Below are 288,358 nucleotides of genomic sequence, written 5' to 3'. Positions count from 1 at the left end.
TGCTCTCAGTAATTAGTGTGAGATATAGGATAATTTAGATATGATACAGGCAATTATACAATGAATAATACTTGAACTTTAATAGTTTAATAAGTCAGATATTTTAAATAGGTTAAAGATATTCAGCAAAGAATGCCATAATCCATATGACTGTTATCAATACTGCAAAACAATCCCCTTTTTATTAGGTGACATATTCAGTATAAATATAAATCAGCCTGAAGGGCTCCCTCTCACTTTTCAAACCCAGGATGATTTAAGCATCAAATAACGAAAGATGGCAATGGATTTTAACCACAGAATGAAAGAATCCATGAGTCCCTACCAGTAGAAATAAATAAGAAGAGAAAGGTCCTTCTTAAAATTGAATTCCAATTAATAAATGTGGTAGATTTGTGTGGCGCCTGGGTGGCTCAGTCTGTTGAGTGTCTGTCTGCCTTCGGCTTGGGTCATGACCCCAGTATCCTAGGATCCAGCCCTGCATTGGGCTCCCTGGGAGCCTGCTTCTCCCTCTCCCTCTGCCTCTCCCTGCTTGTGCTCTATCACTCTCTCCAATAAATAAATAAAATCTTTTAAAAATGTGGTAGATTTTACAGAATTAGAAAAAATGATCACAACCTGTGATGAAATAAAGAGAAAGACTGAGGAATTACCTCAGAGTGGAGGAGACTAACAGAGACATAATAACTAAATGCAATAAAGGATCCTGGACCAAAGTAAGAACAATAGGATATTTAGCAAAATTTGGAAAAACTCCTTTTCTTTTGCTATAAAAGACATCAGTGGAATAAGTGGCACGATTAGAATCTCTAGACCATTAACTGTGTAATAGAACTTTATGCAATGATGAAAATGATCAATATCTATGTTTTCCAATATGGCAGCCACTAAACGGCTAACTGATTGAAATGTTAAGTAGTGTGACTGAAGAAACAAATTTCTAATTAATTTAAGTAGCCACATGTAGCTAGTGGTTATCATATTGGACAGCACAGCTATATATTTTAGATAATGACACTATATCAATGTTAATTTACTGATTTTGATAATTATATTGAGTTCACCAGGCTGTCCTTAGTTTTAAGAAATATATAGAGAAATTTTTAGAGGTTAAGGGGCATGTGTGCAGCTTAAATACTTCAAAAAGTTTGAGAGAAAGGTGAGAGGAACCTAAATCAAATGTGGTAAAATGTTAATATTTGGAGTATTTGGGTAAAGGGCATATAATTCATTGTAAAATTTTTGCAACTTTCTTGTAAGTCTAACATTACTTCAAAAATTAAAAAAGAGAAAAGAATAAATAGCTGCATAAAGGGATCCCTGGGTGGCGCAGAGGTTTGGCCCCTGCCTTTGGCCCAGGGCACGATCCTGGAGACCCGGGATCGAATCCCACATCAGGCTCCCAGTGCATGGAGCCTGCTTCTCCCTCTGCCTGTGTCTCTGCCTCTCTCTCTCTCTCTCTCTCTCTGTGACTATCATAAATAAATAAAAAAAATTAAAAAAAATAGCTGCATAAAACCAATGTTGAATAACATCAGAACTTATTTGTAAATATAAAATTATTAAGATCCCATTTAACTCTGTATTTACTTAGTTTCACTTGGTTTTCTACTTAGTTTATAAAGTTTAAGTATTCAGTCAATTTGATTTTCATAAAAAACTACTCCAACTCTCTAAAACAAAATATTCACTCTTGATCGAAAGTGTATGTATTTAGTTATTCTGAACTTTTGTAGTTAGCAGATAAGGAAAGAAGATAAAGCTCAGATTTTGGCCTGAGTACTGAATGTTAAAAGCAGCCAAAGATATTTAAAAGTTGATGTCATTCAGGAGAGCACAAATAACATTTTGAGCATCTTTCTGAGGATGTGGGACATATATAGTCTATCCCTACCAGTAAAATGAAGAGGCCTGCAAAGTAAGATTTAGTGGGTTCATCCTGAGAAGATACTCAAGAAAAAATATCTCTATGTTTCACCTGTCTGTGATCAATTATATGTCAAGGACCAATAATGCAAAAGTTGGTGGATAGAAAATCTGGAAAATAAGGAAGAAAAGGTGTCTAATTATAAATCAGATTTCTTTTTTAAGAATATGCAAATCCATTATAATCAAGTCTTTTCATTATTTCTCTAAAACTATTCTCAGTAAGATCATTTACATACTTTTCACTAAATCCAATGAATAATTCTTGGTTCTTAATATCTGGATAATGTATGATAATACAGACTTTTTTCTTGAAACATTTTCTCCTGATTTTAATGATGTGTATTTTCCTGATGTTCTTATCTCTCTACATCCTGCTTCCAATATCCTTTGCTCATTTCTTAACTATTGATATTTCTCCAGATTCTGTTCTAGATCATCTTCTCATTTATACACACTGTTCCTGAGTAATTTCATTCTATATTCCTGGTTTAGAAAACCATATACTGCACATATGGGAATGAATCTAAAGAGCGTACCATCCTAAACCATTCTAGAGGTTCATGCCCACAAATGGACTCATGAACATATCTAGTTTAATTTTTTTTTAAAAGTCACATACAAACTTATAAAAGTATCTTGACCCCTAACGAAAATAATGGGCTCCCAAAAATGCAACAGCAGAAAGTGGCTCTAAGTGGTTGCACATCCCACAAGAGAGCATATTCTTTAATGTACACTTTAAATGTGGCTACAAACAAGAATCTTCTAATAGAAAAGCCTAGGATCACAGAAGACAATGGATAAAAAGATTCCTCCTAACAAACAGAACTGAGGAGAGAGGAGGAGCTAGGTGATATTATATATATGTGGGAAGTGGTTATGGCTATTTGGATTGTCTTTTAATCTTTTTTTATCTTTTGTGGTGTAATAATCACCACAGATTTAGCAGCTCAAAACAATGCACATTTATTATCTCATAGTTTCTGAGGACAAGGAGTCCAAACATTGCTTAGGTGTGTCCCCTACAAGGCTACAATCAACATGTTGTTGGTGAGGGCTGGATTCTCATTTGAACACAGTATTCTATTCCTTCTATAATTAGGCCTGAGCTTTATATACCTGCCCTACTCCAGTCTAACATCACAGAAAAGCTGTGGCCATACCCTCACCCTAAAGCCTGACAGATTTCTACTATGACAGGTGTTTTTTTTTTTTTAAGATTTTATATTTCATGAGAGACACAGAGACAGGCAAAGACATAGGCAGAGGGAGAAGCAGGCTCCATGCAGGGAACCTGATGTGGGACTCGATCTGGAACCCCAGGACCATGCCCTGAGCCAAAGGCAGGCACTCAACCACTGAGCCACCCAGGGATCCCTCTACTATGACATGTTATAACAAGGCAACTCTCAACTCTGCAGAGCTGGAGTCCAAGAAGACCAACAGGGAGCCAGGATGTTCATCCCTGCTGGCTGATTAAAGGTCCTACTCCTGGGATGTCAGCGGAGGACTTGTGAGGAGATGAAAATTGTATACCTACCCAGCTGTCATGGGAAGCTCTTTCCCACAATTGTCCTTGGGAATCAATAGAGGACAATTGGGAAACCTAACACTTCTAGCCCCACATGGCAGCAATGAGGCTCCTTCTCCTGCTGGACAGGTGTTCGAGAAAACCAACTGAAGTAATAGGTTAAATAATATTTGGAGTCTCATACTGTAATTCTAGACAAAATAAAAAAAAATTTTGACAGAAAGTTGTTCATCATATGAAGAACCAGGAAGATCTTAAACCAAATGAAAAAGACATTCAACAGATACCAAAGCCCAGATAATAGAGATGTTACAATTCCTGACAAAGATTTTAAAATGGCCATCTATGCTTCAGGGAGCAATTAAGAATACACTTTAAACAAATAATTAGAAAACTCAGCAAAGAAATAAGAGATACAAAGAAGAACAAAAAACCTAATACTCATTTCATCAGAGTCCCAAAAGAAGAGGAGAAAGGGGCTAAAAAAGTACTCAAACGAATAAAGGCAAAAAACTTTCCAATTTTGGAAAAACATAAACTTACAGATTCAAGAAGGTGAATAAGCCCCCAAAACATAAACCCAAATAAATTTGTACCAATACATATATTAGTCAAACTTCTGAAACTAATGTCAAAGAAAAAATCTTGAAAGCAGCAAGAAACAATCTAGATGACAGATTTTTCATCAGAAACCATGAAAGCTAGAAGTGGGATAACATTTTTCAAGATCTAAAAGAAAAGAGCTGTTAACCTAGAATCCTATATCCCTTAAAATTCCATCAGAAATGACAGATTAATCAAGACATTCCTAGATGAAGAAAAACTAACAGAATTCGTCACCAGCAGATCTAGTGTATAAAAAAACTATAGGAGGGGATCCCTGGATGGCTCAGCGGTTTAGTGCCTGCCTTTGGCCCAGGGCATGATCCTGGAGTCCTGGGATCGAGTCCCACATCAGGCTCCCTGCATGGAGCTTGCTTCTCTCTCTGCCTGTGTCTCTGCCTCTCTCTCTCTGTGTCTGTCATGAATAAATAAATAAAATCTTAAAAAAAATGATAGGAAATCCTCTAAACAGAACGGGAATAATAAAACAAGAAAACATATGGGTAAACACAGTATACTTTACTTCTTGAGTTTTCTAAATTATATTTGATGCTCAAAGTACAAATTAAAATGTTAACTACTATGTCTCTAAATGTATGTAGAGCAATACTTAAGACAATTATATTATAAATGGAAAAAGATAAAAGAATATTAATGGAAGTAAGGTTTCTATACTTCAACTGGTAAAATGACAACAGCTATAGACAATAAAGTGTGTGTGTATGCACATATATAAACAGTAATACCTGAGCAAACTCTAAAAAAGCTATAGAGAGATATTCAAAAACACTAATATTAAATCAAAATTCAAAAAAATGTTCAAGTAACCTATATAAAGTTGGAAGACATTAAACAAAAATGAATACCACATTAAACAGGAAAAAAGAGGCAGACTTAAGTCCAATCTATTCATAATTATGTTAAATGTAAATGACCTTACTACACTAATTAAAAGAGAGATTGGCAGAGTGGATGAAAAAAACATGATCCAAGTATATGCTGCTTACAAGAAATTTAACTTCAAAAAATAATATAATCAGGCTGAAAATAAAAGGATAGAAAAAGATGTATCATGCAAACACAAATCAATAAAAAGCAGGTGTGACTCTATTTAGCAGACTTCAGAAAATTACAAAATACAGTGATGCTATATGATGATAAAAAGTCAATCCATTAAGACAATACAGCAATCTGAAATGTGCACACAACAAACATCAGAGCTGAAATATTTGAGGTAAAAACTAGTAGAACCAAAAAATGAGGAAATAGACAATCCACAATTACAGCTGGAGCACTTCAACACCCACCCTCTCAACAATTGACTGAACTAGACAGAGAATCAGGAAAGATATAAGATCTGAACAACACAATCAACAGGATCTAATAAGTATATATAGAATACTCCACTCCTAACAACAGGATACACACTCTATTCAAATGCCCATAGAACATATACCAAGATAGGCGATATCTTGGGTTGTAAAATAAACCTTAAAAAACTTAGAAGAATTGAAATATAATAGAGCATATTCTCTGACCACCAAGGAGTCTAACTAGAAATCAAGTATTAGAATAATGGGAATATCTTCAAACACCTAGAAACTTTGTCAAAGACCAAGTCTCAACGTAAATTTTAAAAATACACTAAATTGAATGAAGTGAGTATAAAACATATCAAAATATGCATGACTCAGATAAAACAGAAAAAACTATGCCCATCAAGTGTATTCATATGAAAATTCTCATCAATATTCTGTTCTTACCTCAAGATCTCAGAAAAAGATCAAAATAAATCCAAAGCAAGTAGAAGGAAGCATTTAAAAATAAACAGAAAACATCAATATTAAAAGCTGAAAAACCTATAGAGAAAAATCAAAGAAATTACAAGTTGGCTCTTCAAAAAGATCAATAAAACTGATCTCTCATGAAACTAACAAAGCAAAAAAAAAGACACAACATATATTACCAATATCAAAAATGAAACAGTGATATCCTAATAGATCTGCAGGCACCAAAAGTATAAGAAAATATTACAAAAAACCCTGCACACATAAACCTGACAACCTGGACAAAATGGGGCAATATCTCAAAAAACACAAACTACCATAACTCATTCAATATGAAACAGATAACATCCAACATAATCATAATTACCTTAGATTGAATAACCAATCATCTAAAAAACTCCCAGTGCAATAAATCTCCAGGCCCAGGAGTCTACCAAATGTTTGAAGAACTGACACAAATTTTGCAGTCTTTTCCAGAAAACAAGAAGGGGAAACACTCTATTTCATTTTATGAAGTTAGTAATACCCTTTGCCAAAATCAAAAACAATATATAAAAAGAAAACTATAGACCAATATCCCCATAAGTACAGATGCAAACACCCTTAACAAAATATTAACAAACAGAAATCAGCAATGTACAAAAAGGTTTTTTCACTATGATCAATGGGGTTTATACATTGAAAATCAATGTATTCCTTTACTATTAACAAGATAAAGAAAAAAATCACATGATCATAATGATCAATGCATAAAATGCATCTGACAAAATTCAACACCTACTTCATAATTTTATTTTTATTTTTTTAAAGATTTATTTATTCATTCATGATAGACAGAGAGAGAGAGAGAGAGAGAGAGAGAGAGAGAGAGAGAGAGGCAGAGACAGGCAGAGGGAGAAGCAGGCTCCATGCCAGGAGCCTGATGCGGGACTCAATCCCGGGACTCCAGGATTGCACCCTGGGCCAAAGGCAGGCACCAAACCACTGAGCCATCCAGGGATCCCCCCACTTCATAATTTTAAAAAACAACTCAGAAAAATTAGAGGGGACTTCTTCAATTGACATTTTATCTACAAAACCTATAGCCAACATTACTGTTAATGGTAACACTGAAGGGAGAAACTTAGGGAGAAATCCCAAGATAGGGAACAAGTAAAGGGATATCCTCTCTAAACTACTCCTATTTAATATAGGGCTGGGAGTTACAGCCAGGGGAATGGTAGAAAAAAAGAAATGTATAGAAACTGAAAAGAAAGCTGTCCCTATTTGCAGATAACATGATTGCGTAGAAAAACTCAAGGAATCCATTAAAAAAAACTAGAACTAATGAGTTCAGCAAGGTTGCAAGAATACATGATAAACATAGACGTGTAATGACCATGTAGACATAAAATGTGAATATACAATACCCTTTATAACCATTCAAGAAAAATGAATTACTTAGGTACAAATCTAAGAAGACATACAGTACTTGGATGCTGAAAATACAAAATAGTGATAAAAGAGATAGAAATCCTAAATAAATGGAGAATATAATGTATTTATGGATTAGAAAACAATAGAGTTAAGATTTCAACAGTCTCCATATTGATATTCAAACTTCATTTAATTCCTATCAAAATCCCAGCAAGAATTTTTGTACATATAAGTGAGATTCTAAAATTTATATGAAGGTAAAGAAGCTAGAAAAGCTAAAACAATTTTGATAAAAACAAAGCGGGAGGAATGGAGTGCCCATTTTCAAGGCATGACATAGAATAGTAATCAACTTTGTATTAGTGGAGGAATACACATGGAGATCAATGGAACACAAATAAGAACCTAGAAACACACTTAGGCAAAAGGGGCCAACTGATTTTTTTACTAAAGTGCAAAAACCATTCAATGAAAAAAACTGTTTATTTCAACAAATGATACGGCATCATTTTGGTGTCCATTATCTCCCCCTGACTCCCACCAAAAAGAATCTGCTGAGGGACACCTGGGGGGGTCGGTGGTTGAGCATCTGCCTTTGACTCAAGAGTGTGACCCCAGGGTCCCGGGATCGAGTCCCACATTGGGCTCCCTGCGTGGAGCCTGCTTCTCCCTCTGCCTGTTCTCTGCCTCTCTCTCATGAATAAATAAAATAAATTAAAAAAAACAGTCTAAGTTTCACATCTTATACAAAAATTAATTCAGAATCAATCATGAACTTAAGTTTAAAATATAAAACTTTAGTACCATTGAATAAACCAGATTTTATACTGTTTTGGAAACAACCCAGATGTCCTTCAATAAGTGAATGGTTCAACAAACACAGTGGCACATCCATACTATGGAAAAATAGTATGTATTATGGTTAGCAGTAAAAAATAATATTAGTCAGTATTAAAAAATAACAAACTACTGAAATATGCAATAGCTCTCTGGATGAATCTCTAAAGAGTTATGCTGAGTGGGGGAAAAAAAGCCATTCCCAAAAGGTTACATACTCTAGGATTCCATTTATATAACATTCTTATAAATGACAAAATTATAGAAATGGAGAATGGATGAGTTGTCAGTTAAGAGAAAGCAGTGGGAAAGGAAGATGTGGCTGTGTAAGGCTGACAGGAGGGATCCCTGTAGTAATGGAAATGTTCTGTATCTTGACTGTTTTTAACATTAGTGTCCTAGCTGGGATATTGTACTGTATAGTTTTGTAATATTCCATCATTGAGGGGACTTGCATAAAGGGCACACTGTCTGTAGTAGTACTATTACTTAAAATTACATGTAAATCTACAATTATCTCAAAACAGATATAATTTTGATGGAGACACAAAATTTGAATAAAATAGCAACACTGAATATAGCATAGCTGATTAAATTTAGCAAAATATGTAAAGCTTTATTCATTTAAAACTGGTAACATGAAAAATGACATTTTATACTCTTCTATGTAAAAAGATTTATGTTTTTCTTCTGATATTTCAGACAACTTTCATGCAAGAACATTTTGCCCCTAAAACATCACCTTATAATGGACTTCTGCTATATTAAGCTTCTTCTAGCAATACCTCATGACATTACTGATCCCAGTTAATCCTATAAGCATTCTCATCAGTGTCAAGGGAAACTACATTGAAGTAGCCATCTGTTAGAGATGGAAATCTTAAAGCTCCCTACAAAAATAATTAGCTGAGCATTTTTAAATTTCCAGTTTTTTTTAAATCAAATGCATACAAATATCATTTGCTAGCTGTGATCTTGACCAATTTATTTAATATCTCAGAGACTCACAGTTTCTTCGTATATAAAATGGCATACTTCCTACAGCAAATGACAAAATAAACTACAAGTATAGAAGTAGTAATGATATCTGGCAGTGAACATTTAATAAATTTAATAATAATTAATACTTGTAGGTTAAGGTATAAATAATATAACAGGTATAAATTACATCATGTTGCTCTTTAAAAATCTCTTGAACCAAAGAAACTTTCCTTTTTGGGAAGGGGAACAGATTATTGGAGTTGTCTCCATAAAGCAGCACAATTAGAGTAAAATAAGGAGGGATTTCAAAATCTTCTCTAGTGTAGACTATGACAGTACTTGTGATACCTCTGATGATGTTACAGAGCACTGACACAGTTACCGTGTGGTGAAATAACAAGAACTGGAGCTCTTCATCTTTCCGTGCATGTTTTAGTTGTGTTTTTTTATTTAGGCAAAAGGACTAAATGAGAGAACTGTCACTTGGAATGCACATAGTGGCTTCAAAAAAAGGACACAAAGTTCATTTTCTGCATAATCTCCCTTCTATATCATGTCAGTATTAGATGCTAAAGGCAGGCAAAATGCAAAGTTGTTAAGAACAAGGAGCTTGGGGCTGTCAGTTAAGTGTCTGCCTTGGGCTCAGGCCATGACCTCAGGGTCTTGGGATAGAGCCCCTAGTCTTCTCCCTTTTCCTCTGCCCCTCCCCCTGCTCATGCGCCACCCCTCAAATAAATAGATTAAAAAAAAAAAAGGGAACAAGAGACTTGAGGGTGAAAATGCCTGGGTTTAAACAGTCTTCCAACACTTCCCAGTAGTAAGGCCTTGGTCCATTTACATATTTCTAAGGTTGAACTTCCTCATCTACAAAAAGGGGTAAGAATATTATTATACATGTAGAGTTCTTTGCATAAATCCTTTCAGATATAGCACAATAAATGTCAGCTAATAATAATTTTACCTAATACAACTGCTTAAGTATAAAAGTGATAATTATTGATGTGGCATCTAAAATATCTTTTCTGACAAGGTGAGATGTAAGGATTAAAACATAATTAAATTGCAAAAGGGCCATGAGACTGAAATAATTTGCAGGAGCTTATCAAATCTCCATAAATATTTGATAAAACAACCATAATTCCCTTTTTATTTCATTGATGGCAGTTTTCAAGCATGAAATTGTTACACTTAATAATCATCTTCATATTCAGGAACAAATTTATTTTTTAAAATACTTTTAAAAATTACTTATGCCACTTAGAATATTAGTCAATTCAGAAACAATAGTTTTATAAACATATGAATCTATCTCCTTAAGAATCAAATATATTATCTTTAGAAATCAAATTATAATAAACTACATAATGAACACTTTAAGATTAGAAATTAGATCTCATTTGGGCCTGGGAAGGAGAAATTAACTAAGAAATTCTATAATTGTAAGCAACAGCTGCACAGTCAATATTTAATCACTATATTGTGAGACAGTTCAGTAGTGGAAGACAGGATTAACATATTGCTTTAAAACATTCCATTACTTTCTGCATCTGTTTACTGATAATAAAAGACACAGCTGTTCTAAACGAAACACACTAACAGGTGTAAAGTGCCAAATTGGCATTTTACATAAAAGTTACTCATTTCCTTTTGGAATACTCTAAAATTATACTCTAAGCACAGCTACCAATAACTTAAAGAATTTTTTATACTAATTTGGATTATTCTACTCATTGAAGATACACTTCTTTCTCCATGAATTCAAGATTATTTTTAAACAGTACACATCCTGAACTAATTATAATTACCCCAGATGTTTTCCATAAAAATGGTCACACATTTGAACACGGTTTCTTTAGCAACTGTTCTATATCAAATTTACTGCAAAGAGCATCAGAATTATGAAGTAACACTGTATCAGATTTGTTATGTTCAAACTACAAATGATAATGAAGCTTGAGCTTATAATTTATTTTGACCAGTATTCAGCTAATCTGTAGTTGTATGTATTTAATCCAAGGTCACCATAAGGAAATTCAGTATTTTTATGATAAATCTTCAATAATAACTCACCTAAAGGAAGTCAAAGTAACCATAATTTGTGAATTCCATGTAACTATAACTATATAGTTTTGGCTTTTTTGTTTGTTCTTAAAACATAATATACTACAATCAACTTAAAATATCTAGAGTAGGGGTGCCTGGGTGGCTCAGTGGTTGAACATTTACCTTTGGCTCAGGGCATGACCCCAGAGTCCCAGGATCGAGTCCTGCATCAGGGTGTCCCTGCAGGGAGCCTGCTTCTGCCTCTGCCTGTGTCTCTGTCTCTATCTCTCATGAATAAATAAACGGAATCTTTTTTAAAAAGTATCTCGAGTAAAAGAACTCCATTCTAGTAATTTAATACACTTGGATAAATACTTTTAAAATATTATAAGATATAAGAGTGACATTATGGGACAATTACATATTCAATGTCAATGAAAATATTGATGTATTGGCGATAAGAAAGAACACTGAAATATTTTAATTTGGCCATTATCTTTACTTTGATATATAACACTTGGAGAGGAAATGTTAATGTAGAATATCAAAGGAGTCCAAAGCGTTCCAGTCTCTTTCTCTTCTTTTCCTAAAATAAACATATTTGTCAAATTAGCTAAAGCTAATTTTTCTAAAGAAAAAGAGGCTCACTGACATTTACAAATACTTAAAGAGTCCTTGACACTACGTCTATATTTTGAGATATACCACTTGAGGAAAAACATATAAAATAGGTACATTTTAATGCTTTAAGACTTTTCTTTGTTAGCTCAGGTACAAATGCAAATAAAATACTCTACAGCTTTGTAGTAAAGGTTTCTCTGTCAGATCATTTAGTTACAACAGCTTTTCTGGTTCTTCTGGAAACAAGTTATGATCAATGAAAACTATGAGTTTGCTGCTTATGCTTTGAAAAGAAACAGAAGCAGAATTTCATATCAAAAGAATAAAGAAAAACATCAATTTTACTGTGGTATCTAATAAAGCTTAACGCTGCCTATAACGTGGTAAAACCATGTTACGTAGAAACATAACCATGGGATTTTCTGGTTTGTAAACTAAGTCAAGGTATATAGTCAATAAACCAAATCATATGATAATGAAACTGTGAATTGTTTATATAGATTTCATAAGACTATCAGCTTTATAAATTTAATTACTGTATGTAATGATTTATCCAAGCTATCTTAATCTTTATCATATTTAATTATCAAGGAAGGAGTTTATTACTTGGAATTGCATAGAATTACATGCTGTGATGTATCAACTACAAAAGTACAACGCACACCTTAAAAAAGGATTTTTAAATTCCTTTCCCATACAAGATTATATTTAATTGTTTAATTTTTATTGTAACCAGATATACATATTTATTTTGCATTCTTTTGTGTTCATAAGGAAAGGTGGACCAACCAATTTGTATTATTAAAAGAAACAGGTAAATATAAAGAAGTAAATATAAAAGAAAAACTAGGAGTAGAAAGAAAAATAGAGACTTCCTTAGAAAACTGAAATTTGAAAACTCGCTAGAGCAGTTAATTCCAGTAATTCAGGGAAAAATAAGACAAAAGGGCAACTTACAGACAAAATGACTTGCAATTCATTAAAGATAGTAGCAACAACAGTTTAATGCCTTAAAAAGCATCAGCTGTTCAAGGAATTACAGGATGAGTGTTCCTAACAATGAAAAACTACTAAATTTTAAAAACTGATATTGTATAAATTTAGTCAAATTTGTGTTAAATTCTTCTTTTTCTAGTATATATAAGTATGGTTAGAATCATGAGACACTGGCATAGGGTCTTACATTACGTATCACTTGAGTAGCTACTGCACTTCATCTAACAATCAAGTAGTGAGTTACAGCTGTGGTCTGAAACATTTCAGGATGGTAAGAAATCAATAAATTCTCTAAATCTCTTTCATAATTCAGTAATCTTACTGCATGTATCTCCTCGTTCAATCTTAAAAACTGATATATTTCCTCCAAAACTAGTAACAAATACATAATCAGAATCGTATGTTCAAATAGATTTGAATAAAGTGGTATGTTAAGACTAGCAAAGCTCAACTTCTTTATTCTATAGAATTTCATCTAAAAATCTGTAAGCATTGATTCTAATTCCTACGACCATGATGTGGCTACCCATCTGGTAAAATGAAGGTGTTAATTATTAAGCCCAACTAGTCTGCTTTCCTTCCATCTTCTACTATGCAATATTTTTCAGATGAAGTAAAATTCTTCTCATTCATTGTTTTTCAAAACTTCATTTTTTTTAAAGATTTTATTTATTTATTCATGAGAGAGAGAGAGAGAGAGAGAGAGGCAGAGGGAGAAGCAGGCTCCATGCAGGGAGCCCGACGTGGGACTCGATCCCAGAACCCCAGGATCACGACCTGGGCTGAAGGCAGATGCTCAACCGCTGAGCCACCCAGGCGTCCCTGTTTTTCAAAACTTCAAATAAAAGTTTGCATCAATCTGTAAATCCTTGTGGAGTAATACATAGGAGATTTTATTTAGGAAGGATATATTGGATGCTTAACTTAAAGCAATGGAATGAACTCTCTCCCCCTTCCTTTGCTTGAATGTGAACAGGGCTTAGAAAGGAAACAGAGTGAGGTATGTACAGTGTATGTCAGATTACCTTCAACCTCTAGTGAAAAAATTAGTCATAAAACAGTGCTTATAAATATCTTTTAAAAAGTTACATGTTACATATCACCTTGTTTTACACCCTAAAACAAAAGCTGTCTGTTCTCACTGCAAACTTAAATAGCTTTATTGCTACCATATTAACAATTCAGTTTCTGATTTCAAAAGTGATTAACTTAAATACTGATTAATAGTAAAGGAAATATGATTATGGTTCAATCGTTACAGTTGATAACACAAGACACTCATAATATTTATAATCATAGACTACTAATGCATATTAATCCATACTACTAATGCATATTAATTCAGCATAGTAAACTATTTAAGTAGTAAATAAGTGCATTTTTAAGAACTGGAATCTCATTCTTAAGCACATAGTATCAGAAGAGGTCCAAATATTACCTATTAAAAATTAAAAGGGATTTTCAAATTGTTCTATGACTGTGTAGTTTGAATTTTTCCAGATTTTAAAAAATCAATTAAAAATACAAACTCAGATCCTATACATGACATGTTTACACAAAATGGAAGATCATCAATGTATTAGTTTGGGTGTCAATGGAGAAAGATTGAGAGAGATTGAGAGAGATGGGGAGGGACAACAGACAGACTTTGGAGTAAACTTGTTTTGTTTGATCATTTTTGCATACATTCCAGATTCTTATGATAGTACAATTTAGGAAAGTATAGTTCGGTATGGAGTTGTTGGCTTAAATTCAGACTGGCCTGCTCAAGTCCACTTTCGGTAGAGTACTCAGATGAGCAATGAGCATAACAATACTGTGAATCAGGACTTTTGTGATATGAAGCCAAAACAGAGAACGCTAAAGAAATATATAACTAGTGCTGATGTAAGGCTGCAACTGTTACCATTTACCTTGTTAATAAATTAGTTCCTAAAAATATTCTCTTGTTCTCAGATATTTTTATATGAAAAGTAAATATTTTCATATAAAATCTTTCATATAAATCTTTCATATAAAGATATTTTTATATGAAAATTAACATTTTTATATGAAAAGTTATAAATTAACATGACTTTTATACAAATAGCACGTTAATGTTTGTTCTACACTCATTAAAATATCTTTTATTTACATATTAATTTAGTGAAATTTCATAATTCAAAGGTATCCATTTCAAATGATAAGCCCTTAAGTAAAATTTGGATCATAAAGCTAAATTCAGAATATGTCCATTTTCAGGATAATATATTCATGGGGGGGGGCTAATTCAAGCATAGAGCTAAAGCAAAACATTTATTCTAGATATTGGACCGGTGGTATAGAAACCATTTTTATACTTGAAAAAACACCTTTAACACAATTCTAAAACCCAAATTTTTGTAACTATACTATTGAAATCATAAAGAGTCTGGGATACATAGAAAACATAATAACCATTAATATCTATAATTTTTGGTACATTAATATTATAGCTTACCATGTCGGTATTGACCTCTTTGCCTATGAATAAAAGATAATTCAGGTATCAAAGAATATTAAATATTGTCAGATAGTAGTTTCAATATTAAAAACTGAAAGAAAAACATCAATATTTACACAAGCAATCTACGCTATTCCTTATGGTAGCTGCCATTATTGAACATCTACCACGTGTGCTAAGTATTATGTATATAACTCTTTACATGGATCATTTGCAACCTTTAAATCATCTCTATAAGACAGGCATTTTCCAAATTTTATAAATGAGATGACCAAATGATTTACTGACAAAATTGGTACATATCTGAGAATTTCTAAGGCAGAAGATATTAATAATTATGATAGGTGGACAAGTGCAAATCATGACAACTCTAGGAAAACTACAATACATTGGTTACCATAACAAAGAGGAAACTGCCTCAGAAAGACTCATTCAAAATGTATTCAATTAACATCTATTCAACAAATTTTGCACAGTATGTTAGTTAATGGGGATGGCACTCTGATTCTACAGAGGAGATAACTGTCATATTTGCTTTCAAAGCTTTATCTCTGACCCCTCCATACATTACCTACAACTCATAAATAATTTGTATCTCTAAGGCTTTATGTTTTTCAAAACATTTTCACATTCATATACCCTTTGGTTTGGTTTGGTTTTTTTTACCCTTTGATTTTAAAGGTGTACTTATATATTATTACCTATTCATTTCAACCATAATTGATACTTAAAAAATCGTCTTAAAAGTTTGATATATATTATTTTCTACTAGTTTTGCTCTAGCTTGACATTATATATATAAAATTTTAAAAAAAATTTAATACAGCTCTAACTTACTTTGAAACATAGTATGAAATAGAATTCTAGGATTTTTTTGTCCAAATTAATAATGTAATGCCTGAATATGGTTCTGAATAATCCATTACCTGACCAATGATTCATAGCACTTGCTTTTTCATTCCCACAGGTTAAAATTGAGAATCACCAATTCCATTCCATTGATATCTGTTTAATCCCATGTTATTAATACACTATCTTATTTACTGAAATTATGTAATTATTACTTGGCCCTACCACTCCTTCTATACTATTATTGCCTATCTATCTTTGCAGATTCAAGTTTGAATCAAGATAATCAAATTCCAGGGCTCCTGGGTGGCTCAGTTAGTTAAGCACCTGCCTTCAGCTTAGGTGTTGATCTCAGGGTCCTTGGGTAGATCCCATATCAGGATCCCTGCTTGGCAGAGGGCCTGCTTCTCCCTCTCTCTCTGCCTGCCACTCCCTCTGCTTGTGCTCTCTTCTCTATCAAATAAATAAATAAAATCTTAAAAAAAAATTCTAAGAAAATACAAGCTCACAAAGAATTCAGAGAGAAAAAGATAGTTATGAGAATCAATGGTAAACACAAAAACTGATATGATTTTGGTTATTTAACTAATATAACACTACTATGTTTTGTGTTAAAATTATTGAAACAAATTCTAGATACTTTTAATGAGAAATTGCCTTAGGAGCTCTATGGGTAAAGTTGAATTTGTCTTTTTCAGAGGGAAGAGAGATGCTGCCTAATTTTGGCAAAAAGGTTCACAGTCAAGAATATATTTTAGGACTCTCCAAGATGGTGGAGGAGGAGACCTTAGTTTGTAGGATCCCAGGAATTCAGTGAGATGGCCAGCCAATCATTCTGAACACCCGTGAGCTCAACCGGAGCTCTAAGAGAACTGCTGCAGGGCAGGAGGTGCAGAGAGGGAATCCAAGGTGATACATGGGAGGATGAACTAACTGCAGGGGGTGCTCCGTTAGCCCGCTGGCTGACAGGGAGGCAGCAGCGGACCACAAGAGCAGAGTTTTCCGTGTGCTGCAGTGAGGGAGGCCCCAGCCTGAGTGGTGCTCAGGTGGCCCAGTGGGGTGGAATCTCAAGGGGGACAGTGTGGTGTCAGGATCCTCAGAGTTGCAGACAGGAGGGCAGGGCCCCAGAGGGCTGACCTCCCAGGCATGCACGCAGGGCCGCCGGCTGCAGTCAGGAGCCCAGGAGTGGGCTTGCAGCCTGGGGTACCACAAACCAGGAGTCCAGGCACGGTCCGGGGACCGCTGGCTCTCCAGGCTCAGGCCCAGCTCGGGGCAGCGCTGCAGTGAGAGGCCCCCAACCTCCCCCGGGGCAGGAGGGGTGCAGGTGCACACTGCAGGAGGCTGCAGGGCGCAGGGACTCCACCTGGACCCTGGGCCGCAGGTGGGCAAGCGCGCACTGCAGATGGGCCAGGGAGACAGGATGGTGGCCCGCCCGGCTCCCTGGGGGGAGTCCGCTGCTGTCCCTCTGGCCTCCAGAGCGGTGCGGGAGGCTGCCTGGGGGCAGTAGCCACATGGAGCAACTGGGGCCCCCGGGCAAGGGCGGTAGGCTAGGGTAGGGTAGGGTAGGGTAGGGTAGGGTAGGGTCCCCCCCCCCCCCCGCCCCCGCCAAGACAACAGGACCTGCACTACAGGCCACTCCCACAGAAGACCAGCAGCACGTGCAGCTAAGGCCAAGGTGACAGCTGACTGACAGGTGCACAACTCCAGCGCCAGGGGAACACAGCATACAGTCTTCGGGGTTTCCCCACGATTCTTTGGTCTTTCCATTTTAATTTTTCTTTTCTCTTCCCCTTTCAAAATAATTTCTTATCAACTCTTTTTAAAGTCCTTAAAAACTTTTTTGTTAGATTCTATCCTTTCAATTTATTTTTACCATTTGCAATGATGTGGATGAAACTAGAGAATATCATGCTAAACACAGTAAGTCAGAGAAAGATAATTATCATATGATCTCACTCATATACGGAATTTAAGAAACAAAACAGGATCATAGGGGAAGGGAGGGAAAAATAGAACAAGACAAAATCAAAGAGGGAGACAAACTAAAAGAGACTCTTAATCATAGGAAACAAACTGAGGATTACTGGAGAGGGGGTGAGGGGATGGGGTAGCTGGGCAATGGACATTAAGGAGGGCATGTGATGTAATGAGCACTGAGTGTTATATAAGACTGATGAATCACTGAACTCTTACCTCTGAAACGAATACACTGTATATTAATTAACTGAATTTAAATAAAAAAGAAACTATAAATTTAAAATGACATTCTGAGTATTAAAAAAAAGAATATGGGATCCCTGGGTGACGCAGCGGTTTAACGCCTGCCTTTGGCCCAGGGCGCGATCCTGGAGACCCGGGATCGAATCCCACGTCGGGCTCCCAGTGCATGGAGCCTGCTTCTCCCACTGCCAGTGTCTCTGCTTCTCTCTCTCTCTGTGTGTGTGTGTGTGTGTGTGTGTGTGTGACTATCATAAATAAATAAAAAATAAAAAAATAAAAATAAAATAAAAAAGAATATACTTTAAATATTGAAGAGTAACCATTAAAAATAAAAAACGAACAAGAAGAACAACAAAAAAACAAAAAACAGAAATAAAACCCACTGCTTCCAAACCAAGGGAGAATGAAAAGAGGAAAATAAATTTTATTCTTTCAAACAGAAAGCATTAATTCAGGGAAACAAACATATGCATTAGCAAAAACAAAAAGCACAAAATAAGATGATGGCAATTATGTCCAAATAGATCAGTAATCTCAATAAATGTAATGGTTTAAATTCACCCATTAGCTACCAATACCATACTGTCAAGGAGGAAAAACAAAACTATTTCCCCAATACTGTTAAAGGACTGGAGATAGAGAGAAGCCATGCTGCCATATGGTTTTAATCTTCTATACAGAACAGGATGACAATTTAAGGCTAAGGTGGTACAGACTCTTCTAAAATATTATTCGCCCTTTTCTTCCCACCAAAACACTTATCACCCATACTTAATAAAAAGATCTCCCATCTTCACTGCGTTTCCAAAATTCTGATAGCCAGGCTTACCCTTCAAGAAGAAAATTGAAACACTCTTCTCGGGATCCCTGGGTGGCGCAGCGGTTTAGCGCCTGCCTTTGGCCCAGGGCGCGATCCTGGGGACCCGGGATCGAATCCCACGTCGGGCTCTCCTGGTGCATGAAGCCTGCTTCTCCCTCTGCCTATGTCTCTGCCTCTCTCTCTCATTCTGTGTGACTATCATAAATAAATAAAAATTAAAAAAAAAAGATAAAAAAAAAAAAAGAAATACTCTTCTCTTGGGAATAGGACCAGCCCAAAGAAAAGACCTAAAATCTGGCCTGGTTCCCCAAAGAAATAGTCACAGATAATCATTTAAGGAAGAGTTCCATAAAAAAGCCCTACCCAAACAGCTATTTAAGGTCTACTATTCTCACTATAAACAGGCAGCCAAGGACATCTGAGAAAAGCCATGAACATAAAAGACTGAACTGAAAACTGAAAGAGCAACTTGGAAAGAACAAAAGGATATGAAACCTTCAAAAGAACTTACATTGCCTACTGTGAAAGAAGCACATTCATATATTAATGGAAGTGCAAAATGGTACAATCCCTATTGATAGAGTTTGGCTATATCTAACAAAATTTTAAATGTATTTACCCTTTAACCTAGAATTCCTACTTCAAGGGTCTATCCTGATATATATATATATATATATAACCTCCACCAATAAGAAACAACATATGCATAAAGTTATTCATTGAGGCATTAACCATATTAGGATACTAGCTGAATAAACTGTAAGATATCCATATACTACTACGTAGACATAAAAAAGAGTAAGCTCTCTATGTACTGACTTGGAATGATCTCCAAAATATGTTAAACAAAAAAAGAACCAGGAGGCAATACAAGATATCTCAAAAGAAAAACCTCAAACAATTTAATCTTATACCTAAAAGAGCTAGAAAAAACAAAGCCCAAAGCTAGCAGAGGGAAGGAAATAATATTAGAACAGAAATAAATGAAACTGGGGCACCTGAGTGGCTCAGTAGGTTAAGCATCAACTTGTGATTCTGGCTCAGGTCATGATCTCATGGGTTGTGAGATCAAGCCCCATGGTAGCCGACTTCACACTCAGCGAAGAGTCTGCTGGAGAGTCTCTCCCTTTGTACCCCTACTTGTGTATGCACTCTCTCTCAAATAAATAAATAAATAAATGTTTAAAAATATGCTACCTTTTATCTCAGAAAGTAGGAATAAATTACGTTTATGTATGTATATACGTATGTATTAGGGTATATTTTGCAAAGAGAAACAATGGAAATACACAAACTAATTCAGATGACTATAATAATGTCTATATGAATGGGATGGCAGAGGAGAGGGGAGGGGAAGCACATAAATATACCTTTTAAGTTTTGATCATGAACATTAAAAATGTTTTAAATATCTTAAAATACAATTAAATATAAGCCCTGAAAATGAAAACAACCTGAAGCAAAAAAACAAATCAAAACAAAAAAACCCCAAACAATGTTACAAAACCATCAGTAAAACTGGAGAAAAGGCTTATCAAATATTGTTAGACTACTAACTTTTTATTTTATTTTTTTTTTTAAATTTTTTTTTTATTTATTTACGATAGTCATACAGAGAGAGAGAGAGAGAGAGGCAGAGACACAGGCAGAGGGAGAAGCAGGCTCCATGCACCGGGAGCCCGACGTGGGATTCGATCCCGGGTCTCCAGGATCGCGCCCCGGGCCAAAGGCAGGCGCCAAACCGCTGCGCCACCCAGGGATCCCGACTACTAACTTTTTAGATATAAAGATAAACATGTGAAAAAAAATCTTAAATTTCCATCAATATTTTCACAATTAGCAATAACTTTGGTATTGACTTTTATAAGCTGTTTTACATATATTGTAAAAAATAACATTTTAATGTTATAATGCAGCTTTCTTTATTAAATTTTTTTAATTTTTTAAGCATGAAAACAGTAAAGGACAAAATATGAAATATTTTAGTTGAGTTAGAAATAGATCTCTGAAGTCAGATTTTAAAAAATGATGTGTGTGGTATGTGTATATAGGTATGTACTTCCACCCATACTAGTTGCAGCCACTGAGAAAGCCCAGAATTATTAATACTATCCCAGTAAACAATGAGTACACCTAAAATACCTGCCACTGGTTTCTATATGTTATTCTAACAAAAAGGAACCAGGAAAAATGGCTGATTTTCAGGGGCATGGAAAATAGAAGATAAGCCTGGGGCATCATAAATGTGAAAAAACAGTGATGTGCTCAAAGAGTATAAAAGGATAAGTCAGAAGGACACAAAATCAGCTTGAAGGGACTCTTAATGGCTAGATTTAGAACAATTTTAGTGTTGAAAGAGTATGTGTAGTTGACTGTAAGATACTAAATTTAAAAACATTCAAGAAACCATAGTGCCAATCAAAGGGAAAGGAAAATTCTTTTGCCACCATAGGAGAGAACGAGCACATGATTTATACAGTGAAAACTGGTAAATGCTCAAGAACTAGATATTCACCTTGTGTTTTTTAGTCTAGCTGATGAGCAAAACCTCTACATCACATCAAAAACAAGTCAGCTAATAAATACAAAAAGAAAAATCCAATTAGAAATTGCCATTCTGTGGGGCAGTCTGGGTGGCTCAGCGGTTCAGCCGCCTTCAGCCCAGGGCCTGGTCCTGGAGACCCGGGATCAAGTCCCACGTCGGGCTCCCTGCAGGGAGCCTGTTTCTCCCTCTGCCTGTCTCTCTCTCTCTCTCTCTATCTCTCTGTGTCTCTCATGAATAAATAAATAAATTCTTAAAAAAAAAAGAAATTGCCATTCTGCAACCCCCAGAGTAATAACAGATTTAGGAATACTTGCACAATTAGCAGGGCACCTGGGTGGCTCAATCCATTGAGTACCTGGCTCTCAGTTTTGGCTCAGGTCATGATCTCAAGGTCCTGGAAAGGAGCCCCAGTTTGAACTCATACTCAGTGGGAGTCTACTTGAAATTTTCTCTCTCCCTCTGCCTCTCCCCTCCAACTCACATGTTCTCTGAAAAATAAATAAATACTTTTTAAAAAAAGGAATATATGCACAATACCAAGTATGTTCCCACAGGTTACTTGCTAATTGCAAAGGGAAAGTACATCTTTACAATGAGGAGATCAAGTAGCAAAACAACTTGACCAAATGATTAAACTTAACATCATGGAACAACCTGATATAACATCCTTCTATTATTATAAGATGAAATATCCAGTTATCACCTATGAAATATTCTTGCCAAAAAGATTTAACCTGAATCTAATCAAATTTAGAAATACAAAGCTTAGCACAAGTAAAACCAAGAGAAAACAATCAGACAAATCCAGGATATGATTCCTTTGTCAACACAATTTTCTTGGTCTCTTGAAAAGGACAAAGCTATTTTAAAAAATGAGAGAATTGTTCAATATGAAATGAGGCTAATACAATAGCCAAGTGCATGAATCAATCTAATTGCATTTGATCTTATTTACTTTTCTTAATTTTTATTTTTTTAAGATTTTATTTATTCATGACAGAGAGAGAGAGAGAGAGAGAGAGAGAGAGAGAGAGAGAGAGGCAGAGACACAGGCAGAGGACTGGGAGAGAAGCAGGCTGCATGCAGGGAGCCTGACGTGGGACTCGATCCCAGGTCTCCAAAATCACACCCCAGGCCGAAGGTGGCACCAAACTGCTGGGCCCCAATCTTGTTTATTTTTTTAAAGATTTATTTATCAATTTGAGAGACAGCATGCATATGCAAGAAGGGGGAGGGGCAGAGGGAGATAATCTTCAAGAAGACTTCTTGCTCAGCATGGAGCCGGATGCAGGGCTTAATCTCACAACCCATGAGGTCATGACCTGAGTTGAAACCAAGAACCAGGGACTCAACTCACCTAGACACCCAGGCACCCCTTTTTTGAATTTAAAGAAAAAAAAGTTTTAGAACATTTTTGGATTGGGAAAATCTGGGTATGGATGGTATTAGGTGATTAAGGAATTAATATTAATTTTCTTACATGTGACATTAGTTTTATTTTTGAATAAGAATGGTCTTACCTCTAGGAAATATATTCTTTCAAGAGATCCATCCTGAAGTACGTAGAGAGCAAGTGTTATGATGATTGCATCTTTCAAATAGTTCAGAAGAAAATACAAACATGTGGATAAATATGGCAAATGCTAACAGTTGTAAATCTAGAAAGTGAGTATATGGGTAATCACAGTACTATTCTTTCAGCTTTTCTGTATGTTTAAAAATGTTCATAATAAATTATTTGGAAAAAATACAGAATATGAGCAATTGACATTAATAATCGATTAGCAAAATTTTTTTTAAAGTTGGAAAATAAAGTTGAGGAAATTTATAAAATAGAGCATAAAGGCAAAGAGATAGAGAATTACTCATATACACACACACACACACACACACACACACGTGTATGTGTGTGTATATCTATCTATATACATCAATCCAAGAAGAGTTTCATAAAACAAATTAAGGAGAATACAGAGGAAATCAACTAAAAATAACTCAAAATATCTCAGAATTAAAAAACATAAATTTAAAATTCAAAAGGTTCAAGGAGTACTCAGCACAGTGATAAAATAAAATCTTCACCAAGACACATTATCATGAAATTCCAGAATAGTTAGGATAACAAAAAGGTACTGCAAGTTTCAAGAGAGAATAAACAAGTCAGATACAAAAAAGATCAAAAGGCTTCATCATGTAGCACTACTAGAAGCTACACCCAAAAAAACAGTAATGCATTTAAAGTTCTGTAAGACAATTTTTTCCACACTAGAATCTTATATCCTGCTGCGTATAAGCAATCAGATGTACGTGATTTCAGACATACAAGGTCTAAAAAGCTTTAGATCTCATGTACCATTTCTCAGGAAACTACTGGAGGATATGCCTCACTAAAATAAGAATAAAACAGGAAAGAGAAAGACAGACATTGGGATTCAGGAAACCAGATTCAACTCAAGAAAGATGTAAAATGAATCCTCAGATGATGGTGGATCACTGGAAAGTGGCTGTGTATGAGGTATAGAGAATGACCAAAGCAGGGTAGAGCAGGTCAGAAGCCTCTACTGAGGTGACTTGAAGAAAATAAAAATGATAGACTACATAATGTGTATAAATGTACTGAGAAGCAAATTAGACAACTGGGCAGATTTGGGGGATAAATGAATGACAGATGTGAAAACCCCAAAGGAAAAAAAAACACAGAAAATATAATTGATCTTGGAATAGGAAAAGATTCTTTACAAAAACCTGTTATTTGTTAAAGTTGTTAGATTCTACAAGTAGTAATAATAATATTTGCCCTATAGAGAAAAAAAAGAAAGAAAGAAAGAAAGAAAGAAAGAAAGAAAGAAAGAAAGAAAGAAAGAAAGAAAGAAAGAAAGAAAGAAAAGTATATGGGAGAAAATTAAACCCACCTAAAATTCTATTACTTAGAGAAAACATTCAACAAACAATTATTGAATGCCAACTATATGCCTTGCCCTATTTTAGCATTTGGGATTCTGTAGTGACTAAAATAAATTCCTGTTTTCATAAAGTTTACATTGTGGTGAGTAGAGACAAACCATTAATCATGGATTAGGTCAGTAGTAAAAAGAAAAATAAAGTAGGATAAGTAGGATAGAGTAATAAATAAAAAAGGAGGAATGGGCTATGTTTTATAGGATGACTGACTAGGGAAGTCATTTCTGATAAAAGGATATTCCGGCAGGGGTTCAATTAAGTGAGTCAATAAACAATGTAAATATCTGGAGAAAGAATATTCTAAAAAATAAATAAATTAAACACACACACACACACACACACACACACACACAACTGGAAAGACCCTGGGAGAAAGAGCATGACTGACACTTTGAAGGGACATCAGGGGCCAGTGTAATAGCTCCAGGGACAAAATATGGAATCAGAGATAGAATGTTAAAACCAGAGAGATGGAAGTTGGGGGATGGGAGGCATTCATAACATAAATTTTGTAGGGCATGGTAAGAACTCTTGATTTTACTCTAACAAAGCCACTGGAAGTTGTATATAGAGAAATGACTTAACCTCTGTAGTTAAAGGATTGCTCTGAAGCAAAAGTGGAGTTAAGAGGTCAGTTAAGAAGCTTTTCAAAAATAATTTCAGTTAGTTAGCAAACAGTGCAATATTAGTTTCAGATGTACGATACGGTAATTCAACAATTCCATATACCACCCAGTCCTCATCACAAGTGCACTTCTTAATCCCCATCACCTATTTAAATCCATCCCCTTGGCCCCCTGCCCTCTGGGAACCATCAATTTATTTTTCATAATTAGAATCTGTTTCTTGTCTTTTTCTCTTTGCTTGTTTTGTTTCTTAAATTCCACATGTGATTGAAATCATATGGTATTTGTTGTTCTCGGACTTGTTTTGCTTAGCATTATACTCTCCAGCTCCATCCATGTCCTTGCAGATGGAAAGATTTCATCCTTTTTAAGGCTGAATAATATTCATTGTATATATACATTACTTCTTTATCCATTCATACATCAATGGACACCTGGGCTGCTTCCAGATCTTGGCTATTATGAATCACACTGCTATAAACAAAGGGGTGCACGTATCCTTTTGGATTAGTGTTTTTGTATTCTCTGGGTAAATATGTAGTAGTGGAACTACTGGATTATATGGTATATCTATTTTTAACATTTTGAGGAACCACCATACTGTTTTCCACAGTGGCTGTACCAGTTTCCATTTCTGGTGAGGCGACCTGGGGGTATATGAAGAACCTTCCAGAGAGACCCTGAATTGTACCAGATGGCTGCAGAAGGGAAGCTTTTCTCAAACTTCTACTCAGCCAACCCCCTCTGCTCACCATCACAGGCAGCTCAGCTCACTGGACATCTACACCATCAATGGGCACTCCAGAAACGCCTACACACCACAGATTGTATGGGCATCTCGGATGAGGAGCACGTCCTCCCTGAGCTGCTGAAGGGGGCTTTTACATCAGCAAGATTGTGGGCAAATGGCATCTGGGCATGGATTCGATGAGTGGTTTGGATCTCCCAACTGTCACTTTGGACCTTATGACAACAGGGCCAGGCCCAACATTCCTGTGTATAGGGACTGGGAGACGGTGGGCAGATATTATGAGGAATTTCCAATTAACTTGACTGGAGAAGCCAACCTCACCCAGGTGTACTTACTCGCAGGAAGCCCTGGATTTCATTAAGCAGCAGCATGCACCCTTCTTTGTCCCTGTTCATGCTTCTAAACACCTACAGTGAAGGAGTGTTTCTTTTTCTCCATATCCTTGCTGACACCTGTTGTTTCTTGTGTGGATTTCAGCCATTCTGACACATGTAAGGTGAAATTTCATAGTAGTTTTGATTTGCATTTCCCTGATGGTAAGTGATACACATCTCTCAATTTGTTGGTTAGCCATCTGTATGTCTTCTTTGGGAAAATGTCTATTCACATCTTTTGCCCATTTTTATGGGATTATTTGGGGTTTTGGGGGGGGGTATTAGGTCATATAAGGTCTTTATATATTCTGGAAACTAACCCCTTATAGGATAGGTCATTTGCAAATATCCTCTCCCATTCAGTAGGTCATCTTTTAGTTTTGTTGTTTCCTTTGCTGTGCAGAAGATTTTTACTGTGATGTAGTTCAAATAGTTTATTTTTGCTTTTGTTGCTTTGTCTCTGGAGAGAGATCTAGAAAACTATTGCTTCAGTCGATGTCAAATTACAGCCTGTGTTCTTTTTTAGGATTTTTATGGTTTCAGGTGTTATATTTTAGGTCCTTTATCCATTTTAATTTTATTTTTGTGTGTGGTATAAGAAAATGGTCCCATTTCATTCTTTTGCATGTAGTTGCCCTGTTTTCCCAACACCATTTATTGGAGACTTTTTCCCATTGGATATTCTTGCCTTCTTTGTCAAAGATTTACTATGTAAAATGGGTTTATTTCTGGACTTCCTATTCTGTTCCATTAATCTATGTGCCTATTTCTGGGCCAGTACTATTTTGATCACTACAGATTTATAGTATATCTTGAAGCCCAGAGTTGTGGTTGCCTCCAGCTTTGCTTTTCAAGACTGCTTTGGCTATTCTGGGTCTTTTGTGGTTCATACAAATTTTAGAATTGTTTGTTCTAGTTCTGTGAAAAATGCTGTTGGTATTTTGATAGGGATTGCACTGAATGTGTAGATTGCTTTGTATACAGTATAGACATTTTAACAATTTCAGTCTCGGGCATCCCGGGTGGCTCAGTGGTTTAGCGCCGCCCTCAACCCAGGGCCTGATCCTGGAGACCTGGGATTGAGTCCCACGTCGGGGTCCCTGCATGGAGCTGCTTCTCCCTCTGCCTGTGTCTCTGACTCTCTCTCTCTCTCCCTCTCTCTCTCTCTCTGTGTCTCCCATGAATGAATAAAAAAATTTTTTTTTAGTCTCTGAGCATGGAATGTCTTTTCATTTCCTTGTATCATCTTCAGTTTCTTTCATTAATGCTTTATAGTTTACAGAGCATAGGTCTTTTTCATCTCTTTGGTTAGGTTTATTCCTAGATGTCCTATTATTTTTGGTGCAACTATAAATGTGATTGTTTTCTTAATTTCTCTTTCAGCTGCTTCATTATTGGATGCATAGAAATGTAACAGAAGGGTACCTGCCTGGGTGGCTCAGTCAGTGGACTGACTCTTGGTTTTGGCTTAGGACATGATCTCAGGGTTATGAGTTTGAGCTCTATGAGGGGCTCCACATTCAGTGTGGAATCCACTTGTGATTCTTTTCTTCTCTGCTCCTTTTCTCTTCTGCTCCTCCCCTTCCCCTGGCTCAGGCTCTAAAAATAAATAAATAAATAAATAAAATCTTACAGAAAAAAAAATGCAACAGATTTCTGTACGTTGATTTTGTATCCTGCGACTTTACGGATTTTTTTTCTCAGTTTTTTGGTGGTCTTTGGGGTTTTCTATATATTGCATTATATCATCTACAAGTAGTTAAAGTTTTACTTTTTCTTACCAACCTGGATGACTTTTATTTCTTTTAGTTGTCTGATTGCTGTGGCTAGGACTTTTAGTACTATGCTCAATAAAAGTGGTGAGAGTGGACATCCTTGTCTTGCTCCTGACATTAGGGGAAAAGCTGTTTTTCCTCGTTAAGGATGATGTTAGCTGTAGGTTTTTCATGTCTGGCCTTATCTTGAGGTATATTTCCTTTGAACCTACTTTGTTGAGGATTTTTATCATGAATGGATGTTGTAATACTTGTCAAATGTTTTTCTGCTTCCACTGAAATGATCATATAGTTCTTATCCTTCCTCTTATTGATGTATCACACTGATTGATTTGAGAATACTGAATCACGATTACAACCGAGGAATAAATCCCATTTGATCCTGGTCAATGATTTTTTTTTTTTTAATGTATTGCTGGACCTGGTTTGCTAGTATTTTGTTGAGGATTTTTAGATCTATATTCATCAGGGATATATTGGCCTATAGTTCTCTTTCTTTTTGTGGTGTCTTTATCTGGTTCTGTATCAGGTAATGCTGGCCTCACAAAATGAATATGGAAGCCTTCCTTCCTTTTCTATTTCTTGGAATAGCTTGAAAAGAATAAGTATTAACTCTTCCTTAAATGCTTGATAGGACAGCCTGTGAAGTCATCTGGTCCTGGACTTTTGTGTCAGAAATTTTTTATTACTGATTCATTTTCTCTGCTGGTTATTTGTCTCTTCAAATTTTTAATTTCTGCCTGTTTTGGTTTTTGGTTGTTTATATGTTTCTAGAAATGTATCCATTTCTTCTAGGTTGTCCAATTTGTTGACATAGTTTTTCCATAATATTCTCTGATAATTGTATTTGTTATCCTGGTCATTGTTCGTCCTCTCCCATTTGTGATTTTATTTGACTTCTTTACTTTTTTTTCTTGATAAGTCTGGCTAGGGGTGATCAATTTTATTGAGTTTTTCAAAGAATCAGCTAGTGGTTTCATTGATCTGTTCTACTGTTTTTTTAGTTTCTATGTCATTTATTTATGTTCTCATCTTTATTATTTCCTTCCTTTTGCTGGTTCGGGGTTCTGTTTGTTTTTCTTTTTCTGGTCTCTTTAAGGTGAAAAGTTAGGTTGCTTATTTGAGATTTTTCTTGCTTCTAGGCCTGTATTGCTATAAACTTCCCTTTTGTTATATCCCAATGATTTGGGGCCATTGTGTTTTCATTTTCACTTGTTTACATGTACTTCTTATTTCTCCTTTTATTTCCTGGTTGATTCATTTATTGTTTAGTAGTATAGTATGTAACCTCCATGTATTTGAGGTCTTTTCATATTTTGCTTGTAGTTTACTTCTAGTTTCAGTGTTGTGGTCAGAAAAGATGTGTGGTATGACTTCGATCTTCTTAAATTTGTTGAGGCTTATTTTGTGGGCTAATATGAGATCTATTCTGGAGAATGTTCCATGTGCACTTGTAAAGAATGTGAATTCTGCTGTTTTAGGATGGAATGTTCTGAATATATCTGTTAAATCCATCTGTTCCAGTGTGTCATTCAAAGCCGTTTTTTTCCTTGTTCATTTTTGTTTAGACGATCTCTCCATTATGTAAGTGGGGTGTTAAAGTCCTCTACTATTATTGTATTATTATTGATTAGTTCCTTTGTATTTGTTATTAACTATTTGATGTATTTGAGTGCTCCTATAGGAAGCTTTTTAAATAACCTAGGTGAAAGATGATGGCAGCTATTAAGACTTTACTGTAATTCCCTCTAGTCTTGTGCATTTTAGTGTATGTATAATTAATGTAATTGGGATTAAAAGATGTGCACAGTGCAGTACCATGCTTATATATAAAATTAAAATCTTTCATGTAATTTAAAATCTTCATAAAAGGTAAAAATTCTGGATCTAACAAATATTTTTCTTGGTTTCTTATATTCTTGTAAGTTTATTTAAATGTTAAATGATATACAGAAACTCTGAATAAAAATTTTGAATAAATTGTAACTGAAATGGTCAGAAATAAAGAAATGTTGAAACAGATCATCTTTACATGCTGAAATACTGTATAGCTATTAAAAACAACACCTAAAATTATTTTTAACACGAGATAATGCTTATATAATGGAACATACAAAAAAAAAGAATAAGATTATATACACCAAATATTCTCATCTATGTAAAGTATATATAAAAAACACTGGAAGGAAATATATAAAAATATTATTTCTGGATGGTGAGATTATAGGTATTTTTCTGTTGTATTCTGCACTCTTCAAATTTTCTACAGCATTAATTTTATAATTTAAAAAAGTTTCATACTAACAAAGTTAAACACATAGAATTGAAAGATATGAATTCAAATATCTTATATGATACTAATCAGCTTCTTAGTCTTTTAGATGTCCATTTTCTCACTTTGAAAATGAAGATAATAGTTTTATCTTCAAGGAATGACTGAAAATTATATGCATGAGTTATGCTCTCAACTCAGCATAATTCCTAACATATTCAACACTTAATATTTTAAACAAATATGAAAATGATGGTCTGAGAATTCATATTTCAAGTAAAATGCAAACTCTCTTATGAAGACCTATTTCAAAAAAAGTCAAAAATTTCATTTGCTCTTTCACTCTGTTCCCTCTTATCTACAATCCAACTGAAATTGGAGAAAAATAGATCACTCTAAAATTAATATAAGAGGAAAACCAAATTGCTACCTTCTTTCCTTGGGGCAACTGTGTATCTAAAGTCCCCCCTAATACCGGAAAGAAATTTTCAAATTTTGCTGTAAAAAACTCTCTTACTAAATATAAATGCTAGAGAGGGATCATTTTAGCCCCCATTTGTTCAAAAAGATGCTGAATGAAAAGTGATTAAAGCACAATTTCCCATAGCTGATGAGAGCTTTAAAGTTTATATATAGTACTGACTCAATTTAACAAATAATTATCAACTGACTATAGATTGGTATGGAAGCATTTTTTAAAATTAAAAAAAAATTTAAGATTTTATTTATTTGACAGAGCGAGAGAGAGAGAGAGCATAAGCAGGGAGAGCAGCAGAGGAAGAGGGTGAAGCAGGCTCTCCACTGAGCAGGGAGCCCAATGTGGGGCTAGATCCGGGGACGCTGGGATCATCAACTGAGCCAAAGGTATATGCTTAGCTAGCTGTCTGTGCCACCAGGGCACCCCTAGAAGCACTTTTAATATAATAAATACATAAACTTTTAATAGTGGCCAAGGATTCAAAGCAATTGTAGACTTTAGACATTGAAAACAAAAGATAAGAATTTCCTTTAACTACAGAAATCTAAAATTACCTTATCTGCTACAGATTTTTTCCCCATAATGATGAATTTCAGATTTTGCTGTGTGGGGGCTGTTAGGGAAATGGTGAATATCAATTGCATGCTAACTATGTAATTCTCACTATATCCTTTATTCATTTAGCCCCTGAGGTAAACATCCTCATTATCATACTTTTAAAATAAAATAATAAAGTTAAAAATATATCTATAAGCAGCCTCATACAAATGGAAACCTGAGACACTGTGTATTTGCAAATAAACCATTGACTTCCTAGGAAATACAACTGCAGCTGTCCCTAGCTTCAAAAGACTAAAAATCCAGATTTAGAGGAAAAATAAATTATAAAATAACTGTATTACACAATGTATCTCACTCTTACCAAAACTTTATCAAATTTTCTTTTAGGTGGGAACTTCCATCCTGAATTTAAGTATTTATTTGTAAATCTTACTAATTGGTGATAGAGTTTTAAAATCAGAGAGGCCTACTTAACCTCATCCTTCTCTTTTGGATAAAAAAGTGACAGAGATACATAAGTGCAGATTTTGGTACCAATAAATGAAAAAAACCTTTATGGTGCTTTGATGTCTATGATCTTGTTTCATCTGAATAATTCTATCAGACGATAGCAGTATTCTTTTCCCCATTTTTTAAGTGAACTTGAGGTTCAAAGAAGATAAACGACTTCCCAAAGGTCACCGAACTAGGAAGTACCAAAGCCATAATTTGAACACAGGTCTTTTCACTCTCAACAGTATTTTTGTGTAGTATACAAAATCATCTGTTCTGTGCCACATTTTCTTTCAAGGTAGGTTGTATAAATATAAGGATTAGAGGCCAAAGTCCACTGATGTTAGTAACTGCACAACCATTTATGATACCATTCCTTACTTTCAAATATCTTTTCCCCAAAGATATTTGTGACTTTAAAAAACAGGTTCTGTCCTCAACATAGCCAAGATGACTCATTAGGAAATTGTTTTTGCATTTCAATTAAGGAACCCAGTTAGGTCATCTTTTCCCATTCTGTGTTAACAGCTTTAATGTAGTCAGAGATGACTAAAAGAAACAAATATTTTGTCTTTATAAAAAGTATAATTTTAACCATAATTCTGTAAGCAACTCTGTAGAATATCAGCATGGTGGAAAGAGATATGAACCAAGAGTAAAGAGATCTGCCAAGGACAAACCTTAAACAGGCTGTGCTTTATCGGCAAAATACTAATGACCTATGGTACTTCTGTGAGAATTACATCAACATGTATATCATGGCAATTTGTAAGGTAGCAAGCACTATAGAAATGTAAGACAACAGAATTATTGATTTGCTCATGTATTTCATAATGTAGATACTAATCACTATTCAATCAAAATATATAAACTTATGTTAAGCTATAGAAGTTACTAAGAATTATACATAAATCAAAGAAACCAAATTTTGAATACTTTTTTCACTCCTACCTATTGCTTATATAAAATTTTTACATATGAAGAATGACTATAAAATGCTAAGTTTACTTTGTACAAATCATACACATAATCAGTTTTATTACTTATTATCTGAAGTGTATCTTTATAGGCAATGTGTCATCTCTTTTCCCAATATAGAATACTCTAACAATTTGAATTAATCTAATGTTTACATGTAAAAGGCACTCAAATATTTACTGACTCTAAAGGTATAACGGACTAATGTTAACTATTAATTCTTAAAGAAGTAAAATATAATGAATGCAATACACTTAATACAAACTATAATAAAAAATTAAATGATAAAAACTTCTCTTCATATTCTTCCTTTGCTCTAAGAATTATCTTTATGTATATAAATTATTGTGCAGTATTTTAATAGTAATTCAGCTAAGGCTAGTGGTTAGGAAATTAATTTATAAATGTGTTTATCATAAGTTAATACATGCAATCATATTATTTTCCATATTGTTCATATTATTTTGGATTAATTTTATCAGCCTACATAATCTACTACAATAATTAAAATTAAGCCTAGTAACATATTCAGTATTAAAGTTTTTATATCTTTCAAGGAAAACTGTGCAGAATATATAGTTATATAAGGTTTACAGCTATCTTGCTCAACTTTTACTTGTTGATCCTCCATTTATAAATGTTTCCAATTTTTCTTATAATTCAGATTCTTTTTTTTTTTAATTTATGATAGTCACAGAGAGAGAGAGAGAGAGAGAGAGAGAGAGAGAGGGAGGCAGAGACACAGGCAGAGAGAGAAGCAGGCTCCATGCAGGGAGCCCGACGTGGGATTCGACCCCGGGTCTCCAGGATCGCGCCCTGGGCCGAAGGCAGGTGCTAAATCGCTGCGCCACCCAGGGATCCCTATAATTCAGATTCTTAAAAAACGTATTTTACAGTATCTTCTAATATCTATCCTGTTAAACCATACTACTTCCTCCCTTCCCCATCTTCCAAATGTTAGTTTCTTTCTCTTCAGTTTCTCTCATTATCTCCTTAAGAGATAATTAACAAAGAATCATTTTTTATTTAATGTGAAAACAAGGAAAAGGGAAGAAAATACATGCTGCCAAGATATTCAGGAAAACTGATAGCTTTCTTATTACTAGTCTTCCCTATTAACTAAATTCAAACAAAAATTTGAGGTCATGAAAAAAAAAGCAAAAGAAAAAAAAACCCACTGAAGTATGGAGTTTTTCATGACTGACTAGAAAAGGATAATTCTGATTCCTATTACTTACAGAAAGTGTTTATGCCTATACATGTTTACCTTAAGAGCATATTTATAAGCACCCATGCAATACTTTTAATAGTGACAGTACATACCAGTTGACATATTGAATACAAAGCTTTAAGGAAAAAATAAAAGAAAAAGCTCTATGAGAAATTTCTAACTATGTGACTATCATATAGAAATATTTCAGATTTTTGCATTATAAAAAAAGACTTTTTACATTAGAAAAGCAAGGAATTACTAAGAATTTCCCGGTGATTTTCTGAATTCTTCATTTGTAATTATACCAAACTTCTTAATTTTCATATTAAGCCTCTGAAAATGAATAAAATTATTTTATAAGTTTAAGAAATTGTAGTAACATTGGAAATAAAACATAACTAAAGATGACAATATACGTAGTAATAATTCTCAGGGAAAAAGAAAAGATAAAATAATTAAGAACAACATTCAGACGTCAAATGTCTATATAATTTGTGAAGAATAAAGAGTAAAGAAAGATAAGATTTGCAACAGATGACGATTAATATAATCTCCTAGGCTTCAAAGAAACATAAAGATGGAAAGTTTGCTCTATCAGATACTAAAATCTCTTATATAGCAATAATTATAAAAAATTTGGTTCTGATAAAAAAAATAGACTCAACAATGTTAATAATAAAAATTAACAATAATTCATTTATTGGGCATATAGTATGAGTCAGTATGTTAAATGGTATATGTATTTTATTCATATTTACATTTGATTTGATTTAGCTCTTGCAAAAAAATATTATTAGATAAAGAAAAGTGCAGAGGTTAAGGAATTTAGTCAAGAGTATAGAGCTAACATGTTTGAATGCATAGTAACTTAGCATATGATCAAGAAAGCATTTCAGGTAAACATGGATTATTTATTAAGTTTGAGAGACAACTGGCTAACATTTTAGAAAAAAGTAGATATCCATATCACTTTTCATACCAAATAAATTTTCATAGTTAAAGATTTTCATTAAAAATGTAAAAGTATCAGGGGGCTCCTGGGTGGCTCAGTGGGTTAAGCATCTGACTTTTGCTCAAGGTGCTGCTCTCAAGGTCTAGGATCTAGCCCTGCATCTGGGTCCCTGCTCAGCAGGGAGTCTGCTTGTCCCTCTCCCTCTGCCCCTCCCCTGCTTGTGTTTTCTCTCTCAAATAAATATAATCTTAAAAATATAATTTTTAAGTATCAGAAGAAAGTAGTAACAATTTATATAATTTTGAATTGTGATTATTTGCATTAGGATATCAAGAAAAAAAAAAAACTACCCCTAAAAAGGCCTCTAATATATTTGGTTACATAAAATCCAAAACATCTACATGGTAAAACACACCACCACCAAGTTAAATACACCTAATAAACTAGTAATATTGTTTTCAACATGTAGAACAAAGTTTTACTCTCTCCAACATAGGAGTTTCACAAATAATAAAACTACTGATACTCTAAATAGAAAAAAAAAACTGGTGAAAAAACAGAATAGGGTATTTACAAGAGAAGAAACAGAATGCTCAATTAACATATGAAAATATTTTCAACTTTACTAGTAATCAATAAAATGCATACTAAAATAATAAGAAGGTATTTTGCTTGCCTGATGAGCAAAGATAACTGGTACTGGCAAAGGTGTGATAAAATCTCCACTGACAATTATTCCTGATATGAGAGTTAACTACCGCCATCTTTTATGGGGGTAAATGTGGTGATATATAAAATATCTTTTTGAAAAAGTCATATTCTTAGATGTAAAAATTTCACATCTTATGAATTTATCCTAAGCAAATAAACTAACAGGCATACATTTTTGTAAAAATGTTTGTGGGCTACGTTGTTTATAATGTAGAGAAATAACTGGAAGCAAACAAAAATCCAACTCAATACTGCTTAAATAAGTTCAAGCAAATCCATATGATACACTAGGCTATGATTAAGATGGTGAGACAAATCTATATATACTGATATGAAAATGTGTTCATGATTACTGATAAGTAAAGGAAGACATAGACTACCATGTTTAATACTATCCTAATTTCATGAATACTGTATATGTACACAGAAAATAAAAAGACTAAAAGAACAGAAATGAGGTCTGGTAGGAATTTAGATAAACTTTTCCCTTGTTTTGAATTTCCACTTCATCTAAAATAAATAGCAATCCAAGTAAATTAATCTAAAAAACAAATAGAAGGTTAAAAAGTATAGAAGCAAATACAGATAATGCTTTTATGATAACAGGTTAGAAAGGAGAGAATGAAGGTGATAGCCAAGAGGGTAATAAATGAATAAAAAAGACTGTAGACACACGGATAACACGGATGAGAAAGGGTAATAGTCAAAGGAAAACACACACAGCTTGGACCATATAAAAAATATATCAAAATTATTATAAAACAGGTTTGAATCCATGGTCAAAGACCCTTGAACAAATTATGGGTCAAGAGTGGAAGGTCAATAACTGCTTATTATCCCACTTCTGACAATACAGTCACCAATGATCTCAATGAAAATAATAATGTGGTGGCTTAGGAAACATGTTAGTACTTCCCAAGAATCTATATAAATATTTCATATTCAGTGAATATGAAACAATGATTAAGCTGATACATAGGAAAGTACCTTGTAAACAGCTCAGATTTACAGCAATGATACTACTAATCTGTAATAACTGAGTCAATGAAGTTAAGCTCAGAATGAAAACTGGCTTATTAAAACTATGTAAGTAACTTTTTAGATATGCTTAGAGTAAGAAGATGAACAAAAAAAGTCTGTTTGTTTCAGATGATTAACTGAGGAAGGTGACATGAACAACACAGACCAGCTTCTACTCTGCTTCCTTTTCCTTGCCATATTAAAAAAAAAATTCAAATTGGAAAAGGTACAATATGCAAAACTGACACTGTAGATACGATGTAGATACATTACAGAGTCCTATAAATTCTCTGAATTAAATTCTCCAAGTAAAACCCATATCGTTCTGATATGAAATATATGTGATAATAAAACACTGGGAGCTCAGCCAGATTCCCTAAGCCTCGGAAGCAGGGATATATATATATATATGCCCCAGTTCTCCACAAAGAAAAATCAATAAATGGTTATCACCTAGAACTAATATAGCTTTCATGTTCATGGATACATGGGCACTGAATCATGACCTAATTGAGAAGAATATCCGGATTTCTTGGAACACTACATGACTGAAGTCTAAAGGAAGTCTCCATTCCTTACAACCAGAAATAAAGTACTCCAGAGGCTAGATAGACATGAAGAAAATGAGGAAAAGCAGCTGAAATCTATTCTTCTTCTACAAGCAATTAAAATGTTTCCCCAAAGTACTGAATGATACACATCACTCTGTGGTCCTCACTACTCCACTCCCATCAGCTCCTATCTTTACTTCCCCCTATCCTGTTGGATCTCATATCTATCTCATTCTATTAATGATTCTCCCTCTTCTGCACCTTTACCCATTCTTCTCTACATCTCTTTTCTAATATATAAACTTGTTCAAAGTTTTTTTTTTTTTTACGTATTTAAAACAAAAATTCTCACTTGGCTTCATATCCCACTTTGGCTTCACCCTCTCATTATATTATACTTTATGTGTACACTCTTCTCTGTTTTCTCATGAACTTCTCAACTCACTATAAGATACCTTTTGTTTCTGCTCTACTGACTATGCTCTTGGTAAGTTCCCCAATGATCTCTAAACTGCTAAAACTAAAGAATATTTTGTGATCCTTGTTTTATCTTGACCTCTCTTAAACATTCAATACTGACTTTTCCCTCCTTCCTGAAATTATCATTTCCCTTGGCTTCTAAGACCACTATGCACTATTGCTCATCTCCCCTGCCTAGATAAAATCTCTTTGGCTGCCTCTTCTCAATACTTTATGGGCTCATCCTGTTCCTTAAAATATTAGTGCTATCAAGATTCCATTATTATTTTCTAAATAAATGTATAAATACATGCAATTCTAAATCTTCTTCCTCTTAGTATGCTCTCTGAATAACTTCTCTTTATCAGAGACTTCACCTATACTATTATTACAAGTCTGCATTTCCAGCTCTATCCTCTGTTCTGAGCCATATACAGAGCTTACTATGTATCTCAATGTGGATGATCCTTAGGCACTTCAGAGGAATAAATCAAAACAAAAACAGAGTATAACTTTCAAGTTAGTACAAAACAAACAAAAAAATTCCATTGGAACGAGAAGTGAAAGCATCTATTATCACAGTGAAAGATTTTAACATCCTCTTTTAGTACTCAATAACTAATAAACAAAAAATGTTCATGGATGTTTGTGTTAATAACACAATTAATGAGGTTGATCTGATCTAATGAAAGGGTGTGTGTAAATCTGTGCTCAACAAATGATACTCTTTTCAAGAACATTTACAATAGATTTATTTTTAAAAACTATATTAGAAACTGTGTACTAACTCTGAGGCAACCAGTGAAACAGAATAGGGAATTCAAAAATCAGTGGAGAAAGGATGTACCTCGGTAACAATAAATATCTCAGGGTAACTGAAAACTGATAATCTATATGATACAAAAATATTTGAATATATACAAAATAAATTCTAGAAGAATTCGATCTTTAACCGTAACAATGTTGAACTTTATCTGAACCCTGTGTTCCCTGAAAGTAATGGTAGTTGAAAACTCCCTCCACCTTTTTGTGTTCCCAGAACTATGAAGGACTACTCAGCTCTAACGTATTCCTAGATATGATCCACTCCTACCCTTCCTCAGTGATTGTAACCTCCTTGTTTATCTGCCCTTATAAAATTCAAGTCCCCTTCTTTTGAGATGTTCCTTTTTTTTTTTTCTTTTGAGATGTTCCTAATGATTACTGTCACTACTGCAATACCCTCAATAAAATAATCTTCATTGTCTGGTACCTCTGACAAGTAGGAAAAGCAAAGTGGAAACACTGTTAAAAGAAAATGTGAGAAAAATCTTGGTAGCACTGGGGCAAGTAAGAATTTCTGGACTAAAATGGATAAACTTCAAAAACAGTTTTAAGGGCAACCCGAGTGGTTCAGCGGTTTGGTGCTGCCTTTGGCCCAGGGTGTGATCCTGGAGACCCGGGATCCAGTCCCGCATCAGGCTCCCTGCAGGGAGCCTGCTTCTCCCTCTGCCTGGGCCTCTACCTTTCTCTCATGAATAAATAAATAAAAATCTTTAAAAAAAAAAGTTTTAAGTGAAAAAACCCTGCATTTATAGATTCATATACAGTTTAAAAGTATGTGTGCATATGTGTGTAATTAAGGATCCAAGCCTATGTGACAAAAATTTATTAAACTATGGACAAAAAAGGATACATATCAACTTTAGAACAGCTACTATATTGTGAGAGGGAGGTGAATGGGAGATGGGAGGAAGTTTTGTTGGATATATAGCTCCCTTTTAAAAGTGATTTACACGCCGGGACACCTGCACCCAGATGTTTCTAGCAGCCATGTCCACAATAGCCAAACTGTGGAAGGAGCCTCGGTGCCCATCGAAAGATGAATGGATAAAGAAGATGTGGTTTATGTATACAATGGAATATTACTCAGCCATTAGAAACGACAAATACCCACCATTTGCTTCAACGTGGATGGAACTGGAGGGTATTATGCTGAGTGAAGTAAGTCAATCGGAGAAGGACAAACAGTGTATGTTCTCATTCATTTGGGGAATATGAATAATAGTGAAGGGGAATATAAGGGAAGGGAGAAGAAATGTGTGGGAGATATCAGAAAGGGAGACAGAACATAAAGACTTCTAACTCTGGGAAATGAACTAGGGGTGGTGGAAGGGGAGGAGGGCGGGGGGTGGGGGTGAATGGGTGACGGGCACGGAGGGGGACACTTGACGGGATGAGCACTGGGTGTTATTCTGTATGTTGGTAAATTGAACACCAATAAAAATTAATTTATTAAAAAAAAAGTGACTTACAACAAAATTTCAAATAGCTTGGGAATTTTGTCAAAATACAGATGAGATTCAATAGGACTGGGCCTGGGGGTGGTACTGAGATTCTCCTTTTCTAATAAACTCCCAGGTGATGTTAATGCTGCTGAGCCATGTACCACACTTTAGATCCCTGAATTTAAGGAAAATACGCTTAACTTTAGTAAGCCCAGAGGGTGAGCATAAGAGAGTCTATTATTTTCTGGTAAGTCTGAATTAGTCCATAATAAATATAAAGTTGAAGAGAATTTCTACCAGCCTAACTGAAGTGCCACCAGGCAGTAGTAAATAAACCTCCTCTCAACTGTATACACATACAGCTTAAGGCTGTTCTCATTTTGTGATATATACAATACTATTTACGAATACACAGACATATATGAAAACAAGGAAATCACTTGAGATTCTAAAAGAATGTTAGGACAGTAGCATTCTTATAAAATTATTTTATTAATTGAATAGAATTATTAATAAAATCACCAATAAATTATTAATAATTAATTAGTGGTAAAATTTTACTTTCTTGTCATTTATTCCCTAAAAATTGACAAACTTCTTAGTTAATTTAATCCTAACCTCTTCATCTATCATTGATGAAATACTCCTGAGGGACACTTTTTGAGGTGTTCTTACACTATAAAAAAATGGAATATAATAGCATTAATTCAGATTAACATTTAGAATATAATAGTTCAGATTAATATGTACAGTAACATAAGTGAAGTACTTCACAAAAAATAGAAAAAACTCTGCTTCATGAATGGATATTTGAAGAAGCAAGGTTAGCAAGTTTTCGTCACTTAAGACAACCATTAAGAATAGAATAAGAGATCTCTAAAGGCCAGAGCTTTGGTATAATTTGTTCTCTGCTATTTCATCTAAACATTTAAGCATCTAAAACACTCCTGGTGGGCAGCCCGGGTGGCTCAGCGGTTTAGCATCTGCCATCAGCCCAGGGCCTGATCCTGGAGACACGGGATTGAGTCCCACCCACATGAGGCTCCAATGTACCAGGATGTTGCAAAGCCTATAAAAGATAAAAGACAGCCTTGCCCTTCAGGTGTCAAAATCTAGTAGGGATGACAGAGACATAATTAATTTATATTGTATACATTATAAAATTATATATGAAATAAAGAATAGTGATATATTTAGAAATCTATACATTTTTATACAGTAGAAAAAAGTATGGTCATGTAAAAAAAAGGAAAAGTATGTATTTAGAGAGAGGAACTATATATAAAGAAGTGTATAATGTGAAAGCAGGTGAGGTGGCATGGATGGTAAAATATGTACAAGATGTACAATATGTACATTAAGGACAGAATGCTCAATTTGTTCAAGGAGACCAAGAGTTAATTCTCAAGAATTAACATTAATTTTGAGTCTTGCAGGATAAAGTTTTATCCTACTGACTTGGGGCAGAGCAGGAGGGATTGGGTAGCAGGAAGCTGGAGACAGATATTTTGGAGGGAAGAATTTATAGAAAAGCAGGAAAAACAAGGTTTATTTTAGAAAACTCAAGCAATTTAGCATGTCAAGGTTTGGGGTAGAAGAGAAAAAAATGATTTGAAATGAGGCTAAGTAGGTATATAGAGGCCAGACTGTGAAGTGCTTTTTTTTTTAAGATTTTATTTATTTATTTATTCATGAGAGACGAGAGAGAGAGAGAGAGAGAGAGAGAGGCGCAGAGACACAGGCAGAGGGAGAAGCAGGCTCCATGCAGGGAGCCCGAGGTGAGACTCGATCTCGGGACCCCCGGGTCACTTCCTGGGCTGAAGGCAGACGCTAAACCGCTGAGCCACCCAGGCGCCCCTATTAAGTGCTTAATACCTCCATGCTAAGAAATTTGATTTATAACAGTGACTATGAGAAGAAGAGTGATTTGATTAGATTTGTATTTGAGGAAGATTCTTTAGTAGCAACAGGAAATATGAACAAGAAGTGGGTAGGACTAGAGGAAAAGAGAGGTCTTTCAGTATGGTTGAGGCCAAAAGTGAGTAGAGCTTGCACTAAAGCAATGGTTTTGGTGAGTGAGAAGAGATTCAGGAGCTTTCAGGAGTAGAACTGACAAGATGATCACGGAGGTGTTAAATGGGCCTCCTATTCCTGGCCTGGGAGACTGGCTGCCGTGTGCAACAGCGAGTATCAGTACACAGGTGCAGGTGTGCTAAGAGGATAGACGTAAGGCAGAGAGAGGATGTGAACACAGAAGCAGAGCAGCACACACAAAGACGAGGAAGGCAACATAGAAGATGAATTATATACAATGTGTATGTCAAAGAAAAGATGGAAGCAGATGGAAAAATAGGTTTGTGATGATGCCTTTTTTTTTTTTTTTTAAAGAAGTCCTCATTTTCATTTCAAGTCACCTACAAACTGAGCTTAAAATTCAGGCAAAGTCTAGTTCTCTAAATGAGTTAACATATATGAAAGACTTAGAATAGTATCTAGTAAAGAGTAAGTTTTGAATGAATTTTAACTATTTTATTATTACTCTAAACCATTGGAGAGCTTTAGTCCCTACTCTCACTTTTCTACTTCATTCAATTCTGAGTTGCAAAGAAGATGTGGTAAAATCTCTGGGATAAATATAACTTCTAAATTCTTCAACACTGTCACCCAATTAAAGCATTTTATTGAAATAAAGATCAGGTTTTTCAAAACAAGGAGAAGCTGGAATAAGCTTTTGTCAATTAAATTGTTGATTTGCCCCAGGAATATGTAAAACATACCCACCCCAAGTAGGTATTACAGTGACAATGGTTTCAGATCTGCCTTAGAAAGATACTTTTGTCATTGAGACTTGATGCAATCTGTTTCTAAAATGGAGTTAAGAGTAAGAGAAGAATTTGAGAAGGATAAAGAAATTAAAAAATTTTCCAGAATTGCCTGAGCTGGAACTTCAAAATGTTCGTATTCTTTTCTTTGAAGAATTAGAGATAATCAGACTAAAAATATCCATGTACTACAGCAAGCTTCAAAGAAAAAGTAAATTATATTTAACTACATAGGAGCCTTCTTTAGCTTAGTAGAACATTAACTGTAAATTCACAGGATCAAATTATTGTCAGCATCTAATGACTCTACGATACTGTCATGATGAGTAACTTACCAAAAATGATGTACATTTGTTAGGTGTACAATGACAGATTAAACATTTTAAAAATACTTTGTTTAAAAAAAAAACAACAAAACAAAGGAAGGAAGCAAGCAAGCAGGTGGGGCAGGTGGGCAAAAAAATAAAATACTTTTTTAACTATAATACTCTCTTAAGAAATAGGTGAAAAGAGATAAGGGATGGGAACTAGTATTCACTGAATATCTACTCTGTCCTAGGTATTGTACTAGTTGCTTTATGTTTTCCCTCATTTTGTCTTTATAAAAAATTGGCAAAGTAAATACTATCCCCATTCCACACAGAGGTGGCACACAGAAGTTAACAATCTAGGGGATCCCTGGGTGGCGCAGCGGTTTGGCGCCTGCCTTTGGCCCAGGGCGCGATCCTGGAGACCCGGGATCGAGTCCCACGTCGGGCTCCCGGTGCATGGAGCCTGCTTCTCCCTCTGCCTGTGTCTCTGCCTCTCTCTCTCTCTCTCTCTCTGAGTATCATAAATAAATAAAAAAAAAAAAAAAAAAAAAAAAAGAAGTTAACAATCTATCATAAGAAAGCTCGTAAAGGATAAAGCTGGACTTTAATCCTGAAGCTTTCCAACTCCAAGGCCCATAGTCTTACATCATACTGTACTAATGATTCTTAAATATAGGACACTGATGGTCTTATATTTGACTAAAAATCATAAATTTTAAAGAAATTTATATATTTCACTGACATATCCTGTGCTTCTTTTGAACTACCATCTTCACTTATAGTTTCTTCCTCCTTTGGGGAAAAGAAAAATGTAATATTAGGACCAATCTTAACATATATGAGAGTAGGCACTTTTTCCCCAAAATGTATATCCCTAAGTTGCCTGAAATAAAATAATTTAGAGATTAATTTCAGGGCAACTGATTCATCTTAAAATCCAAATATCCTAAGTCATTCACATCATAGTTTTCCCCCCTTTATGATAGAATGTATCTTTTTATCCTTCAGATTGATATAAATTCCTTTCAATCTAATTCTTTTTAACACTTGGCCAAGATCAATCAAATTAAGAAAAAGGAAGTGAAATTCGTGGTTGGGAAAGAAAGAACAAACAAGAGGGTATCTGGAAATATTTAGGCCCCTGTGGAACGCAGGAGAAAGTATAGAGACAGCAATAAGAACACAGAACCCACAAAGTCTACAGAGGATAACAAAATATACACATTCCCTCAGGCAAAACATCAGAATACTTGCTGTTACGAAAATCAAGACAAATTAAATAAACCGAAAGCATCTTTTTGTCCACATGCACCATAAACTCAACGTTCTTGTTAAGTATGGTTTGAGCATTGTCCAAAGTCACTAAATGAACACATTTTACGGCAAATATTAGAATGGAAAATAAAAATATATACTTTAAAATTTACTTTGACTGAATTTAAGTTTAGAAATAACATATTTTTATACATCAAGAATGTCAAATTTTTCTTCAAACTCTTCTAAAGAAACTTCTATGTTGAATGAACACAAAGAACATAAGATGACTAAGACACTTAGACATAACACAAATGGAATTTTAGCAGCGTGATTTTTTTCAACTAACTTTCCTTATTCCTTCCAATTCATTTTCAACATGTTTTAAACTAATATTCCTAATGCACAGTTCGGATTATGTTATTTTCCTGCTCAAAACCCTTTAGCCGCTGTTACTAATGTTGAAAATCTTTAACCTGCTATCCAGCACTCTATAAAATTTGTTTCCAAATGAATTTCTTATTTCTTGTGACTCTCCTTTGGATGGAGAGTAAGAGCAGTATTGGTTAGTCAATATCTGCACATTAGGAATTAAAGGGAAAGAGTGCTAAATAAAATGCCAACATTCAAATATACAGAGAATTACAGACTGCCTTCTGCGTTAGGCACCATGCTAGGTAAGAAAGATAAGCAGAAGTAAAACTATATATAAGAAAAATTACACTACTTAGTGACTTTAATACTAAGTCATTGAATGAATTAAAAACACAAGTGCTAGGGTTTAGGATTTACATCACTGTTTTGGAAGAAAAAAAAAAAGAAGAAGAAGAAAAAGAAGAAGGCTGTCCAGGCACTGGGATTGAGAATCCTATAAGGTATGAGTGAGAAGGAGAAAATGAAGGAAGAACTTTGTGGTGATCCTGCACAGATTCTCTCCAAACCTAGGGCTTCTTCCTTTCTTCATACTGACTCTGGCTGTTGCTCTCCACCCAGAGAACATTTTCATCTGATCTTTTTCTGTATTCTTTCACTTTCTCTTTCTTTTACTATTTAATTTGAATGTCTTCTTCTATGTTAATGGTTTTGATCTCATTTTTGTTAATTGTAATCCACTGCAAACCTTTTTTGGAAATAAACAATGTTCAAGTCACCTTTTCTTTACCGTTTCAATTTTCTTTTCCTTCAAAAAAAAATCAAATAAACCAATTAAAAATGTACCTGAACAGACATTTTTCCAAGGAAGACACACAAATGCTCACATGTACATGAAAAGATGCTCAACACATCATTAATCATCAGGAAAATGTAAATAAAAACCACAATGACATATCACTTCACAAGTTAGAATGGTTATTGTCAAAAAGACAAGAAATAATAAGCATAGGCAAGGATATGAAGAAAAGGGAACACTTGTATACTGTTCATGGGAATGTAAATCGGTAATACCACCATGTAAAACTATATAGAGGGTTCTTAAAAAAATAAAAATAAACCATGATATGGTCCAGCAATCAATCTCCATTTCAAGTATTTATCAAAAAAAAAAACACCAAACACTAGTTTGAAAAGATATATGCACCCCCATATTCACTGTAGCATTATTTACAATAGCCAAAATATGGAAACAACCTACGTGCCTACTGATGAATGGATTAAAAAAATTATATATATATATATATATATATATATATACACACACACATATATATATACACACATATATATATATGAATATTATTTAGCCACAGAAAACATTTGTGACATTTGCTATCTGCAACAACATGGGCAGACCTACAGGGTATGATGCCAAGGGAAATAGTCAATCTCTGATCTCTTACATGTAGACTCTAAAAAACAAACTGATACAGACTGTAAATTGGTGGTCATAGAGGCTGGGGGTGGGTGAACTATGTTTTTTAAGTTTAAATAAATTAAATAAAAAATATTTTAAAAAATACACTCCACATAATATAACCTTTGATGAAGGGATATAAAAATATTTTGTTAAAAATGGTGTGAAAAAAATGAACAAAAACATGCAAACAAAAAAATTCCTAGCCCTCCAGCCCAGCTGCCCAGTGTTCCTCAAGAAGCTGATCACCCCTGCTGGTGTGGCTTTCTTTTATTCTGAACCTCTCTGCATTTTTATTCTTCTCTATCAGGAGTATTTGTGGACTACTCTCTTTAATGGACCAAACCTTCCTTCCTGAAGGCAGAGATTGCGCTTTATTTAATTTTGAATCTCTCCGTGTCTTAAATTCCCCATTGTGGTTTTTGAGAGATGTTTGGTAAAAATGGAATGAATAAATTTAAGTAAGTTTTCAAGTGTCACTAAAATCATTCTTTATGAAAGAGGTAAAAAGCCCAGAGGAGACTGCCCTTAAGAAACTATTATTGGAGGGCGGGGGGTGAGGGCAATATCTAGACAAACCATGCATGAATCAAAGATAAAACAAAAGTTAATATTCAATAAAAATTATTAGTCTCTTTCTCCCTCATAGTTTGATCCATGGATAGATGACAACATGGAGAGTGAAACTAGAACATTCTAGTGATTATGTGGAAGAGGTGAAAATCAGATCTTCAAATAATCCTCAAATGTAATATTATCTCCAGTCTCAAAAGCATGATCATAAAACAACTTAAAAAGAAATTTTTTAATGCTAAACGTCATGAGAAGAAAATAAAATGCAGGGCTCCTGGGTGGGTGAGTTGGTTAGCCATCTTCTTGATTTCAGTTCAGGTCATCATCTCAGCTCAGGTCATGGAATTGAGCCCCAACTTGGGCTCTACACTCAGTGAGGAGTCTGCTTCTCTCCCTCTCTTTTTGCCCCTCCTCTCTGCTCACACACACTCTAATCTTTTTTAAAAAGGAAAAAATGACTTCTTATGAGGTGACTGACTTACCCTGAGAAATTATTTCAAGAGAGACAGGAGGAAAGCTGCAAAGCTCCCAGGACTTCATCATGGAAGGTATATAGTGTCACCTCTGTTATAATCTAATGTTCAAAATGACCATAAACTAGCCCAGACTCAAGGAAGTAGAGGAAAAGTTTCCACCTCTTAATGGGAGAATGTCTTGGGGGTACAAGAAGGTAAGAATAAATGGTAGCCATTTTGGAGTTGGCTACCTCAGTAACATTCTTGAGAATAATAAATCCAACATTTTTGTTTTAAGATTTATTTTTCAGGGATCCCTGGGTGGCGCAGCGGTTTGGCGCCTGCCTTTGGCCCAGGGCGCGATCCTGGAGACCCGGGATCGAATCCCACATCGGGCTCCCGGTGCATGGAGCCTGCTTCTCCTTCTGCCTGTGTCTCTGCCAATCTCTCTCTCTCTCTGTGACTATCATAAATAAATAAAAATTAAAAAAAAAAAAAAGATTTATTTTTCAGAGAGAAAGAGTGCATACGAGGGGTGGAAAGAGAGGGACAGAAGCAGATTCCCTGCTGAGTGGAGCCCAATGCAGGGCTCTAGGGTTCAATCTCAGAACCCTGAGATCATGACCTGAATCAAAATCAAGAGTCAGAGGCTCAAATGACTGAGCTACCCAGGTGTCCCTAAATCCAACTTCTTATATAAAGAATGGTGTCCCATAGGAAAACTCAAATATAACTTCCCAATGAAAACTAACAACAGAGAACCATAAACAGACTCAATTCTGATGATTTGATTTTCAATATATGTTTATATTAAAAATGTATCTGTATTCTATTTTAAGAACCTAGTATTTGGTCAAAGGATTATGTGCACTCTTGTTAACCCAGTGTGGTTTCCAAACCAATAGAGATGTTGGAAATGCAGAATGCCAGATCCTACCTCAGAACTACTGAATCCGACGTGTTTTATCAAGATGCCCAAGAAGTTCATATGCACATTACAGTTTTGATAAGTGGGGACTTTGACCATGTTCACACACTAGTATACACAGGGTATCCTCAAACCTCTCATTTGAAAAAACCTAGAAAACATGAAGTAGCCTTCTTCCAACTTTGAAGCAGAGAAGTACTGTAAATTTAATTTTGGTTTTAAGCAGAAAAAATAGCTAAAATTGGACTGTCCCTATAGAATCTTTGATAAGTTAGAAACTCCATGTGTGGAGTAGAATTCTTGTTTATATCCGAGACATCAAGGATCATCACCATGTAAGTGGGAATATGACTATGACAATTTTTTATAGAACAAGAGAAGCTAAGAAGACAGACTTCCCAAAATGCAAAGAACTTCAAAATAGATAATAAGTACCTTATGTACATTTAGCTATTTATATATAAAGACACATGGAAATGTTTTTTGCTATTACTATTAGTGAATTACTTAAAATATATTTTTGGGCAGGACAACATCACTCTCTTGCAAGTTAACTTGCTGTTATTCACCAATGTCTTTGGATAAAATGAAAGCAAAGTTAAAACAAAAAATGTCCTTTTTAAATAAATAAAATTAACTTTTGAGAGCATACCATTTTCTTCCAAAAATATGTTCAATCCATTCACAATTTCTTGCTTCCTTCTTAACTCATCACTCATTTCTATGATCTAAATTATAAAACATAAAATGCCTACAAGAAAGTTCTTAAAAATCAAATCAATTCAAGATTAAAGGTAATTTTTAATTTTCCAGCCATTATTTTGTCTTGCTAAGCATCTGAATGTAAATATTATCTAGGAAATCATATCTGAATATTGAAGTCTTTTATAAATAAAACTATTACATTTAAAGAACAGCTACAAACTTTAGGCTGGTTTCCAAAAGGTCCCAGATATAAGCCTAGATTACGACATAAAGATCTGATTTAATAATTTAAGAAGATAATGAAAGATTTTCCTAGTCTGTGAGAAGTCAAAAGGATCAGCTGCAAATATATGGACTTCTTAGCAGGGGCGGGGCAAACGAGCCTCCATTCTTGTAGTAACCGGTTATCACCATAAGTTAGCCAAGCAAGAGACTTCTTTTCCACTTTGATTCTATTACAGCGTCATCTCAGAGGATCTAAACTGAAAACCCCAAAGGCTATGGGGGCCTCAATATTTGTCAAAGAGATTCTATTTGTTACCACCGAGCCTTTATCTCTTTCCCTTTGGATCAAACTGTCTGAATTCTTACCTAACCCACTAACTTGCTCTATCTGCTTTTAACTTGGCTAGAGTCTTCCAAACCTTACTGCGTACGTCCTCGCCTAAAAGCTTTAATGGCTTTCCACAGTCTTCATGATAAAACTTCCCAACTCCTTAGCGGCCTGAGACCTTCGTGAACAAGGTACTGTCTGTTCTGATCCCATCAACATTCACTCTTCAAGATCCAATGGTGTCGGATTCCTGGAGTCATCGGGATTCCTGGATTCATCACCGCTGGGACGCATGCTATTGCACCTTCCTGAAATACCCTTCTTCCCTTTCTTCTCGCAGGTAATTCCTTATTAAGGCTCAGCTTTCTAGAGTCTTCCACAGGTTCCCCCAAGTCAGAGTGGTGCCTCCTTGTGCTTCCAGAGCACATACTACATGTCCTCGTCGCATTCACCACGTTTCCCTGAAAGGAATGTCTTCTTTGTGGCCTGCGCTCAGCAGCGTGACACTCCGTGAATGTCACCGGATAAACGAAGAGATGAACGCTCGGCTGAAGCAGACATGGAGGGCTTTGTTTCAGGGGTTTCTAGTCCAATCTGAGTAGAGTAGGAGAAATCTAACCTCCCCAGTCCCACCCCTGACACCGATTAGTCTCAAAGATTTTATGGGACAAATGGCATCGTCAGAGGCAACTAAATATGGTTAAGGATAATGTAGTAACTGAAAGGAGGTTATTGCAGGTCTTGCTAATGAATACTCAAGACAAGACAAGGGAGAGACCAAAGTAGAGTCAGAAGCGAGGGTGCACTCGGGGGTCCAGTTGGCAGCTTCACTGCAGGGAGGAGGGAACCATGAGCTCGAAGCCGTGGGTGTGGGATCGCGGGGGAATTCCGGTGTGAGCACGGGCGGTGGCTCCGACGTGGTAACCACGGGGACGGGACCTCAAAACCTGGACAAACGGCCTTGACATCCGTCTGTGGTGGCCTGAGGAGGAACACGTGGAGGAAACCGTCCCGGGGCAGCCGCGAGCGCTGGAAACAGCGTAGATCTCCAAGATGACAGGGGTTCAGGCAGAAGGGCATCTACCGGAGGTCGCCGACGGAGGTGCGGCCCTCACGGCTCGTCCTCGTCAGGGAGCGTCAGGCACCCGCAGGTCATGTCTTGGCTCGGCGGGGAGGCGGGCTCGCAACCCCGCGACTTACCTTTGTTCTTTGTTCTGCGTAAGGACGTTGGGAACAGAAGGGGCGGAGGCCGTCCGTGGGCCCGAGGCCGATCCTGAAGCGCTCGTGTGACTGGGCGGCTCGGGGGGCGCAGGGGGCACCCCCGGGGCACCGCCTCCCCCTCCCCCGCCCCTCCCCCCGCTGCCGGCCACGACCAACGCGGCGACTCGAATTCACCTCACGAACCTCGGCCGACAGACAGATGGCGGCCCCACAGACACGGCGCGTCCACCCTTTTGCTGGAGCCCCGGCCACCGCCTCCGGGTGGGAGCCCCGGGGCCCCGACGGGCCGCAACACGCCGCCACGCGGGCCGGGCCGGGTCCGGTCCCGGGCTCTCGGAGGGCCCACCCTGGGGCCGGCTGGGCCCCGACCCACAAGAAAAGCGCGTGACGCAGGTGGACCCCTCGGCCTCCCTCGCCTCCCCTCGCCCTTCCGGCCCAGCGCCACCTCCCGGAGCTGCAGCGGCCGTTACCTCCATCGCCGGCGCCCAGGCTTCGCCGTCGCCGCCACCCGCTCCAGCCATTCTGCGCTGTGACTGCGGCGGCTGCAAGGGCTTGTGAGGGCTGGGGGCGGGGCCTCGGCGGGGCGGGGCTTCTGCGGCCCCCAGGGGAAGGAGGCGGGGCCTCAGCGGCCCCACCCAGCAGACCACCTCCCAGAAATCTCTGCGGCCCGCTCCAGTCCTTCTGTCCTTTGGGGCCGCCACGGCTGCAAGGGCTTGTGGGGGCCGGGGGCGGGGCCTCGGGGAAGCCCGCCGCGACCCCACCCTGCAGACCGCCGCACAGAAATCGTTGCAGCTGTGGCTCACGTTGAGCTCTTTCCTTACAGGGGCGCCGGGGAGTGTTTTGTACTCTTTTCTCCAAAATACTTTTGTTGACCTTAATGACGCTTTAGGGCCTATTTCTCGTGGCAGCACAGAACAGTGATAATAGTACCTACAATCTTAAATTTGTTAAGATTAAATGAGATCATACGAGATACCTGCGTAGTGTATCCAGCAAGTGGGTGGTAAATACCCACCGTCGTTACTACTACTAGCCTGACTGGGTCAAGCGAAGGCAGCAAAGAAACAGTGAAGTAAGCTTGTCTTAGAAGCCGTTGTAGGGTCTCTTGCAACAATGGACTTCATCAGCTAGAAAAGGAGTCCTCAATCTTGCTTAGGGCTGGTACAAATGTATGATGCAAACTTCATCATCTTCTGCATCTCTGTGGGCTTCTCCTTCCTCAATTTACCCAGTATTTTAAGAAGTATTACTCTCGGTAATGTCTCCCAGAGACGGGCCCCAAACTCTCAAAGGGGATAACGGAAAAAATACAGTATTTAGGTTATGGGTAAGAGGATCACGATGGCAGGAAAAAAGGCCTGGCTTACGGCAGAATTTCTGGTATGTTTGTACCTCTTAACACAAGGGTCTTAAGAGTTAAAGACTTGAGAATTATGGGAGATGGTAGTGAGTGTGGAGATACTGTATCCAGTATAACAAATCTTACTTTATAAAACAAATATATCCAATAAAAATGTTTCAACTTTTTGTAAATCAAATGTTTTGGTGCACTGTGTGTGGGACCTAGTTTTTTAAAGCAGTCAACTTGAATGTTAAGTCTCTGGATTTTCCCATTTTCTCTGCCAAATGTTGACCCCAATGCTCAGTAATTTCCATGTACGAGACAGCAATTTCTAAACGGTTACCCCAAAATAGAGATGAATGGCAGGATTTTGAAAGCCAAGCTTTCTTCTTCCCCTAAACTTCATTTTCTCACTTTCTCCTCTTTTCAGCCTACTTTAAACAACAGGGACAACTTCTGTCACATATGCCAGCTCGTCTTGGACTTCTCTCTGCGCAGGTGGAACCAGCCTATTAGTCCACTCAAGGCTGGGTGGCTGACACAACATTTATCTTCTCACAGTTCTGGAGGCTAGAAGTCCAGTATCAAGGTGCCAGCACGTTTGCTGTCAGTTGAGAGGTCTATTCCTAGATTATAAAGGGCCGTTGGCTCTCTGTATCCTCACATGGGAGTTGGTGGGAGAAAAGGAGACAGAGTGAGCAGAAGCTCTGATGTCTCATAAGGGCACGAATCCCACCATGGGAGCCCTTGCCCTCAGGACTTCATGTAACCGAATTACCTCCAAAAAGGTCCCATCTCCAAATTCCGTCACAATGGGGGTTTGGACTTCAACAGATGAATTCTGGGGACACAATTAAGTCCACAGCCCTTAGTAAACCAACCACTCAAGAATACTAGGTATTTTCAGTTTGGAGTTTATAACCAATAATTAGTATGAAGGCTGGTTCTTGAGAATAAAATGAATAGTAGACATTAGTTTAAGGTTTTGAATTTTTTTCAATATACAAGTCAGTGAAGCTTCACTTATAAAATAACACGATAGTACAAAAATGGTTTAAAAAGTGACTCATTTTATTACCAAATCAGTTTCAATAGTAACACATTTTCTTAAACATATCAGGTAGCTTCTGGAAGATGTGTTAAATGATGAAAAAATGGGCGACCATGAACACACCCTTTAATTTCATTTCCAAATTGGTCCTTCATTCTATAGATAATGTCTTGGACATCCTCTTTGGATAAGTACATAGGCAACTGTCTAGACAGACGCACTGCTTCTCCCTGTGAAGAGAAAGCCATATATTTTACTGTGACATACCTTGAAGCAGACACCATGTTATTCCTGGCAAGAAAGAAGACAGAAAATAGATTATAGTTTTATTATCCACTCAGATATTAAAAACAAATTATGTGTTAGTCACTGTTGCAGGTTTTATACTGTGGAGAGTAAGACAATATCCTTGCTCTTGTGAAATTTATAGTCTAGTGCAGAGAAACAAAACAAATAAAAAGACAAAATTTGGGGATGCCTAGGTGGCTCAGCTGGTTGGGCATCCAACTCTGGATTTCAACTCAGGTCATGATCTCTGGATCATGGAATTCTGGTATTAAGCCTGGGGCTGGGCTCTGTACTGGGAGTGAAGCCTACTTGGGATTCTCTCTCTCTCTCTCTCTCTCTCTCTCTGTCCCCTACCACCTTCTGCCCCATTTGTACTTTGTCTAAAAAAAAAAAAAAAGACAAAAAAATTTCAATGAGTAATAATGCACAAAATTAAACTGGTCAACGTAATAGTGATTTTGTGGTTAGGAAAAGCTTCCTCAAAGAGACATTTAAGTTTCAATTTAGAAAAAAAAAATCATGCAAAGATCATGGGGAAAGAAAAGCATTTCAGGTAGAACAGAACTGAAGGGTCAGTATAGCAGCTACTAAAGGGAAAAGAGAACTAAGAAAGAGAGTTAGGTAGGGGCCAGATCACCCGTCAGGATAGGGTTCAGTTTGGGTTTTAAACTGAATGCACGGTGAAGTAACCAGAGGGTTTGAAAGCAAGAGCCTAATATTTGCCTCATACTTTAAAACAATCAGTCGCACCGCCATGTAAAGTATGGTTTGAGGCAGGTCAAGAAGAGAAATGCAGGGTGTACTGCAGGCAATCACTACAGTCCTGGTGAGGTGGTGAGTTTTTGACTAGGGTGACAGTAGTGGAGATGGAGGGAGGTATAAAGACTCCTGACAACAGGGCACCTGGGTGGCTCAGTTAAGTGTCTGACTCTTGATTTTGGCTCACCATGATCTCAGAGTCATGAGATCAAGCCTCCCATTGGGCTCCATGCTGGTCATCCTGCCCACTTAAGATTCTCTCTTCTTCTCTTAAAAAAAAAAAAAAAAAAAAAAGTTCTAAAATGAACGAGAGGTAGAGGCAAGACTTGCTGATGAACTGGTTATGAAGGATACAGAATCAAGAATAATGTCTACATTTTTGGTATGACAATAGTGTTTTCTGAGATAGGAAAATCTAAACGTTTAGGAGTAAACAGTATTAGCAAAGATGGTTTCTTTAAAGATTTATAAAGGGACATCTGGGTGGCTCAGTGGTTGAGCGTCTTCTTTGGCTCAGGGTATGGTCCCGGAGTCCCAGGATCAAGTCCCATATCGCATTCCCCTGGAGGAGCCTGCTTCTCCTTCTGCTTGTGTCTCTGCCTCTCTCTATGTGTCTCTCATGAATGGATAAAAAAATCTTAAAAAAAAAATTAAAAAAAGTATTGTACTTCAAAGAGCTTGAGTAATATTATTTTAACCACATTCCTTCTCCCATTATCTTTCAAACCATCCTACTCCTTTCCAACTAAACCATCTCAATCCCTCCTTATTGCTCTGCCCCACCAGCACCCTTCTTGTCATCTTTCCCTAATTAAGGTACTAATAGTAAGACATTAAGGATACTAGCTTCCTGTATTCCTTTTTGATTCCTACTAGAACCTATTTCATCTTTAAATTCATCTAGGATCTAACACCATTTCTCATTTACATTATGGGTTCAATGTGCTCACTCATCCCCTTGTCCTACCATATTCATCTTGTTAATCCCTACACTTGGATAAATTGTACCATTCACTGCTGGAAAATCACCAAACTGTCCTGGCTAGATCCAATACCAATGTTAGCTCTTAGGAGTGCTCAATGCCATTTGGACATCTTAGTCTCTCTACTCAATCTTCGCTTATGGTACTGATAATTCTTACTTTCAGATCTTCTCTATACACTCAAATCCCCAATGCCTCCCCAGCCCCTTGACTCTCATTTGCTAACTTCTTCTATACCTTTATAAATGTATCAGACATGACTTCTCTCAAGTTTATCTCAAAATATTTTTACTTCCACTTACCCTCTCTTCTCTTGATTGAGAGAACAGAGAACAGTTTCTCCTTTCTAAAGCTAATTCGTTATCCCATCTTCCTTCTTGGCTCTTTCGGAACATCTGCTCTCCGATTTTTTGTCAGTCTCTTCCACCAACAAAAGAGACAAGCCAATTTCTCTTTTCTTCTTTTCACCACCGTATGACCTGCTGCCTGCACTTTTTTACCATTGCCCCACTCTTTAGCCATTGGCAAGTTTTCCATCTGGACTACTTTCCTATTATCACTGCCATCTAGCAGCCATACCTGATGGTCTTCTAGAACTATTACCCTATAGAGGATGTGATACTACTACTTACTCATTTTTAAATTTCTTTCCTCCCTTGACCTTTATATCTAGCCCCCTACTGGATTTTCTTTACTGTCCTATCTTTACTTATAATTCTTCTTACTCAGCTTGACCTTAAATGGAAGTATTTCTGTAGATCTTGTAGAAGTTATCTTTTTCCTAGACTCCATTCCTTAATTATCAATCCACAATGGATTTAATGCAATGAGAGGTATAACATTAATAAAAAATATTTATATCTGATCCCAATCACTTTCTTGGTTATTTTGAAATCATATTTCATCTTACATAGTTTCAATACACAAAACCCTACCCTCAACCTTCATTTAAGTTTATACTATCTCTTTCACAAGAAAAGATTCCTTTTAAGTCATTAGAAATGATCAGTGTTAAACTGCTCCCACAATAAGCTAGAAAGTTCCACAAGTCAAAACTTTTGAAGGACTTACAGAATGCTACTGAATAAGGATCCAAGATAGGGTTTACTACAACCAGTCTATGATATGAAATTTTTAACAGAGTTTTCTTTTTTTTAGTAGTATTTCTTCTTGCAAACAGATAATAAACATTACAGAAATTTTACTATTTTGTAAGTTTACCATCTTACCAAGAAATAGTGAAGTATGTTAAAACTTAACCAACCTACAAAATCTAATAATGCATACCTCTAAATAACTTATCACTTTTCGAGGTCTACATTCATAAACTTCTTTTGCATTTTTGTTTAATATAGCATTAAGAATTTCTTTTAAGTCCATCACTCCATAGAATGGGAGACAATTAGCCATTTCTTCTATTTCCAAGTAGTCTTCAGCAATGGAAACACCTAAAAGAAAAATAAGTAAAACCAAATGTAGATATAGTTAGTTTTGTTTAAATTATATTCCAGAAAATATCTATTAAAAACAAAATCACTGTTAAAACAGCGAATCTTCCTTAGAATTTAATATAGTCATGGGGATCCCTGGGTGGCGCAGCGATTTAGCGCCTGCCTTTAGTCCAGGGCGCGATCCTGGAGACCCAGGATCGAATCCCACGTCGGGCTCCCAGTGCATGGAGCCTGCTTCTCCCTCTGTCTGTGTCTCTGCCTCTCTCTCTCTCTCTCTCTGTGTGTGACTATCATAAATAAAAAAAAAAAAGAAAAAGAATTTAATATAGTCAGGACTAAGTTTTGTTCCTTAGTTGGAGAACAAATAATGATTTCCCATAGGATTTCACATTAAGTCATAAGTGCTCATAGACACCACATGTGCTTTATATCATTTCATTTAATCTCAGTTATTGCACTTCTGTTCTCTACATTTGCTTAGAACATTTCTTACTTTGGAGAGAAAATGGAGCCCTATGATATTTATTAAAGTAAAACTGGCTTAAGTGTTTTAACAACTGGTGCTATTCAAATTCTATTCTACTAGTTTAATACTAACTTAAAGGTCGGAATTATTTCTATGATTATTTTAACTTACAAATTATAAAAATACATAATTTATCTTTTCCAGCCTTATTGTGATATAATTGATAAACACTAAGTTTATGGTGTACATAGTACTTATTTGATACACATATATTGTAAAATGATTACCACTACAGAAACTTATTAATAAAGTACTAATTTGAAAGAACGAAACACTAATGTTTACTCAAAATATTTTAGTTAAACAATATTTAAAACTGATATTATTAAAGCAACTTTAAGTAATTTAGTGACTAGGGACGCCTGGCCTGACTGGCTCAGTGGCTGAGCATCTGCCTTTGGCTTAGGGCATGATCCCGGAGTTCCAGGATCGAGTCTCACGTTGGGCTCCCTGCATGGAGCCTGCTTCTCCCTCTGCCTGTGTCTCTGCCTCTCTCTCTGTGTCTCTCATGAATAAAAAAACAAATAATTTAGTGAATAAAATAAAACTAAAAAACAGCTACATGATTAGATATATACTGGGGTAAACTATCCATAATAGCATAAATTCCAAAAGATAAATTTGGCTTTAGAATGAATTTTAAGATGTTGCCAAATAGCAGAGATCTGACTTCTCTGGCACTATCTGTGCACCAGTGTTCTTAATATTGAAGTCTACACCATGTTACCTAGAATTAAGAAAATGAAACTTCAATGTTGGGTAAGTGGTAGCTATCAACAGATGAATAAAAAAAGAGGAGTGATGTGGCTTGAAGAGTTTCAAATTCTGAGATGTCAGTGATCCTGCCCCTAATCTGTTTCCAGTTACAGATCACTTCCTTGGCCTGGATAAGATGCAGTGGTGGTACACTAAACAGAACAGGCATCCCTGGAAACAACTGGAGAGTAACAGAAGATCTATAATCAAGCATTAAGGGACAGAACACAGAGTTTGATCAAGAGAGACAAAATGAGAGTTTGAGCAACCAGGGGAATTTAAATGAGACTTGACACAGGGTTTACATAGGCAAAGAGGAAGAAGAATATCATAGTTCACATCTTTTTACATATATATAGATAAGGAAATGACAAAAATAATCAGTCCAGAGATTTCGTCATTGCAGGTTCTTTACCTTTTATAGTATGATTAGACTGAAAAGTCTAATACTGACTACATTTGCCCTGGAAAACCATACACATTTCACAGAATTACTTGTGGATATGGGCAAAGTATTTGGCAAAAGGTGAGGGAATTGAGCAATATTTCAATATTTTAATCGCATTTACAAAATTCTGATATGGAAACATACAGACATTTGGGACTATGTAACAATAAACTTTTAAGAGTTTTCCATAAGATTCTGTGAAATGCTTCTCAGTTTTCAGGGAATATATGTCAAATATATTGTCAAATGAGTTGACAAGTTTTCACTTCTTAAAATATGCAATTCTTATTGATGTAGAACAAAAAACTATCCCAATTAACAAGCAAAATCCTAAGGATCACATTAAGAACCTTTTCCCTCAAAGCCAAATGTATTCCTCCTCTCTTTTAAATGCCTTTATCATTTAAAAATGTTTTGTGACAACTGGTGAACTGCTCTTCCAAAGTTAGTCCAAAACAAACTCTCACTAAGAGGAGAAATGGTCTTTAAGAAAAACATGACAAAAATTAATGATGGAAAAATAAGTCTTAAAAGAGGAAAACATGAGTTTCTAATTTCATCTGTTACTGGTAAGATAAATAATGCTGACGACAATCTAAAAAAAGTTAATTCCAATCAAATCAAGTCAGTTTGCAGATGACTCTTATTTTTATATCTTTGGTGCCATGCAAAATACCTGGCGTTCAAAAGGATTTAAAAAACACTACCCCATAAGCTAAGAGCTGAAAGCATCTGTCAGACAGAAACTTACTGAGTAATTCATAAATAAACATGCTCTTGGAAAAAAGGATATTTATCCTAACTTTAAAAAAAATTGCTGTGATAACATCTTTCATGAAAAAAAATGGTACCTGTCAGAAATATCACATTAGAAAAACAAATTAAGAAAAAAATATCACACATGTACCTATATACACCTCTTGCTTCACACTTAAAATTAAAATGATACTAGAGGTCTCAAGGAAGAAAAGACTTCTGGGAGGACTAAATGAAATGACAAAAAGGGGTACTGGAAAATGGGAAGAAAGAATATTCCTTTGGCAAGTACTATGCTGATTTCTTTATGTACCTCCTTAACTGCTCACAACAACTTTATTAAGTAAATATCTCAATTTTTATAGGAAGCAATATAATAAATTAGTTAAAAGCTAGGGTAAAGGCACTTAGGTTCAAATCCTGGTTCTACTACTAACTGGTACCCTTAAGTAAACTTCACTGTGCCTTGCCTTTTCCACCAATAAAATGGAGACAGTAACAGAACCTACTTCATAGGGCTACTGGGAAGATTAAATAAGTTAATACATTTAATATTTAGATTAATGCCCTGTACATCATAATTATTCAGTAATTAGTAGTTGTTATATGAGAAAGCATTGAGGTCAACTGACTTTCCCAAGAATACACTTTTTAAATGGCAAAGTTGAGATTTGAACTAACTCTCTTCACTCCAAATCTAAATATCCAAGATTGAGATAGAAGGTAAGAAGTTCAGGGCAGGTCCTCCTAAAACTGTAAATAAAAGTCAATAAAATTAAAGTGTAGGGCACCAAAACATTATTTATATATACTTAATTTCATAGTTCTGTACGACTGATTTTACTTATTTTCTTTTTATGTCTCAGCAAAACATTCCTATAAAAATCTTCAACACTGTTTTGGTTGAACTTTGTTTTTCTACATCTTGGTCATGACAAATTTAGCAGCAGGCAGGAGGGGGGACAGTGGAATCCCTACTCTTCATGGTACCCTTGATACCAGATGAAGGGAAAGTAATAGGACAAGACCAGCGTAGGCAGTTAGGGCAGAAAACAGTTAAGTATGAGAGTTATGAAGAACAGAGAAGGGACCAACCAGGAAAATGGAAGTGTCCTACTCAGAAGGATTTACTTTTCTCTACACCCAGTGAATTGCCATGGAAAGAAAATAGTGTTATCATAGTCTTTTCAGCAAAGCAATGGAATCAAATCATTCACTCTCTAAATAGATTACTGATACTATAAATCTAATTGTCAAAATAGGTAAATCCTTTAAAAAAAAGAGATGTCCATTTTTGTTAAACCTTTCCAATGTGCTACACATTTCTTTCATCTAAAGGAGTATTCAATAATTCAAACAAAGTAGGCACTCTGCATAGTGTGACAAAAGATGTTAAAAATTACAGTGAAACTACTCAGTTATGAAAACACAAATGCAAGGTAACAGACTGAAAGAGATGCCAGATTTACTAGTTTCAGACAGAGGTGACCTTTTTGAAATGCCTGTTTTTACATAGCTGACACTGTACGTTTGGTGAGACAAAACTATACCCTAATATGTATATGAAACTCAAATGTAACTTCTGGAACAAGACTTATTTTTCCTAGTCAGGAAATGGTAAACCACATCATCATACCTGGTATCCATTTTATCTTGAAACCGTTTGCTGTAAGACGAGGATCGGACAGGTAAGTCGATCCACTATATCTCTGATCATCTGTGGTCATTTTACATAACATCTCTAAATAATGAGATCCATTAAAAAGACTGTAAAAGAAATTACGGTCCTTTAACTTATTAAATATGTAAAATGAAGAAGATTTAATTCAAAGGCCCTTTAAAGAACCAGTAGGGCCTAAAGCAGGTCATAAGCAGGAAGGAGTTTGAATATAATAGTATATTATTATTATTATATGTTATGTTTAATAAAATGTACATCAATATCTAAAAAAACAAACAAAGGCCCTTTAAAAATGATCAGTAACTAAAATGATATAAGTAGCACTGTAACAAACTTTGCTTTTTTATCTCTGGTAATATCTTATAGAAAACCTGCTAAATACAGTGTATAGAAAGGAGGAAGAATGGACGTAAAAGACAGTTTTTATCTTTTGGAACATTACAAATTAATGTGAAATCAAAAACTGTGCGCTCTCTATAGAATACAAATGAAATTTTATTTATAAATAATGCCAGTTATATTATAAGATTGTTATGAAGATAAGATCAAGGGTTTAGTAAAGTTCCTATCATATGGTAAATCCTCAGCAAACAGTAGCTACTGTCCTTATTACTGAGCTCTTACTTTGTATTTTCTAGATACCTAAATCACTCCATTCAGAGATAAACAACACAGTCCGCATTAGAACCATGGTGAGAAAACTGAGCCCAAGTCATAATCACCCTGTCTTTGACTTAGTTTTGAAAAACTTACATTAATTGTGGTGGGCATGTCACATTCCAAAAGAAGGATAAAAACAATTTTGAATTCAGCCTTACTGCTGTCCATGTTCAAATAAGAAAGCTTTGTCAGGCTAGTATGGGCCCCAAATAATAGTTTTTAATGTATTTGTTTTTGAGTAACAGAATATCACAAAGGAAAACATCTTTAAATATGTATAATTTATATAAGTACAAAATGATTTTTAAGATATAAGTGAAAGTTCACAAATATCTTTAAGAAAAGTATACCAAGTTTAAAATTTCAGATACACTCTAGCTCTTTTTAAGAAAAGAAAGTATATATATATATATATATATATATATATATATATTTTTTTTTTTTTTTTTTAGGGAGCAACAACTCCTTTCCTTTATTTCTTCCCCTTGCAATGGGAGATTCAAGTTGAGCGGCAAGGTTTTCCTGCCCCCAAGTGTCCTACTAGACAAGTGAGTGCAGACACCAACCCTGGGATGGGTAATAGCACAGACCTCAGAACTTGCCTCAAGCCCTGAGCTGCAGCAGCTGTTTGCATCATTAAGTCAATATTAAACCCACCAGAAAAGAGCAGCACCACTCAAAGACCTGGGGACCAGCTGGGCCTGAAGCTTTCAGGTGGACCAGAGGCAGGGTTCTTAGTGATAAAAAAGTCTTAAGACAACTGGCCACTTCAGCTTGGCTGGATGGAGCCCACCACAATGAAGGTCACCTCTGTGTATAAGGCCAGCTCAGTTATCTGAAGAAAACTAAAACACACAGGTCTTTCAGAGAGAAAGAACCAAATTTTTTATCAGATTTTTAAACTGTTAATATAGCTCAAATCTGTATTAATTCTTTTTCTAATCTTTGACAGTTTGCTAAGCCAATCTTAAGAGAATACTATGAAAGATGCTGGATTTTGGTGAATGCAAATACTATTGCCTTAATTAAAAAGATAGCTCTGACAAATGTTTTCCTATGTCCTGGCCCTGTTTTTCCCTTCTCGTAGCAGGGCTTTTTAAGAAAATATATTTATAAAGATTTTTATTTGAGGGAGAGAGAGTGCGTGCACACACAGGAAGAGGGAGAAGCAGACCCACAATAGGGAGCCTATTGTGGAGCTTGACCCCCGGGTCCTAGGACCATGACCTGAGCCAAAGGCAGACACTTAACCCACTGAGCCACCCAGGTGCCCTGTAGCAGGGCTTTTTAACACAAGTTTTAATATACTGTATAAAATAAAAATTTATTTTATTAAAATTTATTCTTGGGAGTTCTTAAACAGTTATCTAGTGATGCGTCCTAGAGAACAAACCCTCAATCTCTAATTTCAGGTTTTTATCTCCTTTATCATCCATATGATTTTCTCTTGTGTCAGATCATAAAAGAAATATTAAATATAAAAAAAGGGAAATGTTAATAGGTTGTTAGCTATTTATTTTTACAGAAAACAATCTGCTCATGTAGGATATAAAAGGAATATATTCCATTTTGCAATTTATAGCAGAATCAGTTCAGACAACAATCATCAATGGACCATTGATGGAAATCATTAAATGGAAAGGTTGATAGAGAATTTTAAGGTATCAGAGCAGATTGTCAGCGGCTGAACGCAGTGATAAGTACCTTTCGATGTGATGAAACATGAAGCACATAGCACAACCTATTAAACAGTCTTACCAGAGAGTAGAATCTAAATCTATTCAACCATCCTGAGCTAACTTCTGTTTACATATGGGAGAGGAAAAAACAAGTTGATCACCACCATGAAGTAGCAAAGGGATAAACGGAGACAGTAGAATATTCTAATGAATAAGTGACTTAGTATCAACAAGTTAATGGTGTGGTATTTAGAAGAGATTTAAGAGACAGACGAAATTTAATACTTGGACCTTGTTTTAGATATAAATTAAACTTAGTAATTTAAAAACTGTAACAAAGACATTTTGAGACAATGAGGAACACTTCCAAGGAATTAATCTTGTGAAAAATAGGAAAAAGTCATTGTGGTTAGGCAAGTTATTTTTAAGAGAAAGAAAGTGAAAGATATTTGGGTGGCAACTGTCTAAAAGACTAGGAAAGAGGGACACTTGGGTGGCTCAGCGATTGAGCATCTGCCTTTGACTCAGGGCGTGACCCCGGGGTCCTGGGAATGGAATCTTGGGTTGGGCTCCCTGCAGGGAGCCTGCTTCTCCTTCTGCCTGTGTCTCTGCCTCTGTGTGTCTCTCATTAATATATAATAATATACATATATATATTTGAAAGGACAAGTAGACAAATGTGGCAAAATCTTGATAACTGTTCATAAAGGCTCTCACTATATAATTAATTCTATTTTGGTATGTGTCTGAAATGTTAACAAGTGTACAATGAGAGAGTCATGGTAACCTAACTTCAAAGTTATCCTAGAGACAAGTCACTAAATTACAGGAGAACTGAGATTGGTGGTTATTAACTGCAGAAGTAAACTATCTAGAATATTCTACAGTTATTTAAAAACAATTCCATTAAAGATTAGAAAATCAAGTTTTAAAAATATTCTTTGATAAACTTTTCCCTATCGGAAGACACTTCCAACTTTTTACTGTCAGTTTCTACCTAGTATTAATTGATAAATGCTTTGAGAGCTGAAAAAAGAATTCTACTATTTCACCATACCTCTCTGTTAATATAATTGGCTTTTCCAGGGGCTGTGCAGGAAGTTTATGATTCTCAATAAGTCTTTTAAATAGCAGGGCTTCTTCCACTCTGTAAGGATTTAATAACATCACCTCTGTTTTGGATGTAATTAGCCACGCATCAGGAAACTTGAGATTGTGGACCAAGCAAAGTTCTTCCTTATCTTCTAAGTCAATTTTATGTTTTTTAAATTTTTTTTTTAAGTTTTCCATAGAAAAAGGGATTTGAACTACTTTAATGTTTTGAGTTTTTTTTTCAATATGGGATTGAAAGAGCTCATCAAGTTTTGGCTGATTAGACAATGAAGTTTTCAACTTGTGCTTCTGTGCCAAATTCCATGCACTGGTGGGCTTTATCTTTTTTCTGCCATCTTTTAATGATATTTGTGACTCCTGTTCAATGGCTCTCTTGATTTGCCTATTGTATCGTTCCAAATCTTTAGTAGCCTTTTCTTCATATCTATGAATAAAGAAAAAATAGAACTCATGAGGTCATAATCTGAAATATATTAGCCATCTGAAGTAAATTTTATGAAAAATAAAGAGCTGGTATTCCAAGTCTGATGATGAAGGAACTCGTAGTGGATTAACCCTCCCATACATAACTAGAATAACTCCAAACAAAATACAAAAATCAGCTATTGAAAATGAGCACTGAAGAGTAACCAAAAAACAGGTAGATATGGGAATGGATTGAACATTCAAAAAAAAGAGATCCATATTTATATAGCTTTTACCCAGAGGGCAGTCCCCAGCATTAAAGGGAGTGCCAGGAACTCAACCAATAAGCTTTACTCTTTTTAAAAAAAAGTTTGTAATTTTTATTATTTTTATATCACCTAGTATTACATTATGTAAGTTGCACTCTTATTAGCTTCAATCACCAGAACAGAGTTCCTTGTTTCCAAAACAACTGAAAATTGAAGGAGAAAATCCCATACATGGAAGCCTAGAGGAAAACAACTGCTAGAACGTTAAATGAGCTAAACAGAGATTTTAGTGACTGCCTACTGCAGAGCAAATGGAATTTGGGGCTTGAATTCTATATAATCAGATGGTTTAGTAAACACTTTGGGCTTTAAATTAAAACTGGAGAAGAGCTACATCTTAGGGTAAGGAAAAAAACTATGTCCTAGAACTAAAGTAACTGCCCTGAGATTAAGCGCAAAATTTAAACAGTCTCTCTCTAAGAGAGTATAAAACAGCCTCCACAAACTCAATGTTATCTGTCAGTAACTTCAATATTTGGCAGAACAAACACCAACACTTTTTAGAAGAAGACAGCAGAATCTAGAATTTCTTCAACATATCACCCACAATGTCCACTATATGATGTTATCATTCAAGCAATAAAATAGGAAAATGTGAGTCATGGCCAAGAGAAAAAGGGGTCAGTGAAAACACACCTCAACATAACTCAGATGTTGGAATTTGAAAAAAAAATTCTTAAATAGGTTTTTATAAATATTTAAGCCCTTAAAGGAGAACATGATCATAATGAGAGAATAGAAGAGGATCCTAAACAGAGAAAGGAAATTATAAAGAGGAACTAAATGGAAATGGGAATTCTAGAACTAAAAAATACATTATCTGAAATGGAAAATTCCCTGGGTAGGCTTAACAGCAGATCAGAGATGGCAAAGGAAAGGGTCAACAGACTTGAATAAAGAGCAGAAATTATCCAATCTGAAAAAAATAGAGAAAAATCATGATTAAAAAAACCCCTCAGTGGCCTATGGCACAAGCAACCTAACATAAATGTAATTGGAGTCCCAGATAGAAAAATATAAAGATGAAGAGAAAAAAAAGGACATTTGAAAAATATTATGGCTGATAATTAGGCAATTTGAAAACATGAATCATTTTATAGATCCAAGAAGGTCAGTAAACTTCAAGCAGGATAAATACAAAGAAATCCACAGCCTGGGGGATCCCTGGGTGGCGCAGCGGTTTGGCGCCTGCCTTTGGCCCAGGGCGTGATCCTGGAGACCCGGGATCGAGTCCCACGTCGGGCTTCCGGTGCATGGAGCCTGCTTCTCCCTCTGCCTGTGTCTCTGCCTCTCTCTCTCTCTGTGACTATCATAAATAAATAAAAAATTAAAAAAAAAAAAAAAGAAATCCACAGCCTGGTATATTAGATTCAAACTGCTTAGAACCAAAGATAGACAAAATCCTTGAAAGCAGTGAAAGGAACAAAAAAAGGAACTACAAAAAAAGAATACCACAAATGATGGATATAACTTTTCATCAGAAGTAATGTAGAGTAAATAACATCTTTCAAGTGCCAACAGAATCCAGAATTCAATGATAACAAAGAAAAATGTCTTTCAAAAATGAAGATGACATAGACATTTTTGGATAAAAGAAAGCTTAGAATCTGTTGCCAGCATAATTGCACTATTAAAGAGTTGACACCGGATAGAAACTGATCTATAGGAAAAAGGGATGAGCACCAAAAATGCTAACTATGTAGGTAAATAGAAAAAATGGATCTTAAAAATTTTTTTCATTTCTTTGAAAGATAACTTTAAATTTTTTAAAAATAGCATTTTAACCATATGATTTCACTCATGTGGAATTTAGGAAATAAAACTGACAAACATAGGGGAGGATAAAAAAGAGAGGAGACAAACCATAAGAGACTCTTAACCAAAGAAAACAAACTGAGGGCTGCTGGAGGGGTGGTGGGCGGTGGGATGTGCTAAATGGGTGATGGGTATTAAGGAGGGCACTTGCTATGACGAGCACTGGGTGTTATATGTAAGTGACGAATTACTAAGATATAACTAATATTATACTATGTTAACTAAGTGGAATTTAAATAAACAACAAAAATAAAGAAAGCATTTTTAGGTGAGTTTTATATTGTATATAGATACAAAATATATGACATCAATTGCACAAAGGACAGGGGTAGTAAGTGGGATTATTCTTGCAAAGTTCTTATATTCTCTGTACCTGGAACCCTAATAGGGTTAATCTAGTTAACTCTTAAGTAGATTATGATATATATGATGTATAATATATTCCCCAAAGCAAAAAATTATGCAAAGCCAATAGAAGAATTAAAACTAAACATGAAATTATATTCTTTTAACCCTAAAGAAGGCTGCCTGTCTCCCACAAAAAGGAGGAACAGAGGAACAAAACAAAGATGAAACAAGTAAGAAAATGGTAGACCTAAACACATCAGTTATTACATTACATGGACTAAATGTTCCAACTAAGCGGCAGAGATTGTCAGACTGAATTTAAAAAATAAAATCCAGCTATGTGTGTCTACAAGTTATACTTTAGTCACAAATACTAGTTTGGAAGTAAAAGAATAAAAAGATACACCATGCAAATCATAAGCATATAAAAGAATAGCTATAGTAATATAAGGTGAAATCAATTACCAATTTCAAAACGAAATTATACCACAGACAAAGAGGGAAAACTCAGAATGACCAAAGGGGCTAACAATAGGCAGGTATACCCATCACAAATGTGTACGTTATCTAATAACAAAGCTACAAGTTACATAAATCAAAATTTACAGATCTAAAGTAGAAATGAATCCAGAATCATAGTCGAGACTTTAATAGTCTTCTCTCAGTAACTGACAGAACTAGACCAAAAAATAAAGAACAGCAAAGCTATAGAAGATTTTAGGAATACTATCAACCACCTTTATTAAATTGACATTTTAGAACACTATTTAGCAGTTGCAGAATTCAGATTCCTTTTAGGTGTTATACACTTGGAACACTCGTGAAGATAGATCCTACCCTGTGCTTAATTCTCAGTAAATTTCAAAAGATTGGAATTTGACAGTTATTTTCCCTGTCAAATGACAGAATTAATTAGATGTCAGTAAGATATTTAGAAATACCCCAAGTATTTAGAAACCAAACAACACAGCTTTATTAATAATAGCCCCAAACTGTAAACCACCCAACTGGAAACTGAATAAACCTTGCTTTATTTATACAATTGAATATTATGTATCAATTCCAAAGAATGAACTATACAGAGATATAGGTATCAGAGATACTCAACAAACATGGATGGGAATCACAAAATATTTTGTTTAGGCGAAGTTAGACATAAAAGAGTACACGTTGTATGATTTTATATATATGAAGTTTAAGCACCAGCAAAACCACAGTAGTGTGGTGAAGTCAAAACAGTGGCTGTGTACAGAAGTTGGCTGGTAGGTAGCGTAAGGGAGCTTTCTGGGGTGAGAAAGTATTCTGTACTTCGGGGACAATGGTTATATGAGTGTGCACATATAAAAATCTACTGAACTATATATATAGTTAAGATCTGTGTATTTTACGATGCTACATTTTACCCAATTTTATTTTAAAAGATTTTATGTTCAAAATATTATTTTAAAAGATTTTATTTATTCATGAGAGACAGAGAGAGAGAGAGAGAGAGAGAGAGAGAGAGGCAGAGATACAGGCAGAGGGAGAAGCAGGCTCCCTGTAGGGAGCTGGATGCAGGACTCGATTCCAGGACCCTGGATCATGCCCTGGGCTGAAGGCAGGTGCTAAACCACTGAGCCACCCAGGGATCCCCTAAAACAATTTTTAAATGAAGTTTTAAATTTGAGACTGGAGAATTAATGTCACTTCTAATCTTAAGTAACTCTTAAGAAACTGGCTAAATTCTATTATAGGTAATATACACAGAACAATAGGGAGAAATTTAGATAGCTATGTGTTAGGAAATAAAAATTGTATTCTTGGGAAAACTGTAGTAAATGTTAAAATTGAGACTAAGAAACATGAGACCAGAGCATGTTGTGCAGTCCGTACTCGGTACATGTTTGCTAAATAATGTTAGCTAGATAATAATGTAAGAAAGACCTTGTTTCACTGTAAATAAGATGAAAAATGCCTCTCTGGTTACTTACCAGGCTATATTCATAATTTTATACATTATTTTCTCCCGTTTCTACTTAGAATCTGAAGTTCTGGGATCCCTGGGTGGCGCAGCGGTTTAGCACCTGCCTTTGGCCCAGGGCACGATCCTGGAGACCCGGGATCGAATCCCACGTTGGGCTCCCGGTGCATGGAGCCTGCTTCTCCCTCTGCCTGTGTCTCTGCCTCTCTCTCTCTCTCTGTGTGTGACTATCATAAATAAATAAAAATAAAAAAAAAAAGAATCTGAAGTTCTGGATTAGCTACATAAAACACACAATCTTCAATAGTTTACTTTCAGTAGGTACTATAAGTAAGTATTTTTAGCTCTTGGACATTCCAATTCAAGATTTTTCCCTTATGGTGAAAATGAGTTCGAGATAAAGGTCACCATTTGTAATTAATTATAATGTGTAAATTTTCACATATGGTACTAATCTTGTGATTTACTCAAGAAGTCAATTTATTAGTTCCTTGGGAAACAGAAAAAGCTATGTCCAAAGGAATATTAAGTAAATGTTAAGTAAAAACAGCTATCTTTCACTTTACTGTCATTAAGAGATTCAGTAACCTGAATGGAAAACATTAATTCTGATTTGACCAGTAATCAATTAAAATGTGTTTGTGTTAAAAAAAAAAAAAGTTTTTGTGACTAAAGAGTAAATGTAATCATAAAGTTTATTTACCATTTTCAATATCCCAATTACAATATTATTCTTACTTATTTTAAGTAGAATAAGTATTTGTTCATAGCTACTACAAATGAAAAGTTTTAATTAACATCAATTGGCTGAAACCCCAGTAGCCAGGGCACATGGCCTAAATCTGGTTTCTAATCTACTACTAAAGGAGAAGAAAACCAAAGGAAAATATCCAGAAAAGAAGAACAAAAAAATAAGTACCCCTTACTCCAAAGACTGCCCTAAGCTCTCGGCAGAAAAACTCTGATCCTAGGGCTTATTCAAACTCTTTGTTACGGTTTATAGAACCTTACAGAACCTGGCCTGCCTTCCCTCAGCTTACTTTCCTATATATACTCACTCATATTCTGTTCCTGTCATAGAGGGCATCTTTTTTTTCCCTCAATTACACTATTTTCCTTCTGGCTGCTTTATCTAGAAAATTCCCTACACCATACTGATTAATTCCTACTCAGGTAATCATTTCCTGTCTCACATGAGATTAAGCCCAACTGCTAAATGTTTTTATAACTCCTTAGATTTATTTTAAAACTCCTTTTCTATGATTACTATGTGTTTGTGTCTTCCTCACACATTGCATCATTGATGAGTAGAGAAAGTTTATTTATCACTGTGTCTGAAGTGATTGAGTACATAGGGCCTCGTATACAGAATGCCCTTAATAAATATTTCCCAACTGAATACAGGAAGGAAGGAAAAGAGGGAGGGATGGAGGGAAGAAAGAAGGAAGGAAGGAAAAGTAAAGGAGAAAGGGAAGGGTCGGGAAGAAGAGAAGGAAAGAAATACTAAAAAAAAAAAAAAAGAAAAGAAAAGGAGAAGGGAAGGGAAAAGAGGAGCAGAAGGGGAAGAAACAGGAAGAACAGGAAAAAAAGTGAAGGGGGGATGGATGCAAAGACTAATTATCCATAGAAGAGGAGTCTACTCTGATATCCCTTAGCACTCCCTATAGAATTTAGGGTCATGGAAAGAATTCCAACATAAATATTACAGGAAAGCGGTAGTGTGACTGTTGGGTGTAGTATCATTTTTTTTGCTCTACTTTCTCAGAAGATTCTAACACAACATTTTGGGACATACAGTAAGCCTTTTGATTCCAAAATACCTATATTTTCTTCTATTTCTGGCCTCCAAATCAAATTGAATCTTGACTAAGCGAGGAGAAAATGTCAATCACAACAGAGGAATTTTCTTTTCACAGGTTAAAAACTCTAAGATGAACAATGTGCCAGTCATTTTTCTTATATCATAACATGCAGCATCTTATTTAATCCTCACAATATATTATTTAATCCTTTCTTACATCATAACACACAATATCTTATTTAATTCTCAATCCTAGGAAATATTATCCACACAGTTTTACAAAAAGCTAGCAGAAAAGGAAACTGGAGTTAAAACCCCAGTACAGTTTCAGAGGTCTGCTCTTGACCAACACTGTCTCTTTTGTCTACCTTATGGCAAGAAGATAGAGAAAATTTTGGATTCCAGAATATTGACTGATGATAAACAAATTTTTAGATGAGGCCTATTGACCCTAATCCATACTTTGACACCTTGGGGCCTACAAGAAGAAACAATGCTGACACTCCCCAAAAGTCAACTATAACAATATCTGCTGTTGTGAAGCCGTAAGGGAACAGCCATCTGAAGCTGTTACACTGACCCTACCTTCCACGAGAGGGAAACAGCAATGCCTTTTCCCCTCCTTTTCATATATTACTCAATTCATCATCTTTTTGGTACTGACCAATTTAACTCCTGTGGACTTGCTGTACTAAAAGTTAAATGCACTGATCTTTAAAATGCATATGTCATTTAGATAAAACTAAAGATAATCACAATGTCTGAACCTTATTTGCAACCTGATTCAAATAAACTTTAAAACATCTGATATTTACAAAGTAATTCGAAATTCAAACACTGAATATCTGATATTAAAGAATTCTTGTTTTAAAAATTATGACAATTGTATTACAGCTATATTTAAATTAACAGTATCTTTGCCTTGCATAATAAAATATTTATGAAATTGATATTATCCTAGGATGTGCTTCAGAATAATAATGGTAAAAAGGGGAAGTAAAGTCCCTGGAGGTATGGATAAAACACAACTGACCATAAGATGATGGTTTGTGAAACAGGGTGAAGGGTTCATTGTACTGTTTTGTCTACTTTTGTGTATGCCTGAAAAAAGAAAAATCACAACCATCCCCACCAAGGAATAAAAGAAGGAAAAAGGTAAAGAGATAAGCTAATTTATGAAGGTTTTGTCTGTTGTTGTTAATAGTGGTCATTATTAAATTGATAGTGTCTTTATAAGACTGAATAAGCTAATGAAAAGGTTAAAAAAATCGGCCAAGTATTCATGTTTGTCATCAAATATAAACTGTGAATAAATTACATTTAATTTTTTTCCATATGTTTAACATATATTGAGATGCCCTACATAATAATATGTGATTGGAAGTATAATTCCACCTTCTCATTTTCTGATGGGCTAGATTACTCAAGACATAGTATTTTGTATTTATAATAAGTGCCCTAAGTCAACTATAAACATTCATCATACTATTTTATAATATTTATTTAGATCATCTAAAGATGGCAAGTAATGTGTAGTTAATCAAAGGCAGATCAAACCACCTATTTATCTACCAGAAAAATCCCACCATAGTTTATAAATTGCTAACAAATAAAATATTTTAGAAGGAAGTCTTCAGTTTATACTGAATAGGGACAGTACTGACTCCACTAAACCGAATCTGTAAAAATAATGTAACCTTCATATTGTGTTATGTATCTTGGAGACCAATTTAATAAAAGGGATATCAAGATATTTCTTAAAACTACCAGTGTTATAATTGTTCTAATACATAAGCTTAAAAAAGAGAAAGTCCTGTCATAGAAAGATTCTTTAATATAAAAAATAGAAGAAAATAGTATTTTTAAATTAAGAATAATGGAAAACCTTTCACTTCAAATTTTAATAATAAGAAAGTAGTTAAGGCTTGTACCAAAAACAAAAAACAAAAGACTAAAAACTTCTAAATATAAAAAAGTGATGCCAAAAAAGGTACTCTAGCCAAACCAAAAGGCATTTTCCATTCTGCTTTTCCATAAATAAGAAGTTTAAATTTTTTTTAACCCAGTGAGTCATATAGAATGGAAATACCTCAGCATCAGGTCACATGCAAGCTCTGGAAACTTACTTCAGTTTTTCCTCTTCACTCAATGTCTTCCACAGTTCTTCAATTTGTACTGTTGCATCCTCCAAACTGGTCTTAGAATTTTCTGTGAGAAACTGAGCACGATGATCTTGAACAAAAAGGGCGCTTGCTGACATGGGTTTCTTGACTACTCGACTGCTGATTAAATCATATGCTGTGAGCTGTCCAGATTTGTTATCTACCACATTTGATTTTTTGCTACAGGAACTTTCACTGAGATTCTTTAGTTCAGGACTTGGATAAGCATTATTATTTTGTTTACACGCTGAACTTTCTTGAGGCACTAAAATTTTCACAGGTTCAATGTTTTCTCCCATTGAATTTTTAAGTGTATTTCCCTTGCTCCAGTCATCTGCAGAGATTTCCAAAGGTTTCTCAGGAACTGCTCCTTCCTCATTTTTCCTATTCTCATCTCTATTGCTTTTATTGCCATTTTCTGATTGTGTATGCTTAACAGAAACTACAAAACAAGTTTCACTACATTCCTTTTGGGCATCCTCACATGATAAATTATTCATTGGGATCTCTTGAAATATACTTCTAGTGTTCTTATCTATGTTAGAATTTTCACTATTAAAATGATCATCACAATGGTCACCAACATTTATCTGATTATTTAAACAATAATTAGTGTTTTTCCCAGATTTATCATTACACACATCATTTTGGAAAGGAATGGCTGAAGTATCAACATTTGGATAATTATTTCCAGATGATTCCATCTTATTAAAAAGCACATCTGTTTCTGTTGTATTACTAACAACCATGTCAGCTGAGGAAACATCTGTTTTATTATTTTCATAAGAATTTGTACTAGGTAGTGATCCATAACAAGTCGTCATCAGATTTTCAAGAGCAATTAAAACAGCTTCCTAAAAATATAAATTAACAAATGTTAGGAAAAATTGTTAAAAGAATAAACAGGCAAGATTTAAAATAATGTTAAAAAATATGTATAAAGCAGCAACTCTCCCATGTGAATATGGTTAGGACTATGTAAGTCTGTAAATAACATAAATAAAAAAAATTATCTAAAAATTTACCTTATTCTGTATTAACACTTGACTTTTATCTGGTGTTATATTTACATCCACATCAGCTGTAGGAACATCAATTTTCAGAAAGAAAATGGGATACAAACGACTGGTTTCCTTTAGGCACTTCAGATTGTAATAATGTCGGATTAGCTAGAAATATATATTAATAAAGAAAAGATAAAAATACCGTGTAAATAAAGATAGTATTGCCATCCTTAAATATAACCAAAAAAGTATAGTCAGTTGAGAAACTGAGTGGATTTAACAGCCTACTAGGAAAAGCAGTATCTAAATGGTAATACTCATTCAGAGGCCATGAAATTACATGAAGCACAAGCATTCATTAAGAAAAATAAATATCCAGTGCAACTGGCTTCATGGTTAAAAGATCATAGTATCATGACTGTTTTCAAAGTCCAAGGTTCAAACCCAAACTCTGTTACTTTCTGGATATAATGGGCTAATTAATTAATTCACTAACATTTCAGTTTCTTCACTATAAATAGGATAATAATTCATCACAGAATTGTTGTCAAGTCCTAGTAAGACACCTAGTACACTGGTTAGTAAATATTACGATATCTGTTTATCTCCTTCTCTTTATTTTAGAGCAAATCCTTGGAAGTAGCCCTTATAACAAGTTGACAAATGACAGAGTTTTTATTTCTGATCCAAATAGTACTTTTTTTTTCTTCCCTAAAACAGATTACCTTTAATATGTCTTTTTGATGTACTGGCCGATTGTTTATAAAGATAAAACTCCTTTCTGGGGTTGAAAGACTCGTTGTAGAGTGGTCTACATCATGCTTTGGAAGAAATCCACTTAGATAAATCTGCAATTATAATAAATAGTTACAGAACTAATATACATTGTCAACAATGAAGGTTGTTCCAGGGGTCTGGCTGTATACAATACAAAAGGTATAAAAAAATAAAATTGCTTTTCATCTTTAGGTCTCAAGAGTCATATACTTGCAGATAACCATGTCTTGAACATTAACCTTAACTAAAATACTGAAGCATATTACATTGGTGTTCTTGGCCTCTAAGTCAACAACTCTACAACTCTATTTAAAAAAATAAATAAATAAAATAAAGATTTTTGTAATATATATTTATTCATGAAAGATGCAGATTGAGAGAGAGGCACAGACACAGGCAGAGGGAGAAGCAGGCTCCATGCAGAGAGCCTGACGTGGGACTCGACCCCGGGTCTCCAGGATCACGCCCTGGGCTGAAGGCGGCGCTAAACCACTGAGCCACCCAGGCTGCCCTACAACTTTATTTTAAGGGAAAAAAATGGCATTCATAAAGCTTCATGAATGGACAGATGTCTTACTGTCATAGGACATAAAGCATAAATAAATACTGTTCTACGTTCAACCCTATCTTCTTCTTTCTTAAAATTTCTTTCATCATTTAAAGCTTCTTCATATTGTAACTTTCTTTTAGCTGTTCGTCCTTTCCTTTTTAGCCACCTTTTCCTGTAAAGAAGTGGCTGTTTCTATCTTGTGGAGCTAATCTGACTGGGTTTTCATTTCTCAATTAAAAAATCTTTTATTCTTTGACACTGATTGCAGTACTTTATTTTCATTTTTGTTTAGAGAACTTTCCTACAATAAACCAATTTTTATGCTCTTTCTCTATTTTACAAATGTATGAAAAGAAAGGAGAAAATGATTAAGTATCCTAGAAAAAATACCACAGAAAAGAGAGAGACTGAGATAGAAGCCAAGAAAAATGCTCCTACTTTTTACCTTTAAAGGTAATATAGAGAGTTGTTAATAATACGGGACAGAGACAAATCGGTTTAAATCCTAGCTCTACTCTACTAACTATATGATCTTAGTTATTTAAAATACAAGCCTATATTCTTATCTGAAACAGCTAGATACAGATGTATTTATATTAACCTGTTAAGAAACACTAATAGTAAAATTTCAGCTCAGGCTTAGGAAAGTGAGTGTCAGCGAAGATGCTATTTTTAGGTAAAGCAGAAACCATGAGGCTCTTTATCAACACAGTGGGTAGGCTGCCATCTGTGTCTATAGCTAGCCCAACCCCTGGAAGTAAGTGTTTAAGGAGCTACACTACCAATTTTAGAACACTAAGTGCATTACAGTCATAGTGCCAAACTGTGCCAATTTAAAAAATAAATTAATGAAGCTGGATAATTCATTACAAAATACTACTTAACTATAAAAACTTCACAGTATTTAGAAATGGTTATATAATTTACCAGGTAACATGAGACCCTTCTTAAAGCACCTGCTGAGCATCAGGAAGCACCTGTTTAGTCTCTGAAAGACTTACTGGGTTTGTGGACTTAAAATTGCCCCAAATAGGTAAGAATGAAAAATAAAATGAAGCAAAGATTGGTAATTTGCTAGTGTTTTCCTTTTACGCCATCTTAGTTGTCCACTGAATAATTATTACCATTTCCAAATACTGAGCTTTAAAAATGGCTAAGAACAAAGTGTATTTAAGTTATATGGAAAAGTAAAATCAAAGAGCAAAGTCTTATACAATGCACTAAAAATGAAAATCAGAGTAGTTATGGAAAGAGAATGTCTGTTAGAGACCAAATCAGTGCAACCAAATAAAATATTCGACCATACAAAATTCTGTACCTAAGTGTTCCTCAACCTAGGAAGCAAAACAAAAATGAAGGCAATACTTCTCCCCTGACTTCTATGCAACAATGGACCTCTTCCCTCCTTCCCTCATCTCCAACCCTCCATAATCTGGTTTCTACTACCTGCAATAGCCAACTCCAACAGACACACAGTCTTCTCTTATTTGACACTCTGCAGACCCAGGCACCAATGACAATTCTCTCATCTGGGAAGCATCACCCTGTTCCTGCCTTCTCTTTTGGTCTTTCCGCTTCCTCCCTGACACTTCTTCTCTAGTACAGTTTGCTGATTTCTCTCCTTTGCTTACCACCTATAAATGATGATGGCCCCGAGTTCCTGCATCAGAGCCTTTTTTTCTTGGTCTCTACTGTCCAAGTAATTTCATTCACATCTATACACGTATACCAGTGATACTAAGATACAGATGTACAGCCTCTATTTCTTTCACCCCTATTTTTAACTAGCTGTCACAAAAATCTTATCATTCTCATCACAGTCAAAATTTGATAAAATACTTGACACCACTGCTGCCCTGCTGTACAACTGGCTCCTCCTATATCCTTTGGCATAATAATGAGTCCTGCTACCTACCCAATCTGTCAAACCCACCACCTCTCCTCTCCTCTGATTTCTACTGAAGTAAACCTGACTGGTCTAACAGTTTCCTATTTCAGTTAATCTCAAGAACACGAGGTTATGTTTCTAAAGCAATAATGTAAGTACTGCTCAGGACAGTGGAATAAGGTCATGCAGAAAGTCATTCTCCCCCATCCCAACTGCAAATACATAACAGCAACAGAAAAAAAAATCATTTTTTACAAAAATCTCAAAAGAGTGAACCATTTAAAAGTAAGACAACGTAGGAGCGCCTGGGTGGCTCAGTTGGTTAAGCATCTCCCTTCGGCTCAGGGTCCTGGGATCAAGATCCACAAGGGCTCCTGCTCAGCAGGCGGCCTGCTTTCCCCTCTCCTCCTCCCCCAATGCTTATACTCTCTTGCTAATAAATAAAATCTTTTTTTAAAAAAAGTAGAACAAAATAAAGATGTTATGGATGCAAAACATGAGAGTGATGACTGAAATCAAAAGCTCTATGTGCTCTAGGATCACAAACTAGCTATGTCAGAAAAAATTTTTTTGCAAGTATGTGTGGTGATGGATGTACTAGACTTATTGTGATGATCATTTTATAATATATACATATAACAAATCATTTTGTTGCACCCCTGAAATTAATAATAATGTCATATATCAATTATATCTCAAAAAAAGAAATAATCTGTGTCAGTTGGAAATTGGATTCTAATGTTGAAATAGGGACAGAGAACACATACAAGGCAAGACATTAAAACCAGTCTTTCCATATGAAATGGGCTGCTGAGACAGTCCTTTTCCTCCCTCTCAAATTGCTTAAAAATACTGTGACCGCTGTTTATGAAACTGCTTGCAAGGGTCACAACAAAAAGTATGGATAACTCCAAAACCAAGAATAAAGCTAAGCCAAGTCAGCTAGGAAAAGGGGTCTCTAAAATCTTGGCAGGACAAAAGGCATGAACTACTAATATTAGCACCTGGTTTGGAGTTGAGGCCGGGAGGGTGGTGGCATCTGCCAAACCACAGGGAGGAAGAATGTGGAGTGGGTAAAAACAAAATAACAAAAACAAAAAAACCTGCATGCACGATGATTGTGCAAATTAAAGTTTCAAAGCATATAAAACAGCAGAGAATGAGAGAATATTCTTCCAGGAAAGTAGAAATGATAGAGTAATATGAAAAGAACTCTGAAATTAGTACGTGTACTGTGCTTTCAAAAGAGTAAAGAAAAATTACATCCATTATTTAAAAAACCAGATGAAAAAAAAATCAAGACTAGTAGCTATAAACAAGTTTAGAAGAGAATAGGAAAATGAATAAATTCTGAATCTTGGAAATACATAGTTTTGGGAATAAAAATCAGGCAGCATCGAGGAATTCACCCAGAACTTAGCATGACATAATGCAGAGAAAAAAATATTAAGAAAAGATAGATGTCAAAAAACAAAACAAAACAAAAAACAAACATGAAAAAATAAAATCTGAGGTGCTTCCCTAAGCTAACAAAGCCACACTGGGGAACTCCTAATAAATGCCAACACAGCAGTGGTTGAGCTGGGATCACTTTCCATAATTAAGAGATTCTCCAACATGAAGTGACTGTAGTAAAGGAACCCTCGACATTATGGGAAGAGATATATAAAGATTCTCTATATCCAAGGTTCCCAATGACCAATCCATTTGCCATCCCAATACAGTGGAGGGGTCTTGGTGGCCAAGTTTCAAAACTTAAAGTATGCAATGAGGACCGAAGTGTGGTGAGATGGGGCAACTATTAGCAGTTGGTAAACAACTTAGGATTGCTTTTGGCCAGGAATGAGAAGGGGTCAATGAAACTCTGGTATAGGACAACCCTCCTTGCAGGACCATAAAGCATGGAGTGATGATGGGGAGCTACTGGCAACATAAATACAACACCCATTTAGATACGCAGCACATAAACAGAAGAGGGATTTGGATAGATGATCACTCTCACTAGAGACACACTCAAAAGTTTATCATTCTAACAATCCATGAGACTGGAACTATTCAGCGACACATGCTTTCTAAATTCCTCCATTTCCCTGTGCAAGGATAACCGCATTAAGGTAGCAGCAAAAGTTTTGATATCTATGATAGATCACCATCAGCTCTCATACAATTCTATCTCAAGAGAAAATTGAAGAACCAATGGACAAGCATACATCTGGCAACACATGTCAATAAAGATCACAGAAAAAAATTCCCAATTGTGAAACTGACTAACAGGATAGTTCCAATCATACATGAAATCATCATCAAAATCTAAACTGGTGTTTTTCATACTTGAATGTGAATGTGGGGACCTTGTTAAAATGCAGATTCTCATTCCCTATGTCTAGGATAAGCCCTGAGATCCTTCATTTCTAACAAGCATGCAGGTTAATACCAACAATGTTGGTCTTCAGACCAAACTATGACACCTAGAATACCTGGAGCACAATACTGAGGATACCAAGTCTGGATCTCCTGTCACAAGCTTCCTGGGTTACCAGGGTAGGCCACAAGGTCCCACAAAGCCACAAGGAAGCTGGGGAAACTGACTATCCCAAGACAGCACCTTTATTATCCCAAGTCAGCCAGCATAACCAGTCTAAAGTGGCACTAGAGTATACTGAAACTACTGAACAACTATTAAAGGAGTTCTGAAGACAGAATCTATATCAGATCATGGCCATACTCCAGGTACTGTGGCGGGCAACTAAGGCTGGCCCGAACTGTTCCTCAGGCAGGAGAACATCAACTGATCACAAGCTTCCATACAAGACTAATAAAATGATAATAATAAAGAACTAAATATGGCAAGGAGAATAGAAGAACTATTGATCACAGAAAAGTGGTTTCAACAAATTATGAAAAAAGAAGAACAGAGAAACCAACCGTACAACAGAACAGAGAGCCTTCAGGCTTAAAGTGAGCAGACAAGCAAAATCAAACAGATTCTATTTTATAGATTCTATGAAGAAACTGAATAAGGATAATCTGTCACGAACCAATTACAATTAATCTAATTTTGTGCTAGGAAGAAAAAAAAAAGAGGAAGGAAAGGAATGGGGGATAGAAGGAAAGAGATGACATGGCATTTACTGAGAACTGGAGCAGTGAGCATGGGTGCCCTGTGCTAAGCCACCACCCCATGATGGCACTTGTGACTTCCCCAGACTCTGGGAACAGGACCAGGATCTTGATTAATTAATACTCAAGTGAAGCCTGACACTCAGTAAGTCCAGCCACAAACACTGAGGTCCCAATTAGACTTCCTATTCACAGAAAAAGATGGCATGGAGGAAAAAGACCTAAAAAGGAAAACCAAACCGACCTCCTAAGAAACAGATAATCTAAGGAACAAATAATTTAAAAATAGAAATAAAACTTAGTATCTCTAGAGAGATTCAAGATTTTGTATCCAAAAAACAATAGAAAGTTGTAAAAAAAAAAAAGCAGTAAAATTTAAAAATGCCCTTGGAGGAGTGCCTGGGTGGCTCAATCAGTTGGTTAAGCATCCAACTCTTATTTCAGCTTGGGTCATGATCTCAGGGTCATGGGATCATGCCTTGCATCAGGCTCTGCACAGGGCATGGAGCCTGTTAACAAAAAAAAAAAAAAAAAAAATGCTCTTGAAAATTAAACAAAAAGGTTTCCAAAAAATCCAGAAGGAATAAAAGAGTGTCAGATATCACCAAAAACTTACAGAAAAAAGAAAAGATGCAAAACTTGAGAAAAACAGTAAGAGAAAAATGATCAAAGTTATGACAGATGAAAATATATAACCCAGAGCTGAAAAGGTCTTTCAGATTCAAAAGGTCTCACAAGTACGCAGTATAATAAGCAAATGAATAATAAAAGACACACACCTAGAGACACTCTTGAAAAGCTGAGAAACAGAAATGAAACATCCTAAGAACGTTCCGGAAGAAAAATACATATCAGTTAGAAAGAAATAATTAGCATGCATTCATCTTCCCATCAGCAACAATGGATATATTCAAACAATATCTTCAAAGTTCTGAAAAATTATTTTCAGTATTTTCAATCTAGAATTCTAGATCTACCAGGCTGTCAACAAGAGAAAGTGCAAAATATCATTCTCGTACATAAAAGTCTACCACTCATGTCCTCTTTCTGTGGAAGTTAACTAAAAATATATATGAGAAACTGAGAATTAAAACTAAGAATGAGGGCATGAGATATATGAAATAGTGGAAACAACTAGTATTCCTATGAAAAAACATTCCAGGACTGGGAGCTGTGCAGAACACCTGACATGTAATAAGTCCAAATAAGAAATTAAGTTCTAAATCTAATGTTTAAAAAAAAAAAAAGGAACATTACATCACATACCTTCCTTAATGTCTGTTACCCAGTTACCCCCCGTTCCCTTACCCTCTTCCCCTTGAGAAAAAGAAAATGGAACAGAATGAATTACCAGCTGTAACTAGAGTAAGTAAAAGAGCTAGGTTTTACTGCTGACATGATGAAGAAAATGTATTCACTTAAAAAGGAAAAAACAAAAAACCCAAAACCTAGGGAACCCCAGAAAAAGCAAAAACTTTGTAAGATAGTCCATATATAAAGCAAATAAAAATATGACAAACTTTGCACAATTGACAGGAGAACAAGAAAGTAGATTCCATTTAATTGGAACAACAGAAATATTCTCATTTGTATGGCATGGACACATAATATGGTTTCTTAGGAAATGTAATCCTAGCACAATACTTAGCTTGCAATTAAAATTATTTGTAGTCATAGAATATACTCCATGTAAGTTTTCAACTTTTATAATCAATTTTCAAAAAGATGGAAGACTTAAAAATGGTTATAAAAGTTATTAAGCTTGATAACTTACAGTACAACTGACATTATCGAGAGAAGGAAGAGCAAGTAAAAGGGTAGGCATGCTCTTAACCTCATCTAGCATTATAGGAACTCAAGAAGCACTGTCTGAAGCTGAGAGATCAAGAAAAGGAAGCTGGAGAATATATTTAGAATGGGAGAGGGAAAACAAAGGTAAGAGAGTTCAACTCTTTATTTACATATTTTCTTTTTTAACTGTATACATATATTTAATTAAAATGTTATAAGAAAAACTTCTTGCCACCTCAACCCCACAAAAGAAAAATAGTTTGACAGTTTCATTGGTAAACCAGAATCACTACATAGCATTTTGTCGTGTACCTGTGAGTCTTCAGGGTGGTACTGAAACGGTTCCATGTTGCCCATCACGGCGGTCCCCAGAACAGCCCGGAGAGCCACCTGACGATCGGATACTCTAGTCTTCTGCCAGATAACTGCCTTGGGACAGAAAGATACAGGTAGCTTTTATCACACTTTAGATTTACTAAACTCAAGTACCTGTACAATTGATTTCTATATTTAGCATTCATCCCCAGCTTGTATTTTCAGTATCACTTAGAAGAGATGCACGGGCTATAAAGTCAGCCTCTGAGTTTTAGTGACTATCCATGTTAAAGTATAAAATTTATTTAACTCCCCCTAACCTCAGTTTTCTCCTCTCTACAAGATGACTAAGAATATTTATCTCCCAGAGTTGTTAAAAGATGAAAACATATGGTTTAGGCAAACAGAAAGGACAGTGCCCAATCCTAGACTTTATAGAGCATATCCTTCAGGGCATATTTAAATTAAATTGTTACTCTAAGTAAGGTATTACAATTTTTATTGAGGATGGACAACTAAGCTATACGATTTCTGTTAATAGTTGAACTGATATAAAAAGTTAGTAAAAAATACTAACTGAACCTCATATACATAAAGGTTGAATGAGCTTGGATTTCTTTCACTGGAAATATATAGTTAGGGTAGTTTAAGAGAATCATGGTAAAGAGAGACTGGACCAAAGTTTGTGAAGTGCACCATCAGGCATGATACACTGCAATTTGTTCAGGTAACAAGATGCAATTATAGTCAAATCTCTTGATAAACCATCAATATAGACATAATTTGTTCATTCAACAAATATTCACCTGGCACCTCCTAAATCCTGAGAAAAATGTGTAAAGGACCAGGAGAAAACATCAATATTCAAGGGATCTGCAGAAGAAGAAGAGACTGAAAAGGAGTGGCAGTCACAGAGGCAGTTAGAGCTATAGGATACTCTGGTGCACAGAACAAGAAAAACTTTTAAGAAAGTAGTCATATATGACTAATGTCAAGAGACCAAGGTATGAACAGCACTGTAGCCAGAGTAAGACTTAGCAATCAGAAGGATGTGAGCAGTTCTAGGCAAGGAGAGCAAACGAAGCCAAATTTTAATGACTGAATAGTAATTATAGGAAGAACATAAAAAATCTGAACCTAGATAGGATTTCAGAACGTTCACTGTAAAGTAAAAGCAGATAGAGCAATAACCAGAGGCAACTGTGGATCAAGGGTAGGTCTTAAATGACACACTTGAATCAGAAGTAGTGAAGAAGATGCGTGTATAAACAAGTAGGTTTGTAGATTCAATGGCTAGAGGTTAAGAATGTTCCTTTATTTTTTTTTCCTTGTAATGTAGAAAAGTTATTTGTTGTGAGTGAAAGCACAGTGATTTAAATATCTGATTGTAAAGAAGGTGAGAGAGAGAGAGAGACTATGACTAGACCAGACTAAAGGATTCTGGCCAAATGAGCTCCTTTGACATGACCAGGAACCTACATAAGCAGTTTGAAGTACTAACAATATTATATATAAAAACAAAGAAAGGTGAAGTAAATGGATTCATGTTGTCCTCTAATTGGCATGCTGAAGGATAGAAGTGAAGGGAAACGGCCTTCTGGACATGGCAATTAGCACTGACTCTGCATGTTGAAGTGTATCATCTGTAAACCACTTTGTTTTTACAATCTTAAAGACGAACCTGCTTGGGAAAACAGATGCAATACAACAACTACTGAACAAGACAAACTACGTGATATTTAGTGTAACAGGAAAACCTTTTACCTATTCTCAGGGTTTTATTAATACTGGTCAAATAGGACTTATGATTTATGAGGAATTTACTTGGCACTACTATTCTAGAAACTACTATTAATTTTCACAACTATTTCACATAAGTTCTATTATCTCATTATAAAGAAAAAAACTGAAGCTCAGACAGATTGACCTACCCAGAGAAACTCAGTAGGTCAGGAAACCATGATTAAGAGCCCAACTTTTTTGGCTCCAAACTCACTATATTTTTACTCTGCTAACATCTCTCCCATCTCGAGTCAAAGACAGTAATAAGTCAAAACCAACACCAGACCCTAACTGGGAATTCTCAAAGACAAATGCATTTTCATGTATGGTTACCCTCCATGTCCATGTGATATACTCTCTACTCTCCAACTAACTTGAGGGTACTAATGCATTCTCAAACCAAAATTATTTTTAATCTATTCATTTAAAATAAAGATAAATATATTTCCTAGAACTATTTCCATAAAAATCTATTTTTTAACAAATAAAGGAAAGAAAACCAAAAAATAAAAATAAATAAAAAATAAAAAAATAAAAAAATAAAGATAAATAAATAATTGGGGTCCCCAAATCAAAGAAACTACACCAGAAAAACAGAAGTCTAAAAAGATTGGGAACTACTAACCTAGCATCCTAAAATCAAAATATTTTTGAGCGTAGTTGTCAGTACTAAACTTAATCTTATTGTACAGATTGTTATACCTAACAATTTCTAAATTTCCAATAATTTTCACTCATTAATATGCACATAAATACAGATGTGCAGTAATTAGGCCCAAAGTACACAGCAAAAATAGAATTAGGAAAACAATTTAGGTACTGTTGTTTGATCCTAAATTTCACCTTTTCACTATTATGTATTGCTTTCAAAGTGATCTGAATTAGAAAAAAATATATAAAGTACATGAAGAAATCAATGTATAAAAATAAATTATAAACAATGAAAAAATTGAGGTCTAGATTCAATGCATATATTTCTTCTTTTTTTCTTTTTAAGATTTATTTATTTGAAAGAGAGAGAGAGGATGAGCAGGAGGACAGGCAGAGGAGGAAGGAATCCCAAGCAGGCTCCACGCTGAGCGCGGAGCCCAAAGTGGGGCTCGATCTTACGACCCAAGGCAAAACCAAGAGCTGAACACTATTACAAAACACAGTGGAGGCACTGTAGTAGAAACCTCAGTCTATGTCACATGGTGACTGCCTGTGCAGTGAGATCTGAAAGGAGTCTGCCGCCCACAACTCCTAGGACAGGCAGTGCCGACAGGATGGAAGGGCACATGCAAAGGCATGGAAGCACAGAGAATATGCACTGCTGGCAATGAGGCTGGACAGACAGGAGCAGGATCAAGAATAACCGATCATATTGTAAGAAGTTTACAGTTTATCTTATATGCAATGCGGAGTCACTGGAGAAAAAGCTAATTGGGAAAATGCCTGATCAGATATGGATGCTAGAAAGAGATCTCGGATTTTAAGGACATTATGCTATGTGAAAGAGTCAGAGAAGACAAATACTGTGATATCATTCATATGTGGAATCTAAAGATAAACTTGTAAAAATGAGAGAATAAAATGATCGTTACTAGGGGATAGAAGATAGGGAGGCAGGACAGATATTGTTTTAAGGGTACACACTTGCAACGAGGAGAAAGGAAGTTCTGGAGAGCTAATGCACAATACAGTCAATATTAACAACAGTATTGTATAATAACCATCAAACTTCCTGAAACTAGAACCTAATTACCCCAACCACTAAAAAGAAATGGTAATTATAATAGAGATGCTAATTATTGCTACTATGGCAATATAAATGTATCAAATTAACATGCTATATGCCTTAAATTTACATAATGTTACATGTCAACTATATTTTTATATAAAAGATCTTTTATAAGAGTGAGTTAGTGAGAACTGAAACTAAAGCAATATGGATTTTTTAAAATGTGATTGCATTAAACCAGCGTAGAGATTCCCAACTTTTACCGAGGACATGCAAAACGGACGAAGTTCACGTTCACAAAACATCCCCTAGACACCGAGGACTGTGTGTAATTCCTGGCACACTCGCTCTAATGCTACCACTTCTTCCACTTACAAAGAGCCAAAATGAAATGCAAGTTAGTGAAAGCGACAATTACAGATTACTCCTTTAATTTTTTTAAGGTAAAACATTTGCAAGCTCTGGTACTTTACTAATATTAATACTGTGGCTGAAAGATACCTGGGTGGCGCAGTGGTTAAGTGTGAACTCTTGGTTTTGGCGTGGGCCATGATCTCTGGGTCCAGAGACCGAACCTCACGTTGGACTCTGTGCTCAGCACAGAAACGGCTTAAGACTCTCTCTCTCTGCCCCTTGCCTTCAAATAAAAAACCCACTGTGGCTTAGACTCACTGGACGAGGTAACAGAACCAAACATATTGCTAAGAGGGAACGAGCACAGGAATAAACTAAAGGATATGAAACAGACTTGATGTGACTTGGTAACTGTAAGTGGAGAGGAAGAAAAGAATCAGGAATGTGACTGAGTCCCTGGTATCAAGAACAGGGTCAGGTACCCAATGGGGCCACATAAACAATCTGTGGACAGAGTGAACAGTTACAGAATACATTTTTCTGGAAAACAGTAACCCTAGTAGAATTGAAAACTATCTATTTTTAAAAATTAAAACTGCTGGTTGTCACATCACTACATGGGCTAGGAATTATAGTCTTTGTCTACTCCTTTAAGAAATCCAAAGCAGCCTTTGTTTTTCTTTCATTTTTTAAAATATTATAGCTTGATATATAATTCATAAACCATACAGTTTGTCCATCCTAAGTGTACAAGCCAATAGTTTTTGGTATATTTACAGGGTTATGCAACCATCACAACTAATTTTAGAACAATTTTCTCATTCCAAAGAGAAACTCTGTACCCATTAGCAGTCACTCTCCATTCCCTGCCACCTTCATTCAAGACAACCACTAATTTACTTTATGTCTCTATAAGTTTGCCTACTTTAGGTTTTTCATATAAATGAAATCATACATTACATTCTTTTGTGAAAGGTTTCTTTCATCTAACGTAACATTTTCAAGGCTTATCCATGTTGTATTAGTATCTTATTCCTTTTTTAATGGTTAAGTAATATTCCATTTTATGGGTATACTTTTCAATTATGTTGTTTCCACTTTTCGGCTATTATGAATGATACTACTATGAACATTTATGCACAGGTTTTTGTGTGAAATACATTTCCATCTCTCTTGGGTATATTCCTGGAAGTGGAATTGCTGGGTAATATGGTAACTCTTTTTTGAGGAACTGTCAGCATATAATCTTTGCATTTTCTGTGTGTGTGTTTGCATGTATGTGTGTATGAGCGTAAAAAGACAAAGAAGTGATGGCTTCTGATATTACAGCTGTTATTTTAAGCCAGTTAGTAGCTGGTGTTTTAAGGAACAATATTCAAAATAAGAGAAAGTAGGTAAGGTTCTGATTAATCTGCAACTGTATGGAATGAAGTATCCCTGTTTCATACCTTCCATATCACAGGTACTTTAAACAACGAACAGTTGAATAGTAACAATTTATTCATGAAAAGTTTATCTCTTTACAGCTATGCTACATCTCTAATACATACATGTAAATATATTTAAAGTAGTCAAGAAAATATTTCAAGAAAACTAACGTTTTAAAATTCCAAAATTTCCTACACTGAATACAGATACAAAGCCTGTGATAGTTCTAATGTAAACATTTTAGATTAGAGTGTTGCCTCAGGTAACGCCTAAAGATATAAATCTTAGCTGCTGCAAAGATGTTATTTCACTGCCTGACCTCCTGGGTAGCTAGTGCACAGAAATATAAAAAGATCACTTGAAGAAATGGGTTATAAAAAAGCTGTCAAACATGAGAATCATTAAATGTGAAATTTCATTTTTAAATAAATACTGCTCGTGGTTCTAGAACATTATTTCACAGTAGGCAATTACTGCATCAGATTGAGGGACTAATTTAGGAGTATTTTCTAAATCAGCTGCAGTTGGGACAGCAATAAATGATTACAGAGGTCTGCCAACAAGTTAAATCCTTGCTATTGCTTAGGTAATTAAAGTTCATTTTCAAAAACAGAACCCATTATTAAAACAGTGGATTAAAATTTTTTAAAAAGTGGAAATTAAGGATCTTTATTTTAAGAAATTAATTTTTAAATACTGTATTTATTACTTCAGCAAATAGTTTCTAGATTGCTTTCTCCATCAATTCTATATTATTTTCTAAAACAGATATTTTCTTTCCACTTCCTAAAGTTTTGCATATATTTTGCCCCAAGTCTGAAAAGCTTAACATGTGCTAAAAATACACACACATACTCCCATATGTTTTCTATCTAGGTCACACAAAGTTGGAGCATCTGGATGTGCCAAGTAAGAATCTGACTCTAGTCAGTATGATGATAGTATGATGACAGTGCAAAAACACCTCAATAAAAAATATATTATTACATGCACATCAAGTAATTGATTGACATTAGCCAAATATATCTTGCCACTCTTCCTATTTCATTGACATATACTATTTGAAGGAAATGATTAGATGATAATACTCAGTATTAAATTAGTAAACCTCAATCGTGAAGGCAATTTGTGATAGCAGGAAAGAGGAGGTCGCACAAGATGATACACAATTAATTAAAAAGCGCAGTGCTACTAAGACTGCTTGAGCAAAGGTGACTCCTTCTAGAATATGTAATAAAAAAAGTATATATATTGGCCTAGAGTGCAATCAAACTTTCATACAAATTATACGCACAGATATACTAGTAAGTTCACATCTGAATTTCTTTAAAAAAGCTTTCACTACTTCCATTACAATATCATCATTACTATTGTTAAAAGAATATCACATTCTATTAACATCGTAAGCATTCATATGATTTGATTCTTGCTAAGCAGATTCAGACTTTTAAAAAGGATTCTATCTTGGTAAAATTTATTCAGCACAATTCTGAATTTAATATATCTTATCCCTACTTTTACTCAGCTCAAGTATCTCTTATTTTATATTCAATTTTTGAAATGGAGTATACAAAACTAGTTTTCCTGAAGATTATAAAGAAATTAGTAACAGTAATTTCACCAACGGGAAGGGAGGATTACAGGAGGTAGGCAGATAAGAGACAAAAATGAGAGTAATTTTTTCACTGTATCTTTTCATACTTTTTGGTTTTTGAACCCCGTAAAGGTAGGGTTTATTTTAAAACTTAAATAAAAACTTAAAAACATAAAGCTAATTTTTATCAAACTTTCAAAAGGAGATTGTAGATTACTCCTTGTGGTCTTTAAAACAAGTAAGATTATTTCCAAGATTGGATTAATCTTATCAGAAATGTTTTTCTTGCTAGACCCTCTTTCTCCATGCTTTGCAACTGTCTTGAGTACTGAACCAGCTACCTCTCTTATATAATCACTAAACATAATTTGGCCCATCCTCCAACTGCAATGAGAATTACCTTATTTTAGTTTCCTAAGTGTTCGTTCACAACCTCCTTAGGAGATTCCTCAGTATAACATGAAGCCGGCCCCTGTAAGCAGAAGGCAGGAAGAGACCCCAAAGACAGAGGTAGCCCGCCCCAGATTGGTAGGTAACGGTTTTAATAAGCAAGGAGACTCATGAGGCTGGTTCTGGGTGGCTGCAAGACATGTAGATCTATGCACCTACCCTCCCGAATTTAAAACGTCTGTATAAAGCCTTAACTGGGTTGTCTCATACAATGTCCATATGGTCTCAACAACACTTTACTCTCTCAAGGCTATGTCCTTGGAATAGCTCCCATTATGGGTATGGTAGGCAAGGCAGGCATTGGGGGAAGGTGGAACGGGAGGGGCCCACTGAGGAGCTACTGATTGTTCAGGGTCCAGCTCAAGGGTCAACAGGAGGTCATACACTCTTGATTACCTCCTCCAACAAGAAACTACTTATGTCCTTTGGCCACATGGCAAGAAGTCCACACTCCCATATAAGGTATACAAAAAGGTCCTTTAGAATCTAGACCCAAGCACCTATCCAGCCTCATTTTCTATTTTTAAATATTGGCTTTCTCTGACCTCTGAGGACTCTTTGATCTTGCACGGCTTTTGAATGCCTCTGCCCAACTAGTCTTTCTCAAAAACTAATTTCTAAGGCTTCCTCCACTGAAAATCCTTTTGAACCCAAGATGCATTTAATAACTGCCTCCAGAATATCCATACTTCTCAATATTGTTTACAGAAAACCCTTCAGGCTGGCCTTTCTGATAAGCTCTTTCATCTTAGAACCCTGAAGCAACCATTACTTCCACCCATACTTAACTTTACAGAAAAGGTTATGTGCAAATCAAGCTGCTACTGCTTTATAGCACTATCTCATTTTGGCTCTTCCTCTTTGTTTTCCCACTGAAGAAGATCACTTTACCTATTAATTTTGTTTTTCATGAGATTTTTCTTTTCCAAATTTGTTCATACTTCTAAATGAAGCTACCTCAACCATCTCTCCTGAAATGCAATTCCATCTTCCACATGGTTCTCTAGTTCTCTTTTCAGAGAAATAATGGGTAGAAAATCCAGACCGAAGATCAATCAATAAGCAAATAGAGGACTTGAACAACACTACAGATGGACAGGCATGTACAGAACAATCCACCCAACAGCAGCAGAATACATATTCTTTTCAAACTCATACAGATCCTTTTCCAGGATAGAACAAGTGTTAAGACAAAACAAGTCTTCAATTTAAGCAGACTGAAACATACCAAAGAATTTTTCTAACCACAGTGGAATGAAACTAGAAATCAGTATGAAGAGAAGTGGAAAAAATTCACAGTATGGAGAAATTAAATAACACACTCTTGAACAACGCTGAGACATTGTTTTTGTCTTGAAACAAAAAGAATATTAGAAAATACCTGAAATAAACAAAAACACAACATACCAAAACTTACAGGATACAGTATAAGCAGTACAGTTTATCCATAACAATAATGCCTACATTTAAAAAGATGTCAAATAAACAACCTAACATATACCTCAAAGGGCTAGAAAAACAACAAACTAAGGCTAAAGCTAGCAGAAGGAAGGAAATAAAGATTAGAGCAGAGCAAAATAAAACAGAAAACATAAAAACAACAGGAAAAAAAATAACCTAAGACTTGGTTTTTTGAAGAGAAACAAAATTGGCAAATTTTTGGCTAGAATAAGAAAAAAAAGACCCAAATTAAATTAGAAATGATGTGATATTTCAACTAATACCACAGGGGGGGAAAAAAAATCATGAGAGACTATATAAACAATTACAAGCCAACAAACAGGATAACTGAGAGGGCTCAACTCCTAGAAACATATAACCTATCAAACCTCTATCATGAAGAAAGAGTAAGTCTGAACAGATTGTTACAACTAGTATAGAGATTGAATCAATAATCAAAAACCTTTCAACTAAGAAAGCCTAGGACCAGATGGCTTCACTGGGGAATTCTACTAAACATTTAATTAAGACTTAACACAAATCCTTCCCCAACTCTTCCAAAAAAACTGAAAGAAGAAATGCTTCAAAACTCATTTTACGATTCCAGCATTACCCTGATACCAAAGCTAGACAAGAACACTGTGAAGAAAGAAAAGTACAGGCCAATATCCCTGATGAATACAGATACAAAAACCCTCAACAGAACACTAGAGACTGAATCCAACAACTATTAAACAAATCACACACTAATGGGATTCATCTCTAGGGTGCAAGGGCAGTTCAACATATGGATTTCAATTAAGGGAATATACTATATTAACAAAATAAAGGATAAAAATCACATGATTGTCTCAAAAGGTGCAGAAAAAGCATTTGACAGAATTCAACACTTTTCATGATTAAAAACAATAAAGGAATAGAAGGAAAGTAACACCACATAATAAAAGTCATCTATTAAAACTCCATTATAACCATCATGCTCAACTGAAAAGCATTTTCTTTAAGATCAAGAGTAAGACATGGACACCTATTCTTGCCACTTCCATTCATCACAAAACTGAAAGTTCTAGCTAAAGGAATTAGGCAAGAGAAAGAAATAAAAGGTATCCAAATCAGAAAGGAAGATGCAAAATTGTCCCTGTTTGCAGATGACATGATGCTATAAATGAGGAAAACCCTGAGGACTCCATCCAAAAACTGTTAGAGCTTAGAAATTCAGTAAGGTTGTAGGATACAAAAATCAACATACAAGGGGATCTGTGGGTGGCTCAACAGTTTAGCACCTGCCTTCAGCCCAGGGGGTGACCCCTAGGGTCCTGGGATAGAGTCCCACATCAGTCTCCCTGCATGGAGCCTGCTTCTCCCTCTGCCTGTGTCTCTGCCTCTCATGAATAAATAAGTAAGATCTTTTAAAAAAAAAAAATCAACATACAAAAAACAGCTGTGTCTATACACTAACAATGAGCTGAGAAAAACAATTAGAAAAACAATTCCATTTACAGGAACACCAAAAAATAAAATAAAATAAAATACTTGGCAATAAATTTAAAGAGGTGAAAGACTGGTACATTGAAAACTACAAAACACTGATGAAAGAAATTAAAGATGACAAATGGGAAGGCATCCTATGTTTATGGATCAGAAGATTTAATATTAAAAAAAGGAGATTTAATATTGTTAAGATGTTCATACTACCCAAAGCAATCTACAAATTCAATATAATTCCTACCAAAAATCATAATGACATTCTTTACAGAAAGAAAAACACATTAAAATTCATGGAGCCACAAAAGAGCCAAATCAATCCAGAGATAAAGAACAAAACTGGTTTTCAAAATATATTACAAAGCTACAGTAAGCAAATAGTATGGTATTGGCATAAAGACAAACACAAAGGATAATGGAAAAGACTAGAGAGTACAGAAATAAATCCACACATATATGGTCAACTAATGTCTGACAAGGGCATCAAGAATACACAATGGGTAAAGGAGAGCCTCTTTAATAAGTGTTGGGAAAACAATATCCATATACAAAAGAATGAAACTGGACCCTTACCTTACATCATACACAGAAATCAATTTAAAATGGATGAAAGATTTATATATAAGATCTAAAGCTGTAAAACTCCTAAAAGAGAAGATGGGAGAAAAGCGTCATTGACACCAATCTTGGCAATTTCTTTGATAACACACCAAAATTTTTGCACAAGCAACATAAGAAAAACAGACAAGAGGGACTACATCAGCACTAAAAATCCTTCCTCACAGCTAAGGAAGCTATCTCAACAGATGAAAAGGCAATGAATGAAATGGTAGAAAATATGTGCAAACCATGTATCTAATGATCCATTGCAAAGTATATAAGGCATTCCTACAACTCAGTATGTATGTATGTAAGTATGTATTTATTTAAAGATTTTATTTATTCATGAGAGACACGCACACACAGAGACAGAGAGAGAGACACAGGCAGAGGGAGAAGCAGGCTCCATGCAGGGAATCCAATGCGGGACTCGATCCTGGAACCCTGGGAATCACAACCTGAGCCAAAGGAAGACGCTTAACTGCTGAGTCACCCAGGTGTCCCAACAACTCAGTATTTAAAACACTAATAAGAAAACTAAAAAATGGCTAAGAACTTGACAGACATTTCTCCAAAGAAGAAAATACAAATGGCCAACAGATATATGAAAAATTGCTCAATCTCACTAATCATCAGGTGAATGCATATCAAAACCACACTGAGAATACCACCTAACACTTGTAAGAATGGCTATTATAAAAAAAAAAAAAGACAAACATTGGGAAAGATGTAGAGAAATTGGAACCTTTGTATACTATTTATGGGAATCCAAATATTATGGAAATAGTATGAATGTACCTCAAAATATTAAAAATAGAACTACCATATGATCTAGCAATCCACTCTCATGCCAGAGTATTTATTCAAAGGAGATGAAAGCAAGGTCTGAAAGATATTAATATTAGCACTCTCAGGTTCGCTGCAGCACTATAGCCAAGATGTGGGAACAACTTAAATGTCCACTGATAGATCAATGGTTAAAGAAAATACAGTATATACATCTGATAGAATATGATTCAGCCTTAAAAAAGAAGGAAATTCTACAATGTATGAGCAACATGGATAAATCTTGAAGATACTATGCTGGTTGAAATAAGCCAGTCACAGAAAGACAAATAGTACAGGAGTCCATTTATATGAGGTACTTAAAACAGTTAAATTCATAGAATCAAGAATTGTAATGGTAGTTATGGGGGGGCGCTGGCGAGGAGGAAATAAGAAGGTACTACTGAATGGGCATCAAATTTCAGCTAAGAACAATTTAAGAAGTTCTTTCTAGAGATCTGCTGTACAACACTGTACCTCTAGTCAACAATACTGCATTGTACACCCAAAACATTAAGAGGGCAGCTCTCAGGTTAAGTGTTCTTAACAAAATAATGTTAAGAAAGAAAAGAAAGAAAGAAAAGAAAGACAGAAGAAAGAAAGAAAGAAAGAAGAAAGAAAGAAAGAAAGAAAGAAAGAAAGAAAGAAAGAAAGAAAGAAAGAAAGAAAGAAAGAGAGAGAGAAAGGGAGGAAGGAAGGAAGGAAGGAAGGAAGGAAAGAAGGAAGGAAGACAGACCAAATCTACAGATTCTGAGCTTCCAACACTCCCATCAGCTGGCTTCCTGGTACTTCCTGATGGTCTTTCTCTTCCCATGGATCCTATTATATTAGGATAAATGTCCCAATAATAATATTTTTCTAATTTTGTGCCTCCTTTTAGAAAACAAGCAGTAAGTCTTAAGGCTTACAAGTAATAACCAGCCTAAAAATGATTAGCTTTTCTTTCTTCATTGACTGGTTAACAAAACCTCTGTGGATGAGGTAACGATAACTTCACTTTAAAACTTCAATTCTGGTTCAATTATATTAGTTTTTTTTTTTAGAGTGAAATCAAAATTATGTCAGAGTATTACACATGAAGGTAAATACATGTTAAAAGTGAAAGTCAGATACACTCATCCAGGGATAAAAAAGGGATGTTGTCTTACCATTTTCCTAACAGCCTGTAAATTAATCAGATATCCTCAAATCTTTTCTTTTTTTTTTTTTTAAAGATTTTATTTATTTATTCAGAGAGAGAGAGAGACAGAGACATAGGCAGAGGGAGAAGCGGGCTCCATGCAGGGAGCCCAACATGTGTCTCAATCACAGGTCTCCAGGATCATGCTCTGGGCTGAAGGCGGCGCTAAACCGCTGAGCCACCGGGGCTGCCCCCTCAAATCTTTTCTATTCATTTTCCACGCAGTCAACCAGTTTCATTGATTCTTCCTCATAGGATCTATCACAGACACACTCTGCTTCCTATGTCCAATGTATTTATCCTAATTCAGTGCCTGGACTTTTGTTACAGCTTAAAAGCTCTCCTAGAATTCTTCTGTGCACACTACTCCCAAACTAATTGTTAGTTTACTTGATCAAGTCACTTCTCTACTCTCAATTTTCTTTCTTTCTTTTTTTTTTAAAAGAATATTTATTTGAGAGAGAGAAAGAGAGAGCAAGCAAGAGAGCACAAGCAGGGGGAGGAGCAGAGCAAGAAGGAGAGGCACGTTCCCTGCCATGCAGGGAGCCCCAGTTGGGCTCCATACGGGGCTCCATCCCAGAATCATGACCTGAGTCAAAGGCAGATGCTTAACTGACTGAGCCACCCAGGAACCCCTCTACTTCTAATTTTCTATGAAAAAAGGAAAACAAAAATGATTCAGCTTAGCATTCGAGACCCTTTATAATCTAATCTCAAATTATTTTTCACTATCTTCCTCTACTCCTGATTCACCTAAATTGACTTAAGCCTCTAGCTGTGCTCTGCACTTACCTACTCCTTCCTACCTTCTATGTTCACACTATTTCTCTACCTAGAATGATCCTGATCTATTTATCCACATTAACAAATTCTATAATCTATTAGCAAATACTGTAATAGAATACCCCTATGACTCACCCACAGTGGGGGGCGGGGGGGGGCGCCTGGGTGAGATCACTTTTACAGGTTGTGTTTACTCCACTGAATAAGTAACACTCACCTTTGCCTAGTGACCAAAGTCAGCCCTCCCTCTTCTGAGCTTTCTAGGAGTACCCAGAAGGAAAAGGAAGCGTCTCGGGTCTAAGAGCTGATACTTGTTATCTTGCCACCCCTGTTCCAGTTGCTGTCTTTAATCTTTAGTGACCACATCTGCCAATATCTTAAGTGCTTAAATACCTATTATTCACAACCCAAAATGCACTAGTACTACCGATGTGATAGAGCTCTCCTTTCTTCCATGTTCTGAACCCTTGATTACACTCATGTACCAAAAATTTTTTGAGCACCTATAGGAAAGACTACTGTAGGCTCCAGGAATACAGACGTGAAACAATAGTACAACACCTTTCCCCTCATGGAAATTGTATTCTAGAGACAGTAAATCCAGATTAAGTACATCATATAGCATATCAGATGGTGATGAGTTTTAATAAGAAAAATAGAGCAGGAAAATGGGGAGACAGCAAAAGAAATGGTTGCAATTTTAGGGTGACTAAAGAAAACCTGAGAACTTATAAAAGATGAGATTAAGCTTGATACACAGAAAAATGTTCCAGGCAAAGAAACTATAAATATAAAGGTCCTGAGTTGACAGTATGACTGCCAAGGTCAAGGAACAACAAGGAGGCTAGTTCAGCTGAAGCAAAGTGAGTAAGAGGAAAGAAATAAATGAGATCAGACATCAGTGATGGGTCAGATCATCTACAACAGGGGTAAGCAAACTACAGTCCAAAGGGCTGAATCCAGCCTACTGTCTTAAATTTTTTTTTGAAGTTTTACTGTCTATGGCTGCTTTCATGTGACAATAGCATAACTGAATAGGTGTAAAAGACTGTATAGCCCACCAACTCCAAAATATTTACTATATGGCTCTTTATAAAAAAATAAGTTGGGATCCCTGGGTGGCACAGCGGTTTAGCGCCTGCCTTTGGCCCAGGGCGCAATCCTGGAGTCCCGGGATCGAGACCCGCATCGGGCTCCCTGCATGGAGCCTGCTTCTCCCTCTGCCTGTGTCTCTGCCTCTCTCTCTCTGTGTGACTATCATAAATAAATAAAAATTAAAAAAAAATAAGCTTACTGACCCTGATATAGAATTCATAGGCCATTTATAAAGGCTTTGATGTTACCCAGATGGAAACTCACTAAAGAGGAGTTGCATGATCTGACTTACATTTTTACAAGATCACTCTAGCTGTTGGGCTGGAAATAGACTAAAGACAAGGAAGGAAATGGGGAGATCCAATTAGGATACTATTACAAAAACCCAAATGAGAGATGATAGACCACAGTGGTAGTCATAGACATAGTGGAATCTAGTCAGATTTTACATATATTTAGAAGTAGATCTACAGAATTTACTCTTGAATCAAAGTGATAGAGAATCAGTAATCAAGGAGAATCCTAAGGCTTCGGTTTATTAACTGAAAAAACAGAGTTCTCATGTATTGATGGGAAGGGATGTGGAAAAAGTAATTCCAGGAGAGGAGATATAGAGCTCAGTTTTTGACATGTTAAATATAAGGAGTCTATTATTACTAAAATACGCAGAGGCGTTCTGGGTGGTGATCTGAGTTTGGAGTTCAGGGGAGAGTTTTAGAAAGGAGATAAAAATTTAGGAGTCGGGGGATCCCTGGGTGGCTCAGTGGTTTCGCGCCCGCCTTTGGCCCAGGGCGCGATCCTGGAGTCCCGGGATCGAGTCCCACGTCGGGCTCCCAGCATGGAGCCTGCTTCTCCCTCTGCCTGTGTCTCTGCCTCTCTCTCTCTCTCTCTCTCTCCATGTCTATCATAAATAAATAAAAATAAATCTTTAAAAAAAACTTAGGAGTCATCAATATATAAATGATATCTAAAGTAAGTAAACTGAATAGACTAAGAAAATGAAAATATATATATATATTTGCTTGCTGTCTTCAGTCTGTATTAAAAAAAAAGTAAATTCCAGGACACCATAAATTTATAAATTAGGATATGAACTAGAGGACTGATAACAGTTAGTAGAAAGAGAAACAGAAATAGGAAAAAAATCAAGGTGTGTAGACATAGAAGCCAAGGGAAGAAGTGTTTCAAGTATGGAAAATCAACTGTGGCAAATGCTAAGTAAGATAAGGACTGAGAAGTGACCACTGGATTTAGCAATGTGGAGGTCAATGGTGACCGCGACAACAGCAGTTTTGAGAGAGTGGTAGAGAAAGCCTGAGAGAAAGTATGTTCAAGAGGGAATGGGAGGACAGTAACTGGACACAATGAATAAAGACAACTATTTCAACAAGTACTGCCCAAGTGAAGGAATTGGCTTTTCCTAGGAACATGGGAAGTATATCCAAAGTGATGGAAGGGAAGGCTTAATGTATGGGCACAAATGCAGATAGGTGGGTGGATTGTGGTAGTTCTCTTTTGATTGCCTCAATTTTTTCACTAAAATAGGATGCAAGATCAGATGACAGTGAAGACAGAGGAAAAGGTGTGGGCTGTCTGAGGAGAGAAGAGATCAAAGAGCCATTGGGAACCTCACCATTCAATGGACCAGCAGCAACCACATCACTCGGAGACTTGTTAGAAATGTAGAATTTCAGGCTCCCTCTAACCTACTAAATAAGAATCTTCATATTAACAAGATCCCAGGTGATCTGCATGCACAGTACATTCTGAAGTAGGTGACTAGTAAAGAAAATGCAGTGGAGAAACACAGTATGACTACCAGGCAGCACTGAGAGTAGTGATCATGAATTTATAGTGACACTACTCAGGATGAATGTGTTTTCTTCCAGCACACTCAGCTTGGTTCAGGCACCAAGAAGACAAAAAGATGGCTTTAACCAGGATTTGGTTAGTCAAACATGTACAGTTCAGTGAGAGAAAAACAATTGATAATTATCACCCTTATAATTTAAGAAGAGAACTGTGAACATCACAGATAAGAAACAGGTAAAAGACAGATCAATAGATCAAAGGTCCAGTAGAGTCTGAACTGTTGGAAGGGAGTAAACTATAGAGACAGAGGGTGAGGATCAGAGAGTGAAATACTTAACACTGGAATTATGGAGGAAGTACAATTTTTGGCAATGACAAGATCTATGGTATAGCCACTGGAATTAATGGCTGAGGTAGGTAGAGGAAAAAAAAATCACTGGAGAAAAGATGAAAGACTTGAGAAACTAGGAAGGACTATGTGGATACTGAAATCACCAGAGTAATAGTGAGCTAAGAGTCTAAAGGTCTGAAATTTAAATCTGAATGAGATTTTGGGTTGCAGAGGAAAAGGAGTGGTCTAGAAGCTAGAATGAGGCACGATGGGGTGATGAACAGATGACAAAAATCAGTCACCACTTGAAAGGGCTGCAGAAGATAGAGTGTTCTCAGAGAAAACCAGACTTCAGAGCAAGAAGATCAAAGAAAAGGCTAAGAAAATAGGGATTTTACTCATGACTAATCATGAAATGGGGCATTTCAGAACATGGGGATATGTGAGAGACAGAGTTAGAGAAAACAATGATTTGTAGACAAAGACAGACCAGGGAGGTAATGGATGAGTTGTGAAGACTCAGGCTTCTTGAGATGATTGACAAACACGAGAAAAAAAAAAAAAAAACATGATGAGATTAGGGCTGGTAGTCCCAAAGCACTTTGCAATCACAAGACTCAGACTTTCAGGGGAAAGGCTAGAGGGGTCTTGCCAGGATTGAGAGTTCTGGGAATCCCATCTGACACCAGAAAAAAAAAAAAAAAGCATGGAGGAGAGAGGGATAGTCTTGTTCTCAGAGCAAAGATTCCCTAATGGTAAATACCAATGGACATCTATATGCCATTGCTCTGAGCTTTCATCTGACTCTTAATCAATAAAAACCTAAGGAGAAGTTTTACCTTCTACATATTAGATACTTTCCTTCACTCATAGGGATTTTTTTCAGAGATTTTGCTGAACGTCTCCTGCCTTCCCACCTATATTTAGTACAGAATTAAACTGCAACTATAAAGAGGATATAAGTTTATTTCCATGAAGCTCTTAGGCCTTAGGCAGGTTCTCTAAACATTTTGTAACAGGTAAAGCAATGTTTTACCTGTCCAGAGCAAGAGAGGACTTTGGTTTATGGGGGTGAAATGTATTTCCACACACTGATCTATCCCAGCATCAGCCTCAGTCCAGCCTCCTCCAGCCAAGACACTTGTTAAACATCCACACAAAGATACAGATCAAAACACATCCACTGATGGATGAACAGTATTCCTTGACTATTCTAGCCTGAAGTAATCAGTCCCTTCTCTTACTTTTCATAATACTTATCAATATCATTTAATTATTTAAAAAGTTCTCATTATTCTTTTCATTTATTTAAATGTTCACATACTTTCATATCTTCTTCACTTATATCATTTCACAGCTTATACGTAAGCTCCCCTCCCATAATTATTCCATAGGCCATCATGTAATTACTCCATAGCACCTACTCCAAGCTCTGCATCTAGTATTTGTGGAAAAGCTATATAGCAAAGGAGAATGAATGTTGCAGAAAGTCTAAGAGATTTGAACTTTAGCTCATCTTATGCTACATTAAACATTTAAGTTATTGGGCAATCCACTCAAATTCCTGGGGTCACATGAAGATAAAATGGAAAGGACCGAAATAAAAATACTCTACTTGCTAAAAGGTCTGGAACAGAATAAAAAAAGTTTTCAGTGGTCTCTTCCAGATGTGAAGATCTAGGAATCTAGGAGATATAAATTCTTATTATTTTGTGATTTGAAATATGAATCACTTCTTTAGAACTTCTAAGTGACAGAAATGTGAAACTTCAATTCTGTAAGAAAGTAATGGAAATGCTCAAGATATATGTAGACATCCTGAAAAAATCAAAGATTTAAAAAGAAATCAAAGATTTTTAAGGGCACCTGGCTAGCTCAGTCAGTAGATATGACTCTTCATCTTGGGGTTTAAGCCCCATATTATGTGTACAGATAATTTTAAAAATAAAATCTTGAGAGGGTGGGGCAAGATGGGAGAGGTGGGCAAGATGGTGGAAGAGTAGAGGTCCTCAACTCACCTCGTCCCCCCAACTTACCTGGATAACTTTCAACCACCCTGAACACCTATGAATTCGATCTGAGATTTAAAGAGAGAACAGCCAGACGCTGTAGAGAGAAGGGGTGGTCAATGGTGGGGCTTTCTACAAGTATTGCTGGTTTATATAAACTTGGGAATGAGCATCTTCTAGCATACAGAACTTAATACACTCAGAACCAAGACAATCAGCCTCTAGGATCCCTCAGGTAGACTACATTCTCCCTCCATACAGCTTCTTCACCACCACCATTTCACATTCCGCCCTCCCCTTTCTTTTTCTTCCTCCTCTTTACTAAGTGTTTTTTCTCTTCCTTTTTTTTTTCTTTCTTTGGGCTTTTTGGTCTTCTATTTTTTACTGCTTTGTTTTAATTTTTTTTTCACTTTAGTGGTCCTTTGGTTTTATTTTGTTCTAATCTTTTCTGGCCTCCGACCTCGTCAGAATCATCTAGGGTGAAATTTACTTTGGTTGTGGTTGAAATTTGCGACTTAGCCTGCTCATACAGCCACTATGCACTGAACAAAATGAGCAGAAGGAAGAACTCACCAGAAAAAGAATCAGAAACTACTCTCTGCCACAGAGTTACAAAATATGGATTACAATTTGATGTCAGAAAGCTTTAGAAGCTACTGAAATTCTAAAGCTACTGGTGGCTCTGGAAAAAAGCATAAAGGACTCTAGAGACTTTGTCACTGCAGATTTAGATTTAATCAGGCCGAAATTAAAAATAAATGAGATGCAATCCAAACTGGAGTTCCTAACGATGAGGGTTAATGAGGTGGAAGAAAGAGAGCAACACAGAAGACAAGTTGATGGCAAGGAAGGAAGCTGAGTAAAAAAGAAAAAAACAATTAAGAGATCATCTGGAAAGGTTAAAGGAAATAAATGACAGGCTCAGAAGGAAGAATCTACGTATAATTGGGGTTCCACAAAATGCCAAGAGAACAGAGGGCCAGAAAGCATATTAGAACAAATCATAGCTGAGAACTTAACTTCCCTAATCTGGGGGAGGGAAAGAGACACTCAGATCCAGGAGATAGAGAGGTCTCCTCCCCAAATGAGTAAGAACCCTTCAACACCTCGACATTTAATAGTGAAACTTGAAAATTCCTAGATAAAGAGAACATCCTTAAAGCAACAAGAGACAAGAGATTCTTAACTTATATGGGGAGAAATATCAGATTAACAGCGGACCTCTCCACAGAGACCTGGCAGGCCAGAAAGGGCTGGCAGGATATATTCAGGGTCCTAAATGAGAAGAACATGCAGCCAAGAATACTCTATCCAGCAAGGCTCTCATTCAGAATAGGAGAGAGGGCAGCCCGGGTGGCTCAGCAGTTTAGCGCTGCCTTCAGTCCAGGGCCTGATCCTGGAGACACAGGTCGAGTTGCGCGGTGGGCTCCCTGCATGGAGTCTGCTTGTCCCTCTACCTGTGTCTCTCATGAATAAATAAATAAATAAATAAATAAATAATCTTTAAAAACACAAAAAGAATAGAAGGAAAGATAAAGAGCTTCCAAGATAGGCAGAAACTGAAAGAATCTGTGACCACCAAACCAGCTCTGCAAAAAATATTAAGGGGGACCCTGTAAAAGAGGAAGCGCAAAGAAATAATTCACAAAAACAGGGACTGAATAGGTATTATGATGACACTAAATTCCTATCTTTCAATAGTTACTCTGAACGTGAATGGGCTAAATGATCCCATCAAAGGCGAAGGATTTCAGACTGGATAAAAAAGCAAGACCCATCTACATGCTGTCTGCAAGAGACTCAGTTTGGACCTAAGGACACCTCCAGCCTGAAAATGAAAGGATGGAGAACTATTTACCATTCAAGTGGTCTTCAAAAGAGGATCCCTGTGTGGCTCGGCAGTTTGGCGCCTGCCTTTGGCCCAGGGCGCGATCCTGGAGTCCCAGGATTGAGTCCCGCGTCGGGCTCCTGGCATGGAGCCTGCTTCTCCTTCTGCCTGTGTCCCTGCCCCCGCCCCTGTCTCTCTATCATGAATAAATAAAAAAAAGGGTCTTCAAAAGAAAGCTGGGGTAGCAATCCTCGTATCAGATAAATTAAAGTTTATCCCAAAGACTGTAGTAAGAGATGAAGAGGGACACTATATCATACTTAAAGGGTCTATCCAACAAGAAGACCTAACAATCATGAATATTTATGCCCCTAATGTGGGAGCTGCCAAGTATATCAATCAATTAATAACCAAAGTAAAGACCTATTAGATAATAATACACTAATACTGGGAGACTTCCACACGGCACTTTCTGCAAATGACAGATCTTCTAAGCACAACATCACCAAAGAAAGAAGGGCCTTAAATGATACACTGGATCAGATGTATTTCACAGATATATACAGAACACTGCATCCGAATGCAACTGAATACACATTCTTCTCAAGTCCACGTGGAACTTTCTCCAGAATAGACCACATATTGGGTCACAAATCAGGTCTGAAATGATACCAAAAGATTGGGATTGTCTGCTGCATATTTTCAGACCATAATGCTTTGAAACTTGAACTCAATCACAAGAAGAAATTTGGAAGAAAAAAAAATTTGGAAGAAACTCAAACACGTGGAGGTTAAAGAGCATCCTACGAAAAGATGAATGGGTCAACCAGGAAATTAGAGAAGAATTAAGATTCATGAAAACTAATGAAAATGAAGATACAACGGTTCAAAATCTTTGGGATACAGTAAAAGCAGTCCTAAGAGGGAAAAACATCACAATACAAGCCTCCCTCAAAAATTGGAAAAAACAAATACGCAAGCTAACCTTGCACCTAAAGGAACTGGAGAAAGACCAGCAAGTAAAACCTACATCAAGCAGAACAAGAAAGATAATAAAGATTCAAGCGTAACTCAATGAAATAGAGACCAGAAGAACTGCAGAACACATCAACAAAACCAGGAGCGGGTTCTTGTAAAGAATTAATAAGATAGATAAACCCCTAGACAGCCTTCTTAAAAAGAAAAAAGACTCAAATTAATAAAATCATCAATGAAAGAATAGAGATCACAACCAATACCAAGGAAATACAAACAATTTTAAAAACATATTATGAGCAGCTAGCTATATGTCAACAACAAATTAGGCAATCTAGAAGAAATGGATGCATTTCTGGAAAACCACAAACTACCAAAACTGGAACAGGAAGAAGTAGAAAACCTGAACAGGCCAATTACCAGGGAGGAAATTGAAGCAGTCATCAAAAACCTCCCAAGACATAAAAGTCCAGGGCCAGATGGCTTCCCAGGGGAATTCTATCAAACATTTAAAGAATAATACCTATTCTACTAAAGCTGTTCTGAAAGATAGAAAGAGATGGAATAATTCCAAACTTGCTCTTTGAGGCCAGCATTATCTTAATTCCAAAACCAAAGACCCCATCAAAAAGGAGAATTCTAGACCAATATCCCTAATGAACACAGATGCAAAAATTCTCAAGATACTAGCGAAGAGGATCCAACCGTACATTAAGATTATTCACCATGACCCAGTGGGATTTATCCCCGGATGCAAGGCTGGTTCAACACTCGTAAAACAATCAGCATGATAGGTCATATCAACAAGAGAAAAAACAAGAACCATATGATCCTCTCAAGAGATGCAGAGAAAGCATTTGACAAAATACAGCATCCATTCCTGATCAAAACTCTTCAGAGTGTAGGGATAGAGGGAACATTCCTCAACATCTTAAAAGCCATCTACGAAAAGCCCACAGCAAATATCATTCTCAATGGGGAAGCACTGGGAGCCTTTCCCCTAAGATCAGGAACAAGACAGGGATGTCCACTCTCACCACTGCTATTCAACATAGTACTAGAAGTCCTAGCCTCAGCAATCAGGCAACAAAAAGAAATAAAAGGCATTCAAATTGGCAAAGAAGAAGTCAAAGTCTCCCTCTTCGCAGATGACATGATACTATATGTAGAAAACCCAAAAGACTCTATCCCAAGATTGCTAGAACTCATACAGCAATTTGGCAGTGTGGCAGGATACAAAGTCAATGCCCAGAAATCAGTGGCATTTCTATACACTAACAATGAGACTGAAGAAAGAGAAATTAAGGAGTCAATCCCATTTACAATTGCACCCAAAAGCGTAAGATACTTAGGAATAAACCTAAGCAAAGAGGTAAAGGATCTATATCCTAAAAACTACAGAACACTTCTGAAAGAAATTGAGGAAGACACAAAGAGATGGAAAAATATTCCATGCTCATGGATTAGAAGAATTAATATTGTGAAAATGTCAATGCTACCCAGGGCAATTTACATATTTAAATGCAATCCCTATCAAAATACCATGGACTTTCTTCAGAGAGTTGGAACAAATCATCTCAAGATTTGTGTGGAATCAGAAAAGACCCCGAATAGCCAGGGGAATATTAAGAAAACCATAGCTCAGCGCATCACAATGCCAGATTTCAGGTTGTACTACAAAGCTGTGGTCATCAAGACAGTGTGGTCCTGGCACAAAAACAGACACACAGATCAATGGAACAGAATAGAGAATCCAGAGGTGGACCCTCAACTCTATGGTCAACTAATATTCGACGAAGCAGGAAAGACTATCCCACTGGAAAAAGGACAGTCCCTTCAATAAACGTTGCTGGGAAAATTGGACATCCACATGCAGAAGAATGAAACTAGACCATTTTTTGACACCAGACACAAAGATCAACACAAAATGGATGAAAGATCTAAATGTGAGACAAGATTCCATCAAAATCCTAGAGGAGAACACAGGTAACACCCTTTTTGAACTTGGTCACAGCAACTTCTTTCAAGATACATCTATGAAGGCAAAGGAAACTAAAGCAAAAATGAACTATTGGGACTTCATCAAGATAAAAAGTTTCTGCACAGCAAAAGAAGCAGTCAACAAAACTAAAAGACAACCTACAGAATGGGAGAAGATATTTGCAAATGACATATCAGATAAAGGGCTAGTATCCAAGATCTATAAAGAACTTATCAAACTCAACAGCAAAGAAACAAACAATCCAATCATGAAATGGGCAAAAGACATGAACAGAAATCTCAGAGGAAGACCTAGACATGGCCAACAAGCACATGAGAAAATGCTCCGCATCACTGGCCATCAGGGAAATACAAATCAAAACCACAATGAGATCCCACCTCACACCAGTGAGAATGGGGAAAATTAACAAGACAGGAAACACCAAATGTCAGAGAGGATGTGGAGAAAGGGGAACCCTCCTGCACTGTTGGTGGGAATGTGAACTGGTGCAGCCACTCTGGAAAACTGCGTGGAGACTCTTCAAAGAGTCAAAAGTAGATCCACCCTACAACCCAGCAATGGCTCTGCTGGGGATTTACCCTGCAGTGAAATGGCAGGACACCTGCACCCCGATGTTTCTAGCAACAATGTCCACAATAGCCAAACTGTGGAAGGAGCCTCAATGTCCATCAAAAGATGAATGGATAAAGATGTGGTCTATGTATACAGTGGAATATTACTTAGCCATTAGATGGATGAATACCCACCATTTGCTTTGACATGGATGGACCTGGAGGGGATTATGCTGAATGAAATAAGTCAATCAGAGAAGGACGAACATTATATGGTTTCACTGATATGGGGAATATAAGAAATAGTGAAAGGGAATAAAGGGGAAAGGAGAGAAAATGAGTGGGAAATATCAGAGAGGGAGACAAGGCATGAGAGACTCCTAACTCTGGGAAACGAACAAGGGGGTAGTGGAAGGGGAGGTAGGCTGGGGGATGGGATGACTGGGTGACAGGCACTTGAGGGGGGACTGGGTGGGATGAGCACTGGGTGTTATATGTTGGCAGATAGAACTCCAATAAAAAATTTTTTTTTAAATCTTAAAAAAAAAAAAAAGAATTTATTGAAAAGGGGCCTTAGGTATCAACTTTTACAGGCCTAAGCTCAAAAACAGCTAGGTTTGTGCAGAGTTCTATGGATCTTAATCAGAAGAGAAGTCTACTGTGTTAGGGAAATAAACTGGGATAAATAGTAAATATATAAGATGTATTTGGTTAGGGGATCCGTAAAGGAATTATACATAGTTCCATTTAACTAAGGTAATAGAAACAACATAAATTGATGGCTCTTAAAGACCAAGTTCCTGTCAACCTTCGCCCCCACTGTCCCATCCACGCAGTCTTTACATATTTCCGGACTAGTTCTAATGAAGACATATCGATAACTTACTCGCCAGGAAAAGAAACAGACGAGAATAGTATATATCTGTACAAGGGGGAATATACTCTGTAAAAAGAGGACACTTGAGAATCCAAAAGGATGAATCCTCAAAGTAATTCATTTTATATGCGAAAGGTCTAAAAGGCCAGAGTGTTCAAAATTATGAATTTATGTGATTTTTATTTTAGCACCACCTATTTCATTAGTATTTTACTCTGCACTATGCACTGAGTATTAAGGGGAATACGAATACGCAGCTCTACCTCCCACAAGAGTCTACTGAGAAGGGGAGACAGGATGCAAATCACTGTCAACAAACAAAAATGACATAATAGAAACACACAAACAATGTTATAACTATGTCTTGCTGGGGAAGGGGATGAATACAGAGACCCTTCAATAGAATGGCTAAACAACAGAATCATAAATAAACTATAGTAAAATGTGACATCTGTGTCTCATCTTTTCTGTATAATAGTTCACAGAAATTAGGTGAAAAGTGAAAAAAATGAATATAACAATATGAGAAACATCTTAAAAATGTAGATATCATGAATTTTCAAGGAGCAAAAACAAAAAAACCCACAAAACCCTAACCAACCAACCAATCAAGATTGATAGTCAGCTTCAAGCTAAGCTTAAAACTATATTTGAATAGAGCTCCACTGTTGTTAATTAAAAAACCAAAATAAAACAAAACCCACCCAAACTTTCAAGGTTGGAAGTAGAAGAATAATTTTTTCATAAGGAAAGGGCATCTGAACCACAATCCTGAACTGGAATTTCTTGTTGACTATACTGCCTCCATAACCTTGCTTGGGATGTGATGGCGGGGTGGGGGGCACTCTTTAATGCTGGTCCAACTGTGGACTTTCTCTTGATTCCTCATATGGCACAGCTGAAACAAAACTGAGACATTTAACGATATAAAAAAGGTCAAAAGATGCAAAAAAGAATAAAGTGAACAAAGAGAATATCATGAATGTTGGGGATACAGATTATAGGCTACTGTTTTTATAGTCAGTTTATAATTTAATAAATGTGTTCCCCACTTTTTTTAAATTATTCTTGGTCACACACTTCCTCCCAAATCTTCAGGCACTACCCCAGAGTTTCTCTCCTAGACAGCCAGAGAAGTACGTCAAGAGAGGAAGTCACTACACTCACTACTAAATCTCCACAGCTACTTTACTGGGTTTCTGTCCCCTGCTAAGAGCCTGCCTCTTCCCAGATTGACTGTTGCCAGAGATACTCAACTTTTCAAGGCATTGTCATCATTCTTCCAGACCTCAAAAATAAACTGATTCTAACAAGGAGGTGGAGTAGGTAGGTGGAAAGTCATTCCTTAAACTACTTCTCTTGTAACAGTTAAAACCTCGTATCAGTGATAATTCAAGTCAGCTTTTGCAATACAGTGGGCCTCTAATTATCAGGATAAAATTAAATTCAAAACTATATTTAAAACCACAGATAGTATTTTCGGCAGAAGAAAATATCCACAAAACTCAGAAAGTATGAAGTATGAAAGTATCCCCTATTTGAAATCACAATTTAACATTATGTTCTGAACTAGTTGTCTACCAAACTATCCATGCACATATCAAAGAGCTAGAATACTAAATTAGTTTCACATATTATCACATTGAGAAAAACTTTTAATTTTAGGAAATAACTACTTTATAAGTGAAAATATACACAGCAGGACCTCACAGGAATTCAGTTATTATAACGAAAGCTGAAGACTATAGTGCTTTTTAAGGAATGGCTCTAGCAATTTCTCCAAATATCTACTTTAAATGAAGTCACTGAATCCACTTGTAAATTATTTCCCTTTGGCTGTCTCATTATTCAATATGCTTTCAAGGAACATGGTGATGAAAGAAGAAAAATACCTCTTTCTAACATAACCATACTGGCAAGAACATCAACATTATCAGTATTCAAAGAATGTCTTGGCAGGTTAAACCTTCATAAAAAGAAGGAACACTATCTAATCCAAGATGTCAAAATAGCAATAGTACTTCTTATATTATGTGCAATATGATTGTTTTTTTCTAAAGAAGAAAAAAATTCCAAAAAAAGATGTCAATATAGTCATGTTTAAATTTTAGGCAAAGGCAAAAAATTCTTCAGAAAAACACATAAAGAATGATAAAAATGTTCAAAAGAAAAAGGCCAAGAGCGGAGCAGGACTCAATGTTCAAAGAGATTTATGACATGTGCCATTGCTATTTTGGGAGGTTTAACAATATATTTCAACATTTGAGGCACAACAGTACTAGCAAGAAATAAAAGCATGGAACAATAATTTGTACTAAGAGAAAAAAAGCTGGAAGACAGATTGCTTATTCTAATTTAGTCCTTGATTTCCTTGTGTAACAATAGCTAATACTTAATTTTACTATAAAATTTTTTATAATCATACATTACTTTCATGGTATAATACTCTCAACATACTCCAGGGTTTGAATTGCATTTGAAATTACTGAAGGCTATCAGGGGACTTGTGTTTGTTCAATATCAGTTCAGATGTGCTGTCCTCCAAAAATAATAAAATGCAGCATTTTAGAAAATACTACTTTCCATTCTCAAAAGATAATTCCTACACTGATGATCTTATAGTGGTTGGGAAAATCTACATAAACTTATCCAAAACTCAGAAAATATGTATTTGATTTTAAATACTCACTTCCATTACATGAACCAGAAATCTTGTTCTATTTTCTCATACTCAAAACTTTTCTCTTTATAGTTGTTTTTCTTTTAAAAATATATAGTTCCTATCTTCATATTTTACCTTTTTCCACATGTTTTCCCTTCCTGATCACTGACTCTTCTGTCCTTGATCTTTTTTTAACTTGGGCACATTTACTTTTAATTGCTAAGTGTCCTCTGGATCAAGAGGTCATGGGGTTATTTATACTACAGGATGAGCCTCCGTCCATCAACATCCTGAGGAATCACCGCATGGTACAGCTGGAAGAGATCTCAAGGTATCATGTGGTTGAGCTCTCGGGCCACAGGAACAGGTGGCTGACTAATCTTAATGTTTTTCTTTCTTTTTTGTTTTTTTAAGACGATGAGAGATTTTGATCATAAATATTCTCCCACAGCTTGGCTTAACACAGAATCATCTTAATAACAAGTAAACAGAATAGAGTAGAAAGGCAACTGGATGAAAAAGGGTTCTGACCTCCGTACTATTAATTATCGTAAAATATACAACAATTTCTTTGATTACTCTGAGCTTCAGGTTCCTCATACAAATCGAGGATGCTGCCTAACTTATAAAGCTATTACAAGTGTTCTGGAACCTGGAACAGAACTATATAAATGTAACCTAGCATCGAAATGAGAAAACAGGGCAGAGTGTAAAGAGCCTAATTCTGTAGGCATGTTAAGTTTCAAATCCCATCTCAATAATTCAGTAGCTGTGAGACACAAAGTATTAAACCCCTCTGAGTTTAGTTCAAAGGACAACAGCAAATTAATACGTCTATGTCACTTATTTGTTGCTGCATTACAGGAGTTGTTTTTTTTTTTTTTTAAGATTTTATTTATTTATCCATGAGAGATAGACACACACACAGAGAAAAGCAGGCAGAGGGAGAAGCAGGCTTCATGCGGGGAGCCCGATGCAGGACTCGATCCCGGGACCCCAGGATCAATCCCTGGGCCAAAGGCAGGAGCTAAACCACTGAGTCACCCAGGGATCCCTATTTCAGGAGTTTAATGCAGCAAGGATATGAGGTAGCACAGCACAGGCCCTCAATAAGCGTTAACTCTCAACATCCCATCAGGGTTCCACACTTCTGCTGTGTGGTTCTGCTCTCTTCTAATTAAGTATTTCAAGTGTATACGTGTAATTTTATGAAAAACAGATAATCAGAAAATATGTTAACTTTTCTTTCCACTAAAATTCATCAAGCAACAAGAATTTCTTAATCATCCTCACTTTGAAAAGTGAGAAGAAATGAGGTAGTTTCCTTAAAAAAAAAAATGAAAAACTCTTCCAAAGAAAAAAGTTTATAATAGAAAGTGATGCAGGGAGCCCGCTTCTCTCTCTGCGTCTCTCATGAATATGTAAATTAAATCTTAAAAATAAATAAATATATATTTATAAATATATATATATAAATATAAATACATACATATATATATATATAAAATGGAAGGTGAAAAATGTCACTAAATTGTGAACTCCTTAAAGGAGAAGAACATGGTTTACTCATCTTCATATTTAGGAAGTACTCAAACACTTCTTAAATGTCTACTGGCAGAACCACTGATCTTAGAAATTAAGAAATGAAAGGTTCAATCAGATTTCACTTAAATATCAGATAAAGTAAAGATGCTCTTTGTATAATAAAGATAAAAGTAAACAAATGTGAGCAAATTTTTGCAAGAAGACTTTACATAACTGATTAAGATAAAATACATTGTCCCTTTATAACATCACATACTAAAAAATCTTATAGAAGCCTAATAAAGCTTACCTTGTTATGTATAAACACAATCCTTAACTCAGGTTTAAGTATACCATAGCTTATGAGGAGATCCTGGACCTTTTTTATTTCATCTTTACATTTTTTAGCAGTTGAATAGAACTGCTTTCTTACAGGCAGATTCTTAAACAATTTTAAAACAGTTACAGTTGTACCTGTTGGCAGATAAAAGGAAGGCATATTAGGTGCGAAAAGAACTTCACAGATCTTTAAATCTATATACAACTAGTATTTAACTCCTATCACTGAAAGCTGGTACTCTCCCAACCCTGGGAACCCAAAGGTGGCTGATCCTTTGCTAGACTCTTCTATTTATACTCGGACTGGCCTGGCTAAGTATGATCTCTTCTGTGTAATCTAAACAAGAATAATCTCATTTCTACCACAAAAGAAAAACATGGGCTCACTAGAATGTCGTATCTTAAGAAATCTGCTGATATTCAAACAACCTGGGAATGACATTTATTCTGCACCTTGAAATACAACATCTAGGTGGTATAAGGCAAATATGGTAGCCGTAATTACTCCATAAAAAAAATTATTGCCTGAAATAATATCTAACTGCCTGGTTTAATTCCATCTTCTAAACAACAAATATTCAAAACACAGGATAATCTAATACAAGGATTTTATTAGTCAAGTTATTTAAAAAGTTAAATAATGGTAAAAAAATTATACTGCTTACATATCAGTTTATTTTTTTTTACATATCAGTTTAATAATCAGCTTTTGTTAAAAAAAACAACACATGAAATTAGGACTGTATATTTTCTCATGACTGTACTATAAATTTATGTTTTTCAAATACTGAGGAACTTTTAAAACTACCAGTCACCAGCTAATCTGGATTTAGTAAATCAATCTCCTTATGTGATTCTAATAAATGTACTGTCAGCATTGAGAAAGCACTGAGGAATCAAAAATAAATTTCATGTAAAGTTTTTCAACCTTGGCACTACCAGCGTTTGTTTAGGGGGCTGTCCTGTGCGTTGCAGGCTATGTAGCTGCATCCCTGGCTTCTACCCACTAGATGCCAGCAGTACTCAACCCAGTCGTGATAAATAAAAATGTCTCCACACATTGCCAAATGTCTCATGGGAGGCAAAATTACCCTTGGTTGAGAATTACTGATTTGCTGTATAGCAACTAGCACTTTTTTAAAAGTAAAATAAAATCTAAAATAGACTAAACAAGAACAGAAAACAGAGTACATCACACATTCTAAGGGTATACACTATATCAAGAATTTTTTGCTTTGATTAGATTTGCATGAACTAGGTTGCTATTTCAATATATTTCTTACTGTGAATGAAATGAGAAAGGCTGAAAACTTCAACTACTACCTATATGCCAATGACTCTTTAGATAAAAGTTGTAAGAAACACCACACTTTTATCAATCTCTGAAAAAGAAAAACATGGCAATTAAATCATGATACAATTCAATGCCTTAACAACAGTCTTGTGCAACACGTGGACTGGTCACACCAGCCTGTCACTGCTTAGACATTTGTTTTATCCCCACAGGTATGGCAATTTCCTCTGGTGTCTTCAATTTCAACTGAAGCATGTGATAGCAATCCCTCTGTATGTAACCCAGCTTTTTTCATTTATGTCTATTTTCTCTTTTTAGGTCTCATACAGTATTTGTTGTTTTGCAGGAAATTATTTCTGAAACTATTGTTTATTCCTGCAATCAACACATGAATTACCAATAATACACAAAACTCCCTGTCCAAAAAGGATCTGGGGAGAGGGCATTAATTATAAGCCACAACTTGTTTTCAAAGATGTCAGAATGTGACAGAACATGCATCTTAGAATGGACTAAGGTATATATCTGGACCCACGGCATTCAAGTTACATATAAACTGGATGTTCCGAAGCCCCCTCAAACCAACCACACTCAGACCTGAACTCTTTATTTTCCCCCTTGAGTCTGCTACTTACACCTATTCTCTTTCTCATATGGGCACTGACATCCAACTTTCCCAAGGCAGATAGATATTCTAGACTTAACGGATTCTTCCTTCTACCCCTTAGTGCTTAATTCTTCTAGGCCTATCCATTCAATACTAAAAATCTCTCTCAAATCTATGTCAAGTCCCTTTCCTTCCTTCAAAACTTAGTTCAAGAGCCCATTTCTTACAAGATATAATTTATGGTAAAAGTTACAAGGTTCTCCTGGTTAATTCTGTAAATAATATATTTGTCTTCTACCTAAAAAGTATCAGTGGCTGTTGGTTGTAAAGAAGTACAAATTTTTACTTTCAGTTCTAGAAATTTCACTTGGTTCTTTTTTAGAGTTTCATTTCTCTGCTGAAATTCTCCATCTTATTACCAATTTTAACAATCTTTCCCTCTAAATTCTCTAGTGTAATTGTTTAAGTTCTTGTCTGCTAATTCAAACATCTAGATCATGTTTGTGTTTGCTTATATCAACTATTTTTTTTCTCTTTATTACAGGTCCCATTATCCTTTATGTTGCTCAATATTTTTGTTTTTGCCAGACATTGCATACAAATGAAAAATAAATACTGAAATAAATATTTCCCTCAGACAAGGCACTTCATTTCCTCTCTCAAGCAGCTAGAGTGACAAGAGGATCTCTTCAATATAAATTAGGAATGTATCTGGGTTGAAGCTGAGCTGTCCCTTTATTTAGCTCAAGTTCACTTTCAGTTTCAAATGTCTTAAGGATGGAACCAGGTCTTTTCCTCTAGCAAGGCTTTGGGATCTAAGCACTACAAGACTGTAAGATCTCTGTCTCTCTAGCTCAGACCCAATTTTCTTTACTACTCTTACTCAGCAGAAGTCCTGATGAGATTTAGCATCTGGGGTGAACCAGCGCTGTGTTTGAGGATTCCCATCCTCCAATCTGTCATGTCAGCTCACATACGGCCGCTAAAAGTTCAGCTGATTTCTTCTAGACCTATAAAAGATCCCTTACTCACAACAGGCTTGTTCCTTTGCCCACCTACGCCCCCAAAGTCAGTTAATACTCCCAGGGATAGAAGTAGGCACACCACTCTCTTCTCATCTAGGAGGGGTTATTTTTCTCTTGAACTTATTCTTCCTACCACCCTCCCACAAGTTTTCATTTAAGTTCCAGTTAGTTAACATGTAGCATAATATTAGTTTCAGGTATTAAGATTTAGTGATTCATCACTTACATACAACACCCAGTGCTCATCACAAGTGCCCTTCTTAATATCCATCATCACCTATTTAACCCAACCACCCACTCACTTCCCCTCCAGCAACCCTCAGTTTGTCCTGTATGGTAAAGAGTCTGATTTATGGTTTGCCTCTCTCTCTCTCTTTCTCTCTTTTTTTGAGATTTTATTTATTTATTCATGAGAGACACAGGGAGAGGCAGAGACACAACACAGGCAGGGAGAGGCAGGCTCCCTGCAAGGGAATCCCGAAGCGGGACTCGATCCTGGAACTCTGGGACCACGACCTGAGCCAAAGGCAGATGCTCAATCGCTGAGCCACCCGGGTGCCCTTGCCTCTCTCTTTTTTCCCCACTATGTTCATCTGTTTTGTTTCTTACATCCCACATATGGACGAAATCATATTTGTCTTATTTGTGACATAGTTCTTCAGTGGGTTTAAAAAAAAATACAAGGGCAGCCCAGGTGGCTCAGCAGTTTAGCGCCGCCTTTGGCCCGGGGCATGATCCTGGAGACCCGGGATCGAGTCCCACATCGGGCTCCCTGCATGGAGCCTGCTTCTCCCTCTGCCTGTGTCTCTGCCCCTCTCTCTCTCTTTCTCTCTCTAATGAATAAATAAAATCTTTAAAAAATAATAAAAATTAAAAAATTAAAAATAAAATACAAGTTTTTAAAAGTATGTGCTCTTTCCCCTCATCATTCTTCTCTTGCGGCAAGGTTAAACTCCCACCCCTTCTTCCCTACTATCTTCAAACTCAAATTGATAACTTTTCTGAAAAACTCCCTAACCTTCCTCTAGGCAGCTGACAGCTTCTTTTTGCTGTCGTTATTTAGTCAACTGTGTTTTCCACTACTCCATGAGTTCCTTTAATGCATCTGTGTTCTTCACTAGCTAGGACAAATTTAATGGCATATATTGTAGCTATGGACAGACAGTGGGAAGAAAAGGAGGCAGAAATCAGAAAAGCAAAATATAAATGTGTTTATGAAAAGAAAAGATACCTGTTAGTTTTTAAACATATGTTATACATGAAGGACCACACTACAATTAATCCATATATTAACTAATAAATTGCTTCAGCAGCTAAGATGTTCTATCAGAGCGAACTGAGAATTACTACTCAGCCAAGAATTATATACGTTTGAACAAAAACTTAATGACAGAAAACTTTGCTGTTTCTAAATTAAATGTGTACCCTTAATAAAAGTATCTAGTCATTTTGGCCAATAGGGAGGAGGCCCTAGTATACTATCATATTTTACAAGAGAACGGCTCACCTCTCTAACTTTCGCACATTCTACAAACACCAGAATTAAACTGCAGTCCTATAGTATGCTCCCTGTTATATTTTTACATGACCCTATGTTATGCCACTTATAAATGCAGCTATTTATATTCCTAATGTAAAGAGGTACAGTTACTTGAATATATTAAACTCCTCTTAAACCATTTAATGAGTAAAGTTCATTCTCCAGATGAAAAAATCTTTCAATACACGCACAATCATACCTAGCAGGGATTTTAAAAGAACATGATGCTCTACTCTAATAACAGGGTAAGGAAAGGGAACTACCCTGATTAGTTTAAATATACCACTTTTGATATCTGAGAAATTCCTAAGGCAGAAGTACTAGGAGGTGTTAAAAGAACTTGTCCAGGAGGGTAAATCAATTTAGAACCCTTATACTGATTAGGGTAAAAGAAACAGAAGTAGTGAAAGAAAAAAGATAGGATTAAAACAAATAATTTAGTAAGTTACTGATAAAAGCTGGGGACTTACTTTTACATTTTTGATTTTTAAAATGTCTTAAAACAGAAGTGAACAGAAGGGCAATTTAAAATGACATACTGTTAAGCACGTATATCATTTTAAATGGCTAAAGTAATCCATAAAACAAATACCTACACCCAGAAAAACCAGAACTGGAATCTCTAGTAAACTATTTTTAAACATTTTAAATATATATATATTTTAAAGGGGTAACAGATTTTCCAATGCCTAAAAAAGATTTTGCTGTAAGCTGTCCCTACATCTAGGGACAGTTAGGCTGTCTCCAGATGTCATTATCCAATCAGATGACATGAGGAGTAATTGCTAAGCAAGGATTTTCATACCACTGCAGAAATTAATCTACAAGAACCCGAAACGTACAGGTATTTAATTAGGATGGTTGTACTGTAGTTTTATCTTACACAGAAAATATTTAAATGGAAGTTGAATGACAGCTGGTAGTGAAATGTGAGTCAGTGATTTAATCACTCAAAAACTATCAGCACTAGGGCAATATGAATGTAAAAAGGCTTCTGAAAGTGTTTACAGATTTCTATAACATGCCCATCTATAACAATTTGAAACAAGAGCTTGATTGTTGCTTTCCAAGCCAATCACCTATAATTAGAGGAGATAACAATGAATCATGAAAGGCATTTACTAGTTTTACAACATGACCTTCCAAGTATATTGTTTCTCAAGATAAAAGGAATATGCTTTTTTATAAAAAGGTTCATTTATTGGCTGCAGAAATTCTTTATGCATACCTAATCTCAATGAAAGTAGAAGACAGGTCAGAAAAAAAAGAAATCAATCAAAAAATGGGCAAAGATCAGAGGGATCCATATTTAAATATTGCTCTCTCACAGTTCCCATAGAGATGAACACAGGAAAGCATGAGGAGTATGAGAGATACAGAGTAACAGGCCATCCAGATTAGATTGGATACTACTAAGATAAAAATAAATACATTCAAGTTTTATAAGGTGACTAGATTACTTCAAAGTACTCTACTGGATAGCCACTCAAATATCTCCTAATGGTTTCTTAATGTGAACTCCTAAAAATTGGGGTTATTAGAGCATTTCTAGAAAGGGACCATATTAAAAAAATACGCTTTCTCTTTCCTAATCTTCAATACATAAAATAATTACAGTCTATTATTTTTAATTGAAATATGTACAGTATTATTATATATCAAATTAAACAGCTATTAAATGAGCTCATTTTTATTAACTGAATAAATGAGAAAAAAGTGTTTTCTGAGGTGTTCTTATTAACTCCTTTATGTGGGTATAAAAATATTATTTCTTAATAAGCATAAATAATTAGGAACTAATTCGAAGAATTACAAAATAATAAAGTGAATTTGGTTATCAGTATTAAGATACAAGAAAATATATTTCAATGAAAAAATGGTAATCATTAAAAATATAAATCCAATACTTTAATGTTAAAATTAGAAGACTACAGAAAAAATACAGTACTTCAATAAATTACAACAGAAACACAAAATTAAAAAATGAATTTATAACACTAATTGGAAGAGAAGGGAAAACAGGAACAAAAAAACACAAGTTCCTTTCAGATCAAATAATTCTTTTGAACATGACTCTAAGGTCATATCTTCAACATTCTCCCAATTTTAAACATTCCATTATGAGAAGTTAGCAGTATGAAAAACATGAAGGGAGATGCATGAAACTCCTTGAGTTTTTCTTTTTCCTTGTAATAGTAAGAGATTTTCTTTTGCCTTATAATAGTGGCAGAACTTAAAAATATAAGATGTCAATTAAAATGTGGTAAAATTACAAGTGTATAAAACACTGTAGAAATGTATTACAAACAACAATAATTGATATATTTATTTGCTTCAAATAATACAGAAAGAAGAAGTAGGTGAGGGTATTAGATGAAACAGTATTAGCAATGAGTTGACAACTGTTGAAACTGAGCAATGGCAGACAATTTTATTGCACATACATTTGAAGTTTTCCATAAATAAATATATTTTAATTATTTATTTAATCATAGTATCTTGATGGTATGGTTTATTAGCAATGATTACCAAGTCAATGTTTTAGGCATTTCAATAAAATATCATCCTTCACATATAAAGAAGACACTAGTGATCCAACAATAGTAAAATAACTGCTCTTACAGTTTTTACAGAAGGGTAACTAATCCATAGTTTTGTCCTAAGTCTTTTACACAGTTCCTCTTGAGAACACCTCTAAGAATTTAAGAGATTGGTGACTAACATAAAGATTGAATATTCACTTGGAAGTAAACTAGGCTTTATCAAGACCAAACCTGAAGCAGTGCATTTAAGCAGTAACAGTATTTTAAAAATAAACAAAACATGAAAGGCAAAGATACATAGCTACTCTCTCTTACCTTGACCAAGATGTGAAGGTTTCTGAGAAATTATGTGGCCACTACCATCTAAAACATACTGGGTGCTAAAATTATCAGAAGCAGTTCTTGTAGTTATTAAAACCTGGAATATAAAAAAAATATATTATTTTAGGTATTGCAGTGGTTTCATCATCAAATTAGATTATAGTAATTATACATTTACTTAAGATTGAAAAAAGTTTTACTTGTTAAGCTCTTATGACCGCTTCTGTAATATTCCCTTAGTTATACTAATAATAGGGCACTATATATACATATATATATATTTTTTTTTTTAACAGGGCAAAATATTTTTATTTTGAGCATTTAACTTTAAAATACTCATACACAAATCAGTATCTGAAATGACTATTTGTAATATATAACTTATATCTGTAAAACCAAGTATTTTATTTACATTAGGGAAACTTGCTTTTAAAAGACACCATATACTTGTTTTATAAAAATCCTTTTGTAAAAAGATAATTCCCTCCCTTTTCATATTCTGTATAAACCTGCACTTCAAGCTAAGTGAAATGAAAGTCAATCAGTGAAAGACAATTATCCTATGATCTCACTCATATGTGGAATTTAAAAAACAAAACAGAGGATCATGGGGGAAAAGAGGAAAAAATAAAACAAGACAACATCAGAGAGAGAAACAAATCATAAGAGACTCTTAATCATAGGGAACGAATAGGGTCCCTGGAGTGGGGAGAGGGGAGGGGATGGAGTAACTGAGTGATGGATATTAAGGAGGGCATGTGATGTGATGCACACTGGGTATTATTTAAGACTGACGAGGGGATCCCTGGGTGGCTCAGCAGTTTGGCACCTGCCTTTGGCCCAGGGTGCGATCCTGGAGTCCCGGAATCGAGTCCCGCGTCAGGCTCCTGGCATGAAGCCTGCTTCTCCCTCTGCCTGTGTCTCTGCCTCTCTATCATGAATAAATAAATTTTAAAAAATCTTTAAAAAAAAAAAAGACTGATGAATCACTGATCTCAACCTCTGAAGCCAATAATATATATGTTAATCAACTGAATTTAAATAAAATTTTAAAAACTGCACTTGTCTTTCAAGCTAATGATTGAAAAGAACAAAATATATAAATCGTACACATTTATTTATGAATAATTTTTCTTAAAACCAACTTATGAACGATTTAAATGTAAATTTTCTATTAATTGGAAAAAACTTTAGCATGAAAACATGTATGTATAAGAAAGGATTTCACTGACCATAAAAATATCTCCTAAGATGGTAGGCACAGAAATATAAATTTAAGAAGTCTACATTCAGGGTGCTTGGGTGGCTCAGTCTGTCAAGCATCTGCCTTCAGCTCAGGTTCTGATTTCAGGGTTCTGGATGGCGCCAGCTTCAGGCTCCCTGCTTGGCGACAAGTCTACTTGTCCCTCTCCCTCAGCCCCTGCCCGTCTGTGCTCTCTCTCTCAAATAAATGAAATATTTAAAAAAAAATAAGAATGTCTACATTATTACGAGCTAACCTTACCTACAGCTTTTTGTTTACTTATTTTGTGAGATTAGCAAGAGAGTAAAACAATAGTAAATGAATGATTCCACTATCAGAAAATACCACACTTGGGGAGTGGGGATGTTCTAAGAAAGCACAGTGGATTCAGAAAAAGGTAGCCTCCTCACACATTTTGGGAGCACCGATGACACAAAATTGGGAGCAGTATTTCTTGGCCATTCTTGCACTCAGCAGAGCCGACTTTGTAATTTAGGAAGAAGCCACAAAGATCCAGCTCCACTGCTGAGACTCATCTAGATTCAGGTGGATCTACAGAAGATTCGATGGTTCTGCTACCTCATCTTAACCGTTATCTGATTTGCAGTAGGCCATATGGCTAGAGAACACGAGGGTGCCATACAGGAAATAGCAGTCACCCCAAAATGGCTTCACTAGCTCACGGACTAGTATGATCTACTAGAGTCTCTCTGAGGGTAACGTCCATCAAACCCCTACTGGGGGCACTGCCTCAAGCTGCCATTTCTATAAAAACCTTTCTCTAAAAAAAGCTGCACCTAAAACAAAGTTGTGAGCTTCCATATAATCTTAAAGAACTCTTCTGCTTCTTCTAAAAATATATTCCATGGTTCAAAAGTCATATCATTTTAAAATTTTTCCTGATAACTAATCTTCATCTTCCCTGCTATAGCCCAACTCTGTTCTGTCCAGTAATGATTTTTTTCTAGCCAAGCCTAAAACAAAAACTAAAAAAATTTATTTGCCTCTAATTTAATTATTCTATGATTGTCTCCTTAAAAACAATCCTACGTTTATCCAACCACTTCTCAAAAATGCTAAGGTCAACTGATTTCTATTTCTCCTCTCCAAAGGGCTAGCCACCTAGCCACCTAACCTAAAGTTGGTGTGATTGAGCAAAAGTAGCCCCGGAACTCTGAGTTCTAGTACTAACTATGCCAGTGGCTTGTTAGATGGTCCTGAATAAATGATAACTCTATCATCTTTAAGGGGAGGGCAATGGTAAGATGAAAATGATGCCAATACTTTATTAAGGTTACATCGCTTTTTGTTTTAACTACTCTCAAAGCATTTTATAGTTATCAGCTTCTTCATCCTTTAAACATGTTAATAATGAACATCCTCCAACCTAGATGAATAAACTGATGTACTAAAACGGAAAATAGGATCTTAATGGTTATACTGCAATATTTGTAAGAAAGCAAAAATAGAATATAATATTCTTTTCTAACATTAATTTTTTTAAAAATTAGAATGTGTAGGGTGCGATGAAAATCTATTTCAATAGAAAATGCTTTGCAATTCACTGTGAAAGACAGTAAAGGATAAGACAGAAGCATGTTTCACAAATTCATGAAATACAGTGTGTTCCTCAGAGGAAGGAATCGTATTTCAAGAGTTCATTTCATCATATGACCCTGTGTCCTGGGCAGGAAACCTTTTTTTGGACCAGGCACAAGCTTAGAACGTGCTAGTTCAGCAGCAGCTAACATACTAGAGCCTGTAGTAACTCTACCATCAGATGCATCTCCAATATTACAGATTATTACTTGTGCTTCTTATTAGAGACATTAGTGAACTGTGGCAGAATCAATCTAGTGGTCAAGAGAACTAAATAAATTTATTCTAAGAATTTTAAAAGGAGTTTATTTTAAAACATAAAGTTTTAGAAGTTCTCAGAGAACCTTACAGATTATATATCAATTATTAAAAACTGACTTTTTGGTCCAGTTATTGAATTTCAAGGAATTTTAATACTAACACCAAGTTACATTACACTCTAGCATTTGAACTTTAAATAAGTGTAATTTTTTCAATGTTTTAGATAAAACTAAATTTAAAACTTAGGATACATCCTGTTAATTCATGCAAAAATCTTGTCTTGACAAAAATCCATTTAGGGTAATTATACTAAAGTTTTTTTACTTTTTGGCTGACTTATGGATGAATACTTGGCCACAGAAATAGGAAACTGAAAACTAAGGTAAATGGTCTTCATGATTCAGCTGAAATATTAATTTTACCTGGATCACTGACGTGTCTTTTTCTTTCGGTGTGTGAATATGCCTGCCTACGCATCCTTGTATACTACTATAAGAGCTCTGACTTCAGAACCTTCTTCTGGATAATTCACCGTAAGACACTAACTCTTGGCTCTGGCTTTTCTCCTTTCCACAGAGTTCTATTACCTGTGAAGAGGCTGCACTTAGAAAGCAGGATACCCCACTGCTTCGAAAACTCCTTTGCCTATTCTAATTAAAGCTCTACCACCATGGCTTTAAAGAACACAGGAGGTACCCTACACTAAGGAACAGGAGGGAGAAACTATCAAAATGATGCTAGGGGCTTCCTCCTACCTTTTTACAGCTATGGCAGCCCACAAATAAGGAAGTCCCAACTTTCAATTTCAAAACAGAAGGACAAAGCTTCTCATTCCACCCCCTTTAAGCCATGGAGGTTTAATGGAATGTAAAACAAACATGCATATCATGTAATCTCATCACAAAATTATGTATAATGAACTTGATAGATCAGAATAATACCCAGCACATTGTGACCACTTAAAAGGTGGATGAATGAATCAGTCAACATGAATGTTATGCAGAGAATGGCTCTGTTACTTTTTCAGAGGGAAAAACAAGAGAAAATAATGAACTTATGCTATAGAATAAAGACCTTTTATGTGAAATAGAAGGAATTTACCTAGGAATGTCTATTATTAGAAAGGATTTCCCAAAAATGGTGAGTAGTCTGCATAAACTTTGAAAAGTAAGGTGAAATACTGCCTGCCAACAAAGAAATGAACAAGTCTGATGATTTTTATCAACTTGATAGAAGTGCATACTACTTTTCACATTCAAGTCCAGAGTGAAAATAACTTTCATCTATAGGGAACATGATTGTATTAAAAATAATTTCATATGTATTACTTCATTCGACCTTCAAATCATTATCACCATCAATGACTTTCAGAAAAGTTAACCTGCTTTTTATGCCTTTGGCCAAGTCTCTTTTTCAAACACTTGGGAATAAGAATTAGGGTTCTGATTCTTTTTTCAGAATTTGTTCTGATTTTAAGAGAACAAAACTGTTTGGTATTTCTCCTAAAACTAAGGTATAATTTAGCCTCCATTTAAAATCCAGTTGAGGGGGATCCCTGGGTGGCGAAACGGTTTGGCACCTGCCTTTGGCCCAGGGCGCGATCCTGGAGACCCGGGATCGAATCCCACGTCGGGCTCCCGGTGAATGGAGACTGCTTCTCCCTCTGCCTATGTCTCTGCCTCTCTCTCTCTCTCTCTGTGTGACTATCATAAATAAATAAAAATTTAAAAAAATAAAATGAAATAAAATAAAATCCAGTTGAGGGAATCCCTGGGTGGCTTAGAAGTTTGGTGCCTGCCGTCGGCCCAGGGTGTGATCCTGGAGTCCCAGGATCGAGTCCCACATCAGGTTCCCTGTGTGGAGCCTGCTTCTCCCTCTGCCTGCATCTCTGCCTGCCTCTCTCTTTCGTTCTCTCTGTGTGTATGTGTGTGTCTTTCATAGATAAATAAATAAAATCTTAAAAAAAAATAATCCAGTTGAAAAAATCTTACGAGTTTCTTAAACATTTCTTTGGAAGGGAAAAAAATCATTTTTAATACAATGTATGTAAAAAATCAACCTAAAAGAAATACAACTTTTTTTACATGTTTTATTATGTGGTAAGAATATATACAAAATCTTCACAAAAATTTTACAAACAGGTCAAAACAGAATTTTCACTATCTCTAGCTCATTCCAGTCAGTATCACTGCTCTATAAATAACAAATTTCAATAGAAGTTACACTTGATGATGTGATTTTAAAGAAAATCATATCAATTCGTGTCTGATAACATCTATTATAAATTAGGAAAGCAGTAATTCCACTTTTAAATCCCAACAGGATACTCCGTGGGTATAAAAACATTTTACTCCTTTGTACTAGTTAATTCTAAGACTGGAAGTCATTTTAGGGGTGGCTGGGTGACTCAGTTGGCTGTCTGCCTTGGGCTCAGGTCACGATCTCAGGGACTTGGTATCAAGCCCCACACTGGGCTCCCTGCTCAGTGGGGAGTTTGATTCTCCCTCTGCTCCTCCCCCTACTTGTTCTCTATCTCAAATAAATAAACAAACAAATAAATACATAAAATCTAAAAATAAAACAAAACTGGAAGTCATCTTAAAATTGACAAATTAGAAAGATGCCCATTCTTCTAAAGTATATTAATAAAGAATATAGTTAGATGTGTTTTAAATTCCTCCAGCCAATTTTGCTAAGAGGCTACTTAATTTTTTTATAATTAAAATTAATATCTTTAAAGTAATCGAATAAAAATAATTTCAACAATCAGAATTTTGGATGATAGCTGTTTAGCAATATGACAAAATTATATTCCAGCTACATATCATCAATCTACTGTTTCTGAGATGATTTACATCAATATGACTTTAAATTTATCTGCATCAGTTAGTCTGGCAGATAAAATAACCAAACCACTAATTTTTATTATGTAGATGTAATCTCTGCCCAAAGATTTTCAAGATAAATTGGAGTCTTTAAAATAAACATGCAACTTTGTTGTTGTTGTTGTTTTTTAAGATTTTATCTATTTGAGAGAGAGTGAGTGAGAGGGAGAGAGAAAGGGAGAAATAATTTGAAGCAGACTGCACTGAGCACAGACTCCAATGCAGGGCTTCATCCCACAGCTGTGAGAACATGACTTGAGCTGAAACCAACAGTCTGAGCCACCCCAAAAATGCAACTTCTATATATATGAAATTTGTTCTGAGTGAAGAATATTCATCAAATTTAAAAATGAATTTTTCTCCCCAAAAAGTACTCATTAACAGTAATTCCTAAATAACAATTTTTTTTTTAAATCTAACTGACCTTACAGTATTTCTGAAATACTATTCAGAATCCTCCCACCTAAGTTTCAACTTGACTACTCCTTGATACCATCTATTGAACTTACCACTGAGGCCTGAGTATATTCATTATTTTAATAAGAGGTATTTCTAAACTAATATATACCTCTCTAACCATACTAGTAAGAAGGCAGCATGACCTACTGTGAAAAGCTCATGATATTGGAATTGAGTTCTCAGTTTTGTCACATTATATGTCCCTAAATAGGTCACAATTTTTGTATTCCATTTACTGTGCTGTGCACAGTTTATCTAAAGTAAACTACTTAGCACAGCACCCTGCATACAATTAAATAGTAGCGGACTGATTATTAGACGATGTTTCAAAGCTGGAATACGACGTCCTGGCATTTGGCATCACAAGACCCAAGTATCTTCATCAGTAATATGAGGAGACAACAATAGAAGACCTACATTTTACAGCGGCTGGCCCACAGCACAGATTGAGGGAAACCAGTGAGCAGGAAGTTCCCTGGGGACACTCCCAAGATCCCTTGGGAGGACAGAAGAGAAGTGCGGCTCTGCAGTCACAAACAAGGGCTCCGCTGACCTTTGGGGGGAGGGAGTCATCCTGGACTGCATGGCAGGGCAGAGTTGTTCTGGACTGGAACAGCAGGCTTATAACCCCTCATCAGTCAGCCACTGGATGCAGCTGCCGTCCAGCTGAAGTGAGGGCAATCCCGAGACTAAGCTTTGGGCAGTCACCAATACTTGGCAACTTGGGGAACAGGTACTCAGTCCTGACAGGGGAATCAGCAGTGAACCAGGGTCCATGACTACAGGATCCCTTCCAGTTCTAGACTTTTTGATACTGCTTTAGTTTTCAGAAAACAGTCAAACCCAAATCATAAAATCTGTGACAAAATAGCATATACTTTAAGACTGCATTTAGATCAAGTTCAACAACAGGTGGAACTAATATATACTGACAGAAGTCAGAAAGCTGTTACCTATTGGGAGGCAGCATAGGAGAACCTTCGGGGGCTCACCACAGTATGTATCTTGACCTGGAATACACATATGTAAAACATACACACGCATCTACGTGTGCTTTGGCCAAAGATTTACAAGAAAAGAGATTACATAAAATGCTGTTAATATTTTGTAAGATAAACACTTAACATTACAATGTGTAAACTGAACATAATTTTTAAAACATTTAGTTTTCTATTATTCTGGTTGTTTGACAATTCCTTTATTCCTCTTGTAATTATGATAAATTATTTTAAGTATACTCAAGGCATTTGAATCCCTCAAAAATGAAACAAAATATATCAAGAGGGCTTAAGTAATCAAAGAAAGAAACAAATAGAGAATACCACTAGACAGAGACTTGCAAAACTGCCATTTAAAATCAGAACTACAGCAAAGATTTGGATAAATCATATGGCTTATTACCATGAATTTTAAAAGAGTAAGTACTGTGCTGCCATCTAGTAGACAAAGCTGATAATAACCAATTTCAGTTCTGAAAGGTTATGAACATTTTATGGAAAATACAGAAATGCCTTTTGGTTTATTCTTATGTGGGGTGGTTTTTTTCCCCTGTAGATTCCACCTCTGAGTGAAAGGAGATACTGGCTTCCAATTATGAACTGAGTAAGTCACGGGGATAAAAGGCACAACATAAGGAATATAGTCAATGATACTATAATAGTGATATATATCAAGACATAAGCTACAGTTGGAGTGAACACAGCATAACGTATGAACTTGTCAAACTACTATGTTGTACATCTGACACTGCTGTGTCAACTACACTCAAATTAAAAAAATAATTTTTGAAAACCCAGAAATGACACATATTATTCAACAATACTCTTCCAAAATATATCCTAAAGACTACCAAGTTCGGACAACAGCTAAAAAAAAAAATCAAATAATTATGTTCTCAAATAAATTACATGATTTCCAAAATAGCTACCAAGAGTCCAATAAAAGTATGTGCTAGCACTGGGAGCTTCAGAAGTTCCCTGGCACAAATCTGAGCCCATTTAAAAAACACACTTTCTATAAGACCCCAAGGCTGTAGTTTCCCAGATACAGTCTTTAGGGAGAAAGATGGGTGATGCCCAGTTAGCTGTACCCTCTACTTGTTTTTCCCCAAAATCTATATGAAGACTCACTGAACTCTAAATAAAGCAAGCGCTCAGACAGATAGTGAAGCACCGGGTATGCAAGATTTTGGATAGAGGTTTTAACCAGAATGCACTTAAGGAAGGACAAGGCCTTTTCTCCTTTAGCAGTGTCTGAACCTCTGGATTCTTTTTTTTTTTTTTTTTTTAATGAGAAAGTGAGAGCTCATGCAAGTGTGTGCATGTGCACAGGCACATGAAGGGGAGGGGGAAAAGGAAGAGGGAGAGAAAATCTGGAGCGTTCTCTCAGCTCAGCACAGAGCCCTATGCTGGGGCTCCATCTCAAGGCAGTAAGATCACGATGAGGCAAAATCAAGAGTCAGACTCTTAACCAACTGAGCCTCCCAGGAGACCCCTGAACATCTGGATCCTAACACACAAGGGCCCCTAGTCTCCATCTGTACTAGAAGTACACACTCTCCCACTTTAAACTCCATCTCCAACCCCCTATCCACAGTTTTTCGTGACTTAGGTATCACCTTACAGAGCTCCAAAAGAGAAAAGTGAATACTGAGCTGTGACTCTTTTCACAAAAAATGGAGAAAACCAAAACTACGCCAGCACTCTAAGGGCACAAGAAAAGAGGGAAGATCATAATAAGCATGGAAAGTATATGACTGCTGGGGAGACAAAGATACTAAACAGACGTCCAAAGAAGGGATGAAGAGAGAGCAACAGTAGCTCATGTACATGCCACTTTTCTGGACAGTAAGTAAAGTCCCATCATTTAATTGTACCTGAGCATTCTCACCCAAATAGTCGGCCAGCTGAAGCAGAGATACATAGCCAGTGGGCACACATGGTACACAGATTCTATCACACCATAAAACAGAGCCTAACACACAGAATAACATAGTATAACACAAACTAGTCCAGAGTAGTGAGTGACACACATGGAAATGAGCAGATCAAGGTTCTAGACAGGCTTTGCCACAAACTAGTTATGAAATCTAGTGCAGAGGCAGTGAAGTGTAATTAGTACTATGCCAACAAGCTGGTCAGGCACGGAGCTGAGTTTATAAACATTAAAGGCACCTAACCAGGGTCAGGAGAGCAAAGTTCTGGGACCCAGTCTACCTCTAACTCGCTAGGGTTTAGATCAAGTAGATTCACATCTCTAGAGCCCAATCTATCTGTATTTACTAGAATGGCATTTCCGGGGTGGTTCCACACAGCACAACAAAAAAACAGTGATATGCTTATCAATACAAGGGTTTCATTGTCAAGTACACGCAGGGAAATGTTACTACCATAAACCAGCAACCTGAGAGGTTCATGATGCACTTCAGTATAGGAAAATCTGAGAAGAGCTTACCATTAATGATTCAGTTTAATTTTATTTAATATGTTTTTTCCCAAGCCAGTGGGTCACTAAACTACTTTTTCCTTTTATAAATATCAACATTAGGGCAGCCCGGGTGACTGAGCATCTGCCTTCAACCCAGGGCGTGATCCTGGGGTTCCAGGATCGAGTCCCACGTCGGGCTCCCTGCATGGGCCTGCTTCTCCCTCTGCCTGTGTCTTTGCCTCTCTCTCTGTGTCTCTCATGAATAAATAAAATCTTTAATATATATATATAAATATTAACATTAAAAACAAAATTTGCCCTTCCTGAAAAAATCAGACAGAACTACCATGCGACCCAGCGACTCCACTTCTGCGTACATACACGGAAGAAGCAAAAGCGGAGACTTCAATAGACATTTGTACACCCACATCCTCAGCAGCATTATTCACAAATGCCAAAGGGTGGAAACAACCCAAATGTCCGTCAACAGAAAAGGATAAATAAAACATGATTTACACATTTATACATTTATACATCATTCAGCCTTAGGAAGGACGGAAGAAAATTCTGATACATGTTACAACATGCAGGAACCCTGAAGACAGTTTGCTAAATGAAATAGCCGGACACGAAAGCACAGATATTATATGATTCCATTAATCAAATTCAGAGACAGGAGCAAAGAGGTTACAAGGGACAAGAGGTGGGGACGGACAATGGGGACCTAACTGTTTAACGGGCACAGAGTTTCAGTTTGGAATGAAGTAGTTCTGGCGATGGACGGCAGGGACAGCTATGTGCACTTAAAGCCACTGAATTGTACACTTAAAAATGGTTTAAATGATAAATTTTGGGTTATGTATATTCTACACTCTTTGCCAAAACTGGGTTCATTTTCTCCTAATGCTACCTACCACTCTGTGATTATGAAAATCAATATAAATTACCTTACCTCAGCTACACAACAAATTGATCCCAAGGCTTCTCCACGAAAACCGTAAGTTGTCAAATTTTCAAGATCTTCATGACTATTTATTTTTGAAGTATAGTATTTTACTGCCATTACAGGTGCATCAATGGCCTTGATACCCTCACCATTGTCTCGTATCTCAATTTTATCAAATCCATAGTTCTCCTATAAAAAGTTAAAGAAACTTTTAGTATATAAAGACAGGAAACTGTTGTCAAAGAAATAGAAACACCAGAAAAATAATTGTGTCATTTATTTTTTATATAATCTTAATACTAAGAAATTAAGAGTTCAATATATTACTCAGTACTCAACAAGGTAAGTGTACTCTTAATCCCATCACCTATTTCTCCAAGCCCCACACCCACCTCCCCTCTGGTAATCATCAGTTTCTTCTCTGTAGTTGAGTCTATTACTTGGTCTTTTTTTTTTTCCTTGCTCATTTGTTTTGCTTCTGAAAATCCACATGAATGAAATCAGAGTATTTATCTTTCTCTGACTTATTTTGCTTAGCATTATATACTCTAGCTCCTACGCTTTTGCAAATGGCAAGATTGGCAAGATTTCATTTTCTTATGTTTGAATAATATTCTGTCGCAAATATACACCACATCTTTATCCATTCATCTATAAATGTACTTTGAGGCTGCTTCCATAATTTGGCTGTTATAAATAATGCTGCTATAAACATACAAAGGCACATGTATCCCTTTGAGCAACTGTTTTTTGTTTTCTTTGGTTACTCAGTATGTGTTAAGTGAATCATAAGGTAGTTCTATTTGTAACTTTTTGATAAACCTCCACACTGTTTTCCATGGTGGCTGCACCAACATTCCCACCAACAGGGCAAGTGGGTTCCTTTTTTCCATGTCCTTGCCAACATTTGTTCCTTCATAGTTTTTAGAATTTGTTCATTCTGGCAGGTGTGAGGTGATATCTCATTGCAGTTTTGATTTGCATTTCTCTGATGATGAATGATGTGAACATTGCATTTTTAAATTGGATTATTTAGGTCTTATGGTGGTGAGTTTTATCAGTCCTTAATATATTTTGGATAGTAACCATTTGCTGGAAATGTCATTTGCAAAGATCTCCCACTTGGGAGTTTTATTGTTTCCTTTGCTGTGCAGCAGCTTTTTATTGTGATGTAGTCCCACTAGTTTATTTTTGCTTTTATTTCCCTTGTCTTGGGAACAAATGTTGGTATGGTCGAAGCCAAATTACTGACTGTATGCTTTTCTAGGATTATGGTTCCAGGTCTCACATTTAAGTTCTTAATCTACTTTGAGTTTATTTTGTATGTGGTTAAGAATGTGCTCTAGTTTCATTCTTTTGCATGTTACTGTCCAGTCTTCCCAGCACCATTTGTTAAAGAGACTTTTTCCCATCACGTTTTTAACTCTTTTGTGGAACATTAACTAACCATTTAATTGTGGATTTAGTGCTAGGTTCTCTGTTCTGCCAGTACCATACTGCCTTAATTACTATAGCTTATAATGTAACTTGAAGTCTGGAATTGTGATACCTCCAGTTTTTTCTTTTTCAAGTTTGCTTTGGCTATTCATGGTCTTTAGTGGTTCCATATAAATTTAGATTATTTTTTCTAGTTCTGCATAAAATGCTGTTGGTATTTTGACAGGGATCACATTAAATCTGTAGATGGCTTCAGGTAGCATAGATATTTTAACAATATTTGTTCTCCCAACCCAGGAGCATGGAATGTCTTTCCATTTCCTTGTATCACCTTCAATTTCTTTCATCAACGTTTTACAGTTTTCAGAGCACCAGTCTTTCACCTCCTTGGTTTTAAATTTATTCCTAGGTACTTTACTATTTTTGGTGCAGTTGTAAATGGGATTGTTTTTTAAATTTCTTTCTGCTGCTTCATTATTAGTATGTAGAAATGCAAAAGATTTCTGTATATTGATTGTGTATTGTGTGACCTTATTAAATTCATTTATCAATCTTAGTAGTTTCTTGGTGAAGTCTTTGGAGTTTTCTACATACACAGTACCGTGTCATCTGCAAAAAGTGAAAGTTCTACTTTTTTTTTTAAACAATTTGGATGCCTTTTCTTTTTGCTATATGACTGCTGTAGCTAAAAATTGCAATATGTTGAGTAAGTGGTGGGAGTAGACATCCTTGTCTTGTTCCTGTTCTTAGGAAAAAGCTGTTTTTCACCACTATGTTAGCCGTAGATTTTTCATATATTCATATACCATATGGATATATTCATATATCGAGGTATGTTCCCTCTAAATCTACTTTGGCAAGGGTTTTTATGAATAGATGTTGTACTTTGTCAAGTGCTCTTTCTGCATCTATTAAAATCAAAACAATCACATGGTTTATATCCTCTTATTGATGTATCATGTTGACTGATTTGCAAATATTGAAAAGCCCTTGCAACTCAGAAATGAATCTCACTTGATCATAATGAATGATTTTTTATGTATTATTTGGTTTAGTTTGCTAATCTTCTGTTGAGAATTTTTGTATCAATGTTCCATCAGAGATATTGGTCTGAGTTCTCTTTAATTGCAGTGTCTTTATCTGGCTTTGATATCAGGGTAATACTGGCCTCATAGAATGAATTTGAAATTTTTCCTTCCCCTTCTATTTTGTAGAATAGTTTGAGAACAATAGGTCTGAACTCTTCGTAATATTATCCTTAATGTTTGTTAAAATTCCCCTGGGAAGCCAGTTCATTCGTAATTTTTTTTTAATGTTGGGAATTTTTTTTTTTTGATTTCTGATTCAATTTTGTTGCTGATAATCAGTCTGTTCAAATTTTCTCTATCTTCCTGTTTCAGTTTTTGGTAGTTTATATCTTTCTAGGAATTTATCCATCTCTTCTAAGTAGTCGAACTTGTTGGCATTTAACTTTTCGTAATATTCTCAGATAATCTTTTTATTTCTGTGGTGGTGTTATTTCTTCTTGTTTGTGATTTCATTTCAGTCCTTTTTTAATGAGTCTGACTACAGGTTCAACACTTTTGTTGATCTTTTCTAAAAAACCAGCTCCTGGTTTCACTGATCTATTAATTTTTTAGTTTCTATGTCATTTATTTCTGCTCTAGCTTTTATTATTTCCTTTCTCTTGGTTTTGAATTTGTTCTTTCTCTAGCTCTTTTTGGTGTAAGGTTAGGGTATTTGATATTTTCTCGCTTGAGATGGGCCTGTGTTGCTATAAACTTCTCTCTTAAGGACGCCTGGGTGGCTCAGCAGTTGAACATCTGCCTTCGGCTCAGGGCGTGATCCCGGGATCCAGGATCGAGTCCCACGTTGGGCTCCCTGCATGGAGCCTGCTTCGCCCTCTGCCTCTGCCTGTGTCTCTCATGAATGAATAAATAAAACCTTAAAAACAACAAACCTCTCTTAGGTTCATTTTTGCTGCATCCCCAAAATTTTGTACTGCATTTTCATTTGTCTCCATATATTTTTAATTCCTTGTTTGATTTCTTGGTTGACCCATTCATTGCTTGGTAGCGTATTATTTAATTCCCATGTATTTGAGCTCTTTCCAGATTCTCTTGTGATTGCTATGTAGTTTCATTGCATTATGGTCAGAAAAGATGCAGAGTATGACTGATCTCTGTCAATTTGTTGAGACTTGTTCTGTGGCCTAATATGTGATGTATTCTGGAGAACGATCCATGTGCACTTCAAAAGAATGTGTATTCTGTCTTAGGGTGGAATATTCCACATGTATCTGTTAAATTCATCTGGTCCAACGTGTCATTCAAAGCCACTATTTCCTTGTAGATTCTGTTTGGATTACCTGTCCACTGATGTAAATGGGATTTAGTTCCCTATTACTGTATAATTGTTTTGTTCCTTTCTGTTTATTATCAACTGTTTTATGCATCTGGGTGCTCTCAAAATTATTTATAATTATTGTCTTCTTGGTGGATTGTCCCCTTACGATTACATAGTGTCCCTTTGCACCTCTTGTTATGGCCTTTGTTTTAAAATCTGTTTTGTCCAATATAAGTATTGCTACCCCAGCTTTCTTGTGCTATACATTTGTATGAAAAATGTTTCTCTATCCCCCACCTTCAATCTGCAGGTGTTTTCAGGTCTGAAATGAGTCTCTTGTAGACATCATAGATGAGTCTTTTTTTTTTTAAGATTTTATTTATTCATATGAGAGAGAGAGAGAGAGAGAGAGAGGGGCAGAGACACAGGCAGAGGGAGCAGGCTCCATGTAGGGAGCCCGACGTGGGACTCGATCCCTGGACTCCAGGATCACGCCCTGGGCTGAAGGCAGGCGCTCAACCACTGAGCCACCCAGGCATCCCTGTGTTCAAGAGAGTTTCATGTTTTTTTTATTCATTCCATTACCCTATGTCTTTTGATTGGAGCATTTAGTCCATTTACCTTCAGAATAATTACTGCTATGTCTTTATTGCTATTTTGGTACTTGTTTTGTGGTTGTTTTTATGGCTCTTCTCTGGCCCTTTCTTCTTGCTCTCTTTCCAGGTATGCTGGCTTTAATGATATTCTGGGATTTCTTTATTTTTTGTGTATCTATTACTGGTTTTTGATTTATGGTTACCATTTGATCTGTATATAACATCCTCCACATATAGCAGTCTATATTAAGTGGATGATTAAGTTTCAAGCCATTCTTTACTTCTCTCCCTACCATATAGGTATTTGGTGTTATATTTTACTTCCTTTTGTAAATCCCTTGATTGATTTTTACAGATACATTTATTTTTACTGCTTTAGTGCTTTCTACTTTTTTACTCCCACTTTTGCTCTTTCCTTTCCAAAGAGTTCCCTTTAATATTTCTTACAGGGCTGGTTTAGTGGTCAAGAACTCCTTTAGTTTTTGTTTGTCTGGGAAACTATCTCTCCTTCTATTCTACATGATCGCCTTGATGGATAGAATATTCTTGGCTGCACATTTTTTCCCTTTAGGACTTTGAATATATTGCATTACTCCCTTTTGGCCAGCAAAGTTCCTGCTGAAAGATCCCTTGATAGCCTTATGGGGTTTCCTTCATATTTAACGGTCTTCTCTCACTGCTCTTAAAATTCTCTTTATCACTACTTTTTGCCACTCTAATTATTACATGTCTTGGTGTGTGCTTCCTTGGGTTGATTTTGTTGGGGCATCTCTGTGCCTCTTGGATATAGATCTCTGCTTCCTTCCTTAGAAGGAAGGAACATTTTCAGCTATTATTTCTTTAAATAAATTTTCTTCTCCCTTCTCTCCCTCTTCTTCTTCTGGGATCCCTATAATAAAAATGTTATTATGCTTGATGGGAGTCGCTGAGTTCCCTAAGTCTGTTCTCATTCTGTACAGTTTTTTTTCTCTCACTCGTTCAGCTTGATTACTTCCCATTAATCTGTGTTCCAGTTTGCTAACTTCCTCCTCTGCATCCTCTAGCCTGCTATTACTCCATCTAGTGCACTTTTCTTTTATTTATTTAAGTTCAATTAGCCAACCCATCTAATGTATTTTTAATTTCATTTACTGTGTTCTTCATACATGGTTCTTTTTCATCTCTTTGATCAGTGAGCTCCTTAATCTCACTGATGTGCTCCACTCTTTTCTCAAGTCCAGGGAGTGTCTTTATGGTCATTACTTTAGTATTACTTTTATGTTTCTCTTAGGTTTCTTGCTGTGGTTGGCCCTGTTATTTCATTTGGAGACAGGATATATGTCTCCTCATTGTGTCTAATTCTCTGTTTCTGTATGTTTGGCAAGTCATCTACATGTCCTGCTTTTGAAAGTCCCGGTCTTGTGAAGGAGAAGTCCTATCAGCATCAGTATGCTGCATCAGTAGTGCAGCATCCCCTGTTCACCAAAACCTGGCACTTCAGGGGGTATCTCCTATATGTGTTGCATGTACCCTGCTATTGTGTCCTGGCCACTTCTTCCTTCACTGCAGTGCTCTGCAGAAACTCTGTATACTATGGGCGATGTTTGGTCCCTGGCTGGGGTGGGCATGCAGTTTTAATAAAACGAGTGCTGGTCTGCTGCAAAATGAGACCTGCTGCAATTGCCGAATTGGGCCCCACCAAATGCATAGGATGGCAGATGTGGTATTAGGAAGATCTGCCCTGGTCTTCTGGCAGAGTGGACTTGAAACGCTGGGACTGAGTCATACGTAAGTGGGAAGGGTGGATATATGGAAGTGTGGTGTTAGGGGTTGGGGGGTGGGCCTTGGTATAAGAAAATGTCAGTGGCTAATTCTTATAGGTGGCTGTGTGTTCATGCTGGCAGGGGTATGGGAGAGTAATGGTGTCTTCTCACTCCTTTTTCCTTGGAGGAGTCCCTCAGTGATCCCTGCCCTCTAGGACACACTCTGAAACCAGTACTCTCCCTCCCATTTTCAAACTGCTGTTTCTAAGCTGTAACTGAGGGCTATTTGTTGTACTCTCTTTAAGGGTGGGGATTCAGCTTCCTATTGCCTGCCCTCCAGGTTCTCCCAGAATGGAGCCTGCTGATTTTTAAAATTCCAGGCTTCAAAACCTGCTTGCTTTAAGAATTCATCAAATTCAATCCCTCTGGCTTTCAAAGCCAAATATTATGATGATTTACCTTCCCTGTGCAGGTTCCCAAATGTGATACAGTCTTTCTCTCCATGCCTGCAGCTTTCTCCCCTCCATGGACCATCATGGTCTGTTTCACTCCCGAATGCATTTCTGCCTTTTTTACTCCTTCATGTGGCTTTTTCTTTATCTTTACCTATGGAGTTTGTTTTGCCAGACTTCAGGTCTTTTCTGGGTTATTTACACTGACGTGAGTGTCATCAAGTTGTATCTATGACATGAGGTAAGCTCTTAATAGCTTTCTATTGACTAGAAACCTTACAAATAACAAAAAAAGTCATCTAACACATATTGTGTATATTATATATATTAATATACTACATTCTTACAATAAATTACATTTTAAAATAAAAAGTTATTAAGAAATCATATGAAAGAGAAAATACATTTATAGTACTTGTACTGTATTTACCAAAAAAACAAAAACAAAAAAAACAAAAAAAAAAAAAAAAAACCCATGTCAAAATGGATTCATTCAGTCCATCCAAACCTGTGTTGATCAAGGGCCAGATGCATATTTTTTTAGAACAAATACAGCATTCATATGGTATAGAACAGCAGTTCTCAGCATTAACTAGAAACCTGTTACAAATGTAAATTCTTGGGCCCCAAATAAAATCTGATATTCTAGGGCCTGGTAACTGTTTTAATAAACACTTTAATAAAGTGTTCTGATGCACCCAAATGGTATTAGAACCACTGGCATAGAGACCCAGGACCCGGGGTAGCTTGAAGGTGGTGAATAATAGCTCTTCAAGTCTGCAATAAAAAATGGCCCTCAGTAAAACTACACTGCAAAAAATGGGAAAGACACAGAATGGAAAGAGAAAAAAGTAGAAGAGGCGGAGCTTGAAGAATTTGTGGTGGAAAAAGTACTGGACCGCTGTGTAGTGAATGGGAAGGTGGAGTATTTCCTGAAGTGGGAGGGATTTACAGACGCTGACAGTACTTGAGAACCTGAAGAAAATTCAGATTGTCCAGAGTTAATTGAAGCATTTCTTAATTCCCAAAAAGCTGGTAAAGAAAAAGATGGTACTAACAGAAAATCTTTATCTGACAGTGAATCTGATGATAGCAAATCAAAGAAGAAAAGAGATGCTGCTGATAAAACAAGAGGCTTTGCCAGAAGTCTTGATCCTGAACGAATAACTGGTGCCACGGACAGCAGTGGAGAATTAATGTTTCTCACGAAATGGAAAGATTCAGATGAGGCAGACTCGGTGCTGGCAAAAGAGGCAAATATGAAGTGTCCTCAAATTGTAATTGCGTTTCATGAAGAGAGACTAACTTGGCATTCTTGTCCAGAAGATGAAACTCAACAATTGTTTGTGTTGCTTTATATATATATATATATATATATATATATGTTTTTTGATTTATTGGTGTGAAGAAATAATATTCTAATGAAAATCAAGTTTGATATGTTTGTTTTGAAGTAGTGTTGGAGGAGTTGGGGTTTTTTGCATCTATAGCACTGGTTACTTTGAACAAATAAAAGCCTTCTGTAGTTGTTTCCTTATCAGGAAAAAACAAAACAAAGCAAGACAAAACAAAACAAAAAAAACCCCACTAGCACAGAGCAACGATCTTGAATAGGTTTTAGAAACAGAAAGACCTGAACTCTAATCTCAGATTCACTACTAATTACTAATTATAGGACTTTGGGCAAGTTATCAGAACCTTAATTATTGTAAAAAAAAAAAAAAGTATAGTAGTAATTAAGAGTTTTTATAAGGAGCAATTGCAACCACAAATGAATGCATATATATGCAAATACGTGCATTTTATATATAAACTGTATTTGTGTATATACGTGAAAAGGGTTTCTTTCCTACAACGATTTTTATCATTATTATTTCTAATGCTGTAATACTAAATGAAAATATCTGATACTTAAGAGATTACAAAAAAGTGTATTCCTATATTCACTCAATTTACTCACCATTTATGTACCAGGTACTGGGTAGGTATGGAGGACACAAAAATTAAAAAATATAGACCTTACCACTACAAGCTAGTAGTTTATAAGGAAGGTAGACATGCAAGCTAACTGTAACAAACTATCATTAAATGTCATAAATCATATTAACTCAAATGACTTAATATACATCATTTAAGATTTTTTTAAATGTGAAAACTATGAACCAACCAGGGATATAGTTTTGAAATTAGATTAGATGGAAAAGACAAAATGCAGAGGAGCATAAGGCAAGTAAATATGAATAACCAAGAATAATTAGTAGAAAATAATAACAAATTAGATTCACGTTTTATATGGAGTCCTAAAGAATAAGTTTGCTTTTAAATTTTCCTTTAGTGTTACTGTAGTGCAGATCTAAATTAAAATTTATTTTTAAGAATTTACTCTTACAACAAAAAATGCAATATCCTAAAAATAATTTACTAATACAAAAAAAGAAGAGAAAGGTAATAGTTATAAGAAGAAATCATTTGCCCAGCCCTTTTTTGCTTTAAAGGTATTTGACTTCTTAGGGACACTCACCAATTTAACATCTATGCTTGTGGCACCTGCATCCAAAGAGTTTTCAAGGAGCTCTTTTACCACACTGACCACTGAAGTGATTATCTGAGAGCTTGAAAGGAGGCGGACTGTTGCTGCAGGCAACTGTTTCATTCTAGCTTTTAGTAGGGTAGCTAAAGATAAAATTAAGTCGAAAAAATAAAATTGTTAAACATTCCTAACAGATCTGATAGTGACAACAATGATCAACTGTAGCTCACATTAATGAGCTTCCCACTATGCTAGGCTCTCCTATAAGCATAGTATTAAATCATTTATTTCTTATAATAGTCTTTAAAGTAGGTGGCATTATCACCTCCATTTTGTAAGATTGAGGCACAGAGAGGTTAGCTGGTAAATCATACTATGGTAATAAAGAAAAGTAAGAAAAACATTATACTATTAAACTCCAATGAGTATAATACATGACCCACCAGGGTAGGAATGACCAAGGGGTGCTGCCCCCTTGGGACGTGGAAAATATCAGGCAGCCATAAACCTTAATGGCAATCTCAAACATTAGTCATCTATATATTTTTGATGAATTACAATGTCTTTTTTTTTAAGGTTTTATTTATTCATTCATGAGGGACACACACAGCGAGGCAGAGACACAGGCAGAGGGAGAAGCAGGTTCCCTGCAGGGAGCCCGACGCAGCACTCCATCCCAGGACCCTGGGGTCACACCCTGGGCAGAAGGCAGACGCTCAACCGCTGAGCCCCCCAGGGGCCACTGAACATAACTTATTATATAACACGGCATACACATGTTAAATATCCCAGAATACTTGGCCCACACCAGGTTCCTCTAAACTCCAAAATGAACAGGCTCCCCACCCACCTTCTAATCCCCACTACCCCAGCAGTTAACCGCTTAGATTCAAGAGGTTTTCTGTCTTTGAGAATGCCAAGATCTAAGAAACACCGATCAAACTTTGGAGCAGAAACCCAGCATCATCTCACCTCTTACTCTTTCTAGACAATCTCATTACCCTCAACATTTTTGCCTCATTCTCTATAATCTCTTTTCCAAAATCTCCTGTATTTCCCTCAAATCCCTAATTTTGTCCCCATTCTGAGATCAAGGCAGACCGCAGCACAAACTCTACCTTCACATACCTCTTACCTCCCCCCACCCCCATGTCCTCTGGTTTCTTAAAACGTTTATGCCTCTGCCCACACTTTTTCCCCTAACTCCCAGGTCAAGGTCTCCTCTCTTAAGACTTTTCATCTAGTTTAACCAGTCCCCCTCAGGCATCTTGACCTTCAAAGCAAAAATAAAATCTTCCCTCCACTCTATTACCCCAATGATTATCTTCTCTTTCTTTTTCTTTCTCTCCCCGCCCCCCCCCTTTCTTTCTGAAGTCAAACTAGTCTAATCTATATCCCCGGGGTGCCAGGGTGGCTCAGTCAGAAGGGACCGCCTTCGACTCAAGTCAGGATGGAAGGGTCCTGGGATCAAGCCCGCATGGGGCTCCCTGCTCAGCAGGCGGTTTGCTTCTCCTTCTCCCTCTGCCCTTCCCCCCTGCTTATGTCAATCTCTCTGTCTCAAATAAATGAAGAAAATCTTTAAAACTCAATCAATCTTGGGATGCTTGGGCGGCTCAGCGGTTAGCCCCTGCCTTCGGCTCAGGGCGTGACCCTGGAGACCCGGGATGAGTCCCACGTCGGGCTCCCTGCAGGAAATGGAGCCTGCTTCTCCCTCTGCCTGTGTCTCTGCCTCTCTCTCTGTGTCTCTCATGAACAAATATATAAAATCTTAAAAGAAAAAAATCAATCAATCCACCAAGAGATCTCGGTCTTCCCACACTAAAATTTGCATTTCTCACAATCGCCGTCAAGGCTACTTAAAAAAAAAAAGTTTATAAAACAGACTTTCTTCCTGCTGCCATCCCCGTGCCTTTGCTTCATTCTGCTCTTCTCCTAGTGACTAGGAGCAAACACCTGCGTCGTCCTTGGCAGCAGCCCCGCCGAACCCGCACCTCTAGCTCCTCGTGGTGCGGCCGCGTCTGTGTCTGTGACACGGGCTCAGGCCTAAGCCACCTGCGGCAGGGCCCTGATCATCCGATCACCGATGCCTCCCCCCAGCCCTAAGGCTCCGGGCCTGCGTCACTTCCGAATTCCTGCCGCACCCGGTCCTGACCGGTACCCGGCGGTGCGGGCGGTTACAGGCCATGCGTTTCCGCGGCAACGCGGGGGCCTCGGAGCGCCTCGGTCACGCAGGCGCTGGGGAGCACGGACCCAGGGCCACCCGGGTCTGTCGGTGAGCAAGTGACCTGGGCCGGGACGCGCCCCACCAGGTCATCTCCGCCGCGGCTCCCTCGCTTCGCCGACCGACCTGCTCAGGCCGCCTCACCCGCCCCCGCCCCGCCCGGACGTGCTTCCTCATCCTCAGAGGCCCTTTAGGTGCCGCCCCTGGAACGCCCTGCAGGACCCCGCCTCACACGCGCCCCGGGTGGTCCCAGCTCCTGCCCGAGCTTCCGGTCCGCAGTTGCTGCTGCCTCACGCCTGTGGCCGAAGCCCTTCGGTCTCCCCGCGCCCCGTTGGGCCCCCGCCACAAACGGGACTTCCGGGTTTTACAGGCTCGAGACCAAGAGGTTGAGGATCCCAAAGCTAGTCAGACACGCACGGCCGCCCGCCGGGAGACGTCGCCTGCCCGGCCTCACGCGCAGGCCAGCGACCCCGTCACCTCCCCGGCCTCAACACAGGCCAGCGACCCCGTCGCCTCGGGGCTGCCCGCCGAGGGCCGCGGCGTCTCCTCCCGCCCGGCACCGGGACGCCGCTCGGCCCCAGGGCACCCGTAGCCCAAGGCCCCCAACCTCAAGCGCGGATGCTCTTCCCTGCTCCGGGCCACCACACGCCGTCGCGGACTCCCGCCCTCCGCCCGGCCCGGCGGCTAACCTCGTGGCCCGGGCACAGCAGCGTCCTCCGCACGCGCACGGCGGGCCACGCGGCCCAAGCGCGGGAACGTCCGCGACCGCTTCCCGGGGGGCGGGGCGCACCTGAAGGGCACCGTCCGGGAAGTCGGCCTACCACGGTCCCTGGGAACAAGCAGGCACCGCGCAGCCACCGGAAAACGCGCTTCGGCGCCGAGAGAGCGGGACCGCGTGCGCCGCCCTGCGACCCCCGGGGCCCCTGGACTCCCCGACAGCCCTCCGCCCCGCAGCAAGGCCTCACTTCCGGGAGGGCGGTCCCGGCGCGGACGGCCCTGACGGACGGGAGGGCGGCCCGCCCGGTCCACGGCTTCTGGGAAGCTGGCAGCGGCACGGTCGGCCCCGCTGCGGCGGGAGGATGCGGCGCGGCCTACCCGGAGCCCGCGGCCCGCGCGCGCCCACCCGGGCTCCGTCGGCTTCTCGCCCGCCGGCGGCGCGCTCACGCCACAGCGGACAGGCCGACGGGAGGGGCTGCCGCGAGCGCAAGGGCGCCAGAACGGCGGCCGGGGAGGCCGCGACGCTACCTTGTGGCTCGCGCGGGCGGGCGGCGACCCTCCGGCGACGCGGCGACCCCGGCTGTGGCCCCCCTGAGCCCCGCCCCCTGCGGCCCCCGTGAGGCCCCGCCCCCGGCACGCGGCGCTTAGTCCCACCCCTCGCCGGGGAACGTGCGCCGCGCGCGGCCCGCAGCCAATGCCCGGGCGGCGCGCTGGGCCCGCCGCGCTTCCGCCAGCCGCTGGGCCTCGGGGGACGCCGCCGCCGCGGGGCTGCTCCGGTGCCGGCCGGCCTCCGGGTGAGTGGGCCGGGCGCGCGTGGGGGCGGCTGGGGGAAGCGGCGGGCCCCGGGGGCCTCGGAGCCGCACCGCCAGGCCTCCAGCTCGGAGGGAAGAGTTGGAGTCTCGAAGCCGGGCAGCTTTCTCAGCAGCCGGCGAGGAGCCGGAGAAGCGTCGGGCCGCGGCAGCTCCGGGGGAAGAGGCTTGCGCGTTGGCGTCAGCGGCCGTGACCGCCGGACGCCGTGGCGCGCGTTCGATCCCGGGCGGCCTGGGGCACTCACTCCGGAAACACTCTTTGGACGCGGTTACGAGAAACTCTTTTAATGCTGCGTCTCCGGGTCGAAGGGATGCGCGTATTCCCAGGGGAGACCGTGCGCGTCCCACACGTGCCCTGGCTGCCCCCGGCCTCGCCGCCGGCTTCTCCGGGATGACCGGTGTTCCCTGGTCACTGGCACTTTGTTCGAGGGCCTCTTAGAACCGAGGAAACGCCAGCATTGCGGCGGGAACGGATACCCGTTCTGGCGGTGGTGTCGTCTGAATCCCATTAACGGGAACAGTTAGGGGGAAAAAAACCAAAGTTTTAGGGGAGTTGACGGGTTAAAGGAAGAAAGGCTGTTTTAACCTTATCGTGTCACGAGATTGAGAAACAAACCGTATCCCTTGACCACGTAGATGTCCCTCCCATGTTCCCCCCAGGCTCGGTTATTTAAAAAGCAGTGATTTGAACCCAGCCACTGTTGGGAGACGTGACATTGGGTGGCAGAGGCTGGCCATTCACAGTTCACTGGCTGGGTCCACTTTGCCTTTTTTGTCTTTAATTCAAGTATACTTAACAAACATATTAATATCAGGTGTGCAATACGAGGATTCAGCAATTCCATACATTTCTCCGTGCGTCAGGATAACAGTATTAATCCCCGTTATTGATTTCACCCATCCCCTCCACCAGCCTCCCCTCTGGCAACCATCACCAGTTTGTTCTCTGTACGTAAGAGTGTATTTTCATGTCTTTTTTTTCTTCATTTTGCTTCTTAAATTCCACACATTAGTGGAACCATATGGTATTTGTTTTTCTGATATAACAATGTTCTGTCTAGGTCCATTTTGTTGCAGATGACAAGATTTCATTCTTTTTTATGGCTAAGTAATATTCTGTTCCACATATGTATACACACCTCCCCCCACACACACACCTTTATCCGTTCATCTGTGGGTGGACACTTGGGTTGCTTCTCTATCTGGGCTGTTGTAAATAATGCTGCATCTTTGCTTTTTTTAAAAAATATAGATTAGTTTATTCTGTTAGTACGTTTAGCTCCTCAGCTTTCACTTTGGTTTCATGATAGAAGAAAATGTAGGTTTTCTCTTTGAGTTTTCCTGTCCCTGATTCATGTAAAACTTAACATGGTAGAACACAAGCTTTAAGAAAGGGATTTTAATTTATTTTTTCAATAAGAACCATAAAAATAAGTCTTGTCCCTCTTACCATGAAGTCAGATGTTAAGGATTATTTATTACCTTCATCAGCATCTGCAAATAGCGTATTTTGGTGAGTGTGTTCTATTTCAGAACAACTAGAGAATGATCCTAGTAGCACTTGCTTTGTCAGAATAAAGAGTCTTTAGGTTCCCAGTTCTATCATTGTTGATTCACTTCCTTTCTTTCCTACAGAGCAAACATGAATGTTGGAGTTGCTCACAGCGAGGTGAATCCAAATACCCGTGTAATGAACAGCCGGGGTATGTGGCTGACATACGGGTTAGGAGTTGGCTTGCTTCATATTGTCCTACTCAGTATTCCCTTCTTCAGTGTTCCTGTTGCTTGGACCTTAACGAATGTTATACATAATCTGGTAAGAATTTCATTTTATACTAAGCACTTACAAAGTTTAGTGCCTGTTAGGGACTCAGGGAGGAAGAAATAGGGAGTTACTGTTTAATGGGTACAGTTTAGGTTTGCAAGAGGAAAAGAGTTCTAGAAATGGATGGTGGTGACAGTTGTGTGACAATGTGAATGTACTTAAGACCACTGAACTGTACACCAAAAAAATGATTAAGGTGGTGCATTTTATGTTACATATATTGAAACAATTTTTAAAAGGTTACAGCTTGGGATCCCTGGGTGGCGCAGCGGTTTGGCGCCTGCCTTTGGCCCAGGGCGCGATCCTGGAGACCCGGGATCGAATCCCACGTCAGGCTCCTGGTGCATGGAGCCTGCTTCTCCCTCTGCCTGTGTCTCTGCCTCTCTCTCTCTCTGTATGACTATCGTAAATAAATAAAAAAAAAAAAAAATTAAAAAAAAAAAATAAAAGGTTACAGCTTTACGTTGTAAAGAAAAACATGTGACTTAGTTTAACAGTTTTATTATATAGATATAATCCATAGTTTATGTAATATAAAATTTGCTGACATAGTACAGTTCAGTGATTTTTAAATTATGTGACAATTTTGAAGACTTCTAATCTGGGAGATGATTATTTTTTTTTGCTATTAATACTTCATATTTAAACATTGGGCCTTTTTTCCTAAATAACACTTTTTTTTTCTTCCTTTTGGCTTTATGGAATCTAGAAAATAGTAGGTCATTTTAGCAAAAATTACAAGATAATAATTCAAGCTACTATTATATATTGATTAACCAGAATGCTTCAGAAATAATTATGGGTTTTGATTAATAACCATCTTTGATTTCAATCCTTGTTTAAACAACTTCAGTCCTTTCTAAATTGTATAAGTATGCTTTCTTTCTTCAGTATAGAAATTTTGAGCTTAATCATATCTTGTGTGATTGAGGATCTTATGGTGCCTTAGCTTTTTCATGTTGCCTGTGGTTCTTTTGTATTATAGGATGGCTCTACAAAGTATCAGAGGTTCAGTTGATTCTACTAACCATGTTATGCAGCCTTGAAAATTGTCTATTTAAAAAAAAAAACCGTTGATAGTGACCTTTCTTAAAAGTCAATGACAGCAGAACAAAGGGTGAGAAATCCATTAGTTGATTTTTAATTGAATTCAGATTAATTACATATTTGCTGAAAGATATCCAAAAAATGAAGAACTTGGAACAATAAGACAGGAAAGTGCAGGGGAAATAGGTTTTTTCTTCTTTAATTAATACTATTTATTTTCTATCTTGTGAAGATTATTTGAATTTGGAGGAGGACAAGGATAATGTGGTGGTAAAAATATATGAATGTCCATTTAGTCCATTCTATGCAGTGGACTTTGATAGGGCTATTTTTAAGTAGTAACTTCTCTGAAATATTTGACAAAAATTATATCCCTTTTACTAGAATCTCCTTTGGCTTTCATGGGATCACTTTTTTTTTTTTCCTGATTTTTCCTTTTCTGTTTCTTGCACATTCTTCCTTTTGTTTTCCTCTCCTAGATGCTGCTGTCCCCAAGGCTCTTTTCTTCATCTCTTTTTATGCTGTATGTTCTATTAAGATTACTTCATCTGTCCATATTTGCAGTTTCTATCTGTAGGATGATGATGCTCACATTAATATTGCCAGATTACCGTGCACCTTAAGCCAAGCAATTATAAATTGAACTCATTCCTGATCTGTCCCTTACCACTCAAAACCTGTTCCTCTGACTTTGTTCCTGATCTAATCTAAAGGCACCACTGTCTGCCCAATATGTCACACCAGATAGCTGAATGTGAAAAGTGAAGCAATTCATATAATGAATTATCCAAACTGATACTGTTTTGAGAGTAAAAGGGAGCTTAAATAATAACTAAGGAAATAGGTGTAAATCAGGACCATTCATGCTATCTAGGATACATGGTCACTCTACTCTTAGATTAACTCCTTTTCCTCTGTATTCCATATCCATTTAGTCAAAGCCCTGCTTTACTGTCTCTCAACTTGATCCCCACTGGCATTGCTATAATTTGTACCCTTATTTTTTTCTCAGGTGGATTATTCCAGTAGATCAAATGGTTTCCTTGATGTTCCTCTACTGTTCTCCATTCCAACTTGACATAGAATTATTTTCAAAGTGCATATATACTCAAATCATGCTCTAAGTTCTTCTTTGATTCTCTATTACGTTCATAGTAAAATAACAAGTTCCTTACGTGGCATATAAGACCAGTTGATAACAGTACGGAGGCAAGAAAAGGACTCAATCTTACCTCAGTGTATCTCTAAACATGAGTATTGTTCTAACAATAATGAAAATTATCTTGCCCTCATCTTTTTGCTGTGGCTTAAACTCTTTATCCACTCTTTTAATACTTTCCCTCCATCCTCTCCTGCAGGCTGATTTCTCCTCATCCAGGAAAACTCAAATATCTCGTTTTCTAGGAGGCTCTAGAACTCCCAAGCTATATTCTTTTATCATGTATTTATCATAGTTGTATAATTGAGAATTTCTTTTTTATTTTCATGTCTTTGAAGATCTATATAAATGTTTGTTGGATTAGTCTGTATTGTTACATAATTTTCCCTTCTCCAATGGCAGATGTATTTTTTTTTTTTAGATATATTAAATGTACTTTAGAGTCACCCTCTCCTCTTGCCCAGATGTTTTCAAGTTGGTTGAGATTTTGAAGCACAGTATATGGCCATGAGGAAAGCATAGGTAATTGACAACATGTTGGGAAGCAAACTTCTGACTTACCAGTCCACCACACTAAAAACCTAACTACCAGCCATTGATGTAGCAATTAACGTGACTCCAAACTTAAGTTCCTTTTGAAGATAGACTACATTAAACCAATTAAAAATGTGAAATACATACTAAACACTTTTAAATGGGAGAAAACAGACCTAGTTGTTATCCCTGGTTAGAAAAAATACTGTCTTTGCCTTTCTGAACCATACAGTAGAAATCTGTAGTGATTGTTTTTATTCATTTTTACAGTGCTATACTTCACATTTAGAGGTATTAATATGGGCAGCTCCCGTGGCGCAGCGGTTTAGCGCCGCCTGCAGCCTGAGGTGTGATCCTGGAGACCTGGGATCGAGTCCCACGTCAGGCTCCCTGCATGGAGCCTGCTTCTCCCTCTGCCTGTGTCTCTGCCTCTCCCTCTTTCTCTGTGTCTCTATGAATAAGTAAATAAAAAATCTTAAAAAAAAATAGAGGTATTAATATTTCATGAAATTTTTATGCTGGCTTTTAACATGAATGAGAATTTTCTTCAGTTTGAGCCAGTAAATATTAACAACCAACCATGAGCTACATATTTTTTCCCCAATTCTTTTGATTGGGATATAAATCCTCCATCTCTAAATTCTATAGAAAACCTATTAAACATAATGGGATAGAAGATACATGGTAGATAAGATTTTATTCTGTTTAACTGAAAAGGATATCTGGTACTCTGAATATTCTAAACACTGGTGATACATGTAGTTTGAAGGAAATAGTGAGAGGTGGTTTTTCTCTTTAATGATTCTAATGTGTGGATTAGAGTAGAAATTAACTTTTTTGGATCACACATACTCCTCATAATTTAAAAGTATTCCATTTCTGTTTTATTGTCTCCTGTAAAGCCCACGTGAAAATGGTTTCCTTATGCTTACAGAATAAACATTCCTTAGCTTACTGTCATCTTGGCTTAATGTTTAATACTTGCTGTGTACCAACCCTTGTTCCTGAGGTATTCAGGCTAATGAGAGAACAAACATGTAAACAACCCTAACAAAATATTGTGCTATAAATGAAAATATTTTAAATTAAATTCTATATAAGCCCATAGGCTACTACTAACCTTCAAGAATGAATTAGTTGACAAGGTAGCATCACGGCTTTTGCCTCAGCAACAAAAAACCTTTCCCTCTTTATTGGTTGAATACTCTGATTGTACCTTTGATGGCAGTTTTTGCCCTACATTCTGGTTGTTTATGTTAATATTGAATATATGTCCCCTTGTTTGCTTTCCAGGGGATGTATGTATTTTTGCATGCAGTAAAAGGAACACCTTTTGAAACTCCTGACCAGGGTAAAGCAAGGCTTCTAACTCACTGGGAACAACTGGACTATGGAGTACAGTTTACATCTTCACGGAAGTTTTTCACAATTTCTCCAATAATTCTGTAAGTGATGGAAATCTTAGGTATGAAGAAGATTGGATAAGAGGAAGCTGTCCTTTTATTATGTTGAATTTCAATTTGAAACAGTATTTGTTGAAACTTCTACCAATAAATAGCTACCTTAGAGCATAAAATACAGGCAAAATCTTTGACAGGCTGGTAATAAACCATTTTTTACTTCAGTCAATAATATATGGAGACAGTATTATGTGCCCATCAGTATGTTTAAACATTCTAGGATATACAGGTCAAAATGTATTCTAGTTCATATTTTTGAGTTGCTTACAAGAAACTTCTACACATAATCTTATTTTGTCTTATGTTCAGATTAATCTCCCTAAACAAGGATTTGGATAATTTCAGATGAATTTCATTGACCCACACCTCCCCCACCCCACTTTAGATGTTCAAACTCCTTGGGAGAGATTGCTGTATAGTTTATAAACAACAAAAGTTAGGTTTTCATTGTAGAACAGACCTGGGATGAATCCTGTGTTTATCACCCAGCTTGCTTAGTTTGCTCATAAATGAAATTCTAGCTAATAGTACATAGCTCAATATGATGTCATAAGAAATAAATTAGATAATATCTATCTTTAAAGCATCTAACCTTATATTACCTCCTATTATTTTATATTCAGGGCCCTCCACAAAATGGTTCCTACCTTTATGTGAATATTTTACTGCCACCCAACTCCCACTTGGTCTAGGTCTTCTAAGCAGCACTTCTTGATACTTATGTGTAGTCCTATTTTTATGCCTTTGTTCAAATCATTTCTCCCACCTGAAATACCTTTTCCTTTCTTAATTTATCCTTCTTTTACTCTTTTTTCAAGATTTAAGTCCTACTTCCTCAATGAGGTCTTTTCCTTAGCACCCAACCTTAAGTAATAATGCTGTTTTGAACATCATTAATATTATTACATATCTGTTATTTATGCCACTTTGTATTATCTCCGGTTTTGTAAATGGTTTGTTTCTGCAAAAAATTTATAAGTACATAGATTGCTTTGAATTCCACACTCAGTATAGTTGCATACATATAGCAGATGTCTTAAATACATCTTAATCAAACACTGTGTACCACGTAGCTTATATGTAGTAACACATCCATGATAAAATCAGTGCAGTCTGGAGTAACTGGAAAGAATTCTTGGAGGCATTAGGATTCCTTAAACTGGGTAAGGAAGGGCAGATTTTAGACAGATGTGCAGAGAAAGGGAGGCATATTCAAATGAAAAGAATAAATTGATAAAGTGGTAGGTTTCTTTTTTCTTATATTGATAGCACTTTGAGGAAATTTTTAAAATTTTTGTTTCAGCCCTATATAAAATTAACATCAAAAGCTAAATGATTTGTATGATCTAGCAAAGATAAATGCAGTAACAGTAATAATAGTTATTTAAACAGCCCTACATTTGGATTTTAGCTCTACTGCTTTGTAGCTGTGTGACTTTTGGCCATTTCTTTGAAAGCCTTGGTTTCCTCATCTATAAAATATTGAGGATTGCATTATAATTAATGTAAAAAACCTGACATCCTGAATTTTTAATAAGAGCTATCACAAAATAGTCAACTAAGATGTACCTGTGTACATCCATATTTCTAAAAATATATTTTTGACCCACAGGTATGATTTCAAATTTCTGTGATTAAATTCCTTATATAACTGAAGAGACAACATTAAAGCCATCTATATAGCATTGATACTTTTCAGAGTGCTTTCACATTTTCTTATTTGATCATCATTTGTCAGGTAGGTGGGGCATGCAGTGTTATCCCAGATTTTTAGATAAAGAAACAGGCTCAGATGCATTACCTTGTTCAGGATCTTGCAGCTAGTTAAGAGTCCAGAGCCCAGATGAAACCCTAAACTTCTAGCTTCTAATACAGGTCTCTTTCTAGTATACTTTCTGGCAAATAAATGCCATTACACAATTCCTGCTTTGGTTTTGCATCCCCTTGGAGGGTTGTGTAGGTTTTTGTGTAAGAACCAAGTAATTTTCATATAATTTACACATACAGTTAATTTTCATTAAAAGAATAAAGGGGGACATATGCTACAGTATGATGAGAGGCGATTCCAAAAAGATAGACTATTTCCAACATATGAGGTTACAGATTAAGCCCATAATGATTATGGGAAATCAAATGAACTTACTAAATGCAAGTGGTATCAGTGAAGGAAGTGTAAAAACAGTTGCCAAGGATACGAAAGCTAGAAGAAAGGGTTTAGACTAAAGATTGAAGAATATGGTTTATTCTCAAGAAGTATTCTCTGGTTATAGTTGCAAAATTGGTGGAAAATTAAAGAATTTCTCAATTTGGATGGTTCTGAAAATCATGTATAGAGCTCTCTGTGATGTTTTTAGCCATACCTAAAAATAGCTGTTCTTTTCTAACCATAATACACAAGACGTTTTTCTCCCCTTCCTAGAACTTACTGACAGTACTTAGAGGAAGTACTGTACTAATTAGACAAATACCCATATGCAGACTAACTTCTTAGTTATGATCCAGTGAAGTATGATGTTTTAGTCTTTACATCCTATTGATAATAGGATACTCTCAGTGGCCAGATGATGTGTCCACACTTTGATGTACCCTTGGGTAAAACTAGACCTTCTGACTTGATTTATGGTCCTAGAGGTAGCCTAGGTTTGTTAAAACAAATTCTCAGATGTTGAATATCTTGGAATGTGTACATACATTCAGTTACAGCAAGCAGCTAGAATTTTACCAGTGTCTTTTTCCAGTTGAACTGGTTATCGACTTGTTCAGCTACAGTATGGAAATGAGAATATCAAAAGGGCAATCAACTATTTATTTTCTTTCAAAGATACTGAGTTGTACTAATGTACTAACACCCCATTTTTCACAACTTTATAGCCATAGCTTCTAACCTTTTAGTGAAAACCCTTTGAAAATATGATAGATGTTTTGGACCTGGAACTTCTCTTCAGAAACATACACACAAATACAACTATACCTGAAATTTCAGAAAATGTCTGAACCCTAATTTGGAAGACCTCTGCTTTAAAGGTTGCTAAGTGCAAACGTATTCTTTTTTTTTTTTTTTTTTTTTTTGAGATTTATTTATTTGAGAGAGAGTGCATGAGCAGGAGGGGCAGAGGAAGAGGGAGAGAGAATCCCAAGCTGACTCCATGCTATGAGATCATGACCTGGTCCAAGAGTTGGAGGCTCAACTGACTGCACCACCCAGGCGCCCCACAAGCACATTATTTTAAATGCATTCAACATAGTTGCAGAAATGCAAAATGTGCATATATGCCTCCACTACTATTTTTAAATAATAGTAAAAGGGACTGTAAGGAAAAGGAGGGGAACTGAGTGGGGAAAAAGTAGAGAGGGAGACAAACCATGAAAGACTCCTAACTCTGGGAAACAAACAAAGGGTTGCAAAGGGGAGGTGGGCCGGGGGTTGGGGTGACTGGGTGACGGCCACTGAGAAGGGCACTTGATGGGATGAACACTGGGTGTTATACTGTATGTTGGTAAATTGAACTTCAGTAAAAACAAATGAAAAAAAAATTTTTTAATCCCAAATTAATTCAGGCCCCAAACTGTAAAACTGTTTTAGTGCTCAGAAGTGATTCTGCTTTTAGGTATTTATGTTTCAGTGACCTTTGTTTTACCTTTATTTTTTTTTTTTTTTTTTACAGATTTTACACGTTATATGTTTTATATTTTTAATTTTTATTTCTACAGATATTTTCTGGCAAGTTTCTATACGAAGTATGATCCAACTCACTTCATCCTAAACACGGCTTCCCTCCTGAGTGTGCTGATTCCTAAAATGCCACAGCTACATGGTGTTCGGATCTTTGGAATTAACAAGTATTGAAGTGTTTTGAAATGGAACAAAAATTTTTATAGCTACTCAGTTTTCTATAAGGAGTGGTTAGTAAACTGCACTGTTTCTGTGAAAATGTGAAATGAGAAGTATTTACATTGGAGGGCCAGTTGCTGGTTCTTCATAGGCTGTTTTGAAGTGCAGATATTTACTAGAAGATGCCTCTGTTTAATGCATGTGGTATCTTTCTGAAGAGAGGCTTTATAGGCAGGCTGGGCAGGCCCAGCTTATAAGTTAAATGGCTGTGAAGTGAGGGTATAGTAGATAAATCCAAGGAAATAAGAGATTTATAAGACACTAAGACCAGCTTAGCTTATAACGAGGGGGCATTATGTTAGGAAAAGAAAATTTCCAATCACTCAGTTTAAGCAGATATGCGTGTAAACCAGAATCATCTCTTTATAAGTTTATTGTAATTTTTATTACCATATGTATTCCTTTTGTGTCATATAAGAGGATATTTCCCTCTTGTTTTATACAGGCCAATCCCTACTTTATGATTGTACTTTTTTGCTTTTGCTGGTTCAACATTGTATTGATGGATGAGGTCATTTTACATTTATTTAATTACTGGGTTCATGAGGCCCTACCTTCATGACTGGTGATAGAAGACAGCCAGGCATCTTACAAATAGCCTCTGAGTCAGCCTTCTAATTTTGGAACAGAATGGGTTTTGCTGCCTTTCCAGACACAAGGCTGCTAAACCAATTAAAAAAATAATTTATTTCACAGTTAAGATATATGGTAATTTAAAGGTGTCTGTTTATTTGATTGTTCTGTCTAATTGTTAAAGTCTGCTGCTGTCTAGAAAAAGAAACATAAAATGGAGAACTATACGGCCAACCTGTAGTCTAGCAGAAACTGCTTTTCTAGCAGTAATACCAAAGTAAATAATGGAGTCTTCTCTAGCAGATCTGCAGTATAAGAAAACATGGTCTTTTCTTAGACGCCCTGCTCTCAATACCCATATTTTGCCCATAAATGTTTTGCCTTTCATTACATGGGTCTTAGTCTTGGTGTAGATTAACCCAAGTGGTAACTGTTTCCAAAGCAGCAACCATATTGAATTCCTGTAACTTAGAGAATCTTCCTATGGTTGACATTAATTGCCATAAATAACTATATACTACTTTGAGAAGAAAACATGTCAAAAACAAAGTTCTGATATGGGATGAAACTGAAAAATCCAGTATTTGTAAGCCTGAGTGAAGAGAGTTACAGACCAACTGAAAAATTAATTTATTTCAATAAACTGACTTTCTAGGGGTATTGATCATTGTTTTGTATTTCCAAAGTATTGAGTTTAGAAATCAGTTATATAATAATGCTTTTATATGTTTGTCTTTTCCCTTGTATTTTTTAAACCAGTAATCTATACTTCAATAAAATTTTTCTTTCATGTAAGATTCTTGCAAATAATCTCCAAATTCACTCAGCAGTGTCATATTTATTTTTCAAGGCTTTTTTTTAAGCAACTGAATTTGTAAAATTAAGGTAGTTGAAAATATTCCTTTTTCCTTATATTAAAGGCTTAACATTTTTTGCACAGACTTCAGAGATGGAAGTTCTGTTAATACAGGCCTTTTTTCCCCACTTCCCACCCTTCAGTGTTTTAAAAATATTTATTCAATAGATGTTTGAGGGCTCACTCTGGTGTAGGTATGTTTTAGGTATTGTGGTTACAGTTCGTAAGCAAGACAAACCAAATCTTTTCCCATATAAGCTTACATTCAAATTGGAGAACAGGTTAAAAAAAAATGAATCAAAACATATTATTTCATGTAGTGATATAAATGTAGTGGAAAAAAAATTAAGCAGGTAAAAGGCAGGGGAGCCTACCTTAGGTCTTCTAATGTTCCTAAGGTGATTTTTGGACTAGAAAGGAGTAATAATAAGGAGGATAAGAATGGTAACAAATGAGGTCAGAGAAATAGGTAAGAGTCAGATCATATATAGGCCTCTGTTAGCCAAAGTAATAAGCAAATTTTCTTCTAAGCTAGACAAAGCCATTGGATAATTTTACATAGATGATTAGAGGGATCTGATTTTTTTTTTTAAGGTTACTGGTTAATGTTGAGAATAAAGTGTAAAGAAATAGGAAGGAGGAAGAATAATTGGGAAACTACTACAGGCAAGAGGTAGCTCAGACTAGGGGAATAGCTGATGGAGTGGTTGGGAAGTGATCAAATTTGGGATATGCTTTTTTGTTCTTAACACCTAGGTGAACTTCCCAATTTTCACAAGTTTGTAGTTTAATGTAAAAAAAACTTTTTTAAAAATAAAATCTATAATGACTATTACTTTGAACAAAACTAATTGCTATGCTATAATGGCTCCTATTTTCAAGTCAGGAAACAATGGCAGTTTCTAAATGTACAGGAGCTCAGGATTGCCACTAATTTTAGCATTCATTGGTGAATTTTCCCTGCAACCATTATGGAGTTCCATGGTGGTTTTCTTCTTCCTTATTCCTACATTTATTGGAATTCTGTATGGAAGATTTTTCCTTTTCCTTAAATCAATCATTTGTATATTTTGAACTTACACATACCTTATTCTTTGGTTTACAATTCATTATTGTCATTATTAGTCTTTCCAAGTGGTTCTCCAGATTTGGCCATTGGAAGTCAAAGTTCCCAGTGGTAATTTCCAAATTGGTTTCTGTATCTTTTTGATCTGCCTCCCCTTTTTGTTAAACATAGAACTATATGTTTTAGGTTTATGGCACTATGGTCTACTAAACTATAAAGATCCTAAGGGGCATAACAAGATGTCCTTAACTATAATACCTGTATGAATTAGCCTTATGGAGTTATATGATGCTAACAGTTGGAAAAGACGTTAGAGGCTATGTAATTTCAACTCCTTACCTTACCTTGAATTTTTATTAACCATCACACCTCCATTCAGTTCTGTGTTAGTGCTAATAAAGGAAGACTTATAAGGCTGCATTTTTGTAATGGAATTTATAACTTGTTTTACACTGAACCAAAATCTAATCCTCATTCTATATAACTCTTCAACTGTTCAACTTTTAAACTGTTATCAATGGCACTGAATAACCATTACCAGAGTCTTCACCATTTTCCATACGCTATGGTTTCAAATCTCTCCTACTAATTCCACTCTGAGTTGCAGTTTATTGTTATACAGCACTAGAGCTGACTACAAGAGGTGATGTCACTACAATGGTACCACTTCCCTTGTTCTGGATCCTTCTTTTTTTTTTTTTTTTAATATAGCCTAATATCTTAGCTATTCGGGCAGCTACATATCACTGATTCACCTTGCAATCACTAAAACCTCAACTCTTCAACATGTAGTGCCATTAAATGATGGCTTTCCCTCTATATACTTAATGGATTTATTAAACCAAGTTTAAGATTTCTTTTTCCTGTGGAACCTCATCTTATTAGATTTTAGCCTATTGATACATCTCATCTAGCTCAGGTTGAAACTTATTGTCATGCAATGTATTTCTCCTATATTACATCTTTTATTAATACGTCACCAGTAAATATGACCCCAAAATGCTCTCATGCTAATCTTGAAAAAGACAAATGCAGCAACCCAGTGTATACCAACGTAGTTTTGTAATGCTTCCAACAGGACAGATAAACAGAGTAATTTTCAAAACAATTACTATGGATATTACGTGTTGAGGTAGGAAATGTAAACAGGCTCAGTACTGGAAAGACAGGTCTAAAAATGATCTAAAAGGAAATTTGTAGTAGTAATGGGCAGGGAAGGAAGGTGGATAAGAGAATAGCAAAGATAAACTCTCCTTCATTTTGTCTAATGTCAAAAAGAACAGTTCTGAAATGCCTCAGGTTTTGAATTTACTCCCTAATTTCAGTTCCAGTTAAAAATGATTCAACCGGGGAGATCCCTGGGTGGCTCAGCAGTTTGGCACCTGCCTTTGGTCCAGGATGTGGTCCTGGGATCTGGGATTGAGTCCCGTGTCGGGCTCCCGGCTTGGAGCCTGCTTCTCCCTCTGCCTGTGTCTCTGCCTCCCTCCCTCTCTCTCTCTCTCTCTCTCTCTCTCATGAATAAATAAATAAAATCTTTATTAAAAAAATGATTCAACGGGTAGTTTTATATGGGGTTTAAAATTTTTCATTTTGCTTCAAATGAACACATGAAAATTGTAAACTCATTTAGAATACTGAATGTCTTAGGTATGCAGTACATAGAAGGCTTCAACTGTATAGGGCCACATTTCTCTTAAGTGTTGGGTTCACAGAATTTGATAGTATTCTTGACACTTTAATAATCTGAAATCTTTTCATAAAACAGTTTAGGAGAAATACATTTGGATTCTATGTTCAGCATTGTTAATTTATTACATTTTTTGACTCATTCAAGCCTTTGATAACTAATGATATGGAAATGACTTAACCTGTAGCACTAAAGTTCTATGTAATTCTAAGTTTAGCAGATAGGCCAAGTTTATCACTATGATTATTCACTTTAACTGAATAATTATATCAATAAAAATAAATTCTCAATTATAAGAACTATAGTAAAAAAACTGTATCAGGGGCAGCCCAGGTGGCTCAGCGGTTTAGCGCTGCCTTCAGCCAGGGGTGTGATCCTGGAGACCCGGGATCGAGTCCCAAGTCAGGCTCCCTGCATGGAGTCTGCTTCTCCCTCTGTCTGTGTCTCTGCCTCTCTCTGTCTTTAATGAATTATATATATATATATATATATATATATATATATATATATATATATATATATAATTAACACTGTAGAATGAACTCTTTTTAAAATATAAACTATGACAGGAGTTTAATAGTATGTAAAATTTCTGGCTTTCCAAATGTTATAAATTTCTATTGACATTTTTTGAAAACTGTCCAGATTTTGCAAAAAAAAACCTGTTGAGTGTATTATCAAGAAGATAAGCATTCATTATTCGTGTTATAATTTTTTAAATGGGAACAGAAAGGCCAGATGATATAACTGACATTGCTGAGAAAATACCAGTATATCACCTACTACAGAAAACCTGAAGCAGTGATTCTGTTTTGAAACATTTGTTCCTCCTATGGATTATCAAGTCATGTTTCTATCATGGTACTTAACAGTCATAGGGAGTATATGGAAGCAACAAAAAGATTCACCCCCTCCTTCCCCTGCCAAAAATACACATAGACCCCCACGCACTTGAAAAATAAGATCATCTGGGTAAGGCAATTTCTCAAAAAATTAAACAATTACCATATGATCCAGCTATTCCAATTCTGGGTATATACCCGAAAGAAGTGAAAGCAGGGATTTGAAAAGGTATTTGTGCGACCTATGTTTATAGGAGCATTACTCATAATAGTTAGAAGGTGGAAATAACTCAAGTGTCCATTGACAGATGAATGGATAAACAACATATATATAAACAATAGACTATTCCACTTGAAAAGAAATTGACACATGCTACCACACTGGATGAACCTTGACGTTAATGCTATGTGAAATAACCCAGTCACAAAAGGACAAGTAATTGTATTATCCCACTTATATGAGGTATCTAGAGTAGTCAGAGACCTAACGGTGGTTTCCAGGCGCTAGCAGGAAGGGGAAATAGAGAATTAGTGTTTAATGGGTACTGTTTCAACTGGGAAAAATGAAAAAGGTTTGTAGATGGATGATAAAGATGTTTACGCAACAATGTGAATATACTTAATGCTATGGAACTGTACACCTAAAAATGGTTAAAATGATAAATTTTGCATATATTTTACAACAGTAAAATAAATCCTTTGAAGGTAAATTTGTTAAATAAGCATAATGGCTCAGCAAGTAAAAAAAAAAAAAAAAAAGCAAAATATCTTCCAAGGATGAGACGTGACTGATTGTATTACCATTAATGAAAAGATTTCTAAAGAGATACTTGTCAGCAAAAAAAAACTCTTTAAAAAGGAGAAAGACAAATGACTAGCACAATCCAACCCATGAAGAATGTAAGACAGGGGACTCAAAAGAAATGCATCAGGCCTGAAATATTAACCATTAAGAGCCCCAAACTCATTTCTATTGCTTCCATTCCATATTTGTCAAATTCTGATTATAATTTGGATCTGGCTTTCACTATCATTTGCTCAATACAGAGAAGGTGAGGACAGCAAACTTAAGTAACCTACCTTTCATCATTACATTTTTTTTTTTTATAAATTAACACATCAGTGTATCATCTTCACAAAGCAGTTTCTGAGCAGACTGAGTGTGTAACAGCACCCAAGTCCAGTCACTTCCAGATCTGACAAACCAGTGTGAAGCCTAGAACATCAGGTGTTGAAACAGTAAGCACACCAAGCTCCTGCTAGGCTCCGGGTACTTCTGTGGCAAGGACACCACCCTCCCCAAGGGACTTCCTGCTCTGGGCGCACACTTTCCATAATGCTGCATCGTAATCACCTAGTGTTAGTCTCAGTTCCTTGAAGATAGAGAGTGGATCCTAACTTTTATCTCTAACAACAGATGAAGTTCATAAAGAATCCAATCAATAGGGATCCCTGGGTGGCACAGCGGTTTAGCTCCTGCCTTTGGCCCAGGGCGCGACCCTGGAGACCCGGGATCAAATCCCACGTTGGGCTCCCGGTGCATGGAGCCTGCTTCTCCCTCTGCCTATGTCTCTGCCTCTCTCTCTCTCTCTCTGACTATCATAAGTAAATAAATAAAATTTAAAAAAAAAGAATCCAATCAATATGTAATAAATGAAATATTAAATGAAAATAGAATCCAATTCAGTAAGATGTAATTAGGAAATGAGTGTTGCGGGATCCCTGGGTGGCGCAGTGGTTTGGCGCCTGCCTTTGGCCCAGGGCGCGATCCTGGAGACCAGGGATCGAATCCCACGTCGGGCTCCTGGTGCATGGGGCCTGCTTCTCCTTCTGCCTGTGTCTCTGCCTCTCTCTCTCTGTGTGACTATCATTAAAAAAAAAAAAAAAATTTCTTTAAAAAAAAAAAAAAAAAGAAATGAGTGTTGCAAAGATTCTTCAACATACAATTTTCCTCTGAAACTTAAAAATGAAGAATCAGGCAATAGCACAGACAAAATGGGCATATTTTGATTCTGGATTCCAGGGGAAGGTACAGTAGTCAGGCCGTATTTCTCGGGGACCGTCCAGGAGTGGCACTCACACCGCGGACGTGACCCGTGTGAAGGCCCAGTCAAGCCACGACATAAACGCCTCTCAACCAACAGTAAAGGGCACGGAAACCATCACTTGCCAAACCCGCGGTCCTGGTAGAGGCACCTATTCTTTCTGCTGCTCACGTGCCATCACCCTGAGGAAGGAGGAGCTCCTCCCTCCTGCGTCCTAGAGGTCAGGTTCCCGGTGTGCGGCGTTAGGGCCACAGCAGCCGAGCGCCCGGAGTCAGCCAGGAGTCCCGCGGCCCGTGATCCCTGAGGGCGTGGAGACGCACCTGCTGCGCGAAATTCAAACTAGGAAAATGCCACAGGCAGGAGGTTTTGTTTTGTTTTAATTCATGAGAGAGAGAGAGGCAGAGACACAGGCAGAGGGAGAAGCAGACTCCATGCAGGGAGCCCGACAGGGGACTCGATCCCGGAACGCCGGGGTCACGCCCCGGGGATCCCCCGGCGGGAGGTTTTACGGTCAGAATGGATTTCAGCAGTTAACAGAAAGGAACCTCTAATCATGCAGCCAAGATAACTACTTTTTCTTGACATTTGGGTCTTACTCTTTGTCTTCTGTGGGTCAGCCGCACGTCCTAGGGGAAAATAGGAGTTATTTTATCTTGTGGAAGTTGAGGAAACAAATTCCAAGAACTGTGTGGCCTGCAAATCCAGCTGTGTGGTCCAGCTGCCTCATCCGGGAGATGAGGGCAGCAGGCACCTGGTGGGGAGGCACCTGGCGGAGAGGGTGAGAGTAGCACCTGGCGGGGAGGCACCGGGCGGGGGACACCTGGCGGGGAAGCAGGGGGGGGGGCCGGCGGGGGGGCACCTGGCAGGGGGGCACCTGGCGGAGCGGCACCCAGGGGGGTCGGCACGTGGCGGGAGACACCTGGCGGGGGGCACCTGGCGGGCACAGCACAGCTGTCCCCCAAGGTCGCGGTTCCGCCCGTCATGTGTCCCGCCCAGGGACCCCCAGCACCTCGGCGGCCGCGAGCACAGGCGCGTGTCCCCGGGCGGTCCCCGTGACTCCCCGCACCAAGCGCCCGACGGCGTCCGGCAGCACACGGGGCACGAGGCCCAGCGGGCGAGGAGCGCCTCTGGGGTAAATGTGTCCACGCCCAGGGCGGCAAGGTCACGGCAGTAAACGCGAACCCCAAAGGCCCACAACCGACCCAAGCGCTGAAGGGGGCCCGGAGCGCGTGCGCGTGCTCGGCGCGGCCACGACAGGCGGCGGCGTCTTACTCACCGCCAGCGGACAGCGCAGCCGCGGCACCTCCTCAACCACAGACCAGCCGGCGTCACACGTCACCCCAGCGGCGGCGCTTCCGGTCCCGCGGCGCTTCCGGTCCCGCGGCCTCCACGCTGGCCCTGCAGTCGTCAGCTGCTTCGGCCACAGCTCCTCAGAGACGGAAGGGCCGACGATCCGCACCAGCCTTCCCTCACAGCGGCTCCCAATTCCGGCCGAAGGCAAACCCAAATTCTCTCGTAACGTAGCGAAGTGCTTAGAACCTAGTGCGGGGGCGTCAGGCGACCCCGCCGCGTGACCTTGCCGCGACCCGGCCGGGCCGCTCCCGCCTAGCCTGAAGGGACGCCTGAGCGCAGGCTCGCGCCCGGGGCAGCTCAGGGCCGAGCCCCTTAGCGGCGCCCCGAGGGCCCGGCCGCGCCGAGACGCCGGTGACGTCACTTCCGGGCCGGGCCGGAAGCTGCCGGAGCTGTGGCGCCCCTTGGGTGCTCGGTGGTCGGCCTGCGCGCTTCGCCCCTCGGGGGCGGCCCGACGCGCCCTGGGCCGGTGGAACGTTCCCCGCAGCCGTCGTCTGCCGGCCGGTCGCTCGTCGCTCGCGTCCCGGGGCGCGTGGCCGCCGCGAAGCAGTGGGAACTGCAGATGGACCCACTTTGCCGTTAGGGGACTTGGCGACCGTCCGGAGGGCCTCGCGCCGGGACGGGGGCGCCGGGACTGCGTGTTAAAGGCCGTAGCGACCTGTGCACATTTAACAGTTTTTGCTGACTTCTGTACAGTCTTATAATCCTACAAAACTATTATATTGAAAAATCAGGTTCTCAGAATCGGGTTTAATCGGATGCGTTGGTGGTCAGCGTCAGTTCCGGACAGTTTGTTTCTTCATTTCTTTTCCAGGAATTATCTGTAGAGTAGGTATGCTGACGTTGCACAAGGCAGCAGCGGCTCTTCCTAAGCCGTCAAGAAGCAGGATGTGTGAGTTTTTAAGAAGTTTTGGCTTTGATCCTGGAAAACTGTTTCTTCATAAACTAATCCTGGGGATTGAGACCAGTTGTGATGATACCGCGGCTGCGGTGGTGGATGATAGTGGAAAGGTTTGGGGAGAAGCCATACATTCCCAGACTGAAGTCCACTTAAAGTAAGTAGACGTTACCTGGGTAGTTCCCATTTTTTTTGGCGGAAAAGGAAAATGAAATTATTCTTCTCTGTTTGTCATATGTAAGTGCAATTTCAAGAGCATAGTTCTTTTGCGGAAAGTGTTCTAGTCGCTGCTGTAGAAGACCTCAAACCCTTCGATGTGACTTTTTTTTTTTTTAAGATTTTGTTTATTCATGAGAGACACAGAGTCAGAGACACAGTCAGAGGGAGAAGCAGGCTCCATGCAGGGAGCCCGACGTGGGACTCGATCCTGGGTGTCCAGGGTCATGCCCTGGGCTAAAGGCAGATGCTCAACCACTGAGCCACTGGGGTGTCTTCTAAGTCTGCACAGCGAGATCCCAGCCCTTGCTGAGCCCCCTGCGGGAACAGCGAAGCTCATTCCCAGTTCCACAATTTAGGCATCATTTCCCTTCAATAGTGCTTTTCCTGCTTCTGTCCACCTGTAGGTTTCATGGTCCTGACTAAAGTCCGAGAAGAGCATCACCCTATCTCTATCTAGACTGTGTCAGTCACAGGAAAAAAAAAAATCCTATTCACATTTATACATAGAACTCATGTTGGCACTCAAATAAGTAACAAAATACGATTGTGTTAAAGCACAGGCCGGCACAGGGTTTGTAAAGTCCTCTGTTTGCAGAGGACTCTAGCCAGGCTACACTGATAAGTGGGCTGGACCCAAAGTGGGAAATACCCGGAGGAGGCGACTGCTCAGCTGCAGCCAGTTGTTGCCATGCAGAAATGCCAGCCCTGTGCCACGTGATCATCAGTGTTCCCGAGAGAAAATGGAAATCTAGAATATAACTAATAGCGCTAGATTTTAAGATTAGTTGCTGATTCAAAGTGTGTTAAAATACTGTGCAGATCAAATAAGTCTTTGAGCCATCAATTTATAACGTGACTAGTGGAAAAGGTCAGTATTTTGAGATCACAGATCTGTATTTGAGTTAGGGATTAGGCACCCGGTGGTGACTCTGATGCTAGGCGAGTTCCTTGTCCTCTCTGTGTTTTCACATGTGTACAGTGGGAAAGATAATACCTGCCTGATAGGGTCATGGAGAGGGAATAGAAACAATACAGGATATTGCAGTTAGGAGGAGTGTACGTGGAGAGACAGAGCGGGCTTCTAGCAGTTGCATGCCCTGTGAAAGGGTGAAGTACTAGGAGAGTCTTTGCCTTCAGGAGTTTGGCCCAATGATAGGCAGAGCTACAAGGGAACGCGGAGCATGCAGTACAAGGCAGCGTAAAGTAAGCATATAACAAGTGGTGCGAACAGTAACTGTTCTACCACGGTTCTTTCCCTGTTTCTGAGTGTCCTGGACCTTTGAACATAAAAATGTTAACTGTGTAGAAAGGCCTTCCCCGAACACTTTATCTAAATTCGACATTCCCACCATGTTTGTTCTGTATCACCACACCCTGCTTATTTTCGTCATCTTTTTGATGATTTTTACATTTGTTTACTTACGTACAGTCTGTACCCCAATAAACTCCAAACTCCATGGTGATGGGCTGTATCTTTATTAATCCCTACAATGTGCCTGATAGCCAGCATAGCATGTGCTACATTGCAGGTGTTAAGTAGGCCTTCAGTGAATGAGACAAAAAAAAAAAAAATACTGTAGCATGAGTAGACATCATAGCAAAGGCAAAGAGGAGAGAAAATACAGGTAGACATTCAATTTAGTTAGTGCCTAGGTCACCTGACAGGAGTACACAGGCAAGTAAACTGTATGGTACCATCTACACAGCTCATCTCAGCATTTACTGAATACCTTCAGTTGCCAGGCAGCAGTTGAAGCACCGAGGTACAAATATGTCTAAGATGTATGATCCTTGTCTCTGAGCAGCTGACCCTGTAAAGTGGCTTAGAGTGTAGGTCCACGTTCTGGGTCAACATGAGACCTTGTACAGTTTTCTGCGCCTCGGTTTCCTTATATTTGAAACTGGGATAGTAATGACAACTAACTTATAATATTGTGAGGATTAAATGTGAATTCTTCCAAGATGTGTAGTGCAGTTCTTGACACGTAGCAAGAGCTCAAAAAAAGCTATTATTGGTAACAGTAGTACTTCTTTACTGATATAAATGAGTGAAGAAGGCAGATTGGTGAACATGTCTTTGTAAAACAGCATGAAATGCATTAATGGAGGACAGTGCGGGGGGGGGGGGGGCTTTCTTCCAAGCCAGAAACCTGAAGGACAGTCTTTTAACTTCCTTCTCAATACTCTGTGTCAAATCGGTCATCCAGTCACAGTAACCTCCCAAATATTTCTTCAAACATTCCTCTCCTTTTCCCCTTATTTATTTATTAAAGATTTTATTTATTTATTCATGAGAGACAGAGAGAGAGAGGAAGAGACACAGGCAGACGGAGAAGCAGGTTCCATGCAGGGAGCCCGACGTGGGACTGGATCCCGGGTCTCCAGGATCAGGCCCTGGGCTGAAGGCGGCACTAAAGTGCTAAGCCACCTGGGCTGCCCCAGTTCAAGCCCTTATTGTCTCTTCTCTGGACTCTTGGCTCCTACCTTGAGGCCAGATGGTTTCCCTGCCTTTTTTTAGCTTTGGCCTCTCAATCACCTACTCTCCATATTGTGTACAAATTAATTCTTCTGAGAATAAAGCCATGGTCTTACTCATCTCTTTTGTCTCTGGTGCATAGCTAGCATAATCCTTTGAAGATAAAATACATACAGGAGGTACAGATAGGAAGGAAGGTAGGCAAGTGGGGAGAAGGAAGAATTAGTGGGAGGAAAGGATTTGGACTTAAAGTCACCCAAATGTCAAGATAGTGCTTTTGAGTAAGCAAGTTATGGGGTCAGCTTTACGTTGTGCTTTACTTTCTGGCAACACAATGTAGAATGGACTGCAGGGATCAGAAAATCTATCTAGGGAATTGCGGTTAGAAGGCTTTGAATAGACTTGAGATGATGAGAGCCTTCTGAATTTGATGGCAGCAGTGGGAATGGTGATACATTTATTTGTGGAAAGTGAGATAAAGGAGATGAAGATGAAGCTGGAAATCCAAGTGATTAGAAAGTTTAATGCCATTAGCAGAGTTGAACAATAGAAGAGAAAACTTACATAGTTCTTTTAAAGAACTAAAGAAAATAGTATTACTATATGAATGTGTTGAATAAGATTGTTTTATGGTTTCCCTCTTTGGCTGATACAATACATAACTATTAAATAAGTCCTAGTTGAATGCTCCTACTGAGAGTTTTCATTTCTGTGTATAAAACTTGCAGCATCAAATATTTGAAGATTTTTTTGAGATTAGAGGTGCATCTTACAGACTCTATATTTTATTGCTCTGCTTCTCTGATTGTAAGTCAGTCACATGCTGGCAAATTTTTGCTAGCAATTTTGCCTCCTACTACTTCACTCTCAACATTTGGAGCGGTCATTCGCTGCTTATCCTACATGGACCCCAAATCAAAATGGTCAACCTAAGCAGTAGATTCCTAAACTGTATTTCAGGATTGTAAGCTGTCTACTGTCCTGCTGTGACCTCAAGTGCAGTGTGTTTAAAAATAAACTCATCTTCTTCACAAAACTGACTTTATGTTTCTCTCTGTTAGTATTTCTTTTCTCCCAGTCATTCCAGCTCAATATCTGAATGGTCTTGGATGCCTTGGACCCCCTCCCTCATACAGCCAGTCCATTATAACAGTTTTCAGGGCTCTCTGTCCCTTTCTTTCACATCCCATGGTCACGCAGTTTATGATGTAAACGAATACTCTTACAATAACTTCTTTTAAAAATCTCCCTGTCTCCAGACAGATTAATTTTTCTAAAATCCAATTTTATCCTGTCCTTGCTCAAGACATCCTCTATAGAATGCTTAAGATTATTTTGGTGATTTAATTCATCAACAAATCCATAGGAATTTGTTGTGTACAATTTTGAAATGTCAGACATTATTAATCACTGCATACTAAGTTGTTATAGTGAGCTGCATTATAAGGCACACATATTTGAATATACTTGACTAACATTTTTACCTATATAATGATTAATTTGAAAACATGCCTTCAGCCCTGATATAAAACTTTTCTTACTCTATTTTCACAATCCTAAAATTATAAAAAGCTTTAATTATAAAAAGTTTATAAAAGGTTTTAATTATAAAGGTTTTTTTTATTTCTTCCAGAACAGGTGGGATTGTTCCTCCAGTAGCTCAGCAGCTTCACAGAGAAAATATCCAACGAATAGTGAAAGAAGCTCTGTCTACCAGTAAAATCTCTCCAAGTGAACTCTCAGCAATTGCAACTACTGTAAAACCAGGACTTGCGTTAAGCTTGGGAGTAGGCTTATCATTTAGCTTACGACTAGTAGACCAATTAAAAATACCCTTCATTCCCATTCATCATATGGAGGCTCATGCACTTACTATTAGGTTGTTAAATAAAGTAGAATTTCCCTTTTTAGTTCTTTTGATTTCTGGAGGCCATTGTCTATTGGCATTAGTTAGAGGAGTTTCAGATTTTCTGCTTCTGGGAAAGTCTTTGGACGTAGCACCAGGTGACATGCTTGACAAGGTAATTATTTAAGAATTAATTTCCCCATTCTTTTCTGTTAAGGTACCTTTTTCAATTAAATAGTAATAGATATACTGCTACCGTTTATCCGAATATTTCTGATTAATCTATTAGACTGAAAAATTTATGCACAGTAAGAAAAACAGAAAAAGAGTATTACATAGTTTTATAAGAGATTTCTTACCCATTATGAATAAAATGGTAAGAGGTTTTCATCAGTACATAAAGGCTCAGATGTTTGCAGTTATGTTTTTAATAAAAAATATATGAAAGAAATTGCCATGTAAAGCACTATAAAAATGTGAAATAAGAGGGTATATAAAGATAACGTAAAGACTGTAAAGCTGCACAAAGTTTTATGATTAAACATCACAATTGCTGACCACACTAACAAGCAGGTTTCTTTTTCCTTTGTTTATGAATCCTTGAGGCTACTGCTATATGCAGAAATCCTACTACCAACAGCTAAAATGATTAGAAGAAATTGACAGGTTCTAATTTTTGAAGTTTATCATTAAGCAGTCGTTGTGAACTTCAAACTTACTTTTCATTCCCGATAGAAGAGCAGAAGTGATAGGGAAGCAGTGATTGGCCACTATTGATCAGGCTGTCAAAAGGAGCGAGAATCTGTCCTTACTACCAGCTGTAGTCCAAATTTTACAAGCATCCCATGTCTTACTCATCCAGATTTGTTCTGGTTTTTTGTTTTGTTTTTTGTTTTTTAGTAAATTTAATTTCCTTTGCACCTTGGTTTCAGAATTGCAATTTTATGACTCATTACAAAAACTTTTGTTTTTGATAGGTAGCAAGAAGATTGTCTTTGATAAAACATCCAGAGTGCTCCACCATGAGTGGTGGGAAGGCTATAGAACATTTGGCCAAACAAGGAAATAAACTGCATTTTGATATCAAACCTCCCATGCAACGAGCTAAAAATTGTGATTTTTCTTTTACTGGACTTCAGCATGTTACTGATAGGATAATAACACAAAAGGAAAAAGAGGAAGGTATTTTTCTAATTAATAGAGTTGATAAAATACATAATGCTGGATTGTGCCTAAAAATACCTGCTCGTTTTGCAGGGATCCAGAAGGGACAAATCCTGTCTTCAGCTGCACACATTGCTGCTGCAGTACAGCACACAACAGCGTGCCACATTGCAAAAAGAACACATCGTGCCATTCTGTTTTGTAAGCAGAGAGACTTGTTACCTCAAAGTAACGCAGTACTGGTAAGCTTAGTCAGTACTGGTAAGCTTAGTCCTCTCCTAACAATAGGGTTAACACTTTACAGTATGTAACCTTTCTTCTAGGAGCTTAATTGAGCTTAATTTCTAGGATGAAAATAATTTTATATCATATACTAGCCCTAAAGTATGAAATTTTACAGAATAAAAACTAATAGCCAGTTCTTATATAGGTGTGGCAACTTTATGGGACATTTGTACAGGCTTTGTGGCAAAAACCTCCAAGACTTCATCTTCTCATTGAATTTGAAAGTGGATTTACAATAAGAAATGAAATGCAGTAACTGCTATCATTATATTTAGAAAAATAAGCTAGCTTCCTTTGAATTTATGTTCTTTTGATGAAATCCCTTTAAATCTGCATAAAAGCTGTGGTAAACTTCCTGTTTATCTTAAAACTCATCCTTTTGAAAATTATGAGAGAATATTTAAATGATTCACAAAATGGAATATTACATGAATATCAAAGGCAATTGCTTAAGAATAATGTAAAATGAGAAAAATGTTTATAAGTAAAAATAGGGTCTGAAATATTGTTATTTTATTATAATTAGAAAAAAAGAAGAAAATGTACAAAAATGAAAGTGGTCAGGGGTCCCTGGGTGGTACAGTCGGTTAGATGTCTTACCCTTGGTTTCAGCTCAGGTCACAATCTCAGGGTCATGAGATCCACCCCTGATTAGGCTCCATGCTCAGTATGGAGTCAAGTTTCTCTCTCCCTCTGTCCCTCCCTGCCCCCCTCTAAATAAATAAATCAATAAATCATCATATGCTGATATTGAAATTGTTGATTTTCTTTTCCTCCAAATTGTTATTATATACATATATCACTTGCTTATCCACCTATCAAAATGTGATGTTTTCTTACTGTATAATGCTGGTATTTTCCCCAGGTGTAGCTAACAGTTTGGTTCATATCCATATATAATATTTGGTACTTTTGGTCTTTTCAATTCCTTCAGGTTGCATCTGGAGGTGTTGCAAGTAACTTCTATATCCGGAAAGCTCTGGAAATTGTAACAAATGCAACACAGTGCACTTTGTTGTGTCCTCCTCCCAGACTGTGCACTGACAATGGCATTATGATTGCATGGTGAGCCACAGGATATATATGCTTCACTCATCATTTGCCATTTCATCATACTAAGTCTTCTTTTAACTCTTGGTCTATTTATTTTATTTTAATGATTCTTATTTAGGAATGGTATTGAAAGATTGCGTGCTGGTGTGGGCGTTTTATACAACACAGAAGGTATCCGCTATGAACCCAAGTACGTAGTATCTTTTATAATCTCTGTACAAGTTGCAGTAGAAGATTCAAAGCCTAAATTTTGCTTTTATATATAAGGTTTTCATTGACCTGAAGAAAGATCACATTGATTTCTTTCATGAAATTTCTTCTAAAAAATATCTCTCCTGCAGTATCAAATTATAAACATTTTGACAAATCATAGGTTAGAAATAGGTGGCGGGTAGGGGTGATGAATTCCCGAATTTAGTAGCAGAATAGAAACCATGTCCATGGCCTGGACTTTTGCAATCTCAAGCAATCTCAGGACTAGCTGGCATGTTAGGGAGTGTCAGGGAGAGGTGTACAAAGCAGTCAGGTGTGAGACTGCTTTGTGAGTATGCTTCTCCATAGGCAGCTGAAAGAGGGCCAAAAGATACCTGTTTTCTGAAAGCCTTATTTCCTCTCAGATCAGAGTTCGAAAGAATAGCACAGTGTTTCAATTTGTTACCAATTTCTGGTCTAGGTTAGTTCTGGAATAGTAAAATAGTAAAGGATGATTATGTTTCATAATCTGCCGTAATTCTGTTTTCAACATGATTTTATTTGATGTTTTAAAATTTTTCAGCATTTTAATCCATAACTATAGCTACATGAACCATAGACTATTAAGACTTCTCAAAAACAGGGACGCCTCGGTGGCTCAGCAGTTGAGCATCTGCTGTTGGCTCAGACCGTGATCTGGGGTAAAGTCCCATATCAGGGTCCCTGCATGGAGCCTGCTTCACCCTCTGCCCGTGTCTCTGCCTCTCTGTGTGTCTCTCATGAATAAATGAATAAATCTTAAAAAAAAAAAAACCACACACACAACTTACCGTAAACAGAATTTAGTTAGTATTGGCAGAATGAATCTCCTATATTGATGGCCTAGCCTCAGGTTAAATATATTGTCTGATCTGGTGTCGCCTTCTTGTGACAGTGTTGAGGCTGAAAGACCATGGGTTTTTCCAGATTAGGGTCTAGTTGAAGCCTTAATATTGGACAGTGTTGTAAAACAGAAATCTAAGGCCAAAGTTATTTACTGAGGAAGAGCTGAGAAAGAGAGTAGGATCTCAGACCTCTCTTGCCAGGAGTGACAGAGGAAGGTAGAAAGGAAGCAAGCCAGATTTTGAAACCTCAGAGAAGAATCCATAAAAACCAGGGGAATTTCTAAAGTAGAAATAGATGCAGATTTGACATTAGCTGCATGGTAAATTGTTTTTACCCTTTCAGCTTTGTAAGAGAATTATAAGGCATTTTTGTCATTTTTCGATTTCATTTTAAGTTTGTATTCATAGTATGAGAACAGTAAAACTATTTCTTTCAAAAACTTCTAATTCTCAAACTCTTGAGTTGTATATATTAGAGATGTATAGCTGTTTACATGTCAATTATACCTCAAAGTATTTTTTAAAATTCCTGAAATTTAAATAAAAGAAAACAAAAAAAATACAATAAAAAATAAAATAATAAAAATTCTAGGGCGGCCTGGGTGGCTCAGTGGTTTAACACCACCTTCAGTCCAGGATGTGATTCCTGGAGACCCAGGATCAAGTGCCATGTCAGGCTCCCTGCATGGAGCCTGCTTCTCCTTTTGCCTGTGTCTCTACCTCTCTCTCTCTCTGTGTGTCTCTCATAAATAAATAAACAAAAATCTTAAAAAAAAAAATTCCTGAAATTTAGATTTCTTGTTAATGGAACTGGCCTTCTGTTCACCTATTATTCCTGCTGTATTTGTGTTCAAGAACCATCATCATATATTATACATTAGACACATACAGTGTTTGTCAGAATTCTAAGCAAATAATCTACAGAACTAGCAACAGATCAGGAAGCAAGTATTTGAAATAATGAGATTTATCTGGTTATAATGCAGATGTCCTCTTGGAGTAGATATATCAGAAGAAGTTGGAGAAGCCGCCATAAAAGTACCACGGTTAAAAATGGAGATTTGATTTTTGCTCTTCAAAAAATCTCTTAAGGTAGTATTTCAACATTAAGTTGTGATTTTTTGTGTATGAAATTTTGGAAGATACATAATACTAATTGTTTATCAAGACTTTCTTTTGTTTTTTTATGTTTGATATTTAACCTCTTCTGAAAGACTGTTAATAATGTCATAGTCTTATAAGGGAGTGTAATTTTTTTATTATCAAAATTAAAGTAAAACATCTTGTGCGGAAAAGAATGTACTGATATTGGCAAGTAGAAAGAAAACCTTGGAAGATATACAATGATTCTGCTAAATCTTGGCCCCATATTAAACAGGCTTAGACTTTTTTCTCTTTTCCTCATATTAGGATTATAAAAGCTATTTTTTTAGATTATATTCTATGTATCTTATTTTAAGCTAATTGAAGTACAGTTGACTTACAATATTATATTATGGTGTGCAACTTAATGACTCACATTTATATGTATTATGACACTATGATTAAGTATAGTCTCACTATCTGTACCATGCAAAGTTACCACAGTGCTATTGACTCTATTCCCTCGACTGTACTTTTCATCCCTTGACTTATAACGGGAAGTTTGTACTTCGTAATCCCCTTCACTTATTTCACCTGCTCACCCCGGTCCCCTCCCCACCTGGCAAACTGATGGTTATCAGTAGAAGCTATTTTTTGAAACAGCCTGACTTTTCTAATGAGAAAACAATTTTAGAAAAGTAGCCAAGTCAAAGTCATGTCAAATCAGAGAATTCTAAATGAAGACAAAAGGTGACTCTCTAACAAAATGCAAGTTATTAATTATAAAAATATGTTATTAGGTGTCTTCCCTGGAGCAGTTGGGATGTCTGTCTATACATTTCTTAAAATGCATCTGAGATTTTAAGAAATATGATTGACCACATATATTTATAGCCATTATTTTAGAAATTGTATTTAATCAATGAAAATATATGAGATGTAAAGGTTTTTGGTTTTGTTTATTGATAATTTCCTTTGAATCTGAAACTTTATACCAGGTAATCACTTTTTTTCTGTCTAAAGTAACTGAATGTACTGTCTTTTTTTTGTTTTAAAGAACTGTGATCATAGAGTATTGCTTTGTAATTATCCATTTGGAAATAGAAAATATTCATATGAGGGAACACATAGAAACAGACAATATTTGTAAAACTTTGTATTCTTAGCTTTTGAGGTATAGCTATGATAGAATTGGTTTATAAATATTATTTAGAAGAAGCTATTAGTTTGTGAATTCATACTTTTCATTTTTATTTGTGTTCTGTATCATGTGAACGTGAATTCACAGAGAAGTAATTTAAGTATTTCCTGTGACTCTCACAATCAGAGTGCATTCAAAGTATGGAAGGAAATTGACCAAAATTTCTTCCCACTATCACAATATTATACAATGATATCTCAATTTTTTTTAACAATTATAAGTATCAAAAATTTTTAAGTATCAAAATTGCTCCAGGTACCACAAGCACACATGTCAAAATTGAGTTCATGTTATAAATAAGAGAAACTACAGGTAAATGAACAATTTGAGAAAGCATCCCACATCTGTGGGCCTTCAGTACTGGCCATAAGAAATAAGGGAAGGGAAAGAAGAGAGAAATAGGGAAGGGATAAGGAAGGGAGAAATACTGACCTCTATGTGGGCAAGCGTATGTCGTAGACTTAGCTAATAGTACAGATAGAAGGCAGGCAATTTGCTGAAATCCTCTTATCCTGAGGCCTTTCTCATACATATTTTTTTTTAAGATTTATTTATTTATTCAGGGCGGGGGGCGGGCAGAGACACAGGCAGAGGGAGAAGCAGGCTCCATGCAGGAAGTCCAACATGGGACTCTATCCTGGGTCTCCAGGATCATGCCCTGGGCTGCAGGCGGCACAAAACCACTGCGCCACCGGGGCTGCCCCTCATACATAATTTTTAAAAAGAAAAAATGAAGGGTAATAAAAATAATCTTTACTGGAGGAGCTGTACTTCAGGAAAAATACTTTAAGTTTTCGGAGTGGTAGGATGGCTTTGGTAGGCCAAGAAACGCAGGAAGTATCTCATATTATTGAATACAAAGAATCCCTAATACTCAACCCTGATCATATTCATAAAATATGTTCTTTAGTCCACCAGAAGGCCAGTGTCAAAGCTCAGTTTGTTGTTTGGAGGGTTTTGTTTTACATCTACAGAGGCTTAATATTTCCATTAATATGAATACTTATCCTTAACAGTGCTGAATAAATGACTCAGTTTCTTACCATTTGCATTATGTATCCCTTAGATAGAAATAGAATAAGCTATTCCCCCCACCCATAATTCCTATATTAGCACATCCACCAGAATTAGAATTAAATTTTAAGATTAGAGAGGTCTCTTCCTGCCCAGAGGCTAAAAGCATAGGCTTCAGACTCTGCATGGAAAGCCCTAAGTTCCTGTAGCTGCCATCATCACTATCATTATTGTTTGTGTTAAGGCACATTAGGGAAAATAACTGCTAGGTAATATATATGTTCAGTGCAGCCCAGGTGGACTGTAAGGAGACGCTTGAGCAAGTGGACAGTTTTCTCTGTTAACACGAGGGCTTTAAAGGATACAGTGAAGCAGCTTGATTTTGTATCAGATCTACCTGCCTGGGACTCCTGGGTGGCTTCAGCATTGGCTCAGGGCGTGATCCCAGGATTCCAGGGTCGAGTCCGAAGTCGGGCTCCTGGCATGGAGCCTGCTTCTCCCTCTGCCTGTGTCTCTGCCTCTCTCTCTCTCTGTGTGTCTCTCATGAATAAATAAATAAAATCTTTAAAAGAAAAAATATTTTACTTATTCATGAGAGACACAGAGAGAGAGAGAGAGGCAGAGACACAGGGAGAGGGAGAAGCAGGCTCCATGAAGGGAACCCAATGTGGGACTCGATTCCGGGACTCCAGGATCACACCCTGGGCCAAAGGCAGGCGCTGAACCGCTGAGCCACCCAGGGATCCCCTAAATCTTCAAAAAAAAAAAAAATCTACCTGCTGTAAAATAGAAGCATATGTACATCAAAACTTGTACTTACTGGAAACGGTCCTCTTTGGGCAAAGACATCACATGATTCTAAGCCACAGAGCATTATACTTTCCAGTTGTAAACCAAAAATACTTCAAGTATGGAGAATGGTCAATACTGGTGGCCACGGTTTTAGCCATACTTTTATACTTGGTGGGCAGTGATTTCAAATTTTTTTTTTAAAGTCTTAAAAATATACATTTCTACATTTTGTGTTTTAAAGCCTCATACATTTGTAGTATTTATCATTAAATATCTCAGGGTATTACAATGAGTGTTAACATGTGGGCTATTTTGAATCAGGCCTCTTTAGCCCAGCATACCAATTTAACATGTTTCTAACACTTGATATAGATATACTACTTATGCCACTTATATCAGTTGCTATATTTTAATAGTTTTAAGTGCAAGAAAATTGTATTTAGTTTTTGGAACTATATAACTGACCTAAAGTTAAACTTCAGTAAACAGGCTAGAGAAAATCTATTAAGTATCAAAATCAAGGGGCACCTGGGTGGCTCAGTGGTTTAGCGTCTGCCTTCGGCCCAGGATGTGACCCCAGGGTCCCCAGATTGAGTCCCACATCGGACTCCCTGCAGGGAGCCTGCTTCTCCCTCTGCCTATGTTTCTGTCTCTCTGTGTCTCTCATGAATAAATAAAATATTTTTTAAAGTATCAATATCAAGAACTTCCATTTAAACTGCTTATATTCAGCTATGTTATATATATTTTTACTACAACTAGATTAAAATCAAAAGTAAAAAATTTGGGGGTACCAGCTGGCTGAGTCAGTAGAGAGCATGTGACTCTTGATCTTGGGGTTGTGAGTTCAAGCCCCACATTGAATGTAGAGATTACTAAAACATAAATTATTAAATAATTTAAAAGGATTACTCAGGAGTTCCTTCATACTTTCATATTAATGCTTTAATTAGCCTTCTGCAGGTTCTGAATTAGCTTTTTGTACATGTTTCCCAAGTTGGTTCAAAAACACTATTCTTGGTCTTGATACTTCTGTGATGTCTGATGGAATCGCAGAAGAAAAGGAAAAAATATTGTGAGAAACAGTGGCCTTTTTTGTTGTTTTGAAGAGTCCCGTGAAGTTAGTTATAGGAGGTATTAAAGTCAAAGAATCTCTTGGTTGAATTTTAGGTTTTAATTTTCTTTGGTGCTCTTTCCCTGAAAATTAGACAGTCACAATTAAATATCTCTTTCTTAAGCCCAAGAGTCCTAGATTTAGTCTCATTGCTTTTGGTTCTATATAATTCTATTTTCTTCAAATCATTAAAACATACTAAGAGAATGGATCCATAACTTCCAGACTTTTAAGACATCAGAGTGCAAAATTTGTGGGGGCCAAAATATGGTTGCCAACTTTTTAGTATGCCAAGTTGGGACTAATAAAAGAACAAATGCCAACGTCATTTTGTATAAGAAGGGATATCTTAACACCCAAAAGAAAGTGTAAATGTCGTATCTCAAAATGTCACATTTTATATTAAATGAAACTTTATCAGAAACTTGCTATATTGTCCTTATTTTTTCTTTTATCATAAACCTGTGAAGACATTATCAGACCATTAATGGTACACAGATTGCTATGTAAAAATCAATGTTAAAAAAAACAAAACAAAACAGTATTTAAGTGAAGAAATAAACGACTGACTTTATTCCTTTGTGTAAATTACTTACACTAAAGAAGCTATACAAAACATATTCTTCAAAAAAAAAAAGAAACAAAACATATTCTTCTACTCATGATATTCATATATTTAATCTCCCACAAACCTACCTTTCCTCAGACACTCCCTGAATAAGTGACGTTCTCTCTTTTATTCTCTCCCTTTCCACTTGTGACTTACAAACAAATCTTGGCTTTTGAATCCTTTCTATCCTTGCTTTTAACTATCAGATAATATACAAAAAAAAAAAAAAAAGACTGATATTGGCCCTACACTAAGCACACATGAATAAGCACTAAGCATATAAATGAAGTCAGAAAGTAATGTTTTCCCTATTACCTAATAGGAAACGGTGAGTAACTCTGTAAGGCCTGTACTCCGATCCTGCAAGTCTAAATCGCTCAGCCAACATCTACCAAGTATATATAAAACTAGCGTATCACTGGGGAAAAATGTGCTTCTTTACCCTAAGTTTTTAAAGACAAGTTGTACGTGAAACAAAATAATAGCAAGATCGTAATTTAGGCCATACTTGTTTCAATAATGACCTATTTCTATGCATGGCTTATGAGAACAAGTGAGGACTGGGTTTCTGCCAAGTGATCTAGTAGGGAAGGCCTTCAAAGAAATGATTACCATGGTTCTGTAAATGGGAAGATATTTTAAATACACAAAATGACAGAAGCAGAATTTATGGGTAAACTTTTTAGGGGATAACCTCTACATTCTGAATTTTTAGAAGTGGAACACAGAACTGTAAGGTTTCAGGGCTAGGAGTTACCTCAGAGACTAAAGAAAAATCAATTACCTTTTTTAAAGACAGGAGTTACGGATGGTCCCCCATTTCTCTCTAGACTAAAAGGAAAACATGTTGATCACAAAGACTTTATTTTCAAAGCAGTGGTTTACCAATAAAGTGTTTCAAGCCAACGAGTAACAGAGTGTACGTAACTAATGTGTATAAAATAAAATTTAAGCCTGGCTTAAAGTTAATATATTAAAGATGGTATCACAAATGTGTAGCTGGTTAATTTGATGAGGAACATTTGCTGTTTCCCACTTTAATGAATCTTAGGCTTCAAACTGTCCATGTGCTAATTTCATGGCCACAGGGTAACGTGAAAGTTAGCATTTAGGCTGAGGGCTTTCATACAGGGTCAGTTAACATCAGTAAAATTATGTCTCTCTTCATAGTCCAAAATTCGCATATCCAGAGACTTTTCTAATCTGCTCTTCTTGGGGCTGGTTGGGGGATGGGAATAGAGAAGTAGTATTTACATCCAAAAAATGCTTTCATGATTCCAGCCACAATCACTGTACTTGCCAGTAGTGGTATCAAGGAATATTTTGTGGAAGGGTATTGTTACCCATCCCAGAGTTTCCAAACTTAATCATCTTTAGCACATTTCCCATAGTTTCACTTAATCAAACTCCTTCACTGAATGGTCATGGAAAATAAAGGGAATAGTCCATGTAAATACTCTAAGAAGAGTTCATGACTCTATTGGTTATGAGAGTAATTATTAGTTACCAGTTCACCAGCCCTGTTAACCATACTTAGAAGTTCACTGATCACTGGTCACTCTTTCCAATCCCAAAAGTTGAGTGTTCACAATTCCAGGGGGTGCCATTTACCCTCAGTCGCTGTGGATTTGTATAGTTATTACACCTATTTTCCAGCAGTTGACAGTAAAGTATCCTGAAAAAAGGGTCATCTTTCTCTAATTCCTGAAAAGTTGCCATATGGGCTAGTCTGGGAGCAACTATATAAGATTATACTTTTCATTATTTATCCTACTTTTTTGGGTTTTAGGTTTTTTTAAGATTTTATTTATTCATGAGAGACAGGCAGGGGGAGAAGCAGGCTCCCTGCAGGGAGCCCAACGTGGGATCCCAGGACCCCAGGGTCACACCCTGGGCTGGAAGCAGGTGCTCAACCACTGAGCCACCCAGCGTCCCATAAATTAATTTTTTGAACTAATATCTTTAACACTGCCAGTTACAGGAATTTAATTTAGATTTCCTGGTCTTTTACATAAAATTATATCGTTTTGGGTTCTCAGTTTTTCCAAGAATATTAAAATGAAGGTGGACTCCTTTTTATAGTGAAAATTGATTTACAGAACCATGATGCAGTATTGGGTCCTGTTCTATTATTGGAGTGTAAATATTGCATCATCCACTAGTTCTGTTTCCTACACAAACCGTGGCAGTTACAGAGAAGACTTGTAGTTCAGCTGTATCGACTAAAGACAGAACATAACGCCCATCCTAGACAGTCTCCTCTCCGTTCAGAACCTTTGGCTCTGATGAGACCCCAACACTGACGCCAGATCCTGGATGAGGAAGTAAGTGCCTGTCAGGTTCTGCCGTAACTCTGGCCACAGGTCTGATTTGGCCCCGTTTCTACCCCGGGAGTCTGGCCTAGCTTTGAATCAAGTTCAGAGGTCTTCAGAACCTCCCGAGTTTTCTTGATGCCAAGGTCATGGCGGTTTTCCTGGTTGGCTTGGGCCTCTCAAGTATGTCCCAGAAATGGGCTCCTGGGGCAGACCTGGTGGCAAGCGGAATCCCAGAAAGCTGTTTTGAAAGGTGAATCACCTTGGCCAAACAGGATCCGCAAGCCCTGGTTGTACGCCTGCTGCACACACGGTGCCGTTGCCGGTCAGAACTCACACTGGCTCTGGCAGTGGACACTCAGGATGGATTCTCTCTCGGTGGGTGAGGCCTGCATTCACTCCTCCCTGGAATAGCTCCCCTCCCTCCTTCCATCCTCCCTAAACTCCCTCCCTCACAAATCCCCTGTGGCGATTCCCCTCCCACAGCCCCAGCTCGAGGCCCAATACCTTAAGGAGGGAAGTCCCACTTGCTGCTGCCACTGAAACTCCCTTAGGAAGGCCGGGTTAATGCTCGCGTCCCTGCTGATGTTCCTTGTCAGGCGGAGGAACTGACTGGGCCTCCTGTGGCATTCCTTGAGGAGGAGGCGGAAAGCGTCTGCGTTGTAAGTTAAGTAGCCCAGGGCGCAGGAGCAGGCCGCGCGGACCTACAGGAAGAGACCGCCCCGCTGAGCTGTGTTCTGAGCCTGTGTTCTCCCCTCGCCCGGAGTGTGGCCCAGGGCGGCTACGGAGGGAGCCGGGCGCAGTCCCGGGAGAGCTGTCAGCTGCCCCTCATTTCCACAGTTGTTCCCAGTCCCAGCTGCATTTTGGAATCACCAGCAATTAAAAGAGAAAAGAGGAAGAAAACGAAAAAAAAAAAAAAAAAAGCCCACCAACTGAATCAGACTTCCTTGGGGGTAGAAGCTGGGCATTCGTGTTGTTTTTAAGTGTCGCAGGTGGTTCCCACGTGCAGTCAGGGAGAAGCACTGAGCCTGACCTAGGACAGTGGGCCTCAGGCTTGACTGGGCATGGGATCCCCCTGCTGGTCACAGAAGTTACTCAGTGCCTAGGTTCCCCTCCCCGGGAACTCTCTGATTTAATTATTTTGGGGTGCAGCCTGGACGCTGGATTTTTCAGAACTGCTCAGTTGATTGTAATAGGAAACCAGGTAAAAGACTATAGGATAAAAATAAGTTAAAAATAAGACGCTCAGGAAAACAATTCAGTTTTCTACTGGCAAAAATAAGGAAACCAGCCTGAGTATCAGCTACAGGACCCCGGAAAAAGTAGATGTCTCCTTTTTTTGAAGGGAATACCCGCTGCCTGTAGCCCCGAGGTAATGAGGTTGTTCATATGAGCTCGAGTGTATTCCTGAGCCACTCCTGTGAAACCTGTTAGTGGCGGCCTAGGAAACGCCATCGAATGAACGTAAGCCAGGCCCAGGCGGGTACCGGAGGGTCGGTCCGCTAGTCTCCACGCTAGCATGTGACTGCTGAATGTGCCCATCTGTCTCCATCCTTGAACAGTGGTTCTCCGTGTGTGGCCCCTGTGCTAGCAGCTTCAGCTTCTAGAACTTGTTAGAAATGCACATTTTAGGGTCTATGTCAGGTGTACTCAGTCAGAAACACTGCGAGTGGAGCCCAAGCAATCCATGGTGCAGCCAGGCCTCCAGGTGATTCCTGTGGGCCCTGCAGTTGGAGGAACACTGCCTCGCCCCCGAGGGAGTGGGGGGCACCAGTCAGAGGCAGACCACTCCTGGAGCAGCCTAGCCTCCTCCATACGCCACATAGGGAAAGCTGTCCAGTGGGTTCCACTTTCATGCATTCCGAATAATCATAGAAATGACTTATAAATATTCTAATTACAAATTTCTATATCATCAGTGTACTTACTTGTATATTGAATCTTAAGTATTGAAGTTAAATGGGCACATTGTGTGGGAATGAGAATTACGGATGGCAGATGTAGTACTAGAAACATCATCTAATTTTGAGTTAGTAACGAACTAGTATATGACATAGCTAACCTGTAGAGAAATTAGCCCCTTAAAGGGAGGCAATTACATTTTTAAGATATTTAATTATAGAATTACTTTTGTTTTTACCTCTTCTTTCCCTGAGTACAAATGATAGCAGAGCCGTTGGATTGTCCCTAAGGTGGTAAATGCTTCTGGAATACCAGCTCTGGAATGAGCCAGGCTGGCTATTAAATTCCCTATAAATTAAACAAGAAAAAAAACATTTGTTATGTGATTGGTTCAAACTGACATCGTGTACTTTTGTTCATTTACACATATTATTTAAAAGGGTCCAGTCACAAGACTCTCTTAATGAAGAAGAGCCAAGAAAAAGCATGTATATAATATTAAATGTAGAATTCTTTCCCCAAAATTTTGATTTGGTTTTCTGTTATAAAGAGTAAAATATAATTAGCTTTATTTAACAGTAGGAAATTTTGAAAATCAGCTTTTCTTCCCCATGGCTTCAGAATATATTCTGTTTTGAGGTTTAGTGGATTTTTTTTAATAACTATGAACATAATGATTGTACTACTGTAAAAAAAATTAGTATGTCCTTTTGCAGTTCAGATTGCTTTGTGTTAAGAGCTTAATGGTATTTTATGCCCAAGCAATGTATTACTTAAATTTAAAATCATTGAAATTTTTGCCATAAAAAGACATGTTTGGGGATTGAAAATAATAAAGTAATTCAGTAATTAAAAGTGCAACTACCAACTTAAAACTATTTCATTTGGATATGTGTTTTATTTTTATTTTTTAGAGCTTTCATGTGATATTCTTTCACAATATTGTTGCTGTGTTGGAATAAGTGCATCATATTTTTAAAATATAAGTGTATCCACTCATATAAATGTGGATGGATAATTAACTAAGATATTTATCAGGGTTTTGTTCTTGTATTTTTTGCATATTTTTTTTCTGGCCTTCTTTACATACCAAGGCCTTTGTATTTATTGTTTCAGGATGGGGAAGGATGGGTTGCATGGCTTAACGTAAAAAATATCTAAAAATAATCTTTTTTTCAGGCATATATTTTCTAAAGCCTATGTTTATAGAAGGCATTATTTTAGGTGAAAGGGAGAAAGGTGTCTTTAAAGATGAGTAGGAAATGGGAAACAAATGCAGAGAATCTAGGATTGAGAAGGAGATAGTAGGAACAGGAGCCATGTGGGGAGACTGGTTATGTGGTGCACTTGACACTTGGCAACAGAAATCCTAGTCCTTGCAAAACTTCTGTGCCTCTGGAGCCTCTTTTTGGGAACCTAGTCAACTTAGACGTTGAGCACACCACTTATTTTACATTATATCTGAGGCCCAAATATTGTGCTTTGCTTAAGATACCCGACATGTACGTGACTCCGGAGATTCATCAGACTATGGTGGTGGAGTGCAGAGAAAGCCCAGTCATTTCTGAGATTCAGTTCCTACCAACCTGAGAAAATTAATATTTGAAAGCTAGTATAAAATAGTATTTTTGTGGGGATCCCTGGGTGGCTCAGCGGTTTAGCACCTGCCTTTGGCCCAGGGTGCGATCCTGGAGTCCCAGGATCGAGTCCCACATCAGGCTCCCTGCATGGAGCCTGCTTCTCCCTCCTCCTGTGTCTCTGCCTCTCTCTCTCTCTCTCTCTCTCTCATAAATAAATAAATCTTTTTAAAAAAAATTTTTTTAAAAAGATAGTATTTTTGCACACAAGAGTTTGTGGAGTAAAATTTAAACCCACTACAACTGTTTTTCAGAGTCACAGAATTACTATGACTTGAATTAAGAATGCTATTTAGATAAAAATATACTTAATAATTTGCTTTAAACATATTTCTTTCCTAGCTAGTTTCCATCAGAAAGTTTTCATTTGCATGAATTTTTCCTTCCATGCCAAACAAAAATATTCTGTGGCAACAAGTACAATTTCCTTTCCTTCAGATACTCATTTCAGTTAAAAAATAAAGACCTTATTTACTTTTTTGGTAGTAGTCACTCCATATGGTTGTCATTCTGATACTGTTTCATGTTGTGTTAGAGCAATATATCAAGTCAATTAATTTATTATTCATCTGGAAAATTAGCTCTGGAGTAGATAGAGTTACACAAGTAGCATTCAATGTGCCAAGAACTCTACTGGACTGTTTTGCTTTGCTTTATTGCCTAGCAACATAAGGAACTCTTCAATGTTAAGCAAAATGTGAAGTTGATCAAAAGAAAACCAGACAGAGGTATATAGCAGTATAAGTCTGCCATTACTATTATAAATCAGTGTGTAAATTTTGTTGTTAGTAGCTCATAGTTGAATTCTCATTTTATATTCTTTTTTTAAAATTTTTTAATTTTTATTTATTTATGATAGTCACACAGAGAGAGAGAGAGAGAGAAAGAGAGGCAGAGACACAGGCAGAGGGAGAAGCAGGCTCCATGCACCGGGAGCCCGATGTGGGATTCGATCCCGGGTCTCCAGGATCGCGCCCCGAGCCAAAGGCAGGCGCCAAACCGCTGCACCACCCAGGGATCCCCTCATTTTATATTCTTAAGAAAATAATTAGGGGGTTGAAAAAGTAACTAGGAAATCAAAAAGTCCATGTTCAGCATTACCCTGCTTCTATTTGCAGTGCAGAATAGATTCCCATTGTTTCATGTAGACTCACACCAATTCATTCTTCAAACCATGTGACATATTACCAGGTTTATTATTATTGTTCAGATTACAAAAGTTTTTTTGAAAATAGCTTTATGCAGATGTCGTTTTATGTAGCTATCTTCTAGTTATTTCTTACCTGTCAGGACAATAGTAGTGGAATGAACTGAATACAGACTAGCAACTAAAATAGTAACACCTCTCGCAGACAACGTAATATGGTCCACATCTATAATGACTTTAGCTAAGATGATAATCTGAAAACAAAAAAGAAGCATAGAATCATCGAACATTTTCCACTCTGCTTCTCTAATTACGCTTTTATGTTTTTTTGGTACTTCTCTGGAAGCCAAGGGGAGTAATTTAATATGATCTATTAGAAGAAAAGCAAGTGGCAAGGGTTTGAATTAGAGTAGTCGTCACACTCTGATCACTGTGGTAAACATGGCAGGCCACTGTATTGCATCCTTGAAGTATGGGCTCACAGAACATACTTCTCCGAAAGGTCATAGGATAGAAAAAGAAGCACCCAGATACATCCAGTTGTCATAGGTTGAAGAATCAGTGTGATCTGCAGTTAGAAAAATTGTCTTGGGTTCTATCTACCGTTTCTCTGCCCATAATATGGGGATGACGACAGTGATACTATCTGCTCATCAACTTCTCAGGTTTGTTAGGAGCATTAGACAAAGTACAGAAGCAAAAAGTGCCATGTAACTTCTAAAATTGTATATAAGTGAAGATACCCTCATAAATAATGGCATTTTTATGAAGCAGAAAGGGCTGGTGCGAAAAACACTGTGAATTTTATAAATTGGTAAATGCTTTTCCAGATCAATTTTTTTTCTGATTTTTTCCATTTTGACTAAAATGACATATTTATTGATTTGAGGTTTTAACTTCCAATTTTATACCTGAAATGCTGCCATTGCCTTCTCTGTTTCAATTGTTGATTCAAGAAAAGGTTCAAAAATTGATATGGTCATTACTCCACTTTCCAATATCAAGTATTGTTGAAGGCGATTATTGAAGGCAAAAAGGGTTAATGCGTAGCCTGCCCTTAAACAAATATCCTAGAAATACGAGAAACATGCATTATCTTTAACTTAGTTCATTTATTATGTTACTCAAAGTAATAGATTTCAAATTGTTGCCCGTCTAAATATATTTCATTCTTATCTCTGGGAGTAAAATATGACACTATTGGGGAAAACAGGTAATAAAGCTAACCCAGAATGTTATTGAACATATAAAATAGAGAAGTGGGCTGTGGTAGGCTAATGAGTATGCAAATAAATAAATAGTAACAAGAAATACCATAATTTCATTAACCCTCGATATTTTTGTTTTAATATATTTTTCTTTTTTTTTAAGATGTATTTCTTTATTTATTCATGAGACACAGAGAGAGAGGCAGAGACACAGGCAGAGGGAGAAGCAGGCTCCATGCAGGGAGCCCGATGTGGGACTTGATCCCGGGACTCCAGGATCAGGCCCTGGACTGAAGGCAGGCACTCAACTGCTGAGCCACCCAGGGATCCCTGTATTTTTATTTTCAATCAACATTTCAAAGTAGATTTGATAAATCAGAACTTCCCTTGTATAGCATGCTATATATTACATTTTAGGCATTGTGGGATGATCTCTATCATCTCTTAAAATAAGTTCACTCGTAAAAATCCATACTATATCCTAAGGGGAAATAAAAAGAAAGATGATTTAAAAATCATGTTTTAATATTCTTGGACTTGGTAAACAGAGCAAAAGCCCATTCTTCCTTAGAATCAGTTCATTTGCCAAAGATGAACAAATATGGTAGATCTTCCAGAAAGACCGAAAAGAATTTTGTCACTAAATCTTATTTTTAATATTTTGTTTGAACAGTATTGTACAGAACCATTAATTTAATGAGTTTTCTTCTGCACTTTTAATCATTATATAAAAGCTCTACATGTACATACTAAAATATTTACCAATAAAATTATATGATGCCTGAGATTTGCTTCAAAAGTAACATATGACGAGGGGCTCCTGGGTGGCTCAGTCGGTTGGGCGTCTGACTCTTGATTTTGGCTCAGGTCATGATCTTAGTGTTATGAGAGCCCTGCAGGGACTCTGTGCTCAACAGGGAGTCTGCTTAAGGATTCTCTCCCTCCGCCTCCTTCCCCTCTTTGTGCATGTGCACACTTGCTCCCATTCTCTCTCTGTCTCTTGCTCCCCCGACCCCCGTCTCTCACTCTGATAAATAAATAAATCTTAAAAAAATAATTTAGGAAGAATGAGTGGGTATATAGATGAAGTAAGACTAACCGTGAGTTGACCCAGTGCTGAAGCTGGGTCATAGGAATATTTAAGTTCATTGTGCTACTCTTTTATTCTATATATGTTTGAAATGTTCCATAATAAAAATTATGTACACACAAAGTAGTCACCTGGCCATAAAGTAAGAAGTAAAGTATTAGGAAGATGCAAAGAAATAGGGTCCAGTAAGTGAAGCAGGTGGGAACAGGCTGGGAAGAAAAGGAGCATGATTAAGAGTAGAAGAAAAAGGAGAAGGGTGTCCCTGAGGAATAGGGTAATGAGAAGAAAATGAATGAATGAACAGAGAAGAAAGGGGGCTTAGAGAGTTAGTCAGACACAAATTCAGGCTCTTTGCCCTCTACTCCCCATATTATTACAGTAGCACATCTCCATTTTTTCATATACTATAGTAGAGTACAATTCTATATTTAAGAAAATAATACAGTGAGTTCATTTCTCTCCTTATGGTCCTCCTTTCTTCCTCCTAAGTCCCCCAGAACAGAACTGACAGAGATAGTTGGCAATTTTCTTCCCTGATGGCTAAATGCACTGCAGACAACAAAAGGTATCAAATTTCTCTGGGGTTAGTACTATTCAAAGTGTGGCCCATGGACCAGTGATAGTCCACGAAATGATTGACAACAGGATTGCAGAAACTGGGAGTTAGCATTCAAAAGTAACAGTTCTTCTTATGGTTAAATACCAACTAATAAATATACAAAGAAGAAGATGTCTGTAGCAGCCTTATTAACAGTAGCATAATTATGGAAAGAGCCCAAATGTCCATCAACTAATGAGTGGATAAAGAAGATATGGTCTATATTCACAATGGAATATTACTCAGCCATAAAAAGAATGAAATCTTGCCATTTGCAATGACGTGGACAGAGCCAGTGTTTTATGCCAAGTGAAATACGTCAGAGAAAGATAGACACCATATGATTTCATTCATATGTGGAATTTAAGAAACAAACAAAGAGGGGTGGGGCAAGAAGAAAACCAAAAGACAGACTCTTAAATATGGAGAACAAACTGATGGTTACCAGAGGGCAGTGCATAGGGGGAGGATTCGGTGGGTGTGGGGATTGAGGAAGGCACTTGTGATGAGCTCTGGTGTTGTGTGAAAGTGTTGAATCATTAAATTGTACACCTGAAACTAATACTACATTGTATGAACTAACTGGAATTTAAATAAAAACTTGATTTAAAAAAAAGACAACTTTTTAAAATTGCCATTAGGCCAATACCACATAATCATTGTTGCGTATACGGATACTAAAATTGGTGAGCAAAAGTACATGCAAACAGGGTGTCTCACCTTGAGAAACTTGTTAACTGAGAAAGGGAAATACAGTGACTTTGCAGTGGAGAAATATGGCAGGCACTACTTTAACCAAGAACCCAAGGTTAGCACTGCCAGTTATAAGATGTAACAGCAGCATGTACCTGTACCTCCTGAAATGACGCACTGGGCAGGTGAGTGGAGAAGACCACAGCATTTCTGTGGTGTTCTTGCCAAAACACACCACCTCAATTTAATCATGAGAAAACATGAGATAATTTAAATTGAGGGACATTCTACAAAGTAACTGGCATGGACTCATCAAAATCATGGAAGACATAATAAAGTCATGAAAGACAAAGGACGGTGTTTCAGAGATTGAAGAAGACGAAAGGGACATGACAACTAGCTGTAATAGGAGGTCTTGGATCGGATTCTGAAAGAGGAAAAGGACATTGGTAAGAAATTGGAGAAGTTTAGATAAAATCTGCAGATGAGTTAATAGTTATGGTATCAATGTTAATTTCCCTGCTGATATCCAGGAACGGTGGATAAAGGATGTGCTAGAAACACTCCATACGGGTGACTGGGTGACGGGGACTGAGGGGAGCACTGGGTGTTGTGCTATATATTGGCAAACTGAACTCCAATTAAAAAAAAATAAATGAATAAATAAAAAAGAAACACTCCATACTATTTTCGCAAATTTTGGAAAATCTAAAATTATTTCAAAAGTTAAAGTTTTTGTTTGTTTTTAATTATCTTCTGTATAACAGATTGCTGGGGAAAAAGCTTTCCTTCACCATAAATAGTTTGAGAAGCACCACTCTAGAATACTGGGTAAGAAGTGGATGACTGAGACTGGAAAACTCATAAAATTAGGAAAAAGTTTCAACACCTCCAAGACAGAAGAGACTTATTGGTTCTTCAAGCATTGAAATTGCTACATTTTCAAGAAATATGACAACTATGGAAAATATGGAACAGTAGTATTTCATCATTACAAACTAATGACCTACCAAAAAGATTTTACATTTTATGTAATATATTTAAACATTGCTGTTAAAAAGACTTGTAATTTGATGATGTGGTCTAAGAACCTTCCTACATGAGCTCTAACATTTTATGAAAATATTACCTTATCTTGTGAGTGAAGAAGATAGAGGACATCGGCATATTTAAATCCTTCGTTTTCTTGTAATTCATTCTGTAACAGATCATTCCTTAGGACAATGCATGCCAAGGAAAATGCCACTTCAACCTAATTAATTGATTTCAGAAATTAATTTTCTTTTCATTCATGGTTTATCAAATGACGTATTTCATTATATAAACATTTAAATAGGATATACTAATCCAAAGATACTATATAGTTCACTGATTACAATTCTCTAATATTTAGAGAGTGGCATTTATAATGTCTGGAGGAATGTCCCTAGGTCCCCGGTAGCTTGCCGTGATCGTATAGTGGTTAGTACTCTGCGTTGTGGCTGCAGCAACCTCGGTTCGAATCTGAGTCACAGCATTGTGGGAACAATGGAGGAATGTCCCTTATAATTTTTAAAAGCTGGGAAAATATCCTTCCTCCATGTGCCAGCACAACCATGCAGCTCCATTGGAAGGCCTGGGGGAAGCAACCAGAGCCAGCTGGAAATGTGAGGAGGTATTCTCTTAAGTGCATAGTTGTATCCCTTCCACATCGAAAAGAAAAAAAAAATGTTTTTAATTTCCTGGCATGGGATAGGCTGTTTTGGACTGCTTGTTAGCCACTGACCGTTGAGTCATAAGACTTCAATGGAATGCCTACGAATTAAGCAAAGCACTGGGTAGTAGGCCTGAGAAATAGTTTTCCTCCTCTATTTCTGGGGTCATCTGATGCACACTCTGAAGCCTTATAGGAGGATGTAAATGGACCTCATTTATTGTTGGAACTCAACAGATAAGTTCTTTAAGTATTACACATTTCCTATGAAAAATATAATGAATTTGAAAAGCATGATTATCATTGCAAAAATATTTGTTTACTATAGAATCATACTTGAAAAAAAGTATTGGGGATCCCTGGGTGGTGCAGCAGTTTAGTGCCTGCCTTTGGCCCAGGGCGCGATCCTGGAGACCCGGGATCGAATCCCACGTCGGGCTCCCGGTGCATGACCTCCTGACCCCGAGTCACACACACACAGAGAGAGAGAGAGAGAGAGAGAGAGGCAGAGACACAGGCAGAGGGAGAAGCAGGCTCCATGCACCGGGAGCCCGACGTGGGATTCGATCCTGGGTCTCCAAGATCGAGCCCTGGGCCAAAGGCAGGCGCTAAACCGCTGCGCCACCCAGGTATCCCTGCATTGCTAATTTTAAATGCACTTGCAATATGGTGTCTATTATAATAGAAGTATTTTTATCTGAAAAAAAAATTCTCCCTCTGCCTATGTCTCTGCCTCTCTCTCTCTGTGTGTGACTATCATAAATAAATAAAAATTAAAAAAGAAAAAAAGAAAAAAGTATTGATGTTCTGTTTTTAAGAAGTTGAAGAACTCATTGTAAATATATATTGAGGGGCCTCTGGGTGGCTCAGCGGTTTGGTGCCTGCCTTCCGCCCAGGGGTCCTGGGATCGAGTCCCGCATCGGGTTCCCTGCATGGAGCCTGTGTCTCTGCCTCTCTCTGTGTGTCTCTCATGAATAAATAAATAAAATCTTAAAAAAAGAAAATATATACTGAAATATGGGTGGACGCAATTGAAGTAAACCATTTTGCCATGAAATTGCATGTTTTAAAATAAAAATATTTTTAAATGGCATTTTCCATAGTCTTATGAAATTTATTTGTACTTTGAAAGTCAGTTTTTACATACAATTCAAGCCAAAAAATTGCTAGCATTATCATCCTTCTTTTTGTTTCCCTAATCAACTCCTATAATAGAATAATCTCTTTCATAGCCAGAAAAGCTACATGACATCTTTTCTGATAACACATTCCTTAAAAGAAATAATGATGTATTTACTTACATATTTCTGTTTTCTCATTTCCAACAAAACTCATAGCAAATTTTGAAGAGAAAATGTATATTTTGTTATAATTTCCTGCCTGGCTAACTCTAGATGTCCTAAATGTCCAAAGCTTTGGTAGAGGATTTGAATAGATGAGAATGTCATTTTATTAAAGGCAGTTTACTAAAAGTAAATAGAATAGTGAATGACTCAAACAACTCATAAAATATTCATATTGAGAAAACTATTGTTGCTGGCCAACGTAGGCTGCTTGGGAGAAGGTAAAGCTGTTTTGATAGTGCAATACTGATAGGAATCACTTATACTTGAGAAATTTTGCTACATAAATCACACATCCTCATTATCCCCACCCAGATTTAGCAACCAATATCTGAGGAAGTAGGGAAGAAATTCTGTGAATAATCAAATATCTGAGGAATAAAATTTATTAGACGAGTAAACCACAAGACTTAATTATTTGAAAACTTAATATTTTAATAAAATTTACTTTATCTTTACTATTTTTTTTACCCTGTCCCCCCACTCTCTATCTTTACTATTTTTATAGCAACTTTTTAATTTAAAACTTCTAGGATACTGTTTAAAATGTTAAATTTTGGGGGATTCCTGAGTGGCTCAGCAGTTTGGCGCCTGCCTTTGGCCCAGGGCGTGATCCTGGAGTCCTGGGATCCAGTCCTGCATCAGGCTCCTGGCACGGAGCCTGCTTCTCCCTCTGCCTGTGTCTCTGCCTCTCTCTCCCTCTCTCTCTCTCTCTCTCTCTCATGAATAAATAAATAAATAAATCTTTAAAATAAATAAATAAATAAATAAATAAATAAATAAATAAATAAATAAAATGTTAAATTTTTTATTATACTTGTGAATTCACATAAAGATACAAATTATTCTCAGAAAGTCACATTTCTGTTCATTTTTACTATATCAGAAAAAAGAAAACCCTTAAAGACTTTTATATACCCTGATGTTAGGAGAAGGGTGATTTCTCAGTAGTTGAAGAAGTACTGGGAAGGCATTTTCTTGTACAACGAATTGTTGACTGATAGGATTACTTGTATGGGCGACACCTATAAGAATATACACATCAGTAAGATAATATTTCTTTCCATCTTAGAAATGGTAAAGTCAAACACAGCTTGATATGTTGGGTTGGTTAAGTGTTCTAGCATAATATAGTTAATAAATTACAAATGGAAATGCTATATCAACACTATTTTACCTGAACTAATTTTTTAAAGGCAAAATGAATAAACATTGAAAAATTACTATTAGGAGTGTGGATGGTTTTCTAATAGTCACAAAACCAAGAAGTAAGAAATGTTAGTCTATCAAAGAACAGTGATATAATAGCTATCATTTATTAAATATTTATTATTTGCAAGATACTTATGCTTATAGTTACTATTACATAATTTAAAAAAAAAACAACAGAGTAAATCACCTGGTTAAAATTTGTAGATTCCTTAAATACACATACTAAAAAGATAATCTTACTATCTCCCTTTATAACAGAATAGCTTTAAATTGTAGGCCTAATCTCAGTATAAAAACTTGTCATCTTTGTCTAGTGGATGTACAAATAATTCTAATTCTCTTATTTTGCCAACAAAAATCACAACACGTATACAGCAGGTTTATATACTTAAATATAAATACAAGTTTGGACCTCTCTTCTGAACAATAAAGAGAAGGCACTTATTATCATCTGGGGAAGTTTGAAGGAACTGGAGGAAATAGAAGTAGCAAAGAACCAGTTTGTTTCCTTGTCGCCTACCCTACTCCCTCCCCACCCCCCTCACTGGCCACCCAGGGGTGTGCACAGACATTGATTACATGAATATTTTTGATTCAGCTGACAGGTTTTGAATGCCTAATTCATCAGGAAGTGAAGTAGGAAGTAGAGGTAAAAAGAGGAATTAGAGGGTGCCTGGGAGGCTCAGTCAAGTGTCTGACTCTTGATCTCAGCTCAGGTGTTGATCTCAGGGTCGTGAGTTCAAGCCCTGCATTGGGCTCCAAACTAGGTGTGGAGCCTACTTTAAAAGAAAAAAAAAGTGGAAAAGAGGAATTAGAGTCTCTGTCCTCAAGGAGTCTATATTCTATAGGGGAAACAACTACTTAAATACATGATTTCAGCACAAGCAATAAGTGCTTTAACAGGGGTATAGAAAAATACGTTGAAGCAAAGAAAAGAGATTGCTAACTTCAGAGCAGGTGGAAAAGGAATAAGCAGGGAGATTTCCAAGGGTGAAGGTGCTGCAGATGGGTCCCCCCAAATGAATATTTTAATGATAACGATTAGGAAAATGATGATGGTACTGCAATAAGAATACCCTCAAATCTTTGACTGAATCTTCATGTGTTAATAATAGGATGAAACTCCATTAAGTTTGGAAAAGAACCACCACAAGCAGTAGGCTGAACAATTCTCAGAGCTCGCACAGGGCTAGGAATGGCTTGTGTTCTGTAACCAGAGTTCAGATACCTCATAATTCAAGGCGCTATACAAAGAATCAAGTCCTCGGAAGGATATCATCTTAATAGTGGAGGTAAGTTAGTTTCAGAGAAAACCCTGCTCTAGACTTGTCCTAATAAAGCTTGAAAACTAGCTGCAAAAGGAGTTAACTGATCCCAAGTAGGATAACTGCATGCCACAAGAGAGCAAACCTCCCTTTAAAGGAAAACAATAAAATCCAGTGTTGATGAGTTTATAACTCACAATGTCCAGCATTCAGTCAAAACTTATTATGCACAATTTTAAAATACAAAATACCTAAGATGAAATATATACAAGAATTGTGTACTGGAAACTAGGAGTCATTGCTGAGAGATATTGAAGAAGACCTAAACAAGTTGAGAGATATACTGTGTTTATGGATCGGAAGATTTACTATTATTGAGATGTCTGTTCTTCACAAATTTATTTATAGATTTCATGTAATTCCAATATAATAGAAGATTTATTGAAGATAAAATATAAATAATAGAAGATATAAATAATAGGAGATTTTTTTCAGAAATTGACAGATTAATTTTTTAAATTATATGGAAATACAAAGGAACAACTACACCTACTGGCCACTTTATAAAAAGAAAGAATCGTTATGGAAATAGACTGGAATTGAAAAATGTGCCCCAACATTAGAAACTCTATATAAAACATATAGTTCTTGAGATTCGAAAGAAGAAATATTTTTCTCTTAAACTTAAAAAAATAAGATTCCTTTAACTCAAAATAACCAAGGCTCACTGTCCTCATTATTCTTTTTAACCAGAGATGAAGGGCAAAACTGATTTTTAAAAATTCATAATTACACCACTTTTACTCATTAAGGTCTTAGAGAAATAAAAAAAGGTAAGTCTTTTATAGATTGAATATGATTTATGGCTTTATCAATGGAGACAGAGAGGAAGGGAAGTATCTTACCGATATTTTAAGAATCGAAAAAAATTTACAAACCAATACAGATGGACCCCACTGCTCTGATGACACTCAGAAGTGTGCCTTCGGCTATTTTACTAATCCTCAGTAAGCGAATCAACGGTGCAATTCCGTTCCCTTCACATATTTGATTTTGATGCATCCTGCTATCCTTACTTAGGGCTATGACTGCTTCACCTCCTGGTAAAGAAAAACAAGAAGTAGGTCTGATGCTTCAATGTGCTGCTCTACACTGCAAATCGACGCATAGAACATGACTTACCAACATACTGCATTTTAGCAGATGGTGACAAAAGCATGCTTATTATGAAGCTGTATCCAATCTGTTCCGCCATATACTTTTGTTGTTTCAGGGTTTGTCCTGCCAAGGCCCAAAGGGCTACAGCTCCTTGTTCCTTAACATCTATTTGAAATGCCTATAAAAAAAATTCATTCTTTCAATAAGCATTGACTGAACACGGTAGGAATGTTTTATAAAAAGTTTATTCTAGGGGCCCCTGGGTGGCCCAGTTGTTTAAGCGTCCGACTCTTCGTTTTGGCTCAGATCATGATCTCTGGGCTGTGAGATCGAGCCCATGTTGAGCTCCACACTCAGCATGGAATCTGCTCGAGATTCTTTTCCCCTCTCTCTCCCTCCCCCCACATGCACGAGCTCTCTTTCTTAAATAAATACATAAATAAAATCTTTTTTAAAAGTTTTATTCTAAAATTGGTTTTAGTTACCTTTTCACTTTACCTAAGTTCAATATTGAATACTTTGTCTAAGAAAAATGTCAAGTTATCATAAAATTCCTACCTTGAGAAGTTTTAAAAGATATTTACTTAATGATTCCTCCAGAAATGCCCTCTGTATAGATGGGTTGTAACTTGCCAGTGATTCCACAGCCATTGCACCCTTCACTTGGACACTAAGCTGTTTCCCTTTAAAAAGAGCCACCAGTGGAGGGATGGCTCCTTCTGCCGCCATCGCATCCTGAACACTCCTATTGTCACGTGCAACCTCAGCAATTGTAGCAGAAGATACAGCTTTCAACACATCTTCAAATGAATTCAAGAAACAGTTAAATAAATCTTTTAAAAATATAAAATTGCAACTTGTCATTAGATTCCCATATTATAAAGTCAAACTTACAGACAGTATAAAAAATTTAGAAAGTAAAGAAAAACAGAAATAAAACTGTCCAGATTCTCACCACCCAAACATAAATACTTCATTTAATCTCATTCACTTTTTAAAGAAAAAGATATATTTAAGTAATGTTGTAAACATATTTAATATAGTTGCACTATATGTACACTATCTTGAATTTTAATTTACCAGTAAAACATTTTCCCATTTCTATGAACATCAGTGTCTCCTAAATATCCCATTAATGAGTTTATTACATTTCCTTATCCATTCATTTAAAAAAAATACACATCATTTCCAACTTTTCACTGTTTTAAACAATGTTTAGGAGAAATCCTGGCACATAAGCTATTTTTCCTTCCTGTTTTTGCCCTTAATATAGAGTCCCAGGAATTACTGGAATAATTTAATGCATCACAGCAAATTACTTTTCAAAAATGATAATGCATCTTACCCTTCCATCAGAGTATGAGTTTCAATGTTGCTGTATCTTTTTAAGAATCGATATTAAGAATAAATACATAAATTTAGCTAATTTGATAAGCAAAATATCATCTCATTTTATTTCATATTTTTATTACTGTTGAATCTAAATAGTTTCATACATTTTATTAACCAGTTGTATTTGTTCTCTTTAAAACTTACAGAAAATTTGCAAGAATAAGTTAGAGAACTCCCTCGGGATTTAGCAACAATTTGTATACTTCCATTATTTTTTTAGCATTTTCTTTTTTTTTTAAGATTTTATTTATTTATCCATGAGAGACACAGAAAGAGAGGCAGAGACACAGGCAGAGGGAGGAGCAGGCTCCCTGTGGGAGCCTGATGTGGGACTCGATCCCGGGACCCCGGGGTCATGACCTGAGCCGAAGGCAGACGCTCACTACTGAGCCGCCCAGGTGCCCCCTATAAAAAACTCTTGTGAACAGAATTCCAAAGTTTTCAGATTTTAGAAGGTAATGATTGCGTATACTAAATATGACCGAAGATCCCAGGGAGTGTGGAGAAAACACATCTGCACTGAAATGTGTGAATAATCATTCTAAGAAGGATAAAGTGCTCTGTAAGCTTTCCTCAGTTTGCATTTGAAAAGCATTTTGTATACTTTCTGTTACATATTTCAGTTTCCATGGTGGTGTCATACAGACCTTTGTTAACAACACAGAGCAGGACAATTGTGTGCAATAAAAAAGATGAAATCTGGGAATTAGAATATGAACACAGGCACAAACATGAGTGCTAGAGTGTGAAATAAGCAGCTAAAGATTTAAAGATGGGTGAGGCAAAGGCTTAAGACAAACCAAACTCAACAGAGGTTGAGGAACTCCTAGAGATGGGGCGTCAAGGCTAAGGAGATGTTAATAAATCCATAGTCTCAAGAAACTGCATGTGACTCTTGCTTTGGGGCCATTTTACCTTAATCCATGAAATCTTAGAGTGGTTGACAATGGTTAAGACAATATTGGACTTAATAAAATTCCTTTGTGATCCCCTACAGCTCAACCAGCTAACAGCCAAGAGAATTATTTGTTATAGCACTAGAATTATAAACGAAGCATTTATAAATTATAGATGAAGAGAATAAAATAATTAACTTTTTTTTCTAGATTGTGTTCCTTGGAATGAGGAGATAATATAGATTACAGTATAGGATAAGTGACTTTCATTTAGATATGGCTAGAGCCCACAAAGAAACAATTTCAACAATTTATTTCTATAGCTTTCTTTCATGAATTTATGTCCTGCTTATTTGTTCAAATTGCCTCCATAATTTGTACTTTGTTCTAGCATCTAGGGTTGGGAGGACGAAAAAAAAAAAGGATAGGGAAAAACTAGTCCCTGTCTTTACATTTTTTGCTGGGGGGGGGGGGGATGTGGACAAAGGGAAATGGAGAACCTTAAGCTGGCTCCACACCCAGCATGGAACTGGACACAGGGCTCATTTTACAACCCCAAGATTATGACCTGAACTGAAATCAAGAGTTGGACATTTAACCAACTGAGCCACCCAGGCGCCCCACCCCCTCCATCTTTAAATTTTAATCAAGGAGATAAAACACAAATGATACAATAAAGAACAATTATAAAAAAGTAAAAATTCTATGGCTAAAATAAGCATAAAAGCTGGCTCTCTCTAATGCTATTTTAATGAAGTATAGTTGACCTACAGTTTATATTAGTTTCAGCTGAGTAGCAGCGCATAGTGACTGGATGATTCTGTGCATTATCTCTAATGCTATTCTTAAAAATTATAAAGGAGGGGCACCTGTGTGGCTCAGTGGGCTAAGTGTCTGACTCTTGATCTCAGCTCAGGTCTTGATCTCAGGGTCCTGAATCCAGGCCCTGTGCTGGGCTAAACCTGGGCATGGAGCCTACCTACCATCACCACCAAAAAAGATAAAGTAGAGCACAGTTACTGATAGAGGGCCGATTAGAGCAGACGACCTTAGGGATTTGTAATAAAGAGAAAGGACTTTCAAATGACTTCCCTATACAAGAGAGGTTCTTAGAAGATGATAATTCCTTAACTTTGAAGCTCTAAAGTAAAAGAAAGCTTTCTGCAACAACTCCCTTTTCCATAACCCTGTCTTACATGTTAACCAACACATTTTTCCTGTATTTATTCCTAGAGAACTAGGACAGAAAGATGAAAAGCAGGAGGAAGAAAAATAGGAAAGCTTCTCCACAATTTTTTTTATCCCCTCAAATTTGGGGAAAACCATGGATTTGAAACTCACCCTTTTACGTGTATGCTCACTGAAATGAGAAAATTCTTAGAGAACCTAAGAGACCATTTGCTGTGCCTTCAAGAGCTACCCCATAGCTTGTGCTGCTCTTAGTGCTGATGCGTACCTCAGGTGTGGTAATTGGCCTAACGACCTAGAATCTGATATCCAATATCTAACAGAAAATCTGAAGTTTTTGCTGTAACTTATAAAATGTTCCCAATGATCAATATATGTGTTATTCAACAAGGAGTTATCTTTTCGAGTCCCTGGGCACATTACATTATTTTCATGATTTATGCCAGTTTTTCCATTTATTAAAAAATCTAATTAAATTTTTTTTTTAGACTATGGCTTTGGGAGTCAATTCCTTTTATAAACCTGGCATTTGAACTTGAGTGTTCCAGATACTTCGTGTATATTATATATGTCTAGTTCCATTCTAAGATAAATCCAGGACATGTATTCAGGTAGGACAAGTCTAACCTGTATTTGCTTCACTTGATATACTTGCTCACTTAGAAATAATACAGAAATTGAGGCTTACCTGAATCAGAACTCAGAAATGTGATAAGATATTGGATGCCTTTATGGTCTCTCACTGCTCTTTGATTTTGTTCATTTCCCATACATAATACCCGTATACAGTTCATTACATTTATTAGCACATTTTCTATGTTTAACTTCAAAAGACTTATCAGAGTTGGGATTCCATTCTAAAAATAAAGAAACAAAAAATTCATTACAATTGAATTATTTAAGATTTATGCAATCTTTGTTTAAAAACATAAATCTATAATCTTCTTACTATAATAATTTGCTTATGTAGGAGAGAATGCCCATAAACAAATGTGTCTATTGGTGTCACATTAAATGACAGTTCATACAAGTTTAGGCATAAACTAGCCTCCTCTACACCAAAATAAGTTAAGGCTACAAGTTCACTGCAGCATGTGATAAATATCTAAAAAGTAAAGCAACTGAATAAGATCAATTGAATACACTGCCAATTTGGAAATATTTGCCATTGTAGACATTGTGCTGGTAATTGGTAATTATATTGGTGCAACACAAACTATTTTTAAATATGAATATCATTTCCTAATTTAATTGGAGTAAAGATGGCTTTCTCTCCAGTAACACAAATAATGCAAAACTGTAAGAAAGGTAAACGTAGCCTCATTTTCAATAACGGCAGGACACATCTGTAATGCTGAGGCCCCGTAAGTGTGGGTGAGCTTCCCGTGGGGATGAGCCCCTCCATGGCCACTGTCCTAGGGGTCGTGTGCCTCCTTCTTGGGGGCAGACACAGAGATACATGCCTCCCTGAGTGACACCGTGGGACTGGGGACCAGGGTGTCAGCAGACCCCGGGCCTAGTGAACATAAAGGCTCAAAACTTAAGGAAGGCCAGGGTGAACGAGTCATGAGGACCAGATGTGTTTGGAAGGATCAGCTGAGCCAGAGAGGATGGAGAGCCACCAGCCCTCCCTGGCCATTCCTCAGCGCCTCCTGCAGCCAGTGGCCTTGACAGGACCGCTGACGCCTCCCTCCAGACAGACGACAGGCAGCCTTGGCCAAGTGATAGGTTTCCCAGGGCCAAGGCCCCTCTGGAGCCACAGGCCAATGCTGGTAGCATTTCCTGCGTCCTGGTGCCCCCGTGGGGAAGGGGACAGGGACCCAACACCCTGCGCTGCGCTGGCCCTGCTACTGTCCCGGGCCACTTCACCGTGGCCCCCGAGGGATGGCACCAGGCCTGCTCCTTGCCACCCTGACCGCGCTCCTCCCTGGGGGTGTCCCCCCCGGCGCAGCAGCAGGGCCTCTGCCCTGAAGGAATTGCTGTCAGGCAAAATCATATTCTATGAAAGAAACGTACATATCTGGCAATAACATCCTTGCTTTCCAGCTGGGCAACGTCATATAAAATGACAGCACAACGAGAATGCAGCTCAGGCTCGTCGGAGGCCAGTAAGCCCAGGAGAGCTGGCACGCCTCCGGCCACCACAACGGCGCGCACCACACTGGCCCGGGTCGACAGGTTACTCAGTAACCCAACTGTTTTGCACTGCAATTTTATTTTGGAGCCTTTTAACAGATTGATTAAGGCAGGGATGGTACCTGCAATGAAGAGATCAAGAAAAGATATGAATTATCTGTAACCATTCATAGTCGACTTATTACGATAGTCACTGCCATGTAAACAATTAGCAAGTAATTCTAGAGGTATTTACAAAATTATTTGAATCTATATGAATATACTTTTCAGGCTTCTCTATAATTCAGGCAGTTCTCATTGTTCACACATTGGATTTCCGCACAGCACACAAGCCTGTGTTTCATACTGGTAACTCCCAGCCACCTTGGAACCATGCACTGCTGGCTTAAGATAATGGAGGAATAGATTCTTTGAGCTACCATATGACAGCGTTCGGTTTGGGTATTTCATCCAATTTTTGTGGCAGTGTTTATGCAATTGTTTGAGCATTTTATTATATTTTACCCCCCCCCCTTTTTTTTTGCAAGCAACTGAAGACAAAAAGTGCTGAATCTACTAAAAGGTAACTTTAGCTTCACTAATTACAATTGGTTCAAAGATGGAGATCACTGGGTCTGGTGAAAAATAGAGAATCTGGCTTCAGCTAGATGCTTGTTGTATCAGTTCAATGTGAAAGAAAGGAAAATAACACTCTAGAGCACACAAGAAATGCTGGAAAAAATAGAATGGGTATAATTAGGTCTTTACTTATCTACCTGAAATGAAACCTCCTTTATGACTTATCTATGGTTCACTTATTGGACACAGACCTTTTTGTACATGTTTTTAGGAACACTAACAGTTAGTTTGGGGTACAACTTCTATTTTGTATTCATTCATTTATTCATTCAACAATATTTATGGATCATTTCATGTGTGCCCAATATCCACATTAGAGCTGTGGATACCATACTGACTGCAAATAAAATATTTCCATCATTTCAGAAAGTTATATTGAATAATAGTGTTCTCAAAACAACCCAATGACGTAAGGAATCATTTGATTAATGAGGAAATTAGGGTTAGAGAGGGCAAGCAATTAGCCTAAGTTCTAAATGCAGAGCTAGTTACAAACCCAGGGCTGACACAAAAACTGCTATTTTTAAAAGTTCTTATTTGAATTCCAGCTAGTTAACATACCATATAATATTAGTTTCAGGCATTCAATATAGTGAGTGATTCAACACTTCCATATAATACCCAGTGCTCATCACAAAGAAACTTCTATTTTTAATTAAAAAAATAAATTGTGTAGATACAGAATAGGAATAATTTCTAAGTGAAAGTAAATATAAAAGGTAGCACAATAAGTAATTTAATATAATTTTTAAGTTTGGAAATTTTTAGAAAAGTGGAATTTATAAAGTGTTTTGATCATGTGCAACTTCCATGTGAAAAATAAAATAAGAGGGATCCCTGGGTGGCGCAGCGGTTTAGCGCCTGCCTTTGGCCCAGGGCCCGATCCTGGAGACCCGGGATCGAATCCCACGTCAGGCTCCCGGTGCATGGAGCCTGCTTCTCCCTCTGCCTGTGTCTCTGCCTCTCTCTCTCTCTCTCTCTCTCTCTCTCTCTCTCTATCATAAATAAATAAAAATTAAAAAAAAAATAAAATAAAATAAAATAAGAGGTTGTCAGAGAAAGACAAATACCATATGATTTCACTTCTATGTGGAATGTAAAAAAGCAAAATAAGTGATTAAACAAACAAAAAGTAGAATCAGACCTATAACAAAGAACTAACTGATGATTGCCAGAGTGGAGGGAGGTGGAGGGAATGGGTAAAAAAAAAAGGGGGGGGGCGTGAAAGGGAATGGGAGCTACAGACTTCCAGTTAAGGAATGAGTTAATCCTATGAATAAAAGTTTGGGCATAGGAAATACAGCCAATGCTATTGTAATAGAGTTGCAGGGAGTATGACATGAAGAGGTATTTTCCCAAAGAAGACATCCAGATGGCCAACAGACACATTAAAAGATGCTCATCACTCATCATCAGGGAAATGCAAATCAGAACCACAATGAACTACCACTGCACACCTGTCAGCATTAGAATTAACAACACAAGAAACAACAGGATGTGGAGAAAGGGGAACCCTCTGCACTGCTGGTGGGAATGTGAACTGGTGCAGTCACCCTGGAAAACTGTGTGGAGGCTCCTCAAAGAGTTAAAAATAGAATGACCTGATGGTTCAGAAATTGCACTACTAGGTAGTTATCCAAAGGATACAAAAATACAGATTCAGAGGGGTATGCGTCCCCTGATGTTTACAGCAGCATTATCAACAATAGCCAGATTACGGAAAGAGCCCAAATGTCCAATGACTGATGGGTGGATAAAGAAGATGTGGTGTACATTTGCTTCGATGTGGATGGAACTGGAAGGTATTATGCTGAGTGAAATAAGTCAATCGGAGAAGGACAAACATTATATGGTCTCATTCATTTGGGGAATATAAATAATAGTGAAAGGGAATAGAGGGGAAGGGTGAAGAAATGTGTGGGAAATATCAGAAAGGGAGACAGAACATGGAAGACTCCTAACTCTGGGAAACGAACTAGGGGTGGTGGAAAGGGAGGTGGACGGGGGCGGGGGGGTGGGGGTGACTGGGTGATGGGCACTGAGGTGGGCACTTGATGGGATGAGCACTGGGTGTTATTCTGTATGTTGGCAAATTGAACACCAATAAAAAATAAATTTATTATTTAAAAAAGAAAAAGATGTGGTGTATACGTACAGTGGAATATTACTCAGCCATCAAAAGAGCAAAATCTTGCCATTTGCAATGATGTGGATGCAGCTAGACTGTATTACGCTAAGTGAAGTCAGTCAGTGAAAGACAAATACTATATGATTTCACTAATATGTGGAATTTAAGATAGAAATCAGGTGAACATACGGGAAGGGGAGAAGAAAAAAAGGAGAGAGGTAAGCAAACCATAACAGACTCTTACTGATAGAGAACAAACTGAAGGTTGATGGAGGAGGTGGGTCAGGATGGGTTAGACGGGTGGTGAGGGTTAAGGCGGGTGCTCATGATGAGCACTGGGTGTTGTATGTAAGTGACCGATCACTGAATTCTACTCCTAAAACCATTGCTGCACTTTATGTTAAGTAACTAAAATTTAAATAAAAATTGGAGGGAAAAGTAGCATTGCATGGTGACAGATGGTAGCTACACCTACGGGGAGCACAGCAAAATGTACAGAATTGTTTTCGTATACCGAAAACTAATATAACATTGTGTGTCAACTATACCTGAATTAAAAATATATAAATGTATATTTATAAATTAATAAATATAAATATAAATATATTTATCAGGTAAAGGAAGTGATTTTAGAAAAAATAGAAACTTAAAATCAACTAAAAAGTTTCCTCTACAATTAAAAAGAGATTTTAAGGGGCACTTGGGTGGCTCAGTTAGTTAAGTGTCTGGTCCGAGTCCTGGGACTGAGGCCTGCGTGGGCTCCTCTGCTCAGCAGGGAGGCTGCTGCTTTCTCGCCCTCTGTGCTCTCCTGCTTTCTTTCTCACTCCCTCCTTCTCAAAAAATAAATAAATAAAATCTTTAAAAAAAATAGATCTTAAAGTGATTGAATATAATTATAGCCCTACATAAAATAGTGTAAGCAAAAGACAATTAATAGGTTTTTTATTACCTGCATCCAAAATACACTTCCAGTATCCATCATTTGCTAAACAAATTACTTCCAAGGACATCACAGCCATCATCCTTCGTTTATAGCTCTCACACTGCAACATTTCTGGCAAATGCTCAACAGAAAAACACGTGTTGTAAGTGTTTATAAGTTGCCTTCTGTGAGGTGCTGAACCAAAGCCCATCATCTTTTAAATTAGGAGGGAATGAATGTGAGGGAATCTTCTTCTTTTTTTCTTCATTTTTTAATATATATTTTTAAGATTTTATTTATTCCTGAGAGACCCCGAGAGGCAGAGACCCAGGCAGAGGGAGAAGCAGGCTCCCTGCATGGAGGCCGACATGGGACTTGATTCTGGGACCCCGGGGTCACTCCTGGAGCTGAAGGCAGGTGCCCAACCACTGAGCCCCCAGGCATCCCAGAGGGAAACTTTTTCACTTCAGTTTTAATTTCCTTCCTCTTTCCTTGTTTTGTTTTTGTTTTTGGGTTTTTTGTTTTGTTTTGTTTTGTTTTTAATTTGCTTATTTGATGGAGAAGAGGATAGACAGACTTTTGGAGAAAGTTGGGCCGCTTACGTGGCTCAGTGGGCTAAGTGTCGGTCTCTGGCTGGGCCAAGGTCCTGGGGTTGGTTCCACACCAGGCTCCCCGCCCATGACGAGCTGGCTTCCCCCTTCCCCCTCCCCCTTCCCCTTGCTTATGTTCCCTCTCTCTCCCTTCTCTCTCTCAAATAAATAAATAAAACCTTTGAAAATAAATTGTATAAAATATAACCTGGGTCATTATTATTTGATTTTAATTTAGAAATAAAAATACACAGGAAATATAGCTCCGTTTTATTTGTATCTGTGGTCTTAACAAAATGTCTCTGATAGTTCACTGTTGGAGACCCGGGGGCATGTCCAGTATTCCCTCTATTTCCCAGCACCCGGAGGTGCCTGGGCCGGGGTGACCCAGGCTGCTGGTGACCCAGGCCATGGTGACCCAGGCCGTGGTGACCCAGGCTGCGGTGACCCAAGCTGCTGGTGACCCAGGCTGTGGTGACCCAGGCCGCGGTGACCCAGGCTGCTGGTGACCCAGGCCGTGGTGACCCAGGCCGCGGTGACCCAGGCTGCTGGTGACCCAGGCCGCGGTGACCCAGGCCGCAGTAACCCAGGCTACTGGTGACCCAGGCCGTGGTGACCCAGGCCGCGGTGACCCAGGACACGGTGACCCAGGCTGCTGGTGACCCAGGCTGCTGGTGACCCAGGCCCGGGGACCCTGGCCACGGTGACCCAGGCCGCGGTGACCCAGGCTGCTGGTGACCCAGGCCACGGTGACCTAGGCCACTGCGGGCCGCGCCGGGTACTTACCGACCAGGGTCGCCCACACTGGGAGCTCAGGGATGCTTAGCCCTATTATGTGCTTGAGGACCTCCGTGTGGAAGCTGAGCACCGACAGGTGAATTATATTATTGCCCTTAGTATCGGTTTTCCTCCAGTTAGCACCGAGGGACAACAGGTAGCGGATCGTGTCCAGGGCCCCCGAGGTGGCAGCGAGCAGCAGCGGGGTGCACTGATTCCTAAAGAGCGAGGGACAGGCCGCGGTGACTTCAGTGACCAGGACCCTGGGGCGGCCGCCCTGCAGTCGGGGCAGCTGTGCCCGCGGCCCTCGGGGCACCGACTCCGCCCACACCCTGTCCCCACGCTCCGGTCCGAGGGCTCCCCCGCAGGTGCATCCCCCCCCCCCGCCCATCCCTCCGCCCCCCCTACGGTCCGAGGGCTCCCCCGCAGGTGGGTGGCGCTGTGTGCTGCCCCCAAGGCCGCATCCTCGCGTGTCCCCGCGGCAGGTGCGGGCGCACCTGGGCCTGAGCGGGGCCTGGGGACAGGAGCGCAGGAGGATGGTGCCCCGGGGCGGGCCGCGAACCCCCAGGTGGGGCGCCCAGACTCACCCGGCGGCTGCCTCCGCCTCGAGCTGCGCGGGGTCCCGTCTGCAGAGCGCGGCGGCCACGCCGATGTTGTCGTAGAAGGCGGCGAAGTGGATGGGCAGCCAGCCCCGGGCCGCGGCCAGCGTGAGGTCTGCGCGGAAGCTCAGCAGGCACACGGTGGCCTCCAGGGCGCAGGCCTGCGCGGCCAGGTGCAGGGGCGTCGGGCCTGGGGGGGTGCTCAGGTGAACCGGGGCTTGGCCGGCCACCCCCCCACCCCCCGCCTCTGGCCCAGGCCGTAACCCCGGGGACCCGGGATGGAGGTGGGAGTCGGGGTCCCCGCAGGAGCCTGCTCCTCCCTCCGCCTGGGCCTGTCTCTCTCTCTCTCTCTCTCTCTCTCTCTCTGTGTGTGTGTGTGTCTCTCATGAATAAATAAATAAATAATCTTAAAAAATAAAAAAAATCCACACCTTTTCCATATCCATCCACAGAGCTGAGTGCCACGAAATAAAGGCTCTAGAGACCTTGGTGCTGGGATGTAAAAGCTCCAAGAAGAGAAAACAAGTAAATAAAAGCTCCAAGAAGAGAAAACAAGTAAATAAAAGCTCCAAGAAGAGCACCACAAGCATGGATTCAGGCCATTCTAGAATTCCTTTAACTCAGGACGTCTGACGGTTAAAGTTTAACCCTTCTTCTTCATAAATTAAGAACAAATAACATTGAAACTATTACATACATGAAAAATTAAGTCCATGTATAAAATAGTGTGCGATCAAATTAGCTGTTTCTTGTAAAATAGGAAATCCTATTTTTTAGTAGGAAGATCCTTTGAAATTGAAGGAAAAACACGCTCACAAAGGCCTTTCTGGGTCACTAGCTCCAGTGGGTGTTTTCAATTCTTATCTTACCTTCAACAGTAAGGTTCTTTCTGTTTAAAATAGTTGTTTCCCCGTGGCCTGTGGGATGCCATGTCGCCGCCTGTTTTTCTGCTACCGCTCGGGCTACCCCTTCACAGTCTCCTTTGAACCTTCTCGTCTTGACGCCTACGTGAGCCTTATGGTGTGTCTTGGGCCTTTTAATCTTTGCAGTGGCTTCACTTACCACCTAAGAGTTCATGACTCCCAGGATTCCGTCTCTAGATCTACTGTTTCTCTCCAAGCTCCACGTCTTTACCTCCAGCATCTCACGAGCTGTGTCCACACCGCCTCAACACAACACGTTCCAAACTGAACAGTCTCTCCCTCCCTACCAACGTGGTCCTCTTCCTCTGCGGCCAGGATCCGAAGGCCGGCAGCGTCTGGCCAGCTCTGCTAACCAGCAACCTGGGGACCCAGTATCTCCTTCTCACTTCACCTCCATAGCAAGTCCACCACCAAGTCTAAGCACCTCTAGAACCTTCTCTGCTGCCTCCACCGCCCACGCTAAGCTTCCCACCTTGCTCTTGCTCTTCAATCCGTCATTGCAAACTGTAAATCTGACCTTTCCACCTACTTGCTGAAAGCTTTTCAGGGGCTTCTGCAGGCCCTCTGATCAGGAACTTAGGAGAAGGATCCACAGGCTTCAATTTAAATGGAAACAGAACCAGGCCGTGTCCCTTGTGCCAAAACCCCAGAACAGAACACAACCTGCGCCCTTCGCTTGGGCCTCTCCGCGGCTCCCCTAAGGCAGGGTTAGCAGCCCATGGCCCAGCTTGCTGGGGGCCCCGCACGCCTGCTGCCCGGCCTGAGCCTGCCCACGGGAGGCTGAGGTATCCGGGCCCGGGGCTACTCCTGCTGTCCGAGGGCTCCTTCTCCCAAGCCCTGCTTTTCCGGCTCCGTTCCTCAGCCCCAGGGGTCATTCCTCAGGCTGTCCAAGCCCTCCTCGCTGGCCTCTGGTCATCTCCAGTGTCATCTCCAGTGTCATCTCCAGTGTCACCTCCAATGTCATCTCCAGTGTCATCTCCAGTGTCTGCCCTGGGCCATGCAGCCATGTGACAGCGCTCCAGGTCCGGGTGGCACAGGGCGTCCACGTCGGCCCGTCCTGACGGCAAGTAGGTGGCTAAACACCGAGGGAATCGCGGACTCTTCCTGGGTCTGATTGAGGAGCAAGGTGTTGGGGCCAGAGGCTGCCCCGAGGCTGGCGACACCACGTGCCAGGGAGGATCACGCGCCTGCACAGCCTGGCGCCTGCAGGAGGAGCTCCCTGCCCCTATGTCCTTCGGGAACCTCGCAGCAGCCTCCCGGGCGCGGGCGCCTCGAGGGGGCCCCAGCCTTCCCGCCAAAGCCCAGCTCCGGAGGCCTGGCAGGCCGCTGAGCCTGGGGTTTGGTAACATCGGCAGGTGGCAGCCGCGTTAGACAGCTGGCTGCTGGCCCACAGCAGCGGTCACAGTTAAAGTCCAGGGCATCTGCCTTCCACCAGGTCCTTCCAGGGCACATCAGACCCCCTTATGCTTGGGGGCTGGGAGGCAGGGGAAGAACCATCTGGAGACACAGGAGAGCAGCCCAGCTTTCTCAACAAGGCCGGCCCTCAGGAGAGACCGGCTTACCGGAGCCTAACCTACCTGGGGGGGGGGGTCCGCGACTGTACCCCCTCCACCACCCCTGCACACCTACCCCGGGGGCCAGGGCGGCAGGTCCATGTGGAGCTCGGCTCCCCGAGGCTGCTCGCTGCTCTCGGAAACACAAACAGATCAAATGGCCTGAAGAGACTTTTCTAAAAACCGCAGCAGCCCCCCACCCTGCCCCCCCACGCCTCCCTCCATTCCTGCATCCCTCTCTTACTAGAAATGCTGAACCGTGGCCTCCCCCTCGGGCCTCCAAATCAGAATCTGCATTTTAACCAGATCCCTGGATGGTTCTTTTGTGCTTGAAAGTTTATCCCAGAGGAGTGGGACAGTGTTCTCCCTCCAACACTGTGGACGATGCGGATGACATTTCTGTGTGTGACACGTGCGGGGAGCGGGGGGGGGGGGGCTGCAACTGGCAGTTAGTGGGTGGAAGCCAGGAGTCATACCAAAAATTCCTCTTCTTTTTTAAAGACACTTTTTAATTTAATTTAAATTCAATTAACATATAGTGTCTTCTTAGTTGCAGAGGTAGAGTTCAGGGATTAATACGAAACGCTCCACAGTGCACGGGGAGGCCCGTCCACTGCAAAGAATTACCCAGGCCACGGTGTCCGCAGTGCTAAGGGTGAAAACCAGCGGCCTAAGAGCTAGAAATAAGGACGTCCTGGAGGGGTGTCTGTAGTCTGGAGAAGCCATCCTCTGGGTGAGAACCCTGGTCTAGGGAAAATTACAGCCTGAAAGCCGTATTTATTCCTTTTTCCTGAATATCTACCTCACATCGCTCTGCTACCTCTGCCAGTGATCGTCAAATACTACCCCACAACCATCCACTCATGTACTCATTTAACAACTCCTTCCGAGTCACGTACTAATGCCGGGCTTTCTCCTGGGCACTAAAACATCATGGCAAAGTGAGCCGAATCCTTGCCATTTATGGAGCTTATTCAAGCGAGGGAGACACAAAAGAGGGAGCATATCCTATAAGGTAGGGAGAAGTGGTACTGAGATAATGAAAAAAGAAAGCAATAACGCAGGAGGCACACTATTGTTACTCAACTGTAAATCTCTACAGGGTGAGTGGGCCAGCAAGGTCCAGGCCCTCCACCCAGCCACCTCCCTTTACCACCCACCCTACAGAATTTGCAATCCCCGTCCTTGGGCTGTCAGCGTCTGCCAGTGGGAACTGCTGGCAGGAGATCAGAGAAGGGGTAGAAAGAGGCCGGCACACTTATCCTTAAGAGCATCTCAGGGTAGCTGCATTCCTCCACCAGCGGAAGATGGCTAATTTGAAAAGTGCCCTCCCCACTGTGAGTTTCAACTCTTTGTAAATGGATTCTTTAAAAATAAACTCTCCTTAGCAAGAAGATGCAACGGGAAAAAGACAATCCCTTCAACATGTTGGGAAAACTGGACAGCAACATGCAGAGGAATGAACCTGGACCACTTTCTTATGCCACACACAAAATTAAACTCAATGTGGATTAAGGATCTAAATGTGAGACCTAAAACCATAAAAATCCTAGAAGAGTTCATGGGCAGTAATTGCTCTGACATCAGCCACAATAACATCTTTCTAGATATGTCTCCTGAGGCAAAAGAAACAAAAGCAAAAAAGAACTATTGGGATCACATCAAAATAAAGAGCTTCTGCACAGTGAAAGAAACAATCAACAAAACTAAAAGGCAACCTACTAAACGGGAGAAGATATTTGCAAGTGATATAACTGATAAGCGGTTAATATCCAAAATATATATAAAACTTATAAAACTCAACACCCAACAAACAAATAATCCAATTTAAAAATGGGCAGAAGACACCAACAGACATTTCTCTAAAGAAGACATCCAGATGGCCAACAGACACATGAAGAGATGCTCAACGTCACTAATTATCAGAGAAATACAAGTCACACCCACAATGAAGTATCACCTCATACCTATCAGAATGAGTAAAATAAAAAACATAATAAACAAGTATTGGTGTGGTGGCTGAGGAAAAAGAATCCTCATGCACTGTTGGTGGGAACGCAGACTGGTGTAGCCATTGTGAAAACCCGTATGGAAACATTCCTCAAAAAATTAAAAATAGAGTTACCATCTGATACAATTATACAACTCTATTATCAAAAATAGAGTTACCATCAGATACAATTATCTGTACAATTATACAATCATACAATTATGTGATAATTGCATTTGCCCAAGAATTTGCATTTGCATTTGCATTTGCATTTGCCCAAAGAATTCAAAAACCCTAATTCAAAGGCTACACAGACCTCTATGTTTATTGCAGCATTATTTACAATAGCCAACATATGGAAGCAGACCAAGCGTCCATTAATAGAAGAATGGGGAAATATGTGATATATGCATATAAAATTATATAATATAATTTGATTATATATTTTATATATATAATGGAATATTACTCAGCCATGAAAAGGAATGAAATCTTGCCATTGCAATGCCATTTGCCATTGCAAATATGGATGGATCTAGAGAATATAATGTGAAGTGAAATAGGTAGATTGGAGAAACACAAATACTATATGATTTCACTTATATATGGAATTTAAGAAACAAAGCAAACAAAGAAGAAAAGAGACAAAAAACAGACTCTTAAATATTCAGAACAAACTGGTGGTTCCTGGAGGGGAGGAGTGTGGATGGGTGAGGTAGAGGATGGGAATTAAAGACCACAATGACCATGATGAGCACTGAGTAATGTATAGACTTGCTGAATCAGTGTATTATACCTCTGAAACTAATATAAAACTGTACATTAATCGTACTAGAATTTATTTTTAAAGATTTTATGTATTTATTCATGAGAGATACCAAGAGAGAGGTGGAGACACAGGCAGAGGGAGAAGCAGGCTCCCTGTGGGGAGCTCGAGGCGGGACTCGATCCCAGGACCCTGTGGTCATGCCCTGGGCCCAAGGCAGGCACTTAGCCCCTGAGCCCCCCAGGGATCCCTATGCTGGAATTTAAAAAAGAAGTTAAACTCTTGAGTTGGAAGAATGGCTACATTATGCTATGATTCACACTTTCATGTCAGGTTCACTGTGTTGCTGGCTGTGTGTTCTGGGGATAAAGAAACCAAGCTGAAGCTGGTTGTCACTGATCAATTAAATATGGCTAAAACCTGAAAAAATTAGCCCTCCTTGAATCATCCTGTGTAGAGTATGAAGGCATGGGGGTCTTTTAGAGACATCTATAGAGGGAAGATGGGCCCTTTAACATGTTTTCTGAATCTCCATATTCTTTTTTTTTAAGTAGGCTTTTGTTTAATTTATTTATTTTTTCTTCCTTTTTTTTTTTAATTGGAGTTCAATTTGCCAACATATAGCATAACACCCAGTGCTCATCCCGTATTCAATACTTAGGTCCCATCTCTCAGCTCAGTCAAGAACGCCTCATCCGCAGACCTCACAGATCGTTATTGTCGCTAGATGGCAGCATATCTGGATAATAGTCACTGCCTTTTTTTTTGGCATAAAAACCACTTTGGGGCCTGATTTTATAAAAATAGTAGAGGTAACTACAAATTCCACAAGTAAAAAAAAAAAAAAGCACAAGACTTAAGAGAAATATGAATAAATAAACATGGACAGAAAAATACTTCAAAATATATACAAAAACATCATTATATGACATTGTCCTGTGAGGGGACATTTGGTAGACTGTATAGCATAAGGAGAGTTTTAACACGTGCAATAAGCTTTCCGAGCACCAGCTACTTTACTTGCGTCTTACCGTTTCTTTCTCTTTTCGTGTCCATTTTTGATGACTCTGTTTTAAAAGGAAAACAGCAGTATGACCATTTATGTACAGCAGTTCCCCACATTAGTCAAAACAGACTCCTGCGAATACGAACAAGCGGCCACGTCCAGCTGCCAAGGGCGGTACCGCTTGGACCTCAGGACCGCGAGGCGGTGAGGCCGACCCCGCAGAGAGTGGGGGTGGCCCGGGTCACTGTCCCCAGGCGCCCACGAGGCCTGCGCGGTTCTGAGCTGTGGGGTCCTGTGCGCAGACTTGCACATTTTCCATACTTCAAAATCTACCCTATTCTCACCAAATGGAAATCCAAATAGTCACAAGATGAAGGAGAGACTTCAATTTACAAATGAATTTTTTCACACCAAAAACGGCTTCTACTATGGTAGGTCTGTAAAAAGCTGCGTACTCATTGCATCAACATTTAACTGAGTTTGTGCTCTATTGTCACCAATCGAAGCGTCTTACTATCAAGACATTTTAATTACATTGATAAGGGAACAGAATTTATTTGTAGTCAACAGGATGAAAGCAGAATATTTTGTTTCGGTGTGTGAAAATTTAACACAACTTTTTAAGAAATCTAGTTAAAATATAAAATTGTAATTTCTTTTTTTTTCCTTTTTGTTGATTTAAATTATTTATTTATTTACGATAGTCATACAGAGAGAGAGAGAGAGGCAGAGACACAGACAGAGGGAGAAGCAGGCTCCATGCACCGGGAGCCCGACGTGGGATTCGATCCCGGGTCTCCAGGATCGCGCCCTGGGCCAAAGGCAGGCGCCAAACGGCTGCGCCACCCAGGGATCCCTAAAATTGTAATTTCTTATTGCCAGTCTTGAGGCATCAGCTCTTCCTGATATTTTATCTCTATTTCCTTCTTCAGTTATGGACGTCTTCTGCTTTCATTTTCAACGTTATCATTTTTATACTGGTTACATTTATTCTCGTGAATGCATATATCAGTATGCATACTTAATAATCAGGAAAAACGTTTTTTTAAAGTCAAAGCTAAGCCTTAAAGGAGCCATTAATCTAAAAATATTATTATGGATAATTTTTTATTAATTATAATTTAATTTTACATATTTTGAAGAAACTACTCCCTGGTTGAGAACTCTGGGCTAAGAAACGGATGCCCTGTTGTGTTCTCTATTTATCCACCTTTTCTCTGAATTTCTATAGGACATCACTGCATATTAATTACCACAGTGATTATCAAATGCTTCCCTGCATGCGCCCCAGCATGCATTCACCCAACAACCGCTTCCTGAGCACCTACGATGCCGGGCTGTCTTCCAGGCGCTCGGATATTGTGGCAAACAAAGTAAACCAAGTCATTGCCTTTTATGGGGTCATATTTAAGTGAGGGAGACACAATAAACAAATAAATACTACTATAGGAGAGACATAGGTGATACTTTGAGAACTGCAAGGAGCCCCTCTGACATAAGAGAAACAAAACTCTCCACTTTGCTCTAGGTACCAAGACCAAATTATAATCTTGCTCTGAAATTAACACATATTCTTAATTCTGAATAGTGGTAATAAATAAAAGAAAAACAGTTTAAATTTCAAGAACCTTGTGGTACCTTGGCTAAACATAACATAACGTCTCTGGTTGACGTTGAAGTTGGCATTGCACAGTTGACATATCACAGCGACTCTGTTGTGTAGAGCAGCATGATGGAAAATAGTGTAACCGGCCTCATCTGAAACATTGATAGTCGAGCTTGAGGTTTTACGGCTAAATGTATGGAAAACAGCAGATAATCCTCTTTCAACAGCAGACTTCATACCAAACGGGATGCTCTAAAATTATTAAGAGGCCCAGAATAAATTTTTTCAAAATACACTTAAAGTTTAGCTTAAGGAAATAACAATAAATATACCTTACCAGAAATGTATGATCCAGGAATCTATAACCTCCACACTGGCAAAATGTGGAATTTTTATTTCATATTGAAAACTTTATTTAACCTAATATTTATCCCTAAGATAAAAATTTGAGACACGTACTTATCTATAATAACATACTATCTATAATAGCTTCCTATACCAATTATGTGATAATTACTGAAATACCTTGCATTTCATAGCTTTTTTGAATCCAAATTTTTTCTTAAATTGTTCATGTAATTGAGCATCTGTTAGTGGAAGTCTTTTCGGTTTCAGAACATTCACGATTTCATTTATGGCTCCCCACCACTTTGTCTTATATAGCTGATGATAGAAGGTTTCAAGTTCAAAACAGATCACATAGTAGCTATAAAAAAATAAAGAAAAAATATAAATCTTTCTGTGTTTGAAGTCATTTGCTACTTTTTTCCCTATGCTGACTAACCTGTATTTTTCTATAACAATTAAACATAAAACTGTAGTTTAAATTGCACTTGAGGGGTGCCTGAGTGGCTCAGCAGTTGAGCCTCTGCCCTTGGCTCAGGGCGTGACCCCAGGGTCCTGGGATCGAGTTCTGCTTTGGGCTCCCGGCATGGAGCCTGCTTCTCCCTCTGCCTGTGTCTCTGCCTTTCTCTGTGTATCTCTCATGAATAAATAAATAAAATTTTAAAAATAAATAAATAAATAAATAAATTGCACTTGATTGAAAAAGGAGGTTTAAGGGAAATGCTCTGTTATGAGCTGGTCAGAGGCTAATGCACTCTCTTCCTTGACCTTTACTTCCATCCCAGTTTTCTGAATATAATAGACCTCTGCAGGGATGGAGGCATATTTGGGGACCTATTTGCATTTATTTGAGGTTGTCACTCTTCCCGTCCACCATCCTGTCCTCCCAAAAGGAAACTAGACCACAAAAATATAAACTAAAGGCTGTCTTAACCCGCACCTTCAGATACAGTGCCAGCCCAGGTGGTGGGACTTGTCATGTTTCCCATGGGCCCTGACTTGTGGACGTGCCACCTTCATCACTGGGGACTTGCCTAACTTTTTAGACCCCAGCCTCCAAAATTGAGGAACAGATATTCTGACTCTTACTCAGATTTGAAGGCTTTCAAATCACAGTGGTGGTAGGTTCTAGGGCCTTAAGGAGCCATGGCAATCATCCCTAGATGCTTGATTTATGATGCATGACTAAATTACCACTTCCCTCGGTGTCCTACATGCTACCAGCAGTAGACACCACAAACACATACCCCAAGTCCCATAAGACTGCCTCTAGAGGTACAGGCACAGGGGAGCACACTAAGGACATCCTTTGGTCTTTGAGTGGCCCCGGCGTCAACCACAGAGTCCCGGGGCCCCCAAGATCTTCTTACGTGCTGCTCCAGGGAGCTAGCTCTGGCTGTGATAAGTGACTATGAGGCCGGAAGCTGCTGACTATGCCTCGGGCCCGGGTACTCAGTGCTGCACTCTTAGATCACGGCTCGGGCAATGACAGACTCACAGATTTAACAAATACCAACAGAATGTGAGTTGGCCTCTTTTAGAAATTCAATTTACTTATCCCATCAAGCATCTAGAACCAAGAGGGGGTACCCTACTCTAGAAACTGGAGAAGCAAGAGGTGGTGAAGGTGGTTATACCCTGAGAAAATCTCTCACCACCGAATTTTGTGACCCCTCCCCCCCCCCAAGGTTGGATACACAACCTACGCTGGCCCACACAGAGATGATGCTGGAAGCATGGAAAGCTCAGATGGCAGGTGTTACTAGAGAGCCCTCATCCAAGGACTGCACATCAGCAGGGACCATAGGGGAGCCTCACTTTTAAAGTAACTCCCTTCATATTCTTCTGCCTGGGAATCTGTACCCGGCCTCTTCTTATTTTTTTTTTAAAGATTTTATTTATTTATTCATGAGAGACACAGAGAGAGGGGCAGAGACACAGGCAGAGGGAGATACAGGCTCTATGCAGGGAGCCTGATGCAGGACTCGATCCCAGGACCCAGAGATCATGACCTGGGCCCAAGGCAGCCGCTCAACCACTGAGCCACCCAGGCGTCCCTGTACCCAGTTTCTAAGGAGCTTCTACATTCCTATTTCCCTGATACACTCCATCACATAAAGATGATTTCCGGCCTGCCTCTTCATATTCACAACAGTATCATAATGCTGGTACGCTCTCCTCCAAAAAAAGATATTTTAGTATTGGCATAAATTAATCTTTTTGCTCCAGTTATTGTCACCTTAATAATTTATGAGTTCTTATACTTTTACGGGTGGCCAAATCCTGAGTATCTAACTATGGCCCCTACTTTTTGATTCTAGTATGGTAGGAGAACCCAACCTGAACCAAAATGAATCTAGGATTTAGATGTTCCCAGGCATGCCTGGAGGGCCAGCAGAACTGATCCTACTTTTATAAGGGACCACGGGTTTGGGATCCCTGGGTGGCGCAGCGGTTTGGCGCCTGCCTTTGGCCCAGGGCGCAATCCTGGAGACCCGGGATCGAATCCCACATCGGGCTCCCGGTGCATGGAGCCTGCTTCTCTCTCTGCCTCTCTCTCTCTCTCTCTCTCTCTCTCTGTGCAAGCATAAATAAATAAAAAATTTAAAAATTTAAAAAAAAGAAAAAGAAAAAAAAAAGGGACCACGGGTTTCCCAGGAGATATGGCGTTCTAGGAAAGAAAACACCAGGATACATAAGCCCAGTCCAATAACAATGCCCCTAAAATCAAAGAGGGGAGATTTTATTTTATTTTATTTTATTTTTTTTAACAAATAGGTTTTTTTTTTTAATTTTTATTTATTTATGATAGTCACATGAGAGAGAGAGAGAGAGAGGCAGAGACACAGGCAGAGGGAGAAGCAGGCTCCATGCACCGGGAGCCCGATGTGGGATTCGATCCCGGGTCTCCAGGATCGCGCCCTGGGCCAAAGGCAGGCGCCAAACCGCTGCGCCACCCAGGGATCCCAAGAGGGGAGATTTTAAAGATGCATGTTTTCAATCATTCAGACTATTCGCTGGTCCAGCACCAACACAGAATGATCCCTGCATCACAGAAAAGAACAACTGTTGGCAAAATGACCAAAACAGTTGTTTTTGCACCAAGGGGGGGCCTCAAGGCAGCACTTCTTTGAAGCCAATAAAAAAAAATCAGGAAAGAAATTCTTCCCACTTCATTGGGGAACAGATATTCTGACTCTTACTTACAATCCAATCATTGGATTGGCTTCAACATGCCTCACAGTTGATGCGAGCTACTTAGCGGGCATGAGAAGGAGCCAGCCCCGAACTCCGAACACCAGACCCACCAGCAGAAGCGACAGCGTCAGAGCCAGCAGTGCCTGCAGTGGCACCGAGTTGCTTTCATGGGGCCTGCTGAGCGCCAGGAGCCCAGCAGGGGATCGGACGAGAAAAGGACAGCTGGCTCATGGGACCTGAGAGCTGATGCAGGAGCGCCTGGAGTCTTAGGAATCACTGGAGGTGGAGATCATGAAACTCAAAGTCGTCTAGGAATTGATACAGGAACCGGGAAACCACTGATGATCTCCACTTCCCATGCCGGCTGGGTCTGGGAAACACGCTCCTGCTGGAGTTGAAAGCCTGAAAGTGCACACCCAGCTATTGACCACTCACCAACACTGATGAGCAAATGTGCATAGTCAGAAACTAGAGCTGCCTGCACCACGGCACCCCATTCCAACAAGGGGACTGAGCCCCCTAGAGTCAATGGCAGTGAGCTCCTGCCAAGCATATTCCCGCGTCCATGCCCACCTCTTACCAAGCAGATTTCACCTCACCGGATTCTTTGCATTCCAGCCAGACTCTACAACCCGGGCGAACAGAGCATTATTCACAAGTGCTTCCATGATACCATGTAGCTTGGCAAGGGTTGTACGTGGAGAATGTCAACAGGCGCTGGATCCCCGAGCGAGAGATTTCCACCCCCAGAGAGACGCATGCCAACTGTCCATTCTAGAAGCACGGGGGTCTATTACGTAATTCTCTCCAAAATCATGAAGGTCATTAGCCCCACGGTCTTTGGCATGGCCTAGTATCATGTGCGCATCCAGGCAGTATTAGTGAAAAGATCTACCTTTCATTGTTTATGCTGCTTCACCCTCTGCCTTTTTTCTGGTATTTTCCCCACCGCCATGCATCTTGAGAGAAATTTATAATCTTTGTCTTTACTTCGTCACATCTCATGAACGCTCGCTCCCCAACTTTACCCTTCGGCTCACTACACGCAGCTTCTAACCAGAACTAATTCTCTTGCCAAGTCATTGCCAAATTTGGTGTGCTCTCTTTAGTCTTAAGTCAACATGGCCCTTTCTCTGTTGAATTTGATGCTTTTAACTACGTCTCTATTTTAAAAATTCTCCCCATTTAGCTTCCACTCTATCCTATTTCTTGGGGCTTCTCCCTGTATCACTCCTTCTCAGTCTCCTTGGCTGTCTCCTCAGCTTCTCCCCGCCCCATTTAAAAGCTGCGGTTCTCCAGAGTTCTAGACTTGGTCCTGTCCTCTGAGCCACTTCCATGCCTTAAAACAAAAACAAAACCAAAAACAAAAGAAACTTCTATATGCTTCTAAATCTCAAGTCTCCACCTTCTAATAACAATGCCCCTAGCTCCACTTTCCGTATTTCCAAACTTCCAAATTTCCAAACTTCCAAACTTTTCATATTCCAAACTTTGAGAAACATCCAACTTCAAAAGATGATCCACATAACAAGCCCCAGCAGAGGAAGAGCATTCTCAGCCATATTTTTTATGGAACTAAAGGGCTTTGTGCTGAGTCCACTGCTTTTCAGCAGGCCCACAGGATTTGATCCTTACCTCCATCCCCATGTAACCACGGCGATAGTCATAAGAACTGATCCCCACGTCTAAGGCTTATTACACAGAATGTAACAAAGAACATGAGTAACAAATGCGCTATTCAGTATTTTGTTGAGTCTATATTTCATTCATGGGGGTTATTGTCCTAGCATCTTATGCTGAGGTATTAAGTTAGCCTTTGCATTTTGACACTTTCCTTGTTTTCTCCTAGCTTTCAACAAGTTGTGGCTACTGTGAGTAATTACTGAAAGTTCCTTACCTTTTTCCATTAAGTTCCATGACTGGTATTGAGTAATATTCTTTGTATCCTGAATCTTCTGCAAATGTATTAGCAGCACAATCCCGTATTTTTTCTAAATTGTTCTAAAATAGGAGTTACGTTACTAAAAACATATCTTTAAACAACTTTAAACAATTATGACTACTTTTAGATGAAATTTTATATCGTAAATGATAAATTTCAGTATAATATCCCACTAGACTATAACGATAACTGCATGTATCCAATTCCTACCTTCGGAAATGTGGAAAAAAATACAAAAGAAAAGACAATGTAAAGAAGGTAGAAAAGCAACAATTACTCAAATGTTATAATGTTTATATTAAATTCTAGATTAGATTGTTGTTCCTAAACTCTAGAGGGTCTCTCTTCTAATACTAATCCTCAAGGAAAATGGAAGATTTTATGTAGGGAATGTTGAAGGATTTCTACGATACTTTTGAAGCTGTTTTTTTTTTTTTTTTTTTTTTTACGATAGTCATAGAGAGAGAGAGAGGCAGAGACACAGGCAGAGGGAGAAGCAGGCTCCATGCACCGGGAGCCTGACGTGGGATTCGATCCCGGGTCTCCAGGATCGCGCCCTGGGCCAAAGGCAGGCGCCAAACCGCTGCGCCACCCAGGGATCCCTCTACGATACTTTTGATGAACGTTTAGGGCAACTATGATTAAAAGTCTGTTAATTTGGTGAGAATAGGTCGTTGTACCTAGCTTATTTATCATTTTATCTCTGACACCTAACATGCCTCAGATGCAGTTGCACTTAACTCAAGCATGTTACATGTATGAAAAAATTAGTGAGTTAGAAAGATAACCACTGGGAGCCCGGCCTAGTGCCTGTGCCAACAGAGACTCTTTCTGGATGGAGAATAAGATAAAATGAATTGTGAAGTGACAAACAATAATTTCAGGAACAACAATAATTTAAACCTTAAAATCTTCCAAAGCATTCTCAATTGAAGGTGTGCTGATATCAAATTCAATTCCTCCATGAACATGAAAATATTGATCCTCTTTGTAGTGAAAGTGCTGGCATTTAAAGTCTCGTCCATAAATAAATGGAGGCAATTCTCGCTCTGTCTTGACCTTGTCATCTCCAACAATGAAAACAAAGTTTCATTTAAACAAAGTTTCATTTAAACAAAGTTTCATAAAAAAATAAAAAAAAGTGAAAACACGTACACAATCAAATTTTGAAGATCTAGATTTTCATTTACACAAACCAAGTGAAAAAAAATCCCCATTAAATGAAAATCTTGGCAATTATAGTGTATGAATCATGGTCTTAGTACATATCTTAAACACAACAATATGTTTATATCATTCATTTTGGGCATTTTCTATAGTTTGTATACACATTTTAACAGAATGGTCAAAACATTATTCTACTTATTGATTTTTATATGTGAGTTCAAGACTAATGTCTTACCTCTAATTGTCAGAAAAAGGTTAAAACTATGCCTCAAAAAACAAAAAAAAAAACAAAAAACAAAAAACAAAAAACAAAAAAAAAAACCCAACAACCTATGCCTCAGAGAATCTTTGGCTAAACCCCAAAAAACAAAAAATAAAACAAACTATGCCTCAGAGAATCCTTGGCTAAATAAAAGCTTAACCTGACCTAATTTAGGCAAAAAGAGACATTAAGAAAAGAAATAGGTGGGTATTTTTCACTGACAAAAATAACTAGCTCACTTTGTTGGAAAGTAATAAAACCACACATATAACATTTATTTTAGAAAAATAATTTTCTAAAGCTCCAGTAATGATTAGGTTTGTTCAATATTTTGACTTATTAGCAGAATACAGTTTCATCAGTGTAAGGTATTTAATGTATTTGGAGAAATGTAAAAGGTACAGAAAACTACGATGAATAATACGACACCTTAATATCACCACCTGGAATTAACTATTAACATTTAGTCATATTTGCTTCCAATAATCTAAGTAATAAAACACTACAGATATAGCTAACGTTCTCTTTAATCAAAGACCTTTCAGTTCCATACACACTGCTCTCCTACCTGTACCCCCGGACGAGAATTGTCATGAGCCCATTTTTAAGTAGTTCACACACAGATAAGCATAATAATTTTGACCATTTGAATGCCCATGATACAAATTTTCGGTACATGATTTGCAAAATTTCTACTGAAAATTTGCCACCTGAATAGAAAGCCTGCCATGATAAGTCTACATGTTTGGGCATCAATGAAAATATATAAATTGTGCGCTAACCTGGGTGGGAGGAATAGTTTGCACTACATTCTTGTCAAAGTCCACGTAGGTACAGTCCTATTTCTGCTCTCTATTTTCTTACATTGGTTTATTTGTGTAGAACAGTGCTAACGCATTAAAGTTTTAAAATATGTTTTCATCTCTTTTTCAGAAATGTAATACCATCCGTGATCCTTTACTGCTCCATATTACTTTCAGAGTCAATTCACAAACTTTCATGAAAAACACAATAGGGATTTTGCATAGAAGTGCATTGAATTTGTAGGTTTATCGATCAGATATGACATATTCACAGGTTGTGCCATCATGAACATGCCATATTTCTCTATTTTTTTCAGAATTTGTTTTAAGTCTTCTGATAGCCCATACAATTGGTATAAATATATATCAAATACATATAGCAAGTATTTTAAACTACTTAGAGAAATTAAATTTTGTTTTTCTTAACAGGCTACAGCAAAATCACATGCCTGGACTCACTCACTACAAACAAAATTGAATTTAAATATAAATTTAACAAAAAAAATTAACAAAGTAAAAAAATAAATTTAACATATATATATGTTATACACACACACACATACATAATTATTTTATATTTGATTTATGGTGATATACTTACCTGAAAAAGGCTGAAGTAGACTACTTAAATATGGAACTTTCATCTTCTTTTTTAAACTCAGTAGAAATGGAGTCAGAAAACATATTAGCTTTAGGTATCCTATCCCTTTTCTGATTTCTTTTTTCTTCTCAAAGTGTTTTTGAATAACCTTTTTCTGAAGATATAACCTTTGCTGTAGCCTCTGGTAGGTACAAATATCAAGATAATCCTGATTATATTTTATAGCGTTAGTAAGCCAATAGGCTGTTTCAAATATAAAGACATTTTCATACTGTTGAACTTGTGTGGTACTGAATGTCAACTTTAGCATAATGTTTTCAGCATATTTCATAAAAACGGCCTTTTCTTCAGGGCTATTGGGATCATATGTTGGATCTTCATTCATGTCTTCATCATAGATTCCATTAAAGTCTGGATCTTTTGTAATATCAACCAAACCTTCACAGTAAAAAAGAAAAATTTTAGATAATGATAACATCATATGTGGCTTCTGGATAATGGAGTAGTTTGAACACTGAGCTTCATCTTGAAATCCTACTAAAGTGACAATAAAGGAATAGTGAGATGCCAAAACATTGTTAAAGATGAATAGCATGTAGAGGAGTGGTAGCTAAGCAGTTAGAAGGATGGACACTTGGAGAATTAACTTTCCATGCCCTTTGGAGGAAAGAAATACAAATACGGTACCATGGAAACAATGTAAGCCCCATACTTAATCAGGCTAACTATGGAAGAACAAAAAATGTGATCTCCCTTTAAGCAGGGATTCAGCTTCTCACTTGGCTAAAAAAAAAGTATCATTTGCTTTTTCAAGCCTTATATTACACATTTCTTGTTTTTGCTGATATCGGAAGCTAAACATATGTGATACAGAACTTTCCTGCTAATTGTGATTAAATAAGAATTAAAACTTGATTTTACTCTATTATAAGTGACAAATATCCTGTTTCATTTTCTTCCCATTTATGACAAAATTAAGGACTTCCTGGTTGTCAAGTTGTCTTTTTTTTAAATTTATTTATTTATGATAGTCACACAGAGAGAGAGAGAGGCAGAGACACAGGCAGAGGGAGAAGCAGGCTCCATGCACCGGGAGCCTGACGTGGGATTCGATCCCGGGTCTCCAGGATCGTGCCCTGGGCCAAAGGCAGGCGCTAAACCGCTGCGCCACTCAGGGTTCCCCGTCAAATTGTCTTTTTAAGGACATTTACACATGTAATGTTACCCTTAATCTAAGCTTTAGAAAACTGCACAAAATCATAAAATATGTAGAACATCTGGAGTCTGTAACACAAGACACCTTAAAAGTGTAAATGGTACATCAATATGCCTCCCTTTCTTTTTCCTTTTTGTTTTCCTCAAATCTATTAAACAAGTGCAAAATGCTAGAATACACTTGGATTTTTAAATGGCCACTATGATTCACTTTCCTTTTGCAAAAGTTAAATTAAGAAATTATAAAGAAATTAATGTATTTCTAACAATTAAAAAAAATCTGAACATAAGCCAAGGTGTTGTTGACATCTCTCAAACTTTGTAGCCTGAGGTGAGGAGGGAAGGGAGGGTGGAGGGGGAGGAGGGAAGAAAGGGAGGAGGGAGGGAGGAGGATGGGGGAGGAGGGACGGGAGGGGGAAGGGAGGAGGATGGGAGGGAGGAAGATGGGAGGGAGGAGGGCAGAGGGGAGGAAGAAGGAGGGAGGGAGGGAGAAGGATGGGGGATGGGGAGGAGGGAAGAGAGGAGGAGGGTGAGGGAGGAGGGATGGGAGGAGGAAGAGGGAGGAGGGATGTGAGGGGGAGGAGGGAGGAGGGATGGGAGGGGGAGGGGGAGGAGGGAAGAGGGGAGGAGGGATGGGGGTGGGGGGGTAGGGCCAAGGCCCGGGGGTGAGGGCAGGTGCCTGAACACGCCGTCGGGGGTTCGGCCCAGGGAGCCCCCGGAATCGCTGCGCGGCCTCCTATGTCAGTTCCTGGGAGGAGTTCAAGATTCCTGGTCTAAAGTTTGGGGCCGCATCGGAGAACTCAGCTAATTTTCTTAATGACACAGTTCGTGTCACAAGAGACAAAGAGTCATTAAAAAAAGGAAATGTGACCACAACACGTCATGCAGATCATAGGTGCAAAGTCATAATAAAGTCAAAAACAAGAAAGGATTGAATTTTAAAAATCAGATGCTGCGGAGGTGGGAGGCGGCGATGGGCACCCTGGGTGTCCCCCCTCCTGCTCCTGGACTTGACCTCGAGGCCTCGTCTGCCCCCCGAAGGTCACGGAGGTGCCCGAGCATGACCTCCTTCCTGCCCCCGAGCCTGCTTTCTCTGCTTCTCGGCAGCCTGAGGTTTAGGGCCGGGGGCGGGGCAGGTGGACCCAGGCTGCAGGCAGCAGGGCAGGAGGCACCTGGGGGCCAATGCGGGCCTCTTGTCACCAGCCTGTCCCTGCAGGGCGACACTGGCCCCCAGGGCCCTGCCCAGGCAGCGGAGGCCGGATTCCTTGTCCTCTGGAGCCCTGGGAGGACGGGCATCCCCCCGCATGGGCACCTTGGGGTCTCGCGCCCCCCTGGCCCTGCCCGGCCTGCTCCCTGCTGTGGCCTTCACCAGCCTCGCCCCGAAAGCCCGATGCTGTGCTGCCCCCATGGGCTGTACCCCCCATCCCTGGGCTGACTTCCCGGGGCCGCTAGTCCCTGTGCTCCAGGCAACCCCGGGACCCGAGCCAGGGCTCACCCTACCCCCCTCGTCCCTGGGCGCCAGCTTCGGGGTGGCCCCACGCGACTCCCCAGACAGCCGATGGCCGGGGACGCTCAGCGGGGCTCCCGGGACTGCTGCCCCCTGCACTCACCTCTTCCTGTCCCTCCTTCCCTTCCTTGGAGTTGTTTCCCGTAACCCACCCCGATTTCAGCCCTCCTTTCAGGCGCAAATTGGGGGGCAGCCTGGGCCGAAGACATTGCTCCCCTACAGCTCCTGACCTGCTGCTTCCTGCCGGTGCGGCATGAAGGGCCACAGCCCGAGTCAAGGTGCGTCCCCAGGCCTGGCTCTCAGGCCTGCAAGGTTTCACAGCGATGCTCCGATGCGGTACATGATGGGGAGCCCACGTGTCCTCCTGCCTCGTGGGTCCCCCAGAATGTCTGCGGGGTGTTCTCCTCGGTTAGTTCCCATCATTTGTGCAGCACCAAGGGGGGGCCTGGAGGCCTGGGTGACACCGAGGGGGGGGGCCTGGAGGCCTGGGTGACACAGGACCCTGGGGCAGGCCTGGCGGCCTGGGTGGCAGTGGTGGCCCGTAGGGACTCCCAGGGCCGCAGGAGAGGAGCCCCTGCCCGATGCTGCTCGTCTTCATGGCCAGGCAGCTGGTGTCGTGAAGGGCTTCAGCGGGCACGTGGAGGGGTGGCCGCATTTGGAGACACTTGCGGCATCGCTCAAGCGCAGCGGGCAGGAGCCTGAGCCTCGACGGCCTGGCCCGGGTCCCCAGGCATTGGCCATGAAATACTGACCCCTGTCTCGTCTGGTGACGCACCGTGCGAAGCCCGAGCTCTTCGAGCAGCTCTGAGCCCGGGGTCCCCGGAAGCCGCAGGGCCCTAGGGCGACGTGGGACGGCGGGGAGGGTGCCCACGCCCTGCCCGTGGCTGTCGCTGCTCGGAGCCACGCCGAGCCAGAGTTCGCACAGCCTGCAGGCCCCTTAGTCCCGGTGGCCCCCCTCCCCTGCGCCCCGTTAGACTGCGACCGTGACACTGTCACCGGGAGCGTGGCCGTGACAGGTCCCTTGGGGGAGCCCCGATGGCACCAGGAGCCCCAGGCCAGCCGGAGGCCGTGGATTCGCTCGTGGGCCCGCTCCCGTCGTCCGTGTTCTTAGTCACTCGCCGGCCGCTGCCCCCTCCTGCTGGTCTCGCCCTTTATTGTCGACACGGTCAGCAGAGACCCGGGGGCGCTGGGGCTCGGCCAGGCGGGTACCCCGTGCACCTCCCCCCCCGAGGGTGCACACCGACTCCTACGGGCCCTTCCCCTAAAGTCCGAAGCTCAGAGCAGCGTTCTGCTCCTTGGGGGGGAGCACCCACGGGCGGCCTCGCTGGTGGGAACGAGCTTCCAGCACCATTGCCGCAGGGACCCAAGAGCCAACCCAGCTCCGTCAGGATGGTCAAGTCTCAAACGTCCCCAAAGCCACTGTCGCTGCTGTCGCTCCTTCACCTGCACGGAGCTCGGTCCTCACCAAGCTCCTGCCTTGCATCGGTCACGGAAGCAGCCGAACAGCTGGGCAGGCAGGCGACCCTGGCCACCTCAGCTGTCCTGCTGACCTGCAGGGATGAGCCCCGGGCCCGAGGGGCCTCAACGGCCAAGGTGACATCTTGATTTAAAGACGCTTGATTCACGTCACCCGAGTGGCCCCGGAGGGTCTAAGCGCCAGGATCCTAGTGCTTCGGGGCCGCACCCAGGGGAGACAGCACCCAGGGGTCAGCACCCGAGGGCACAGCACCCAGGGGTCAGCACCCAAGGTGACAGCACCCAGGAGTCAGCACCCAGGGGTCAGCACCCAGGGGTCAGTACCCAGGGGTCAGCACCCAGAGGTCAGCACCCGAGGGCACAGCACCCAGGGGTCAGCACCTGAGGGGATAGCACCCAGGAGTCACTACCCAGGGGTCAGCACTCAGGGGTCAGCACCTGAGGGCACAGCACCCAGGGGTCAGCACCCAGAGGTCAGCACCTGAGGGGATAGCACCCAGGAGTCAGCACGCAGGAGACAGCACCCAGGGGACAGCACCCAAGGGTCAGCACCCAGGGGTCAGTACTTGAGGGGACAGCACCCAGGGGTCAGCACGAATGGGTCAGCACCCAAGGCTTGGCACCCAGGGGTCAGCACCCAGGGGTCGGCACTCGAGGGCACAGCACCCAGGGGACAGCACCCCAGACACAGCCCCCACCCCACACAGGCCTGCAGCCCGCGGCCTGACGCAGGGAGCCCCGGGGCCCAGGTGGGGGTCAGGCGGGTGACCTCACTTTGTGCGGCCAGGCCGTGACCCAGGGTCATGGGGCTTGTGGGGCTCGGGCGCTGCAGGCCCCCCCATCCCGCTCTGTCCCTCGCTCTCCAGTGACTAAAGACGCAGGTAAATCTTTCAGAGCAGGTGGGCACCCATCCGGCCCCTTGATGCCGCCTAAGGACACCGATGGTGCCTACGCTGTGCCGGCGACTTGGGCCCGAAGCAGGCTGAGCCCGCGGGTTAGCGGCTTTTCCGGGCCTGTGCGCCCCAGGGGACTGGGTGATGGTCCTTGACGTCAGACTGACTTGTGTGTCTCCGCTAGAAATAAAAGCTCAACGAGAATTAGAAAAGTGAAGAGATCAGAGTCCGCTTGGAGCACGCCTGTGAGTCCTGCATGTGCGTGTGTAGACCCTGATGTGGCCGGGGTGGGGGGACCGTGGGCAGCCGTCAGACTCCCTAACCCTACTGGCCGTACTACATATCGAGTGGCTATAATTGTTCCGCGTCTTATTGAAAAGCTAAGAAGCGGAGTCTGCGTTAGCGGCCGGACGTCTGCTGCCAACTCAAGGGACCCTGAGGCCACGTTGTCCCCACTTACGTGGATAATTCAGGAAAAAATGATTCACTTCCACCTGAAATACCATGAAGAGTTCCTGTCATCAGCTCTATCCCGCCAATGGAAACCCGCTAGTTAGGGGGAGCATTAGGCATGTCCCCCCTTGGCCTAAGGTCGCCAGAGCTTCCACCACACCGAGGCCGCACGGGACCCACCAGGCTGTCTCCGACCTGAGCCTCCTCAAGCGCAGCCGAGCGATGCACTCCCTGGGCAACAGACGTGTCCTCAGGACAGTCAGGGAGGGGACGCCGAGCGACGGTCCATTCCCAGAGGACAAACCGTCGGCCTTATTAGCTGCAGACAAGATTACAGCCTCCCTAAAACCTATTGCTGGCTCCTGCCATGCACGTGACGTCAAAGAACAACTGCTTCTTAAAACAAATGCCACTAAAAGGCCAAATCTGAGTGCTGATGCCCGTCCGTCCTTGACTGCAACTCTCACGTCATTTATTTTTGAGGTCGCTAAAGTGGCAACGCTTCGCCAATCTGGCACTTTGCTTGCAAGTCTGGAGACTTTTCTCTCTGCACCTGAATTCTACTCGTGGCCCGATTTCGCATTTTCCTACTGAGGCTCCGTAAGACAAAAGGCATCAGCTGAAAACTCCAACCGAGACAAAGATAAATCACTTTAGAAATATGGCTTCTAATAAAGACAGCGCTTGTTAAATTCTCTTACCTGCCGCACTGAACTCTGCAAAAATGTCTTTGTGTGTTTGCGGCTTTCCGTCTGGGTCAATGTCCATGACAGTCCGCCACAACTCCGAGAACCTGGCCCGTTTTTCCTTGGGCATGTAGAGCCCGTGCCACAGCGCCTTCAGCATGTAGTCAACGGTGATCAGAATTTGCCCAACTCGGGTATCATAGTAAGCTGGAGGCAACTGGCAGGTGGAGCTCTGGTCGTAGTTAGCTTCTAAACTGATTGAGGGGATTTGGTTCAGGCAGTAAATCCCGACGGCCAGTTCCCGTATGATTTGATGGACTTCTCTGTAGTCCAAGAGAGCCGTCGGGTCCATGGGGGTCAGCAGGATTGCAGTGGAGAAACCCACATTGTTCATCTGGCTCATGATTCCACACGGCAGGTCCAACTGAGAGCGGACGTCGTCTTTGGCGGACAACCAGCTGACCAGGGTGGTGGTCAGCAACTCTTGGACTTCACTCCGATCATATTTTTCAAAGAAAGCAGAAGCATTTCTCTGTACTGCCAAGTTTTCCAGGTAGGTGTCTTCATCTTGGTTTTGATCAAATCTAGGTAACCCTTTTTTGGGCAATCTTAACATTTCATGTTAATTGTGCATGGCCTTTCCGAAGTTCCTGCAATGAACAAAAAGGAAAAGGCAATGAAATTTGCCGTGGTGACAAAGCTGGATTTGTCAAGATATAAATCTGTACCGTTACCTTTATTAAGTCGTTTCATGGTGTAATGTTTTCAATTTTTTTAAAGAACATTTTTAACGATTGAGGTGTAATATTCAAACGGTAGTTTGAGATCTACAGAACAGTGATCCAAGATCTGAACGTATTTTGAAGTGATTGCCACAATAAGCCTGGCCAGCAGCGTCACCATAGTTACAAAATTGTGGGTTTTTTTTTTGTGTGATACCTACTTTTAAAATTTGCTCTCGCAGCAACTTTTCAAAATGCAGTGCATTGTTAACTATAGTTGCCGTGCTCCACGTCATGCCCCCATGACTTATTTGTCTTACAGCTGGAGGCTTGTATTTTGCCCCCCGGCCCACTCCTTTGGCAACCACCTATCTGTTCCCTGTATTTATGGGCTTGTGTAGGCTTTTTTTTTTTTTTAAGATTTTATTTATTTATTCATGATAGTCACACACAGAGAGACAGAGAGGCAGAGACACAGGCAGAGGGAGAAGCAGGCTCCATGCTGGGAGCCCGACATGGGATTCAATCCCGGGTCTCCAGGATCGCGCCCCAGGCCAAAGGCAGGCGCCAAACCGCTGCACCACACAGGGATCCCTTGTGTAGGCTTTTGTTTGGGGGGTGAAGGGGGATGGACCTGAGGGGAGGACTCGCGGGGGGAGGATGCTGAGGGGGGAGGACGGGGATGGGGTGGACGGGGGGAGGACTCGAGGAGGACCCCGGGGCTCTGGCGGGGGAGGATGCTGGGTGGGGAGGACGGAGGGGGACCCGGAGGGAGGACTGGGGGGTTGGATGCTGGGCGGGGAGGACCCTGGGTGGTGATGACCCCGGGAGAGGAGGACCCGAAGGAAGACCCTGGGAGGGGAGGATGAGGGGGGAGGACTCTGAGGGGGAGGACCCGGGAGAGAGGATGCTGGGAAGGGACGAGGGGGTAGGATGCTGGGTGGAGGGGGAGGATGGGGGGACAGATGCTGGGCGGGGAGGATGGGGAGGAGGATGACTGAGGATCCTGAGATGAGAGGACCCCGGGGCGGGGGAGGACCCCAGGAGGGGAGGACGGGGGGGTGAGGACCCCGGGAGAGGAGGACCCCCGGGGGGGGGCGGGGAGGACCCCAGGGGCGGGGATGGTCCGGCCACCCCATGGGCACCGCCCGGCCGGCGTGGGGTGGGCAGGACCACTGCAGACAGGGCGGCGGCCTCCCCTCCGAGCCCCCGCCCGCAGGGTCTCCTCCCCTCACCGTTCAAGGCCCGCCTGGCCTCTAGGGCATCCCCGGGGCGCAGGTGCGAGGCACAGGTGCGGGCGCCCGGCTCCGAATCCCACCTCCGCGTCGCCCCGGAGCCCAGCGAACGTCCACGCAGCGGCCCATTGTGAGGCAGCGCGGGCCGCGGGGCCCCGGAGCGCAGCACGGGTCCCTGAACGGGCTCACACAGGTGCGGCAAGGGCGGCTCCCCAGGAGGCCGGCAGGGCCCAGGGCAGCTGGGTCTGCAGACTGGGCCCGACGGGGAGGGGGCTGCCAGGCCCACGAACAGCCTTCCAGGGACGGGAAACGGGTGAGGAGAGCCCGACGGAGAGCACAGTGGAGCTTCCTGAGAAACCCCACAAAACCCTGCTTAAAGAGCGAGAGACCCGGGCACAAATCGGGTCATGGAGGCACCTGCGGCTCTCTCTAAACACTAGGTCGCTGAGCTCATGACTCTGAACTTCATTCCTAAGTCTAGGCTCGGTTGGTGCAGCGGATGTGCAGACTGATGTGGCCGTGGAGGTGCAGGCGGGGAAGGGCTGGAGAAATGATGGTGTGGCCGCAGACCCAGTGGGGGTGCGGTGTTTTCAGAAAGGTGGTCCAGATGACACGGATTTGTCAGGGGAAATGGGGAATCGGGGCAAGATTAGCTCAGCTGTGGACACACTGACCTCAGGGTACCAATGAGAACCAGGTGGAGATGCCAGGTCCAGCTCAAGTACTCAGGTGTTGGCCAGGAACGGCAGGAAGGGGGACGTGCATACATTTGGGGACGCTTAGGGCATGTGAAAACAAGGACTGGCAGAAAAGGGAAAGTGACCAAGGGAAAGAGTTAAGAAGAAAAGTTTGGAACCCAGGATGGAAACCTGAGAAATTCAGTATCTAAAAATCAGGCGAAGAGAATGGAGCCAGCAAAGACCACCAAAAGCAGCCAAGGCAGGAGGAAAACTGAGACTGGGCACAGCAGCCAGAAGGGTTCCATCGATAAGGGACCTCCCAGTCTCATCGGGCCAGTGGGTCAAGGGGGTAACTTAACTTGTCCAGAGTTTACCAACATGGATGTTTCAGTGACAATTTGGGGGCAGAATTTCTCTTGGTGCAACCAAGTCACGATTTTAGTGGCTGTAGACGTAGCAGCAGAAATTGATGCTTGCCGCTCCAGGGCAGGGGTGTAAGTCAGCTTCTTTCACAGATTTGCATGCTTGCACTTACAATATATAGAACTCCTTCTGCTTGTTTTTTGCTCAGGGACTCAGATGGCTTGCGCTAAGCATCTTAAATCTGGGAAAGCTGTTTAAGGACGGACACAGAACTGCATCCCAGGGTTCATGGGATGAAGCAGCAAGAAGGTTCTAAAGAATCAGTCTCTCTGGGGACTAAAGAGACAACCTGCAGGCAGGATTCTGCCAGAAATTCCCTAGCGGTTGTCCTGGATTTACATGTAAGGCTCCTATAGTGCCCGCCACATAATCATCACTATAGAAATGATAGATGTTTTCAGTATCGAACTATGTTGTTATTATAAAAATTATGATTATATTCAAATCTAGGCTGGTGGTCAAATCTCCTGGTTTATCTATTCCGGATAGCAGCAATGTCAACCTGGTGCTCAGGCCACATAGAGACTTGAAGTGGTCTACCCTCAGGTAAAGGGGTAAAAGCTATTACAGTAAGATCTCATTACGGTTTGAACGTTGCATTTATCAGAGGATCGATTCAGGGCACTTGAGTCTTTGACAGGCTTGTTTGTCAAAATCCTAAAACTGCTTTCCTGCCAAGATGAAAAGAACCAAAGTTTGTCCAGATCCAGAAAGGGTGTCAGCCCTAATTGGGGACAGACTCTGGTGACCTTGGTATGGTGCTCTCAGTGGACTACCGTTAGGCAGGAGTGGAGTGGAGATGAAAAGGTGGAGAAGTGAGAGTGGACAGGACGGGACGCAAGAGATGATGAGCAGAGAAGACACAGAACCAGGCATGTGCATTCTATGTTGGCTAGGCCAGAGCACTTTAAATGATGATAGGAAGGATCCTACAGAGAAGAGGCTGAAGACACTGCAGAGAGGAGAGTATAAGGTTCCGGTAGGACAAGAAGGGTGGGGATACAGAGAACAGGTACAGGCACAGCCTTCTGATGGGTAGATGGACCCATTTCCCTTTCTAAGGACGAGAAGGGAGAAAAGGACACTGTACCTACACGTACATTAGAAGTTCTGGTGTTGGAGAGCGGAGGGGTTTCTTGTCCTGAAAACTGAAATCTCTGAGCAGCTCAGGTCATGAGCTGAGAACAGGGCAAAGGGAGGGAGACTAGAGATTTGTGGAACAGAACGCTTAAGAGTCAGAAGTTCTGAGAGGGGAAAATTAGCTGCTTAAAAGATGGAACAGAAGTGATGGGCATCGCTCAGGAGTGTGAACCTCAAGCAAAGTGCACAGCTTCTCTGAACTTCGGTGCTCTCGTCTTCCAACAGAGCCCTGTTTACGCCAGGCCCCGGACAACAGCCACAAACTGAGATATTTCTGGACACAGCCACCATGAAGAACTGGTAAAGGCCGTCTTCTCCTAGTGCTGCCGGTGGGACCCGACCACGAAGAGCTCAGAGGGATGTTGTGTCACAGCTTTAATCATCCAAGTTGCTCTTTCAAGTATTATCTCTTTTTCTCCAGTGTCAATTTGACTAAATTGGTAAGTTATATAGCTAAGTAAGCCCTCATATAATGAACCTCAATACCACTACATTATATGATAATAAAGCAGCATAGTGTTTTATTTTTACACAATCATCATCCAGCAAATGCTGTTACGTCGTGAAATATTACACTTCAATCTCCTTTTCAATAGAGAGGTCTTCTAAGGAAATGACCTGGAGCCTTCCACATTTATCAGATGCCTTTTCATTATTCTTTTCCATTTTTGCAATTCTGGATCCAAACTGCATGGCCCGTTTTGGCAGAAGAGCACAGGTTGTTAAGCCAAGTTCCACTGCTGCAAGACGCAGAATCAGTTTTTCACCAATTCCACGGGGTAAAGTCAAGTCTGCCTTTTTCCAAACTGGTAGGGAATTTAGAAAGGAGACGACATTTTCATCCAGGAAAGGAAATCTAAAACAAATAGATAAATATAACTACTATATGAAAAAAAATTGTGATAATTGTTTCTTCTGCATTTTATTCAATGTTAAAATTTATAGCATCAAATTAATTTTTGATGACACTTTTTCTCAAAAAATATTCTGGTTATTTACACAACTTCACAGGTGAAATTTAATCACATTAACAACTACTTCATGCCACTAATTTTAATACATATGCTACCAAATGAATTTTGCCTCAAAAAATAAATAAATCAGGCCTATGGGAAGGAACAATCCTTGTTTCACAAGGTTTCTTTGGGGATGCCTTGAAAACAACTACAGTCTTGACTCAATTATTCAAGCTGTGTCTGCTCTTTATCACGTCAAATGAAATGGATTTGAGAGGTATGAAATCAATACAGAAGGGCTCTATAATCCTGAGATTGGGAAACATTTACTTATGGTAAAATTTTACGGTATCAAAATTGTTTTGGGGTGCCTGGGTGCCTCAGTAGTTGGGTGCAACTCTTGGCTTAGGCTCAGGTCATGATCTCCCAGTGGGAGACTGAGCCCCAGTCTAGCTCTGCACTCGGCAAGGAGTCTCCTTCCCTTCTTGCTCTGCCCTTCCTCCTGCTCGAGCTCCTGCACACACGCTCTCTCTGAAATGAATAGATCTCTAAAAAAAGTTTGTTGGGGCGCCTGGGTGGCACAGTCGGTTAAGTGTCCAACTCTTGGTTTCAGCTCAGGTCATGAGCTTATGGTCATGGGACTGAGCCCACATGGGGCTCTACGCTCAGCAGCGAACGAGTCTGCTTGATTCTCTCTCTCCCTTTGCCCCTCCCACTCATGCTCTCTTTCACTCTCAGAAATAAACCCTTAAAAATTGATTACATTAAGCCATTTTTAAATGGAGATAAATGCTATAACAGAACAAAGTATTAGATTAAAAAAATAACTTTCTGTCCCTTGGCTTCCCTAATTTCCTAAAAAATTCTAGTTTTTGTTTAAAATACTTTACAACTCTCCCTCCAATTCTTTAAATGCAATACTGTAGTGTTTCTATTTCATTACATTTTATTCTTGCTCAAATAGAGTCTGGGAAGGGTAAAGGCATGTTATATGGAATATTTTCTTAAAAAGAAATGCAAAAACAATTTTACATATAAGATAATCTAATCAATTGATCACTGTTAATATGTATGCCAAAATACATAATAAATTGATTCAGATCTAGCCACTACCATAGTATTTGTTAAATCACAATTCTGTATTCGCTGTCTCCCAACATTCTTCATATGCACTTTTACATTATCATATTGGGCCTTTAGAATTAACTGCTTTTACTAAATAAAATAAAATCCCTTTTCTCTGACCTACCTGAAATAAAGGACTGAATTTCTCTCTCTCAAATACATATAACCTCCAAAGGAAAATATTTTACAGTATTTATACATATTACATATCGCATTATAAAAACCATATATACACACACTAAAAAGCTGTAAAAAGCTGAAGTAGAGTTAAGAAACAGTGACGTGCTGGAGTAGTTGTACTACGATGTCCCAGTTCTCACAGCTTATTTGGACTCCTGATTTCCACATGCTTATACGCTTGTAATAAACACTTAATAAATTAACATACTTGACCAAACTTCTGCTTTCTAGAAGTAAATAATGTATCTTTATCTTCAATAATTTAAAAAGTTGTTTCCAAGCTCTTGTCTGCCACCATCAGATACAGCATAGGTAAAAATAAACTCCCGAATTAAGAAAGAATATACATATGAAAGTGCCTTGATCTCTTTGAAAGTTTTAGGTAATCTGCAACATCAGAACAAACGGAGTTCAGAACACACAGCAGAGGGGAATCCAGTACTGGAACCACCGTTTACGTCAGTCTGGCCCGATACTTACAGGAACGTCCAGAGGCAAAGCCGGGTGCTCTGACCCTGGAGGGGGAAGTGTCGGCCTAGGGCCTCGGCTCTTACCCTTTAAGTACCTCATCTCAGCATTTCTCTATCTCAGGTTTACAGACCTTTTCATTGTAGTATGGAGAACAATCACGTCAGTGTATTACCTTTGAAAATTACTGGAAAGACATTTCGTAGAGAATGAGTTCTGGAAAACAACAGCTCCCCCGGCCCCTCCACAGCTCTCCCCCTGATGGACGGTGTGTAGCATAAAGCCAAGATACTGTTGTGCTGCTGTTATTCATTTGAACAGTCTCCAAAGAAAAGGAACTGAAAAATCTCCTTTTATGGTGCAGTGTTTTGAGAAAACTAGCCACAGTACTTAATTAGAATTACCTTGCTTCTTTTCCGTGATCGCCAATAACTCTGTCATCACGACCAAGATTTCTAGACGATATTCGTCCCAGTTCCATCTCAATTTCCTCATTTAATCCTTCCATCCCATGTGTCTGAAAGCGCATGCGATGGCGAGAATAACCTGCAAGTTGCTCATCAGCACCAATTCCAGTAAGAACTACCTGTAACAGTTTAAAGAAATCCACGTTTTCCATACAAGATAAAGAAAATAAAATAAAAGCAAAGCCTAAAAAGTTATAATCTCAACAGTAACATTTTCTGACAAAATACAAGGGAAGCCATAAAATAGTAAAGTATGCCCAATTTAAAAAAAGTCTTACACGTTGCACTGCAGTTTAAACGCAATTAAAACATGCTATATTCTTGCAATCTACACACTAATAGCTTTAAAGGGTCAAAATTAGGTCTCAGAATTCCTCCGAGCAGACCTACTGTGACGTACCTTTGCAGCGCTCTGATAGGACCTCACCCCATCCTGGGTCACTAACCAACCAACTCCTCTAGAAGCAAACCAGACTGCACAGCCAATGCTATCATCCAACACTGTGTCCAAGGGCTGGACTAAGTGGCATATTTGAGTTCTTCTTAATTCTTGCAGTTCTTCCAGAGAAACATTAATTTCAACAAAATTCCAAATCCGGGCAGGGTTAGCCGCTTGCAGTTCCTTCAGGCCTACTCTTCCTGTGACACGATCTGGTACACAGAACTGTTTATCAGGACTATCATTGTCATTTTTAGAGGATTCTTCAGAAGGTATTTCACAATGACTTTTCTGTTTTTTCCTCTTTTTGTTAAAACCAGTTAATATGGTCTTTTCTTTAGTCCTGAAAGCCACGTTAAGAAGATCGATGGGTTCATCTAAAGGTACGTGATGGTCAGCAAGGGCTGCAATAACCATGGAATCGATACCCCCAGAAAACAGGATTGCAACATTTGCTTTCCTATCACAAGCTTTCAAAGCCTCACGTGGTGTCAGGTTTTCATCCCTGGGTAAACACAAGACCCGTCTCCTCACTGAGACACTCAGGACGTCAATGAACTGCTGAACTACTTCCTTCATGCGTCCATGAGTAAGAAGCCTCTGAAGTGTTTCCCTTGTAGGTAGGACACCAGCGATGCTAATGCAAGGAATTGCAAGTGGAGCTTGTGGCATCATCGTATTTAAAGGAACAACAGGTTTTTTAAGATATAGTTTGGCTTCATTTGCTACCACTGATACAAATGTTGGCAAGTTTGCTGAAATTTGAATCAGGCTATGAACACATTCTTTGATAACATTCTCCCCAGAAATAGATTTCCAAGGGTACAGTTTTAAAACCAGAGATTTGGAAATGGAAGTAGACTTGAGATCAATTCTGAAAATTCCAGAGGCTGGAACTTCTTGCCACTGATTCACCTCTCTGGATGTCTGGGCACCAACTGAAGAGAGGCAGAAACTTCTGCCCAAATCACTAAAATGCCAAAGCAGGCTACGGCGACCAAAAAAGTCCCTACCAAACCACAAATGATGACTGGATGCTTGATAGTATATAAAAGACCAAGGACCTTGCACTTCTGAGAAGAGTGATAAAATATCAGATTCATTCTTGCAAGAGGAAAGGTAGTTAAACATGATTTGAGTATCATTCTCTTCAGCTTCAACCTTTATGCCACTAAAGACTTCTCCATTCCACAGGAACACATCGCCTCTTTCATCTTCCACAGGCTGGGCAGTCAGAACACCTCTTAAGTGAAGGACATGACCAGAAAATAAACACTGGTAGCCAACGCTAGACTTTACCAACTGTTTACTACTGTCGGGTCCCCGCCGGCTAAGCCTATACAGTAAATCCTCTTTCAAATCTTTGCTGAAATTCTCAACAGAAAAGCTCACAGAACAACAAATGCCACACATTCTTATGTGAAATCAAGTTGACTATTTCTTGACTTTGGTCTTCTCTGAGTTTTCTATTTCTTGGTATTCTTTTTTCAGCTCATCCAATATATCTGTGGGGTAGGGGAAAAGAAATATTAAACAAAATAAAAATTATTGGACCTTTCCCTAATAATTCATAGAACAACATAGGAACATAGGCTATTTACCAAGATCAAACCACTTAAGTATATTTGCTGTGTTACAACAGCTTTCTAATGATCAAGGTTTATCTTTTAGGAAAATAATTTCTGTCTATTAAATGCTTATTTTGGCCCAGGCACTAGGCTATGAACTTTATATATTCCTTCTTGCTTATTTATTTTTAAGGATTTTATTTATTTATTCATGATAGACATAGAGACAGAGGCAGAGGGAGAAGCAGGCTCCATGCAGGGAGCCCGACGTGGGACTCGATCCGGGACTCCAGGATCATGCCCTGGGCTGAGGGCAGACACTCAATCGCTGAGCCACCCAGGCACCCCATTCCTCCTTGTTTAAATCCCCAAAAAACTTTGGAGGCTCAAAATCACAAAAGGAGAAGTGGTAGGGAAGTTTTTGTACCTAGATCTGCCAAATATGCTGAAGAATGCATTAATAATTATGACTTTGTAATACAACTTATATATCTTATTTTATTTTTACTGTTTTTCCAAAGCATGGCATTAATTTCACTTGATATACCACCATCCAGTCTTCAGATATATATTTAAACATTCAGATATACACAGTATAATTTAGACACTACCCTAAGTTTCTACAGAAAGCCTAGAAAAGACTTTCCATGCATTTCTATATAATATATCGCAAAAACTTACTTTTGCTTTCAGAAAGCATTTCTGTTCGGTCTGCAAGAAAGAATATGTTGCTGTTCTGTTGCTGCCTATATACTTTCTGCAAAACATAATTTAGGCTAATGTCATGATTTGACCTAAAACGTATATATCAAAACTCTGAACCCTTTTATCGTATATTCTTGTACATATATTGAGAATAACACCTTAGCAAATACAGATAAAAGTCGCCCATTATCCTACCATCTGGAAACTGCTACCATTAACACTGAAATGAAATGTTTTTTCTCTGTGTATGTCAAACTACCAGTTTCCTTGAACAAAAAGTACTTACTATTAATACAGACTTATTTGCTTTTATCAATGAACAATATCTTGGGAACACTTCTTATCATTACATATTCTTTTACAACATTACTGTGTGGGCATAACATTACGGTTTATTTGATAAGTCATCAAGTTTTAGACATTTAAGATATTACCAACTTTATGAATCCATGTTGTAATGAAGTTCTTTGCAACTAAATCTTTGTGCACTCCCATGATTCCCAAGTATCAATTCCTAAAATTGAATTGGATCAAAGTGCTACATAATTTTAAGGCTTTGATACATTCCCCTAACTCGCCCTCTAGAAAGTTTGTATCAGGATAGCCTTAAATTCTAAAACTCCCAAAGTGACAATATCAGAAATGTTTAGCCAACCTGTCAGTTATCAAATGCTTTAAAGGGCTCAAAATCATTTCTTCCTGAACTTTAAAATGTAATTTTTGACAGTATACACATTAAGCTGTAGCTTGCTGTTTATAAATGCATTAATGGAAATGGCACTAATATAACCATATTAAATATTTGGAAGATTTGTGTAAAAAAAAATCAGGGAAGAGAGAAGCAGTTTATCATTTTTTTCAACAATTATTCACATTCACTTAAAGGCATAGTTTCCTTTCTTCATATAAATAAGAGTTATTTATTTCATAAGAAAACACCAAACTCAAGTATAAGTAGATACCATTATTGATCACAGCTCCAAGATACCATTGTGTAATTAGTATCTTTTGGTTCAAAGGGAGTGCAAATTACATATGATGAGTAAGAAATACCATCAACTATAGTTAACATATAGCTCTCCACATATGCGTATAAAATCTTGGACACTTCACTTTTGCTCTGTAACTAGAAAAAAGATGCTGCAACCTTGCATATTTTAATGTAAATACAAATCTTACATATAATTCTTAAAACGTTAGTATATAGTTAAGATATAATCAAACCTTCCCACCTACAATTCAGAATTACCGTAATAACTCACCCTGTTCTTCTTCAGGTTAGAAAGTTCATCCACAACAATTTTTTGTTCTTTAATCTATTGAAATAAGAAAAAAACAAAAAGCTCTTAAATCAGAGATTAGCAAAGTATGTTCAATTGAGAGCCCTTTAAAACTAGAGAGATGAGCGGATCCCTGGGTGGCGCAGCGGTTTAGCGCCTGCCTTGGCCCAGGGCGCGATCCTGGAGACCGGGGATCGAATCCCACGTCGGGCTCCCGGTGCATGGAGCCTGCTTCTCCCTCTGCCTGTGTCTCTGCCTCTCTCTCTATCATAAATTAAAAAAAAAAAAAAAAAAAAAAAAAACTAGAGAGAATGGGATAAGGGGCTGTAATTCACTGACTGTCCAAACGAGCAGTCTGCGAGTATACAGATCATTTCTGAACAGCAGTGCCTGGGGTTGCAGGTGTGTGGGTGCAAGTGGGGGGTTGCAGGTATGGGGTGCAGGTGTGAATAGGCTGGGAGAGGAACTGATTACACTCGAAGGCGCCAGAACCAGACAAGGGGTTGGTGTTGGCAACCAGCACTCATGCAAAGGCCGAGGCTCTAAACAAAGTTTATACCTTTTATTTAAAACAGACAACATGGCACCAAGAGTAATACCAGTTTTCAATGATTTCCTTTATATTTTAGCCTTTCTTTTAATAGCATAAGTCATGAAACATCAATGCTTTTCAGGAGTCCCGTGCTAGTGGTGCAGCCCGCGCGGAGGACCGGCCGTGAAGCCGCAGCCCGCCTGCCGCAGCCCTACCGGGGCGGTCCTCCTTGGGTCCCCCTTCCTTCTCGGCTGAGTCCCTCTCCCCTCCAGGAGGGCGGCGCCGGCCCTGGGACCACTAGGATGGGGCACGGCTGGGCGGAAGCGCAACCTCCGACCCTTGTCCGTAAAGGGGGGTTTGGGGCCCCGACACGGCAGGTGTTCTGGCCTGTGTCCCGGTCGCACCTCGGGGTGTCAAGCAGCACACGGGCAGCGACTGCAGCGGCTCCCGGCGCACCGGCCCGGCCCAGGCGCCACCCGCTGGATTCACGCGTCCGGGGCCGACAGCGCGGCCGTCCGCGTCAGCAGCAGCGGGCACGCGTCCCGCGGACTCCACGGGCTCCGACGCGGAAACGGGGCGGGGGGGGGCTCGGTGCAGAGCCAGAGCCGACCGGTCCTCGCGGCTCCGACAGCGGGCGCGCCCCGTGATGGGGGCTTCCGGGAGGGGGCTGCCGGGAAGAGGCTTCCCGGAAGGGGACTGCCGGAAGAGGGCTTCCCGGAAGGGGACTGCCGGAAGGGGCTTCCCGGAAGGGGGCCTCCCCGAAGGGGCTGACGGAAGGGGGATGCTGGAAGGGGGCTTCCAGGAAGAGGTTGCCGGAAGAGGGCTTCCCGGAAGGGGGCTGCCGGAAGGGGCTTCCCGGAAGAGGGCCTCCCGGAAGGGGCTGCCGGAGAGCGGGGGTCGGCGGCGTCCAGGCGGGCTCCCGGCCACCGGCTCGGGCAGGGGAACGCGCGGCGCGGCATTCTCCCGCGCGGAAGACGCGGCTGCGGCCTGGGGCAGGCGGGGTTTCTAAGCTAGAAAAGGGCGGAGGGAAAGGGCCGCGGCCGATCTCCGTCCACGCCGCGTGGTCTCATCTCGGGGCAAGTCCAGCGTCTCCCTTCCTGCTTCCGGGAGAGCCGAGGGCCCTACACTCACCCTGTTGCCGAGCTCGTCCTTGCCCCGCGCGGCGCCCTCCTCGGGCCGAGGCGCACCGCCGGGCATCTTCCCGCGGCCAGCCGCGCCCCCCCGCCCGCCTCCGCGCCCTTGGCCCCGCCCCCTTCCCGGCGGGCTCACTCGCGGCGCTTGCGCACTGGCTGGAACGCCCGCGCCCTCCGGCGGCGGCGACGGGGCAGTTGCGCGCGTGCGCACGGGAGCGCGTGGGCCCGGCGGTGGGAGCTGGCGGGTCAAGGCGGCTGCGACGGGCGCGCCCTCGTGGTCTTACGTGGTCGTGCGTGACGTGCGCCCCCCAGCGGGGACGCAGAGGGCGGGAGCGCGGGAAAGGCCGCCTGCTGGGCGGCGGCTGAGGTGGACGAGGTGCCCGCCCCGCAGCAGGTGGGAGCGCCGGGGGGTGGGCGGCTTGTTTGTTTGCTTGTTTTGTTTTTTTTTTTTAAGATTTTATTTATTTAATCATGAAAGACACAGAGAGAGAGACCCAGGCGGAGGGAGAAGCAGGCTCCGTGCGGGAGCCCGACGCGGGACTCGATTCCGAACCCCGAGGTCACGCCCCGGGCTGCCGGCGGCGCTAACCGCTGAGCATCCCCCCCTTCTTAAATTAAGATTTTATATTGTTGGTAGCGCTCAGGCAGGGGAGCTGCAGGAGGGGCGGAGGGGGCAGCAGGCTGCGCGGGGAGCAGGGCGCCCGGGACCGGATGCCCTCCCGGGCTGAGCGTCGGCGCCCCCGACGGCCGCGCCCTCCGGAGACCCCGGAGACCCAGCGGTTTCCACGTCTTCCCGATTCCTCCAATCAGTGGATCGAACAAAGCTTTGAAGTAGCTTCGCGTTACGCTTGCGCGACCGACGGGGCGTCCTGTACTGGACGTTACAAGCTCGGTCGGGCGGGAGCACGGGCTGATGGGCGCGGGGCGCGGACGGGCGCCGGGGGCGGACAGGGGCGGGGGGAGGATGGGCGCGGGGGGCGGACGGCGCCGGGGGAAGACGGGGGCGGGGGGAGGACGGAGGCGGACGGGCGGGGGCGGGGTGGGAGGACGGGGGCGGACGGGCGCCCGGGGAGGACGCGCGCGGGGGCTGTCGGCTGGCAGAGCGGACCCCGCGCCTCGTCCGCCTCCCACCTGCGCGGCCGCCCGGGTGGCGGTTGGACGTTTCTCGCAGCGACGACTGCGAGCCCAGGTTCGCGCGCATCCCGGGATGATGGGGACCTAGTGTCTCGTCGGAGAGGGACGGAAAAATCCAGTTCCTTGGTCTTTTTCTTTGTCCCCTGTGAGCTCAAATTAATTAACTTTGTGTCCCCCGGGAAGGAGAACTGAGGTTTGAGTTCTGGGCTAGTGAGTTTTGGGATTTGTTTTGCTCTCAACCCGGGATTGAGATGAAAACCGAAGCCACAAACTCGCTATGTGTCCAAGTGACTAATTTAGGACTTTTACAGGTTGTCTGCCACAGTGTAAGATGTTTTCATGCTTCTGGGTGGTTTTAATAAATTCCATTATTATGTCTCGTAAATTAAAGAACTGGTCTGATTGCTCTATAGACATACAGGTGCCCTGGCATGAACCCCTCCAATTAAAAAAAATTCAAAATGTCTAACACCTGGTATGTGCTGGACTTTTGAGGAAAAAAAGTTTTTCTTACAGAAACTGCTAGTTTACACACATTCGAAGAATATAAATTTATATAATTAAGATGAGCTTTGGAGAAATCAGGTTAGAGTAATAATTTTGGTTTAAGAAAGAAAAAAAGCAGTTGCATGTCTTTCCACTGTTTTGTCCATGTTAAGTAAAATACAGGTATTTGGTTTCTTAATATTTAGGTTTGCCTTCTCATGAAGAGATTAGCTGCTAAGAAGTTCCTAAACTTCTTATATTGGTTTACTGATAAATAAGCTAGCATTACTGCTATAAAATATGTAAGTTTATGGAAAATGTAAAGTTATGTCCACTAAAATGAGTAAATATTCAGACTTCTTATACTAACATTCGTTATGTTCTGTATCATATAAGTTTAAGCATGACTCCAAAATCCTTAGGTAACTTAAAATCCTGAGATAATATTAAATTGGATCAATTCATGATTGATCATGAGATAAGCAGATAATTTATTTTCAAGACTCGAATACTGAAACATTGTTTAATAGAAGAATAATTTCAGTTTTATATGCTTTTGCTTCTTGTTTTTAAATACCGTAGAATGGCTGTTTTTAGGGGGGGTCCCATTAATGGACATTCATTTTTGCCATTTTCAGAAGATGTAAAAGGAACGTGACTGCCTGCAGATAGTTGTATTATGTTATGTTACTTATGAGCTTTATTTGTCTTCTAAAATGTTTGCATGTGACAGTTTTCAATTACCTCCAGTTCTATGAAATGGAAATTATTAAAAGTTTAATTAATATGAGTGGCTAAGATCTCATTAGGGGCAAGAACAATAGGGAATGCAAGGTAACGGGCTTTAAGTCTTGTTTTGCAAGGAAAAAGTTCTAAAATGTCACTTTATTCCAGAACATGAAAGAGCACGGTGACAGACAAAACTTGAGAAAATACAGCAAATTGGACAAAGTTTGATGAAAGTAGATTTTATTTGCCTTGGTTTATAATACCTGGACCTGAAAAGAAACTATGAAATATGTTAGAGTTTTGGCAAAGTACGTTATCACAAGATAATTTTTAACTATTTTATTACCAAATTTGTATTAATGGGGCAGCCCCGGTGGCTCAGCGATTTAGCGCCACCTTCAGCCCAGGGTGTGATCCTGGAGACCCGGGATCAGGTCCCGCGTCCGGCTCCCTGCAAGGAGCCTGCTTCTCCCTCTGCCTGTGTCTCTGCCTCTTGCTCTGTGTGTGTCTCATGGAAAAAAAAAAAAAAGTGTATTAATGAAAAACTAAAATTTTGCATTCTTTTAACTCTCCTCCTGGTTCCAGTCCTCAAAACCTTTAGGTTTTAATGTAGTTGAGCTGATGGGAACTGAGGAACACACCTTTCCTGACACATGGGATATTATTTTAATTTGTGCTTGTGCTTGGAGGCGAAGTTGAGGCTTTTCTATAAAGCTGGAGACTGAGCTTCCCAGTATACTGGTTTTCTTTGCTCTCCACCTTCTATGGCAGTGGCTGCAGAGTGGGAGTCCTGGTTCAGCTGTGAGTTGACTCTGACCCACGATTGCTTCCATTCTGAGTGGTCAGAAATACTGCTGACCAGTCTGCACCTGCTTGCCCCCTTTTGGTGGTGAGTTGTTGCTTTTGCCTCTACCTGGCTTGGATATTTTGTGTGTGGGTGGGTTTTTTGTCTTGTTTTTGTCTTTGTTTTTAATTTCTGGGGATTTCTCAAGGTGATCTACTACTAAACAAAGTGGTGATAGTCATATTTGTATGGTGCTGAACTGTTTTGGAAGTTCTTTCACATTTTCTTATTTTTTCATGTATATCCACTTGCTTCCATTTCTTTCCTCAACTACTGTAATTCCTACATTGCTTAAAGTCACACTTTGGGGTTACCTGCTATCATTTGTCCTGCCTGACATTTGCAGCTCACCATACAACTAGCTAGGCTGTCCTTCCCTCTTTAAGTCCATCACTGCCATGTATCCTACTTAACAAGATAATTTCATGTTTATTAATGCTATCATACTCTCCCTCTCATGCTACATCCTTAACATATTTCATTCTGTTTAACAATACGTAATTCACTATGGCCATTTTATAAAAGCCCAAGGTACTGCACCCTGCCTTCTGCAGTTTTGAATGAGTAGTTCCCTCAACCACCGTCTTCCCTTGCTTTTTTGGTATGCTGCAACACACGTTTGTTTCTAGCTACATTGTCTCTCCCAAATGAGGCATGGAATAGTGCTGTGGTTCCCACACAGCAGTCCTAGGTGGGTGTCCTTCTAACTATGTAAAATCATCGGAAAATTGTGTTCATATACGTACAGATTTCTCAGTCCTTTCTCCAGATTTACTGGATCAAATCTTTGGGAATGGGATATGGTTGTCTGCTGCATAGCATAATGCTTACCGTTTACCCTATAACCAAAATGCCTGGGCCTGAATTTAGGCTTATATTTTTTAGATGTGTGACTTTGGGTAAGTCATTAACCTCTCAAGCCCCAGTTTTCTAATCTGTAGAATGGGAGTAAATGATAGTGCCCAACTCAAAGGCTTGTTACGAAGGTTGAATGAGTTAGTACTTGTCAGGTGTTTGTAACAGTTTCAGGCACCTAGTAAGCACTATTTGTGTTAAAAAGGTAAATTAGAAGTTCCCCCAGATGAATTTGGTACAAGCAGGGTTTATGAACCAATGGACTGGAAAGAACCAGGCCCCAAAATGCGTGGCCTATTTCTCATTGAAGGTATGTTCTCTCTTCTACTTCTAGGGATTCTCAACAGGGCTAAGGCTGGAGACACCGTTGGTTATCTCGGTTGTCACAGTAAGTGGATGGTTCTGTTCACTGTGATGAGGTGGGACTAATTGGAAGCCAATTGAAAGGAGACAAACAGCCACAGACTTTTAAGAAGCCTGGACTAGCAGGCTAAAAGGTCGTCTTAGCAATCAGCCAGCACTGGGAATCGCATGTGGTGGGATCTTGGCTACGCTCGGGAGCCAAATAAGAGAGGAGGAGGTAATACTGTAACCCAAGTAGGTAAGCTGCATTAGGAATTCCGTGAGAAGGTGACAAAGCCCGAGACAGTGGACTGGGATTGATTAGCAGGGCTCTGGTACCTGGAAGGGGGAATATGGGTCTTATTGTACAGGATTGTGTGGAGGAGGCAAGCTTAGTGGAGAAGCACACCAGCCTGATCTTCGTCACTTAGGGAAATAACTGAGTCTCCAAGCACTGGGCTGGACATGACTAAAGACTTTCAACCAGAGATAAGATTGGTTCTGCAAACTAGTTTCAGCTCTGGAATGTGGAGATAGGGGGCATCCTTGGCTCTTAAAGCCAGCATCACTTTGGGGCTCTTGTGCGGGGCAGGGAGAAGAGGAAGACACATGAGACACCTGGGTGCAAAATTTAAGGATGCACGCGCTCTTGGGATGCTGCAACGAACACCTCTTTAGATTTTCCACCCTAGGTCTTCCATACACCTCATTATATTTGGGCCCAGCTCTTGGACTAACTGGATTCGAACACTTCATTATTAGTGGGACTGCCTGTACTGTAGGGGAATGTGGCTTGCGGATGACAGCAGTGGGAGATGCTTCTTACACTACCCAAGCATCTTTATGTCTCTGACAGTTAAGAAAAAGGGTGATTAAAATCATCTTAGCTTCTTCCATAACTTCTGCCATATGTTCATCCGATTCCTCAAGACTAGGAGTATGCTTAAAAAGTTTTGTTCAACATTACTGAAGAAGCAAAGTTAAACATAACCATCTCTGGAGCTAGTTTCCAGTGAATGGCTAAGTCAACTGGATAAAGTTATGACATGCTTAATATCTGAAGAATTTTAAAGTGATTGGGCCTTTATTACCAAATTTGCATTTAGACGCTTTATTTTTTTAAAAGATTTTTATAAAAGATTTTATATATTCCTGACTTGATCCTGGGGCCCCAAGGTCACGCCCCAGGCTGCAGGTGGTGCTAAACCGCTGAGCCCCCCGGGGCATCCCCATTTAGGTGCTTTTAAAGCATGCAGAAATGTGTATCTGAGTCAACAGGAAAAAATAAAGTGTAAATGATATGTTAGTGATACATATTTATATATTTGGAAAATCTTTTTCTTCATAGGATGCCCTCCTTATAATGCAGAGCTCTTTATTTCATCTTTATTTTTTTATTTTTTATTTTTTTGCAGAGCTCTTTAGAGCTGGATATTTTTACCCTAGTTCTGATTGTTAGCTATAATAAAGGTTTACAAAGCTATCACTCAAGTTCTGTTTATGGTAACAATGTAACTCTACCTTGGTGTCTTAAGTTTTTTCTTTCTTTCTTTGTGAAGCAACTACCAGGAAAACTCTCCTTGTGTTGTCACAGGGTAAGCAAGCAAACAAGTTCGTTCACTTTATGTCAGTTTGCTTGTCGGTTCTGTTGTTTCAGTACTACGAGCGCTGCTGAGCTGCGGTTATTGGGGTTATTGGCTTGCCCGGGGAAACAACACAGCACAACACGTGGTCCGTGTTCATAGCTCCCATCGTTCTGTAGTGGGAGTTGGGCGTGCAAGGCTGAGATTAGTTGCTGGATGACTAAAGTGTGTTTTTTGCAGATTGACGGTTGTCACGAGTGTGGCTGCCCCTGCAGCTAAGCTTGTGTGGCTGAGGCTTCTTGAAAGCTGGGGCAGAAGAAAGGATCTGCCAGGGAGGAGGGAGGAGGCGGGGGAGCCAGGAGGCCCTGCCCTGGGCGGTGAGCACGGAAATCACGCTCATAGCCTGGTACTAGCGTTTGAACGGCCTGTGGTTTTGCTCAGAGTAGAATCGCCCACGAACATGACCCTGTATCAGGGCTTTCTCCCGGCAAGCCACGTGGTTTAATTGAAGTGCTTGGTTCAACTAAAGAAAATTTTTTATCAAGGCATGAAAATTTCTTTTTTGTTGTTTACTTTTTTTTTTTTGGTAGTTTCAAGTTTTTATTTAAATTCCAGTCACGCACCTGGGTGGCTCAGTCGGTTAAGCATCTGACTTCAGCGCAGGTCATGACCTCGAGGTGCTGGGATCCAGCCCTGGGCGAGCTCTGTGCTCAGTGGGGGGCGTGGGGGTCCCTCGCCCTCTCCTTCCCCCCCCCCAACTCGTGCACGTGCTGACTCGTTCTCTCTCTCTCTCTCCCCCCCTTCAATAAATAAATAAAATCTTAAAAATAAATCCAGTTAGTTACCATATAGTGTAATAGTAGTTTCAGGAGTATAACTTAGTGATTTATCACTTACATGTAACAGCCACTGCTCATCACAAGCAGCCTCCTTAATACCAGTAACCCGTGTGATCCATCCCCGCCATCTCCCCTACAGCAACCCTCAGTTCGCTCCCTATAGTTAAGAGGCTGTTTTATGATTTGCCTCCCCCCACCCCCACCCATAGTCATCTGTTTCATAAATCCCACATATGTGTGAAATCATGTGGTATTTCTCTTTCTCTGTGACTTATTTTGCGAGCATAGCACACTATGGCTCCATCCATGTTGTTGCAAACAGCACGATTTCATTCCTTTTTATGGCTCACCAATATTCTATCTTATACACACACATACACACACACCTTTCCTTTATCCACTCTCATCAGTTGTTGGGCATTTGGGCTCTTTCCGTAATTGGGCTGTTGTTGATAATGCTGCCGTAAACAGTGGGTGCATGTGTCTCTTCAAATTGGGATTGTTGTGTTCTTTGGGTGAATTGCCAACAGCGCGATTGCTGGATCATAGAGTAGCTCTGGTTTTAACTTTTGATGAGCTTCCACACTGTGTCCCAACGTTGCTGCACCAGTTCACATTCCCACCCCTGTGCAAGAGGGCTCCCCTTTCTCCGCATCCTCACCAACATCTGTCTTAGCTACTCTTTTTTTTTTTAAATATTTATTTATGATAGTCACACAGAGAGAGAGAGAGAGGCAGAGACACAGGCAGAGGGAGAAGCAGGCTCCATGCACTGGGAGCCCGACGTGGGATTCAATCCCGGGTCTCCAGGATCGCGCCCTGGGACAAAGGCAGGCGCTAAACCGCTGCACCACCCAGGGATCCCCGGTCTTAGCTACTCTTGACAGGTGTGAGGTAGGATCTCAGTGGGGTTTGGTTTGCATTTCCCCAATGACGAGTGATGTTGGGCGTCTTCTCATGTGTCTGTGAGCCATCTGGTTGTCTTTTTTGGAAAAAAATGACTATTCATACCTTCTGCCCATCTCTTGACTGAATTATTTGTTTATTGGGTATTGAGTTTGGGAAGTGCTTTATAGATTTTGGATGCTGACCCTCTATCAGATAGGTCATTTGCAAATATCTTCTCCCATTCTATCAGCTGCCTGTTAGTTTTGTTGACTGTTTCCTTCACTGTGTAGAAGCTTTTTTCTTATGACAATGCCTTCATTGATCTGTTCTGGTTTTTTTTGTTTGTCTGTTTGTCTGTTTCTGTATCATTCATTTCTGCTCTAATCTTCATCATTTTCCTTCTCCTGGCTTTAGGTTCATTTGTTCTTTTTCTAGCTCCTTTTTGGTGTAAGGTAAAGTTGCATATTTGAGATTTTTCTTGCTTCTTGACATAGGCCTGTATTGCTATATACTTCCCTCTTATGACTGCTTTCGTTCCCCAAGGGTTTTGAACCATTGTGTTTTTGTTTTCATTTCTTTCCATGTATTTTTTCATTTCTGCTTTAATTTCCTGGTTGCCCCTTTCATTCTTTAGTAGGATGTTCCTTAACCTCCATGTATTTGGGGTCTCTCCAAATTTTTTCTTTTGGTTGACTTCAAGTTTCATAGTGTGGTTAGAAAACATGCATGGTATGATCTCAATCTTTTGGTGCTTGTTGAGGCAATTTTTTGGTAGAGTGATTTGTGACCTAATATGTGATCCATTCAGGAGAATGTCCCATGTGATCTATTTAGGGGAATGTCTCAAAAAGAATATGTATTCTGCGGCTATAAGAGGAAATGTTGTGAATATATCTATGAAGTCCATTTGGCCCAGTGTGTGATTCAAATCCATTGGTTCCTTGTTGGTTTTCTGCTTAGATAATCTGTCCATTGCTGTAAGTGGTGTGTTAAAGTCCCCTACTATTATCGTATTATTATCAATGAGCTCCTTTATGTTTGTTATTGTTTTATATATTTGGGTGCTCCCAGCTTGGGGGCATAAATATAATTGGACAGACTCCAATTCTTATTGGATAGACTCCTTTATTATGATATAATCATCTCTTCTTCATCTCTTGTTATAGTCTTCGGTTTAAAATCTACTTTGTCTGATATAAGTATTGCTACTCCAGCTTTCTTTTGACGCCCATTTGCATGATAAATGGTTCTCCGTCCCCTCAGTTTCAATCTCAGGTGTCTTTAGGTCTAAAATGAGTCTCTTGTAGATCTGTATAGATGGATCTTACTTTTTTTTAATCCATTCTGATACTCTACGTCTTCTGATTAGAGCATTTAGTGCATTTACATTCAGAGTAATTATTGATAGGTATGAATTTAGTGTCATTGCTTGTTTTGTTGTTGTTTCTGGAGATTTTCTCTGTTCCTTTCTAGTCTTTGTTACTTTGGTTTTTATTTCCCACTCAAAGATTCTCCTTTAATATTTTTTGCAGGGCTGGTTAGTGGTCATTAACTCCTAGTTTTTGTTTGTCTGGGAAACTCTATCTCTCCTTCTATTCTGGATGACAGCCTTGCTGGATAGAGTATTCTTGGCTGCATGTTTTTCCCATTCAATGTGTTGAATATATCCTGCCATCCTCTTCTGGCCTGCCAAGTTTCTGTGGATAGATTGGCTGCAAACTTTATTTGTTTTCCCTTGTAGATCAGAGACTTCTCTTGTCTTGCTGCTTTTAGGATTTTTTCTTTATATTTTGCAAATTTAATAATGATATGTCTTGGTGTTGGTCTGCTTTTATTGATTTTGATGGTAGTTCTCTGTTCCACCTGGATTTGAATGTCTGTTTCCTTCCCCAGATCAGGGAAGTTTTCAACTATAATTTCCTCAAATAAACCTTTTGCCTTGTTTTCCCTCTGCTTGTCTTCTGGGATTCCTATGATATAAATGTTATTATGCTGTATGGAGTCACCAAGTTTTCTAAGTCTCTATTTGTGATCTAACATTTTTCTTCCCCTTTTCTTTTCAGCTTCAATATTTTCTATAATTTTATCTTCTTTATCACTTATTCATTCCTCTGCTTCTTTCATTCTTGTGGCTACTACATCCAGTTGATTTATATCTTAAGTATTGCATTTTTCATTTTAGTCTGACTAGTTTTTAAGTCTTTTATCTCTGTGGTAAGGGACTCTCTGGTGTCTTCTGTGCTTTTCTTTTTCTTTTTTTTTTTTTTAAGATTTATTTATTTATTTATGATAGACACAGAGAGAGAGGCAGAGACACAGACAGAGGGAGAAGCAGGCTCCACGCCGGGAGCCTGACGCGGGACTTGATCCTGGTACTCCAGGACCGAGCCCTGGGCCAAAGGCAGGCGCCAAACCACTGAGCCACCCAGGGATCCCCTCTTCTGTGTTTTTCTTAAGGCCAGCTTGTATCCTTATGATTGTTCCTTTAAATTCTGGTTCAGGCATATTACTTATATATGTTTTGATTAGATCCCTGGCTGTGACCTTTTCTTGTTCCTTCTTTTGGAATGAATTCCTCCATCTTGGCATTTTGCCCAGGTATCTGTGTTAGGAAAGCCTGTTCTGTTTCCTGCTCCTGAGAGTAATGGCTTTATGAAGAAGAGGGCATAGACTGCCTAGGGCCTGGTGTTTCAGGATGTGTCTCTGGTGTATGTTTTGTGCACTCTGCTGCTGTGGGAGTGGGAGGGGGGAACCAAGTGGAGGAGGGTGGGGGGTGGGGGGGTAATCAAGTGAAGAAGCCCCCCCACCCCCCACCCCCCGCAGGAGCCAGGCTAAGGCCAGGCAGTGAGAGCCTCCGGGTCAGGAAAGCCCAGTCCTGCAGAAGCGGGAACTTTAACAATCTTCACCAGATTCCTCCCGGATGGAAAGGTGCTCAGCAGGGAGCTCGGGCAGGACCCCAGGAGGGGAGGGAGGCCCCCAGTCTCCCGGGGGCACTAGTGGAGGAGGGCGCCCCCGGGAGAGCCCACTGCATACCCGGCAACCTCGGTAAAGGGCTGGAGCTTGCACCCGGGGGGCCTCGGAGAAGCCGGTGGGTCAGGCAGGGGCTCCGGGCGGAGGGGGCTGAGCCGGAGGCCCCGGGAGTGCAGGTCCAGCGACACAGGACCCCAGATCCCAGGGCGCCGAGCGGACACAGCCCCTGATCCTGCACCCCCCAAGGACAGGTGGGGGCAGGGAGGGCACAGGACAGCGGGGACCCCCCTGCCACCAGGTGCCCGGGGGAGGCAGGGAGGGCACAGGACAGCGGGGACCCCCTGCCCCCAGGTGCCCGGGGGAGGCGGGGAGGGCACAGGACAGCGGGGACACTCCTGCTCCTGGGCGCCCCCAGGCTGTGCAGGTCAGCTCCCCTGCTGCCCCGGGAGCACCTGGGAGCTGCGGTGGTTACTGGGGGAGCTGACTCCAGAGCTGCAGACCTGGCCACCGCTAGTGTGGTGGTTCCTCCTGGTGTCACCGTGTGCCTGGTGGGGGTGGAGGGTGGGCAGGGGACAGAGGCCTCATAGGACAAACAGCTCCCACTGGGCCCGACACCTAGAGCAGGGCAGGGGGGCATCTCCCCAGGTACACACACCTGAGAATCAGCACAGCAGCCCCTCCCCCAGAAGACCAGCTGGAAGGACAGGGGAAGAGCAAGTTCTGGACCAAGCAGCGCTGGAAAGCTTCAGGACCAAGGAAAATGGTATATAGAACTAGAGAGCACCCATCCTTTTTTTCCCACCTTTTCCCAGTACAACTCGTTTTTATATCAGACTAAAAATTTTCAATTTTTTTTCTCTTTTCAACCTTAACTACAATATTTAACCACCTCTTCATTTTTAAGTTACTTTCTTTTTTGACTTTCATATTTCTACAATTATAGGTCATAGATGTATTTTCCACTTCTAGATTCCCTTCAACATACTCAATTTAATTTTGGGAGATATATGAGATATGGGTTTTTGTTTGGTGTTTTCTGTTTTCTTTGCCTCATTGTGTTCTATCTACAAGGGCAGAAGTTAATACCTTCTAGAACATGACCAGCATGCACTTAGAGCCAAGTGGTACATTGTGGTGGTTCATTCTGTGAGATTATATTCTCTCTTCCTTTCCATTCTGCCCCCTCTTTTATCTTGTTTATGTGTTGGTGGTCAATGGTGGGGCTTTCTGCAAATATGGCTGGTTTATATAAATTTGGGACTGAGCATCTTCTAACACACAGAACTTAATATACTCAGAACCAAGAGAATCACTCTCTAGGATCCCTCAGGTAGACTACATTCTCCCTCCATACAGCTTCTTCACCACCACCATCTCCCAGTCCCTCCACCTTTTTCCTTCTCTCTTTTTTCTTTTTTTCCTCTTTACTTTTGCTTTTTTCTCTACTTTTTTCCTCTTTTCTTTTTTTTTCTTCTTTGGGATTCTTGGTCTTTTATTTTTTACTACTTTGTTTTAAAATTTGTTTTTCACTTCCGTGGTCCTTTTGTTTTATTTTGTTCTGATCTTTATTTTCATTTTCTGGTCTCTGATCTCATCAGAATCATCTAGGGTGAAATTTGCTTAGGTCATGGTTGATATTTTTGACTCAGCCTGCTCATACAGCCACTCTGCACTGAGCAAAATGACTAGAAGGAAGAACTCACCACGATAGAAAGAATCAGAAACAGTACTCTCTCCACAGAGTTACAGAATTTGGATTACGGTTCAATGTTAGAAAGCCAATTCAGAAGCACAATTATAAGGCTACTGGTAGCTCTGGAAAAAAAGCACAAAGTATTTAAGAGACTTCATGACTGCAGAATTTAGATCTAATCAGGCAGAAATTAAAAATCACTTGAATGAGATGCAATCAAAACTGGAGGTCCTAACGAAGACGGTTAATGAGGTAGAAGAATGAATGAGTGACATAGAAGGCAAGTTGGTGGCAAGGAAGCTGAGGAAAAAGAAAACCAATTAAGAGACCATGAAGAAAGGTTAAGGGAAATAAATGACAGCCTCAAAAGGAAGAATCTATGTTTAATTGGGGTCCCAGAGGGCACTAAGAGGGACGGAGGACCAGAAAGTGTATTTGAACAAATCATAGCTGAGAACTTCCGTAACTTGGGGAGGGAAACAGGCATTCAGATCCAGGAGATGGAGAGGTCTCCTCCCCAAAAAATGTCAGCACCCCGACATTTATAGTGAAACTTGCAAATTCCAAAGATAAAGATAAAATCCTTAAAGCAGCAAGAGACAAGAGATCCCTAACTTACATGGGGAGAAATATCCGATTAGTAGCAGACCTCTGCACAGAGACCTGGAGGCCAGAAAGGGCTACAGGGTATATTCGGGGTCCTAAATAAGAAGAACCTGCAGCCAAGAATACTGTATCCAGCAAGGCTGTCATTCAGAACAGGAGAGGTAAAGAGCTTCCAATCTAGGCAGCAACTGAAGGAATATGTGACCACCAAACCAGCTCTGCAATAAATATTAAGGGGGACCCTGTGAAAGAAAGAGGAAGTCCAAAGAAACAATCCACAAAAACAGGGACTGAATAGGTATTACGATGACACTAAATAAATATAATTTATTTCATTGTAAATTTACATAAATTAATTTTAAATAATGGTCATGTTTAACAACTAGCTTATAAAAGTTCTGAAAATTTAACAATCAGCCAGGTTGGGCTGGCTCCAGTCACTACTCTTCCCAAGGCTAAATTTTTAGTTATAAAATTAAAGGACCAAAAGGCATGGGAATTTTTTGGTTCATATCATTTTGTCAGGATATAGTTACCTTTTAAGTTTTACTTTATGATTATTGTTGCTCTTACTTTGGTTTCCATTTCAATCTTTGGCCATTGGAGCTTGAAACTGGCCGTGGCTCAAGAATGTGCGCTATAGAAATCGGCAAAGGAAGCAAATGGGAGCGGCTCCCGCTCCTCCTTCCCAGCCCACAGGGGCAGCTTTGAGCGTCATCAACACACCACTCTTCTTTTTAGGGTATAATTTAAAAGGGAAATAAAAAGCTATGCCTGAAGAAATGTCGCAGAATTATTCATTGAAAAAAAAAAAGAACTGAAAATATTTTACATTTCAGGTCCGACTGGTTAGTAATCTATGGCTTTATCTCTGAAACCCTGTATTTCCTTACCGCCCACTGGGATGTCGAGACACATGGGTTAGTGTAGATGTAATACCGTGTTGAGGAAACTTTCTATAATTATGTAAAGTTTTTATATAGAGAGGGATAAAAATTGGAAAATTGTAAATATTGTTTAGGTGAGGGCATAATACATCCAGAAAGTATTTGTTTCAGTGATTTCTCATTTATTTTATATATTGAATCTGACATATCTTCTTTAACTCTAGGCAAAGTCTTTTTTGTTTTGAAGAGATGAATTGTGAGACCAAGAAAACTTGAGTGATCTTTGCAGAAACAATATATAATGATCCTGAAAACTAAAATACTATCCCTAATAATAGTAAGTTTTAAGACACTTTCCAGTTTACAAGCATGTTAACATAGATCATTTCGTCTAAATGGGGTGGACATTATTTTGTTTGTTTTATAGATAAGGAATCTGTAACTCAAATTCAGTAACTTATCCAAAGGCATACTGCAAAGGAATAGGAAGTTCTGTTTTCCTCAGGAGCAATTATTTATTTTTATTTGTAAATGTCCATATCAGGGCATGCGATTATACATTCTAATGTGTTCTTGCGAGCAATACTGAGATCATAACATAAACATAATGTATGAAGGCAACGGGGATGCACACATTGGTAGAAAAGCATTTTCATACAGCCTTAAATTAGCATATAGGAAAGGGGTAACTTAAGTAACGGCATGTATGACCGTGTGGCATAGGAAATGAGTGGAGTTATGGGACCAGAAAGACCTAACTTTATATCCGACACCCCTATTGACTTTCTTGCTGTGTGAACTTAGGCAAGTTACTTACGCTCTTTAAACCTAAGTAGTCTTCTCTGAAAAATGGGCATAATAGTTCCTATTTAATTGTATGTTTCTAAACACTGAAAATATCCTGAGGAACCCAGCACTGAATAGTCCCTCAATTATAGTCAATATGGTTGTTAGAATTATGTCTTATTAATTTTCTGTGTACGATTTAAGAAAATTCATTTTGATGTTTAAAGCAATAATTTATATATTTAACACTTAGAACACTTAATATTTTAATTAATATATCCTATCTATATATGCCCGCATATGTATGCATGATTATGTAATATGTAAGTTAAGTACTTGCAGATAGTTTGCACACATTATTTTATATTTAGCCGTTTATAAACAAAACTATTTAAATATAGAGTTTTCATGTACCAACCATGTCCATATACATATGTAGTCATACAATTATGGGGGTTTTTTTGCTTGTATGCCTGCCAATAGATTCACATAGTACAGTTTCCGTAATCATTTTAGGCACGTTTTGCTTTTTTTTTTTTTAAATTTATCTTAAAATTTTTAGAGGGGGAAGCAGAGGTGGGGGGCAGGGGGCGAGGGAGAGAAAGACTCGTAAGCAGGCTCTATACCCAGCATGGAGCTGACATGGGGCTTGACCTCACACCCCTGAGATCATGACCTGAGCTGAGGTCAGGAGTCTGACTCTTAACTGATTGAGCCACCCAGGCTCGCCAGCATGTTTTGCTTTTATGAACAATACTACTTTATCATTTATGGGATCATTGACTACTATATACCCACATATGGTGCATAAAGTAGTAAAATTCCCCATGAGTTATTTTCAACTTGGGCTTGAATTCCACCCCGGTTTTTTACAGGACAAATCACCAAATCCTTTGAAACTTCAGTTTTTTTCAACTATATAATGGAGGTGAAAATAGCTCTACTTCATAGAGTTGGGTGAGAACCAAAGGAGATAATTCATTTAATGCACTTGGTGTGCAACTGGAAAATGGATGCCATTGCTAACTATCAGCATCATGCTTGTTGTTTTTGTTCAAAACCATTTAATGGCTTTTGATAAAATAAGAAATCTTTTACGTGGCTTACAAGGTCCCACCTGTGGCTGTAGACTCACTTCCACCACTCATTTCCTTCTTTATATTCTTGTTTAACTATTTTTTTTTCTTATGACAAACTGAGCTACACAGCACCCCAGGCCTTTCTTCATTCTGGACCAGGGTCCTCTTTATTCTTTTCAGTGTTCATTACCATTCTTTAGGTTTGGGTTTAAATGTTAGATTTCTCCTGACCTTCTGATTTAAATTAGGCTCCCTTTATTTCTTTCCCATTTATAGCAGCCGGTAATTACACATTTATATGTATAATTACTTGTTTAGCTTCCATGAGGTTAGGGACTGTGCTGCTGCTTGTTTTGTCTGGTACATAGGTCTTTATTAATTTTTTGCCAGAAGTATGAATAAATAGTTTTATTTACTAACCAACCAGAATATTACACTTGTAGCAGTGGGGATTTGGAAAAAAGACATTCATGGTGAAAGAAGGCATATATTAAAAACAGTCCTCCAGAGAGAACCTAGAGTCTCTAAAACAAACTTTTAGGATATGTTTTTAAATATCGGGATCCCTGGGTGGCGCAGCGGTTTGGCGCCTGCCTTTGGCCCAGGGCGCGATCCTGGAGACCCGGGATCGAATCCCACGTCGGGCTCCCGGTGTATGGAGCCTGCTTCTCCCTCTGCCTGTGTCTCTGCCTCTCTCTCTCTCTCTGTATGACTATCGTAAATAAATAAATTTAAAAAAAATAAATATCAACCAAGTCAACCAAAATGTTTCAGCTACAGCTGAGTAGATTTGATATACCAATATGACTGCTAGGAAAATATAACCTAGATTTTTAAAGCAACTTAACAGCTTTCTTAACAAAATTCTGTGTTACTATAATTAGTGTTTTTGAAAACAAAAACAATATATAGAAGGGCAAGAAAAGTCAGAAGGAATAGAATAGTCCACACAGTTGCAAACATGTCTGTTACTTTTATTGTGCAGCTGGAAAGCAGTTGAATGCTGGTATTTCTGCACTAACTGGGAAAGGATCATGTGTATATAATACAATTTCAGGGTCTGATCTTAGAGCTTAGAGAGAGTAAGGTAATATAACTTTACCAGACATTTCTATTTTTGGAATTACTGGTTTTTCTAATATGAAATTAAATTATATAACAAATTGAAGGTAATAAGGATGATGTTGAAATACAAAAGTATTTATTTATAATCTTTATTTTCAAGAGCAATTGTTTGTTATAATCTATTGTTATTACAAAATGAAATAATTGGAAAATGTGATGCATAGTGTTAATTTTTCTTCTTAGTAACAAAATATGAGACACTTAACAATTATATGAACCCTCATTTATCTACTCCAATGAAACCACTTAGAAGCAATCAGGAAAGTTTAATCCAACTACACAATTAAAGTAATGTGCTTTTATACTTGGCATTTGAATGTGTGCATATAAATAACAATAGCTAAATTTATTGGGACTTAACATTATAGGCCAGGCAATGATTTAAGAACTTTACATGTTTTAATTCATTTAATCCTTACAACAATGCTATTAGGGGCAAGGCAATTAGTATTTTTAAAAAATACTTATTTACTGGGATCCCTGGGTGGCGCAGCGGTTTGGTGCCTGCCTTTGGCCCGGGGCGCGATCCTGGAGACCCGGGATCGAATCCCACGTCGGGCTCCCTGCATGGAGCCTGCTTCTCCCTCTGCCTGTGTCTCTGCCTCTCTCTCTCTCTGTGTGTGTGACTATCATGAATAAATAAATAAAATCTTTAAAAAAAATAAAAAATACTTATTTACTTATTTGAGAGGGAGAGATCAGGGGGTAGAGGAGGAGGGAGAAGGTCAGGAAGAGTCGTAAGCAGATTTCCTTGCTGAGCAAGGAGCCCAACAATGCGGGGTGGATCTCAGGAGCTGAAACGGAGTCAGGTGCTTAGCTGACTGTGCCACCCAGGCACCCCAGCAATTAGTATTTTTAAGAGAATATTACTTGTAATTCAATAGTAAATTTGAAAATTTTTCAACCTAGTATGGCTTAAATACTAAAAATCTGATTTAAAAAATTATAGATCCAAATATTTAACTGAATATTAACAAATTGAATCCATCACCAAACTGGAAGAAGACAATAGCAAAAATAGAATTTATTCCAAGTTTACAAGAATGGGTTTCCTTGTTGATAACCTAAATGACAAATAGATAAAGCCAAGATGTTGGAGAATTTTGTTTTTTAAAGATTTTATTTACTTATGAGAGACGCACAGAGAGAGAGAGAGGCAGAGACACAGGCAGGGGGAGAAGCAGGCTCCCTGCGGGGAGCCCAACATGGGACTCGATCCTCGGACCCCGGGGTCATGCCCTGGGCTGAAGGCAGACGCTCCACCGCTGAGCCACCCAGGCCTCCCAGATGTTGGAAAATTAAGCAATAGTCCAGAGGTTTATTTTTTTATTTTTTTTTTTAATTTTTATTTATTTATGATAGGCACACAGTGAGAGAGAGAGAGGCAGAGACACAGGCAGAGGGAGAAGCAGGCTCCATGCACCGGGAGCCCGACATGGGATTCGATCCCGGGACCCCAGGATCGCGCCCCGGGCCAAAGGCAGGCGCCAAACCACTGCGCCACCCAGGGATCCCAGTCCAGAGGTTTAAAGCAAGTTATTAAAGTAATTCCTTTAATATACTTACAACCGAGAATTACTCTGGATAAAATGCAATTAATATAAATTCACCAAAGATATTTAGAAAAATTGCCTGATAAAACTTAAATTTACTGTTTAGTAACAGATAAACACTTATAAACCACATGACCATATAATGGTATCAACAGATATCAAAATCTGGCCCTTTAAAGGCACCTGAGAGGCTCAATTGAATTTCTGACTCTTGATTTCAGCTCAGGTTGTGATCTTGGGGTCAGGGATCAAGCCCTGCCCTGGGCTCCATGCTCAGCATGGAGTGTGCTTGAGATTTTCCCCATCTCCCTTTGCCCCTTCAGCCGCTCACACATAGTCTTTCTCTCTCTAAAATAACAAATAAATGAATAAAATCTTTTTTGATTTATTTTTTATTGGTGTTCAATTTGCCAACATATAGAATAACACCCAGTGAATAAAATCTTTTAAAAAATCTGACCCTTTAAGGAAAGAATAGAATATCACATTTCAATTTTAAGCTTTAAATTATAGGAAAAAGAAAGGCTATTTTGGGAAAAATTTAGTAATGGCTTTAATGCATATTTTTAAAGCCAAAGTTAATTTTTTATTAAATATAATTGCATTTCAGGGAATTTTTAATGACTTGTTTTTTACATTGATCAAATGTTCAGTTTCAATTTTTGAAATTAAGAAAACATGCCCACACAAATGTAGTCCTATTTATTTTACTTTTAAAGATTCCACTTATTCATGAGAGACACAGAGAGGCAGAGACCCAGGCAGAGGGAGAAGCAGGCTCCTGCAGGGAGCCCAATGCGGGACTCGATCCCTGGACCCTGGGGTCACGCCCTGGGCCGAAGGTAGACGCTCAACCGCTGAGCCACCCAAATGTAGTCATATTTAAATCATGAATATGAGAAAGCAGAAGAAATTTATTTTGTTTTTCACTTAGAACTCAAGGGAAGTCCCTCAGACTTTATTTTTTAAAATTTGTTTTTATTGGAGTTCGATTTGCCAACATGTAGTCTAACACCCAGTGCTCATCCCACCCAGTGCCCCCTCAGTGCCCGTCACCCAGTCATCCCAACCCCCCGCCCACCTCCCCTTCTACTGCCCCTTGTTCGTTTCCCAGAGTTAGTCTCTCATGGTTTGTCACCCTCTAATTTTTCCCTACTCAGTTCCCCTCCTTTTCCCTATAATCCTTTTCACTATTTCTTATATTCCCCCTATGAGGGACACCATGTGATGATTGTCCTCCGACTGACTTACTTCACTCAGCATAATCCCCTCCAGGTCCATCCACGTGGAAGTACATGGTGGGTATTTGTCGTTTCTAATGGCTGAGGAATATCCCACTGTATCCATAGACCACAGCTTCTCTATCCATCATCTGTTGATGGACACCGAGGCTCCTTCCACAGTGTGGCTATTGTGGACATTGCTGCTAGAAACATCGGGGTGCAGGTGTCCCAGCATTTCACTGCATCTGTATCTTTGGGGTCAGTCCCCAGCAGTGCAATTGCTGGGTCGTAGGGCAGGTCTATTTTTAACTCTTTGAGGAACCTCCACACAGTTTTCCTGAGTGGCTGCCCCAGTCCACATTCCCACCAACAGTGCAGAGGGCTCCCCTTTCTCCACATCCTCTCCGACACTTGTGGTTTCCTGTCTTGTTGATTCTCACCCTTCTCACTGGGGTGAGGTGGGATCTCAGCCCCTCAGACTTTAAAGTGGTTAAACGTAGGCCTTCCAGTATCACAGTTCCAGACTTCAAGTGCTGCAGAGCTGTAGGAATCAAAACAGTATGGTATCAGTCTAAAAGCAGACACGTAGATCAATGAAACAAAACAGAAAACCCAGAAATAAACCCACCATTTTATGCTCAGTTAATCTTTGGCAAAGGAGGAAAGAACATTCAATGAAAAAAAAAAGACAGTTTCTTCAATAAATGACACCGGGGAAACTGCACAGGTGCATGCGAAGAATGAACCTGGGCCGCTTCCTTACACATGCACAAAAGTAAACTCCTCCAGCAATTGCACTACTTGATATTTACCCCAAAGATACAAGTATAATGGCCCGAAGAGGCACCCCCTCCCCGATGCCCACAATAGCTGGATTATGGACAGAGCAGAGATGTCCACAGACATGAGTGGCTGGAGAAGACGTGGCATGAATACGATGGAATGTCACTCAGCCGGCAGGAAGGATGAGGTCTTTACCATTTACACCGATGTGGATGCAACTGGAGGGTATTATGCAAGCAAAATAACTCAATCAGAGGAAGACAATCATATGATTTTTATTTTATTTTATTTTTTTAAGATTTATTTATTTATGATACAGAGAGAGAGAGAGAGGCAGAGACACAGGCAGAGGGAGAAGCAAGCTCCATGCCAGGAGCGTGATGCGGGAGTCGATCCCGGGACTCCGGGACCGCACCCTGGGCCAAAGGTGCCAAACCGCTGAGCCACCCAGGGATCCCCAATCATATGGTTTTATACATTGGTGAAATATAAGAATTAGTGCAAAGGATCCTAGGGGAAGGGAGGGAAAGCTGAATGGGAAGAAATCAGGAACACAAGCCATGAGAGACTGTAGGAAACAGGGTTGGTGGAGGGGACATGGCTGGGGGGATGGGGTAACTGGGTGATGGCATGAAGGCGGGCACGTGATGTGACCAGCACTGGGTGTTCTGTGCAACTGAGGGATCACTGAGCCCCCTTGCATCGGAAACTAATGATGTGCAATATGTTGGCAAATTGAATTTCAATGAAAAAAAAAAAAAACCTCAAAAACAAAATCACTCTAAATGTGAGACCTGAAACCATAAAAATCCTAGAAGAGAGCACAGGCAGTAATTTCTCTGTCATCAACCATTAGCATTTTTCTGGATGTGTCTCCCGAGGCAAGGGAAATAAAAGTAAAAATAAACTGTTGGGACTACATCAAAATAAAAAGCTCTGCACAATGAAGGAAATAATAAACAATAATGCTAAGTGAGATAAGTCAGAGAAAGACAAATACCACATAATTTCATTCCTGTGGAATTTAAGAAACAAAACAAATGACAAAAGGAAAAAAGAGACAAACCAAGAAACAGACTCTCTTCTGTTGTTCGTTAAGCAAAGTATATTATTATGATTGAAGCTAATTTTACCTTTTTACATTTTTATTGTTATTTGAAAACTTAAAATTACCTTACGTGCTTCATCTATTTCTTTTTGACAGTGTTGGCTTAGAAAACTTGTGTTATTTTAAAATTACATTTAGTATAAAGGTTTAAACTGAATGGACTCGCTAAACATTTTGAAAAATAGGGTAATTAGTACTGAATAATACATGATTTAGATGATTTTGTGGTTCCTAAATTTTTTTTAAAGGTTTTGTTTATTTACTCATAAGAACCACAGAGAGAGAGACAGAGACACAGGCAGAGGGAGAAGCAGGCTCATAGGGAGCTGATGCAGGACTCAATCCTGGGACCCCGGGGTCACACCCTGAACCCAAGGCAGATGCCCAACCACTGAGGCACCCAGAGGCCCCCTAAAACTTTTTGCTTATAATGTTTTATTAGTTTCAGAGATACAATTTTGCGGTTCATCAGTTGCATATAACATCCAGTGCTCATTACTAAAGTGCCCTCCTTAATGCCCATCACCCAGTTACCCCACGGCCCCTCCACCCCCAAGCAGCTCACAGTTTGTTTCCTAGAGCTCAGCCTCTCTTATGATTTGCCTCCTCTGTTTTCATCTTATTTCACTTTTTCTTTCCTCCCTTAAGTTGATCTGCTTTCTTTCTTAAATTCCACATATGAAATCATACGGTGTTTGGCTTTCTCTGACCAACTACTTTGCTTAGCATAGTACCCGTTAGTTCCATCCACATGGTTGCACATGGCAAGATTGCATACTTTTTTTTAATAAGTATTTTTAATTTATTTATTCAGAGAGAGAGAGAGAGAGAGACTGAGAGACAGAGACACAGGCAGAGGGAGAAGTGGGCTCCATGCAGGGAGCCTGACGCGGGACTCGATCCTGGGTCTCCAGGATCAGACCCCGGGCTGCAGGCAGCGCTAAACCGCTGCGCCACCGGGGGTGCCCAATTGCATACTTTTTAATGTTCACACCTGCGCATCTTTATCCATTCATCTCTCAGTGGGCATCTGGGCTCTTTCCCTACTTTGGCTATTGTGGACGTTGCTGCTATAAACACTGGGGTGCGGGTGCCCCTTTGAATCACTATGTTTGAATGTGTTGGATAAATACCTAATAGTGCAATTTCTGGGTTGTAGGGCAGCTCTGTTTTAACTTTTTTTTTTTTAATTTTATTTTTTTTTTAAATTTATTTATGATAGTCACAGAGAGAGAGAGAGAGAGAGAGGCAGAGACACAGGCAGAGGGAGAAGCAGGCTCCATGCACCGGAAGCCCGACGTGGGATTCGATCCCGGGTCTCCAGGATTGAGCCCTGGGCCAAAGGCAGGCGCCAAACCGCTGCGCCACCCAGGGATCCCTCTGTTTTAACTTTTTGAGTAACCTCCATACTGAAAAAGACAAATTCTTAATTATAGAGAACAAACCGTGGTTACCAGAGGGGAGGCGGGTGTGGGGATGAGTGGACTAGGTGATGGGGATTGTAGACTCCATGTACTGTGATAAGCACTGAGTAATACATAGAATTGTTGAATCATTATATTGTACACCTGAAACTAATATATAACACTGTAGGTTAACCATACTGAAATTAAAATTAAGAACATAATAATAATAATAAATAAACAAGTAGGGATCCCCGGGTGGCTCAGCAGTTTAGGGCCACCTTTAGTCCAGGACGTGATCCTGGAGACCTGGGATCGAGTCCCATATCGGGCTCCCTGCATGGAGCCTGCTTCTCCCTCTGCCTGTGTCTCTGCTTCTCTTTCTCTCTCTGTGTGTCTCTCATGAATAAATAAATAAAATCTTAAAAAAAAAAAAAAACAAGTAAAGTCCTCTAGTCTGGTTAGCACAATGCCTGGCATTTATGAGACATTCAAATATTTGTTCAATTCAAGTGAAATCAGTTTTGCGGCCATTGAAAAGCATTTCACAATTTTGTTCATTGAACTGTTCTATGATAAAAGGTCAATGAGCAAATAAATAGTCCTGGTATCATCTCTGCACTAATAAGCTACATAACCTTGGACAAATCATTAAATTCTTTGGCTTTGTTGAGCTGTGGCCAGTAAATTCTCAGCATGGGCCCTCTAGGACATGTGATCCACCTGTTTATTTTTGTTTGTGAATGAATTTTTTTTTTTTTTTATCAGTGTTGGATGAGCTTAGGAACCTTCAGTATTTGGCCTGAAATATTAACTAACCAATAAATAAACTTATATGAGATAGCACTGTTATTCTGGAACAGCTCTGTTCTGTAGAATTTTAATGCGTCACCAAATGTGAACTATGTAATTAATAGAAAATTTTCTGATAGTTACATTAAAAAAAATAAACAGAAACAAGGTAAAATTAATTTTAATAGTATATTTCATTTAACCTAGGATATTCAAAACATGTAATTAATATAAACATTTTACATCCTTTTTAATATATTATCTTTAAAATCCATTGTATATTTTACAGCACATCTCAGTTGAGACTTGGCACATCTCAGGGGCCATGTGCCTAGGGGCCATCTGTGTTAGTCAGTATAGTTCTAGGTCTGCTGACTTAATAAAATAATACAAAAGAGTGTCTGCCATTATTGTGTGAAGTCCAACACGATGGCCAAATAAACCGTAAAGTGACTTTCAAGCGCATCAGAGAAACAGAAGTTTCCCCTTTCTTGTAGAATGAGTGAATTGGAGAAGGTCTCTTTTGTGTCTGATAACAAAGCTGTGCTTCTGTCAAAGCGCCTTGCCCCTTAACATTGTTGTAGGTGGTGTGCAGATTATATATGTATGCCTTGTCTCATTCCATAAAAGCTTTGAGGCAGAAACTATTTGTGGAAAGAAAGACAACTGAAAAAAGAGAGGAAATGGAAGAAGGGAAGGAGGATTAAAGGAAAGAAGGGAAAGAGAGGGAAGGGAGGAGGGAACAAGTGGAAGAAAGAGGAAGGAAAGGAGAAAAAAAATTAGAAGAATCAGATCTAAGAAATGTCAATCTCCATTATGTTTCTTGGCAATTATTCCTGGTATCAGTGAACTTTCAAACAGAAAGCCTAGCCGTTGGGTGCAGTGCTCTTTTAAGCTACAAAGTACATTTTAAAAGCAGACCATGTACCCCTTAGACTGTGGACTTATTTACATGTGGCACAGGCCTAACAGACCTTGGGCTTTGTGATCACAGCCCTATAAACTGTAAAGTTCACATCACCATGAGAATGACCAAGCACAAACCCTGCAATCTGCTCCCTGGATTTTCATGTTCAATGCTATTTAATATAAATGTATCTCAACTTGCAAATTTTAATTTTAAGATTTAAGTGGAATCTCTTAGTGGCTTAGGAGGTACTCTGGGTGAAGCCCCACTTACGTAGAATAAAGTATAGACTAGTCTACCTTTAGCTGGATTTCTGGTTTGGGGTTGAATTGGGAGATGTACTTCTAGGGAGTAGAACAGAGGAAAGTATACCTATTAGGATATTCAAGGTACTTTTTCATGGCAGTTGAGCTAAAATTTAGGCCTTGGTCATTACATTTGCATTGGTTGGACTATGAGTCACTTGAATGCAGTGGATCTATTGCCCACGTACCTGCCGTAGTCCCTGACACGGTTGATGATTTCATCCACCTCCAGTAAGTTCTGTTATCATCCAAATGCTAATAGCTCTCAATTTCTAACTTTAGTCCGGGTCTGTCTTTTGAGTTGCAGACCCGTTTAAATCACTTGGTTGACTCACAGGTGTTTCACACTCATTGCATTCCAGACTGAACTCATGTTTCTCTCTGAACCTGCTCCTCCTCTAGGCTTCCTTATCTCAATAAATGGATGGCCATTCACCCAGTTATTCAAGCCTGGAACCTTGACTCATTAGGTTCCCTCACCTCCCACACCTCACCAATCACCGTCCCTCGGAGTCCCCTCAGATGGCTATCTGCAATCTATTCACCTTTCCCTCTCTCTGCAAACTCGACTTTAGTCCATCATATTTTCCCTGACTGCTCCAGGAGCCTGTATTCTCCATCCCCACTCAAGCGTCTGTTCCATTTCTGCACTCCCAGCACCGTGGGGACTTTCAGAGATGTGAGTCAGATCACTGCAGCCCCCCTCTTGAAATAGCCTTTGCTCTCAGGATAAACTATAAACTCTTGCGCTTTGATATTGCAGAATAAATTCTAAACTCTCAAATGGCCCTTCACTTGTGCCACTTTCCCCTTGGCTTACTAGCTCCAGCCTGTTTGGTCTTTATGTTCCTTGTATACTCTAAGTTACTTCTACCTGTGTTCCTTTCAACATGCTTTCACCCTGCTCCACCACATCACGGCATTCTAGTTCATTTCTCAGGTTTCACCTTAACCCTCACTTCCTCTTTCAAGCCTTTTCTGTGCGGAATAGATTAAATCCCCTTTACACTTTCTTGGAGCTCTCTGTATGCCATTGTGATCCTAGTCACATTTGTAATATTTGAACAATAATCGATCTTTCCACTTGGGTTTGAACTGTTTCTTATATCCCCAGTAACCAGCATGCGGGTGGGTAGACAGCAGGCACTCAATGATAACTACTACTTGAAATGCTGAAGGAATGATAGGTATACCCTGATATTTGATTTTATTAGCAGTTGGGTTGTTGCTCTTCACATGTCTGGGCCTACAGATTTTAAAAGACTATATTACACTCCTGGATTTTTTTCCATGGTAGTAATAACCCATAAGAATATGTTAGAATTATTCAGTCTCATTCCTACACGAATGTCAAATACCTAACAAAGATGTTATTGAAAAAAAGTGGAATAAAGAAAGAGTCTATGTGTTTTTACATACAGCATGAAATAAATTTTGAGACCTGACACAAGAATTAAAAAGTGATCAAGTCATTGAATCAGATTATTTCAGAGCCAGAAGCTATCTTAAGAATCACTCAGTTCACTTTATTTTAACCTCAACTAAACAACATAATCATGTAGATCAATTAAATTAGAATCTCTGGGGAGAGTATGGCTCCTGAACTGATTCAGATGTGTATCCATGAAAGAGCAACCGATCTAGCCCAACCCTACCTTTTCAGAAGGGAAACTGAAGCTCAGAGTTCTTAAGTGACCCGCCCAAGGTCACATAGCATCTATATTAGCGGCCCATCTAGTTGGACAGAGTTCCTCACATGAATAGCTAGAAAAATGGAAACTGATATGGAAGAGGGCTGCTAAGCTCCCGAAACCATGATTTCTTTCTTCAGGATCCTAATTTCTGATGGACAATTGGGCCCGATGTCGTTAGATCACTTGGTAAGACATTACCCAGTAGCTTGGATCAGCGTTTCCTCAATTCCTCTGATGTGAAAAATTGCCTGGGATGCATATTAAACATTTCAATTCCTAGACCCATATCCTGGACATTCTGATGCAGTAGGTCTGGAGCAGGGTCCAGGAATCGGAATGGTTTATAATCCCATAAATGATCTTAGTCTCAGTCATATTTGGGAATCATTGGCTTAAATGAGGTCATAATTTCCATTTCCAGAGGTGTAGGAATGAGGCCATAAAGAGCTAACTTCAGTATAGTGACTTGGGTTTACTCCCAAAGAAGAAAGACAGCATCAAAGACCATGATGCAGAAATAAGTTAAGGTGTGCTGATAAGAAAAGGAGATCAGGAGTCTTGAGAGCTAAGGGCCAACAGAGAGCTTGCGCTGGAAATGAGTTGGCAAGAAGCAGGTGTGCTGGTGATTGTGCCTCCAAGTAGCAGCGAACGTAGAGGTGATCTCATATAGGGTGGAGCCCCAGATGTCAAGATAAGATCAAGAGTATGTGTTTCTGTGAAGGATTGCCTGTATTCCTACAGGCAGGAGGCTTCCACGGAGTCAGTTTGTTGGGACTCACTGAGGGCCTTAGGCCTTCTTTGAGCACAGCCTGTATGGTTGAGATATGGTAACAGCACACAGTGGGGTTATAAACCACTGGGGCAAACATGAAACTCCAGCAGATACCAGAGTTAAATTAAGTGCCAGGTGTTATAGGCTAGACTGCCAGGGTTGTGAACATCTGTAAATAGAGGGATCTTGACGACACCTGCAATTGTCAGAGAATACTTCGTGGAGGTGCTTTGGCCTGAGCTGCCCCAAAACAAAGGCCGGGATTTTGACAGAGGCCCAGAGAAGGGAGAGCGTCCAACATGGAAGGCCTAGGATGAGGGGCACAGGGAAACCAGGGTGCCCCTCAGCCAATTGGTAGGGTAGTGAGGAGTTTGCAGGGGGCGGGGGGGGGGCTCTTGAGAGACAGCATGAGAGAGAGAGAGACAGCATTTTTTCTTTCTTTCTTTCTTTCTTTCTTTCTTTCTTTCTTTCTTTCTTTCTTTCTTTCTTTCTTTCTTTCTTTTTTTCTATGCTTCCTGTAATTGGTTAACGTTTATTGAATACATAGGATCAGGAATGTAATTGGTATCTCTTAATTTTTATAGATAAAAGCTAAGGTCTAAGCTTCACGGGAACATCAGAAATATCACTTATCCTGAATAGGGAAAAAAATGTGAACATTCCTAGCCCTCCCTGTTTATTAAGATTTATCTTTCTTTTTCAGTCACTACTTTGATGAACCAAAGTTGACTCCTTGGGTTACGTTGTCAGTACAAGGCTTTGCAGACAGTCCTGTTTCATGTAGAGAAAATGAACTTAGCTTTCGAAAAGGAGGAGAGCATTTATACAACTTTGTGATTTTTAATAATCAAGACTTTTGGCTTCAGATGGCTGTTGGGGCAAATGATGCCTGTCCACCATAAAAAATATAAAACTTAAAATCATGTTTGTTTATGTTTATACTTACTTTCAGATTTTGTTGATGGTGTTCACTCAGGTTTGTATGATGATGGCCTTTCTTAGCATCCATTAGCATTCTGCTCTTTTTTTTTTATAAATTTATTTTTTATTGGTGTTCAATTTGCCAACATATAGAATAACACCCAGTGCTCATCCCATCAAGTGCCCCCCTCAATGCCCGTCACCCAGTCACCCCCACCCCCCGCCCACCTCCCTTTCTACCACCCCTAGTTCGTTTCACAGAGTTAGGAGTCTCTCGTGTTCTGGAGAGAGAGCATTTCAAGAGCCCTGAATGTTAGTTCATGAGATTTAAACTCTATGCTTCAGAAAACAAGGATCTTTAGCCCTTGTCTGGTGGGGCAGTGACTTGGTGAAGCCGGTCACTGTGAGAGGTTGGTCGGGCAGCAGGATGCTGAATGACCTGGAGTGGGTGCAGGGAGGACCCTTGAAGCACTTTGGCAAGGGCTGTAGGGAGGGCCAGGAATAAGGTGGGGTTCCCAGCAACGAAGAGCATCTGTATCACTTGCCGAGGGACTTGCCAGGGAAGCTGAGGGAGACGGGGAATTAAAGATAGGTCCTTATATATATATTTAGTTCACATTCTTGAAGACTTTTTTTTTTTAGAATAATGCCATTTTTTGCTTGTTTACCTACTCCTGGGATTCCCCAAAACTTTCTGCTCTGCCTAGAAATACCGTGGCTTGAGGGTTGTGGATAAGGTTGTGGCTGAGATCATCTCATGAGCCTTTGGAAGTGCGCTTTTGCTTCAGTGTTACCCTCTGACGGCCCCCGAGACCTCTACCTACAGCTCATGCCCCTGTGGGTGAGAAGCCAAGGGGGAGGCATGAAGACGAGCCTCACTTACATAGGGGGGCCGTGATGCAGTCCCTTCTGTGGGGTCAGAATCTCAGCAGGTTGGGTCATTTGGGCAAATTGGTAACATCTTTGAACGGCCATTTCTTTTTTTTTTTTCCTTCAAATTTTATTTAAATTCTAGTTAGTTAAAATACGGTGTAATATTTGTTTCAGGTGTAGAATTTAATGATTCATCCCTTACATATTGTGAATTAACATATAGTGAATCATCACTTCCATACATCACATCAAGTGCCCTCTTTAATACCCATCCCCCATCTAACACACCCCTGCCCCTCCCCCATTTCCTTACTTGTCGAGATAATAGCATCGATATACCACCTTGTCAGAGTAGTTTGAGAAATTAATAAAATATTTGTAACGAGCTCAGTTTTGTGTTCTAGATTCAAGTAGGGCTGATTTTGGTCGCTCAGCATGTCTGGGGAGGTGCTACTGGCATCTGACGGGTAGAGGCCAGGCATGTGCTAATAAACGTGCGCAGAGCAACTCCTCACAATGCACTCTGTGGCCCAAAATGTCAATCATGCTAAGATTGAGAATCCTTGGTGTAATGCCCGACAGAGTAGGCACTCAAAAATAGCTATAATTTTTAAAGTACTTAATATGTATAAGATTATACTAAGTGTGTGACATCTAGTTTCTACCTTAATCCTTTCAAAAGTCCTGTAGTTACTTTTCTTAGGCCCACTTTATTTATTTCTCTTTTTTTTAATAAATTTATTTTTTATTGGTGTTCACTTTGCCAACATATAGAAGTCAATTGGAGAAGGAAAAACATTATATGGTCTCATTCATTTGGGGAATATAAAAAATAGTGAAAGGGAATAAAGGGGAAAGGAGAAAAATGAGTAGGCCCACTTTACAGTTAAGAAATCAAGAGTCCGAAAAGTCGAGCAACTCTCTCAAGGACAAACAGCAGGCGTGTGATTCACGCAGTCTGGTTTTAACTGCCTATAATGTCGGTCCAATATGTGATAGATCTTACTGGGGTTGTTACTGTTGTGTAAAGGCAAATATAAATTCCTGAACCCATCAATTAATTCAACAAATTGAGTGCCTGCGAGCCAGGCCTGTTCGAGGCTCACAGACAAGCAAATAGTAAATTACTAAAACAGCAATCCAGCCTGAGCCTGCATGTGCTCATAGGCTAAGCCTCTTGTCTGCCTCCCTTCTTGAAGATGGACGAGCCAAACTGAAGAAGACCTGTGATAATAACCTTTTGCAGCTCTTACACCAATTAAAGATTTCTACACAGGAGCCACAGTGGTACTGGGCAGAGCTAGACGCTGGCCTCCCTTCCCCCAGCTCGGTTGCCCAAATTCTCTTTTACAAAGAACGAGGACTATCCCCCACCATGACTTCCAGTCTAGGTTACAGTTCCAGTGGCATATGGAACTGAGCGAATTGGGAACTTTTATGCTCCATGCAGAGCAGTATTCTGAAGTGACTAGGCCACTTTTACTAATTGGAAAAAATAAAGTCTTCGGTTTGTCAGCCTCTATATTTGGAATTAACAAATGAAGCTTTAAGGTTTTGCTATTTTCAGGATCTCTAAATCTGGCTTGCTTTGATTATGTTAGGAAATCTTCCATTTGATTTTTTATATTCATAATATCTAAAATAAGGTATTCCCCTTTATTCATTATATTTTTTATGTGTAAAGAGTTTTCATGTAAGTGATTAAAAAATGTCTTTTTTTTTTTTTTTAAGATTTATTTATTTACTCATGAGAGACAGAGGAGAAGCAGGTTCCATGCGGGGAGCCCAACATAGGACCTGATCCTGGGTCTCCAGGATCACACCCCAGGCGGAAGGCGGCGCTAAACCGCTGAGTCACCCAGGCTGCCCTTAAAAGATTAGTCTTAAAGCACTTAATACTCATGGGTGTTATACCAGGTACTTTGGAAGAATATAGAATAACAAAGCTTTTAAAAAACTTAAACCTAGGTGAAATAGCAAAATATAAACAAATGAAGCTACTCGAGGGCAATTGCAAAAACAATTCACTGCCGTATACAAAATAAAGACGACTAGCTTCTTATGTGCAAATGTGACCCAGAAAGACAAAATAAGTTGAGTCCATAAGATCCAGTTATGGGAAGTGTGGCCCCATGGTATGGATGTAGGACTTGCCGGGAGGATGGGCAGTGTGCGCGGTGGTTAGGGCTCGGCCCGGGGTGTTGGAGAGACTGGACAGGACCACACCCTGGCGTGGCGCTAAGTAGATGTGTGACCTCCAGCAAGTGATTTCCACCCTCTACTTTCTCATTTTGAAAAAAGGGATAAGAATAGGAGCTACTTCAATGTGTTGTTATAAAGATTAAATGACTTCGATACCCAAGTGCTTGAAGTCTGGGCAACCCGACTCCAAGCCTTCCCCGGCAGGTGCCCCACCTACAGCAGCCTCGAGCTGCCCCTGGTACTGCACTGGTGGTGGCTCCAGCACCAAAGGCAGAAGACGATCTGAGGTTGTCACAGAGACCTGGGCATAAATGATAAGGACCTGCGTTAAGGTAGGAGCTTGAAAGACAGGTATGAAATGGAATAAATGGAGCAAAGGACCAAATGTTCTCATTCATTTGGGGAATATGAATAATAGTGAAGGGGAATACAAGGGAAGGGAGAAGAAATGTGTGGGAAATATCAGAAAGGGAGACAGAACATAAAGACTTCTAACTCTGGGAAATGAACTAGGGGTGGTGGAGGGGGAGGAGGGCAGGGGGTGGGGGTGAATGGGTGACGGGCACTGAGGGGGACACTTGACGGGATGAGCACTGGGTGTTATTCTGTATGTTGGTAAATTGAACACCAATAAAAATTATTTTATTAAAAAAAAAAAGATACTACTTCATGATACAAACCTGGAGGGTAGTTGGATGGTGAAGCTGAAATCCAGACCGTGACGCGTAAGATAGCAGGACTGTGAGGCCAGGCCTCAGAACTTGGGGGACGCCACCGGAAATCATGCAGAAGTTTCCTTTTATTATGGGAACATGATAAGCTCAGGTTTTGAAATGTTAGCTTTTGTGAACATGAACGTGAAAGGCAAATCCAGGTGAAGATCGCCTGCGGAGAATCAAAGTATGTTTGATAAGGAGCCGAAGACAGAAGGAGAAATTTGCTTTTGTATCACGTCACTCCTGTGTCCCTGAAGTGAAGTAGGTGTAGGGTTGGGGCATCGCCGCCCTCATCAGATTGTGGACGTGCTCCGGGGTCTGGGCGATTAGTGGCCTTTAGGTGTTTCCATGTAGAGTACTCTTATATTTTCTGATTCTGCTTCGACGTGTTTCCTTGTGTTTAAGCTCTTTAGCCTTGTACGCATTTGCCAGAATGTTACAAAGGTTGGTAATCTCGTTACTCAGTGGCCTCCTGATTCTCTCCGCAGTCATCATCCATTTTATCAGCATTAATACTTGAATTAATGTTTATTAATAGTTCATCAAAATGCTTCTGAGATTGAGTATGGTGATCATTATCACCTAATTGTTTTAGCAGAGTTCAAATTGCCACCATCAGATGCAGAGCACAAAAGCCCAGCCCTTCCCTTTTCCCTGAGATTGACATTTCTCTCAGGTCAGAGTACAAGGTTTTATAATTCTACTTGGAAGTTGTGCATTCTTAGCAGTTGACTAGGGAAGAAGTCATACCTATGAGGAGCCCCAAATAACTCTCAAGGTCATTACAGTAACTTGTAAAATAATTGTATTTTCTTGGGGCAGCCCCCGTGGCCCAGCGGCTCAGCGTCGCCTGCAGCCCAGGGCGTGACCCCTGGGTCCCGGGATCGAGTCCCACGTCAGGCTCCCTGCATGGAACCTGCTTCTCCCTCTGCCTGGGTCTCTGCCTCTCTCTCTCTCTCTCTCTCTCTCTGCCTCTCATGAATCAATAAATAAAATCTTTAAAAAAATAATTGTATTTTCTTGAGGTAAAAGGTCGACTTCAGCATTATTGACAATTAGGGTTAGATAACTTTGCAGCAGGGGGCTGCAGTGTGCTTTGTGGGATGTTTCACAGCATTCCTGACCTCTCCTCAGTAAGACTGGAAGCTCCATCCCCCAAATTGTGACAACAAAAGGGACTCCGGACAATGCCAAAGATCCTCGGCCAAAACCAGGTCCTTAAATTCTTCCATTTAGCCCTTCACACTGCTAATCTTGAATGTGTTTTAAGTCTTTAAATACCATGTGAAATAGCACAGGCTACATGCATGGTTTGCCACCCAGAACTCCAGAGATCCCGCTTCTTAATCCATGATGTGTCTCACTTGGGTCTGTATGCTTTTAGGATGCAAGCCATATTATTCAATGTGCAAAATGATACCTAGGAAAAAAGACACCGGAGACTTTTCTTATGTTCTCCCTGCCAGTATCTTGCTGAATGTTCTTAAGCAAATATTTAAAATCCATTCAAAATTCACTTATTTGAAGCTTATTGAGTAACGCCTGGGACCGCGGCTACCCACTGATGGTACAAGGGTGAGTAAGGTGGTCTCTAACTTCAAAGAATTCTCAGTCAAGCCAAGAGTCCAGGTGAGAACAGGCTTGTACCACACTGTGATGAATATTGTAGCCAAGGTTTAGAAAACAGGACCTCAGTGGAAAGGATGATTCTACTTGGAGAAATAAAGGCAGGCTTTTCAGAGTAAGTAAAACTAGCACAGATTCTTAAGATGGGTGGGAATTTGCCAGACCAGGAGGCCAACGCGACCTCGGGTGCAGGAAACAGCCTCCTCAGAAGCTTGGTTTCAGGGAGTCAGCCTGTTGGCAGGTCCGGGTGGGCAGTTGGGGCGTGCTGGGGGTGAGGGGCCAGCAGGGCCAGCTGCTTGAACACCTACCCCGGGTTCCTGACCGCTTTCCTGTTGGCCAGGAGAAGCCCTTGAAGGACTTAAAGGTGGAAAACATCTTACTCTGGTTCATGGGTAGCCCAGTCAACGTTGAGATACAGGTCTTCAGGTCTTCAGTCTTCCAGGTCTTCATGCTTATTGTCAACTATTTGGACCCTGGGATCTGTTCACTTAAAAAAAAAGTTGAGCGCCTTTAATGAGTAAGTCCTTGTGTTACATGTGGGGGAGACAGACCCCAAAACAACAACAAACCCCAACAAACCCCCAGCCAACCCAGGGAGAATGCACTTTCCTGGGGAGAAACCCGGGTATTCACAGACATCTGCACGCAGGAGAGAGAGGTCGGCCACAAAGGGGTATTAACTCTGGCTGAGAGGGCCCGGGAATGTGGGAGGCACCTGCCCAGGGGATGGAGGCCCAGTGACTGCACCCCACTCCAAGGGTGGAGAATGTGCTCTTGTCTCGGAAGAGCACCCTTCACATTTCTGTTTTCATGAAATTAGTATCACTTCAATTTAAAAGTTTACATGGATGGATGTAAAGGCCCATTCAGACCTTGACTCAGATGTAAGTTTTTCATTGAGGATTTCCCTGGCAATCCCCTTCTTTATTTCATTTTTTAATATTACTTTTATCACCATGAAATATACTATATTGCATATTTTATTAATTTTGTTTATTATTTTCTCCCTGAACCACGTGAGCTCCATGTGGCAGGGAGTTATGTCTATTTTGCTCACCGCAGTATCTTCAGTGATTAGCAGAGGCCTGGAATATGCTAGATTTCTGTAAGTGTTGAATACATGAGCATAGTTTTTGTAATTATGTTAGACTACCTAGAACTCAGTTAAATGTACTATATCATTACCTTTTAACGGATCTTTATATTTGAAAAATTGTCAACTATTCCTGAAAATGGCTTTATTTCCTTCCATATTTTTATGGAATAGTTTTATGGAATAGTTTTATTCCATATTTTCTGAAGAAAGTGATTTTTTTTCTGTCTTGATTCATACTTAAATTCAAAATTCATGGCTACTTTCATAATGACTGAATGATGTGGTATAAATTTCTTTTTAATTGAGGCTGCTGAAACCATTTTAGACATTTCAAAACCAGTAAATTGCTTTGAAGTATATATTTTTAGTATCTATAAATATCCAATCCCAATAACAAGATTTGGCTTTCGATAGGTCAAAATGTTTTGAATCACTTTGGGAACATATCTAGGGTTAGTGCACATTTATTCCAACTGTGTGGAAGTCCTGAGTATGTTTCTTTTTCCTCCTTTCCTCCTTCTCCAGCCCCACTTCTTTTTTTTTTCTTTGCTGTATTGTGATAGAATAGTACTCAGGTTAGTGGTTTGAACATTTTTATTCTGTCCATAAAGGGAGATGAATTAAAGCCAAATTAACATCGGTGTCTGTTGCTTCGAATTGAGAGATTATACTTGATTGGTATAGTGGGGGAAGATTGGCCTTGATTCAGTCAACTATGGTCAGGGAAGGGACATCGTGTGCTGCCTAAGATGGGTCTTTTCAGTGGGGTTATGGTCGTGGCAGGTGTGTGTGTGCTTGGGAGGGGTAGGTAGGGAGATAATTGGCAGGGGTCAGCTCTACAGACATCCCCGAAGTACCTATATGATTAACTGCTTAGCTTGAGTAGAGAAGAACCATTTTTTTTTTCTAAAAGCATTAAAAATGTTTAAAAAATCATTAACAGGTAAAGTTGTTTTTTTTTTTTTATTCTGAAGCTGGTGTCTGTTCATCATATCTTTTCACTATTTCCTTGTGTTTATATATACCCTATATAGTCCCAGGATCGAGTCCCGCGTCGGGCTCCCTGCATGGAGCCTGCTCCTCCCTCTGCCTGTGTCTCTGGCTCTCTCTCTCTCTCTCTCTCTCTCTCTCTCTATGTCTATCGTAAATAAATAAATAAAATTTTAAAAAAAAACCCTAAATTTCAAGATTTTTTCCTCTTTCCCTTTCCTTCCTCTCCCCTTCTTCTCTCCTTCCTCTCTCTTTCTTTCTTGGCTGAGATCCCTGCTGAGTTAAAAGAAAGGTAGTATTTTGTTTTGTTTGATATTTAAGAAAAAGTCTAGATTCAAATCAAGAAGTCTCTTTTATTTTTTTCTCTTGAAGTCCAACAAACTTGTCAAAATTTTACATCATAAGAACCAGTCAGGTAGTTCTCTGTTGTCTCAGAATAAGACTGTGTTTTGAAATTCTGTTTTATTGTTTATTTTTACTGTTTTTTTTTCCTATTTCCATCTCTTTCTCCCTGCCCCCACCACTTGATGTTGTTTAGCAGTTTGTGTTCCATGTTAACATTTTGATTCCTTTTCAAGTTAAAATAAATAAACAATAGGAGGAACATGGATAATTCTCTGGAATGCAAATTGAGCTCTCCGCAGCTAACAAGGAGATAGATTCAAATGACCACATGTTTGTTTTCATGGTTCCCCAATTTTTGGTTGGAGACATATGCTGAATTATTGCCCAACCAGAGGCATTTCTCGGTCCAGTGTGGAGGACAACTTTTAATCTGACATGTCTTTTAAATTTCTATGCAGAATGAAAATATGAGGCAGATGCAGTACTTCCTACAGAGCCACACACACGTTATTTGTGCCACAAATAAATGTTGGCTTCTACTTCGTGCTGGGGTAGGTGCTGAGAATATAATTGTGAACAAGTTAGGCAGCCGTCTTTGCCTCAAGTAGCATGTGATGTCGTTAGGGAGGTAGATGGGTGAACAGATAGTTATCTTCTGAAGTGATAAATGCTGTGACGTGGAAAGTACAATTTGCTATGGGAACATATGAGGAGCAACAAAACAGATGCGACATGAGGTGGACAGGGAGAGGTCAGAGAAAGCTTAAAGAGAGCCTTAAGTTGAGACCAGAAGAGTACAAATTAGTTAGGCAAAGGGTGAAAGAGTGGGTTTAAAAGGAACAGAGGGTAGAGGTATTTACTCATAATCACTACAGACAGACAATGCAAATTTCTCCATTTCTGGGGATATTTACTGATGAGCTACCCTCATGTTGCTCTACGCACTATCCAAAGCATCAAAGTTCAATGAACAAGAAGTACTTATTCACCAAAGTAGACATGTGAGAAATGGCCAGTCCCAACTTAAGCCAGTAACTTCTCCCTTTTAGTCATTAAAGGTTTCTTTTAGAGCTTCGTGGTGCTTTTGAAGAATCCTCAAGGGCAGCATGACCGTGCGTACCCTTCTATCAAGGCCTGTGGTGCCTTTGCCAAAACTCTTGGAGCATATGAAAAACTTCCTCAGCCATATTCACAATCTAAGAGTTTTCTCCGTTTTGTTTAAATAAATAATTTCTGCCTACTGTAAAAAGGTTGTTTTCCAGTTCACTTTTTTGTGTTATTTGCCTGTTATTTAAAACTATCTGAATTTGTAACATTGTCAAAAATACAATGTTTGGCAGAGTTGGTACATAAAAATGTATTTACATGGCAAAATGCTGCAGAAACAAAAGCTACCTACAAATGACACTGGGAAAAATATTTGAAACACAGAAGAGACAAAAGTGGAGTATTACTCGGCCATCAAAAAGAATGAACCTGGGCAGCCCCAGTGGCGCAGCAGTTTAGCACTGCCTGCAGCCCAGGGTGTGATCCTGGAGACCCAGGATTGAGTCCCATATCAGGCTTCTGCATGGAGCCTGCTTCTCCCTCTGCCTGTGTCTCTGGCTCTCTCTCTCTCTGTGTGTGTGTCTCTCATGAATAAATAAATAAAATAAAATCTTTAAAAAATACTATCATTTAAAAAAAAAACAGAATGAAACCTTGCCATTTGCAATGATGTGGATGGAACTAGAGGGTATTATGCTAAGTGAAGTAAGTCAGGCAGAGAAAGACAAATACCCAATTACTTCATTCATATGTGGAATTTAAGAAACAAAACAGATGAACAAAGTGGAAGGAAAGGAAAAATAAAACAAGATGAAAACAGAAAGGGAGGCAAACCATAGGAGACTCTTAACTCTAGGACACAAACAGGGTTGGTGGAGGGAGGTGGGGAGGATGGGGTAACTGGGTGATGGGCATTAAGGAGGACACTTGAGGGAATGAGCACTGGGTGTTATATGCAGCTGATGAAACACTAAGTTCTTTCTCTGAAACAAAAAAAAAGTACAATATATGTCAATTAAATTGAATTCAGATACAAAATAAGTAAGCTACAGATAATGAGCAAGAAATTAAAAAATACAAATGGCTAATAAACTTATGGGAACTATACATTAAAACACCAACATGCTTTTTTTTTTTTGACAAGTTATAACATTAAAACACCACTCTCCAAAAATGTGTAGACCTGAGCTACTCCACTCCAAGCTACCAATCCCCTCATGCCTTTTTATCGGCCTTTTATTAGGTGTAGGGTGTAGGGCTTGGGATTCTTTCAATCTAGGGATCCCATTCTCATTGTATTCTGTATCCATTATCACCTCTGGAGCACAACTGCAAACAAAGTGAACAATGACCCTTGGGAGCCCTGGGTGGCACCGTGAGCCCTGGGTGTGAGCACAAAGTATTTGAAAACATTATTTTAAAAGAGCAATAGCTCTTCCTCTATTCAGCTAATGAGTTTTGCCCCCCTGCTTTTTCATGAGGGATGGATCCTGGTAAAGAGAAACAAAGTGCTAGAAGCAGAGTTCCTGTGTTTGTCAATCCTGTCTGATTGCCTCATCCCCTTGGTATCTCTAGAGATAAGAAAAAAATCTTGGGAGCAGGGATAACTGGATTTGTCCTCAGATTAGTCATTAAGCCCTTGGTTAGGTGTCCTTGATCTGCAGGTTCATGGCAAAGATCCCCAGACTGATGGTCATATCTGAGTTTCTCTAGTACTGGATTTTTCATTCATTGGGTTAACTCGGTCTCTCTGAGCATTAAGGTACGAGAATCAAATAAAATGAGGGATGTACAGTATTATTTGCTATATTAATAGTTGGAATTAATCTTGACCATTGGTAGGCTTTGCTTCCTCCATAAGACTGGTGCTCTTCGTAAAAGATAAAGTTTGCTGTTCTAAGCCCATGAATTGGGTGCTTGGGTAGGGTGATGAGACAGGGATGTGGACAGGATCGGCTACCCTGCTCTATGTTCTCACCCCAGGCCTGCGATTTGGTGGTGGTTAAGCAGGTAGCTCAAAGGGCTACCTTCACTTTACCTTTCATTGGGTCCCATGAGTCACCTTTACCTCCTTCTTTGTGGTCCCATCCCTTTGATGTCTTCTTTGCTTGCAGACACTCCCTGTGCAAGTCCGCGGCTTTGATCAGGGTGACATGGATATGCATGAAGATGAGGACCTACTCGGTATCCTTGACTATTTTGTCTTCCAAGCATCGGATCAGGGTCCACAGCAATCTGTAGAACCACTGCACTTGGGGAGTAAAGTGTAGAATTCCCCTCTGTTGCCTGAACTGTAGGGGTCTCTGGAGATCTACCAGGGATCCACCAAGAGCTCAAAAATCACAAGGCAATGCCTCAACCCTAATCATCAATCAGACTGTGTGTACATCCTACATGTCATCAAGCATGGCTAGAAGGGACACGTTAGGGTTGCCTTCCCCAGAGTGGGGAAGAGTGAGGCCATGCTTGACAGCGTTTCTATAAACACTGTCTTGGGCTCAAGGACAGGATCCTTGTACGTGTGCCCCAGAATGGCAACAGTCTGCTCGCAGTGCTTGATGAGCCTCGAGAATCAGGAAGGTGGGGCCTGGATGTGTGTGTGTGTGTAGGGACGTGACTGAGGAAAATGGGAACATTCCCATACCTTCCAACCAGCTGGCTCGTCCTCCATTTGTATTCTTTCTTCCTCCTTACTTACCAAATCCAAACGACTTCCTCCCTTTCTGCTTCATGCCCCCAGGCAGAGAGGCTGCACTTGGGCCACGGAGAGCAGCGTGATGACCCCCTACCCTAGCAGTGTCATCACACTGGGCTCCTTGAAGACTTGGAAAGAGGGCCTTTCCTTGCCTTGGGTGCCCACGTCAGAGGGAGACCTATTTGTCACATTTAAAGTTTGCTTTCCGGGGGCTGATTTCCACCCCGGACAGCAGGTTCTGAAGTGGATTTTCCCTGACCTCACGCTGCGCCCTGCCCGGGCCACGAGCCAAGGCGGCGGCACTGCCTGCTGCATACTCCCACCTGGTGTGAACACCATCCCAGACGTGGCGCCACCAGAAGGGAGCACTTGGCGCTGAAGAGCAGACACGTTGGAGAGAATAAGCACCCTGGGTTCGGAGAAACAGAGACCAGTCTTCTCAGAGGACGTGCAGCCTGTGGCCTAATTAACTTTCTCAAGTTGTACAGAAACAGCCTTTTTTTTTTTTTTCCAGAAACAGCTTTTTAAGAAAAGTTTCCCTTCTCAGAGAAGATGGTTATCCTGCTGGCCCGATGGAACACACCCTTGAAGACGGGCCTGGCCAGCAGAGGGCCCGGGCCTGAGGCCTCCCCCCGTGGCCTTGGGATGCGGCCTAGAGATGTGAAGACCACATACAAGCACCTACGGGCTCAGGTTCTGGAGGGCAAACACTGTCACGGACGTTGTTTTATAGGCGGACAGCTGTTAGAGGTAGTAGATGAAACCCCGAGGCAGTGTTAGGCTTACTGTAGCTTACATGGACTGTGTGTATATGAGACATCATCTTTAAAAAAAAAAAAAAAACAAATAGAAACTGTAGTATTTATAGGTAAAGGGCTTTGGTATACGCAGCTTGCCCTTTAATGTTTGGGCAAAAATCTATGTCTCTATGCATCTGTCCGTACATAGAATGCATGTGAGTGGTGAGCAGGAAGATCCAAGGGACAACTGATTACAAGAGGGCGGATCGGATCATAGGTGCACTCACGCATCTCTTCGTTAGGTTTTATGTTATCCCAAAATTAAAATGACAACTTGACCCTGTCTTCCTCTTATCAAGAGGCACACATCATCTTTTAATTATTTTAATATTTTATTATGAAAAATGTTAAACATGCACATCACAGGAAAGAACAGAAGGAATTATGATCCACCTCCTACCTTAAAAATTACTGTCATTTTGTCATTTGTGATGATACCTTTTAAAAAAAGGGAAGCAGTCCAGTTGGACTTCCTGTCTCCATCTCTTGGAGGCTGTGCTCAGCCCCCCGGGGCCCAGCTCTCTGACCCTCTAGAGCTCTCCCAGTCCTTCATCACTTGAGGAGCACCCTTCCCATGGCGGGCGGCGGGTGCTGGGCTTCTGAGGCTCTGGGCATGGGTTGGCCTTGTTGTTTAGTCAGTTCCCAGCTCTGGTTTTAATGAATTTCCTACACAGAACATGCAAGGAGGTCATCGGACAGGAGTAATTTTCATGCACAACACTAGAATCCTTTAGTCCCCTGCTAACTGCAAGCCTTCAAAAACCAAAACCAAAGTGAGCAACTGGGAATGTGGTTAAAACTTCAGATCTGTGTATATATACTTTCTAACATTGATAAGGAAATGGATCAGTCCTGACACACATCTAAAATAAGAATATGGGATTCCAGCTGAACATCATTGATGGAACACATCTTTTACCTTTTTTCTTTTCTAACATACAAGTGAAAAGAAATGAATCCTGGAGGTTGATAAGAGTGGAAGGAGGGGGGCACTGGATGGGATGAGCACTGGGTGTTATGCTATATGTTGGCAAATTGAACTCCAAAAGAGAGAGAGAGAGAGAGAGAGAGAGAATGGAAGGAGACAGAAGAGATTTCACCAGTTTGGGGAGATGGAAATTAGATCGAGGAATGGTCACTAACTTAGTAGACAGTGGTGTTACCTACTTAGGTGCCCGCAGGGAGGGATTCGAGAAGCAAACAATATCACTCTGCTAATCTCAGTAGACTCAGGATTTGCAGGCCCTGGAGAAGGAAAAATGTGGGGTAAGGCATAAATTGTTGCTGAGGGATTCATAGAAAGTCTGTGATCACATCCCTTGCGGTCGGTGGCCTCTGCCTTGTGCAGCCTTCTTTATCTCTACTCTCTCCCTACCAGCCCTCTTTACCCATGCCCACGTTACCAGTGGGAGCAGGCTAATGCACCCTTAAATTTAATCAGATTAGAGACCCAATTCCAGAAAACCCAGGATTGATTCAAAGAACTCAGCCTTACATTTTATTTCTCCAGGACCATCTCTGGTACTAAATTCTGTATCTTTCAGCATTTGCCAAAGAAGCATAACTAGTGGTGTGCATAATTGTGTGTGTGTGTACATATACACACTTTTACAGGCTTACACAACTATGTGAGCCGGCTAAACATGTCCAAAATTTGTAGGGCAGAAATGGAAGATCATGAGCCGACTGGAATGGGAATGAATGGAAAGAAGTGTGCTGTCTATGGCCAGTTAGGAACAGGAGAATACGAGTGCGGCTTGAGCTTCCTCAACCATGTCGCTCAACCGAACAGCTGCAAGCTGGGAAGTGCTGCGGAAGGCTAATGTTGGGCAAACGGCCACTGTCAACGTGGTGAGCATCATCCACTAGATTTTATTTTATCGATATCATTAGAATGATTAGAATGATGAATTCAACTTAGAGGCGGGAAGGAACACTCCTTCAAAATCCTTAATCCCTTCTCTGGAATGAGTAGATGACCCAATAGCTTGTCCAGGGCTGGTCATAGGCAACGATATGTTTGATTATCATGACTACTCTTTATCGAACACCTGCTATAGGCCATCTGACTGATTGCTCACATTTCCCCATGACTTAGGAGAAGAGGCGCTACTTGCCTTTGTTCCTGATTATCTTCAAGGGTACCCATACATACGCGTACCCTATGACCCAACAATCCTACCCCTAGGTCTTTACCCGGGACATATGGAAACAGATGTTCATCCAAAAACCTACTCAGTCAGATTTACAGCCCATTATAAAAAAGTCAAGCTCACTAAACTTGAAGCTCCTCTTTTGTAGTACAAGCCACTGCACGCATAGGTGACATCTGGTTTTCTTGGCACACACATCCTGTGTATCAGGACTCAGGAAACCAGTTTTGAGTGGCAAGAGAAGGTAAAAGTAGTTAAGAGCTTTGTCTCTAGCCTTGGACTATCTGGGCTTACGTCCTAACTCCATCACCAAATAGCTTCCACGAGAGGGGGATAGGGTTAGGCTCAGTTGTCTTGCCCTATAATCCCGAGCATAAAGACTAATGAGGAAATATGACTTAATAATTTAATATGAGCTGAATTATCGATTTAAATGAATATGCAAATTATCAGGATCCCTATTGTCATTTGTAGGTGTTCTCATAGAAAGACTGGGACTACCTGATTTTTAAGTATTTCTTCTAGCTCTGAAGTTTTGCAATCAAGTGTTTTGACTTTTTACACTGTGCTTCCTTTATTTGTCTCTAAAAATCAAAGGTGGACCAGGAAATCCTATGACAAGTGAGGTCTATGAGCTAAGAGCATTGCAATAGATCTGCCCTAGGTACCCCTCTAACCCTCCGGTTAGGGAAAAGTGCTAATAAAACAGGATCAATTTGCTCTTGGATGGGCGATACACAAGATGATAAAACTGTTTCTGAGGATGTAATGTCTGCGGTTCTGTTGGATTCCTGATTGATGCTTGGGTCTTAGAGGAAGCCTTCCTCTTCTGACCTGTATTGGCTCATGTCAGCTAAGAATTGACTTAAGGTCCCTGAAGTCAACAAAACAAAATTTACATAAGGCAAAATGAAGTCATCAGTTTGAATTTAAATAATGTGTTTTATTGGATATGAAGATTTAGGGATCTAAATGTTTATTCCACGTACCTAGAACAACACCCGGTGTGTAGTAGGAGCTCATACATTTTTGTCAAATCATGAATGAGTGAATATTGATATATAAGGATATCTTTGCTAAGTGGAAAACAGTTTGATCTCCTTATAACTGTATATTTATTTTATCTAGCTACCTATCATCTACCTTTTTATGATATTCAAAGTAAAAAAATCAAAAAGTTTTGCCTCATATAGATTTTTCTGGGAGGTGAGATTAGTTAGACCTTTAACTTTCTACTTCAAATGCTTATGTGTTCGGTGGGAGTGTAGGGGGAGACGCATTTTAAATAAAATTTTTAAAAAGTAGAAGTTAAAAGATAGAGCCATACCCTCTCTTCGAGAAGCCTGAGTGGGAATGGATACTGGGTTGACTAAAAACAGTGGGATTCATTTGGGGAATATAAATAATAGTGAAAGGGAATAGAGGGGAAGGGAGAAGAAATGGATAGGAATTATCAGGAAGGGAGACAGAACATGAAGACTCCTAACTCTGGGAAATGAACTAGGGGTGGTGGAAGGGGAGGTGGGTGGGGGGTGGGGGTGACTGGGTGGCGGGCACTGAGGGGGGCACTTGATGGGATGAGCACTGGGTGTTATTCTGTATGTTGGCAAATTGAACACCAATAAAAAAAATTATTATTTAAAAAAAATAAAATATTTTAAAAAATAAAATAAATTTTAAAAAATTAAAAAAAAAATAAAAAATAAAAACAGTGGGAAGGCGATTTTCTAGGTTGATGGGAAGAGAGTGATGTCTCTTCCTCCCCTCTTCCTTTCTCCATTTTCCTTTCTGTCCTCCTGCCTTTCGAGAGACTTCCAGTGAAGGCTGGTTCTCAAAACGGCTGATGGGGGTGGGAAGGAGGGCTAGTTAACGAAGATCTGGAAGTGATGTATTTTCAACAGTTAACTGAGAGTGTTAACCTTCCTTCTTCCACCATTTCACTCCTACTAATCGCTCTCAGAGCTTTGAGGTGGCGAATAATTCTGAGAAACTCAGTTTCTTCCAAAGTACAAGAATTTTTTTTCTTTCATCCACTCATTGACCATTATTTCAAGTTAAAGTTCCCAAAGAAAGGAAGAAGAAACTGTCACATTTACTGAACGTGCTCCGTTGAGCATATTTTATTGGATACTGTCACGTACATTATGTCATTAAGCCTCAACACACCTCTGGGGGTGGAGATTGGCACACTATTTTACTAATAATAGTAAAATGATGATCAAACTGTGGCTCTGACAGCTTTGCCAACTTGCTTAGAATCAAACAACTACAACTGGCTGAGCTGAAATGGAGGCCTCATTTGATTTCAAAATTATTCTCTTTCCATTGAGCTACACCAGATTTTCAAATAAGGCGATTTCAGAAGTCAACTAAATGATCATTGAAAATACTCAATTTCAGCCTAACTTATAGCATTTAAAGTAAAACCTAGCACACTGTTTATTCTCAGTTTACTACACATTTTAGAAGAGCAATTGTATTTGCTGCTACTAACCCCATAATTCAAGCAAATCTTCAGCAACTAACTCAAGGAAAATTTTCTCACTCAGACATTCTCCCCAACTTTTCCTGAATAACTATCAAATATGAAACTTGTATAGAATTATTATGTCATGTGTGACATTTTATGCTATATTATGGTGTTATATTATTGAAAGAGCTCATGTAAAGCTATTTATTATATTAAGGAAAATAATCTGAATATGGAAAAGCAGATCAAAGGTACACAGGTTACCTTAGAATTGACCTGCTCCCACTCAATTACCTTAGGTAGTTAGAAAAGAGTCATTGATTAAATTATCAGAGCTTAGTAATGATTTATTTTATAAATGCCTACACTTCTCTGTCCCTTGAACAGGCCAAGCTCCTTTGTGCCTTGGGCCTTTTCATTGCAATTTCCAGTGCGTGGAACCCTGCCTCGCTGGCTTAGCACATGGCTGGCTTCTTCAGCTTTCAGGTTAAATGCCATCTCCTTACAGAGGCACGTGTCGTTTTGCACCCAAACTCTATCCATCCTTCTTTTGGCAAAAAAAAAAAGGATCCAATTTCCTTCTAGAGTTACATTCTTACCCCACTTTTAAGTTTGTGGATTAGGTGGGATGGACCCCAGGCGAGGTCCTAACAGGCTTGAGACAATAAGCATATTCCATTGCCGCGGCCAGAATGATTAGGTCGGCAGTGGGCCTATAACCCAGTTCGAGCTAAGGAGATGTAAGAAGACATTTATTGGGTTTTCCTATAAAGAAAAGTTCCTTTCTATTCATTGAGAGCTTTTGGAAGAGACCTCTGTGTTTCTCTAAATTGTTGGATGGTAGTTATGTTCATGAGTGGGAGCGTATGTGTGTGTGTGTGTGGGGGGGTAATGAGTAATGAGGCTTACGGAGTAGCGACTGTGGATGACTTCCTCAAAGCAGAAAGCAGAGCTGGGAGGTGGGCTGAAGAAAGTTTTCTGGAATGATTCTGAGCTGTTAGACTAAACTGCAGAATTTAGATTATTCCCAAATAAGTCAATAAATTCTCTTTTTAAAGCCCGTTTTGTTGTCATTGCCATTGTTATTTGTAGGAAATGCTAATCAATAGTTATTCAGAGAGGATTTTCCTGACAAACTTATCGAAGGCGGTTCTTTCCCCCACTACTACTTATCATGAACTTTTTTTTTTATCTCCTTCGTGTTACTTATCATAATCTGTAATTATATTTTGTATTTATTTGCTTACTTTTTTGTCTGTCTCAGCTACAAGGCTGTAAAGTCTTCAGGGCTGGGAACTTGTGGATCTAGTTCACTAATTATCACCAGGTTCTGGAACTGTGTGTTAGAAGATGGAAATAGCATTCACTGGATGAATGGATTAGGAATTTTCTAGAGATCCAAAAATACATTTTCTCCAGTTCCCGGCTCTGCACCCCTTTGCTTAAGCAAGAAAAGAGATAGATCACGACTTCACCCCGTGTGCCCAACAGCACAAATTCTGACAGTCCTTTTCCAAACAGATTGGAATAATTTTCCTGGAAGTCAGCTTTTAACGTAAAATGTTATTTTTCCCTGACCGCACTTGGACTGCCAGCAGTTTATAGCTCAGTAACTGGCAAAGAGCTTTCTCACCATCTGCTTTTAATTTTGAAAGGACTTTCCACAGGCATGTTTTGAAAACACACCGAAACAGAACTTAGCTTTAAAAGAGGAGCATAAAGTTTTTTTTCCAAAAACAGTGACCCAAAGGGTTAGAAATTAATTATTTAATACATTTTGGCAACAAAAACAGAACAACAAAGAGCCTCATCATTTTGTGATAGTTGCAGATAATGACCAGAAAGGAATAAGGTATAGACATAATAAAAGATAATTGAGAGACTCTCAAAGTTGCTGAAGAAACACCTTAATGAATCCCATAGGCCTCTAAACCTGCCAGCGAGATTTGAACCATTGCTTTACCTGTGATGTAGGAATTCATAGCAAAGGTTCTATTCTCTGTCTTTTCTTTTTTATATTCCAAAACATCAGCTATTCACAAATGGGAAAATACAGCTTTAAAAAATATTCTCACAGAGCGTTTTTCAATTTTGGGGGGAACCAACAAAATAATTTTACCAGTTTTTCCAATCAAAATCTTGAAGGTGCCTATAATTTAGTTGGCAGGGTGTAATGTGTTCTAATGGATATTTTATATTTTAAAAATGTATTGATGACAGGAAGTTTAAAATATGATGTAGATGTAGAACTTCCAATGACCCATCACTGAAATATGTTCTATGAGGATTTGGGAAATCCAGTTATTGTAGAATGTTGTATTGTATAACTTTTATTTATAATAATATAAAGGGATCATGGAGGTCATCTTATCCATTCCGTGTCAAGTCATCGCAGAAGAAAATAATCCTGGAAAATAAAAATCCATTCCATTTTTATGTCCTTCTTATGTGACTTCCTAACAGTGAAGACATTCTGTTTTAGGATAATGAAGTTATCATGGTACTTTTTAAGCAGATATTGTTGAAGTCCTGCTGCTTTGCCCTTGAATTATAGGACTTAAGAGACAGAAAACTGATTTTTGGGGGGAATTTCAAAACCTAAAGAGTTGAGAAAGAAAATGCTTTCTATCTCTGGAAAGGAACAGAAGCCTAAATATTAAATTAATAGGCAGTAACCTTTGTGTGGCATGAGACTCACAACGAGGATATTGAACCAACCAAAACATCGTGATAAATGCTGTTAT

The 288,358-nt window shown here is 39.3% G+C and overlaps 6 protein-coding genes, 1 long non-coding RNA gene and 1 pseudogene across 17 annotated transcripts; 4 read left to right on the top strand and 4 right to left on the bottom strand.

Annotated features, from left to right (window-relative positions):
- Positions 1-53,170: 53,170 nt before the first annotated feature.
- PMS1 (PMS1 homolog 1, mismatch repair system component) lies at positions 53,171-162,217 on the bottom strand. 8 transcript variants are annotated; one of them, XM_055345340.1, is made up of 15 exons: positions 142,342-142,855; positions 139,423-139,574; positions 136,909-137,055; positions 130,335-130,517; positions 119,504-119,606; positions 112,151-112,314; positions 82,531-82,647; positions 74,818-74,940; positions 74,114-74,257; positions 73,053-73,942; positions 64,213-64,692; positions 60,772-60,902; positions 56,486-56,646; positions 54,403-54,484; positions 53,171-53,398 (listed from the first exon to the last, which is right to left on the bottom strand). In XM_055345340.1, the coding sequence occupies exons 2-14, from the start codon at positions 139,552-139,554 to the stop codon at positions 54,452-54,454; spliced, it is 2,808 nt and encodes a 935-aa protein (XP_055201315.1). In that variant the 5' UTR covers positions 139,555-139,574; positions 142,342-142,855; the 3' UTR covers positions 53,171-53,398; positions 54,403-54,451. The 8 variants fall into 8 exon arrangements, with proteins under 8 accessions (XP_055201315.1, XP_055201312.1, XP_055201313.1 ...); XM_055345337.1 differs by lacking the exons at positions 54,403-54,484; positions 142,342-142,855 and adding an exon at positions 161,441-161,574; XM_055345338.1 differs by lacking the exons at positions 54,403-54,484; positions 142,342-142,855 and adding an exon at positions 142,898-142,944.
- Positions 137,408-139,258, top strand: LOC129522841 (chromobox protein homolog 3-like; annotated as a pseudogene).
- ORMDL1 (ORMDL sphingolipid biosynthesis regulator 1) lies at positions 143,039-156,010 on the top strand. Of its 2 annotated transcripts, none has more exons than XM_055345347.1 (4): positions 143,039-143,163; positions 144,814-144,994; positions 149,037-149,188; positions 152,915-156,010. In XM_055345347.1, exons 2-4 carry the CDS (start codon positions 144,821-144,823, stop codon positions 153,048-153,050), a joined length of 462 nt encoding a protein of 153 aa, XP_055201322.1. In that variant the 5' UTR covers positions 143,039-143,163; positions 144,814-144,820; the 3' UTR covers positions 153,051-156,010. The 2 variants fall into 2 exon arrangements, 1 of the variants encoding a protein (XP_055201322.1); XR_008666998.1 differs by lacking the exon at positions 143,039-143,163 and adding an exon at positions 150,816-150,941 and having other exon boundaries at positions 152,915-153,025.
- Positions 161,562-188,063, top strand: OSGEPL1 (O-sialoglycoprotein endopeptidase like 1). 3 transcript variants are annotated; one of them, XM_055345345.1, is made up of 7 exons: positions 161,562-161,661; positions 162,329-162,569; positions 166,741-167,128; positions 167,931-168,359; positions 169,337-169,467; positions 169,574-169,645; positions 171,518-172,562. In XM_055345345.1, the coding sequence occupies exons 2-7, from the start codon at positions 162,349-162,351 to the stop codon at positions 171,594-171,596; spliced, it is 1,320 nt and encodes a 439-aa protein (XP_055201320.1). In that variant the 5' UTR covers positions 161,562-161,661; positions 162,329-162,348; the 3' UTR covers positions 171,597-172,562. The 3 variants fall into 3 exon arrangements, with proteins under 3 accessions (XP_055201320.1, XP_055201319.1, XP_055201321.1); XM_055345344.1 differs by lacking the exon at positions 161,562-161,661 and adding an exon at positions 187,700-188,063 and having other exon boundaries at positions 162,106-162,569; positions 171,518-171,623; XM_055345346.1 differs by lacking the exon at positions 161,562-161,661 and having other exon boundaries at positions 162,106-162,569; positions 167,931-168,135; positions 168,211-168,359.
- ANKAR (ankyrin and armadillo repeat containing) lies at positions 172,699-227,857 on the bottom strand. Its single transcript, XM_055345335.1, has 22 exons — positions 227,257-227,857; positions 221,012-221,449; positions 219,082-219,245; positions 218,134-218,237; positions 213,219-213,399; positions 212,726-212,945; positions 204,838-205,039; positions 204,260-204,468; positions 202,911-203,015; positions 199,096-199,337; positions 197,768-197,936; positions 194,162-194,403; positions 193,628-193,781; positions 193,384-193,545; positions 190,887-190,993; positions 188,062-188,184; positions 184,255-184,413; positions 183,480-183,597; positions 180,798-180,907; positions 179,165-179,361; positions 177,130-177,176; positions 172,699-175,818 (listed from the first exon to the last, which is right to left on the bottom strand). The coding sequence occupies exons 1-22, from the start codon at positions 227,855-227,857 to the stop codon at positions 175,571-175,573; spliced, it is 4,302 nt and encodes a 1,433-aa protein (XP_055201310.1). The 3' UTR covers positions 172,699-175,570.
- Positions 227,858-231,934: 4,077 nt separating this feature from the next.
- Positions 231,935-236,489, bottom strand: ASNSD1 (asparagine synthetase domain containing 1). The gene is made up of 3 exons (XM_055345548.1): positions 235,038-236,489; positions 234,575-234,756; positions 231,935-232,297 (listed from the first exon to the last, which is right to left on the bottom strand). The coding sequence occupies exons 1-3, from the start codon at positions 236,487-236,489 to the stop codon at positions 232,012-232,014; spliced, it is 1,920 nt and encodes a 639-aa protein (XP_055201523.1). The 3' UTR covers positions 231,935-232,011.
- Positions 236,443-240,380, bottom strand: ASDURF (ASNSD1 upstream open reading frame). Its single transcript, XM_055345549.1, has 4 exons — positions 240,293-240,380; positions 238,612-238,665; positions 237,326-237,401; positions 236,443-236,581 (listed from the first exon to the last, which is right to left on the bottom strand). Exons 1-4 carry the CDS (start codon positions 240,356-240,358, stop codon positions 236,511-236,513), a joined length of 267 nt encoding a protein of 88 aa, XP_055201524.1. The 5' UTR covers positions 240,359-240,380; the 3' UTR covers positions 236,443-236,510.
- Positions 240,381-240,549: 169 nt separating this feature from the next.
- LOC129522760 (uncharacterized) lies at positions 240,550-284,323 on the top strand. The gene is made up of 3 exons (XR_008666979.1): positions 240,550-240,688; positions 244,677-244,730; positions 279,611-284,323. It is a non-coding gene; the product is annotated as an uncharacterized LOC129522760 (long non-coding RNA).
- The last annotated feature ends 4,035 nt before the right edge of the window (positions 284,324-288,358 follow it).

Source organism: Nyctereutes procyonoides, unplaced genomic scaffold, assembly GCF_905146905.1.
Source record: "Nyctereutes procyonoides isolate TBG_1078 unplaced genomic scaffold, NYPRO_anot_genome, whole genome shotgun sequence".
Classification (NCBI taxonomy): Eukaryota; Metazoa; Chordata; class Mammalia; order Carnivora; family Canidae; genus Nyctereutes; species Nyctereutes procyonoides.
This window is presented reverse-complemented; position numbering and strand designations above follow the sequence as displayed.

Coding starts and splice junctions, on each gene's coding strand:
- PMS1 (XM_055345337.1), bottom strand. CDS start 139,554: ATGAAACAGTTGCCTGCAGCAACAGTCCGCCTCCTTTCAAGCTCTCAG. Junction 119,607..130,334: donor CAATTTGTTGTGTAGCTGAG/GTAAGGTAATTT, acceptor TTTATATTCCAG/GTTTTAATAACTACAAGAAC. Junction 60,903..64,212: donor CCAATTATATTAACAGAGAG/GTATGGTGAAAT, acceptor TTTCTTTTACAG/TCTTTTTAATGGATCTCATT.
- ORMDL1 (XM_055345347.1), top strand. CDS start 144,821: ATGAATGTTGGAGTTGCTCACAGCGAGGTGAATCCAAATACCCGTGTA. Junction 144,995..149,036: donor CGAATGTTATACATAATCTG/GTAAGAATTTCA, acceptor TTTGCTTTCCAG/GGGATGTATGTATTTTTGCA. Junction 149,189..152,914: donor ACAATTTCTCCAATAATTCT/GTAAGTGATGGA, acceptor TTATTTCTACAG/ATATTTTCTGGCAAGTTTCT.
- OSGEPL1 (XM_055345344.1), top strand. CDS start 162,349: ATGCTGACGTTGCACAAGGCAGCAGCGGCTCTTCCTAAGCCGTCAAGA. Junction 162,570..166,740: donor CAGACTGAAGTCCACTTAAA/GTAAGTAGACGT, acceptor TATTTCTTCCAG/AACAGGTGGGATTGTTCCTC. Junction 168,360..169,336: donor CTCAAAGTAACGCAGTACTG/GTAAGCTTAGTC, acceptor CAATTCCTTCAG/GTTGCATCTGGAGGTGTTGC.
- ANKAR (XM_055345335.1), bottom strand. CDS start 227,857: ATGTTAAGATTGCCCAAAAAAGGGTTACCTAGATTTGATCAAAACCAA. Junction 221,450..227,256: donor TGCAGAGTTCAGTGCGGCAG/GTAAGAGAATTT, acceptor TTTACTGTGAAG/GTTTGGTTGATATTACAAAA. Junction 197,937..199,095: donor AGGATGTTATTGCCAGATAT/GTACGTTTCTTT, acceptor CTTTATTTTTAG/AATGGAATCCCAACTCTGAT.
- ASNSD1 (XM_055345548.1), bottom strand. CDS start 236,489: ATGTGTGGCATTTGTTGTTCTGTGAGCTTTTCTGTTGAGAATTTCAGC. Junction 234,757..235,037: donor CCTATCAGAGCGCTGCAAAG/GTACGTCACAGT, acceptor AAACTGTTACAG/GTAGTTCTTACTGGAATTGG. Junction 232,298..234,574: donor GATCACGGAAAAGAAGCAAG/GTAATTCTAATT, acceptor TATTTGTTTTAG/ATTTCCTTTCCTGGATGAAA.
- ASDURF (XM_055345549.1), bottom strand. CDS start 240,358: ATGCCCGGCGGTGCGCCTCGGCCCGAGGAGGGCGCCGCGCGGGGCAAG. Junction 238,666..240,292: donor AGGACGAGCTCGGCAACAGG/GTGAGTGTAGGG, acceptor TTATTTCAATAG/ATTAAAGAACAAAAAATTGT. Junction 237,402..238,611: donor CTAACCTGAAGAAGAACAGG/GTGAGTTATTAC, acceptor TATGTTTTGCAG/AAAGTATATAGGCAGCAACA.